We start from the raw sequence: 288,358 nt of genomic DNA on the forward strand, positions 1-288,358 counted from the left end.
CTAGTCCTGATGCTTTCATGGAGAAGTAGATTTTCAGAGGTTTTCATCCCACCATTCCAGAAGTGCTTCTTCCCTTTGTTATTGAAAAAGCTCTGGAAGATTTGTATCAGATCTGATCTTCCACTAGAAAAAATATATAGTAGGAGCTATATATTAAATTTATTGCAAGCATTGGTTTATGTGATTGTGGGAACTGTTTAGCTAAGTCCACAACTCACAGGGCAGAGTCTCAGGCAGGATGGGCTAGAGTTCTTAGGCATGAACTGAAGCTGCTGTCTACAGATACAATTTCTTCTTCTGGGAAACTTAAGTTCTGCCCTTAAGGCCTTTCAGCTTAATTGAATCAGGCCCACCTGGGTTGTCTATAATAATCTTTCTTGAAGTAAATTGATTATAGACTTAAATCCCATCTACAAATTACCTTCACAGCAACACCTGGATTAGTGTTTGATTGTTTTTATCATATCTCTGGGGAAGCCATGGGAGTGAGTCTCAGAAGGCCACAGGTTTCAAGAACTGTTAATATAAACAAGGCAAGCCAACCATGACTGCCCAAATGAGGTGAAGTATAAAGGTGTAGGAAGCAGTTTGAATCCACGTGCACTGACTGGAAGGAAATTGAAGAGGACTTCTAATAGTTTGGGAAACTTGAAAGCGATGATGGGATGCAGTGCAGAGAACGCAAAGACCACCTGGCTCTGTGACTCAGTACCTCAGAGCTTACCAACCTGTCTGAGCCTCAGTGTTCTCAGTTGTTCTGAAAGGAGAATGGCAATAATAGCAAAACCATGGGTATGAGCTTTAAACGAGAGAAAGTGAAGGAAAATGCTTTATGAACTGTAAAGCATAATGTGAACACCTGAGTTATAGAAAGACTTCATCAAAATTACTAAGTTTCATCACACCAATGATGTAAACACCATTTTACATAACATTATTTAGAATAGTCAAGAAGACTGGAAAAAACTGATAGTGTCTACACATTGATGGCATATATATCCTCCACCCACATGGAAACAGTGGATGTGAGGCCCGTCAGTGAATCGCAGATGCCCCTGAGGTTGGTCTCTAGAGCTGTGATCAGTTTTGACAATTCATTTGTGTATTTTTAGCATTGTTTGCTGCTTCTTGTTTTGGGTCAAAAGAGGCAGTGCTCAGTTTATGGCATTTTGTTTAGTTAAAAACTAAGTAAAGTCCGTGTAGGAAAATATTAAATAAAAAAATTGTTGCAGTGTTAAACACTCAGTGTTTGTTTTTGGGGACTTTGTGTCTGACAGTGTGAGGATGTTTTGGTTTCCATGCCCAGCACTGCATCTGCGTTCACTGCGCACTCTGATTATTCATTTATCTCAGAGACTTAGAAAGACCTGCTCATTTTCAGGAAATCAACTCCAAAATCAAGGGTGGGGATATGGTGGGAGAAGAATGAGTTGTTGTTGTTCAGTCACTAAGTCATGTCTGACTCTTTGCGACCCTGTAGACTGCAGCATGCCAGGTATCTCTGTTCTCCACTATCTCCCAGAGTTTGCTCAAATTCCTGTCGATTGAGGTGGTCATGCTATCTAACCATCTGATCCTCTGCTGTCCACTTCTCCTTTTGCCTTCAGTCTTTCCCAGCAACAGGGTCTTTTCCAATGAGTCAGCTCGTCACATCACGTGGCCATAGTATTGGAGCTTCAGCAACAGTCCTGCCAATGAATATTCAGGGTTGATTTCCTTTAGGATTGACTGGTTTTATCTCCTTGCTGACCAAGGAACTCTCAAGACCACAGCACCACATTTCGAAGCATCAATTTTTCAGCGTTCACCCTTCTCTATCGTCCAACTCTCACATCTGCATATGACAACTAGAAAAACCATAGCTTTGTCTAGGCAGATTTTTGTCAGCAAAGTGATGTCTCTGCTTTGTAAAATGTTGTCTAGGTTTGTCATAGCTTTGCTTCCAAGGAGAAAGTGTCTTTTAATTTCATGGCTGTAGTCACCATCTGCAGTGATTTTGGAGCCAAAAGAAATAAAGTCTCTCACTTTTCCATTGTTTCCCCATCTATTTGCCATGAAGTGATGGAACCAGATGCCATTATCTTAGTTTTTTGAATGCTGAGTTTCAAGCCAGCTCTTTCAATCTCCTCTTCACCCTCATCAAGAAGCTCTTTAGTTCCTCTTCTTTTTCTGCCATCAGAGTGATGTCATCTGCATTCTAGAGTTGTTGATATTTCTCTCAGCAATCTTGCATCCAGCTTGTGATTCACCCTGCCCGGCATCTCACAAGGTGTGCTCTGCGTATAAGTTAAATGTGTTGTGTCCGACTCTTCGCAGCCCCATGGAATGGAGTCTGCCAGGACCCTCTGTCCATGGGATTTCCCAGGCAAGAAGGCTAGACTGGGTTTTCATTTCCTTCTCCAGGGAATCTTCCCAACCCAGTTATTGAATCTGCGTATCCTGCTTTGGCAGGTGGGTTCTTTGCCGTTGAGCTATCAGGGAAGCCCATGGGTTCATTTATCAGAATTTAAATGGAAATCTCCCTTATTTTGTCTGGTCAAATCCTGTTTTGGGATTATATAAGTACAACCAAAGCAAGAAGAAGCTCCTTTCTGGAATTTTGGGGGAAACTATCTGAGGTCATTTAAAGCACTGAATCCACAGGCCACCCCAAGCCACCAAGAAGCTTAAGGGGAAAAAACAACTAGGTAAACAGAGTCCAACCAAATTCTTATAATTTAGTACTATCAGCTTTAGTAAAATCAAGTAAAAATAGCACATATTTGTTGCCACAGAACCTTTATCTAATACTGTGTGAGACCAAAAAATATTTTTAAGTATATATAAAGATATTAAAGTTGTTTCTTAAGGAAATATCACATATGTTGAAGAACTTAGGCCTCTTTTTTCACAAGACTTTAACAAACTGATCTAATGACTTAAAGTTATGACCTTTTTATAAATGGGTCTCTCAGCTCCACCGGCAACTATGATGTTAATTTAAATAATCACAGCAATTTACTAAAAATCAAAAGGCAGTGTCAGTTCAGTTCAGTTCAGTCGCTCAGTCGTGTCTGATTCTTTGGGACCCCATGGACCCGCAGCACACCAGGCCTCCCTGTCCATCACCAACTCCCAGAGTTTACCCAGACTCATGTCCATTGAGTCGGTGATGCCATCCAACCATCTCATCCTCTGTCATCCCCTTCTCCTCCCGCCTTCAATCTTTCCAAGCATCAGGGTCTTTTCCAATGAGTAAGCACTTCACATCAGGTGGCCAAAGTATCGGAGTTTCAGCTTCAGCATCAGTCCTTCCAATGAACACTCAAGACTGATCTCCTTTAGGATGGACTGGTTGGATCTCCTTGCAGTCCAAGGGACTCGCAAGAGTCTTCTCCAACACCACAGTTCAAAAGCATCAATTCTTCGGTGCTCAGCTTTCTTTATAGTCCAACTTTCACATCCATACATGACTACTGGAAAAACCATAGCCTTGACTAGACGGGCCTTTGTTGGCAAAGTAATGTCTCTGCTTTTTAATATGCTGTCTAGGTTGGTCATAACTTTCCTTCCAAGGAGTAAGCGTCTTTTAATTTCATGGCTGCAGTCACCATCTGCAGTGATTTTGGAGCCCCCAAAAATAAAGTCAGCCACCGTTTCCCCATTTATTTGCCATGAAGTGATGGGACCAGATGCCATGATCTTAGTTTTCTCTATGCTGAGCTTTAAGCCAACTTTTTCACTCTCCTCTTTCACTTTCATCAAGAGGCTCTTTAGTCCTTCTTCACTTTCTGCCATAAGGATGGTGTCATCTGCATATCTGAGGTTATTGATATTTCTCCCAGCAATCTTGATTACAGTTTGTGCTTCATCCAGCCCAGAGTTTCTCATGATGTACTCTGCGTATAAGTTAAATAAGCAGGGTGACAATATACAGCCTTGACGTACTCCTTTTCCTATTTGGAACCAGTCTGTTTTTCCGTGTTCAGTTGTAACTGTTGCTTCCTGACCTGCATACAGATTTCTCAAGAGGCAGGTCAGGTGGTCTGGTATTCCCATCTCTTTCAGAATTTTCCACAGTTTATTGTGATCCACACAGTCAGAGGCTTTGGCATAGTCAGTAAACCAGAAATAGATGTTTTTCTGGAACTCTCTTATTTTTTCGATGATCCAGTGGATGTTGGCAATTTGATCTCTGGTTCTTCTGCCTTTTCTAAAACCAGCTTGAACATCTGGAAGTTCACGGTTCATGTATTGCTGAAGCCTGGCTTGGAGAATTTTGAGCATTACTTTACTAGCGTGTGAGAAGAGTGTAATTGTGTGGTAGTTCGAGCATTCTTTGGCATTGCCTTTCTTTGGGATTGGAATGAAAACTGACCTTTTCCAGTCCTGTGACCACTGCTGAGTTTTCCAAATTTGTTGGCATATTGAGTGCAGCACTTTCACAGCCTCATCTTTCAGGATTTGAAATAGCTCAACTGGAGTTCCATTACCACCACTAGCTTTGTTTATAGTGATGCTTCCTAAGGCCCACTTGACTTTGAATTCCAGGATGTCTGGCTCTAGGTGAGTGATCACTCCATTGTGATTATCTGGGTCATGAAGATCTTTTTTGTACAGTTCTTCTGTGTATTTTTGCTACCTCTTCTTAATATCTTCTGCTTCTGTTAGGTCCATACCATTTCTGTCCTTTATCGTGCCCATCTTTGCATGAAATGTTCCCTTGGTATCTCTAATTTTCTTGAAGAGATCTCTAGTCTTTCCCATTCTATTGTTTTCCTCTATTTTTTTGCACTGATCACTGAGGAAGGTGTTCTTATCTCTCCTTGCTATTCTTTGGAACTCTGCATTCAAATGGGTATATCTTGCCTTTTCTCCTTTGCTTTTTGCTTCTCTTCTTTTCACAGCTATTTGTAAGGCCTTCTCAGACAGCCATTTTGCCTTGCCTTTTTGCATTTCTTTTTCTTGGGGATGGTCTTGATCCCTGTCTCCTGTACAATGTCACGAACCTCCGTCCATAGTTCATCAGGCACTCTGTCTATCAGATCTAGTCCCTTAGATCTATTTCTCACTTCCACTGTATAATCATAAGGGATTTGATTTAGGTCATACCTGAATGGTCTAGTGGTTTTCCCTACTTTCTTCAATTTGTGTGCCTTCAGTAAGAACCAAGGACAGTGATCACAACAGCTTTTACTAAAAGAATGAAAGAAATCTCAGTGTCTCACGATGAGAGGTGAAAGATCTCTGCAGATAAAACAGCAATTGTAGCTCAAGTCCATTGCAGAAACTATTTTGTGATACTGAAATAAGGCTGTCTTTCAGGGATCGGTGAACTTTCTCTGAAAAGGGCTACGTAGTAAATTTTTAGGCCTTGTGGGTCATCAGTCTTGGTCACAACTCTACAACCTGCCACTGTGATTTGAATGCAGCCATAGAAAATATGTGAATGAATGGGCATGGCTGTGTTTCAATAAAATTTTATTTACAAAACTCATGTGGTGGCCTGGATTTGACCCTTAGGCTGTGGTTGGCGGACTGCTGCTCTGATCAGCAGTAAGAAGCTGGCTTGTTCTTATATTACAAAACAGAAAAAGGGGGAAGAGGAGAGGTAGGAAGGAGGGGGAAGGAAGCATGTTACAAAAAATATTTAAAATTTGGTGCTTAGCTTAGTGGGAGGGGTTAATTGCTTAAGAGTGTTTTCCAAATGGGGAGCATTCATCAGAAGCACCTGGGAAGCATTTAAGTTATAGATTTTCCACTTTTCCACCTCCAGAGAATGCCATTCAGTAGGTCTAAGGATATTTTTATATTCTCTAGTGAGATCCTTTGATTTAAAAAGTCAAGTGACAATATAAAATGCTGTAGAGAAAATGATAGGAAAATGGAATAATGTAGGTTGACTCTCATAAAATGAAATACGTGGACCATTTGCTCTAAAATTCTGGAGGGTGCATACCCAGCAGGTCTCTCCAGAAGTAGCAGAAGGGATGGGTCAAGAATCACAGAGGAGTGGCTGAGGTTGAGTCCCAGGGGTACCAGGTCCCTCACTCATGCTTTCAGCTTTCATCCTTGAGTTGCCACAGAGCCAGGCCTGAGCCCCGGCTTTGCCATGAACCCTCTTGTGACCTTGGACAAGCCCCTTGGCTTCTCTGGGCCAAGGTTTCCTCTTCTGGGACCCCTCCCCCAGCAGCACGGGCAGGATTCCATGAAACACAGACATCTCACAGTGGCTTTGGAGAAATTCTAACCTTTGTCCCTCTCTTATGAAATTAAACTAAATACAAGTGTTTAAGAGTGAGAAAATCACTGACTATGGCATGTTAACAGCCCTTTGGCAGGATTTTTCATAGAATCACAAAAACAGGACTGAACTTCTGAAGGACATTTGGTTTAGATGATGGGGTTTCCGTTTATGAAGGAACTTTCAATAATCACTCAGGAGAACTTGTCAACTCGACTTTTCCAGACACTCCGCCGGCCTTCCGGGCCACTGCACTGTGCCAGGCTGGTTACAGGGCCGTGCCAGTCGTGTGTGAGGAGGGGCTGCAGGCTGGGCCGGGGTGAGCAGGGGAGTCGGTAACGCTGGTGTGCGGGACTCCAAAAGGCGCAGCAGGCTTCTGCCCTTCAGAGGGTAACTTTTCTGTTTTTAACATAGCAGTCACATGACTGGAGCTGAATAGAGTGCTGTTTAAGATAGGGAGAGAGGAAGAGACGGGGCGTGAGTTTGAGAGCCGGAGAAGGCTGCACATATGCACGACACACACTATAACCATTGTTTTGTGCTGACGACAGAATTTCTGGAGAGGCCGTGTGCAGTGATCCTGGGGCCTCCAGTCCACAGATGCTAAGAACTCTAGGACTTAAACCTCTCAGCCTTGCCTTCTTCCCACTCTCCTACTTCATTTTTTACATTTATATATTATATGCCTTACCACTTCTTTATTATTACATACAGTTCCTAATCTCTTGCATTTAACCTTAACCACTATTTCCAAAAGTGCTGCATGAAGGATTAATGCTTCAGACCAACTCTGGTCTTTCTGTGAATTAGCAATAACCAATTTTCTGGGACTAATGTGAATTCTGCCCATGAAATTAAATAACCAAAATGAAAATGAATGTCTCTGTTCCGCAGAGAAAATGGAATTTAAGCTCCCTGCTGACCACAGTCAGCTCCCCTGTAATGTAGCATATATGTTCCTAAAAATCCCTGCTCTATGCAAAATTACACAGTAAAAACCACAGAGCTCATGGGAATAATGAGATTGGGGGCACAACACCCAAAAGTGTCATTATTACTGATACGCTGGTGAAAAAGGAGCCTATCAATACAAACAGTAGCACAGTTTTACATACTAAATGGTCAGGAAATACATAAACACTACAATAAATGTGGCACATTATCTTGAAAAACACATGGAGGATGCCTGTGGTCCTGGGTCGTGGGCATCAGAAGGGCTGTGGCTCCTGGGTTGTTGAATGTGAGGGAAGGAGAGTGATGTGAGGTCAGCAGGTCCTGGCCAGTGTGCCCCCCAGCGTGCTGAGCTCACCCTCATCGTGTGAGGGTGTGCCTGGCATGTTCCTACCAGTGCAGTTAATTGGGGTGCAGTCTTCCGTTTTCAGCTGATGTTCCATGAGAACCAGCGTGCACACAGCAGATGTGAAAAGTGCATGATGCTCAAATGATCCCCTGACATCTCTCCCATTAGAACAATTACACATTTTCAAAACAAGTGCTACTCGAGCTTAACTGTGTTTGCTCACCTGGCACAATGACAAGGGAACGCTCTAAAAAGCCTTCTAGCTTTTTAGAAGCCACCAGTGGCATTCCAGTAAAGTTTCAAAAAATGCTGAATGACCCACAGAACTATGGTTGGTAGATTTAAAAAATAAAACTGTGTAACTTTAAAGGGTATTCACTGAAGAGATTTCTTTCTCTGTCCATCTTTCAGTAAGTCAATTTTGTCACGTGTATCATGTCACGTTTCTGTTATTTACTAGTGAATAGTTCACAGGTTGAAGGCAAAGCTCCTGTTTGTGAAAAGATTCAATTTTAGTTTTACTTCTTCAGGATCAGCTACAGACACTCTTACTACTGAGTATTTAAATTTTGTTTGCAATAAAGAGACACACAATTGAGAGAGAAGCACAGACTCCACCTTGTGAGTCATCAAAGTGCTTTATTTTGTAAAGCCCGGCTCATAACTGGAGTGTACTGTTAGCACTAGAAGATAACAAGGCGAACTTCCTCACTCTGTCCGAAGATTTGATCAACAGGGTGGATGACAGAGACTGTTACAGACAAAAATAAAGCATTTTGTAAACTTCTAAAAGCATACACAGATGGGTCACAAAGGAAACAATTACTCAAATAATGTGTGGGTACCTTCTCTTTACTTCAGGGTCTCACATTTGTAATCCTGGATTAAAGAAACTACAGCCTAACTTCAGAGTACTGAAAGGGACTCGATGCCAGAATGAATGGCGGGGTGGGGGTGGGGGCATATTAAATCACCATTTCAATTAATTTAGACACATGAAATACAGATTTGGACAACCAGATCACAGTGCTGTCAACGTCGTCTGCTGAGGATAAAAATTCTGAGTGAAGTCAGTAGGATGTGGTAGAATGGCCTTGCTCCCCAGATTCCAGCTGCTGTCACCCCGTATTTTCTGAAGTAAACCTATATACCTTGGGCACAGTTGCAGACTTGATAAGCCCTGAAGTAAAGTTACTGGAAGAGGCAGTATGGCGGGACTATTTGTTGAGTTGCAAGTAATTATTAAAAGGTGGATTTTTTTTTTCTTTCCTGAACCTGCCTACAAAAGTCATCTCACATTTTAAACAAAGAATTTCAAAGGCACAGCTTTAGCACAGTGTATAAGTTGATAACATATTCCTAAGCAAGTCTAATATTTTAGCTTGACGCCTTTCAGAAAATGCCAGGAAGTTGGTAAATATATGATCGATGTTGGAAATCTATAACTTGATTAGACACAGTCAGCACAGTTTAGGGCAATGAACTTACATAACCAGATCTGGGTTAAACATTTTCTTTAAAAATAAAAAAATCATTAGACTGATAAATGTACATCTGGAGGAAAACAACCCTTTTCCTTTTACTGTAAAAGACTGCCTACCTGGTACTTTGAATAAAACATTCACCCCAAAACGTGACTGCAGGATACATTTCAAAATATGACAAACATTATTTCACCTATACTGTAAAATGACTTTACATGTAAACTTCAAAAATCACGTGCTGTACATTAAATTTTTAGATTCAAAAATATCCCTGTTTTCCTAATAATGTAAACAGTAATATTGAGGATTTCAGTTAAAGGGCAAATTTATAACAAAATACCACTGTTCAACAGGAGGATTGAGAGTTCTAAATGCTTTGCTCACCTTCCCACCATGGGAGATGTAGATACCATTGCCCAAAACTATGCACTTTTCAGATAAGCTTTTATTTTTATTTTGTAGCATTAATTCCTGTATTGCAACGAAAGAGTGTTATCAGTGAAGAAGCTCCAGGCAAGAAAAGAGAAGTAAGCAGTTTTCCTGGACATATTTACTGAGGTGAAAATGTACAGAGAGTCACTAGGGGCATCAGCTTCCTGCTGGAGGAGGGGCGTTTGTCCCCGGACACGGGGAGTCCCGACACCCAAACCAGGAGGCACGGGAGATGCCAGCCTCCTCCGTCCAGCGCCCGGGTACAACTATTAAGGAGTGTCAGCGTGCGTGGTAGAAGTGTAACATCTGCAGTAAGTTTTTTTTCCCTCTTAATCACCATCATTATTATTATCATCATTATTATTATCTTCATTATTATTACGAATACTGTCTCACATCTTTCAACTCCAGAAAATAAACTGATCCACAGTTTATCGTGTGGTGCCAACCTGGTTGGTCTGACATGCATTGCCTTCTCCCCCTCCCCCCCTCTTGTGCTCGCTCACTCACTCACTCATTCATTCATTCATTTGTCCACAGCTGTAATCAGAGGTTTGTTGCCCCAAACACACACTAACCAAAGCTGGTCAGTTTCCATTAATCAATCAATTTTTAAGATGCACACACGCACAGACACACACACGTCAGAAATAGCTAGAATGATGCTGGGAAATATCAGGTAGCTATTAAAGCGAGTAGCTCCCAAGTCAGTCATCTTGGCCTGAAGATGTAAACGAGGAGGTGTGCTTCACTGAGTTTGGTGTTCATTTTTCCTGCGCCGAAGCCACCTCTATCCTTCCCATGCTGACGTCCGTCCACAGTTGTGCAGGATGTTACGTCAAGATGTGGCCAATAAAGTCCAAAAAGCGCTTGGAATACTGTTCTGGGTTCACGGTGGAGATCTCTGCACCAGCCTGGGCGGTGTGGGAGAAGAGGAACAGTGATACTGTTAGAATTACTTGATCACACCTACAGCAGCTTCCACTGCAGCTGAATATGAAGCCAGCCATTTTCAAACCTGTGCAGCCTCTCTCGTAACTCAGAATATCTTGGATACGGGTCTGAATAACCAATACTGTTAAGAATCTGGGTGTGATGTAAATCCATGGCTGATTCATGTCAATGTATGGCAAAAACCACTACAATATTGTAAAGTAGTTAGCCTCCAACTAGTAAAAATAAATGGAAAAAAAAAAAAGCATCTGGGTGTGAAAATGAGGCAGAGTCTCAGGAAAAACAGAGGCTGGTGTCACATACACTGTGACTGCTGCCACCAAAATAAAAAAATCCAACCACGTTTGAGATGTTCCCGTCACATGTGGCATCTGTGTGGCCTCCATTCAGAAGCCACGGGGACAACACTTCTGTTTCTCAGGAGAGCAGATGGGAGACACCTTGAGAATGACACAAACGGCAGCGTTTGGCCAAAGGGAAACTCTGGTGACGAGGACACAAGGACCATGTTCATTTTTTAGGACCAAAGTAGCTGGGTGCTCAGGAGTAAGGAGCGGCAGTGGCAGGGGTGGTGTCAGCTGTGACTGCACTTCCCCTGAGGGGCCAGGGTGGTCCTCGCAGCGCAGGCACGGGGTGCCACTGTCCCCCTTCACAGAGGCCTGCCCGGAGCTGGGAAGCCGGCCCCTCGAAGCGGCTCAGCGGGGATTCCTGTGATGAGCACAGTGCAGACCAGAAGACCCTCGGAAGTTACTGGCCAGCTTTCAGAGTTGCAAAGGGCAGGACCAAAGTTTTTACCAAGTCACTGGGTGCTATTTTGATACCCACAGCTCACGGGGAAGCTGTAATTTCCATGCCTGGGCTGGGCCGCTGGGATCTCCACAGAGGAGCCCCAGTTTTGAAGGCAGAGAACGGTTCCCAGCAGCAGGTGGACACAATGTTCCTTTGCAGAGTAATGTCTTGCTCTTGCAGACTGCACCTGATTTTAGGCTGGGTGCCGTATCATGGAGCTGAGCTGGTGACATACAGGGGAGCAGGTGGAGCCGTGTCTGCCCTGGCACATTTCCAGTTTCACCTGGTCTAGAATATCCTACAGGTTTGAGGAAGGGTGGGAACAAACAGAGCCTCTCCCCACTGACCACAAAACCTCCTCAGCAAGGCGTTAGGGCCCTGTCAGCCGCTGAGGGAACTGGGGCGCCAGGGCGTCTCCTCCAGGTCACACGACTGGAGAGGTGAGGCAGGGACGCGGGCCCAGTCCCGTCCCTGCAGTAGGGCCAGGCTCTTCAACCAGAGACGAGCATCGGGGCTACCGGAGCCTTTCAGAGACAACCTCCCCCACCAGCCTCCTGAACTGGACTCGGAATCCGGGCAAGCGGTGGTGCATCTGGCTGGCAGAGACTTTAAAATGGTTCTCAGAAGGCTGCAGTGCACACCCTCGTGTGAGAACTGCCGTGTACCCTCCTCTCTGACAGAGGATTTTCCGTGTTCAGTGGGTAGGGTGAGGTCCTGGTCTGGGCACTGCACAAAGCTGGAAGACCGTAACTAGTTGGCAATGTGACTGAAATATTTCTGTGGCAAATGGGATATGGTGTTGGGCTGGTTCCATTGCTGGAATGACAGCCTGTTTGATTTTAAAATAAAGAAAAAGAGCCTTTCATAGATGTTGATGTTCTGGTGGATCTTGGTTGACTCCGCACTGGGGAAGTGTGACGGAGCCAGAGCACAAGTTCATCCCCACGTGCTGGGCTTTGGGCCTTTTCAGCACGCCTGGAAAGCCAAAATGAGGTCCGACAGTGCAGGCACAGTGGAGACTCACAACTGGTGAAGTCCAACCGGCAAAGTGGGCCTCACTGGTTTACTGAGGGGTGGGGCTGGGCCCAGGGAGCAGTCCTCTCTACCCTGCCTAGTGACCTGATCTGGCAAGTTACTCCGTAAATGCTCAGCTCCTTCACCTGATAAGGAGCACACTAGTTATCCTTATCAAGGCTTGTCACAGGATTCCACAAGTTACCATATGCCGGAAACAGTGAGAATTCCAGGCAAGGACAATAAAAGCAAGGGACTCGTATCACTAAACTTTGATCTTGCACTCAAAAACCTTCTGTAATAGAAAAAAATACAGTCCATTGTGCAGAAAGAGATACTGTGTATCTTAGAAGCATCTTAAGCAGAGACTAAATGCTTCAGTTCTAAGCACTTCATATTAAAACAGCTGTCGTCATTCAGCACTTTTGTCTTTGAAGCATTTCTCAAACAAAAAAAGAACTTGTGTAATATTCTCATGATGCATGTGTCTGTTAATAACCCCAGTGGGTAGCAGAAGAGCCGCACAGGGGCTGTGACTTGCCAGGGGCCTTGGGAGCTCTGACTCTGCGTTGGAGTGCAGCCCCTGCAGGGAACCCGAGCCATGGAAGGGACCGGGCAGCTCCTAGGAAAGGAGTGGACCTGCTCTGGCCCCTGCACCACAGGAAGCAGGGAGCAGAGAGGGAAACCAGGCGGAGGTACTTACGCCGTGTTTAACAGTTTTTGCAGCGTGGGCAGCTTTCTTTTTCGCATCGTAATGAGTCAGAATGTCAATAATTGCCATAAAGTACACCTCCTTCCGAGGCGAATCTGTAAAGGGATGAGAGACACGATTGTGGGACAGATGGTGACAACACCTGGGACAGTGTGAACTGCTGCGGGAGGAAGGGCTGAGGGAGTCAGGGTCTGAAAACAAAGGCAGTGGAGGCTGTTAGAAAGTCTTGTGCATCCCCAGGAAACAGCTTAACTTTCTATTCCCAATTCTCTCTCAAATTAAAAAGTAAAAAAGAGAATATAACCCCAGGATATTACCAGCAGAGGTCCAAGGGTGAGACTGTATGTTTTTTATTAATCTGCATTTTCTTTAGTGATTGTATATTACTTTGGTATAAAGAAAAATATTTTTTAAAGAAATACTGTTTAAAACAAGAATTGTCTTGGCCAAAAAGTTCATTCCAGTTTTTCCATGAGATGCTATGGAAAAATCTGAACTAACTTTTTGGCCAACCCAATAGAAGTAATTATGCTTACACTTTCTACTGTTACCTGTAACTGTTCCTAATGCTCATTGGCTCTAGTATCAGAACTGGATAAAGGCATACATCATCTACAATACCCGTCTTCTACATATTTCCACAAATAAGCTGCTGTTTCAGTTATGAACTATTGTTCAAGTATACTTGACTCTAATTTCCTGTGTTGAAGAAACCATTTTGGTGAGCAAAATAAAAAGCAGAACTCAATCTCAACCTGGCTGCTATGCCATGAGTTTTTTTTTAAATGATGACCCACTGAGTAATTTTTATTATTAAAAAAACCCCAGAGGCCTTCGTTTATCTCAAATTTTTTCATGTATAAGTAGCTAACATAGCATGTAATATTCCTATAAATATCCAATCACCCAGATTTTGAGGATTAGAATCAATCTCACTTTCGTGAAGAGAGCCATAGACCCCTTAAAGGGGGAAGAGGAGAGGACAGATACGCAGCAGCAGATCGGAGATGCTCTTCCCACACCTGGGCTAGCCTCAGCTTCCTTTCCCAAGAAGGAAGGATACTTGCCCTACCCGATGTCCACAGGAGGTCTGGCGTGGACCATGTGTGTGGCTAGTTCAGACAGACTTGTGACTTGAGATCCACATAAAAGAGAGATGGCTAATAAAAAAGTATTTAAAAATATTTCTTATATACGGTACAGACATTTACACAAGCATATGCACATGGGTGTTGTATGTACACAGCACACTGTCGTGTGGTTTCACCTGTTCCCTTCAACATCCCACAGTTCAAGGATTTCATCACATTACATTTCAAAACCAGAGATTACAGTTACCTTTAATATACTCTGTCCCGAAATCAACTGATTGGGACTCTTGAGAAGGAGTCTTACAGGACAGCATGCTTTTAACTGGGTTGATGATTACCAGTAGATTAACAATGAAAAAAAAAAAAAATCAAACCAATGGTAAAAAAAAAAAAGTGGATGGTGTCTCCACTTACTTTCATGGCATTTAATTCCATAGACATCAATGTTTGGGTCAAACTCGCCCGGAGCCAGGGGCGGCGAGCTGTTGAGCGTGTTCCCGGGGCTGTCGGGAGGGGTCCCCACAGGGTGGGTGCCGTCGCTCTCCCCCTCCTCCTCCCCGTCCTCCTCACACTCCACCTCCTCCTGCTCGGCTCTCTCCACGTCATGGATCCCCACCAGCAGGCTGTAGTCCATGAGCTTCAACTGGGCAAGAAACTGGAGGGGAGGAAGTGACACGATTATTTATGCCTTAAACACAGCCCCAGATTTAAAGAGAGCAAGCTCACAGAAGTGCAAGTAGAAGGCTGGGACCCCAGAGCGGCAGAGGCGAGAAGAGGACTTCCTGCAAGTGGGCCAGGAGCCTCTGGTACAGGGCAGCCTCCTCCCAGGCAGCTTCTCTGGCTGAGCTGCAGCCTCCCACTCGGGGCTGGCTAAGAGCCAGGACCGCTTCCCTGAACTGCAAGGCTGGAAGCTGAGAGGGATGCGAGCATCACATCGATGAGGACTGCACCAAAGTGCAGAGAGCATGACTGGCAAGGAGGACACACAGGGAAGAAAAGGTTTCTCCCAACAATTAAGACTGGCTAATGGTGAACCCAGGGACCTCCCACGTCGCTGCCAGGGGAGCCTCTTAGATCTGGCTTGTGAAAGCACTTTGAAATGCAGCATACTCAGTGAAGCTGAGTATTAAGCTGTCCATCACGAATAAGCAAAGGCACCAATGTCCCAATCAACCAGCAAATGGCTGTCACTGTTCTGGTGAACAACACCCTCCTTCAGTCCTGCTCGGGGGTGTCCTGATCGGAGCGGGAGCCGGGGAGGCTCCTCCATCACCCCCTCCCATGCCCTTTTATCCAGGAGCTCTCTCTGGCCTGTTCCCCTCGCCCCCTGTGCCCACCCTGGATGCCCTCCAGAGGTGTGGGCACAGCTGGAGATGTTGCCATCTGGCATGTGTGTGTAGTGGGTGCAGGGTGGGTGGGGCTTGGCCGGGCCTGGTCCTGCTCAGCTTGTAGGGTGACAAGGCACAAGCCCCCTTCTCCCCTCCCTGCTTCCTCTGGCCCTTGGAAGGTCCCTGAGAAGTGGCAAGGACTGCATGTTGTCGGGACTTCCCCTTCTGGTCCTCTGGCAAGGGAAGCATTTGATCTTGTCATGCCTTTCGATGGGGTCTCATTTCTCAAAGGGTAGAAACAAAATCTCACGTGGTCCATGGGACCTAGATAGTTTGGTGTCATCACCCCTCAGGCCACCTTGCATCCTGTTCTGGCCTCTGACCAGCTCACTGTGCCCCTTTACCGCCCACGAGACTCAGGTCTCAGCTGCAGGGCCCTTGCTCTCGCAAGCCTGTCTCAATTCCTGCCTGGGCACGTGTGCCCTGCACACTCACCCTGAGGACACCGGGCTTAGCTGCACGCTTGAATTCCATGAACAGAGGAGTCTGGAGGGCCACAGTCCTTTGGATCCAGAATTGGACAACACTGAGTGACTAACACTTTCACTTTTTTTCCTTTCGTTTTATTAAAGTATTTGAGAAACTTCTCTATCTTCCCCAAACACTGCATGCCCCCGGGGGCAGGGGCTATGGCAGTTTTTGCCCTTGAAACTGCATTATGATTAATCAGATCATCTCACCTGCCTTCACTAATCAAGGTCGTTTAAGACTCGCAGGTCCTCCAAGGGACATGTAGCCTGAACAATGTTGTCTGGCTGGTTCTTTTTTAGGAACTAGGAATCAGCTCTGTCGCGTTCAAGCCGAGCGGGTTAAGGCTGGATAGACCCGCCGACCCTCCAACTGGGCATGCGTGAGGGTCCTTTCACACGTGCGAGGATGTCCAGCTCCACCCTTGGATCGTGCAGAGGTCAGTAACCTGGTTTACGCCTGCGCCTAATGAGGATTCCCGCACCTTTTCCCAATTTTTGCCCACGCTCCACGCCTCAGACCGCCCTGCCGCTCCGCCGGTAAACACTTCCTCAAGCGAGCCCCTGGCTTGGGGAAGCGGAATGGAGATTTACTCTTCCTGCTTGGCTGCCCTGCGAATAAACCCTCTGCTGGAGACCTCGGCATCTCGGCGTCTGGCTGGCTCCATGTTGGGCACAAACAAACCTGGTTCGGTGACGCCATCGCTGCCCTCCTGACTCCCAGGTAAGTGATGTAGCTACTCGATATTTACTGAACAAGTGAATGGGCTGCCTGCTGCTACTTCCCCTGTCCCCCTTTCTTCTAACTTCCCCTGAGGTTTCTCTAAGAGAAACAACCCCCTAAACCAAATAAAAAGAATAAAGCAACAACAAAAAACCTTCCCATGAAACTGCAAGAGGCAGCACCCATTGGAAGCAAAATGAGGTCATTTACAACATATCTTTGCTCTGCAGAGCAGTCTCTCTGTACATAGAGGTCCGTTTGACTTCCAGATGCATGAGGTACAAATCCACTTTCAAGTATTTTGGAGAGTACAAAAGCGGCTGCCTGTAATTAGTGTGCCAAAGGTCAGGGAGCGGAAGGGTGACAGCCTGGGCTGTACTGCCCCAGGAAGCAGGGTGAGCCTGCAGGCCCACATCTTCCCCTGGCACCTGTGCTACTCACAACCTCAGCTCTGCCCAGAGCTCCTTTCCTGGGTCTCTCTGATCTGTGGTCTGCCCACTGCTTGGTCATTTGTATTCAATAATAAATGTGAAGTTAGGCTCCGGCATCACCCACTAAACTATCAGTGAGATGAAACTGGTAAGTTGTTCTGACATACCCAAGACGGAGGAGGTGAGTTGCAGCCCCAAGTGGGGATTATATAAGAAATGGGGATTATGTAAGTCTTCAAATCTGTGTCTGAGACAAATGGACAAGGACAGCACAGGGGTTAAACATATAGCTTTTGCTGATCAGGGTGACCCATTCAAGTATCAGCTCATCTTAAATAAAACGTAAGTTTTGGAGCCAGGTGGGCAATTAAATCTTAGGTTACTTGCTCCATCTTTTACGGAATTTTTTTTTTTTATGGAGTATCACTGCTTTACAATGTTAGTTTCTGCTGTATAACATCATGAATCAGCCATATGTATACATATATCTCCTCCCTCTTGAGCCTGCCTCCCTCTCACCCCCCCATGCCACCGACCTGAGCTCCCTGCGCCCTACAGCGGCTTCCCACTAGCTGTCTGTCTTACACATGGTAGTGAATGTATGTCAACGCTACGCTCTCAATTCCTCCCACCCTCTCTATTCCCATCTGTGTCCACAAGTCTGTTCTCTACATCCTCACCTCTACTCCATGAAAAATGGTATTGATGAACCTATTCGCTCTGTGTCTTGATGATGAATTCACTACTCTGAACCTCAGTTATTCTAATTATAAAATGGGACATCCCCACCAAACTCACAGTGGCGGAGAAAGGATTAGAGAGAATGTAGTGGGGGCAATGAAAAGTGCCTTGCATGTAACAGTGGAAGTGGTTTTTATAACTGTCCCTGTTGTTACTGTGGCAAAAGCCTTTTTTCCATCAAGTATGTAACTTAAACATACAGGTTCAGGTGACATGCGCCAAGAGGGGAGACGTGTTGAACAGCCTGTATTGATGCCCCAGCTCTTATCACAAAACATCATTTAAAATCTCTTCTAAAGTAGAGGGAAACACAATATGCAGTAGACCTGAGATTCTCGCTGGAGAAAGTCACTGTAGGGCATCTTGAAACTACTGTGGGCTGAAGATGACAGGCCCCAAGAAGAGGGATTCAGGGCTGCCTGGAGGGTCTACCTCCAGCTAATATTTGGAACTTAAACACATTTGCTGTTTGCTGCTCATCCCTTTAAGCTTCTAGCTCAAATTAGTGATTTTTAAGTATATAAAATTTCAAACCATGGAGATTTAAAAATCTTTGTAATCTTTAGGTTCCCCTGCTTGCCAGCTTCTTAATAACTGTCCGCCAGACCTTGATCAGCTTCTTTGTCCCTCAGAATATCCCACTTAACCTGCTTCCCTCATAATTCATTCCTTATTATGCCAAATCTGAGCTAGTATTCCATTTATGAGCCCTGTTACAAGCAAACACTTATTGAAAACTGTATGGCTAAAGAGCTGTTAGTAAACTCTTTCTGTATGTCTTTGGAGAAGTGTCTATTTAGATCTTCTGCCCGTTTTTCGATTGGGTTGTTTGTTTTTTTGTTGTTGTATGAACTGATTGTATATTTTGGAAATTAAGCCCTTGTTGTTGGCATCATTTCCAAATATTGTCTCTCATTCTGTATGCTGTCTTTTCATTTTGTTTATGGTTTCCTTGGCTTTGCAAAAGCTTGTAGGTTTGATTAGGTCTCATTTGTTTTTTTATTTCTATTGCCTTGGGAGGCTGACTAAGAAAACATTGGTACTATTTATGTCAGAGAATGTTTTGCCTATGATCTCTTCTAGGAGTTTTATGGTCCTATCTTTAAGTTGTTAAGCCACTTTGAGTTTATTTTTATGCATGGTGTGATGCTGTGTTCTAACTTCGGTGATTTACATGCGCTGTCCAACTTTCCCAGCACCGCTTGCGGAGCAGATGATCTTTCTCCCGTTTTATATTCTTGTCTCCTTTGACCGTAGGTGTGTTGGTTTTTCCCCCTGGGCTCTCTGTTCTATTCCATTGATTCGTATGTCTGTTTTTGTGCCAGTAATACACTGTTTGGATTACTGTAGCTTTAGATTCAATGGACATGAACTTGGGCAAACTCCGGGAGATGGTGAGGGACAGGGAAGCCTGAGGTTCTGCTCTCCATGGGGTCATGAAGAGTCGGACACGACTTGGTGACTGAACAACAAGCTTTGTAGTATTGTGCATTTTCCTCAGGATTGCTTTGGCAATTCTGAATCGTTAAAGGTTCCATATAGATTTTAGAGGATTATTTGTTTTAGTTCTGTGGAAAATGTCATGGGTGATTTGAAAGCTGCTCCCTCCCCTCCACCCCACTCCCCCCAAAAAATGTGAGGCATGAGATGGCCTGTGATGGGGTGGATGCCATGGGACACAAAGCGTAGTCTCTCGTGTGAAATTTGGATCCCAGTGTGAGCCAATGAGAGATGAGGGCCAGCCCTCCACAGTCACGGTCAAAGCTGACAAGAAGAGAGTCAGAGGGCAAAAGTGACCTTCCATTCTCCATCAAGTGCTTTCTTTGGGAAAAAGGGCTCATATATGCTCATGTGTAAACTATTAGAACTAACAATGTACTTTGCTACTTTGCCCGGCATATAAATAGAACAGAATTTCAAATGCAGAGAAAAGCTGGCTAGGTTCTTATTTTCTTACAGAAATATTTGAGCTGTAATGAATTCATTTTTTACTTAAAGCATTAAGTTACCACCCCGCCCCCTCAACCCCATCCTGGCCAGCCAGCTAAATTAGCAAGCATGGAACTGATGGAAAATGAAACTAGATTACATTCTATCAGATGTCAAGCTACTTTACCATAATTACCTGCTTAAAAAATTAATAATGCTTCTGCATGATTTTCAAAACTAGACACTTACCAACCATTGAGAATTTTATTAAAATGAAAGAATGCTTTATGCCCTGCCTCCATTTAAACAAAACAGCTAAGTGGGAGAGCCATGGATGGGATTAAAAGTAACCAAATCTTCTAATCAACGACACTATTAGAGACAGTGAAAAGGCAAAGAGAACCCTTGTGTAATTCAACTGTAAATTTGAATGGCTTCAGTTACATTATTTCTGGAGTCTAAAAATCAGAGTGATATACAGCTGAGAGGGAAAAAAAGATAAAAAACATTTTTGCAAGCAGATGAGATATCCCTAAGGGCTATTTACTATAACTGCTAAAGCAGTATTACTTCTCAGGATCAAAGCCTTTCAGGATAATGAATAAAACTCCCAAATAGTATGTCTGCCTATGGCACTTAGTTATCAGATAAAGTTGACCCCAAAGTAAAAGGGAAATACTTAACTAATATGCATTTTAATAAAAACTGCTGACAACTGAGGAAAAATAAATGCTGAATAATGAGAAACTGGAGAAAAACTATTTTTTAACAAGACACTGGGTCCTCTTTACAAATAACCAATATCTAGGTTCTAACCAAATCATATATGTGATGTAGGTTAAAATGCAAAAAAAATTTCTTAAAGTAACTTATAACCTAAAAATAATCATGAATTAATTTGGTCAGTCTATGTGTCTTTAAATGAAAGATGTTAGGAGATTAAAAAGAAAATTATAATACTGCTTCTGCCCTCATGGGGGATATAATCTAATCCATGACATTTGTTTGTTCTTGGCTTAAGTCACTTTTGGTTTTGTTTTAATTTTTTTTGGCCATGCTGCACTGCTTGCCAGGTCTTAGTTCCCTGACCAGTGATTGAACCCGGGCCCTGGTGGTGAAGGTCTAACCACTGGACGGCCAGGGAATTCCCAAGTCATTTTGTCTTTAATGACACAAGAAAGAATCTTTTCACAAAGCCTTTCTAAGTAGCAGATCTGTACTGGTATGTGGGGAACTGTATTTCCAAGTTAAACAAAAACAAAAACAAAAAATGCACACATGAAGAAAAGTAACAGCTAAGAATGCTGTAGCTTAGTAACTGTCTAAATTAGAACTCTCTTTGCACTGTTTTGCAACCTAACAAACTTCAAAAAAAGAACTTTTTTCCTGAATTTATTTCCAGTAGATTTATATAAGGAAGTTCATTGGGAGAACTGCACTGCCTTTACAATAAATAAAAGATAGGGAAAGGTGTATTTTTAATACTTAAAACAATATTTACAAAGAGAACTCCTTTATAGACTAACAGGCCATTTCCACATAGTATTTTATTTCTCACAACATCCCCCTTGACCCTGGTGTCCTAAACTGCCCATGCTGTTCCCATACCGTGGAAGGCTGACTTGACGTTCCCAGTGATACTGACTTCATAGAGGCTGGTATTTTCTAACACCCAGATGTGGTTCAGATGGGGAAAACCCCAAATTCAAATAGTTACCATACACTTGTCAACATGATCTGGTCTTTGACAAAATACAGTCAGCCCCCTCCACCCGGGCCCCGGTTGCCGGGGGGCGGGGAAAGGCAGTGGGTCTGAAGGGGCTGTAACCCCGCACAGGCTACCCCCACAACAAAGAGGGGAACCTGGGGGAGGGGACACCAGCAGAAGACACCATGTGCCTGCTTGCGTTTGTCCTCTGAAGGAGGGAGCTGCTGAATCGGCATACTTCTCTTTTAAATCAGCTGACATATAAGCTACACCTGTTTATATCTGCTTTGGCTAATGTACAGTATATAATTTTGTCTTGGTTTCAGATACAAATAGATGGTTTTAAAAGCTTCTAAAAACCCAGTAGTGTTGACATTCGTACAAGGGGCCGTCCCTTATATTGGTGTGTTTTTTTTTTTCCTTACCTCTACATCCTTCTTCAGCTTTTCCAGGAATACCTTTTTGTTGTTGTCATCAATATAAATCTTTTGACCCTCATTAATGAAATCATTATCCTTTAGAGTTGGCAGTTCTTTGGCCTAAAAAAAAGAGAGAGAAAAAGAATAAGGAAGGAGCTTGACTAAAATTTAAAGGACTCCTATGCCCTCCAATCCTGGAGGTTAAGTTTCCACCCTGAGGCTGAGTTGCCCTGCTCCCTGAGGGGTCTTACCCAAGGCAACAACATGTGAGGTGGCTTGCGTGCCGCAAGGGGGCGCCAGTGAGCTATGACCACTGGAAGCATTCCCACTAGGAATGGAGGGTCAGACATACTCCATATTATGAGGCTTTTGTAACAGATTTCATGGTTTCCTAAGAATGAACCTGAAGGCTTTCTTAGATTCACAAGAAGTCTTCTAAGTATAGAATTAGTATTCTTGAAATTCTCTGTCAGGAACCCTCAATTTTCTTACTGGTTCAACCCAACTCCTCACCCACCCCCTCCCCCAACACACACTCTTTTGGGGTAGCCTTTTCTGGGTTCATGTTAGAGATAAAATGTTATCTTGCTCAGAAAAGCACCATCCACAATCATGTACAAATCTAAGTTGGGGAGAATATGCAGCCAGAGGTTAGCCATCTGCCCTTCTAAACCTTCCGGCACGCCACTCCAAGAAGGAAATCCTCTTTTCATTTGGATAATATTGAAGAAAAATGTCTTCTGGCATAAAGCATATAAAGATGAGATGCCTACCCTTTAAAACTAAATAGGATGGTAGTGAGCTGGCAACTAAACTATACTTATGCTGACCAACACAAAGAATGCATGATTATCAAAACATGGGTCGCAAGCGAAAAAACAAAAACAACCTAGCTTTAAAGTAGTGTGTATTATTCACCTTTGTGCAACCTGCATTCTGGGAGGGTTCAAAACCCCTCCTCCCTCCTTTTGACTGACCTTGTAAAAAAACAACCACTCCTCTTATTTCTTCCAGTTGAAAGGAATTGAACATAATACCTTGCCTTAGTATACTAATGAATGCCTCCTTTCCCTAAGTGTGAACCAAATTGGGGGAAAAACCCAAGGAAAGAAAATATTCTCCATCCTGGTCTCCACACTGCCTCCCCCCATTCAGAGGTATGAAAATCTCACTGGGTACATACGTCTACTGAAAAACAATGTGAAAGAGTTAGTTGCTCAGTTGCGACGCCAGGCTTCTCTGTCCATGGAATAATTCTCCAGGCAAGAATACTGGAGTGGGTTGTCTTTCCCTTCTCCGGGGGATCTTCCCAACCTAGGGTCAAACCAGGATCTCCTGCATTGCAGGCAGATTCTTGACCATCTGAGCCACCAGGGAAGCTGAACCACCTTCCAAATCTCTGAACTTCTCACTTTTTCTTCCCATTTTGTAAGGTATACACATGTGTGTAAACTACTCATGTCTATCCATAGACACACACGCATGTGTATTATGCAGTTCTAAATCGGTAGCTTTGCTACTGATTTTAACTTTGAGAAAATCTGCAGTTTTGTGAGTTTTGATTTTGATATAACTACTGCCAAATTGATTATCTTTGCAAAGCTCAGGAATCCAAAGATTCCATTCAATAAGTGGTTGCTGAATGACTGTCATGTACAGGAGTGTAAAAATGAATAGGTGAACACTTCTATCCTTAAAGGAGTCTTTAATTTTGTATGAGAGACACTGAGAGCAAAAGAACACGGCAGTGTGTGAAGCACACAGATAAATAATGCGGCTCCTGAGGACTGATCTACTTTCAAACACTTTTTTGCTGAGTCAGTTTAAAGAAATGAAATATCCTTCATCACAAAAACTCACCAGGGTCCAGATGGATTAACTGCCTAAGTTGGTCATTCATCATTTAAAAATGTAAAATGTGAAAGAAAACTCTCAATGTGAAGATTATTAAATGTTTGAGTCAATTACACAGACCCTAAATTATTTTCTTGGAACTGAAACAGTGAAATCGCACAGTGAATGACATGTGAAGATCTGAAGTTTTAACAAACTCAGAGGCCTGTGAGAAGCTAAGGATCAGGAAAGGTAAAAAACTGGAGTGCTTCAGAAAGCGCTGAAGCCAGATCTATATACAAACATAGGAGATGCAAAAGGATCACGATTCCCTAAGTAGACAACATGGGCAATATTTGTTTATATTTAGGGTATGGCTGTGTGTGTGTTCGGGGGGCATTAAGGATTCAGATCTGCCTAAACTCCACAACTCATTTTATGAGTGTAAGCAAAGAACAGGAGAGGGATTCTTGTTTGTGAGCAAGAAACCTGAAGGCAGGGCTGACAGGCTACGGACAAGGCAGTAAATGACATACAGTCTGTGCTGGGGGTACCAGTCACACTCATGGAGGCGAATGAATGCCATTTTAGGGTCACCCCAGCAGAATTACCTCATGTGACAGGGGGAATATAATCCTACCTCATAAAACTCTGGACACACTGTACTATATTACTAGGCTTACTTGTGAAATTTCCAGGCACTAGGGATGTATTTAGATTGGATCAAGTTCAAAAGAGGGCAACCAGATTGGTTAAGAGACTTAAGGGCTTACTGAAAGGCTCAAGAGGTGTAGGTGGATCCTTAGGGCAGTGGTTAGAGGAACCCAATGCTGATCCACAGATGCCCCCCCTTCCCCCCCGCCTGGTGTCAGCAGGATGGCAGAGTGCTTAGGAGCACCAGGGTTTAGAAACATGAATTCTGAGGTTCCTAGCCTTAATCCTCCCCCTTACTAGCCAGGGCCAGTTCCTGGACCTCTGCAGGCCATCTGGTTACATGCAGAAGGGGAGACCCTGCTGAGCCCTTGATGTGCATCCATTTATTAAAGTGCATCATCTCATTTACTCTTCAAAACCACCCTAATTCTCACCGTCCTCATTTTACAGATAGAGGAACTGACTTAAGTGAGATAACACAGCTAAGGTCTCCCAGCTTGCTAAGTGGAGCTGGTAAGCCAGTTCCCGAGCTGATATGGGAACCTGGGCTGCCTGACTCTTAGCAGAATTCTGTGTGTGCATGCTAAGTCATTTCAGTCGTGTCCAACTCTGTGTGACCCTACGGACTGTAACCTACCAGGCCCCTCTGCCCATGGGATTCTCCAGGCAAGAGTACCAGAGTGGGTTGCCATGTCCTCCTCAGCACAACTCCATGTGTAGCAGAATGACTGAGATTTTGGCCAAAACTTGTGTGACGTTTAAATAGTGAGGTGAGTGGCACTTATTGTCGTTGTCATTGCTGGGAGCATTCAGTAACTGGTATGGATTTAAAACTGTATTATAGGTTGAGAGAAAATATTTTCTTTAAAAATGGAGCTTCACTGTTTTCTACTAACAGCTGAATGACAAAACTGAAGTTGCCTAACAAGACACCCTCCAGAAAACCCTGGTGCTTGACTTCTTATAAATTTCAATATATCCTTCTAATAATGAGCAGCATTTATATTAAAGAGCACCTTTTTTTTTTTTTTAACGTGAGGGAAACTATTTTGCTGTGAATTAATGAATATCATAAACTCTTGGTGTTAACGCTGCCCACAAAGGTGATGTCCACAGAGAAGCACATAAATAACTGTGGGCAGCAACCGATCCCACCCCTTGCTTTGCAGCACCAGATTATTTGCACTTAGGGGAGCTTTGAAAGCATTGAAGTCTCTGGGTCTGGCTTTTTAATGGGCATCTTTCATAGCCTTTCTAACTCAATGCAGAACTAGCTAGAGGGCGGAGGAAATCACTAGGGCTAAAGACATCAGCTCAGAAACACTTGTGAACTGTGGACTTGGAGGCTGGCTCCCAGCTAGCGGTCAGTCACCTTTTTTGAAGTGGTTGTAGGTTAAGTCTTCATTTATTAGCTCTGCGTTAAAATTCTCCCAGCTAGTCTTGTGTAGACTGGGAGCCTCCAGTACCTCACATGGTGCTTAAAAGTGGCAATGCCAAGGAGGACAAGATGTCCTGCTCTTCCTACACTGCCCTCCCTGGCCATGGGAGTGAGGTGTGTAAAACCAAGGCCAGCACAGCTCACATCTATATCCCTTTTGCAGGAAGTGACTGTACTGGGGTGGGCTGGACTCAAAACGGCATTCATCTCTACTGATGTGAAGTGTCAATGAACAAACACAGCGAAAGGCATAAGCAGAGCGACACGGGTCTCCCAGTCAGCGAGCTATCCTGCTTTCGTTGTGTGGATGAAATTGGCACAGTGAATATTCCTGGTACTTTCCTGGCAGGTGATCGCCTACAGCTAGAGTCAGTATGGCCCAGGTTTCTACTTGGGACACAGACTGAAGCATGTGCTTTTGAGCACAGGCTGAAACCGCGCCACCTGGGTTGTATCTTGGCTCCTCCAGTTATTAGCTGTGTGACTTGAGCGAGTTACTTAACCTTCTCTGTGGCTTGGCTTCATCTTTCAATGGGGATTAGCAGACAACACTGTTGTGAGTATTACACTCATTTGTACTGTTAAAAAGCTTAGGGCTCTGCTTGCCACGTGGAGAGTTACATATAAATGTTCTTGTTGTTTGCTGGTCATGTTCTCAAGTATGGGGTGTGAATCTAGAGAAAAGTTCATCACCGATAAATCCAGAGCAAGATTTAAAATAAAAAGTTGGCATATTTAACACTTTTATAACAGCTGGGGTGTTTAGACCCAGCTGCTCAATCTGTCCAAGCTTCAGTTTCCTCATCTATATAATGGAATATTAATAACACTTATCCAGTAGGATAATGAAAAGACAGGAAATGAATGAAAAGACAGGAAACACACAGTGCTTGGCAGTGAGAACTAGGTATTAGTTTGCATCTTAGTTGCCCATCAGTTTTGACCATGACCAATGTTGTTACAAAGTGTTTCCCGCTAATGAAGAATATAGACTTATCCATCTCTTCTATCCTTCCTGATTTTCTAGAAGAAATAGGCTCTTTAAATTTGGGATATCAGTAATCTAAGCCATGTTGAAATCTGCCTGTGTTTTCAGGTTTTCTCATTAGGCACAAACACCTCCTGTAATGTTCTCAAGGCTGTTTCACTTCACTGTGTCACACACGGTACACTAGAGGCTGGGTACGCCCCTGCCCTGGCTGCCCTCCAAACCTTGACTGCATTCTCTTGGCCAGAAAGACCTCTGGTCACTGCAAAAGCTCTCCCTGGCCAGAAAGCTTCACTGAAATCCAAGTGAGAGTAAAATGTTGCTTTACAGTAACTGGGTAAGTTAAAATTTTAGAGTAATAAAGTATATTTTATGTCATTTATTAATATGGAATAAAATAGTTATATGGCCAAAGACAGACGTTTCTCTTAATTTTTCATGGGTTTCATTTTTCTCAGCGAGTAAATGATAATATTGGGTAATTTAGTAAATGCGATTTTGCTGACTTAAAGCAAAAATTCACTAATTGAAATCTCAGTAGCCAGAAAACAACCCAAAAAAACTAGAGAGTAGCAAGCTCCTTGGGAACACTTTCTAAAGTAGGTTTTGTTTTTTTTTTTTTTGCTGTGAGCTGTAAAAAGAAAACTGTTTCATTATAAACATTCCCTCCTTTGCTTTTTGTAACTACACTATTGGGTGAAAAGTCTCTTATTTATTTTTGGCCATGCTAGGCGGCTTGTGGGATTGTAGTTCTCTGACCAGGGATCAAATCCAGGCCCTCGGCAGTGAAAGCACTGAGTCTTAACCACTGGACCACAAGGAAAGTGCCAGTTTTTGGTTTCTTTCAAAGCACAGTATTATAGGTTGTCACTCAGCAAGTCCAAATTCTTAAATAGTAAGAAACACACTATTAACAATATTGGTCATTGTCAAAGATGCTTTATGTGCATCAGGGCTTAAAGAGAATCAATGTGTGGACAGTATTCTAAATGTATAAACACTTCTGAATATGTAAGTATTCCCTAGGATCCAATAAATGATGTAAATGATTTCTCAGGACACACTTGGCCAGCAGTTTGAGATTAAAAAAAGGGAAAAATATTCAGAACTAAGAGCTACAAAGTCCAGAGCTTTGTTTTTAGAACTGTGCCTCTGTAGCCAGCTCAGCAGAAGGCGGTGGCCAGGGACAAATGATGGATCCTGGGAGCAGGGGGCTCTGCTTCTTTCCATTAGGATGGTAGAAAGAGTTTTAGAAAGTGCAAGGCATTTGCACTTTGCATTTGCTTCTAATATAAAAGTATTTAGCACTTTTAATAAACTTTAAAATTTTAAATTACTGAATTTTGCACATTCTCCAAAAACAAAAATATGCTTACTAAAAGGATTTAAATTTTCTATTTGTTTCAGATAGAAGTTAACCTGTTAGCAATATGTTATATTTCATTGATTCTGTAACTTGGTGCATGATTGCTGTCATTCGTGTGGAGTTTAATAATATTGGATGTGTTAAGAGTTATTAGTAAAGCCAGAAATTACATGGAAATTTTCATTAGCTTTTTAATGTCACTAAAATATCTTTTGGATGACTCAAACATTTTTAAAATCAAATATTTAAAATCTGTATTTACAGACAAAAACTTCAAATACAGAATTCAAATGAAAATATACTGGCTTTTAACATCATTCTACAATTAAGTTTTACAAAGAGTCTATTAAATTGCTACTAACAGAAAAATTAAAAAATACATGTACTTAAAATGCTCAGAGCCAAAATTTATATAATACAGACACATTTCAGGATGGAACCCTAACAGGGAGATGGAATGTACTTCTGTCACACTCGAGCATTTAATGCAAACAGGGTTCTGGCACCAGAAGGTTTCAATGAAAAGGATGATGCATAGCATAGCACCCCGTGATTAAAGGACTTGTATTTCAGAAAGAAATGAATTTTTGTTCAACGTGCTCATTTGGCAACCTGTTTTTAAAAAGTCTAATTGTAAGCCTTGGTGTCCAAAATTGCTGTCCGGTGTCCCTTTGATAGACCCTATTACACTTGGAGCTGAACTCACAGCATAAAAAATATGTACTAGTTATTGTCTCAAGTTAGGGACTGCTGATGCTTCTGATTTACTTGGTAGTCCAAGCTCACCTAAATGAAAATAAACTTGCAAAGAAAGAATAAACCCCCCTTCCATCAGGCTTGCTGAAGTAACTTCATAAGAATCAGAGTCTGTAGGGCTGAAGATATACTCCAGAAATATTTCTGTAAGGGAGAGACTTTTTAGCTAATCCTTACATTGGAGCTGGGATAAAGATAATTTGCCTGAATAACATCACATATGTGGTATCAATTTGGGGGTAGTAAGAGAGGTTAAAGATTTTATAATAAAATCAGTTCTGCTTCTCAAAACATTGAAGTCACAAATTTGATACATGGAAAGGCAAATTAGTGAATATGCGTAAAGTTCAAACAGAAGTAGCAAAGATAACAGGTGTTTTCTCACAAAAAAGTACATATAACCTTTAAAAACATAAGCGGAACGTCTACACAAATTCATAGCTTGGGAAATGATCCAACATGTCATTAATACCTAGTTATTTCCATGCTGAGAATGTATATATTTGTGACCAGCATCTGGATATGAAAGTCTCACATAATTTTTGTTTTGAACCTCTTTGTGTAAATGTAGAAAGAGAATATACCTCAAAATACTTGGAGAAATAGCATTGCAACTAAGAAGCACAAAACCAGATAAGCCCTGTCATAATTCTACAATTTAGAATTGTTAAGGCTGGCAGGACCCAGCTGTTGGTTATTTATTTTCCCTAAAAGCTGATATTAAGAAAGTGAAACTTACTCCTTTCCTAATATTGTCAGACTTCTCAGGAGGGCCGTTTAAGTGGCATGGTGATGGCTTGGCTTTCCTCTGTGAGCTGGGATGTGACAGGTGAAGCATGTGCAAGCCATACAGTGTTTCCATCTGATTGGCAGATTCTGTGACCTGGATGTTGATGGTGATAATCTAAGAAATGTCAAAGTCTGAAAATGCACGGAGTTTGCCAAATTGTATAGTTTTTGGTTTAATACCAGTCTAGTGAACATTAATGACCCTAATTGATACTTTTGAACCGTGGTGTTGGAGAAGACTCTTGAGAGTGCCTTGGACTGCAAGAAGATCCACCCAGTCCATCCTAAAGGAGATCAGTCCTGAGTGTTCATTGGAAGGACTGATGTTGAAGCTGAAACTCCAATACTTTGGCCACCTCATGCAAAGAGCTGACTCATTGGAAAAGACCCTAATGCTGGGAAGGATTGGGGGCAGGAGAAGGGGATGGCGGAGGATGAGATGGCTGGATGGCATCACCGACTTGATGGACATGGGTTTGGGTAGACTCCGGGAGTTGATGATGGACAGGGAGGCCTGGAGTGCTGCGATTCATGGGGTCGCAAAGCGTCAGACATGACTGAGCAACTGAACTGAACTGAGTGAACATTAGAACTTCATTGTTTTATTATACATCTGCAGCAGGTTGGCTTAAATTCAAGCCATATTACATTTTGGAAGTTGAGTCTCTGCTCCAACTCTTTCTAGAATCAACTGCATAAGTTGTCAGAAATTCCCACATCTAACAGCACTGCTTCTGTGTGCTTGGGATAATCTGAGTTGAGTGCATTCAGTGAAACTGAGTTTATACACTGCCATAAGCCAGACTGGCCTGAGCACTCTAATGCTGTCATTTGGGAGAAGCTCCCAGGAATCATACTGCATGTTATCTTTCCTCTTCACATGCCACTCTTACCAAATTCCAAAGGAATCAAATTTTAAAACTCCACTTCCCAGAATAACCCCCATGGTTTACATTATAGAGTTCTTAAGCCTTTGCTCAGACATCTGCAGACTTATGTAACAATTCAGAACATTTTTTCCATTAGTAATAGCAATCACCATAACCCATGGCCAGAGCAGACAGGACTTTGGTGACTGTCAAGTCGGCTGCAGTGCACCTTTGCAGGAGGGAAAGAGTCACCTGAAACAAGAGATGCTTGCAAACAATAAAGCATGAAGACCAATGAGATCCTTTAATTTTACAAATGAAGACGAAGTCAAATGATTTATCCCCAGACTTCCATTAATGCCAGAGCAGGCGTTGGGACTCAGATTGGCGAAGGCTCTGGTTTGGTGCCTTTCCCTTCCGAGCCCCCTTTTACATTAATACAGCATTTCAGGGCCAGGAGACAGGCAGATGGCCCTGCTTCTGCCCGATGGGAAAATTTCCCCTGCACTTTGGGTGCTGGGATAGGTGTATCTAGCTCTGGCTGGCAAAGGGAATAATTCACTTTCATCTGGAGAGAGAAGAAATTTTACAGAAGGTTAAAGTATTAGCTGAGTTGAGGACCTGAAAACCTTGATAACCTCCCTTTAACTGGTCATTCACTGACATGGAAAAGGAAGCAGTTTTTAACTGATAGCAAAGGAAGATTCCCAGAAGAATGCACTGCTGTTTCTGTTCCTTCTGCTCTGAGCTTACTGTCTTTGTTACCTTGCCTTTCACTCATCCCAAAGAACCAGCTGGAGGTGGTAATTAATTATAATTTGTTACAAGTTAAAGATCACAGAAGAAATGCTGAAAACTGGTTTAGGAAAGCTTTTTTTTTTTTTTTTGGTGTGAGGGTATTAATGATGAATTTTGCTGAACCTTCAGTCAATAATAGGTACAATGTCAGAGATGGTGACAGTCACTTAATTGCTAGCACAATTCACAATTCCTAAGAATCGACCAGGCGGCCTTTTGTAGCCCATTATCAAGGTGTCAACAGTGATTATTGCCAATATAGTTATACAAATGCCAATTGCAGGGCAGCTGTTTTCTTTCAAATAGGTTCCAGGGAGAAGGTTAGATGTTAAAAGGAATCTTCTTATTGTGACCCAATGACTCCATTACACAGGCTTGGCTTTACTTAATAAAACCAGACATGAGTTTTGAGAAGAACTGTGCAGAACGATGAACAAAATGCATATTTGTGTAAATCCCCAGGACTCACTCATTCTCTCTCAAGAACATGGGCGTTATAAAGAGTCAGGTCAAATCCCCCAGAAATCAAGTGAGTCCAGTTATGTTTTCTTTTACTTGTCCAGATTCCCTGCTGGGTAGCTTGCTTGCTGGCAGCATGCTAAGACTGTCATTTGTAAAAAGCAGTCTGCTCAGCTATAATTACTAATTTGATGTCACACTGGAATTGCAGCGCAGCTGTGAAAAGATGGACCACCGGGGAGATCCGCATTTCTGTCTCATTTAGAGGGGGCAAAACTGCTGGAGCCATGAGTGGAAGATGCCCTTCCATTAATAAAGAAAAGAGTTAAAGAATAAAACAAGTCATAGCAGCTGTCAGAATCTGACAGCGGTTTTTTTTTTTTTTTAAAAAAAAGCACCATTCTTTTTTTTTTTTTTTTTAAATTCAAGACATCTGTACATGCATGTTCTGATACTTGTTGCCATGAAAGTGATTCCATTATTGTTGGAAAATAGCTTCTTTATTTCCTTCAGTTCCATATTCATTATTATGCTAATGCAGATCGCACTAATTACGTGTCAAGTTCAAATCGTAGAGATGAGACTTGTCTGCACCTATATCATGAAATATTTGAAGTGACAGTTTGAAAACTTGTCATCAACAAGTGAAAAGTACGGGAAATTAAAACAACTACAGTGATGCAAATGAAAGAAAAATTAGGAATCCAGATTACTAATTAAGCCATGTCAGTGGAGATTCTCCATGAAAATTGTTCTTTGCAATTTTGTAGCAAATGATTATATGACTGCAATGAAAATATCCTTGCAAGCCATTTGATTTCGTTTATAAAAGGCTAGAATGTAGAAAATATTTTCAGCCTTTTCCAATTATTTCTAACCAGAGATAAGTGATTATTATGATAATTTATGGTTTTATTTTATAAAGAGCATGCTGTTCAGAAGAGTCAAAAATATTTACTGATCATGGAAAGAAAACCTGAAAATTGACAGAAAAAAGAAACCAAAGAAATTTTTTTCGAGTTTAAAAATCCAAACTTTTAAAGACTTCAACTCTATTGATTCATTTATCTTTATGTATTACAGTTTAGTAAATATTACTTTGGTTGTTGCTAGCTTTTATAAACAAACTACCTTATCAGAGAGGCATGATGTTCTCTTGTCAAAGCACACACAGTCTCCATCAATTACCAATTTTAATTACTTTCACATCCTATGTCTTTAAGCCTTTCCCAGTGAGCGCCTCTAAGCTAGAAGGGAGGGTGGATGGCATTTTGGAGCTGCTGCTCCTGGAGGAAGAGCTATCAGGAGCCCCAAGCCCAGAAAGGAGCAGAAAGCCCTGACGTCTTCCTTGGGGCTGTTGTATAAACAGTCTTAATGTTTATATGATGTAAGATACAGTAATACAGACTATATTTACAGAAGTAACTATACTTCTCAAATGGAGGAAATATGAACTGGTTTTTTTTGCCAACGTGGTTTGAAGTCATTTCATTACTTTTTAAACTTTTAAATCAAGACAATGAACTGTCTTAGTACCACGTTGTTTTGAGTTACATGCTTTCGTCAGTGAAATGTGGTAAAATGTTTCCTTTTTCATCTTCATAGGATTAATATGAATTTTTGATAATAAATCCCTTTTTATTTATTTATTTTTTAAAAGGGAATCCTAAACATTTAGAAGGTTAGAATGTGCACTAAGACCGGAAGCCCGGCCTTGTCCTGTCAGAACTCTGGGGCAGGTTAGAGCTTGTCTGTCAAGTAACTTCATTTACACAAAGCAAGTAACAAGAGCCCCCGTCTCAAAGGTAGTGGTCAGGATGACATGACCAAATTTGTGTAAAACTGAAAACAGGTCTGGCATGTAGTATACGCTCAACAAACATTGCTTACTGTTACATACCTTTCTAAATCCCAGTACACTGAGATTAATAGAAAAAAATACACCCCTCACCACCCCCCGCCCAGGTAAGGTTTTGCCTCTGCCACCAGCTGTGAGGCAGCGTGAGAAGAGAGGCTCCACAGTCTCAGGTCTGTCACATGTGAGGTGGGGAAACCAGACTCTCAAGGTCCCTCTTGTCTCTGACGTCCACCTCCGGGGAGATGTTTTGAGGAATAGTTTGCATATATTCAATGTATGATAAGAAGCATCCTCAGAAAACTGGGTTTCTGTTAAACACATTCGGTAATTTCCTATCTCTTCACAGAAACCTACACCAATAAAAGGCTGAACGTTTCTGGTGAGGCAGGGAGTGGGGCTGTGGTGAGTGCCAGGGTGTCTGGGAAGCGTGTGGTCCTAGAGGCAGAGATGGGGAGGGACAGACAGATGGTGATGAACCGTCACGGCCACGTCAAATCCTGTGGCTTTCCTTCACATGCGTTCTTGTTCTAGGATTTGGAATTCTGAGGCAATCACCCCATTGGCCGTAACTGCCTTTCTTGGCACTGGTTATTGTCAGGGCGGACCAAGCGAGCCCTTGGAGCCAGAACCTGAAGAGATCAAAATTGGGGTGGCGCTGCGGAGACGGCTGGCTGCAGTCACCAGGGACTTGGCGACAAAGTAAAGGCAGAGCAGTCCCTGTGTGTAGCGCCCGGCATCACATCCACGGCTTCCTTGGGGCCGCCTTCTTTTGATGATGCTGAGAAAGCTGCCTTTCAATGCTAGTGTGTGGTCCTTTAAACAGCCCAGATTATTTTCTTCTAGGAGAAGATCCCAATAATAGTGAGTCTCTAAGTTTCTCATGGACTAAAACTTAAACACCCACTTGAGTCTTCGGCACCTGGAAGAAACATTTACATAGCAACACGGAAGCCAACAGTCCGTCATTTCTGCTGCTTTGGGTCAAAGCTGGTACCTTCAGGGTGATTTACACAGAGGTTGGAAGTGTGAAAATACAGTCACTGGTGCACAGTAAAAATATAAACTGTCAAAGGAGCCACCGTTTCCTTTCTCTGCCTCACTTCTTAATTTTTATTTATTAAAAAAAAAACTTTAGTGGAGTACAGTTGATTTGCAATGTTGTGTTAGTTTCAGGACTATGGCACAGTGATTCAGTTATAGTCATTCTTTTTCAGATTCTTTCCCCACATAGAATATTGAGTAGTTCTCTGTGCTATATTGTAGGTCCTTGTTATTAACAGTTATCTATTTTATATACAGTAGTGTGTGTATGTTAATTCCAAGCTTCTAATAAATCCCTCCCCACATTTCCCCTTTGGTAACTGTTAAGTTTGCTTCTGAAATCTATAAGTCTGTTTCTGTTTTGTAAATAAGTTCATTTATATCACTTAAAAAAATTAGATTCCACATGAGTGATAACACATGGTATTTGTCTTTTTCTTTCTGACTTACTTCACTTACCATAATCTCTAGGTCCATCCACATGGCTATAAATGGCATTATTTTGGTCTTTTTTATGGCTGAGTAACATTCCACTGTATATATGTACCACATCTGCTTTATCCAGTCATCTGTGGATGGACATTTAGGTTGATTTCATCTTAGTTACTGTAACTAGCACTCCAGTGAACACTGGGGTGCATATATTTTTTTGAATTATGGTTTTCTCTGAATATATGCCCAGGAATGGGATTGCTGGATCATATGGTAGTTCTATTTTTAGTTTTCTGAGGAACCTGCATAAAGTTCCTTATTCATAGTGGTTAAAACAATTTACATTCACAGCAACAGTGTGGGAGGACTCCCTCCTCTACACACCCTCTCCAGCATTTACTGTTTATAGACTTTTCGATGGTGGCCATTCTGACTGGTGTGAGGTGATGCTTCACTATAGTTTTGATTTGCATTTCTCTGATAATTAGTGATGTTGAGCATCTCATCATGTTCTTTTTGGTCATCTGTGTATATCTTCTTTGGAGAAATGTCTATTTACATCTTCTGCCCAGTTTTTGATTTTTTTTTTTCTTTTTAATAGAGCTGCATGAGCTGTTTGTATACATTGGCAATTAATCCCTTGTCAGTTACTTTGTTTGCAAGTATTTCCTCCTATTCTGAGGGTTGTCTTTTTGTTTTGTTTATGGTTTCCTTTACTGTGCAAGAGCTTTTAAGTTTAATTAGGTCCCATTTTCATTTTTGTTATTATTATCATTACTCTAGGAGGTGGATCAAAAAATATATTGCTACAATTTATGTCAGAGTGTTCTACCTATGTTTTCCTGTAAGAGTTCCAATCCAAGAATATGGTATACCTGTTTGTATCATCTTAGGTTTCTTTCATCAGTCTTATAGTTTTCAGATTACAGGTCTTTTGCCTCCTTAGGTAGGCTTATTCCTGGGTATTTTATTCTTTTTGATGTTATGGTAAATGGGATTGTTTCCTTAAATTCTGTTCTTTTTTTGAATATACAGGTATACAGGATTGCAAGAGATTTCTGTTATTACTTTTGTATCCTGCAACTTGACTGAATTCATTGATGAGCTCTAGTGGTTTTCTGGCAGCATCTTTAGGATTTTCTGTAATATGTCATCTGCAAACAGTGACAGTTTTTACTTTTTTTCCAATTTGGATTACTTTTCTTTTTTTTCTTCTGATTGCTATGGCTAGGACTTCCAAAACTATGTTGAATAAAAGTGGCAATAGTGGACATCCTTGTCTTGTTCTTGATCTTGCAACACTTTCAGCTTTTCACTGTCGAGAATGGTATTAGCTGTGAGTTTGTCATCAGTTCAGTTGCTTGGTCGTGTTCAACTCTTTGCGACCCCATGGACTGCAGCATGCTGGGCTGTCCCTCACCAACTCCCAGAGCTTGCTCAAATTCATGTCCATCAAGTCAGTGATGCCATCCAACCATCTCATCCTCGGTCATCCCCTTCTCCTCCTGCCTTCAATCTTTCCCAGCATCAGGGTCTTTTCAAATGAGTCAGTTCTTCACATCAGGTGACCAAAGAATTGGAGTTTCAGCGTCAGCATCAGTCCTTCCAAAGAATATTCAGGACTGATTTCCTTTAGGATGGACTGGTTGGATCTCTGCTGTCCAAGGGACTCTCAAGAGTCTTCTCCAACACCATAGTTCAAAAGCATCAATTCTTTGGTGCTTAGCTTTCTTTATGGTCCAACTTTCACATCCATACGTGGCTACTGGAAAAACCATAGCTTTGATTCTACAGACATCTGTCAGTAAAATAATGTCTCTGCTTTTTAATATGCTGTCTAGGTTGGTCATAGCTTTTCTTTCAAGGAGCAAGCACCTTTTAATTTCATGGCTGCAGTCACCATCTGCAGTGATTTTGGAGCCCAAGAAAATAAAATCTGTCAATATTTCCATTATTTCCCCATCTATTTGCCATGAAGTGATGGGACCAGATGCCATGATCGTAGTTTTCTGAATGTTGAGTTAAACTAGCCAGCTTTTTCACTCTCCTCTTTCACTTTCATCAAGAGGCTCTTTAGTTCTTCACTTTCTGCCATAAGGGTGGTTTCATCTGCATATCTGAGGTTATTGGTATTTCTTCCTATAGTCCTGATTGCAGCTTGTGCATTATCCAGTCCAGCATTTTACATGATGTACTCTGCATATAAGTTAAATAAGCAGGGTGACAATATACAGCCTTGACATACTCCTTTCCCAATTTGGAACCAGTCTGTTGTTCCATGTTCAGTTCTAACAGTTGCTTCTTGCCATGCATACAGATTTCTCAGGAGGCAGGTAAGGTGGTCTGGTATTCCCATCTCTTTAATAATTTTCCACCGTTTGTTGTGATCCACACAGTCAAAGGCTTTGGTGTAGTCAATAAAGAAGATGTTTTTCTGGAATTCTCTTGCCTTTTCTATGATCCAGTGGATGTCGTCAATTTGATCTCTGGTTCCTTTGCCTTTTCTGAATCCAGCTTGAACATCTGGAAGTTCTCAGTTCACATACTGTTGAAGCTTGGCTTGGAGAATTTTACGCATTACTTTGCTAGTGTGTGAGATGAGTGCAATTGTGCAGTAGTCTGAACACTCTTTGGCTTTGCCTTTCTTTGGGATTCAAATGAAAACTGTCCTTTTCCAGTCCTGTGGCCACTGCTGAGTTTTCCAAATTTTCTGGCATAGTGAAGGCAGCACTTTCACAGCATCATTTTTTAGGATTTGAAAAAGCTCAGCTGGAATTCCATCACCTCTTGTGTAGTGATGTAGCTTGTTTGTAGTGATGCTTCCTAAGGCCCACTTGACTTCACAATTCAGGATGTCTGGCTCTAAGTGAGTGATCACACCATCATTGTTATCTGGGTCATTAAGATCTTTTTTATACAGTTCTTCTGTGTATTCTTGCCACCTTGTCTTAATATCTTCTGCTTCTGTTAGGTCCATACAGTGTCTGTCCTTTATTGTGTCCATCTTTGCATGAAATGTTCCCTTGGTGAATCTAATTTTCTTGAAGAAATTAGAATCTGTCATATATGGCCTTTATTATATTATGTTAATTTCCATCAATGCCCATTTTAAAATCATAAATGGCTGCTGAATTTTGTCAACTGCTTTTTCTACATCTATTGAGATGATCAAATGGTTTTATTCTTCAGTCTCTTAATGTGATGTATCACACCGATTGATTTGGAGATACTGAAGAATCCCTGCATCCTTGGAATAAATCCCACTTGATCATGGTGTATGATCCTTTTAATGTATGGTTGGATTTGGTTTGCTAGTATTCTGTTGAATATTTTTGCATCTATGTTCATCAGTAATACTGGCCTGTAATTTTCTTTTTTTTTTTTTGGCATGTTTGGTTTTGGTATCAGAGTGATGGCCTCAGAGAATGATCTTGGAGTGTTCCTTCTGCAGTTTTCTGGAAGAGTTTTAGAAAGATAGGTGTTAACTCTTCTCTAAATGTATGTGAAGCTATTTGGCTTCTGGATTTTAGTTTGTTGGAAGTTTAAAAATCTGTTTCACAGATCACCAGCCCAGGTTGGATGCATGAGACAAGTGCTCAGGGCTGGTGCACTGGGAAGACCCAGAGGGATGGGATGGAGAGGGAGGTGGGAGGGGGGATCGGGATAGGGAACACATGTAAATCCATGGCTGATTCATGTCAATGTATGGCAAAAACCACTACAATATTGTAAAGTAATTATCCTCCAACTAATAAAAATAAATGGAAAAATTAAAAAAAAAATCTGTTTCAATTTCTGTACTTGTGACTGGTCTGCTCATATTTTCTATTTCTTCCTGGTTCAGTCTTGAAAGGTTGTACCTTTCTAAGAATTTGTCCATTTCCTTTAGGATGTCCATTTTATTGGCATATAAGTTGTCTATGATTCTTTGTATTTCTGTGGTATCAGTTGTAACTTCTCCTTTTTCAGTTTTAGTTTTATTGATTTGAGCTCTTTCCCTTTCTCTTCTTAAAGTTTATCAATTTTGTTTATCTTTTCAAAGAACCAGCTTTCAATTTCACTGATCTTTTCTATTGTTTTTATTTCTGCTCTGATCTTTATGATTTCTTTTCTTCTTCTAACTTTGGGTTTTATTTGTTCCTCTTTCTCTCTTTGTTTTAGGTAAGAGGTTAGGTTGTTTGAGATCTCTCTTGTTTCCTGAGGCAAGATTGAATTACTATAAACTTCCCTGTTAGAACTGCTTTCACTGCATCCTGTAGGTTTTGGATTGTGGTGTTTTTGTTGTCATTTATCTAGAGGTATTTTTTTTATTTCCTCTTTGATTTCTTCAGTGATCCATTGGTTATTTAGTAATACATCATTTAGCTTCCATGTGTTCATATGTTTTTTTTTTTTAAGCAGTTATTTGCCTGTGTTTGATTTTTAATCTCATAACATTGTGATCAGAGAAGATACCTGATTTCAATTTTTTTTAGCTTTACCAAGGCTTGACTTGTGGCCCAAGATGTGATTTATCCTGGAGAATATTCCATGTGTACTTGAAAAGAAAGTGCATTCTGCTGCTTTCAGATGGCATGTCCTATAAATATCAATTAAGTCTAATGTGTTATTTAAGGCCTGTGTTTGCTTGCTGATTTTCTGTCTGGATGATCTATCTGTCCACTGATGAGAATAGGGTGTTAAAGTCCTCTAGTATTATTGTGTTACTGTCAGTTTCCCCATAATATGGCTATTATGTATATTGAGGTGCTCTTACGTTGGGTATACATGTATTTACAATTGTTATATCTTCTTCTTGGACTGATCCCTTGATCATTATATAGTGTCTTTCCTTGTCTCTTGTGATGATAGTCTTTATTTTAAAGTCTGTTTTATGTGATGTAAAACCTTTCTTTTTGATTTCCATTTGCATGAAATACCTTCGTCCATTCTCACTTCCTTTTTGATTTCCATTTGCATTGAATACCTTTGTCCATTCTCACTTCCAGTCTCCTAGATCTGAAGTGCATCTCTTATAGACAGCATATGTATGGGTATTGTTTTTGTATCCATTCAGCCAGTCTATGTCTTTTGGTGGAAGCATTTAATCCATTTACATTTAAGGTAATTATTACTATTTTTAATTTTTGGCTGCACCCTGAAGCATGTGGACCTTAGTTCCCCAACTGGGGATCAAACCTATGTCCCCTGCATTGGAAGGTGGAGCCTTAACCGCTGGACTGCTGGGGAAGTCCCTAAGGTAATATGTATGTTCTTATTTTCAATTTGTTAACAGTTTTGGATTTGTTTTTGTAGGTCTTTTTTCTCCCTTCCCCTTTTGTTCACTTCTCTTATGATTTGATGACTGTCTTTAGTGTTGTGTTTGGATTGCTTTTTCTTTTTTTGTGTATCTATTGTAGAGTTTTGGTTTGCAGTCTCCATGAAGTTTTGGTATAGCAGTCTACATATAAATACAAGATTGTTTTAACTTGCTTGTCCCTTAATTTCTAGTGCGTGTCCAACATCCTGCATTGTAGCCCTCTCTCCTATAGTTGCTGGTTTTGATATCATATTTTGTGTGTGGATGATTTCCTACCTTTACCATATGGTTGCCTTTACTAGTGAGGTTTCCCATTCATAATTTTCTTTTCTAGGTGCCTTTTCTCTTCTGCCTAGAGATTCCTTTAAGATTTGCTGTAAAGCCCATTTGATGGTGCCAAATTCTCTTAGTTTTTGCTTGTCTGTGAAGTTTTTGATTTCTCTACCAAATCTGAGTGAGAACATTGCTGGATCCCTTCTGGTGTGCAGTTTCTGCTGAAAAATCAGCTGATAACCTTATGGGGGTTCCCTTAGGTGTTAATTGTTGCTTTTCCCTTGATGCTTTTAATATTTTCTCTTTGTAATTTCTGTTGGTTTGGTTACCGTGTGTCTCGGCATGTTTCTCCTTGGGTTTATCTTGTACAGGACTCCCTGTACTTCCTGGGCTTGAGTGAATGCCTCCTGTCTCATGTTAGGCTAGTCCTGCATGACCTTATCAATGCTGCCCTGTCTTTGGTCATCCTTCCCAGGAGGTTCCCAAGCCCCCTTTCCCAGCTGAAGTCCTCTCTGCAGCCTCTCATGCCGACTGGACGTCTGTTCTGGTGCTGAGATGACAATTCCAACTACTCCATCTGCTCCCTTTTCCCACCCACCCCACTGTCCAAACCAGGAACCTAGGAGTCGCCACCCTCCCTCCACATACACTCTCTGGTACCATTCACCTGCCTTGTTCAATCTCTTGAGGCCTGTGGATTCTTCTTCTTAAATCTCTCTCTATCATCTCTATCTTCTACCACCCCAGGTCAGGCCGCCGTCTGTTCTGGGTTGTTTCAGCAGCCTCTCCAGGTGGTCCTGCAAGGTGGCCTCACCTCATCCTCCAGCAAAAGCACCAAGCGCTGCTCGTCTGTGTGCCCTTGCTCACACTGCTCTTTCTTGCCTCTTCCTCTAGCTAACTCCTACCCATCCTTCAGGTTTCCAATCAGCTCTTCCCAGACCACCAAGCCAGATTTAGGTCCCCTTGCTACGTGTTTCCTATCAAAGCACTTATCACTTGATATGGTCAGTTCCTATTTAATGTGTGTGTTGCTTTGTTGGACATGTCTGTGTGGTTCATTATTTTAGCCCCTGAAGCTAGGACAGTAACCACAGATGTTCACAAACTTCTGGATGAATAAGTAAAAGATTTTCAAATCTGTAAAATTTAAACCCAAACTGAATGACGCCAGCCTGAAAGAATTTAATTTAGAAACAAAAACCTTGAGCCCAGCTTCCAAAAGGTTTGGTCAAGAAAAGGCACCTCAGCATGATGAGGAATAGCTGAGATTAGAGAGGCACCGTTCATGTAAACACGTCCCGATTTCGCGCTGCTTAGGTTTAGGCACAGAAAGCCACTTCCCAAATTCTTAAGCTGATTCCCGTTGAATCTGTCTAGAGTCCTGCATAATCAACAAAATGTGGTTCAAGTATTACCTAAAGTCCAGTGTCTCAAAGAAAGGTAAGGAATCTCCTCGTCTGTCCCTAAGTCCTTATAAACAAAAAATATTCTAATGGGTCTCAACATTTTATAGTTGGAAAGGAGTTTGAAGCTCATTAAGCCAACATTTTACAGGTGAATATGAAGCTCAACACCGTCATTTTACAGGTGAGAAAACTGGGGCTGAGGGAGGCACGGAAGCTGACTCAGGGCCACACCTGGCCTGTCAGCCGTAAAGTGGGGTTAGGACCCAGGTGCTGAGCTGTACCTGTTAGTCTGGATCACGACGATGGCTGTGTTTTCAAGATCATGCTGATGGAAAATGTTTCACCCACACTCCAAACTAATAACCACCTCACTGTTCAACAGGGCAGCTAACCTGAGGGAGAGAACTGGAGGAGAGTGTTCCTCAGGTCGACAACGAGCTTCCTACCATAGCTGAGGGGAAACAGGAATCACAGGGGAGGAGGGGAAGACAGAACTAAGAGGTGCTGGGCCCATGCCGAGGACCAGGGTGAGAGACGCCAGGCACTTACCTTTTCTTTGTCACTTGCTTCCCTGGCCACCGTAGAGCCCTGAAACAGAGATGATGAAAATAAGCACGTGCGAGGCACCGGCTTCACGTGAAACGTGCAAACGTCCCAGGGCAGAGCTCCAAGACAGCCGAGCGCCGACTGCCCTGTGCCCTCCCCGAGTGTGTGTGCTGCGCCTCTGTAGGGGTCTCTGTCTCCAACCCTTTGCCACCTGTGCCATCTTTTCCCTGGTTCCTGTCCTCCTGGTGGGAATCAGAAAACCCGCCAGTCACGTTCATCGTTCAGTCATCGTTCAGATGCCTTTCTAAACGCGGGGTCGGACCACACTCTCCTCCTCACACCGCCGGAGATGGTTGGTTTGAGGATCTTCCAAGTACAGTGGGCCATCACTTGGCTGCAGTGACCGCTGGGCACCGAGGGCCTATCTCCCACACTGCGTCCTGCAGGTGGGGCACCCTGGCCCCTGACAGCCCGTTTCCCTGGCTCAGGGTTCCTGACGAACTGACCTCCTCACTCACCCTAAGACCCAGTGGGGGCTTCCTGGCCCCTTTCACGTTGGAGGCCCCTTCAAACACACATCTACTCGCACCCCTTTTGTGCCTCTAGGGTGAGCACAAAAGGTATAAGGAGAGGAAAACGCAGCTTTGGTTGCAGCGGTTCTACTCTACTGCACCGGTTTTCAAATAATGCCCCCGGTTCTGTGTTGTGACAGACAACCAAGTCTGTCTGAGATGCTGATGGAGTGGCAGGGCTTTAGGGTGGAGTTCAAGGACAGAGACTGTCCTGTGTGAAAGATCTTAATGCAAAAGAAGGATTAGGAAATGCATGGCCAGTAAGTTCCTAACTTTGATAATAATAAACAACACTGAGCATCCCTTCTCCGTGCTCCTTGGTGACCGTCGCAGTGTCTCACACAGCAGCACCGTGTTTGCTGAGTAAACAGCTGGGAAGGATCACGGCCCAGCACCGGACACCCAAACCATGACCAGAGGTCAGTGGCGCGAGCTGCTTACTTGTCTGTTAAATACACATTTACTGGCCTGGAGTACTTGCATTAGCCAGTCATTCAGAGAATGTGTATGTGACTTGGGAAATGTTAAAGTAGCTTCTAGATTGGCCACTCTTAACGTTTTTACTCTATGACCAGCTTGCCTTCAAGCAGCTCAGGCACTAGTTAGGATGTGCGTCACCTGTCGTTCACAGATGGAGAGACTCCTCATACGGGGGAAGGGGCCAGGCCTGAGCCAGGGGCTCCCCGGTGCCAGTTCATCATCATCCCCACGCTCAGCGTTCCCAGGTCTGGTGGATCTAAAAGACCCTGCAGGTCCAGCCCAGGACGATGCTTGAAGCTTCTTGGGGACATGTTGGAGAAGCACAAAGCTGACCCAGCAAGTGAGGATGAACCCTGTGAGGTGTCCCTGAAGGAAAGCCCTCTGGCCAGCCGAGCCCAGCAGCTGTCGCTTGCAATGGTTTGTTTTCCTTCCTTTATAGGGTCTTGATTTCCGGCCACAATATCTTCCTTTACACACTGACTGCTAATAAAGAATGTTCCCTTATTTTAAAAGAAGGGAGGGGTGAATACTCGAGTATTAAATACTTATAATACCTGGCTACTGCGTTTGTAATACCTGAGCAGTTCCTATGCTAATGGGCAAAGGGAGGGAATTATTTTTGTATCTTTAACCAAGTTTTTAGTCTCTGTGTATATTTTCCCTCCTTACAATATAATTTACTCTGCTTCTGATTCTCAGTGATGCTTCATCTCTATGTAAATGCAGATCATTAGCCTGGAAAAACTCATCCAGATTTAAATTCATTCAGGATTAAAAAAACAAAATTACAGAAGTCAGTCAAAGTCATGAGTTTGAGCCATGAACTGATGCCAGGTGCCCAGGTTCCCTTACGATGGCAAGTACTGGTGAGAACAGAGTTTATTCTATAAGCTAAAAAGGGAGATGAAATCAGGACATCCAAGGTTAAATTAAAACCATAATATCCAGTCTGTAATTTACATCAAGGTATGCGTCCTATATGTCTGCTTGAATGAGGCACTATTTGAAGCACTTCAGGGGATAAAGTGGGACCAGAAACAGTTGTCTTTAAGAAACTTACTAATAGAATGGATGAGAACGAAAATTCATCCACCTCTTCTTGTATGCATTATGCTGGACGTGACACAAACATATCATATTAATCCTCTCAACAACCCAGCAAGGGAGGTAAAACCATCTCTGTTCTACAGATGAAGGAACTGTGGCCCCTACAGGTTCAGCATCTCTCACACAGCTAACACACAGTAACACTGGGACATGGGGCTCCTGACGTGGGAGAGTCAGACCAACAGACAGACCTCTAGTACTCAACAGGACGAGCTAGTAACACTTTAGAGGGCCTTGTGAGAGAGATGGTTCCAAAGAGACCTGCAGGGTTGCTGGGATTTCCAGGGAACAAAACAGCTACGACTTGGAGGTAAGAGCAGACTCGAGGTAAGAGATAAGCCTGGAACATCTCCCCTCCCTTAGACCAACATTTCGCAAAGCATAGTTCAGCACCCAGGGGTGCTGCAAAGTCAAAAGTATCTTTATAATAATGCGGAGACAGTCTCTGCCTTGACACTTACACGGATACTGCAAAAACAACCGTGGGGAAAACTGTTGGCAGCTTACACAGATCCAGCAGTGGCACCAAATGGTATTAGTAGAGATATCATACGATATACGAACATCCTTGAGGAAGCAATGGCATCTGTTTTGTTAAATCCTGACCCTGGATGACGTACCTTCTCAATATTCTGTGTAGGGAGTATGCCCAAATCTCTTTTGTTTATAAAGCAGGTATGTTTAAGGACAGTTATCTTGGTGATGGTTTTGAGTTATGAGCTGAACTAGCCACTTTTTTCCAGAAATCATTTCTACATGAAAGGACAACTGGAACCTGTTTATTCCATTCTGGGCATCTGACAGGCACTTGCTCAAAGAGGAACAAAGTTGCTGGCTCAGCTCTGTGCTGTCATTTCACAGGTAACCCACTGATAAAATTTAAGCTTTCAAGTGAAAATGAAAACTTTAAAAAACTTGTATCCACCACCCTGAGCTTGACAGCTTCTTAATATAGAAAGGCTTTTCTAATGAGGCAGGTGGTGATATTAATGTGGCTTCCTGATACTGTTTAATGAAACGTGTTAGTATTTGGAAGAGCTCATAACTTGGTTAACCCATTGTTCAAAATGATGAAAGCATGATGTATGCAGATCAATGCATGCAGACAGACTGATGGGTTTTAAAAAGTTCACTGATGTGATTTCAGATTCCACACTGTAACTCAGCTTTGAGAAATTAGCACTTGTCAGGCCTAGGTGTGCCATCAAAGAAAAACACCCACAAATTTCTGAAAAAGTTATTTTAAAAACCCCTCCCTTTTTCCAACTACATATTTGTGTAAGGTCTGATTTTTTTCATACACTTCAAGTAACATGCAATAGATGGACAGCAGAAGCAGACGGGACGTTTCTGCTCTCTCACCAAGGCAGACATCACAGAGGTTTGCAAAGATGTAAAACAATGCCACCTGTCCCACTAAACATTTTGATTTGAAAGATACTTTTCATAAAGATATGCTAACATTAATAGTTTTACTATTTAAAAAAAACTAAGTTTAAAATTTTTTCTCATTTCTAACATTAAGTATTAGTAGTAACCTACATATGCAGCTTTTGGGGGTCCTCTTTTAAGAATATGAAGGAGTCTGAGATAAAAAAATTTGAGACTGACTGATGAAGACCAGAGGTTGGCAGACTTTCTCTGGAAAGGGTCAGAGGGTAAGTGTTTTGCGCTTTGCGGTCCAAAATGGTCTCTATGGTAACTATTCAACTCTGCTATTATAGTGCAACCACACATGATACAGAAACCACAGGCATAGTGGGACTCCAATAAAGCTATTAACAAAAATGACCAAGTTGAATTTGCCATGTGGGCAGGTCATAGTATGCCAGCCTCTGACCCGGACATTGTCTACATCAGTGACCTCAGAAGTCAGAGCCCCTCACTCCACAATCAGAATTTCCAGTGGTCTACCTCCCACTCCAAATCTTTGAAACAACCTGTCCCTCACCTCCTGACACCCTATTCCAAACTGCATCCTTTCCCCATCCTTCCTGTCTTTTCTTCTGTCCATGACATGGATCAGTTCCTAGCACACCATGTGACTGACTTATCTGTCTTTGCCCACCAGAATGTCAGCTCGTTGAGGGCAGGTTTGGTCTGTTTTGTTCATCACACTGTTCCCAGCACTTAAAAGCAGGGCATGGCACATAGCTGGTGTTCAATACATACTAGCTTAATAAATTAGATGTGGTATCTCTCATAGGTACAATAAGAAAGAAAGAAAGAAAATGAAGTTGCTCAATTGTGTCCAATTCTTTGCAGTCCCATCGACTATAGCCTACCAGGTCCTTCCGTCTGGGGGATTTTCCTGGCAAGAGTACTGGAGTGGATTGCCATTTCCTTCTCCAGGTTATCTTCCTGATCCAGGGACCAAACCCAGGTCTCCCACATCACAGGTGAATGCTTTACCGTCTAAGCCACCAGATCCTCACTTAACACGAAGTGCACTGCTGGCTGCCTAGTGCTTTGAGCTCTGGGTGCCTCTTAAGTGCTCAGCCTGATCAGTTACACACAACATGGATGAACAAGCTTAATGAACAAAAAAATAAAAATCTTACCTTTAAGTCGTATTTCCTATATACAGATAAACGGTGGCTGAACACATTTCTTGTAACAATCACATATATTTCAACTCCATCCACATTAAGCCGGTACATGCCCAGGAATTGGGGAAGAAGGGTGATCCCATGACATTCCACTATATACTGCATAGGAAAGAAAGAAAAAAAGGGGGGAAATGATCCAGTCAAAAGCTGTTTGTTCAGATATAAAATAACTCCTCTGCCTGTGGTGTTTTACAAAGTGATAGTGGTTTATACAACCATTAATGTCTTGTTTACAGAAAATGACCATGTTTATTGGTCTGAGTGCTCACACCAGGTCTGAGTGCACCATGCAGACAGATAAGAAAATCTATCCCCAGAGACACTTTTTTCTTAACTTTCCCAACTAATTTGTATATAATGGCACGAGGAGAGAGGACAAGTGACTAGTCCTTTCTATAACTCCTTTAAAGTGAAATCATGACCTGGGTTCTCCATCTTCCTTCCTAGAAGCCTTGATGATGACTTTACGAGGTTCAGGCAGCATCACCTGGCCACTATGATCAACGCCTTTGGTAGTGTTAAAGTCGAGACTACAGAGGAAATTGTGGCGAGAGCTCAGTGTTAGAAGCTGGGAGAGTCAGGCTCTGGGTTTTCTGTTTCCTATTGAGACTCTAATGTTTAAATTGCTACCAGATAGTCTCCCAGAGCAATAGAAATAAAAACAAATGGGAGCTAATTAAACTTACATGCTTTTTGCACAGCCAAGGAAACCATAAACAAAATGAAAACACAACCTATGGAATGGGAGAAAATATTTGCAAACGATGTGATCGACAGGGGCTTAATTTCTAAAATATACAAATAGCACATACAACTCAACAAAATAAACCCAATCGAAAAAAACAGAACACATAAGTAGACATTTCTCCAAAGAAAACACAGATGGCCACCAGGCACATGAAAAGATGCTCAAATCACAAATTATTGTATGTGTGTATGTGCCCAGTCATTTCTGACTCTGCAACCCCATGGATTGTAGCCCACCAGGCTCCTCTCTGTCCATGGGATTTCATCCAGGCAAGAATACTGGAGTAGGTTGCCATTTCCTCCTCCAGGGGATCTTCCCAACCTAGGAACTAATCCCACGTATCCTGCATTGGCAGACAGATTCTTTACCACTGACTCCCCACCAGAGGCCCTTCATCCTAAAGTATAAAGAGCATTAAAAAACAACCCATAACATACTTTAAATATATGGAAAAATAGAAGGACAAATTTAGAACTCTGACCTCGGAAATAATACATCCAGGTTCAGCTCTGCAAACGGGTCTTTCATAAGTGAAGATCAACTAGAATATAACTGACTTTCACAGTTTTTTAAAATTGTTTTTCAGTATAGTACTAATTTGACATCACTGCCATTTTTGCTACTAAACATTAATTATTAGAGAAATGCAAATCAAAACGACACTGAGGTGCAACCTCATGCTGGTCAGAATGGCCATCACATTAAAAAATCTACAAATAACAAATGGTAGAGAGGCTGTGGAGAAAAGGGAATGCACCTACACTGTTGGTGGGAACGTAAGTTGGTGAAGTTACTGTGGAAAACAGTATGGAAGTTCCTCAGAAAACTAAAACTAGAATTAGTCTACGGCCATACCACCCTGAACGCGCCCGATCTCGTCTAAAACTAGAATTAGCACATGATCCAGCAGTCCCACTACGTATTGCGTGTATATCCAGACAGACAAAACTATATAATTCATTAAGATACATGCACCCCTGTGTTCACAGCAGCACTATTCACAATTGCCAAGGCATGGAAACAACGTAAATGTCTCTCAACAGATAAGTGGATGAAGATGATGTGGGATGAATATACAGTGGAATATTTACTCAGTCATAAAAAAGAATGAAATAATGCCACTTGCAGCAACATGGATGGACCTAGAGATTATCATACTAAGCAAGGCAGTCAGAAGGAGAAAGACAAATTCTGTATGATATTGCTTCTTTGTGGAATGTGAAATACAATACAAATCATCTACAAAAGAGCAGACTTGTGGTTGCTGAGTGGGGGGATGGATAGAGGAAGGAAAGAATCGTAGTTTGGGATTACTAAATGCAAACTATTACATATAAGATGGATAAACAACAAGGTCCTGCTGTATAGCACAGGGAACTATATTTGATATTCTGTGACAAACTATAATGGAAAAGAACGTGAAAAAATATAAATATATGGGCTTCCCTGGTGGCCCAGTGGTAAAGAATCCACCTGCCAATCAGGAGACACAGGAGGCTCAGTTTCAAGATTTTATGTATATATTCATCAGTGAATCACTTTGCTATACATAAAAAGTTAATACATTGTAAATCAACTTTACTTCAATAAAATTTAAAAAATAATTTATGAAAAAAATTAATACTTTTTGGATATGTTAAAATGATTACTTTGTAGATTTACAAGTGACATTGAATAAAAAATTCATGTCAGTGAAAGAAATAATAAATTGCCCACCAGAGCAGTGGTGTGAAGCTCTACAGACAGATGGACACACTCTGGCCCCATATTGGATTCATCACTGGACAAGTCAGTCCCAGCACTGACACCATTTTCAAGAGAGTTGCAAAAACACAACATGTGTCTATCACTCTTCAATGACCATACTCTAAATGGCCACCAGATGGAGACACTTTTCAAAAGACTTACAAACTGGGTCCCACTGTAATTTCCAAAGTTAGGTTTTCCTTTCTTTAAAATGAGCGGGAAAGAAGATTTTAAAAAGGTTCTTTTATGCCTGTGATGTGTGTGAAATCACTAGAATAACTTAGCATCAATTGTACCTACTTGTAAAAATTGTACTTACTGTGCCTGTTTACAGACAGATGGCTGGAAGAATAGTCACCATGGTAATGGCGACATTTAAGGTAACTCCATTTAAAAAAAAAAACAGTCCTCAAAATTTTCAGTTGTACAATGCACTTTTATAAAAGTAAGAAAGTAATCAGAATGCCCTGTCACACACTTTAGTGGTAGACACTGCAATAATCAACTCTGATAAGAAGCCATCTTAAGACTTTTTTTTAAAGCCTTTAATTTTTATCATTAAAGAAAAGAAGTACAGCATCAGTGTAGGAGTTTGATTTTTCCTACCCAAAGTTCAGAAGATTTTAAAGATGCTTCTGCCCTTAAAAAAAAAAAAAATCTTACCATAATTGAGCTACATATTTCAATACGATGGCTTTTTCTGAGTCGAGTTTCACCCCCAACTTGTTCTTAATCTGAAGTCAGATGAGAGGAAACTTTTCTATTTCTCGCCTTTCAAAAAACAATAAACTTGAGTTTTGCTAATACAAAACAGGTGGTAAAGAGCTCTTGGCTGAAAGGAAGATTTCTCACGTCTGATGTAAAGACATAAAAGGAGTGGTTGTCTGGTGCCTCTGAAGAGGGCTGGCTGGCTGGGCCTCGGCCGCATGGAGGCGGAGGGAGTCTAGCCACATAAGTTCGGCAGGAAGGATGGAGGTTCTGGAGCCAGAGAGATGATATGCAGGGGCATCACGGTGCCTCCATTTACCAGCAGTGGGATCTTGGGCAGCTTACTAAACCATCCTATGTTTCAATGTCATTTTCTAGAAAACAAGCACCGTAATTCCTACCAAGAAGGTTAGGGTGAGGATTACAGGTAGCAGGGTGTCAGCACACCTCACACAATGCCTGTGTTCTGTGCTGCTCCTTCTCCTACCCGAGAGGACGGTGATCGCGGTTACTCTTTACATGCAGAACTCTGGTAAGGAATCTCAATGTCAGCCCGTCTGCTCTGTGCTCCAGACTGACTCACAGACGTGATCTGAGGTCTACCCAGAGGGAGCCTCTGCAGAGGTGATCTGAGGGCCCACGCGACTTGCCCCCTGCCCTGGGGGGCACACAGGCTTCAGTCTGGCCATTCACCCCACGCCTTGTGCTGCTCTGCTCAGTTTAGGGTCATCATGGCCTGTCTTTTAAAATTCCTGCTGGCAGAACACGTCTCTTTGATCCAAATCTCTGTACAGAGCCACAGAATGCCCAGATCAGTGTAGATACCACTATCTGTACTGATGAATGTGAAAGGCACCTGACTACTACATGGGAAGTCACTGGTGAGCTTCCCCCCCCCACCCCCACCCCAGGGAGAAACACACATACACATTATATTCTGCAACTCCTCTATCTTTAAGATTAAATAAAACATATTTAAAACATAGATCAAATTTGATTCACCTTATCAGCAAGTTTCTACATGTTCTTATACTCAAAAGCAAGGCTCACCTATAAGGCTTCGTTGAACACCTTGCAACACAGATTTAAAAAACTTAAAACCCCTGAGTTTATAATCATGTACAAAACCACAACCCCAGAAAGCCTATCATGTTAGATTCCAGTACTGACAAGCAGCAGTTGGCCCCAAAGGTTTAGAAAGCACTCCCGCACCAAACTGCAGGAGCGAAAACCTCCCCCATGAATTGAGTTTCTGGGTGGGAGCCCTGGGGAAAGAAGACCCTGTTTCATTTCAGTGGAGGACGTCCCACTGGGTCTGTGAGCACCTGGGCTGGCGGCCCACGGAAGTGGAGCGTGAGGGTCACTGCACGTGGGAGTTGACGCAGGGAGGCCCAGATAGTAATCCCCTTGGGTTCTCCACCTGCGGACCCACTAAGCGCTGTGCACACACCCTAACACCAGTGGGCACGTCTCAGAGGGCTCCCCCACCCCACCAACTCCCACATCTAGGGAGACTGCAAACACAGGGCCACAATCACACTGTTTGAGCCTTCCTGGGCCAGCACCATGAGCACTAGCTGTGTGACCTTTGGGAATCAGTCGACCTCTCTGTGTCTCTGCGTTTGGAGAAGAGGCGCAATAACAGTACTTAGAGCGCAGGGGCTTTGTGAAGGGTGTGAAGATCAGGGAAGCGGCGCTGGGGGGACAGCGCTGACTCAAGCAGGAGCCAAAGGAAATCAAGACCCTGGGGCGAGGGGTGGGAGAGGCAGGCAGGAAGGAAAGGGTGAGGGAGGCAGGCTTCGCCTGACGTGTGCTGACGTGCTCCCCGAGAAGTGGGTTCTATTTAAATGCGGGCTAGGAACTCCCAATTTAAAGCACATCTTCACAGAACAGACTTTCCAAAAATGAATAGTGTTTATGTGTGTGCATTTTTTAATATAAAGTATGACAATACTTTCGTAAATAGAGAAGACAGTAAAAGTTATAATTCTCACTTATGTTGCTTTTAGGATCAGAACTTCGAGCACTTCCCCTTCAAAAGCTTAATCACTGACAAATTAACAAAAGAACCTGTAAATAAATGCTTCAGAAATAATTTTAAAAATGTGTACTGGGGCAATACAGTCTCATGATGGTTTTTTTTTTTGTATGAGCACCCCTTATTTTAATAGTTAAAAACAGCCTCAGCATCTATTAATTTCTTTCTAGCATTGCTGATCCAATCACAAGACAACCTAATGATGAATCTTTGCTGCCTCCCTTTTACATGCTTAGTTTCCAATTCTTGTTGGAAGAATGGAGAAATAGGGACTACAAGCATGGACAAATAGTGACTTAATCCCGAGGGTCACTCTTTAAAAAGGTGTAGAGGAATTCTCTGCTGGTTCAGTGGTTAGGACTTGGTGCTCCCACTGCCGGGGCCCAGTCTGGATCCTTGGTCGGGGAACTAAGATTCCACAAGCCTCGCAGCACAGCCAAAACCAAAAAATAATAGAAAGGGGAGGATATTTCTTTCACTTTCCATCAGCGTCCTGACGTGGCTACAAGGCAGTCCTTCCTCACGGGCAGAGGACAGTGTTCCCTATCTGCCACTTTAATATCTCAATTCACTTCTGACAGGCGCTGTGCCCTAGTGCTGCCCGGGAGACTCTTCTCTAGGGGTCAGGTGAGTCTGTGGACGTCTGTCCTCTGCCACTCTGAGGCCCCAAGGGACGTAAGAGGACACAAATGGGCCAAACACAGCAGCACTGGTCATCCTCGTGCGGACCAGGAACTGAGGGCACCCACAGACAGAGGGGTGAGTCCTTTCGGGAGAGGACCAGCCATGAACACACAAGCCTGCAGAGCCTTCCTTTCCGTGGCGCCTCAGCTCCCGCCCTTTCCCAGAGGCCCTCCTACCTGTGGCCCAAAGCTGGCCGGTTATCTCCACCACTCGGTCCCTAGGGCACATTCTCTCCTATCCACCAGGGAAGGTCTTGTCTGGCACCTGAACTGACAGATGTTCGCAGTTCAGCCAGGACACCGACCGTCTATCTAAATAAGGTACGGAACAGTCCCAATTTTTTAAAAACTGACCCTGATCATCGTTAATTCTTCTTATGCTTCCTGTACAGAACTAAAACCATCACCAAGTATTCTTGGAGTCAGTGTCCGTATTCTCTGTTAAACTCGCTGCATTACCTACGTTTGCATTTTAAAAATACTGTTTTTTATTAAGTATTTTTCACTTTAGCATTTTCATAGCTGGATGCCTCGTGTCACCTCGGGCTGTAACTTTTCATGCTGTGACTTTGGTTTTTTTCAAGAGTGCTTCTCAGACACTTGTATTTGCTGGCAATGTTAATCTGTAACCCATAGAGTTTTTACTTTTTTCTGTCTTCTCTTAAAACAGTCTTCTTTTATATGACTCCTTGGTGTCAACAATAGAGGCAGATTTTACCTCTTCATTAGTCTCCCCTAGAACTTTTTTTCTGTACAGCAGCTTGTCAGAACTATAATGATAAACTGACATGGTGAAATTGGAATTTTAAAAACATATAAAACGCAACAGCCACAGGATCTCAGCTTCCTTTGCTCTTGGGTACTCAACAAGAATAACAAGTCTTATGAATCCCCCGGTCTGTTGCTTTTTCTTATGCAAAATGAAATGCCATTAAAAGATTCACAGCTGACTGAAGGTTTCAGCAGAGAGGATTCTAAGTGATGTACTGGAATGGATAAATATTTATATCTCTGCATGAGAGTGTGAACCTGGGCTCCAGCTCTTGAAAATTGCTGTTATTATCATGTTTCACTCTTTTTTTTTTTTTTTAGGGGCTTGAAGTGACAATTTAATATACCATCAAATTAATACTTCAATGTAAAGTCTTGCTTCAGTTAATGTTTTTGAAAGGTTAAATTATCTGTAATTCTTATTGTGCCTCTGCCTGTGTTTAGAGATCACTTCAATAATGTTCTTTACATGAGGCCAGGGCAGAGGAGTGGGGAGGGAAGGAGAGAGAAAGAAAGGAAGGAAGGGAGGGAGGGAAGGAAGAAAAAAAACAGCCTGAAACTAAGGATTGGTTTGTTTCAGAAGAACCAAACAAATAAATAATCCAAACATTTCTTGAGTTGATATTTTGGGAGAATGGTCTATGTCAGTTACTATATTTTGGTTTCAAGAGTCATAAAAGAATGTAAGGATGACTCCATTTAATCTAATGTAAGTACAAAATTTTACTGCTTTTCTTAAACTTAATAAAAATCAGGCTTAAAGGGAATAAACATTTCTCTGCAGTATTTACAAACATTCTTAGTACTGATATATTGCAGAATATACCTACATGCCAACACTGGTGCTCCGAACTCAGTTTATTGTGCTATTATAAATACCCATACATAACATCATCATGAGAGATGAAATGACTTTGTGAAAAAACAAACAAACACCTTATCAGGGAATTCCCTGGTGGGCCAATAGTTAGAACTCTGAGCTTTCACTGCTGAGGGCTCAGGTTGGGGAGCTAAGTTACAAGCCAGTCGGTGTGTCCAAAAAACCGAAACAACTAAAAGCAAACACCTTACCATAAGTGGAGTTGGTGTTTACTCAGTGACTACAACTGAAATAGAGAAGGGTGGTCCCAAGCGTCACGGTGCGATGCGCTCTGGAGGCCGGGCTGTCCGGCTGTGGAATGCGGCCAGCGGCCTTCAGGTGGCAGCTCCTCCTGGGTCCGCCTCCCTGTTCCTTGGGCCCAACACAGCAGTGCTGGGCGGAGAACCCTGAAGGGCCCCACCGGTTGGCTGTGGCCTGTAGGGCCTGCCTGGCAGCCTGCCCTCCTACTCCGCCCAATCCTACTCCTTTCCTCTCCCTGTTCCGGAGTCCCTCTCTCATCAGTATCCTGACCTCACACTCTGCAGGGCCTTCTGCTCCGGTCAGTCACTCCTGAGAGCCAGCAGACACAAGAGACCGCAAACTCAGGACCCAGGAATGGCAGAGGTTAGGACTACTGGAAATAGAACTGGAAGACTTATGTATAATAGTATTTGAAGAAATAAAAGGACACAATTTCAGAAATGAGTATACAATGAAAAATGATCAAGAGTGCACAGGTGGATTTTTTAATACAGAACTTCTAGAAGAAAAAATACAATCTTTGAAATAAAAAAAATCACTGGATAGGGGAGACCACGGATTAAAACAATTGATGAGAGAATGAGGAGTGGGCGACACAGCTGAGGAATTAACCCCAAATTGAGCAGAGATGTTTGGAGATGGAAAAGGGAAAAGGAAAAGAGTGAGCCGTGGAGACCAGAATGAGAATGTCCAATCCATAGACATTGGAGAGAGGTGGGCAGACAGGCCATATTCAAACACAAAAGAGCAACGGGATTTCCAGAAACTGGAGATCACGTGCTGCAGGAAACACGTGCCAGCAAGTGGGCCGTGCGGCTGCGGAACCTGGGGGCAGACAGCGACGCCCGTCTGGAGTGGAGCTGGAGAGGCGCTCCCTGAGCCCCAGGGACCCCCCTGGCGTTCCTGAGAGTGTGGGCCGCTCCTGAAGACACAGGCTCTGCTGCTACTTGCTGTGAGTCTCACAGTTCCAGCTGCTTACACGTAAAACTTGACAGTGCTTTTCACATTTCCATCGGCCTCTCCACAGAGAACAAAAGGAACCAATGAGCAGACTCGAAATGTTTCTCCTGCTCCAGGAGGTGGGGCCCACACTGCCATTTACAGGGGCTCCATCAGCATGGCCCGAGAGCCCGTGACAGGCAGCGTCTCAGGTCCACCCCGATCTACTGAGTCAGAACATGAATTCTCACAAGCTGTGCGGGGTTCTGTCTCCAATCAGTAATTTGGGAAGCGCTGATGGAGGGTCTAACTTCTCTTTTGGCACCACACCCTTAATTTTTTAAGTTTTAACTTTTGGCTTTCTTGGGCCTCTTTTCTCAGTTTCTCTTTGTGGCCAACACCACTGTCCTTCGTGGGAGGATAGAAAGATGTATTCCAAGGAAGATCCAAAACAAGTCAAGCAGTCACCCCCTCATCCTATCCTGAAACTTGACGTACTAAGTAGCTTTTCCAACAATGATTCCAGAGTTTTAGGCATAACTTCTAGATTCGGCTCAAGTTACCAACAGTCTCCCGGATAACAAAAGTTAAGAAAGGATTTTTAGGTTACTTGGTCAATTTGTCAGTTCAGTCACTTTGAAATAAAAAACAAATTTAAACCCTACATTTCAAAAACATAAAAGATATTCTTAATGCTGTTTTCATAGGCATTTCTTGATTATCTACCTTGGAACGTGTTCCCGCCTCTAAAATTTTTAAAATTTTACTGACACTGACTCCATTTTAATTAAAGCTGAAGAAGCTACATGATTCCAAAACTTCCAATAGATTTAGGTCAGTTAAAAAAAAAAATCAGTCAACGCAGGAGAAATAAGACATTCAAGAAGGTTCTTGACCATTTTTTTCCTTTTTGAATGCTCCAACATTGCTTAGCTAACCAGTCAATAATCATCATCTATAAGACCCGAGTTTGTCCTAACCAGACAGAAATCTAAAGAAGATTACACCAAAACACTAAGTTATTTTCCCAACTATAAAAAAGAGAAAAAAAACAAAAGAAAAGGAATATAAAGGTTTGCTCTGCTTAATATAAATTTTCCATTGGTCTGAAAGATGATGCTGTGTTTTCTTAGCACACAGTGAAAATCAGGGTGGGATCTGGGCAGCAGATAAAAACTATGGCAGGATGCTGGAGCCTGGAAGAAATCTAACTTCTTACAGTTTGGATCTTCAAATTTTTCTGCATCTGTGCCACACTCTACCAGAAACCAGGCCCCCTAGTGGACTGAATGATTTCAACACTGGGACACTGGCGACTGAGTATGTGCAAGAGAAGTACTTAAAGATCTTATTCGATCATTTACATAGCACTTGTTATTTACCAGACACTGTCCTGAGCAGGTTATAAATATCAATCCCCTTAATTAGCACAACACCAGATGAAGGAGGGTGCTGCTGCTGCTGCTAGGTCATTTCAGTCGTATCCAACTCTTTGCGGCCCTATGGAGACTTGCCCACCAGCCTCCTCTGTCCGTGGATTTCTCCAGGCAAGAATACTGGAGTGGGTTGCCATGCCCTTCTCCAGGGATCTTCCTGACCCAGGGATCGAACCTGAGTCTCTTTAAGTCTTCCTGCACTGCAGGCAAATTCTTCACCACTAGCGCCACCTGGGAAGCCCATACAACACGGGATGGAGGAGACACTACCATCCAAATTTTAAGGACAGAGAAGCGGGTACAGAGAGGTTAGGTAACTTGCCCAAGGTCATGCAGCAGGTCGGGGGCAAAGCAGTCAGCTCCAGAGTTCACCTTCTGAACCACCTGCCACATGGGCACTGCTGGTGAGGCTGGCTCATCAGAAAATCAGGAGGAATTTCTTTCAACACCTAGCACTGTGCTACTCCTTCAGAGGTTGGCCTTAGGGTAATTTTAACCTTCCAGAATACAGCTGCACCACCGGATATATTTTACTTAAACACAAAAAAAGAGCAATGAAAGAAAAGAAAAAAAGAAGAGCCACAGAATAACCAACGCTGTCAGAAAGCCCATCCAATGTACTCCGTAGGAGCTGCTCTCTCTGAGAGCCTGTCCTGTCTATTGATAACAGGATTTGAACAAGCCTAATGCCTTGTCTAGACCAGACTGCTGGTTCAGAAGCACATTAGAAGGTAAAAGCAATAAAAAGCAAGAAAATAAGAAATGACAGTCCCCACCGAAGTAAGAAAAAAATTCTGACTAGTGGTAAATCCTAAAAGTAGTCTAGGCCACCTTACGTCCTTTATGGAATTATGTCAAGAGTAAATACATAGCACAGGGAATATAGTTAATAATATTATAAAAATTTGTGTGGTACATAACTTATAAAAATATCACAGCACTATGCCATACACCTGAAACTAATCCAATATTGTAAGTCAACCATACTTCAATAAGAAAAAGAGTGAATGCATGCACAAAGGAATGAATGAATGAAATGCAGATGGAGAAACTGAGGTTCACAGATCCCTGAATTAGCCAGTTTGTGATCAGCTATGACCTAGGTCTCCTACTGTCCTTTAAACAAATTTTATTAGCAGTGGTGATTCTCAGTCACGAAGACCCTCTATTTATTTAAAGACTTTTCTTCCAGTTTTACTGAGATGTGATTGACATACGGCACTGTACAAGTTCAAGGTGTACAGCATAATGATTTGACTCACATACATCAAGAAATGATTATCACAGTTTAGTGAACATCCATCATTCATACAGTCACAAAAGAAAAGAAGAATTTTTTCCTTGTGATGAGAACTCTTAAGATTTACTCCCTAACAACTTTCATATATAACATACAGTGGTGTTAATTATATTATCATATTATACATTACAGCCCTAGTATTTACCTTGTAACTGGAATCTGTACTTTTTTGACTGCCTTCATCCAATTCCCCCGCCTCTGGTAGCCTCATATCTGATCCCTTTTTCTAAGAGTGTCTTTGTTTTTAAAGAATAATCGACCCACAACACTCTGTTTTAAGGTTAGCACTAAGACCCTTTCATTATATTTTAAATACGTTTTGTGCTTCCCTGGTGGGCCGCTGGTTAAGAATCCACCTGTTAATGCAGGGAACAGGGGGCAAATAAGCCTGTGCACCACAGGTGCTGAAGCCTGCATGCCTAGAGCTCCACAACAAGAGAAGCCACAACAGGTAGAAGCTGGTGCACCGCAACTAGAGAAAGCCCGTGTGCGGCAATGAAACTAGAGAAAGCCCGTGTGCGGTAGTGAAGACCCAGCACAGCCAAAAGTAAAAATAAAAGACTCTTTACAAGGGGAAAAACATAGATGATGAAGAAATGAGAAATGAGCTTTTTCTGGATAAAGAACATACTACAAAAATAGCCGTTTTGTAGCAGTGAAGTGAAAGGAAATATTTAGGGCTGTGACAGCCCCTGGAGCATGTTAATAGACTTATACTTTGGTCCCCAATGCATTTTATGTAGTACTGCTGATATGTCAAATCTGCACGTTCGTTACAGTAACCACCCCAGAGGAAACCTTTCAAACTGTGACTTCTGTAAAAGTAAAAAAATTCTGAACTCAGAGATGTCATCGAGAAGCTGGTATCTGAATTGCATGTCACACTGCATTTGAACAGTCTCACTTATCATAAAATATGTTTTCATCGGTCACTGAGGTACCATACTGCTTTGAAAGTTCTGAGACAATTTAAAGAAAGTAGAAAAAGATGCACCAGTATGACAGTAAGTTACAGCGGGGGGTGACTGGTTAAGAGCTGCATCCTAGAATTCCATCCACTCAGAAGCCAAAGCCTGAGTGTCTACCCTTATATGTATTAACCCCAGCACTTTAAAATTTCCTTCATAATTGGCAATGGCGCAAGTATTGTCGAATGGATTTCAAAAGGAATCAGTGTTATAAAGATTGCATAGATGTTAAATGAATTTAGAGGCTGACTAATGTTTTTAAAAATACAAATCAGGGGAGCTCCAAGTTTCCAGAAACAGGAGGTAGGGAGCTTCAGGAGTTTCACTGACCTCACTCGGAGCAAAATGCAGTTAATCACATTTGAGCAGAGTAAGCAACTGGCAAGAAACAATTTCTGATGTTGGAGCAGAAAGCGGGACCATAGAGGAAGGAAGCTGACTTTCACAGACGCTCAGCGCCCACAGATCCAACCAAGCAGCACCTTTGAAGAAGTCACTTTGCGAGGCTGGTACTTGATGCGATGATATACACACTTTTGAGGCGTCTTTGGTTAACAGCAGCCGTATGTGTGTGTGCCTGTGTGGGTATGTGCTGCAGTGTGTGATTTAAACACCAGTTCTCAAGGTGACTGCTTTGAAAATGCCACCAATAGTGCCATATTCACGCCCTAAGACTACACTTCCTCACGGTGACATAGTTGTGACTGCTCACGGCTGCAGAACTTGGCGATGCTGTGACCACCACCACTTACGGAGGGCTTAGAGTACAGCGGCAAGTGTGCTCTGCGGGCACCTGTGCTGGATTTATCAAGAAAGAGAGCAGTGGGGGGCCCATGGTAGAAAGAGATGGACGTTCCCCGGGACAGTTCATTCTACCCCCAGGAGATTACGAAGGGACAATGCTGAGGGCTCTGAAAAGGAGGTTGTGAGTAGACAGACACCCGTTTTCTAAAATCAGAGACTTTTCTCAAAAGGTGTAATTGGTTAAATACTCAGGGGTCAACACCTCACTGCCGGCAGCATGTGCGAAATAACTTCCAAAATGTTGCCAACCCTTAAGTTCAGTGATTTTAAAATCAGAATGGGAATCGTCGAAACTACTGTACAGAAGGGTGTTTAGATTAGAAGTGTTACATATATAACTAACAATCTACCATTCCTAAATGTTAACTGTCTGTAATCTGGACACAATAATTTTTACAAACACAGCTAGAGGGAATTTTTGCGTCAAATGTGTTCTCGTCATGACCTAACTATATATTTAAATCTTGGGCCTTGATGATAATTCATTACGAATGTTGACCATCTCAGAGTTTCAAATAAAAATAAAGAAACATTACCTGGTGGTATTTCTTCAGGATGTTGTGCATTTCGGCCACATCTTCACTCGTGATGGTCTTGATGATATACCTCTTGTCGTAGGACGTGTGGAATCGCGCTCCACTGCGGGCCTGGGAGTCATTGGGAAGAGGTGCACTCCGGGTCAGGGAATTCTTCCCGTGGACGATGGGGGAGGAAGGAAGAGAACCAGTTAAAGACCAGTTTCCAGGTCATTTGTTGTCACGACAAGTTTTCAAAAACATATGTGTTTGCATTGCTATATTGAAAATCGGTAACTAACAAGGACCTACTTGATAGCACAGGGAACTCGCTCAGTTTTATGTGACAGCCTAGATGGGAGGGGGACTTGGGGACACGTATATATATATGGCTGAGCTCCTTCCCTGTCATAACTGTCATAACATTGTTAATCGGCTATACCCCACTACAAAATAAAAAGTTTTAAAAAAGAACAAAATCTGTGTTTGGAATAAGTTGATAAGGAGGAGGACATTTTCTATTCATTGTAACACAAATGGCAAGTCCTTCAAATGAAATGAAAATAGTGACTCTAATGTCTAGAATTATAATCAAAGTTGCTCTGTTTACCTTGTTCTTTTGAGTTGAACAAGAGCTCAGGTTTCCTTCTGAATAAAGTTAGGTTCCAGCCATGGGAGGACATTTTACATTCACCGAGTGTTTCCTTATACAACAGGTATTCTGCCAAGAGTTAGGCACAAAGCACTTCTCCCAACTCTGATAACATTCCTATGGAACAATTACTATTTATATCACTGTTGTTTTACAGATGAGGAGATGGGGATCAGAGATGTAAAATAACTGAGCCATGGTCACACAGCTTTAGCAAGCAGAAGATCCAGAATTCCATCTGCAGTGTGGCTGGCACCGAACCCAAGTTCTTAGTCAACTACTCGAGTAGGAAATGACTCAATTAGTAAACCCTGGGGTCTGTGGCTGCCCTGGGAGGGCCTGGCCTGGGCAGGTGTGCTCTAATACAGCTCTAGGAGATTCTGACCTGGTCTACCCCCAACCCCACTTCAGTCATTGTTGAGGGCAGTTCATCTCCTGGAGGGGATGAGGGGGGGCGCTGTGAACAGGGGCTCTCCTGGCTTCATCTCCCTCCACTATCTAGAATTTCACTCTAGATTCAGGCTGTCCACACTCCCACTAGCTAAGTCCCTGCTGCTCTGTTAGGTGACTCCTGTGAATCTCTTTTCTCAGAGCCTCGGGGAACTCTCCTCCTTTCCCCCAAGTATGTTACACTGTTTACAGGATTAGTGGGGTCAGCAAGCCCCCAGCATCTGAGGAAGTCTGGTCTTCACCCTGCTCACGATGCCCCTGAGAACTGACTTCCACTCCCTGCCCAGCCCCACTGGACGGCATGTGAGGGACGCACAGGGAAAGACAGTCACTCCACCTTCCTCTTCCCAAGTGGGCAGTCCAAAGCCCCAGTGATCCGAAGTCTGTCTAGGTAGGGGGATGCAGATGTCTTCAGAGAGGCAGGTGGGATCACTGCATCATGACTGTCAGGAAGAGTTCCCTGTCTTTCTAGAATATAAGCTTCCTTAACCTTTCCTTTTCCAGATGAAATCCAGGACTGAGCCTTAAGAGGTCTAATGACACTGCGGAGCTGCAGCAGCTCATGGAGGGGCTGCCTGGGCTCGGGCTGACGGAGGTGAGCGCGTTCTCATGCCCAGCACCTGCCCTGGCCCTGAGGTCGCTGTCTTTACATCCTGAGACCCCAAGACAGCACAGCCTGGTCTGAATGCCACCTGGCACACCTGGCAAGGGCAGAGCCTCCCCGGCCAATTAACCGAAATTGCTTTCCTTAGCATATTAGAAAACTTGCAAAAAGCAACTCCCAATGCCTTTAAATAGAAGGATCTGGCTGTATTAAACGATGAAGACAGCTGAAATTATCAGATGGGCTGAGAGGTAGGAAGAGGACTTAGGGGACGAAAATGGCTAAATTAACAAGAGTTTGATTCTTATATTGTTTTTCTTTTCCTGAAAAATAAAAATCCTCCATTATACCACTTCCTACTAAGAATAAAAGGGGAGAAAATCAAGGTGAATGCTCTCTTTGGGGGTTTTAAACATTGGCCAAAAAAAGCAATCACTGCTCTTGGCTACTGGTCTTTTTCCTCCTGAACATTCATTTGTAAAAGGTTATTCCAGATAAAACAAGAACACTAGGAATTGTCAGATTACAAATTACTTTCAGGCATAAAAATCAAAGCAGGAATAATCAACTTAATGAAAGACAGGCAGACTGGGTTATAAACTATAAAACTGACAATACATGTAGGATAACTTTTGAGGGGGAAGAGAGGCTAGCAAACGATAATCATATTCAGCAAAGGAAAGAACAGCAGGCTTCCCTTGTGGCTCAGCTGGTAAAGAATCTTCCTGCAATGTGGGAGACCTGGGTTTGATCCCTGGGTTGGAAAGATCCCCTGGAGAAGGGAAAGGCTACCCACTCCAGTATTCTGGCCTGGAGAATTTCATGGACTGTATAGTCCATGGGGTCACAAAGAGCTGGACATGACTGAGTGACTTTCACTTCAGTTTCATGAACTGTCTTCTTAGGTGTACGGAATATGAAAGCATTAACGTTCTATCTCGGACTAGTGGGAGAGAACAGAACTGAAGGCTGCCGAGTCAGTGATTCTTAGACTTTAATGGGCGATGGAGTTGCCTGGGCATCATGTGATAGTGCAGATTCTGACCCAGCAGGTGTGGGATGGGACGTCTGAAGCACAGATGCTGCTGATACGGTGGGTCTGCAGACCACACGTGAGAACCAAGAGTCTCCTGAATCGTGGCTCGATGGGATTTGTCTGGAGCAGAGCATGGTGGGTCCAGTGTCATAAATGTGTTATAGTTACAAACATGCCTGCCTGAATGCCAGTCCCACTACAGCCTGTCCAGCTCTGGTTTGGTTAAAATGCAAAATGTTACAGTGAATAATAATTCACTGCATTCAGTGCATTAATTCACTAATGAAATGTCTAATAATACTATGTTCAGTGTATGGATTTACAAAGTAAAGGGCTAGAAAAGGCAGAATCAAAAATGTACTAACTCCTCCTATATGCATTCCTGATATTTTTCTCTTTCTGATTTATGCATATATGTAGAATCTAGAAAAATGGTACAGATGAACCTATTTCCAAGGCAGGAACAGAGACACAGACGTAGAGAACAGACGTGGACACGGTGGGGGAAGGGTGGGGGATGGACTGGGAGAGTGGCACTGACGTATACACACTGCCGAGTGCAGAACGGGCAGCTAGTGAGAACCTGCACGCAGGGAGCTCGGCTCGGAGCTCCGAGATGACCCAGAGGGGTGAGATGGGTGGGCAGAGCTGGAGGGAGGCCCAAGAGGAAAGGGATAGATGGATACATGTAGCCGATTCTCTTCATTGCATAGCAGAAACTAACAACACTATAAAGCAACCATATTTGAATAAAAATAAATTTTAAAAAATTGTATTAACTCCTTAGCACAGATGCTACCTCCTCCCAAATTCTTTGCGTTTCCTTTCAGTCTCAAAGACACTGATGACTATTTATTACAGACTTTGTATAAGGATATTGACCCTCTCATAATGGCCTGGGATATAAAACTTCACAAATTCTAATCTTGATTCTGTCTTAATCTTTTAATAATCACATAAGTAGTCCCAACCCACAATTTCTGTTTCCAATGTGTGGAAGATTTTTTTTAAGGCTGTTAATTTTCTAATAACCAGTGAAATTAGGAACAAGCACACTTTATCAACAATTGGGATGTACTTTTTATAATCACTGTGAATATAAAAATGTGTAAGTTGGATTTATTGAAAACTTTAGACAAGCAACCAGAAGAGTAAATGCAATTTTACACAAAATGTGTGGCCCTTAGAATGACTCTTAAGGCCTGGAAAAATCCATATTCATATTTATTTCCACAGCATGACTATGGGATAGAAAGAGCCAGGTGCCTTTTCCCGTGTGAACATAATGAAATTGGGATACAGTGGAGCCAAGTGACATACCTAAGGCTCCTGCCTAAAACCTCTGAGGCAACCTTTCGGGGCAACTTACAAAGACAAGGCTAAATTTTTGCCACTAATTAATACCATGATTGTCAACTTTCTGTAACCTCTGACATAAGGGAGAAGTGTGTGTTGGGGAGGGCAGTCCTAAGGCAGGTGCTGGTCTGGGCCCTAGAATGTTCTCTCCATTATCAACCCTTGATACCCAAAGGCAGTAAGCCTCTTTGAGCATCAGTTCCCGGGACTATAAAGTGATGGAAGGTAAGCTGGGGTGGTGGTCTCTCCTTGGACCTCCAACAGCTCTAAAATGTACTTCCAGGAAGACAGGGCACGTGGCTCCAGGCCGTGCAGGGAAGCCCAGGCCTCAAGGTGACTTGATGTCTCCCAACAAAAGTCCAGTGACAGGAGAGTCTGACCGCCCTCTCAGCAGGGGCACGATAATGGCTCAGGACGCCCGGGCCAGGGCTGAAGGGAGACGGTAACAGTTCTCACAGCAGCACGGAAATAGCGCATCAGAGGTGGCAGCTGTTCTCGGGACTTCTCGTGAGAACGAGAGGGCGGGCATGGTACATAGACCGAACAGTCTGCTATCTAGAAACTGAAATTCCTCAGCGTCCTCTATTTTGTCACAAAGTAAGAGCGAACCACAGCTTCATATTGTCCATACACTTGGACAAGTCTGGGAAGCCAAGAGGAGAAAGACCTGAGAGAAACAGCCAGGGAGTGACCTCCAGACTCCAAAGGGTCTCCTTATACTTAAATAAACCTCACAGTTGCAAAACAGGACAGCTGGGGGCAACCTTGGAGATTTTTCCAAACCACCCAATTTACAGAGCAGAAAACAGAGGCCCAGAGAGCAGAAATCATTTGCTTGAGACCTGAGTGGGTCGATGTCCATGCAGGGCCTTGCAGAGGCCTCTGCCTCCTGTTTGAACATGCATCTGGAGGGCATTAGGATGGGACTGTTAACCATATATTTTTCTTTGGTGACAAACACCTTCTAACCATAATATAATGCCTGAGCCAGCTGGCACAAGGCCAAACCTGTTTTTGTTCTTCAAATTTTCCAAGTAAAATGTGTAAAAATACCATCAATAACAGCCTCAATGCTAATGCAGCCTAGAATCCTCAATTTATGCTTTTATTAACATGTGTACAAACCTCTCCTGACTTCTCCTACGACAATCATTACTTGGCTTTATCCGAGATGGATAGGAAACGGGGCTGTCTTCTCTCTCAGCAAGAGCTGAGACAGATGTGTTTGGAAGCAAGGCTTAAGGACGGGAGAAGTATGTGCTGAGCCCTGGGCTAAGAGTTAGTCTGTGCTGCAGAGAGACAGGGCTGGCGCTCAGTAATGTGTCCTACGGTCCTGTAGACGGTGGTGACAATGTCAGTCCTGTGAACATTTCCAACCATGTGGCACAGTTCATCATGTCTGTTTTAATTAATTCACATGTTCTGAGAATTGCTGGAGGTCTGCTTTCTCTCTTGGTCATTGGCTTAATCTTTAGAAAACTGTCCCATTCTCCTCCTTTCCCTGCTTACAACCACAATGCCAAGAATGCCAAGGCTGAACAGAATAGGAATAGTCTTTCACAATGGGGATGCTCTGGGTCACTCTCTACAATACTAAAACAAGCAAACAAACAAAAAAAATAAATAAATAAAAGGAAAACATTTGCAAGTCACGACAAGATTTATGTGGAAGAGTGAAGTTCTAGCTGAAAGCACCATTTAACCCCCTAGTTTAAAAAGCCAGGTCTGAGATGAAGATCTCATCCATCCAAAAGCCTCCAAAGCACCAAGGCTGTGGTTGGTTTATTCTTCGTCAAGATAATTCCCATTTCCAACTTAAATATTTATTCTTGGAAACCTTCACCCTTACCTCCCCATCTGGCTTTATTAGAAATTTACCCAGTAAAATCTACCTAGGGTTTGGAAAGGTCCACTCTCCTTAGAAAACAAATTCCTCATCATGGACAAACCTTAGGGAGTTCTAGTTTCTTGGAATAAGGTGACATTTTACAAACTCAAAATTGAGATTCTGAACCTCTCAGTTCAAAAGTGTAAAGTACAAAGCAAAGTGAGGATTCGAGGTCAAAGTCATACCATGAAGACAATACAAGTGGAAGTGAAACCTTCCACTGGTCTTCTGAAACATCCTCTACAAGTCTAGAAGCCATCAGAAGAACAGACATTCTAAGCCCCTGATGTACGCACTCATCAGAAGGTTCCAGACATCAAAACTGTCTGTGTTACATTTAGTTTATTCATACTCTCATTTAGTTTATCCTTATTTTCTCAGATTCACGTTGTCATGAGGAGAGGTCTGATGACCTTTCAAGTTCCAAACATCATGGATACTGAAGCTAGAAGACAGTATAACATGGTATTAGACACTGGAGCTTTAAGACTGAGTGATTTTGGACAAGTTATTGAAGCTCTTCTTGTCTCAGTTTCCATACTTGTAGAAAGGTAATGATGACAGAATCATCACCATTAAAAGTTTTCCTGGGGGTTAAATGAGGCAAGACAAAAATTTTGATAACAGTGCGTGGAATAGTAGTACTCCTTAATGGTAGCTATTATTATAAATAGCAAATTTCAACTTGGAAGACATTTAGAGATACAGCTCAATTATAACAAATTACCTTGTAAGTTGGTAAGTCAAAAATGAAGTACTTATAGAATGGGTTCTTCTAGTTGGCTTTTCCTTTTTCTTTTGGCTGCTCAGTTTATGGGATCTTAGTTCCCCACCCAGGGACTGAACCCATGCCCCTAGCAGTGGAGTCTTAACCACTGGCCCGCCAGGAAAGTCCTCCAGTTAACTCTTGATTCCACCTTGGCCAAGTCTTTGTTTGTGTACCCAGTGAAAATCGAGAACCACATTCTTGCCACTCTCATACTGTCCATTTCATGGCTTACTTTCTACAGCCCTCCGTAAGAACCAGTTGCAGTTTGAAAAAGAGAATTTAAAACATTTTACACAAAGAAGTTTCAAGTTGAAAATTCCTACCCTGCAAGGTTATACATGGTCCCTGCTTGCTTCTGGCATCCTCTCCAACCAAAGGGCAGGAAGGACAGCGGAGGAGTGGGCTGATCCGCTACAGGATGGAGCAAGCGCGGGAGCTGGGGAGGCCCCTTCCTGAGGAGGAGGAGGGGGGCAAAGCAGACTGGCTGAAGATGCCAACCAACTGGAAGGTACAGGACAGGGAATGTCAGGGAGCCAGACAGCCTGGCCTGGGATGACCTTGAGGTGGCAGTCAGGGCAAGAAGGGTGGCCAGGGGCAGGCTGGGCGAGAGCTTGAGGGGAAAGGAGGAGGTCTGGAAGGGCAGTCTTGGGGTGCTGCTCTGGGAAGTCATTTACGGAACGTGCTGGGCCACCACAAAATCCAGTTCCATGCCTTAAAAGGCTTAATTCAATGTTGAAAATACAGACGTAATAGAAATCTGCAAAGGTCTGCCCAAGTAGTGGCTCCCAGCCTTTCTTGATTACCTTTCTTTCCTCTTTAGGTTTTCAGGTATCAGCATGTGTGGTAGAAAGAGAAGCAGTGAGAAGGTAAGGGCCATGAGGCCCCGCTCCGATCAATGCCCCTCCTACTCCTTGCTCTGTTATTTGATCATCTGCTCAGACAGATGGTCAGACTTGATTGTCTCTAAGTTTCCTTCTTGGTCTTCTACGAGGATTCATTAATGTGCTTCTGCTTTCAGTTTACAGAAACCAGGACATGGACAATGATTTGCTTTCAGTTTGGGGGGATCTAATGATAAGATTTCCCTGGTAGCTCAGAAGGTAAAGAATCCACCTGCAATGCAGGAGACCTGGGTTCGATCCCTGGGTAGGGAAGATTCCCTGGAGAAGGGAACCGCTACCCAATCCAGTATTCTTGCCTGAATTCCATGGACAGACCATGGGGTCGCAAAGAGTTGGATATGACTGAGCAACTAAGACTTTCACTTTCAATGATAAATGCACACAAATTGCTTTTATTCACTGGCTACCCTTTTCTTCTACACATTTTGATAGCTGTTTATTATAAACTATGTAATGCCTTAAATTCACTTGTTCTAAATGAAAATACTTTAACACAAGCCCCATACGTCAAGAAAAAGGCAGCCAAAATCAATGGTGGAGGAGGAAAAGGTCTCATGCCAAATATAAACTAATCTTAAACTCCAAACATTCTTCTTCCTTAATGGCTTTACTGAGATATAATTCATGTACCAGACAATTCACCTATTTAAAGCCTACAAATCAATGGTTTTTAGTATGATTACACAGTTAAACCATGACCACAATGAATTTTAGGACATTTTCATCAACCTCAAAAAGAAACCCTGTACCCATTAGCAGTCAGTCCCATTCCTGCCCTCTGCCCTGCCACCGCCCCCCCCCCCCCCCCCCCCCCCCCCCCCCCCCCCCCCCCCCCCCCCCCCCCCCCCCGCCCAACTAGTAAACACTCATCTACTTTCTTAGAGATCTGCCTGTTCTGGACATTTCATACAACACAATCATCCAGGGCACAGGCATTTGTGACTGATCCAAACATTCTCCCTGCAAGTCCCCTGAGCACACCTATCACCCCGAGGGTCCAGGGGTAGACCCAGGGCTGTGTCTGGGTAAGCAAGGTGGCGTCGTCGGCGCGCTCTATCCTGTCCAGTGCAGTGAACATGTGACAGCAAGTCCATGCTGTTTCTCAGGATGCTGCCAGGCTTGCTGGGGACCTAGGGATAAAATAGACTGACAAAAATTAAAGTTCCAGAGTAAAGCTACTAGGTGCAGGGCAGGTAAGAACAGGATAACTTTGTGTTTCAGGATGATCCTGCCACTAGATAAGTAAACTCACTTTCCACCACTCCCGTTTTCCATAGCCAAATACATCACGTATCTTAAGGAGACGGGCTGGGATCTGGGACCCTTTGCTGCGGTGCCTGCACCTGAACAAACATCTCCTCCAGCGACAGACACAAAGAAACTATACGGGACTAAAAATAACTGTGAGGAGTTCTGACAATTTATGAACAAGATACAAAAGGGCCAAAAACCCAACTGCCACTTCCGAGGCGTCTGGAGCAAAACCAGGGTACTGCCCGTGCGCCCTGCACAAAGCACCACCGAGGGGTGGGCAAACCACCCAGTCAACCCTCCAGCCCGACCCCTGGACCTGGTCCTGCCCATACCCTCCCCCCATTTAAAGGAGCAGCTCACGTGCGCTCAGGGAGCAAGCGAAGGCACCTGTTACTTGTTTCACTTTCTCACGTGGCAACAGGAGGTCCCAATAAAGCCTTGCCTGAATTTGGCCTCTTATCAATTTCCATAGATTAAGGAGTCCAAAAACCCTGGCTGGTAGCATTGCAAAACCCCATCTCAAACCTCAAGAGCTGCGTTTGAAGCTCTAGTGCCATGTCAGACTCAACAGGAAATAAAGGAAGATGAGAGATGAAAACTCACTCTTGAATGGACTGCTTACATTTATAATCGGAAATTCATTCTCCTTTCCCTAAAGAAAGGGATTAATGGTGCTTGCCTTCCTCCCCAAGCCTCTAAAAGTCTGCATTGAAGATGTTTATTTCCACAGTGGGAGGCCCAGGATCACTGGGGCCCCCAGGAGGGATGGAGGAAATGTCAATTTAATTAGCTCATCTTTACCACCAATCTTTCTAGACTTCTCATAAAAATGTCGTGATTTACCAACCATTATGGTCCCCTATCCAATTTTTAAATACCCAAGCATTTTGAACATTTAATTCTCTTGAACTACTCATACAGTCTTATAGACATTTGGCTTTTTTTCTCCCCCATTTTGACATGAGCTTATAATTTCTGCTAAAAAGCATGTGTAGAAGTTTTTCTGTTTAGTCAACGGGAAAGCCACATACAAAATCAATTCTGACACGCTCAAACGTGTAAAGGCAGCACCTTATAGGGGAGACACGGCAATACCATGCACAAAAACCCGAGTGACAGTCACTACTGGCTTCACAGAGCATGGCGTTCTTCCCCCTCATTTCACAGATGAGAAAATTGAGACCTTCCAGGGCCGAGTGGATGGATTAAGTCACAGCAACCGTCACTGAAGAGCCAAGATGCAAACCAGCTTCCCAACACCCAGGAAAATGTTCTTTCTCCCAAGCTGGGGTACCTGTTTCATGGACCCGCCACCTGGAAGCCGGTCGCTGCCTCATTGACAACTCAGAACTATAATTACATGCCTCAAATCACACGGGCCAGGGGCCAGGAGCCAGAGCCCAAATCGGGCTGCCTTCTGGCTTTGCATTTGATGGTCTGAATGAGCAGATGGTCCTCTGACCCCATCAGGGAGGGCAAGGCCAACACTCAAACAAGAACATCATCATCAAGGATTAAAAGCCCACTGGGTTTAAATCCTTGGGTTACCCTCCTGGGGAATTTCAAAGAAAGTCTGAGCAGTGATCCCAGGCATGGAATGGCTTTCATTGCAGAGGTGGGTGAGACGCAGTGCAATTGAACACTTATTAATAATGAAACAACTGAGCAGAAAAGAAGGACACAGAAACGAATGGTAATGACCAGCAGAGAAAGACAAAGAGTTACAGGAACGTCTGAGTGCCGTAAGGTTGCCTTTAAAAAGCTCGGGTTGGTACTTGCCTGAGACTAAAATACAAGAGGCCTGTGTCCGAGGCAGCGTCCGACCTGGACAGGAGCTCCGTGGGCAGAAGTGAGGGTCAGCGCTCGGCTGAAAATCCCAAGACTTCACCCAACATGAGTTCAGGAGCGGAAAACAAGGGCTCACTGCCAGCCTGAGTTGCCAGGGAGGGCAGTTTGCGACGGGGCAGGAATTGGTTCAGCACTTAAGAAGCAACAGAAAAAGCACATGAAAAACACCTGAGAATGCCGACGGGCTGGGAGGGAGTTTTCCCAAACGTCTATTCAGAGACCTGTCCAAACTGAGGGCTGAGGGGCGCCCTTTGATTTTCAGCCCAGGCAGAATTTCTGTCCGATGTTCATTGTGAGGTTCACGGTAACTAAGCTGAGAGGCCAACGCATGCGAGGAGAAACTGTGAAAGAGCGGGCAGGGCAAACCCAAGAGATGACAGACAGTTACACAGGAATAAAAGAGCCTACCTGACTCGAGTCAGCAAACTCGGAGTGGAGACAATACGGGAACCACTGTGTCTGTCACCCGCAGACCTGGGCCTCTGCACTTGACCCCAGTCCCGGGCGTCCAACTACGTGCTGACTAGCCTCACACAGGCACCTCCACATTCACAGGCTAAAAACTCAACTTCCTCTCTCCCCTCCCCCATGCCCACACTTCCCTCCCCTGGTGACCGGCACCCCCACGCTCCTGCTTTCTCAGGATCCTACACCTGGGCTCCTGTCCTTTGATCCTGGGCTTTCCCTTCTCCCCGTCCTGTGAAGCTGCTCTCAGCTCAACCCTGTCTGTGCCAAGTGCCCTGGTTCAGGCCTCTTCACTTGTTGGGGTATTTCGTAGCTTCCTAATTTCTCTACCTCCCTTTGATGTATTCTACAGATAACCGCCTCGATCTGCTTAGTTGCCACAGAGCAACTAAGCCCTCATGTGCTGCAACTACCAAGCCCAGCTCCGAAACAAGAGAAGCCACCGCAATGAGAAGCCCTCGCACCACAACTAGAAAGCAGCCCCCACTCACCACAATAGAGAAAAGCCTAGTGCAGCAAGGAAGACCCACCACAGACAAAAAAAAAATAAGTAAATCTTGAAAAATCCTTCTGCTCTTGGGCTGGAGAATCCATTGGAGGTCTTTTTCCCAGTTCCCACTTTGAGTTCCCTTCTTTCTCTCCGCTAGCCCACCACCATCTGGCTCTGGCCTCTACATTTTGGTTCAGAGGCTCATTTCTCCAGGAATATCCCCTCAGCCCTTCCTCCCTTTCTTCCTCAAATGTTTCTTAACTGTCCAGAGCCAGGCTGGTGCTCACCCCTGTACCTGCAACCCTGGTAAAAAAGCTACACTCAGCTTCCACCTTCAGACAGTTTCAATTATATTTGGGAAAACTACAAACACCATGATAGACTTTAGAGATAATGGTAGAATTTTGTTCCCCAAGTTTAGTACATACTAAAGGTCTTTGACACTTGAGAATTTTATTTTTGAACTGGAAACAAGAACATCAAAAGTTTAATAAAACGTTAGCTTTTAAAATTATTTTAAAATTAGAATCCTCTGTTACCAATACAAAGAGGAAAATGCATCAAATGCGAATAATAAGAGATTCTAATTCAGGAGACTCGGCAGGGGAAAAGCAAGCCTGGTATTATCCTTCACGAAGAGCCAGAGGGCTGGGTTTCTATTATGTGGTGTATTTAACATTAACTGCACCATTGCAATCCTGCCTAACTTTTTGGTTTCCACTGGGCTATCGTCTTCTGCAGCTCAGAAATTTTAACTGAAGTCTCCAGCTGACTTGCTGGGCCTATCATTAACAGGCTCCAGTACTCAGAGACTGCAAAGAGGGATGCTGTTCTTCTTTCTTGAAGAACATTAACAATCAAGACATCTGGGTTTCTGTAAATCTCATCAGCATCCATTACAGAATCTGTCCTGTAATAAGTGTTTTTCAAAAGGAATTTGTTCATCCTTTCTCTTCCTCTGCATTCCCTATGTCTATCACAGAGCCCGACACACAGTAGGTGCAAATAAATACACTGAGTTGATAATTGTGCATGAAAACACCCACCTATGGGGACTAGAGCTTAACGTGGCAGAGATCAAAGAAACAAAAACTGTAGCAACAGTAACAGTGGAGGCTTCTGGGGGAGCACTCCTCTTGAAAGACATCTTAAAAGAATGATCATGGAGAGACGTTGTCCCAACAATGATCGGCAGAATATATATCAACTCTGAGCATATCACAAACCAAAGTAATTTTAACAAGCACTAAGTTGGAGAAGGCTCTGAATCTGGAAGCACTGGGCATACATACGCGCGCGCGCGCACACACACACAGGTTTACATATGTATGGTAAGTGATACTCTTGTTAACGATGAGTGTTCTAGAACAGTTGCTTGACTTTAACAGCAGGAAGGAGTTCTATTTTTTAAAAGACATTCAAGGACTCAAAACCAAAGGAAAGATAACAAATGTTTATGGAGACAGCAGGGAAGCTTCTCAGTTTTAGAAGTTGGCTGAGGAGGTCAGTTGTTTCATCACTATGTTCTACTTTGATCAGATGGGTGGACACTGACCTATTTTCAGGTGCAGCAAAACCGCATTTACAAACGCAAAGCAGGTGGCGAACATTTATGTGTTTGATTTAACATGAAGGTTTGAATGTGAATTGGACGGTGGGCTCCTTTACTACACATAAATTTCAAAGTCCTTTGTCCAATAAGCAAGCACTTCAGAAAAATAAACCCAGCAAGGCCAGGGGAACAGGGAGGGGCTTGGGCCGCTGGAGCAATCCAAAATCTCAAAAGACGACAAGACTTCGGATCATTGATCCCAGTTTCCAAATCAGACTGGGAAAAGAGAGTTCAGCTTGATACTAGGTGACAATTGATAACTGTCACCTCTTCTGGCCACAACGAATGAAGTGTCCCGGGAGAAGTGACTGCACAACAGAGGAGCTGACACGACCTCCCCTCCAGGCCGGGTCCCACGAGGCACTGCCCCCCACGACGTGCACGCAGCACCTCTGCGTGCCCGGCTAGGTGTGTGCAGGCGCCCGGAGGCACCAACCCAGAGCCAGAGTTGGCACAAGTTCCTCCTTTTTTCCAAACCGAGTAGGCAATAAAGTGGGTTGAGCCTCACATATAAGATCTTGTCCTCAGTTAGGGGCCCTGCCCCTGGCTGAAAGTATTTTAAGAGGTATAGACGGTGAGAAACGAACACAGGAACGGGGAGGGAGGCCTGAACTCTCGGCCCTCCTTACCTGCTGATTCTGTAACCGCAGATTCCACCAACCACAATTCGACCTGCAGTAGGTGGAATCCGTGGATGTGGAGGAACTGCGTATGTCTGGTTTACGGGAATTACTTTAAACACCCACTTAAAAAAAAAAAATACAGTTGCCAAAGAGAAAGCAGCAATCTAAATGCCCAAAGCACCAAACACGGCTGAGGGAAGGAGTGGTGTTCAAATGATTAATCACACTCACACTGGTTTTCCCTTCTACTGATCTCTCACACTAAGAGCCTAACAGACTTGCCAATGAGTTACATGTGAATCACCCTCCAGTTGCCTAATCTGCCTTCAAAGTTTGTACTCAGCTATTTGCCCTTACTTAAATGTCAACATGGTTTTGTTTTTAGGGAGAAGAGTGAGGGAAACCAGCCTAGTGTCCTAATATTTTAGCAACTAAGGATCTAATGGGTCCCTTTTAGATCTCATTTAAACAGGGCTGGTTCTCAGAAGAAATATGACTTCACTGTGGTAATGAGCTGAGGAATCGAACAAGATCCTGTTGCACTGGCCCTGAAAGTCAGTTTCTGTGAAATGCCAGTGTAGCTATTTAAAATTTAAAAAAATAAAAGGGGGGGAGGTGGACAAAGGAAGAAACACTTGAATGCAGCATCAGAGAATCAGAGGAGATTTTCTTAGGAAGTCAGTCATCAGTTGTTATTCTTTTTAAAGTACACAGTTTATTTTCACATGGCCTCTTGAAATGTAGTTAACAGTTCTTACATAATGGAGAATTATTCCTTTTTATTTTATATGAAATATATTCTATATATATATATCTTCCAATATATTACTATTCCAAAATGTATTCTTTAAAGGTGACTTGCTTTTGCAGCAGTAAATGTCAAGTCCAAAGCCCACACGTGAATGCTGGCTCCACCTCAGTTTTTAAAAGCAAACCTCGTGACCACATCCTCCCTGCAGGCTTCCCCTCCACCCTCTCTGGGGCGCCCTGGAGCCTCTGCTCAGAAGCTGGGCCTCTGGGGACACTTGGGCCTGGTCCACAGAGGAGGGAATGTCACCCACAGCCTGGCCAGCGTTGTGTGTGTGTGTGCTAAGTCGCTTCAGTTGTGTCCAAATCTGTGCAACTCTATGGACTCTAGCCTGCCAGGCTCCTCTGTCCATGGGATGCTCCAGGCAAGATTCCTGAAGTGGGTTGTCACGTCCTCCTCCAGGGGACCTTCCCAACCTAGGGATCCTTTTCAAAACATGGTGGTTTGAAGGCTTCTCAGGCGTGAATGAGCCTATGAGAAATTCTTGAAAACTTTCAATAGTGGGACAGGATGGGGAGGCCACAGATGTATAGGAAAGTGTATTAGCTTGATTTGCCTTGGGGACCCATTCTTTAAGAGAAAGTACAGGATAAGCTGTGTCAATCATCACCTTGCAAGGTCACCCAAAGAATAGGACACGTGATGCAGGATAAGTTAGAATTTCTGGTTTGGGGCAAATGAGAGAAAGTGTTTACTAGACTTAAAATAAATCAGTACAGGAATTCTCAGCAGTCCAGGCCTTAGGACTGCATATTTTGACTGCCAAGGGCGGGGTTCCATCCCTGGTCCAGGAACTAGGATCCCACAAGCCACGTGGTGTGGCCAAAAAGTGGAAATTAATTAATTAATTACATTTAATAAGTCAGTATTCACACAATAAAATGACTGGACTGTCATGAAAGACCAGGAAGCAGCCCTGGTATTTCCTGACTTAGATTTCTGCTCTTAAGAAAAATCCCTGGCCTTTACAAATCTGGCCGGCTCTCTGAAAATCAGGTTAACTGATGCCGGGTGCACTTTCAGGAGAAATGACCGTGCATCAGCAGATCCAACAGCCCGTGAGCTCGATTTTAGAAGTCAAAATTGACAACCGGGCAAACGTGGGGAGGAAAGAAACAGGGCATGTCTTCACGTGGTGGGTCGCAAGAGCAGAAGGAGGTCGCAAGCACAGAAGTGTCCCGAGGACGGTGGGCTCCGGCTGGTGACAGTGGTGCTCCTGTCACCAAACCATTCTGCACCACAGGGCCCTACGGGGGCCTCAGAAAAAATGCAGTGAAATTACAATGAGATCATCCTGTTTAACGGGCCCTAACCGAAAGAATCTTTTATTTCAGAAAGCACACTTAAAAATTCTTATAGAAAATGAAAGTTACTATTATCTAATTACTTGACATGAAAAAAACATGAATTCTATTTTACGGAGCAAAAGGCATGAGTGAAACCCATTTGAAATAAATGTTATGAAAGCAACCCACCTGGAAATCCTGATCATCGATTCCAAACCTCTCCCGCAGGTTACGGAAAACCATGGGGCAGTATTCCTTAAACTTGAAGTGGCTCGGCATGTTTTCTCTGAAACAGTCAGATTGTGGAATAAAGTTCAGATGTACAAACAGTGAATCTGCCACCATCCTGCTCACCTACAGCCAACAACGTGCGTGGAGCTCCCCACCCACAGTAGGCACAGATGGGCTTCAAGTGAGACGCGAACTCGCTTGTGTAAGCGAACTGGGGTCTATAGCTGCTACAACCCGGGGACAGAAGGGACAGACATTCAAGGGAAACAGTGAAAGGGAAGCAAAAGGCTTGAAGAGTGAGGGAAGGGCAGCAGAGTATAAACGATGCTCCCCACATTCTAACAGGTGGAAGTGAAGTGAAAGTCCCTCAGTCTTGTCCTGCTCTTCGCGACCTCATGGACTATACAGTCCATGGAATTCTCCAGGCCAGAATACTGAAGTGGGTGGCCTTTCCCTTCTCCAGGGGATCTTCCCAACCCAGGGATTGAGCCCATGTCTCCCACGTTGCAGTCAGATTCTTTATCAGCTGAGCCACAAAGGAAGCCCTCTAATAGGTTACCTTCTGACTAAAGCTTACAAAACAAGACCTTCTCTCACTCCTGGCTTGACCTGTTTTATCTTTTATGTAAATACAGAATTCTAAATTCACATGGAAAGATCCCCCTTAAAAGGTCAACCTTTAAAGAGCATTATGAGAATAATTAACACAGCAGCTTCACATTAGAACAATGGCCCTATTAAGAAATTTCACAGTTGATCCTCACGTGAGAGAGATTTCTCTGGGGTTCATCCCACTCATTCAGAATTGCTTCCTCCTTTTTGTTCACACATGCACACATACACACACCCCTTATCGTGGTACTCTGTACATATGACAGGAAATGATGGTAATTTATACATGTGTCCATTTTCAATCACTTGCCTGACTGTGAACGCCCTGAGGGCAGAGTATTCTTTTTAAAAAAAATGTTTTTTCTAGATTTTTTTTTTTTTTGATGTGGACCATTTTTACAGTCTTTACCGAATTTTGTTACAATATTGCTTCCTTCTTTTTAGGTTTTGATTTTTTGGCCTTGAGGCATGTAGGACTCTCAGCTCCCTGACCAGGGATTGAACCTGTGCCCCTTGCATTGGAAGGGCCATCCATGGGCCACCGGGGAAATCGCAGGGCAGGATATGTCTTATCCATCCCTGTATGTCCGGCTCTTGGTGTGGTGCCACAGAAGGTGCTCCCTAATGATGTCTAAAATGACATTTAAAAGAGGGAGAAATAGTCTCTATGTCCAACATGGCTTCCAGTTACATTTTATAAAAATGCACTTCAATTCCTTGTTGTTCTAGGAAGCAGTCATTTCTGTTCATGAAGGAATCATCAGCAGAGTTCTGTGTAAGGTCTATAGCTGAGGTCTATAGCTGCTAAAAAAAATTCCAAGCAATTTACAGCTTCAAACATTTAAATTGTAATGAGAATATCACTCTTAACATATAAGATATTCACAGAGAACAATATGCCATATGGCAAAAAGATATTACCCGAGAGGGCCTGCTGTTGCTTCTCTGAAAATGACAGATGGTTATGTTTATCACAGGATTAACTTCATCAGCAAAACTTTACTCCCACCCATTGAAAAATAATGTGATTATAGAAATTCACAAAAACCATACTCCTGGCAGCCACCGTCAGTTCTACAAAAGGTCGTGCTTGTACTTACTTGTTAAAAAGGTGATTGTCCACCTTTATCTTCGAATAGGCTTTGAAGTCATCTGGCATCAACATAACAGGGATTTGAACGTGGCTCAGTTCATTGATCTAGGAAAACAAAATAAGTGGCACAGGTCGTTAGTATCTAGGTGGGAAGCACTTATCTCGAACACTTCCTTTTCCAGGGAAACCTGGTGGATGCTCGCACATCCCAGACCACTTTCCTCCCTGTTCCCATCCTGCAGCTGCTTCCCTCACTCTCTCCTCAGCCACCACCACGGTCTCCCACCTCACACCCAGCTCCAACTTCCCCTGCTCATCCCTGCCTGGCACCGGCCTCTGGGATGGCAGGGGAAAGAGAGGGGTTCTGGGGGGTGAACCCTCACAGCCAGCTGTCCCGGCTCCTCTCTATCCTTCCTCCCATGTCCTCTCCAGAGTCTCAACCCAGAGCTCCTCTGATCACATGTCCAGGGTAACTTCCCTCTGTAAATACTATCTGAGAAAGAGGGCCTTTGAACTTCTGATATAAATATTTGTGGAGGGACTTCCTTTGTTGGTTGTCCAGTGGCTAAGACTTCCTGTTCCCAATGCAGGGGGCCTGGGTTGATCCTTGGTCAGGGAACTAGAACCCACCTGCTGCAATGAACATCGAAGACCCTGGGCGCCACAACTAAGACCTGGCATAGCCACATAAAGAAATAATTTGTTGAATTATGACTACTTCTTTATACTTTGGAGGTACTCAAAAGGCAACACTGTCATCCATGCGGGCTTTACCTTTCTTATGGGACCTAATTTAAAAATAAATATTAGGGTGGGACATGAATTTACCAGAAGAGGAACCTTCAGCAAGAAAAGAAAAGAAATATATGGCCATGGGGTTAGATGACAGGGAAGTGGGCTGGACAGGGGTCAAGACCAAGGCACATCTCTATGTGGTTACAGAGAGAGAACAAGAGGTTAATCCATCTTGGTTTACATTCCCAAGAATGGCTGGAACAGCTTTTGACACCTGATTGAAAAAGCTGAACCTTCTCTTGGTTAATTATTTCTGCATTAAGCTCCCAAGTGATAATTCCCTGGTTACTAGTAATAAAAATCATGTTAAAGGTTTATGGGTTCAGTCGTTAAGTTTGCAACCCCACAGACTGCAGGCTTCCCTGTCCTTCACTATCTCTCGGAGTTTGCTCAAATACATGTCCATTGAGTCGGTGATGCTATCTAACTCTCTCATCCTCTGCCACCCTCTTCTCATTGCCTTCAATCTTTCCCAGCATCAAGGTCTTTTCCAATGAGTCAACTCTTTGCATCAGGTGGCCAAAGTATCGGAGCTTCAGCATCAGTCCTTCCAATGAATATTCAGGGTTGATGTTCTTTAGGATTGACTGGTTTGATCTCCTTGCAGTCCAAGGGACTCTTAAGAGTCTTCTCCAGCACCACAGTTCCAAAGTATCAATTTTTTGGTCCAACTCTCACATCTGTACATGACTAATGGAAAAACCATAGCTTTGACTCTAGGGACCTTTGTCAGCAAAGTGATATCTTTGCAAAGTAAATGGAAGATACATGGCAGGGGTTCTTAGTTACAAAAACAAAAAGCAAAGTGAGTTTCTTGATACATCAGAGTTGTTAACCCATTGCTGGGTTCATGAAAGTGTAGGAAGTCGTTAAGACCCACTCCTTCCCCTAAAGTGAGTTTAATCCATAGGGCATGTGCAAACCATTAAGTAAGCCTGAAAGAAGGGGCTTCTGTGAAGATAAATGCCAGTTTCAGTTTGGGTCAAAGGATAGCTGGGGAGCTCAACCCAAGACTTCAGCACTAAACTAGAACTCCTGAAGGAAGCAAAAGTGGTCCCAACGCCCAGCGGAAATAAATGCAAACGGTGCCTGGAAGAAAGCATTCCTTCTTCAGGATTCCCACAGATGAAGTTCAATCAAATTTGGGGTCACAAAGAAATGAGAGTTAACAGAAAACTTGATATTATGTTCAAGACTTCAGCTAGTAGAACAATCAGATACAGAATAGAAAATTAAGACTATGTATAAAATGTATGAAGAAGGGACTTCCCTGGTGGTCCAGTGGTTAAGACTCCAAGCTTCCAATTCTGGGAGCATGGGTTCGATCCCTGGACGGGGAACTAAGATCCCACATGCTGTGTGGCACAGTCAAAAACTTAAAAATAAATAAAGAATAGTGATTATAGTGCTCATGTTCTGTTCAGGAGGAGAGGTAAGAAATTAACTGTAGACTTTAAGTATTATGCAATAAGTTTAAGGGCAAACATTAAAAGAATAAGAAACACAGTATATAACTTCCAAACAGAAAAACAGACTGGGAAAAGAAAACTCAATTAAAAAAAAAGAAACACAAGCAGGAAGAAAAAAATTTTTGCACAGCAAAAGTGGGACAAATAGAAAGTTACTGATAGAAATAAATCTGGATATATATATATATATATATATATAATCACAACAGGCATAAATAAACTAGCAGTTAAAACTAAAGGTTGTCAAAATGAATTAAAAACTATAAGTGATGTGCATGAGACAACTTAAAACATAAGTTGTCAAATACATCAAAACTTAAGGAATAGAAAAAAATATATTAAATAGTACTAAAAATTGCTGGAAAGCTAGCCTAGTTTTATTAATATCAAATAAATGAATAACTCTAAGACAAAAGCATTACTGAGGACAAAGAAGGCCTGGACACAGTGATAAAAGGTTCAGTTAGCCAGGAAGACAAGATTCTTATGGTATAAGGACCTAATTAATCTGAGAATATAGAGCAAAAATTGTTAGAACCTCAGGGAAAATGGGCAATCTGTTATTAACGAGGCACATTTGCATATGCTTTTATTGATATAGTTCAGACAGACACAAAATGAAGAAAGTTAGGGGTTTAAACAACATATTGAATATCATTCACTTGGTATTTGTTGCACACCTATTATTGCCAAGTATTATTCTTCCAGAAGCTTGGGTTACATGGTGGAACAAAACAGATTAAGATGCCTGCCCTCTGGAGCTTCTGTTTTAGTGGGAAGAGTCAGAAGATAAAACAATAAACTTAGTAAAGTACCATGTTAGAAACAAATGATCTACTAGGCTAAAAGGCTACAGAAAAAGGAGAAAGAGTAGGACAGAAAAACTAGAGAATGCTCATCAGTAAACGGTGAGGGTCACTGAACTATTTAAAATAGGGTGGATTCCAGTAGGCCAAGGTTTGGAGAAGATGAGATCTAACATGGCAGTGCAAAGGCCCTGGGGTGGGGACATGCCTGGAATGCTTGGGGCAAGGAGGCCAGTGTGGCTGAACAGATTAATGAGGGGAGAGACAGTAAGAGCTGAAGTTACAGGTAAGGGGAACTGGTTCTGTAGGGCCTTGCTTGTCACTAGAAAGACTCTGGCTTTTACTCGGAGAGATAGGGGGGCCCTTGCAGCTTCTGGGTGGTAAAGCAATGAAATCAGTTAACTCAGGGTTTAAAAAGATCATGGGGGTGGGGCAGGGGCACAAGCATGGAAATAGGGAGACCAGTACAAGAAAGTGTAGTAACAGCCTGGTTTTTGTTGTTCCCGTTCTTGTTGTTTTGGTATAGCATGCAGGATCTTAGTTCTCTGACCAGGAATGGAACCCAGGCCCCCACCAGTGGAAGCCTAGAGTCTTAACCACCGGACCACCAGAGAATTCCTGAAATAGCCCGTTTTGACCATGACGACAACAGTGTAGTTACAGATGGGGAATCAGATTGTGGGTATTTACTGAAAGTAGAGACAATGTGATTTTCTGCAGTTCTGGATGGGGGAGTGTCAGACACTTTGGTCTAAAAGGCTTTGGTCTAAACAGTCAGAAGATGGAGCTGCCATCAACCAAGATGGGGGGACTTCTCACTGTGTTCCTTTTTATGCCTTTTTTTTTCCCCAATTCATTTTATTTATTTATTTTTGGTTGAACTGAGTCTTCATTACTGCCCTTGGGCTTCCTCTAGTTTTGGCAAGCGGGGGGCTACTCTTCTTTGTGGGATTCGGGTTTCTCTTTGCGGTGGCTTCTCTTGTTGCAGGGCATGAGCTCTAGGTGCATAGGTTTCAGTAGCCTCAGTAGTTGTGGCTCGAGGGCTCTAGAGTGCAAAGGCTCAGAAGTTGTGGCTCACGGGTTTCGTTGCTCCTCAGCACGTGGAATCTTCCTGGACCAGGGATCAAACCCATGTCCCCCACGTTGGCAGACAGATTCTTATCCACTGTACCACCAGGGAAGTCCTCTTTTTATGCTTTTTGATTTTTGAATCATGTTGAAGAATTGCTTGTTCTAAAAATTAGATACTTTAATACTTTAAAAAAAAATCCCTATGACAAAAATGTACATGCAAGCTATCAGCCATAGTTACAAAATATATATTATATCCACATAATACTTAATGGGTCTTCCCTGGTGGCTCAGTGGTAAAGAATTGGCCTGCCAATGCAAGGGACATCAATTTGATCTGTGAGTCAGGAAGAGTCCCTGCAGAAGGAAAAGACAACCCATTCCAGTATTTTTGCCTGGGAAATCTCATGGATAGAATTATATTATGTTGAGCCCTGCATGAATTTTTGGATTGGATACCATCACCCTCATTTCTGGATCCACACTGACTTTCAAGTGGTACTTGTTTTTGTTTTTTTTTGACATGACCGTTGCGGTTCCAGTTTCCCGAAGCTTGTCACTGTACTGCAGGAAGCAGTATGAAGCTGAAACTGCGAACTCCCTCAAATGAGTAGTTTGCGTGGTGTCTCGCAGATGCTGAGGTCATCATGGTTCCCTTGGAATTTTAAAATATTCCAGAGCACTCCTGGGGAATTTGCTGCAATGCCCTGGGCACCTTGGCACATTTGGGGGACCACAGGTATAAACAGCAGCAGATGCTTAAAACAGCAAATGATCAAATATAATTAGAGAATAGTTATATTCTAAGATAATAAAAATAATCCCCTAAATGCATTGTACTGGATTATAACCTATAACCACTTTATATTCACCCCAAACAGCCTTAATCATTAGCCCATATAAACTGATGATCTCTATAACCTTTTCAAGTAAATCGTTTTCTTGAGATAATGCTGTATCAACTGTATCTGTGCAAAGCCAAATTACAATTCTGTTCCTATGAAATTATGACAATAACTTTATCAGGCATCACTTTTAGCCCATTTTAGACTATATTATTAAAATCTCCTTTGTGTAATGGCCTATAAAAACTTATGAAACTTCCACTTAATCAAGACACTAGACTAACTTATAAGCATATAATCTCTCCCAGTTTACTCAAGTAACTTATAATATTAAATAATTCTCAGAGTATATTTGTGAAAAATTAAAATCTGTACATCTTGATGCTAGCACTGGAGTGTCAAAGTTTAGAGGGAAAAAAAAAAGAATCAGAACTGAAAACCAAGTCTTGTGACAAGCATAGTTAGAATGAAGCTGAATAGCAATTAAATCCATTTCTCAATATCTTGTGGAAATAGAAGAGAATAAATAAAAGCAAAGGAAATTTATAGGGTGACAAGGAAAAGTGAAGGAGCAACCAACTTCATATTGCTTTCACCAAATTAAATAGAAATTGGAGAGAACATAATGATTCCTATCACATCTCTGCTTCCAGCAATTTCTGAGAAAGCAAAACCAAGTCTAGAAGTAGGAACATAGAAATCCTTCCATTCCTTCCTCATGCTGCTGCTGTCTGTGCTGGTAACAGTATCTCTTTGGAAAGCCAGCGGGGAGAGAGACACTTTGGGGATCCTTTTTGTTCTATCTGATTCCTGCTCTGAAAAATGAAAAATGTGGGAAAAGTCTGACAACCTTCCAGCCCCAGTGGAATGTGTAATCTGTGAATTTCCCTCACTGATGTGTATTCCACATCCATCCTTTCTATGTGAGCATCCACTCTGTTGGCTGCCGTGCAGAGACCCTTGTCTGTTTTCACACTGTCTAAAGAGGCCCACACATTAATGGAAGAAGTGCACCATGTCAAGTTCCAACAGCGATAGGTGTTGGGAGGGAGGAGGTCGTCAGACCATGAGCAAGCAAGACAGAGGCAGGACCGGGGCGGGGGTGGAGGTGAAGGAGGGGCCAGCCTGGAGCAGGAGGAGGCAGGTCGGGGCGGGGGGGGGTGGGGGGGTGGGGGGTGGTTTCCAGGAAGTAGGGCCGAGGGAGCAAGGCCGTGAGGTGGAGTTGGGGGCAGAAGGTACAGTTAACTGGAGAGCTGGGAGACTACTGCGTGTGAATGCAGAAACCCGAGGGCATGTGACCGGATGGGGCTGAACAGCCTGAAAGGCCTGTGAGAGACCACAGGGCGCTTCAAGGGAGGATGCGGGGGGCAGAGGGCAAGGGAGAAGATTCTAGAGACACTGAGGGGGTGTAAACACGGGCTTGTGTCACAGGACAAGAGACGGAGCATCTACTGAGAGAGAGCCTTTCAAGGCAAGAGTCCAGTTTTGAACCTGTTAAATTGAATGTGCTCTTGGGACTTCCCTGGTGGTCCAGTGGCTAAGACTCTGCACTCCCAATGAGGGGGCCTGGGTTCGATCCCTGGTCAGGGAACTAGATCCCACATGCTGCAACTAAAGGTCCTGTGTGCTGCAACTAAGACCTGGTGCAGCCAAAGAAATAAATAAAAACAAATACATATAAAAAAATAATGTGCTCTTGAAACACCTTAAGCGTGTCAGGCATGCAGGCTAACTTGTGGATCTGACATTCCCAGGGGAGGAGAGGAGGGGACACAAGCAGACACAGTGTGTAAGACAGTTTCTCCATGGGGCGGATGAGGGGCTGGGAGAATGGACAGGAAGAGAGGGTGGGAGGGCTGAGGAGCAGCCTTGAAGAGCCTCAAGTGTTCACAGAATAAGAGGAGGAGGAGCCTGTGAAGGGGAATGAGAAGACGGCCAGCGAGGGAGGGAACAAAAGCAGCGTCACCTCATGAGCAGGAAGGAGCCAATGGGATGAAGGGCGGTGACAGCTTCCGAGAAGTGGAGTAGGACGATGACTGGAATGTGGCAGCCGGAGGTGTTGGGGGACCTTGGGGTGGGGGGATTGGTGGAGGACAGCAAAGGAAACCAGGCCCGGGACACTGAGGACAGCAGGGGAGGTGGGAGAAGGCCGACCTGGGCCAGGCTAGTTTCTCAGAAGCTTGGAAGGAGAGAGATGGTGAGGATGGAGAAAGGGCCTGAGTCAAAAGAAGGGAAGTTCCTTCCTGGGGAGGATGGGGTCACTGGGCTCTGAGACTGCCTGAACGAAACGGGCTTTGGGGAGGCAGCCCCTCCAAACAGCCAACAGGTACATACAAAGTATATCTAAGCAACAATGTCAAAATAGTAACACTCACTAATTCTGCTGTTGGAATCACAGATTTTTTGATAGCACTTCCACATTCATTTTACTTTTCCCCCACCACCACAAAAAAAATTAAACGTTGCCCACCCCTTTTATAAAACAAAGAGAAGGCCAATAAACCAGTAACTCTCAATTCCTTTCCTCAATCCCTTTCCCTACATTCTCTAACTTTCTACTGATCTGTCGCCAACAGTGTTTTACAATAAAGAAGGCCACCCCATTGTTTTGCTAAAAAAAGGAGAAGAGGGAAAGGGGGCAGTGAAGAAGTGGCAGAAGCTGACCAGAGCGGAGAGGGGGTCCCGTCCACTGGCTCCTTTTTTCTCTGAGGAGGAGCCATGAGGCGCTGCTGAGTGTGGAGGCATGTGGCGGCTTAGAGGGAACACAGAGAACTGGAAAAAGTGATTGCAGAACGTGGGAGAACAAGCCTGAAGGGAGAAACTCGCTGGGCTTTGGGGCACAGTGATAGACAGTGCACAGGGCGCCAGGGGAACCCGAGGAGTGACATTCCCCAGAGCTGGGCTGCAGGGAGCTGGTGCTGATTAGGCAGGACCGGCCTTCTTCGGGTTTGAGGTTTTCGCTAGCTGGAATGAGCAGTGGACTTAATTCTAGGGTAATCACTCGGAAATGGAAAGTCAGTACAAAACCCTCCTCCCTGACCACAGAGAGCCTCCTGCTGCAGCTGATGGAGCCGTGAGCACCCAGAGCGAAGGCCGAAGCAGCAGAGAAGGAAAGCTGGAGTCCAGGCACTAAGTGTCCCGGGAACTCAGAGCAGGGAGCTGGGACAGGTGCGCGGAAGGGCTTCTGGGAGGCAGTGAAGCCCGGTGTGGCTCTTGAAGGATGGAGAGGCATGACTACTGTTTCATTTCAATATGTTTCGACAAGTTCTGTCTTCACAAACCAGGAGTTCCCCAGGAAGGAGGGAACGCCTGGCCCTCGTTATTAGAGGAAAAAAGAGATGAGAAATCAAAGCCGACTGCGCTTATAGCTTGGCTTATGGAGAATCATAAGATGATGAAATTTGGGACTTCCCTGGTGGTCTAGTGGCTAAGACTCTGAGTTCCCAACACAGGAGCCCAGGTTCCCTCCCTGGTCAGGGAACTAGATCCCACATGCCACAACTAAAGATCCTGCATGCCACAACTAAAGAACCCACATACTTGAATGAAGATCAAAGATCCCACCTGCCCCAACTAAGACTTGGTGCAGCCGAATAAATAAATATGAAAAAAATAATAAGATGATGAAATTAGGAGAGACCCTTAGTGATCCTCCAGTTTAAGCCTCACTGCAGATGACAGCATACAGCCTGGCCTTCATCATCAAGGAGGATTTGACACTGACTTGCATAACATTAGACAGCTACCAGTTACTCCACGGACATTTTGTCCAGACTGCCTTTCCTTCACGATGCCGTCACATTTCCTTCGGGTTTCTCTTTCCCCCCAAATCCTCTCCCCACACCCCTTGGTCAGTTGAGTAGCTAGATTTAATGACTTGTAAACAAACACTTCACAAACCACAGGACCTACCGCTTAAAGGAAGCTCTTAATTAGTAAATGATACTTTTCAATAGTGTATCCATGAGGCCCCTCTTTTTTCTAAAAGCATATTTTATTTTTTTATATAAGAGACTCACCAGTCTTTCATCAGTTTTACCAGATATATTCATTACAGCACTGCCTGATCATTGAAAGGCCTGGATAATTCTCTCCTGTAACCTATTACTGTGACATCACACAAACTATAATATATTCTTGTCTCTGATTCACATGAATGAGCTGATGCAGATTATGACAATGAGCTATATCAACTTGAATAAGATTGGGTTGATTCTATTTCTTCTGTATTCCATGTAGGGCAATGGACTGTGATCTTGACTTTAGAACAATATTCTTGGGTTTCAAAATCTTCAGTTTGGCATTCTACCTAGTCTAACCATTTTATATAGCCTACCAGGAAACTGGCAGACAATGGTTTATCGTCATTAGCTTGCATCAGTATTTTAACAAAGCAGTTATACTTTTCTTTCTGCTTTATAGCTGCTCCATAGATACTGGAAACACAAACACATAGTTTCATTTATATATGCTATATAGTATTTATAAAAGAAATAAAAAAATATTTGGTTTAACCATTACTATTTTGGAGGAAAAAATAACACACCCCCACAGGAAGAGGCACACATCATGAAATCTAAATAGTTTTTAATTTATGGAGATAAAAGTACTTTTGGAGTTTACTTATTAAACTTTTATTAGGTTACTTAAATAATAAACTGAAGTTCTATTATCAAAGCTACATTTAACGTTCCTTTGGGTAACTAATATTTAACAAACTCTCACAACAAAGGTGTAATATCACTTTATTCTTCTGAAATACTTAATAGTTGTCAAACCACTTAGGCAAATAGTTTTTCATTTTCTGTTTGTACTGACAGTCACATCCATAGTCCTATAAAGCTTGTGATCATAAAAGTTTATTGCAGACACCCTCACAGAGGAGCAGCAGGCTGGGTCTCTGGGTGTCCTGGGAAGGGTCTCTTATTCATGTTTACACTGTGCCAGGCACAGCGTGGTAAACAGGCTGGTGTGGACCAGCCCAGACTTTCTGCTTAGCCATCGGGCATCAGCGTGGACGGTGCCGGGGTCCAGCATCAGACATCAAATAAAGCGGCTTTGTTGTGAACCTCAATAGACACAAGGGCAAAGCAGGGATGGGAGGGTGAGTAAAAGGTTTAGTTCAAAGTGTCCAAATGTTCCTGATTGTATTACAGTTCTGCAGGGGGTGAGGGGGTTGGGGGTGTGTGTGGGGAGGAGTGTGTAGAGGGGGAAGATACCCTTGACATGAAAGGGGTGGATAGAGGAGGATGGGAGGAGGTGGTGAGGTCTAGGCTCCCCTTGACCTTGACTCCTGTTAATATTTGGCATTAACCTTGCTGCTCACACTCTGTGGACATCTGACAAGCATCACATTCAGCACTCTAGACACAGTGGCTCACCCAATCTTCAACCAAATGGAGTAGGTGCTGTCAGTACTGTCTCCATTTTCCAGATAAGAAAATTGAGGCTTACTGAGATGAGGTAAACTAGTCCTGCCTAAACCCTCTTCAGTCAGGCAACTCACATGAGTTACCTCAAATATGCAAGTCAGAGAGCGAGGCCGGCAGACCCTAAGATCCTTTGCAGATTCTGATGACCTCTGAGCAAGCGACAAAGCTGTCCACCTGCAATTCAAGTCTTCACTGTGTTAAAAGCTTCTAAAGGAGTCTTTTCCTTTATTTCCTCTAAGGAGTAATTACATAGATGTTTAGAATAAATGATTAAATGCATGTTTAATTGAATATGCACCACAATCTACAATTAACCTCAGCTGTAATTTTAATAAATGCAATCTAAATTTGGAAAGACCTGTATTTCTGAGAAGTTCACTTCTCTGACATTCCTTATCATTTCCAAAAAAGGAAATATTGTAAATCAACTATACTTCAATTAAAAAAAGAAAGGAAAATAAATATTCCTCAAAGTTCCATTAAACCTTAACAAATCCTAAAGGGTATCCTTAAAGGATACAAAATCAATTTCTCAAGCAATTATGTATTAAAGCAAATGGCTGAGTTTTCTCTTATGAAAAATATGATTAACCCATGGTACAGTAAAAGTTGTGTGACTTTTCCTTTTGTAATATACCATATGACCCAACTCAGAAAAGGTATCTTGATCACTCTCTTCAGCAAAACATTCCAATTTCTATCCCACTCAAGTTACCTCCAACACTATAAAGTATGTTTTATTTGTTATGTGGATTAAATCTGCTGATTGCAATGGGTGTCATTCCTACAGATATAACACTGAATTCATACTGGCAAGAAAACCAAGTTGTAGGTAAGCTGCAAAAATGAGAATAATAAACAACTACTGGACAAGAAATAAATCAGTGAGACCCAGCTGGTAATGGTTCTAAAGTAAAGGCATTCAGTCATGTCCCCACACAGCCTTTTCACACTGAGACATTTAAAACATCAACTTCACTAATTTATAAGGCTTTTTTTTTGGAGTCAAGAATATGTTTACAAAGTGTGAGGCATTATTAATGACACTTCTTTAATTTAGATGTACTTCACTCTAAATACTGTCTGTGTCCCCAGATGAATACAGAATTCTATTGGTTTTCTTTCAGGCAAGCTTAAACAAAAAGGACTGAAAAAACACAGATGAGGAAATCTCACACATGTAGTACAGACACTGAGATATTTAATCTGATTATAATAGACAATTTACCACAAATTATGCCATATTCAGATGAAATAAGAGGTGCCCAGAACATGAAGCCACAGGGCATGGTGCTGGGTATGAAGGTATGCGTGCTGGTGGGCAGAACACATCCCAGACTGGGGCAAGTTGGACATGACAAGAGTGGGAATTATCTTAAAAGGCCTATTTATTCCTCCTCAAAATCTCAAGACACAGATTGAAAAGCGCTTAGTTTATCTCCTGAACATTTCCTACCACTTAAATATGAATGCATATTTTAAAACACAATTCGACTATAATAACAATCAAGTGGATATAGGCTGAACAATGAGAACAGGCCAGATAAGCACACAGAATTCAAGATCAGTAAAGACCCAAGGGGTAAAAGAACTGCAGTGCATGATTCGACACGAATGTAATTTTAGATACTATTTTAACTTTAATTAATTTCTTAGGGAAACCAAACAATAATTATGTCATACCAGATCCCCTACACTTAACAAGTTTTGCAATTGCTTCAGCTTCTACAAAAGGATCCTGACATTACAACTTAAAAAAAAGGGATACAAATTCACCATTAATGATGAAAAAACAAAAAAGCCTCTTTTCCCCCCTCCTCTCATATCAGTGTCTGAAAATACATTCTTTCCACTTACTGGACTCATCCTTTAAAAAAAATTCCTTTGTGACTCTCTGATAAGCATAGGATTCCTCCCACCCAATAATTTACTCTGCACATTTCTGCCCTAGAGTTCATTGGCCTTAGAAAGTGAATGAGTCAAAAACGAAAATTACTACCACCATGAGATAAGAGTTAAGGGTGTTCCAGGATCCACTGGGACAAATCACAGCTGGACAGTCTAGTGCAGGGGCTGTTTAAATGTGAATTGGAACTTTCCCTGGTTCTCCCCCAAAGATGTACAAAATGGCCTCAGGCACACTTCTAAGAAAATATTTTCCATAATGTGACCCAGAATAGGTCACCAAGATTCTACAAGTCTCTTCATGCTCCTGTCCAGACCTCACTGTTTTTGGAAAGGGTAGGGAGTGAGAGCCTGGGGGGAGCCAGGAAGCAAAGAGATATAATAACATTGAGGGTTAATAAACTTTAAGAAATTAGGTAGGGACTTCTCTGGTAGTCCAGTGGTTAGGACTCCACACTTACACTGCAGTCGGGGGAGAGGGGGGTGGGGGTGGGATGGATTTGATCCCTGGTTGGGGAACTAAGATCCTGCCTGCCTCTTGGTATGGCCAAAATAAATAAATAATAAATAAATAAAAAACATCTAGTTAAAAAGTAAAATAAAGATTTTTTTTTTTTTAAAGAAAGAAATTGGGTAGACAGCCTGTAGTATACAGATTTGTCCAAATCAGGTGCAATACCTATAACCACCCCGTTCAAGTACCTTCTAAACAAGCTTTCTAAGAACTGTTTGTATTACATCAGTTTATTTGTAAAATGGGGATACTGCCCCAATTTATATACTTAAGTTCATATTTTATGATGGTGGTAGCAACCTAACGTTCTAATAACAAAGAATATGATAGAGGCAGTATACCTTTTTTTCTTACTGTTTTCTACTGATTTTCTTAGCAAGTTTGTGGTGGTAGGGAAGATCACCTAAAAATTGTATCTGCTTTTTACTATCTGATATCTATTTTCTTATTCCATATTTTAAAATACATATATTAACGAATATTGGCTCTTATTTGGAAACAGTTTTGTAATGTTGTAACGAATATAGGCTGAAATAATGCAGGATTTTCAAAGCTGATGTCTCGATGATTCTAGCACAAAGCCTGCTCTCAGAGTGGTGTGGCTCTCACTACAACTTAGATTGTAAATTGAAGAGCAATTTGAAAGTTCTGAGGTTTCAGAGGGGCAGACATGGTAAATTAGAACCAATTATAGAGGCAGGAAAAAACAGGCAGTTGAAATGTTTGTGAATTGTATTTTTATCTGTCTTGAGGCAAGAGGTCAACTTTCAACACCTGCTCCATCACACTCGTTTTCTAAGACCGTATTTTAAAAGTTAGTATCTTTCTGTGTGCAGATAAGACAAAACAAGTATATTTTAATTAAACACTTCTTTAGAAATGTGAGCTACCTTCAGATGTCTAGAAAAGGAATGTTTTATTTTGATGAGCCAAATAAAAGTGTTCTGATAGCAAAACTGGATGGAGATGAGAATCTGAGCACAAAGACCTGCGGTTCCAGCATTGATAACACTCAAAAGCCCAAGTTAATACCCTTAAGGGGGTTTTTCTGTTGAACAAGGATCATTAAATCAATCTTTTGATTAATGGCTACTTGACTTAAAATTAAAACATCGTCAGGAGTACTTAAACTCTTGCTTCAAATCTTTAATTTGCAACACAGACATATACTCTACTGTAGACCATCTGTCAACCTGGGGTATCTTCAAGCTCAATCAGACACTTCTGATGGTGTTTCTCACTGGCTGGCCTGTGGCCAACTTCAACCAAAAGAATGAAGTCGCATGAAAATTTTACCTCCCAAAGAATCTGACAAGAAATGATTGAAATAAACCAAAGATTTATGGGCTGCTACAGAGGTAATGCAGGCTTTAAAGAAAATTTAAGAAAAATCTGGTGATGAGAACAATGTGAAAGTGGTCCATTCAGAAGGACGCTGTGTTTGGAGGCAGGAGACAGAGCCAGAGCCCTGATGCTTGTGCTACTTCATCACAGCCTACCCTTGAGCGAATTGCTCCAGCTCTCTTGATTTCGCTTTATACTTAAAAAAAAAAGGTGTGGGGGGGGGGATTGGAGAAGATAAAGAGATTGCAAATGATATATTGTTTAGCCTAGGCTGTGATTTAGAAAATGCCTGAATTAATTACCATTTTTTTTTCAGACTGGAGAAAATTTACATACGGATTTAGATTTCTGGCTCCTTTGAAAAATGGAAAGCCCTGGCATCCTGCCTGGCACCACTCACCACTGCTGAGTAGCGGTGGGGATGTACCCTCTAGTTGGGAACAGGCCCCACCGTTCCCTACAGTCTTGGACCTGATGTCTTTGCTCATTCCCGTGTTTCAGACAGCCCTGAGCTCCAGTGCCTGGCATGCAGAAGACAGTCTCCCAAATAGAAATGAATCATGAAACAACTGTCTGAAGAGATTCTCTTAATTCCTGTAAGAAACAGATGATCTCGTGAAGTGTGGTGTTAATATGGGTGCAGGAGGGTGGAGACAACACAGAAAGCGAGGCCACAACTCCAATATTATAATCAAGGACCTGGCAGGATCTTGGGCCCTCCCTGAAATCAACATAAAGCCGTGGAAGGGATGCTGAACAGAGACGTACGCCTGGAACTGCCAGTGATTATGTCTCCAGAGGGACATCAAGGTGGACACACAGGAAGGTTGGGATAAGAGAGACAAAAGCCACGTGGAGATGACCCAGTGGATCTTAAGGCCAGTCTAGCCCTGCCATCCTTCTCAGATATACACATCAGTCCACCCTCTAAGCCAGCAGGAGTTAGGTTTCTGACACTTACCACTGGAGACATCCAACTACAACACCCCAACACTTAGTGGAGAATGAATACAGACCTCCTTCCTCTGAGGGGCATGTCTTCGCTAGCAGCGAAGACACCACACTGACCTTCCAAGTTACAAACGAACAGACTTTACTTTTCACAGTCAGAGATCTAATTGATCTCTAATTTTTGTGCCACAAAAATTGAATACTTCCTGATGGCTTTCTGTATATTCATCCTAAAATGAGGTCACCATAAACAGAGAGTCCCCCAGGTGGATTGTGAAGGAGAGGCTTCCATAGGGCACTGGAGGACTCAATGCTGCCAGCAATTCTGGCAGGAGGCCCTAAATCCCACAGCCCTCCAGGAGCGGGGCCTGGCTGGCTACGGAGAAGACAGGGAGGAGTCCAGTATGGAAGATGGCTATCTCCCCAGCACACCCATGGGACCACATCTGCTGAAAAATCAACAAGAGATCGCCATGCCTACCAGATGACGGAGAAGGAGATGAACACATATAGTTCAGCATTTTTGTTTACTTAAAGAGGAATTTTTTTTTTTTTTTTTTTTTAGCAGTTGGGACCTATATTAAGATTCCAGAAGGGAAGCACTGAATTCCTGATTCAGGTAGAGTTGAACCTGTGCTTTCCTTTCCATCAGCAGAACAGAGGGGCAGCTAGTTTTCGTGCACAAGGAAGAACAACGTGACGAAGGTTACCCTTATGCAGTTTATATAACTTTCCCAGATTCCTGTGTCAAATGATGAATTGACCGTGCATTTTTATCTCCTTCCCTTCCAGAAACTCTGCTAAAATGACAATCAAGGAAGCTTGAGATGAAGGAAAAAAAAAAAAAAGGCATGACAATGAAAACTGTAGCCCAGATAATAGAAGAGGAGAAATTTCAACGAATCTTTAAGAGACAAAAAAAAAAAAAAGATGGTTATTAACTAATAAAAGAGGAGAAAAAGATGCTCCTCAGCACCATGGCCACTTTGCCCTCCCCATTGCAGAGGCCTGGCACCTGGGCTTCAGGTAATAGACAGCACAGTGCTTACTGCCAGCCACTGCTCTCCCCCCGACCCCCCACACAGGATGGATTCCTTAGAGAACCAAAGCCATGGGGCTCCAGAGCTGGGAACGGCAGGCCCAGGGCATGGCCGGGCAGGGGACTGGAGGAGTGGAGATCTCCACTCTCAGCCCTGGGTCCGCAGCCCTTACCCTCCTCTCCGCCCCAGGCACACTGGCAGCTGGGGGCCACTCCCTGCGGGGACAACTAGGGCAGGCCTTTCAGGAGGAAAGGCCCCGGAGACAGGCTGGCCCGCCCCACCTGCCTTCAGGTGGAAGCCCAGCAGGTCAAGCACCCTATGTGCCCAGAGCTCGGGATCTGTTTTCCCACGTCTCATTCTGAAATCTGCATGGATGACAGTGAACCAGCAGATGCGGGAGGAAAGCTTCTAACATGGAAGAAAAGGACTGAATGAAGTCTATAATTTTTAGTGATAGTCAACATCACATAATATTAAATCACCAAATTCAGTACTTCATCAAGTAGTCAAAGCAACTGAGGCAGAGACTTCCCTGGCAGTCCAGGGGTTAGGACCCCATGCTTCCGTTGCAGGGGGCACAGGTTCAATCCCTGGTCGGAGAACTAGGATCCCACAAGCCTCAAAGTGTGGTCAAAAAAACAAACCAAAAAACCCTGCAGCATAGTAAGGTGAACATTTATTACTTTAACCAAAAGCTGTATATTATTTTAGCCAAAAGGAGGCATGAAAGGAGAAATGAAAAGGTGTAGTAAAGCTATATAGCATCATAGATCAGGGCAGAAACTCAACAGGTGATATCTCTAATTGACAAATTCATAAACAACAGCATAAGCCTATTACCTAGAAATACAGGGTTAAATACCAGGGGAAATTATTATTATGTATATCTGTGTGTGCTACTATGAAAAATTCTTTAAGAAACAATATGAAGTGAAAATAGCAAGATGTCTTTAATACATTCCCACTTCATTTTTTTTTTTTAATGTTACGTATACATATATTTGTATATGAAACTTGCAGGAAGTACCTAAAAGCTGGAGGAGCAGGTTTGGGGGCCTGGGGTGGAGGTAAAGTTCTTCATACATTTATTATCATAATAATGATGGAGGTGAAAACCAAAGCACTCAAGAAGTATCTACCTCAGAGGCATACCATATAACTTCAAGTTAATGGTTCCCAGTAAGGAGTACATGTTCCTCTGCAAGGAGATAGGAGCATTTCTATCTATCATATATCTAAGAAAATTAAACTTTGCAAAACTTATTATACAGTTTGACATATGGCCTCAGCAGTTCATATGTCAAACAGTCCTGAGCTCTATACTGAAGGGGAGATAACCTGAAGAAACAGTAGGAACCCACGTCTTAGAGGGGTTGGCAGTGGAAAATATCCCCAGCTTTGTCTATACCTGGTGTGTTATAATGCTTGCATTTTACATGTCCCCACCTGGGTAGATTTACAGAAGATACCATCTGGATTTGACTAAGCTATGAATAAATCAATCCTTGAAAAATGTACCTGTGCTTAACAGGATACCTGAAAAGAAATCACCGAGTGAAGCTAATATTAAAAATATAAGCACCAGTTAACAAGAATACAGCGGTACTAACAGCTGTGCTTCTAGTGTTAATACATCCTTTCAAAGAACTGATGATTTAGTCAGATAGGACAAGAATAGTTCAAGAACAACTGAAATTACTGAGAAGACTTTAAAATATGGACTCCCATCCATTTTGGTTAACTGATATGAGTACACTTCCCTGAGTCTTAGGACACTGTACCCTCAGACATTAGCTGCTGACGGATGCAGGACAGCTATCAAAATGGGCACGTCATTTAAAAACTAAGAACTCAAACAAAATCGAACAGCTATAGTTTTTTCAGTGATGTTCAGCATCATGTAATACTAAATTACCAGTTTAGTACTCCCCAAAGTGTTACTAATTTAATGATTAACATATAGACCTTTCTAGGTTCCTTCAACAGCCAAGGACTAAAAACCACACGAATGAATGAATGAAAGTTGCTCAGTACTGTCCGACTCTTTGCGACCCCATGGACTACAGAGGCCATGGAATTCTCCAGGCCAGAATACCAGAGTGGGTAGCTCTTCCTTTCTCCAGGGGATCTTCCCAACCCAGGGATGGAACCAAGGTCTCCCGCATTGCAGGTGGATTCTTTACCAGCTGAGCTATCAAAAACCTCATACCACTCATTATTCCCACTTAAAGTAAAAATAGCCAAAAGTACATGAAAAACCAATGTGGCACCAAATTCAAATGAGTTTCTTTGTCAGTGAATACTGCTGGCAGACACATAGAAAACGCTGGTTAACATTTGAAGACTTGAGGTTGAGAAGAAATTATGTAGCCTAGGTGACTGGCCTTATAGTTGCATCAAAGTGAAGAGGATTCTATCATGTTTCTAGAATCATGTATTTGCTAAATTATCCCATATATTCAAAGAACTACTGTGTATGGCTGAGATGGAAGAAGAGCCCAAGTACTTCAAAAGTTGTGGAATGTAAAACATGAGGCATGCAATTTTCCTTCTCAAAAACACAAGTGTTCCAAATTCGCGGACATTTGCAGGGATCGGAGGTGACTGTCAGTAGCATGCTACTGAGCAGCAAAACAAACAAACAAATACATGTTAAGCTTCCTTTCAAAGCATAGGTGAGACCCAACATCTTGTAAGAAAATCACTGTTTTTTAAGAGAAACCAAAGCTTTGAAAAGAGAGGATTCTAAGAAAACAGATGTTGGGGAATGCATCCCCTGTTTTGTGACCTTTAGCCAAAAACAATGTAACTGTGTCATTTGAAAACTCCTATATCAGCACACCCAAACACTCAGAATATTCTCACCTGTTAGAAATCTTGCCAAAGAGTTTCAAAGCTCATTTGTTACTGGGTTTTGAATCCAGTTGTGGAAACTTTAAAAACAACAATAACTTCCGGTAAACGTAGAAGTTTTCAGGAAAACTAAAATTTATGAGGGCTTCCCTCATAGCTCAGTCGGTAAAGAATCTGCCTGCAGTGCAGGAGACGTGGGTTCGATTCCTGGGTTGGGAAGATCCTCTGGAGAAGGAAATGGCTACCCACTCCAGTATTTTTGCCTGGAGAATCCCGTGGACAGAGGAGCCTGGTGAGCTACAGTCCATGGGATTGCAAGAGTTGGACACGACTTAGCGACTAAACCACCACCAAAATTTACCATCTGAAAGTGAACTAAAAGTTTTGTTAAGTCAACTGAAACTGGCAGGATGAGCTCAGAAGAGGCATATGAGGATTTAGTAAAAGTGGCCACTGATACACTTTTTCTACTTACATTTATAAATCTTTGTGAGTATAGTTTTCAGCCAGTAAACCAAAAGCCATTAAAACCAAGAATCAGTGGGGAGGGATAGATTGGGAGTTTGGGATTGACATGTACACATTGCTATGTTTAAAACAGGTAACTAACAAGGACCTACTGTATATAGCACAGAGAATTCTGCTCAATATTCTGCAGTAATTTAAGTGGGAAAAGAATTTGCAAAAGAATAGATACACGTATATGTATAACTGAATCACTACTTCACTTGCTGTACACTTGGAACTAACATAACATTGTTAATCAACTATATGTTGTCATTGTTCAGTTGCTCAGTCATGTCCGACTCTTTCGAGGCCCCATGGACGCCAGGCTCCTCTGTTCATGGGATTTCCCAGGCAAGAATACTGCAGTGGGTTGCCATTTTCTTCTCCAGGGGATCTTTCAGACCCAGGGATCAAACCATTGTTTCCTGCATTGGCAGGTGGATTTTTTACCATGGAGTCCCCAGGGAAGCTCTAATTAACTATAAACTCCAATGTAAAATAAATTTTTTAAAAAATCCAAGAATCAAAATATATAGAATCTTAGAAGTAGCTTTAAAAAAAATCAATATTAAAACAAAATTTTCTTCAAATACACAAAGCATACTGCTCTCACTAAAAAATTAATCATTTGTTCAGTTCAGTCGCTCGGTCACGTCGGACTCTTTGTGACCCCATGGACTGCAGCATGCCACGCTTCCCTGTCCAGCACCAACTCCCCCTTCTCTTCCTGCCTTCAATCTTTCCTAGCTTCAGGGTCTTTTCCAATAAGTCAATTCTTCGCATCAGGTAGTCAAAGTATTGGAGCTTGAGCTTCAGCTTCAGCATCAGTCCTTCCAATGAATATTCAGGACTGATTTCCTTTAGGATGGACTGGTTGGATCTCCTTGCAGTCCAAGGAACTCTAAAGAGTCTTCTCTAACACCACAGTTCAAAAGCATCAATTCTTCTGTGCAAAGCCTTCTTGATGGTCCAACTCTCACATCCATACATGACTACTGGAAAAACCATAGCTTTGACTAGATGGATCTTTGTTGGCAAAGTAATGTCTCTGCTTTTTAATATGCTGTCTAGGTTGGTCATAGTTTTTCTTCCAAGGAGCAAGCATCTTTTAATTTCATGGCTGCAGTCGCCATCTGCAGTGATTTTGGAACCCAAGAAAATATCTGTAATCATCATTTGTAATGAGGGCAAAAGACTTTTATAGTATTAAAATTATTTTAAAATATTTAATCTTACCATTTTTCATACATGTTAGCATGCTTAAATTTCACCGACATGATGTGTGATAAAAAATAACTGGAGTCTATCTTTCTATGGGGAATTTTTCAAAATGTATGCATTATACCCTATCTATTAGCCCTGTGGTGGCAAACAGGAATTTGGCTGTGTGTTTTATTTTGGAGAATTAAAAAGTCCCCAGGTATCTTTTTGAATTTTATTTATTTTTTAACTGAAGGATAATTACATTACAGAATTTTGTTGTTGCCTGTCAAACCTCAACAGGAATCCTGTCCCCATCTGCTCCCCCAACACTACCCCCAGCCTCTGCTGCTCAGAGCATTTAGTGGTGTGTGTGTGTGTGTGTGTGCGTGTGTGTGTGTGTGCGTGTGTGTGTGTGTGTGCGCGTGCATGCGCATGCTAAGTCGCTTCATTTGTGTCCAACTCTTTGAGACCCCCATGGACTGTAGCCTGCCAGGCTCCTCTGCCCATGGGAATTCTCCAGGCAAGAACACTGGAGTGGGTTGCCATGCCCTCCTTCAGGGAATCTTCCGGACCCCAGGATCAAACCCATGTCTTCTATGACTCCTGCAGTGGCAGGTGGGTTCTTTACCACTAGTGCCACGTGGGAAGCCCTTAGTGGTCACTACTGAGGAAGAAACTTAATCCTCACATATTCATGCCACCCGAGGTGGGCATATCATACAGCATTCATTTAGCCAGGACAACAGCGATTTTAAAAACTGTCCCTACCCCCAGTACTTTCTGTTATACCTGCTATTTCCCTCATAAAAATGATGTAGGATTATTCTCACTGGGCAGATGAGAAATAAATAGCTCAGCAGAGACATTAAACAGCCTCCCTTAGATCATGAGAAAAGGCAGAGTTACCGACTTCTCTGTGCTAATAAGCCCTATGTTTGCATCAACATCACACACACAGTTCTGACATTGGACACTGCAGTCCTGAAGGGGGTGCCCTATGGAAAGAGATGACACTTCAGTTCCCCTGTGGCCCCATAGTTTACAAGGAAGCAGGGGTCTGGCTGAGTTCCATTCTGTGGGTCTACTGGAGGACGTGCCAGGTTAATACAGGTGGGAGGTGGCATGCCAGGAGTCAACTTTTGAAAGTTGTTGTTGGTAGTTGTTTAGTTACTAAGTCGTGCCCAACTCCTGCGACCCCATGGATCATAGCCTGCCAGGCTTCTCTGTCCATGGGATTCTCCAGGCAAGAATACTGGGTTGGGTTGCCATTTCCTTGTCCAGGGGATCTTCCCGACCTAGGTATCAAACCTGGGTCTCCAACATTGCAGACAGACTCTTTACTGACTGAGCTACAAGGGAAGCCCACTGAAAGTTGGGAATATAAATTTATATCAAATGATTGCAAGGGATTAACTGCAATTTTAGTATCTAATCTTCTATCATAATCTTCTAGGTTAATTTCTCCTTCCCTCCCCCACTTCCAAAATACATTTTGTTCCAAAACTTTAGAGTGACTTGTTTCTGAGCCTTTTTATCTGGTGTGCTGAATTAGTCATGTTTTCCTGGTGAGTTACATTCTTTAGTCTAAAAGATTATTTCAAGCATGTATAAATGCACTTTCTAAAAAATGAAAGCCAACAGGCAACTCAAGTTTTGTCCAAAAGAGAAATAATTGTTTAGCAAACAATAGCCCAAAGCTATTTTATTCAGAACAAGAGGAGATTGTTTCTGAGACATACCAAACTACATTTCTTACATAAATTTCTTTTGTCACTGAAAATGTTTCTGAAATTTAAGGATAAGCTCAACTTAGATTTCAGTTAAAATTCCTACATTTCCATCACACTGAAATGTAGAAAATCACTTTTTTGTACATATACGAGTTTATTTTCTATTTTGCTGTAAGGCACAGGGGTGTGGTTTAAAAAATAGTCTTTAGCTGGTCTAATTTCTTTGTCATGGCTGAAAGGATCTTTTAAATCCTTTACTTAGATGCATATATACTCACAAGTAAACGTCCTGAAGTACTTTACAAACAATGCAAATAACAAGCACTTTTAAAAACCTGTTTTTAAAAAAGAACTGTCACCATTTCATAATTCATTAATTTTGAAAAAGATGTCACACCAATGAGTATAGATCTCTTATCCAGAAATACTAATTCACAAGTTATCAAAAGAACAAACAATGCTGTTTGTTTTCATTATTTTAGGAAAAAGAGCACTCACCATCACATAAGTTTTGCATAAATGAATCTCTCCTTTCCCCACCTCCTCCCACTACAGTCTGTGTATTCTACCAGCTATAAAAACAGATAAGCAAAAACCACCAGAGATTAGATGACAGAGAATCTTAATTCCTAATTGGATCAAATAATATTAATAAGCTATAGAGATGAGTCAAGGTTGCAACACACCAGATTTAACTCAGGCACTTCTCACTGGATTTTAAACCTGGAAACTTCTAAAAGGCTGCACAGGAAACTGTATTCTCAGCTGTTACAAAAGATCCAAATGTTTCTTTCCTCACTATATTTCTTTTTCGATTTTTAAAATTTGGCCAGAAGGTGAGCTTGTGGGATCTTAGTTCCCTGACCAGGGATTGAACTCGGGCCCAAAGCAGTGAGATGAAAGCATGGGGTCCTAACCACTGGAATGCGGGGGAGTTGTCCATCATTATATTTCAATCATCTTTTTTTTCTCAATCGTTTGAAGCTACTAGTATTCACTGTGATAAGGAATAGCCTGTGACTGAGCATTTAACCCTCTCCTGTGCCAGCATTACAAGTCCATTCCCAGGGACGACACAGGACGCAGGCCTCCCCTAAAGGTGAGGTGTGAGGTAAGGCAGGTCTCAAATAGTGTGTTAACATCTCAATATTTTCTCAGGAATGTCTTTTTTCCCTTAACTTCAAGAGTTTACTTTTGCGTTCAGATACATCTTCCTATTTGATCATGAAGCCTAAAGGTTCAGTGTCTGAAGCACACTTGCCTTTGAAAATATGATTTAAAGAGCTGAACAAAGTTTATCAGCCACCTCTCAGGTAGAAGGCACACTTACAAAAGAGAAATGTGACTTACAGATAACTCCAAATTGATGTGTTGTCAGCTCTAAGTATATTTCTGATGATTTGTGTTTTTCTACCCCTGAACCTGTTTAAGGAGATATTGTGTGAAATTCAACGAGAATTATGAATATTTTTTATTTCTAGTAGAGGAAGACCAAAATTTTATTGTTTTGCTGTTAATTATTAACTTTTCTCACGGTCTACCTTTATTCTTCTTTTGTCACATGTCATCTCAGTATATCGGGAGAGGCCAAAGGACTTCAATTTGCCTGTGTTCTTCAGTAGCAGTTTTCATTCCAATCCCAAAGAAGGGCAATGCCAAAGAATGTTCAAACTACCATACAACTGAGCTCATTTCACATGCAAGTAAGGTTATGTTTAAATAATTCAAGCTAGGCTTCAGCAGTATATGAACCGAGAACTTTCAGATGCACAAGCTGGATTTAGAAAAAGCAAAGAAACCAGAGATCAAATTGCCAACATTCACTGAATCATAGAGAAAGCAAGAGAACTCCAGAAAAGCATCTACTTCTGCTTCATTGATTATGCTAAAGCCTATGACTGTGTGGACCACAACAAACTGTGGAAAATTCTTAAAGAGACTGGAATACCAGACCACTTTACCTGTCCCCTGAGAAAACTGTATGTGGGTCAAGAAGCAATAATTAGATCCAGACATGGAGCAATGGATTGGTTCAAAACTGAGAAAGGAGTACAACAAGGCTATCTTGTCACTCTGCTTATTTAAGTTCTATGCAGAGTATATCATGCTGGATGAAGCACAAGCTGGAACCAAGGTTGTGGGGAGAAATATCAACAACCTCAGATATGTAGATGACAACACTCCAATGGCAAAAAGTGAAGAGGAACTAAAGAGTCTCTTGATGAGAGTGAAAGAGGAGAGTGAAAAAACTGGCTTAAAACTCAACATTCCAAAAATTAAGATTATGGCATTTGGTCCCATTCCTTCATGGAAAATAGAAGGGGAAAAAGTGGAAGCAGTACATATTTTATTTTCTTGGGCTCCAAAATAACTGCAGATAGTGACTATTGACATGAAATTAAAAGACAGTAGCTCCTTGGAAGGAAAGCATTGATAAACCTAGACAGCCTGTTAAAAAGCAGAGACATTAAACTTTGCCAACCAAGGTCCATATAGTCAAAGTTACAGTTTTTCCAGTAGCATGTATGGATGTGAAAATTGAACTATAAAGAAGGCTGAGAACTGAAGAACTGATTCGTTCAAACTGTGGTGCTATAGAAGACTCTTGAGTCCCTTGGACAGCATGGAGATCAAACCAGTCAATCCTAAAGGAAATGAACCCTGAATATTCATTGGAAGGACCGGTGCTGAAGCTGAACTGCCAATACTTTGGGCTCCTGATGTGAAGAACTGACTCACTGGAAAAGACCCTGATGCTGGGGAAGATTGAGGACAAAAGAAGAAGGGAGTGACAGAGGATGAGATGGTTAGATAGCATCACCGATTCAATGGACATGAATCTAGCCAACTCTGAGAAATACTGAAGGACTGAGAAGACTGGTGTGCGGCCGTCCATGGGGTTGCAACGAGTTGGACACAAAACGACAACTCAGTAGCAGGAAAGGACACTTTTGGTCACGAATAAGTCATTTCGACCGATGGAAATGTTCAGTGGTGACACACAGGAACCAGTTATACCTTTGAAAGTGAAGAATGAGAGCTTTTACTGATGCTCACGGCTACCAATTCAAGATAAAAATGAAAACAAAAATCAGGTTCTCTGTGGTAGACCATGAACAGGAAGGCAGTCAAAAGCTACCACACTGCCTTTTTCTGCCCATCAAGGATGTGAGAACTGAAAATATTTGAAATAAATCTGCATTTTTTAAACTAAAGTCAAATATGTGGACAAAAAGAAGGAAAGCCGTGTAAAGCCCTACTATGATACATGACAAATTGTGCTGCTATAGCTGCCCTTTAACTATAAACAAGGCCTTTTATTGTTGAATTTAAGAATCCCTGTGAGGGACTTCCCTGGTGGTCCAGTGGCTAAGACTCTGCACTCCCAATGCAGGGGGCCTGGGTTCAATCCCTGGTCAGGGAACTGGTTCCCATGTGCTGCAACTAAAGATTCCACATTCTGCAACAAAGACAGAAAGATCTCGCATGCTGAAACTAAGACTCAGTGCAACCAAATAAATAAAATACAATAAAGTAAATACATATTTTTTCAAAAAGAATCCCCGTGATATTCATTGATAGCAATTATTCCAGAGTACTAATGACCCCTTATCTAAAGACAAACCAAGGAGACTAGGAGACTCTAGGCATTTGCTGTAAGAAAAGAATAAAACAAAATTTCTTATGATAAGAAAAACTGGCCTATAGTTATCTTTTTTCCCCTAATAGATTATTAGCATGTTAAGAGTAGGAACTAGATTTTATTCATCTTTGTATATTCCTGCCCACCAAAGGGACCAACGACAAGAAACAGTTGTGAAACAAATTGTAAGCTAAATCCTTCGCTTATAAACTTAAAAGGGACTTGACTATATTTTATCTAACAAAGATAAATCCTGATATTTCTATCAATCACTCAGAACACCAAAAGCTACAAAACCAATAACTAAATTCCTATTTACCAAGTTACCAACATTTGGGCTGATAGCATGCAAGATGACTTATGGTAAGATTAACTGACTGGTATTAAATAAAATAAATGAAATATTCCCCAACACTATAGTTACCTTTGAGCCACCAGGGAAGCCGAAAACATCTAGGGAGTGGCCCTTAATTCTACCAGCTGAGCTATTCTTGAGAAGATGATGTTTGTTTTTGTACATTTGCATAGCATTTCAAATTTACAAAGAATGTCCATATTCCTTACTAAAATCATCAAACCTCTGACACCATTCGAAGGCCCAGAAACCACAAAAACAATGATACCCTGAGCGCTTTAAAGCGCTGCTCTACACTAAGGAAACAATAACTCCTCTACTGACAAAGCCTTTCTTCCACTCCCATGTAATTTGTTCACAGCCTATCAAACCGAACAGAACAGTAAGCAGACTTAGCTCAATAAAGCTTAAGAACGTATTGTTTCAATACACAGGCACCTTTAATCTCACCATCTCTAAATAAACACTATGGAAAGCCCTAGGGGGAAAAAAGAAAGAAAAAAGAAACCAGATACTATAAGTATGCTTTGTAAGACCTTACTTACATGGGGTTAAATGTTACCTATTGTGTTCTTCAAAAACGTGAATTCATAAAGAGCTACCGAGACCCAGAATGACTCGAAGACAAGGACAGTGATATTCCAAATGATGCAGTAAGCTAGAAGCGGATGACTTTTAATTTCAAGGAAAGCAAAATATCAACCAAATTAACTATAAAATAGGCTGCCCGTTTTAAAAAAAAAACACAGGGCCCTTCCCTGTCAGCCCAGTGGCTAGGACTCCGCACTCCCAACACAAGGGGCCTGGGTTTGAGCCCTGGTCAGGGAAGTAGATCCCACATGCCAAAACTGAGACCAACACAGCTAAATACATCAATAAACATTTTAAAAAATAAATAAAAGAACAACACTCTATGATCTATTTCAAAAAGCAAGGGTGACTTTTAGAGAATATGTAAACAGCACTGAGGATAAATACAAATAATAAAATAGCCAGATATGATATTTGAGGTGGTTTACAATTTTCACTGAGAAGATAGGCCTACCCTCACCAAAGCTTTAGAAAATGACATTTTCCAAATTGTTGATTTGTTAATCCAGTCTTACTATTTTCTCTTACCTTTTTAAAAATACTCTGGAAGGACACATAACTCCTATGTAAAGCATTACTTCACAACAAAGATGACAGAGCCTGTAATTACTGATAGCAGTGTGTGTGTGTGTGTGTGTACGCCACTCAGAGTCCAACTCTTTGTGACTCCTTGAATTGCAGCCGGCCATGCTCCTCTGTCCATGGGATGCTCTAGGCAAGAATACTGGAGTGGGTTGCCATTTCCTCCTCCAGGGGATCTTTCTGACCCAGGGATTGAACCTGCATCTCCTGAGTCTCCTATATTGGCAGGCAGATTCTTTACCACTGAGCCACCCGGGAAGCCCCCTGATAGCGATAAATATGCTCACTTCTAGAGAGTGGGGGGAAAACCTTCCTTTCTGCAAGATTTGTTTCAAAGTGGGATTTAAAAAAGATATTTTACTTTCACTAAATGATGAAAAACAGAGGTGTTAGGTATTGCTATAGTCTGAATGTTTGTGTCCTCTCAAAATTCATATGTTGACATCTTAATTCCTAAATATGATGGTAGTAGAGGAACATTTGGAGGTGCACAAGTCCTCATGGATGAGACTGCTGCCCTTATGAGAGACCCATAGAGATGGCCACCCCCTTCTGCCAAGTGAGGACACAGAGAAAAGAAGCCAGCTATGAACCAGAAAGAGGGCCCTCACCCAAATGTGACTATGCTTGTGCCTTGATCTTGGACTTCAGCCTCCAGAACACGAGAAATAAATGTTTGCTGTTTAAAAGATGCGGTCTATGGTCTTATGATCTAGAAGCCCAGATGGACTGAGACAGCTGTTCTCCCCAAAATTCTGACCTTTCAGTTGATTGGACCATGTACACGATGCTCTGTACTTGATAAGCAGGTTCCTCCTGACTAATCGCCTGCCCACTAGAAGTAGGTTTCCAACCAGAGGCCACAGCATGAATCGAGTCTAGAGGACAGACTGCCTTCTTGTTTGATAGGAAGCTGTTAACGATACCATGCCACTTCCTCCACCAACTGCCAATTGTAACAATGACTTACAGTACCCTGATGATTGCCCTAATGGTTTAATTATGCAGCTTATATTCTTTCCTCTAACCCTACGACAAAGAATACTAACACTGAGAGTCCTGACAGACCGTATCATACACTCTGATGCTACAAAGATTGCTTCAAGTGCTCCATCTCGTAGTCATTTTGGAATATGTCACACATTGTTATTAGATATTAAAATACAGAGTTACTAAATGACTGTTAAAAGTCTGACAGGATGGAGTCGATCTTGATAACATGGAATGGGGCTCTGATAGCGAAACTGCTTTACCTTATACATGTGAGTCCACCGAGTCAGCAGCTTCTAGAACTGCTGTATTTGTTCACTTTACACCAGTGACCAGGGTGTTCTTTTTTAAAACACTGGCAAGTGTGTGATTATCAGCAACATTTTAGAGTGAGCCAGAGAGGAGAGTAAGAAACTCAAAATGACTAACAGAAAACTCATGTTCTACAAGTCTTAGTTTCAGAAACCACAACACCCACCAAAACTCAAACGGGATGTGCAAATTTGAGGTCTGACTCATCACCTGCCAGTTACTGGGCCCTACCTGAGTTCTGAGTCCTCTCACCTTCCTCTGCCCTCCATCCCAGTTAAGCCAGAAGACTTGGGCCAAGTTTAACACATCAACTCTCTCACTCTTTTTATAAGAGTAAATACCAGTGAATGGTAGGAACGTTGGCAGGAACTAAGATGCCAACTTCTCACAGGTCAGGAGCCAAGTCATGTATGCTGCCCAGAAAGCAGCCCAGTAAGACCATGGTGTGGTTCTACAGACATGCACTTGCGCTTGGTATTGATAATCCCTCTCCCAAATAGTGGAGAAGGCAATGACACCCAACTCCAGTACTCTTGCCTGGAAAATCCCATGGATGGAGGAGCCTGGTAGGCTGCAGTCCATGGGGTCGCTATGAATCAGATAGGACTGAGCGACTTCACTTTCACTTTTCACTTTTATGCACTAGAGGAGGAAATGGCAACCCACTCCAATGTTCTTGCCTGGAGAATCCCAGGGACGGGGGAGCCTGGTGGGCTGCCGTCTATGGGGCTGTACAGAGTCAGACACGACTGAAGTGACTTAGCAGCAGCAGCAGCAGCAGCTCCCAAATAGATTTTAATAAATAACCTTTTTATAAATAATGGTAATAATAGATTGTAATCCATAGAATGAGAACCTATGAGTTTGTGCTAAGACAGACAGAAGAGGAGAGGAAGTGATTCCTTACAATAGAATTCCAACTAATAAATGTAAAAGGAATTATGGCAATATTTTAAAATTGCCAATTGGCAAATATTTACAGTAATAACTATTTCAGGCAAGAATCATCAATGGATGCTAAAATTAATGAGCAAAAATATGGTGAGAAAAAGGATATTTACATAGTCTCCTAGTATCTCCCCATAAAACACTTATTAATAACAAAGACAAACTTATTAAGAACTGTTTATAATTGCCAGGACATGGAAGCAACCTAGATGCCCATCAGCAGATGAATGGATAAGGAAGCTGTGGTACACATGCATAATGGAATATTACTTGGCCATTAAAAAGAATTCATTTGAATCAGTTCTAATGAGATGGATGAAACTGGAGCCCATTATACAGAGTGAAGTAAGCCAGAAAGATAAAGACCAATACAGTATACTAACGCATATATATGGAATTTAAAAAGATGGTAACGATAACCCTATATGCAAAACAGAAAAAGAGACACAGATGTACAGAACAGACTTTTGGACTCTGTGGGAGAAGGCGAGGGTGGGATGTTCTGAGAGAATAGCATTGAAACAAGTATACTATCAAGGGTGAAACAGACCACCAGCCCAGGTTGGATGCATGAGACAAGTGCTCGGGGCTGGTGCACTGGGAAGACCCAGAGGGATGGGATGGGGAGGGAGGCGGGAGGGGGGGATCAGGATGGGGAACACATGTAAATCCATGGCTGATTCATGTCAATGTATGACAAAAACCACTACAATATTGTAAAGTGATTAGCCTCCAACTAATAAAAATAAATGGGGGGACAAAAAAGAACAAAGGGAAAAATAACCATAGGGTGGAGGAAGCTGATACCACTATAATCAAGAGGTCAAAGTCAAAATCACCACTAATGAGATAAATCAACATCATGTGTCCTCTGATATGATGCACTGAGGTGGACACCGCTCTGATAATCTGGCACTCTGATAAAAAACACACAATCTAAATTTAATCATTAGGACACAAACCCTAACTGAAGCCGTTCCATAAAACAACCAGTCAGTGTTCTTCATCAAAAGTGCAAAGATCCAGAGAGATATATAAAGACAGAGAAACTGGTCCAGATGAAGGGAGGCTAAGGTGATAAGATAACCAAATGCAACATGTGATCCTGGAACCAGAAAGGAAACCAAAATAAATGGGACAACTGGGGGAATGTGAATAAGATCTATCAGTTCATAAGAATATTGCATCAGTGTTAATGTTCTGATTTTATTAATGTATTCTTGGCTGTGTATGATGGTAACATCTAAATGAAAGGTATATGGGAATTCATTATATTATTTTTTGTCACATTTTTATATGTTTAAAATTATTTCAAAATAAAAATTTAAAACAAAGTTAAAATTGTGTTTTTAGTAGACAGCATCCATCATTGTTTCTCCATCCAATCATCTGTACTCTGTTCACTGAAAGTAACTTGGTCTTACATGTCAATTTGCAGCTCTCTGCCACAAAGCCAAGCTGTATCCAAGATGGCGGAGTAGAAGGATGTGTGCTCATCTTCTGTGAGAACTCCAAAATTACAACTTGCTGCTGAACAACTGTCAACAGGAGAACATTGTATCCCACCAAAAAAAGATAACCCATGTCTAAGAACAAAGGAGAAGCCCCAGCAAGACCATAGGAGAGGCGAAATCATATTTAGAATCAAAGCCCAAATCAGCCAGAGATGCCTGGGGGGCTCAAACAAATCTTGTGCATACCAGGACCCAGAAACCCCACAGAGACTGAGCCAGAACTGTGTCTGAGTGTCTCCCGTGGTGGTATGGGTCAGCAGTGGACTGCTGCAGTGGACTGCACCCAGGGCAGGGGCTCTGGGAGCAGGAGACCTGGGTATAGCATAAGCTCTCTTGGAGGAGGTCGCCATTAACCCCACCATAGAGCCACAGGACTGAGGAAACAGACTCCTCGAGGGCACAAGCAAAACCTTGTGCACACCAGGACGCAGGGAAAAGGAGCAGTGACCCCACAAGAGACTGACCCAGATGTGTCGTGAGTGTCCAGAAGTCTCTGGTGGAGGTGTGGGTTGGTGGTGGCCTGCTGCAGGGTTGGGGGCAGTGCATGCAGGGGGCACCTTTTTTTGAAGGAGGTGAGATTCTAAACACAATTATCTTCATTACCTCCACCATAGTTTAGCCTCAGGTCAAACAACAGGGAGGGAACACAGACCCACCCATCAACAGAAAACTGGATTAAAGATTTATGGCCCTGCCCATCAGAATAAGACCCAATTTCCCCCTGAGGCAGTATCTCACATCAGGAAGCTTCCAGAAGCCTCTTATCATTCTCCATCAGAGGGCAGACAGAATGAAAACCACAATCACAGAAAACTAACCAATTTGATCACATGGACCATAGCCTTGTCTAACGCAATGAAACTATGACCCATGCCATGTAGGGCCACCCAAGACAGACGGGTCATGGTGGAGAGTTCTGACAAAACTCTGTCCACTGGAGAAGGGAATGGCAAACCACTTCAGCATTCTTGCCTTGAGAACCCCATGAAGAGTATGAAAAGGCAAAAAGATAGGACACTGAAAGATGAACTCTGCAGGTTGGTAGGTGTCCAATATGCTACTGGAGATCAGTGGAAAAATAACTCAGAAAGAATGAAGAGACAGAGCCAAAGCAAAAACAACACCCAGTTGTGGATGTGACTGATGATGGAAGTAAAGACAGATGCTGTAAAGAACAATATTGCAAAGTAACCTAGAATGTTAGGTCCATGAATCAAGGCAAATTGGAAGTGGTCAAACAGGAGATTGCAAGAGTGAACATCGACATTTTAGGAATCAGTGAACTAAAATGGACTGGAATGGGTGAATTTAACTCAGATGACTATTATATCTACTACTGTGGGAAAGAATCTCTTAGAAGAAATGGAATAGACATCACGGTCAACAGAAGAGTCTGAAATGCAGTACTTGGATGCAATCTCAAAAATGACAGAATGATCTCTGTTCATTTCCAAGGCAAACCATTCAATATCACAGTAATGAAAGTCTATGCCCCAACCACTAATGCCGAAGAAGCTGAAGTTAAACAGTTCTATGAAGACCTGCTACAAGACCTTCCTGAACTAACACTCAAAAAAGATGTCTTTTTCATTATAGGGGATTGGAATGCAAAAGCAGGAAGTCAAGAGATACGTGGAGTAACAGGCAAATTTGGCCTTGGAGTACAAAATGAAGCAGGGCAAAGGCTAACAGAGTTTTGCCAAGAGAAGGCACTGGTCATAGCAAACACCCTCTTCCAACAACACAAGAGAAGCATCTACACATGGACATCACCAGATGGTCAATACGAAAATCAGATTGATTATATTCTCTGCAGCCAAAGATGGAGAAGTTCTATACAGTCAGCAAAAACAAGACTGGGAGCTGACTGTGGCTCAGATCTTGAACTCCTTATTGCCAAATTCAGACTGAAATTGAAGAAAGGAGGGGAAACCACTAGACCATTCAGGTATGACCTAAATCAAATCCCTTACGATTATACAGTGGAAGTGAGAAATAGATTCAAGGGATTAGATCTGATAGACAGAGTGTCTGAAGAACTATGGACGGAGGTTCGTGACATTGTACAGGAGGCAGTGATCAAGACCATCCCCAAGAAAAAGAAATGTAAAAAGGCAAAATGGTTCTCTGATGAGACCTTACAAATAGCTGAGAAAAGAAGAGAAGCTAAAGGCAAAGGAGAAAAGGAAAGATATACCCATTTGAGTTCAGAGTTCTAAAGAATAGCAAGGAGAGATAAGAAAGCCTTCCTCAGTGATCAAAGCAAAGAAATAGAAGAAAACAATGGAATGGGAAAGACTAGAGATCTCTTCAAGAAAATTAGAGATACCAAGGGAACATTTCATGCAAAGATGGGCTCAATAAAGGACAGAAATGGTATGGACCCAACAGAAGCAGAACATATTAAGAAGAGGTGGCAAGTATACACAGAAGAACTATACAAAAAAGAACTTCATGACCCAGATAACCACGATGGTGTGATCACTCACCTAGAACCAGACATCTTGGAATGCGAAGTCAAGTGGGCCTTAGGACATCACTATGAACAAAGCTAGTGGAGGTGATGGAATTCCAGTTGAGCTATTTCAAATCCTAAAAGATGATGTTGTGAAAGTGCTGCACTCAATATGCCAGCAAATTTGGAAAACTCAGCAATGGCCACAGGACTTGAAAAGGTCAGTTTTCACTCCAGTTCCAAAGAAGGGCAAGGCCAAAGAATGTTCAAACTACCGCACAATTGCACTCATCTCACACGCTAGTAAAGTAATGCTCAAAATTCTCCAAGCCAGGCTTCAACAGTACATGAATCATGAAATTCCAGATGTTCAAGCTAGATTTAGAAAAGGCAGAGGAACCACAGATTAAATTGCCAACATCCACTGGATCATCAAAAAAGCAAGAGAGTTCCAGAAAAACATCTACTTCTGCTTTATTTACTACACCAAAGCCTTTGACTGTGTGGATCACAACAAACTGTGGAAAATTCTTCAAGAACAGGGAATACCAGACAACCTGATCTGCCTCCTGTGAAATCTGTATGCAGGTCAAGAAGCAACAGTTAGAACTGGACATGGAACAACAGACTGGTTCCAAATTGGGGAAAGGAATATGTCAAGGCTGTATATTGTCACCCTGCTTATTTAACTTATATGCAGAGTACATCATGAGAAATGCTGGGCTTGATGAAGCACAAGCTGGAATCAAGATTGCCTGGAGAAATATCAATAACCTCATATATGCAGATGACACCACCCTTATGGCAGAAAGCGAAGAACTAAAGAGCCTCTTGATGAAAGTGAAAGAAGAGAGTGAAAAAGTTGGCTTAGAACTCAACATTCAAAAAACTAATATCATGGCATCTGGTTCCATCACTTCATTGCAAATAGATGGGAAAACAAAGGAAACAGTGTCAGACTTTATTTTTTGGGGCTCCAAAATCACTGCAGATGGTGACTGCAGCCATGAAATTAAAAGGCGCTTGCTCCTTGGAAGAAAAGCTATGACCAGCATATTAAAAAGCAGAGACATTACTTTACTAACAAAGGTCCATCTAGTCATAACTACAGTTTTTCCAGTATTCATGTATGGATGTGAGAGTTGGACTATAAAGAAAGCTGAGGGCTGAAGATTTGATGCTTTTGAACTGTGGTGTGGAGAAGACTCTTGAGAGTCACTTGGACTGGAAGGAGATCCAACCAGTCCATACTAAAGGAAATTAGTCCTGAATGTTCATTGGAAGGACTGATGCTGAAGCTGAAGCTCCAATACTTTAGCCATCTGATGCGCAGAACTGACTCATTGGAAAAGACCCTGATGTTGGGAAAGACTGAAGGCGGGAGGAGAAGGGGACGACAGAGGATGAGACAGTTGGATGGCATCACTGACTTGACGGACATGAGTTTGAGTAAGCTCCGGGACTTGGTGATGGACAAGGAAGCCTGGCGTGCTGCAGTCCATGGGGTCACAGAGAGTTGGACACGAGTGAGCAACTGAAGTTTACTGATGCCACATATGCATCTTATATAGTATTAACTGGAATATTTCTCTCATGCCCCATAGGGAAAAGAGTACCATCTGTTCTACTCTATGAGCAAGAAGCATAACCCTCAGGGGTAGGATATATACCTACAGCCTAGGCACCAGGCTCAGTGCTGAATGAATGAATGAATCTTTAAGGCTTATTTTTTAAAAATTAAAATTATGGGGAAAAAGATAAGGGGAATAGGACATGAAATATTCTAGACTCTGTTACATTATCAAGTTTTATGACTAATTCCCAGTCAAGGAGGGGGGGAATGCCTTACTTTCGGAAAGTAGCTGGGTTTTATTTTCATTTTTCTTTTTTTTTTTCTTTTCTTTTTTTTTTTTTTTTAAATATGGAATGCTTCACGAATTTGCGTGTCATCCTTGCGCAGGGGCCATGCTAATCTTCTCTGTATCGTTCCAATCCCAGTATATGTGCTGCCGAAGCGAGCACTGGGTTTTATTTTCTATTTTTCTTTATTTAGTTAGTTTTCTATCTATGCAGCACGTTATTGTCTTCGGCATTCATCATTTCTAAAAATTAACAATAACAACACATCCTCAAGGCTAACATTTATGTAGGACTTAACTAGAGGCTTTCCTGCTGGCTCAGTGGTAAAGAATCCACCTGCCAATGCAGGAGATGTGGGTTCGATTCCTGGTCTGGGAAGATTCCCTGGAGTAGGAAATGGCAACCCACTCTAGTGTTCTTGCCCGGGAAGAATCCCATGGACAGGGGAGCCTGGTGGGCTATAGCCCATTGGACACAACTTAGAGACTAAACAATAATAAACAAATGAGTCAGGTATCTGCAAAATGCTTTACAGTCTTTCTTAGGCAACCGTTTTAACAACCCTGTGAAATGAACAGGACTGTTCCACTCCCCAGCCCTAAACAAATAAGAAAACCGAGGCTGCAAGCAGCTCAGTGACTGGCTCAAGGTCATCGTGACCGCTACACAGCGTGGCCTGATTCTATTCACCTGGTCAGAGCGACTCCAGAACCTGGGCGCTCAGCCATGGCAGTCAACTGTCGCTTGTCTCATACTCGTAAATAAATAAAAAGGACATAAATTATAAAAGAAAAAAATAAACAAACCTCTCCAGTTACTTAAAGTAACCAGAGGAAAACTGCCTAAGGGGCAGATGACCACTAAATGAAGCAAACCAAACACTCACGTAAAGGACAATTGTCCACTTTAAGTTTTTACAACTTTCTGCTCTTTCTGGTTTACCCTGTCATCCACGGTAAAAATTCTTCATGGACAAACCCCCAGCTTTGCCTGGTCTGAGAGGGAAAATACAATGCCACCTTCATCATTCAGCATAGGCTGCAGCTTCTGGGTGCTGCTCCGAGCCTGCAGGAAAGGATATAGGGAGAAGAGGGGAGCTGGGGTACAGAGGGACATAGGGGCAAGAAGCCCAAGGGGTGCTGTTGGGTAGCCTATCCCCATATGTGCCTCTGTGGCAGAGTGATTATTTTGAACTAAAGTTAATTAAGAAACAGCCAGCCCAAGAGGGACACTCCAGGCTTTCCCTGGTGGCTCAGTGGTAAAGAATCCACCTGTCAAGGCAGGAGTCACAGGTTCGATCCGTAATCTGGGAAACCCCACACGCCACGGAGCACCTAAGCCCATGTGCCACAGCTACTGAACCTGTGCTCTAGAACCCAGGAGCCTCAGCTGCTGAGCTCACATGCTGCAACTACTGAAGTCATCCGGTCTGAGAGCCCGTGCTCCGCAAAAAGAGAAGCCACCGCAATGAAAAGCCCAAGCACCGCAACTAGACGGTAGCCCCTACTCCTTGCAACTAGGGGAGAGCCCACGCAGCAATGAAGACCCAGCACAGCCATAAATAAGTAAATAAATAAAATTATATACATATATACATAAAAGGAGGAGGGACACTCTGACTCTCCTGTCTCCTTGGAAGCAAGAAATCAATTTTACGTGAAAGGTGCCTTCTCTGCATTTAGAGACAGACAGTCACCCTTATCATCAAAGACAGGGGATTCATGCCAGAAGCCTATATAAACACGCCTGGTTATTTCTTTAATTGACAAGCCTGAACTCTGTCTAAATTCTTTACTAATTGGGTTCTCCAAACCTAAGTCTCTTTGTCCCATCAATTCCTCAAAAATCTATTTGTCTACAACATGTAAAATCTGCCTGCTTTGGCCCCACTTCTAAGGTCCCATTTCCATGAGATCTCTGTGCCCATGAATTAAAAGATGTTTCTGTTTCTCTGGTCAATCGTTTCTGTCTCTCTGGTCAATCTGTCTTCTGTCAATTTTATTCTGAGTGCAGCCCCAAGAGCCCAGCAGGGGAGGGGGGCTATATCCCCCTCCCGGATGGTGCTGAATCCTTCTCAACTGGGTTGTCATTCCATGATGCCACACCCAGAAGTTCATAATTTGACATTCCAACAACACTTCATCCAAGTGACAACTGAAGAAGCAAGACAACAAACGTGGATCCTAAGCACTTGAGGGTCGCTTTGTTTTCTCAAACCCTTGCCCCAGCCTGGAGGCGACTGGTCATAGGAAGTCAAAGTTCCACACGGAGACGAAGGCAGTGTATCTTTCAAGGCATCTCGGATGCAGTGTTTGGAGCAGAGCCTATGTGCTTGGGGCTGCTGGGCGCACGCACTGAGTCCACAACACTGCCTGGCACTTGGTCAGTGCGCCTGGCTGTCACCGTCATCAATATCCCTAGGGTGCTGTCCCAGAGAAAACCCTTAGTAAATCTTTGCTGACTTTCATTTAAAACAAATGTGGTTACATCAAAATGTGATTATTCATACAAATACATACTAGGGATGTAATGTACAACATGATACATACAATTAACACTGCTGTATGCTATAAATGAAAGTTGTCAAGAGAGTAAATCTTAAGAGTTCTCATCATAAGAAAAAACTTTTCTCTATTTAATTTTGTATCTATATGAGATGATGAATGTCACAAAACTTGTGATATTCACTTCATGATGTAAGTCAAGTCATCTGAAACTTATACAGTGCTGTATGTCAATTATATCTCAGTAAACCTGGGGGCGGGGGGAGGGGGGGAGAAATGCTATTTGGCTTAGAGACTTGATGAGCCTGCAGCTGAAGTGAGAAACTATAGCTGACATTCCACAGAGCGGATGCACTGCAGCTGAGAGTCCGAGGCAACCCTGAGCGCCTGGAAGACATCTGGCCACAAATTACAGCCTGGACCAAAGAAGCCAGCCCCAGAGGATGGGGGGTTGGGGGAGGAGGCATGATCAAAACAGGACTGTATTCCAGAAGTAGCGCTGCCCGTTTCCTTCAAGGGCGTTAGGAAACCTAAGACAACGGTTCCTCACACCTTGTGTTCTGAGAAACCGTGACGATGTCTTTCTCTGGTGTCTCCCCTTCCTTTCCTACAGCACCTCTTGTTTACCGTGCACCTTCATTTCCTTAGTGGTTGCAGATCTGCAGAACATGCAGACACTTGCTGACAGAGGTGTTCACACAACTTTAGAACTGTATGCGATTTTGTTGAGCTCTCTGCAACAGTATCATGCTCTGTGGTCCCTTCCTGCTAACCTGTTTGGCATGGACTTGCTTTTTAATTAAAATGAAAGAGCATCCTTAAAAAGTCCAAATTTAGAAAACGAATCAAGAGAGAGTTATTCTACATTAGAAAAGGAGACGGCTCTAAAGAAGGAGTCACTGAAGTGAATCCTTTCCTACCGCCCAACTCCCTGTCTCTCCGTTCAGTACAGTGCAAAGTTTCTTAGGAAGCATAGATTTTTTTCAGTCTATGGAGGAACCATTTAGGAAGGAGCACAGACAACAGCTACATGAAGCAAAAATCATCTTTGATTTCACCAAATAATGGTTGATCTGAACTAAGCTGAGGAATGTTTCCCTAACTGTTAAGGTTCATTCCAAAAGCAACCTCTTAAAATTGGTGCTATGTCCCCCCACCAGCCCCGCCCCACCAAACAATTCTAACTTGAGTATAATCCAGACCTTCCATAGGAGATATTTACTGCTCTTTAAGTGAGATTTTATTTTTTAAAAGTCTTTATTGAATTTGTTACAATTTTTTCTGTTTTCTGTTTTGGGTTTTTTGTGGGGGGCTGTGAGGCATGTGGGATCCTAGCTCCCTGACCAGGGATCAAACCCACACCCCCTGCACTGGAAGCCAAAGTCTTAACCACTGGACTGCCAGGGATGTTCCTAAGTGAGATTTTAAACATGTAATCTATGTATCCATATTTTTTAGAGACCTATGTAGTGAAGACCTAACGTGTGTGTGTGTCTGTGTGTGTGTGTGAGAAGTCGCTTCAGTCGTGTCTGACTCTTTGCAACGCTATAGACCACAGCCCACAAGGCTCCTCTGTCCATGGGATTCTCCAGGCATAAATACTGGAGTGCACTGCCATGCCCTCTTTCAGGGGATCTTCCCTATCTAGGGATTAAACCTGTGTCTCTTATGATTCCTGCCTTGGCAGGTGGGTTCTTTACCACTAGTGTCATCTGGGAAGCCCAAGACTAAGATGAGCAGGGTTCAAAACCAAGTGATGAAAACAGACATGTAAGATGAGTGAAAATTGCCAGCAGCTTTCATGGGAGAGAGGGAGGAATAAGTAGAGCACACGAGGTTCGGGGGGCAGGAAAAATACTCTGGATGATAATTAATGGTGGAGAAGTGTCATCATACATTTGTCAAAGCCCATAAAATGTACAATGCAGAAGTGAACCCTAATGTAAACTATGGACTCTGGCTGGTAATGAGGTGTCAATGTTGGTTCATCAATTGGAACAGACAGACTGCCTGGTGCAGGATGTTGATGGTGGTGGGGGGTGGGCTGAGAACTCTCTGCACCTTTCCTTCAGTTTTGTTCTGAATTTAAAACATCTCTAAAATATATAGTCTATGATTTTTTTTTTTTAAGTGCTAGCATCTAGCAGGAAGAGAGTGTTATCCATGGAGTTTAAGGAGATATTGGAGATAGACTTTGGAGGAGGGAAAGGACTTGGGTTTGGATAAGAAAATGTGTTACTAACTTGGGAAAAGGCATGGATCTTGGGTGGGGTGAGGCAGCACGCGGGATGTTGGTTCCCTGACCAGGGATCGAACCTCCACCCCTTGCAGTGGAAGTGTGGAGTCTTAACCACTGGACTACCAGGGACATGGAGGACTTCAAGGGATCAACTGACAAGACTCTGAGTGCCAGGTGGGCAGGGCTGGTATTTGTTCTGAGGGCAGTGAGGTGTTATAGAAGGTCTTGAGTTGGGGCTTATTAGACGAGGGTCATCTAGGGATTTTGAAGAAGGAAATGGCAACCCACTCCAGTATTCTTGCCTGGAGAATCCTGTGGATGGAGGAGCCTGGTGGGCTGCTGTCCATAGGGTTGCACAGAGTCAGACATGACTGAAGTGACTTAGCAGCAGCATCTAGGGATTTAGCTCCTTGCTGTGTAGACTGGAATTTGGAGGGATGATGAAGTCTGGAGGCCACAGTGTGGGCCCGAGTCAATGGGCTGGGGCACAGGATGTGGTGGGGGGAACCCAGAAGGGAAGGGGGAAGGCGGGGAGCTCAGAACGCCCAAGAGATTTTGGGCCTTTGAGACTAGAACAGTGAAGTCACTACCGAAAATAGGAAATACAGAAAGAGAAGTAGATTTGGGGTACATAGAAGATGTCTTATTTTGGGTGTGTGCAGATTATTCATGTGGAGAAGTCTAACACGCAGCTACAAATGCGGTTCTGAGGCCAAAAATATTTCGAAGTAAACCTGCAGACAGAGAGTCATTAGCGCCTTAGGAAGAGCTGCCATTGTAGAAACTGATGATGTTGCAAAGGGGCTCAGTCAGAGGGAAAAAAGAGCATGGTCAAAGAATCCTCAGGAAGAGGACTTGGCCAAAGAGTCTGAAAAGGAGTATTTATAGAGACAGAGGAACCAGAAGGAGCAGGCCACGTTCCCTCCGGGCCCCACTCAGGGGTGCAGACAGCGACCCCTACCATCACAAATCATTCATTAAGCCCCTCCCCATGTCACTGCAGAGCATATATGTTGTTAATATTGACTGGGAGATTTCAGCAGAAACTAATGCCCATGGTCAGCAGTTTTTATTTTGGTTGGCCAGAAATAAATTCTGTTATTCAACTAACACTTTGCTGGTTATTACATTCAATGGTTGCACCTGACACACCTGTAACGTCTTCTAATTTTCGTGAAATGTTGTCTTCCATCCACTCGTCTGTAGAAGCGGAGGAGCATCCTCTAGCACCGTGAGTTTCATTTTCACTTTCCGTATCAGAATCAATCACTAAGGTTTTTTTGTCTTTTGGTTGGTCTAATCTTCACATTGTCTGAATCAGAACTATATTCTGAAGAATGATCACCCTCTGAGACACTAGTATATACATTGCTCAGACAATGACAGAAAGTATCTGCATAAAATTCACTGATAAATTCTTTGCTCAAAATTTTGCAGTGCATCGTTTTTGAAAATTTTACGTTTATAATATTCCAACAAGGTTGGAACAAAAACCTAATGGAGCAAAATGTGGATGATAATGACAATCATTGTTGTATAATGGACCCTAGATCAATTTGAAGCTCTAACAACTTCGCACGGTGGTGTTAATTGTATCACTCTCTCTATTGCTACTTCTCTGGTCAATAATCTGTTAAGCAGAAACTACACTGTTACTTTGTGAAAACTCACTAATATCTAGAACAAGGAATACAGATGTGTACTTCAAATCTGAAGTAAGACTTCCAAAATACAAGGGGATAAATGTGTGGGAGACTGCATACTGGTATCCCCAGTGAATCCCATCTCCCGCATCCACACCCTTACGTAGACTCTGGTCTTGGCCATGCACCAAGCTTGTGTCAGCTAGTGGGACCTCAGCAGAGGAGACAAGACCATAGGTGCAAGCCTGACAAGATAAGTTTCTGAGTCCTGGGCTTCTCCTTCTGGGCTGCTGCTGGCATGTAACAGACTTAGCTGACTGCTAGACCCCTGAGATGAGCCATCGGGGGTCAGCCAGCCCTCGCAGGTTCCCCAGGGCCAGCCACCTGAGACCAGAAGCATTGCCCAGCAGAGGTTGGCCCTAACTGCAGAATCACGACCAGATATAGAGTTGTTGCTTTTAAGCCGTTAAGTTATGGCGTGATTTATTGTACAGCAATAACTAAGTGCTGCAGAACATTTTAAACATGGGGGCGAAGCATATACATGTGGGGAAACAAGAAAGCAAATGTGCAAGAAGACTGAGGTTCAGAGTGAAAAGTTGACTCTCTACCCACAGAAAATTGAAAATGGCCCCGTGATTTGAGATAGGGGCTCATCCCTCTGAGCACCTTTTCCTGATGGCTCTTTTTTACTTTTTATTATTATTTTTATTTTTTGGCTGTGCCACAGGGCTTGCAGGACCTTCGTTCCCCGCCCAGGGATGGAACACATGCCCTGGACGGTGAAAGAGCCGAGTCCTCACCAAGGGACCGTCAGGGAATTCCCAGATGGCTCTTTTTAAACTGTTACTTTCCCACCTGTTGTTTCCACCCCTAATAATCTACAAATACAGATTTCAGAATTTAAGAGCAGAAAGGCCCTAGAGGTGACCAAAAGACGGAATTAAAACCAAAGAAGTGATTCATTTCTAAAGAACCGCAAACTAATTACTCCTCGCGTCAAAACCAGAATGCAGAACTGTCACCCTTCAGCCCGAAGTGCTCTGGGCCATAGAGACCAGCCTGGTTGTAACCGCACTCTTGGCACAGGTCAGACTCACTGTCTTCAAGAAAGCCAGCCTTTCCCATGTCCTAGGGCACACGAGGTGCATGGTCTTCTCTCTGTCAAGTTAGGTGCAATGATTGGATGGAATCATCCAGGGAAGGAGCATGAACTGCACAGGCGAGAGGGTGGCAGTAACCACGGGGCTGAGACAAGCCCAGGACCCCGGCCGCCACCAGCACCAGAGCGATCGCAAACCACGCTGCTGCAACAGTCAGCCTTGATGTGCGCCGGCTGCCAGGATGTGGGGCGCTTTTTACTGAGAGGGTTTTGCAGTGCACTTTGAAACAGGCATTCCTCATTCACAGGAGGACATGAATGGATAATCTGAAAATAAGCGAGAAGGTGGTTTGGTGATGGATCCACAAACATCACCTCCAGAAAACCTGCCCTTTGGAGACCCAGTGCTCTGCAACTTGGCTGCCTTATTCTCTCCTCACCCCTCTCCTGAACAGTCCCCGGGGACCAAAACCTTCAGTGGAATTTGCACTAATGATCCCCCAGTGGGGCTTCAGGAGGGTTGCATTTTGAGTAATAACTCGGGTTTTTGAATCAGGTTTCATCTTCCTGGTTGACTGTACTTGTTGAGAATACGTTAATATTAAAATAAAAAGCATTAGGTCTTGATTTTAAAAACACGATATAATAAAAAGTTCGGTGTGCTGTGCTTAGCTGCTCAGTCATGTCTGACTCTTTGGGACCCGTGGACTGCAGTCAGTCCACCAGACTCCTCTGTCCATGGGGATTCTCCAGGCAAGAATACTGGAGTGGGTTACCACGCCCTCCTCCAGGGGATCTTCCCAACCCAAGGATTGAACCCAGGTCTTCCACGTTGCAGACAGATTCTTTACCGTCTGAATCACCAGGAAAGCCCACGAATACTGGAGTGGGCAGCCTATCCCTTCTCCAGGGGATCTCTCCGACCCAGAAAATGAACTGGGGTCTCCCGCATGGCAGGTGGATTCTTTACCAGCTGAGCTACAGTGGAGGAATATTAAAAGCACATCATATTAAATGAACTCCATTGTCTCTACTACATTGTCTCTTTCCTTTGAATAATTTCTTTACAGTTTCTTTATAGCTATATATAGCTTTATATACAGTTTCTATATATGTGTTTATTTTCTTGGGCTCTAAAATCACTGCAGAGGGTGACTGCAGCCATGAAATTAAAAGGCGCTTGCTCCTTGGAAGAAAAGCTATGACAAACCTAGAGAGCGTATTAAAAAGCAGAGACGTTACTTTGCTGATAAAGGTCCCTACAGGCAAATCTACGGTTTTCCCAATAGTCATGTACGGCTGTGAGAGTTGAACCATAAAGGCTGAGCACCGAAGAATTGATGCTTTTGAACTGTGGTGTTGGAGAAGACTCTTGAGAGTCCCTTGGACTGCAAGGAGATCAAACCAGTCCATCCTAAAGGAAATCAGTCCTGAATATTCATTGTAAGGACTGATGCTGAAGCTGAAGCTCCAATACTTTGGCCACCTGATGGGAAGAACTGACTCACTAGAAAAGACCCTGATGCTGGGAAAGACTGAAGGCAGGAGGAGAAAGGGATGACAGAGGATGAGAGGGTTGGATGGCATCACTAACTCAATAAACATGAATTTGAGTAAACTCTGGGAGACAGTGAAGGGCAGGGAAGCCTGGGGTGGGGCCCCTGGGGTCACAAAAAGTAGGACATGACTAAGAGGCTGAATAGCACCAACAACAATATATGGGTGGCCATGGCCTTTGATTAATTTGACTTAAACTTACAACCTCTCTCAGTAACTTCTCTCCTCCCTTCTCCAAGAATCAATTTTCCTGACCTCCTGCTTTCAATTATCCTTGAAGAATGTCTTGAAAGTATCCCATATTTCAGCGTGAAATCAAAAGGAAGGGCAGGAAGAGTCCACCACATCCCCTGTCTCTCCTTCCCTTTTCTTTTTTCCTCTCCTTTCTCTTGATCCATCTAAATATTTTTCAAAATAAACATTTAAGGACTTCTCTATGGTCCAGAGGTTAAGAATGGGCCTTCCATTGCAGGGGACTCAGTCAGGGAACTAAGATCCCACATGCCCTGGGGCAACAAAACCCACCAGGCAACTACCCACCCCACAAGGTCTAGAGTCCAAGTTCCGCAGTAAGAAGATTCCGCATGCTGCAACTAAGAACCAACACAGCCAAGTAAGTATTAAAAAGCAAACATTTAAAATAGAAATTGTCTTCTACCATTTCCCTAAGTGAACAGGATTTTTTTTTAAGGGGAGGAAGGACACTTTTCTATTATGTTCTATTAATAGAAAGGACACTTATCTATTATATAATTCTATATTCAATCACAAGAAATTCTCTGACACACTTTTTTGGTTTTCATTTTAAAGGAATTTGGGGGACCTTGAAATTCAAAGGAGATGGTTTACAAATCACTGTGTCTTGGAATATTTATTACAGTTTTTCTCTCAAAGATTAGCAGTAGTATACCCAAGTAAGAATCTTTCTTGTCATTATCCACATTTTAAAATCTTGACTGCTCTCTGGCACCTGTTTAAAATAAATAAAGTATTTTGGTTAACAACACTCTGAAGGTGTGCTGTGACTAATGGCATGGTTAAGCTGGAAGGCATTAATATATTCTTGATGCCAGAGCCAGAGGTACCAGCCCATACCTTCAACCAGAGGGAGCAAAATCAAATTAGTTTGATTAATATACAGAAAAAAATAAACTTACACTCACCAAAGGAGAAAGGTGTGAGTGTGTGTCAGGAGGGGTAAACTGGAAGCATGGGATTAAGAGATACACACTGTTATACATAAAATAGATAGATTACAGTGACGACTAGAAAGCACAGGGAACTATATTCAGTATCTTGCAATAACACATGCGTATCTGAGTCACTTTGCTGTACGCCAGAAACACAACATTGTACATGAACTATTCTTCAAAAATAAACAGTCTGATTATACTGAGAGGAAAAACAATTCACTCAAACATGTGATCAGGAAGGAGGGGGAGCCTCAGTAAAAGGACACCCCCCAAATCAAAGATTTCAGAGGAAAAAAAAAAAGTAAACTAAAAGCCAAATACAGATAATCCACTGAGACCAGGAAATGACACCTGAAGCACATTTAGGTCATTGTCAGCTTTTACCACGAAAGTAAGCAAACCAAAAAGTGTTCAGAGACATCACAGCTCAGCTTGCCAAAAACACCCCCCGGGTCTCCCCTGTTTATATTTAAGAGAAATCAACAGAGGTTTTTAAAAGAATTAAGACTTTAATTAATTGAGAGGCACGAAATAAATGCATTTCTCTTACTTGTACCATTCAAGAGTCATGACGAAGAACTTTTTTTTTAAAAGAAGTAGGTATATCCTCAACTTTTGTCAAGTCCAAACGGACTGGGAAATGAACAGCGGGGGAAAGCAGATAATACACTCAAGAATGCAAATTAGAAAAAACAAAGTGTACACCATCACAGACGAATAACCTGTCTAAAATGTCTTTAAAATTAGGACATCATTTTTCACAACCCAAAACTGCTTTAATCTTCCCAGTCAAAACCCTTATTTGCTATAGCTACAAAAAGTAGTACCTATAGCCTAAAACTAAACATCTTTTTTAGTGATCTGTTACTTCAATACACATAAAAGAACTTTTATGACTATCAACAAAACTAAAAAGTTGGGACTTCCCTGGTGGTCCAGTGGTTAAGAATCCGCCTGCCAATGCAGGGGACACAGGTTCAATCCCTGGTCTAAGAAGATTCCACATGCCGAGGGGCAACTAAGCCTGTGTGCCACAACTACTGAGCCCACGCCCTAGAGTCCAAGCTCCACAACGAGAGAAGCCATCGCAGTGAGAATCCTGTGTCCCCACAACTAGAGAGCCTGCATGCAGCAGTGAAGACCGCGTACAGCCAAAAAGAAATAATCTTTTAAAAGAAATAAAAAGTTGTATTTAATTCATAGAGGAGGAAACAATTAGATGTGTAATGTCTTCATCTGTACAAATCCATAGTCTCTCCAAGCAGAACACGAGAAGGAAATTATTATGCTGAATTTCATCCAACTCACAGTCGTATTCCAATTTTCTAACTTAATTAAAACTGGCAGTTTTACTGAGAGGAATCAAATTTCAATCAAATGGGTATGTCATCTTTTTTTTTTTTTTTAAAGAAAAAGCAAAAGAAAAATCAAGATCTCCCATGCAAAGGATTAACAGAGCTTTGATTAGAATTGAGAGCCACGAGTTAAACAGGTGTTTTGAATTACCACTTTTATTAAAACACAATCCTTTACATGAAGCTCACTGGATTTTTTTTTATTAGTTCTAGAATACTGAAAGAAAATGTTTGTTTGGCTTAACACAACGGGGACTCATAAATCATGGAAGAATGACGACGGTGCTACCTCTGGGAAATTCACGACTTCAGTCTCTCCCTGGGTAGCAGCACTAGGTATTTTAGGACCAAAAGAAGCCTTGGCAACAATCAAGAGCTCTTTCTATAGACACAAGAGCATCCTGGTCTGGGGGTGGGGCAAAATGAGATTCAAGTCGTAGATCTGTCAGCTTGTTGGCCAATACGTCTTTTTCTTGGGAATAAAAAATTACACTGAAAGGGTTTAAGGGGCAGCAGAATTGGCTGGCAGGATGGCAGCTGTGGCGGGCAGATAGGGACCCCCTACCCCACAAAGGGCCCCGGGAGTGGATTACGCTGATGCTGTGTAATAAGGCAGCGCTCCCAGTGACCTGGGCGCTCCCTTGGGGACTTGACAGCCCTCTTCATGGAATTCTGCTGAAAAAGACAAATATGGGCACATCCTAATATTCAGGCTTCTTGCTAGATCCAATTTATTTACCTTCTTCTCAGCCTGTGGGAAAATGGAATCTAGACCCCAGTGATTGAAACTAAGTTGCTTAAACATGGCTTGGTTTTGTATTCCCTCATGCAAAGTGGAAACAAAGTGCCCCTGAGATAAAGGACAAGCAGTTGTTAGATGAAAGAGAACGATATCTAATACTTGATATAAACATGTAGCAAAGATGTGGAGCCCGATGTGATGTAGGGGAAAATGATCAAGCAAAATGGCAATACACAGTTCTAAGAAGCAAGAGAAAGATTTTGGGGAAAAAATACATGTTTCACATTCCATTTTGAAAAATATATTTTAACGCCTCTGTCTTATATGATCAAACCTCATCAATAAACAAGTGGAACATATGCTTGTAGGACAGCAGTGTTTTTAAAATTTATCATCAAATCTTATGGTAAAATTTATTATATTCTATGACAAATGATGCTGCAGGCAGAAAAGCAGTTTTAGACTCGGAGGGTACCTAGTACCCTACAAGACCCCCTTATCCACCCCTCCACCTCATTTTATAAATGAAAAAACAGGCTCAGGGCATCTGTGAGAAAGCTGGGAGAAAGAGGCTTTCTCCCAAAGGCTCCTGCTGCCCAGAGGCCTCTGCTTTTGCCTACAGCCCTTTTGAAGTGGTCCTGAGATTACCAAGGCCATTCTATCACAGTCTGTCTCAGAAATGTATCCTCAGAGATCACATGAAGGTGGTGACATTGGCATTAAAAGTGAGGATGTTCTCTTCCAGAAATCTCATATTTACTCATTTAACACACACTCAATCCTCTCTTTTGAATGCCCTGCTCACCACTCACATCCCTCCCCACACCCACCTAGGTTATCACAGGAGTAAGGATTCTACATCCGTGCTCAGTTGCTCAGTCATATCCGACTCTTTGAGACCCCCGTGGACTGTAGCCCACCAGACTCCTCTGTCCGTGGGATTCTCCAGGCAAGAATATTGGAGTGGGTTGCCATTTCCTCCCCCTGGGGATCTTCCTGACCCAGGGATCGAACCCACATCTCCTGTGTCCCCTGCATTGGCAGGCAGGTTCTTTACCCCGAGTCACCTGGGAAGCCCAGGAGTCTATACGCTGGGACCCTACCCCCTGGTCATCAGAGTTCTCTACTCCCTTCCAAAGCTGCCCGGTCCAGGGCTGGCCCCAGCCCCACGCAGGTGCATTGAATCTTCTTTCCTGAGTTGGACTGGGGACCTTCACCCTGGCCTCTCCCCACAGCTGACTGACAGGATATAAAGGATGGAGGCCATCATCGTCTTCCACAATCCGGCCTGGAGGAGGCTGAAGCAGAAGATGAAATAGGTCCTCACAGTGAGGGCAGCACTGGTCCCCACCACGCTGCAGGCTCTGGCCTCCAGAAAGCACCCTAGTATCCTGGCGATGGAGCCCTCTTTCTGCTCAGCTAGAATGGGGTAAGCTGGGTGTAATACTTAGGGAAATCATTAACCCAGGTAAAACGCTTTTAATTTCATGATCAGCTCCCCTCGGAAATCGATAGCCCTGGCAGCGCACAGCAGATCAACAAACAGGACACATCTGAAGGCCAGCTGTCCATAGGCACTGTGAAGAACCTACTTCTCTGTTTTCTGCAGGCTGGCTCTTTGGTCATGAGGGCTCCATCTCTGGGGTCATGACTTTTCTCTCAGTGAAGACAGGGCTTGTCCCCAAATGTAGCTGGAGAAAGAGCCAAGAGCAGGGAGGGTTAAGATTTTCTTGGAGTTCCAATTCTATTCTTACTTTTAAAATAATTCGACAAACAACAAGGTCCTACTGTATAGCACAGGGAACTATATTCAATATGCTATGATAAACCATAATGGAAAAGGATAAGATAAAGAATATATATACGTGTGTGTGTGTGTGTGTGTGTGTGTGTGTGTGTAACTGAGTCACTTTGCTGTACAGAGGAAATTAACACAACCTTGTAAATCTACTTCAATACAATTTTTTTTAATTAAAAAAAATAATTCAGACGGTCTGATACTGTGTTTTTATTCTTCCATCTCACGCAAAAGAACTTAACTAAGAACTATATTGTGCTTGCATTTTGCTTCTGGGTATCTTTCATTATTTAATAGGTGGTGGGTTAAGTACACACATTTTTCTTACAAACAGCCTCGGGCTCTGACAGACAGGAAGCAGAGGAGTTTGGGCGACAGGAAATCAAGACCACCCTTACTTCTGCAGAGAATAATCGTTGGGAATGCCATCTGTTTATCAGAGTAAAAGCTACTGTCTCTACACTGAGTTTCTAACTCACGAGGGACACGTTTTCTTCCCCTTTTGAACCCGGGGAGGGGTGGGAGCCAACGCAGTCTCCCTAGAAGAATCTCTAGGAAGCTACTCTTTACAACCCACCCTGCAGAGTGGGACCAATCCCAGGGTTAGATGCACACATCAAAGAAAGATGAGGATTATCTAGCAAGATCATTCTCAAGATATATTGGCTGATATATTCTTTAACTACTGAATGCAATGTATATAGACTGAGTCTCGTTACAGAAAAGAATCAGCAGGAAAAAAAAAAGGTGTGTGTGTGTGTGTGTGTGTGTGTGTGTGTGTGTGTGTGTGTGTGTGTGTGTGTGTGTGTGTGTGTGTGTGTGTGTGTGTGTGTGTGTGTGTGTGTGAAAGTTGACCAGGTTGTCAACTCGGCTGACGCTCATAGAGGTTTTCTCTCCTTAAAATAAATAAGCAATATGGTAATATTGTTGACTTTACACTACAATATTTTTTCAAACCAGGATCGAAACCCACTTTCTAAAAGAGGCTCTATGGCTCTCTGGCAAAAGCAGAATTACAAAAATACAAGATTTTGGGAATTCCCTGATGGTCCAGTGGTTAGGACTCTAAGGTTTCACTGCTGAGGGCTCTGGTTCAATCTCTGGTTAGGGAACTAATACTCCACAAGCCTCCAGGCATGGCCAAAATAAATAAATAAATGAATGAACATACACAAAACACAAGGTTTCATAACCCCCACCATCATTATTCTTCTCATTATTTCTCAAACTCTGAGAGTGTGTATGTGTATCCACGAACACCTGCCACTCAGCAGCACCCACAGGGAGGGAGAATCACATTCTAAATAATCATCTGGATAATTATTCTATTCCAGATAATTCAGTGTCTAAACACTGAGTGTGTTTTCCTGTTTGGTCATAAAGTAGAGGCGCCATTATATTGTGCAAGGGTTTTGGGATGGAGACAGAGGCAGGGATACAGACAAGAAAATGAAAGGAACATCAGGAGGTTTTCATTAAGGATAAATATACACTCCTGAGATTTCGTGCTTGAGACATCCCCTCTCAAACCCCACCTGAGACCCACACGATCTAGACAATATGAAGGACAATAACGGAAACAAAAAAGTGGCAAGTATTCAGCGTGTCTTCAACGATAGGGGGAAAAAAAAATGAAGTGACTGGTGTGAGAATGGTTCTTCCCACAATCAGCCATGGCATCTGCGTTCCAAGTAACTAGGGAACTGCCCAGAAAGGTCACGGAGGACGGGACTGTGAAGACGTTCTGTGCATTGGGTCCCTGGAGGAAGTTGGCAAATTAAGCCACAGTGAGTAACCGTATGAAAATATGCCACTGACAGCAAGTATATGCGGAGTGACCCTCTGGGATTTTGTGCAGTAAATCCTCCATGAGCAGCACGGCAAAGTCAGCCCTGGAAACGGAGGGCTGAGAGCAACAAAACAAAAACAGTGTGAGAAAAATAATTAAGAATTATTCATGTTCCAAGAAAAACATTTAGAAGGTAAAAATATCCAGGGGAACATTTCAACCATATCTTTTCTTCATGGTGAATCATTCTTATTTAAAAACCCTCTTGAATCCCTTCCTATATTTACCCATCTTCCAAGGGTGGTCAAATTTGATCTCTTCCCCCTCAGTGCCATCCTGGGATGTCCCAGTCTGACATCTTTCTGCCAGTTACTAAGCCTCTGCAGGATATTAACAGACCCTTCTGTGTGTTTATAGATATAGTTTGCTTTCTCGTTCTCTGCAAAGGCTGTATCTTAAAATACACTGAATAAAGTAAAAAGAAAAAAAAAAAGGCAACAAATAATGAGTGATACTATGTATAGAAAATACTCAGATAACACAACAACTAACACTCATTTAAATTAAGGGGTAAATGAACATAATGCAATCATCCTCTCTGTCTGCTGTTAGCCGACATTAAACGCCCCTTAGGTTATTTCTGGGCTTCCCAGGTGGCACCAGTGGTAAAGAACCTGGCTGCCAATGTAGGAGTTATAAGAGACAAGGGTTCGATCCCTGGGTCAGGAAGATCCCCTGGGCATGGCGACCCACTCCAGTATTCTTGCCTGGAGAATTCCACGGACAGAGGAGCGTGGTGGGCTACAGTCCACAGGGTCTCAGTGTCAGACATGACTGAAGCAGCTTAGCATGCATGCAAGCAGGCAGGTTATCACTGTGTCAAAGAAGAGGAAAGGTAATACCACAGAAATTTTTTCCATGGAACAGCTTCTCTTCATTATTCCTCTCATTCAAATTTTTATGACTATCTTTGAAAATCTTTAACCACTTGTTCCAGACAATGAACTCTCTGCCTTTTCTAAGTATTTTCCCTGCAGATTGAAAAACACTCATTAATTTGGGTTGATTCTTTTCTTTCATACATCTTTCAGAGTTTATGGGAGGGGACCCTGAAACACTTATCTTGATTTTTTTTTTTGTTTGTTTGTTTTTGTTTCCAGTGCAGTTTATCTCCAGGAAGAACAGAAAACTGATCAACCACAATCAAACATTACAAAAATTTCTTGTTCTTTGTGGTCTGAAACAGGCGTGTTTTCTCCCCCATGCTTCAAGGCAACAAATATAATTGAATGTAATGATTTAAAACCTACTCCAAGACTAACTAGCAAGAAGTGCTTCTGCCAGACCACAATGTCTATGAGAGATGAATGTGGCCAATAAAAGCTGGAGATACACATTCCTGAAGTCAGAAAGCAGAGAGATGTTTCTGATCATGAGAATGTAGCCCAGAGATATTTGCTTGGGGGCAACAGCACATTTTTGATAGTAATACCTTGCCATCAAGAAGCACTCAACCTGACTTCCCTCAAAAGTCTCATTTTTACAAGTCAGAAAACCCTGATTTAAAAAGAAAAAACACTAACATAGGCACTGGAACATTTTCATTCATAGCGCTAATTGGAGTTTAGCTTATATGTCATTCATTTTTTTCAGAAAATTTCTCCATAAATTCTTGCAAATGCGAGATTGAGCATGCATGCGTTTATTTAATGGATTCTCTAGAAGGCTTTGCCAAATTCTAAATGTTCCGTCATGCATTTATTCACCAGTTATCAAGCAACTTATGAATAATTTAACATTTTCCCGTATTCTCCTATCAGATTAATCTAAGATGTCTCTAAGTTTCTTTCTCCTTTGACTATAATTTTTCGATTCAAGAAAAGTTTCTTTGTTAGGTCTACATTTTGAAAATATTAACTTGGCTATCAAATGATTCATGCTCCACATAAAAAGGCCAGTGACAGGAGTCACTGTTGAATGAGAGAAAATATTCTGAGCCGAAATACGAGCCAAATTGCCATTTGTTTTGTACGCAAGTGCCATGTTGCGTCTGGTACCTTGTCTGGCCAAGGACCCCGTGGCTATACAACGGAACACAGGATTAACTTGATCAGAGGAACAAAACATGACCCCTTATGCAGTGTAGGAGGGAGGGCTGGCCCAGAACAAAATGCTTAAGTAGATCTCTTCTTCAGCAACCAGTCTTTTCTTTTCTGTGTTTCCCTTAAGGTCATTTACACCACCCTCCCCTCCCACCTGGTCACAAAAGGTCCCCAGTATTGGCTGCAGGAAGCTGAAAAGAGCACCCCCGGTCTCACTTTAAGTTATCCCTTGGGGACATCTCAGGTGACAGGCACCTGACCTGATGATCCAGCGGAGGAATTTATTAGTGGGTGTCAATGTGTGGCTGTCAGGTCACTCTTTTTTTTTTTTTTTTTTTTAGCCTCAGTTTTCTCTACTATAAAATGGAAATAGGCACCGTGATATATCAGGACACAGTGATCTATCAGTGTGAGGCCATATTTGAGCTGGATTTTGTTAATAATCTGGATTTCTGGTCTCAAAAGTATAGTCTCTCGTTTAGGTATATGACTCATGGTATGCCATGAAAAAGAGAAAGATAAATACCATATGATATCACTTATATGTGGAATCTAAATATGGGATGAACGAACTTATCTATGAAACAGAAAGAGACTCACAGAGAGAACAGATCTGTGGTTGCCAAGGGGAAGGCAGGGTTAGGGAGGGATGGACTGGGAGTCTGGGGCTGGCAGATGCAAACTATTACACAGAGGATGGATAAACAGCAAGGTCCTGCTGCAGAGCTCAGGGAACTGTATTCAATACCCTGTGATAAACCATAAAGGACAAGAATATGAAAAAGAATGCACGGATGTGTGTATATACACACACATACACACACATATAACTGAACCACTTCACTGTAGAGCAGAAATTAACACAACATTGTAAATCAACTATACTCTGACAAAAATTTTGTTTTAGAAAAGAAAAAGTCAATTACTGTATCTAAGCTCAGTCTTAACTCAGGTTCTATGTACTATGTGCAACACAGGGAAAGAGAAAATGATACTTGGTTCAATGAACATTGAACAAATAATTCTCAGTGGAAAATACTACTCTGTGCCTTACTTCACTGCTGCTTTTAAAATGTTGATGAGAAAGGCCATGCCTGGGGGTATGAATCTTACTGGATGTGAATGAAACTCAGGGCGACTCCAAGGATAAATCTGAGGAGGAAAAACAGATAAGAAGACAAGGAAAGGGAGGTGCGTCCTCCATTTAGCCTCAGACGTGCGGGAGAGAAGGAGGGGAAGGCGGGCAGATGATGTTCTGCAAAGCAAAACCACTTCCTCTTTGTTCTCCCCACCCAGTCACAGTGAGGGGGTCCCCTGAGACCCTGAGCCAGGCTGATGGAGAAAACTGACTCTCAAACTTCTAGCTCCTGTCTTCTCTGCATGGGCCAGTGTCACTGGGGAGGTGAGCTGTTAGCACCAACACACTCCGCATTCCATCCACTGATCATCACCTTTTCTTAGTGGCTCAGTTCGGCAGATAAACTGCACGCTGCCCTGAGACAGAGAGAAAGGGGAAAGATACTGTGTGCCCATCAGCAGCTCCTAACATCCAGTGGTCAGAGATGGGCTGAGGGGAAACCTGCACAGACACCTCCTCGGTCGGGTTAAAGAGTCCTGTTGGGAGGCAGTGCTCTGAGGTTCCCACAATTGCTCCAACAGATATCAGTGTGACACTCCCAAAGTTAGTGGAGACTTTGGTGAAAGTCTGCAATCTGAATAACTGTAGGTGAGAATAATATGTAGGTCAGTATCAATGCCAAGACCAAGCAGCTGTAGCCTCTGAAGTGACTGTACATTCTGTAAAGGGAGGGTTTTTGGCAAGCGCATCAGTGTCCCTTCTTGCCAAGGGCCATAGATTTTAATAACGGGGAAGAAAGGAAACCCCCCAGCTCGGGGGTTCTGGAATGGTAAATGACTTTCTGCTGGGCAAAGATGCCCAAGGCCATCCTATTTCCAATTCAGTTTTGGAAAACAGATGTTTCAGTAAATTTTTCAGGAAAATTTAATCTCATAATTATTTCCAGAAATGCCATGAAAATGTTTCTGAAGGATGAAAATGATTTTATTTCCTCAAGGTCAGCCGGTCATTCACTCAGCACTTCTTGAACTTCCCCTAGGAGAAACATCAACCATTAAGGAAATGGAAAACACAGCCCTCACTTTCCAAGAATTTACAGTGTGAAGGTGAGGGGGGAAAATGGAGAAATGCAGAGCCTTAGAGTGGCCAAATGGTTCCAATCACACAGTATAAAAACTTACAAATTAGAGAATTCTATTAACAGCTCCATAGGGCGTCTCTGATGGCTAAGTGGTAAAGAATCCACCGGCCAATGCAGGAGACTTGGGTTCAGTTCCTGGGTGGAGAAGATCCCCTGGAGAAGGAAACGGCAACCCACTCCAGTATTCTTGCCTGGGAAATCCCATGGACAGAGGAGCCTGGTGGGCTACAGTCCACAGGGTCATCAAACAGTCAGATACGACTTAGCGACTAAACAACAAGTAACAACTACACCTGTGAAAGGCATTCTCGACATGGACTAAGATTTTATAATTTAAAAGGTGGTGGTCACTTTGCTGTACAATAGAAACAGCACTGTAAAGCAACTGTACTCCAGTAAAATTTTTTTTTTAAATTAAATAGATTAGATGGAAAAATGAAAAAAACTGGTACAACCTCTATGGAGGCAATTGAGCAACATTTATGAAATTAATAAAAATTACATATGCACCAAGAGATCACATATGACTTTATTTATATGAAATGTCCAGAATGTCAAATCCACAGAGACAGAAAACAGAGTGGTTAGTTGTCAGGGGCTGAGGGGAATGATGGCTTACTGGATATAGTCTTTTTTGGGGGAGATGAAAAAAATTTAGAACTAAATAGAGGTGCTGTTTGTATGACATTGTGAATACACTGAATGCCACTGAATTGTATACTTTGAAATGACTAATTTTATGTTTTGTGAATTTCACCTTAATAAAAAAAATTTGATTTAACAAAAACAAGAAGAACAAAAGGATGGTGGGAGGGAAGATGGTTTAGCTAGACTGAACAGTTCAGCTGCCTCTGAGAAGCAAAGCCTTCAAAGCAAGGTAAGTTATAAAGAGATGCAAGGGTGGGCATCATGTAATTTCCAGCAAAGAATCTGGTCCTGCTGTTGGTGAGCTGAAGGCATTCCCCAAAGTCTGAATCAGCCCAGTGTCACAGAAAGTAATGTGATCTGGAGCCACATGACCTGCTTAGGTAATTCCAGGAGGGTGCAAACCCCGTGACCCTCTCCTCACACTTTGAAATAGGGGTTAGAACTCCATCTAGCTATTTCACAAAGTATCTGATGTGCTGTGTGGGGCTGTTTTGAAAACTAGGAAAGGTTAAGCCTGTGACACTTCAAATTAAAGCCAAAGGGGAAGGATCTGGCAGGAGTGGGTCTGGAGCTTCACTGAGGAAAAGGCAGGGGAAAGAAATGAGTGGATGAAGGAAAAAGTACCTCCTGAGAAGGAGGAGATGGGGCACATGCAAGGTAAGTGATGGAGGTCTTGGGGAACTACCAGGTGGAAAAATAATCAGACCCAACACTGAGGAAAAGACCTGATGCTGGGAAAGACTGAGGGCAGCAGAAGGGGACAAGAGAGGATGAGATGGTTGGATGGCATCACTAAGTCAATGGACATGAGTTTGCGCGAACTCCAGGAGACTGGGAAGGACAGGGAAGCCTGGCGTGCTGCAGTCCATGGGGTCACAAAGAGTTGGACTCAACTTGGTAACTGAACAACACTGAGGCAGCAGAGCTCCCTAGGTTTCTAGGGGAGAGGAGTTCTTAAACCCACGGGTCAGGCACTGCCCACTAACACTGCATCGTGTCTGCACGTCTGGACGCTATCCTCCAGGCTGGAGTCCCCCATGGAGTGGAGGGCCTGCCTGTGACTGCTGCCCGGAATTTCACAACCACGGTGGTTCCTGCTCTATCTCTGCAGAAGCCTGAGGCTCTGTGTTTTCAGACGCCACCACTGTCTCTTGATTTAGCCGATCAGTTCACAGCTGTGCAGTCTGTTTTATTTGTTTTGACAATACAGGGGGCTCTCAAGAACAGAGGCGACCACATACCATTGTGATGGATTTCTTCTAGGTTTTTTGGTTTCAGTCGTTTGCAGATGGCTGAGCCCCTACAGTAAGCCATTCTGCAGCCTACTTTTTCTCCTTTAAAAATTCTTCAAAATAGGGGACTTCCCTGGTGGTCCAGTGGGTTAAGAATCCACCTTGCAATGCAGGGGATACGGGTCCAGGGAACCAGGATCCCACACGCCTTGGAGCAACCAAGCCTGTGTGCAGCAACTACTGGGCCCTTGAGCCATAACTGGAGAGTCTGTGTGCCACAAGGAAAAGATCCCCCGTGCCATGACTAAGACCCGAGGTAGCCAAATTAAAAAAAAAAAAAATTCTTCAAAATATTTTGGTTTATAGGTACTCAGCAACTATTTGTTGAAAGGTAAAGGTGACTAGATGGCTAGAAAATATTCTAACATGCATCTGAACCATAACTCATTATTTTTTCCTTTCTCAAAAAAATATTGTTGATTCCTGTGTTTTGTCACACCTGTGCTCAGCTCAGGTGGAGGGTTTGGTTTCTCAGTCTGTTTACCAGGCTAAGGGCTGGGTTTGTTACAGAGTGTTACCTGGTTCCCCTGGAGACTCGCAAAGGACTGGCAGGGACATCATCAGTTCTGACCACATGAACATCCCTGCCATCGGCCTCATCAGAGTCTTGGGAGAGTCACACTGAGCATCCTGCCCACCCTAAGGACCAAGTTCCTGTGCATCTGCTCTAAGAAGCGCTCCTGCCCTCATCACTCTAGCTCTCACTTTGTGCTGCTCTCAACTTCTACAGCACATTTAATGAAACAATGACAGAACCACCCCTAAGTGTTCAATGTCATGTTATTTTTCTTTTCCTCTTGGATTAGTCCTGGCCCCGAGTGATGAACACCTGCTGTTCTCACCACTCAGCACCTATTCAGCTCCTGGTGACCACATCCTGTGTCCTTACCTGGGGAAACCAGCCCCTCTCTGATCCCCAGCCCAGCCCGGGAAGTGGAATATGTGAACTCCATCAGGGTCAGAATCAGGACTCGGTCTGAACCAGTGACAGTCAGGCCCAAGACTTTTATTCAAACTTGTATGAAGGTAAGAGACGCTTTCCTGTTGGATTCAATGATGAAAAATGTAGAGCTGGAGTAATTCAAGCTATCTTGCCACCACGAGGGTGAAGATAAAGCAAATGCCAAGCGAGTGACGTTGAGACAAAAAGGAAATGGCAGGGAATGGGAAACCCTGGGAGCCTTGAGGTGGAATGACACCTGGATTTTGTACATGTGGGTCAGTAAGTTCCTTTCTTGATCAAGCCAACTTGAGCTATTAAAACCAGTCTTGAGTCCTAAATGATTTACCAATTGGATTTTAAACTCCCTGAGCCCAAATAAGTGTCCTTTGGTTACCAACGACATCAAGAATGGTGTTCGATGTTTAATGTACACATTAGGATCATGTTTTATTTTGCTTTGTTTCTGTCCCAGCACGTAATACTGCGATGGGCGCATCAAACATCTGTTTGTTACTTTTCGGAACTCAGGCTTCCAAATGGAATGAGACAGTCTCCTGAGTATCATTCCCATCGCAGCGTGCTGGTGGAGGCAATGCTGATGGTAATGCTTCCTGTCCTCTGCCCATCCCTCTGGACATCCAGGAAGAACAGGTGAGAGTAACCCCAAAATCATTTAGGGTGATGAGTGATTTTTTTAGGAGCAAAGCACCAGTCTTCCACCAACACCTCCAAATTTCAATGGACTAATATTTGCCTTTTCAAGGAACTTTTTAAATTTTCTTTTTTACTTTTGTGTGGCTATAACAATTCCTCCAAGAGCAATTTCAGATTTCTCTCTTCACCTGAAGGATTCCAAAAGGATGTCTTTATTATTATTATTATTGGTCACTCCACTTTCAGGATCTTAGTTCCCTCAGCAAGGATTGAACCCACATCCTTGGCAGTGAGAGCAGGGACTCCTAACCACTGGACCACCGGGAAACTCCCTCAAAAGATCGACTTCAATCTCCACACTGCAAAGCAAAGAAAAAGGCCCATCACATCACTAAAAAGACTATTTTTACAGAAACAAAACCAAAAAAAGGCTAAAAACTAAAACTAATTTAGAATCTACAGTGCTAAACATTGTGTCCTTCTTCCTTTCTTTTCTTGTTGTGGAAGGAACACCTAACGTGAGACCTACCCAATTTTAAGTGTACAATACAGTATCGCTAATTTACAGGCACAGAGGTGTACAACAGATCTCTAGAACTAAATCATCCTGTTCTTTGTTCTTTACGTAAATGTGTTCTAACAGAATATACCCACACAAGGAAAAGAAGACTTGAATTTCGGAAATGTGTTCTTTACCAGATATGACTCTTTGAAAGGTATATAGCATTGCTGGCCTGTCAACCTGCAGAGCTAAAAGCCTAGGCATGAGATAGGAGAGAGTAGATGGAAATATTACTATTACTATGTTTTTATGTTTCTTTTTGGTCTGTGCTCAGTCTTAGTTGCAGCATGCAGGACCTTCAGACTCTCTAGTTATGGCCCTCAGGCTCAGCAATTTGGGCCCAAGTGTGAGCTCAGCTGCTCCAGAGCATGTAGGATCTTAGTTCCCTGACCAGTGATCAAACTTGCATCCTCTGCATTGCAAGGAGGACTCTTAACCCCTGGACCACCAGGGAAGGCCCACTGTGACTTTTTAAATGGCTGTAATCATGCTAACTTTCAGAACCAGTATCTTTTTCTTTTCTTTGATGGATATAAGCTGATGTGCATGCTAAGTCGCTTCAGTCATGTCTGAATCTTTGCAACCCTATGGACCATAGCCTGCCAGGCTCCTCTGTCCCTGGGATTCTCCAGGCAAGAATCCTGGAGTGAGTTGCCATGCTCTCCTCCAGGGAATCTTCCCAACCCAGGGACTGGAACCCACATCTCTTACATCTCCTCCATTGGCGGGCGGGGTTCTTTACCACTAGTGCCAACTGAGAAGTCCCACAAGCTGGTACTACTGGGAGATCATTGTCAATGGACTTACAAAAGGGATCAACCTATTCTGGGGGTTACAAACCGTCCTGAGGTCAGTACTACAGAAATATGAGGCACCAAAAGTACAGCCAGAAAAAGAAACATGTGATTGTTTTCTAAGCAATCAGCTATGAGTGAAATGCAAAAATATTGATACTTGACTCACCCCAGAGGGAAACTGTTTTCTGTCAATGTTTGTTGATCTTTTCAGAATTAGACTTTCAAAGGTTTGCTCTAAGTTGAACACGTGGCAACAAAATGTCATGCCACAATATAAATCATTTTAGAAAAATATTGCCGGTTAGAAAATGCAACAAGTTCTGAAAAATGACTCCATGTGTTGAATGTGACATAAAGTGCAAGTAAAGATTTTCTTTTTTTCCTGGAAGGAATTGCAACAAAATACCATCACTAACACTTGAAGTCCATGCTCTGGTGGAGAAATCAGCCATGGTACATTCATGCTTTGCATACAAATAGGAATCTGAGAACTTTATAAAATTTATGTTGAAGGGAAGAAAAACAAGGATAGTTGGTACAAACCACAGAAAGGTCAAAATACAGTGAGACAGATAAAATAACTCAAATTCAAGAACCACAATTAGAAGAAATTCCATACCTATCTGTTTTAAAAAAAGAGAAGCTTCTTTCAGCAGATTTTTACCAACTCTCCTCTATCTCATCAACCCACAGGGGTTATATAGTTGCTATGTAGCAAAAGATCTCAAAGGAATGCAAATGAGGATGTCTTCCTTTTTAATTAACTCTAAGCTGCTATCCTAAACCCAGTAATATCTTAGGCATTTTACATATATTATCTCATAATGTCTGCGGAACAATTCCATTAGATATGAATTTTTGTCTCCATTTGAAAGAAGAGGAAATCCAGTTCAGAAAAGATAAATAACTTGCCCAAGATCACAAGGTCGTATTTAATCCTGCAAAAAAACCCATAGCTCTTCGGATCCTTTTGATAAGGGCTCCAGAAAGCCCCAGAGCAGCTCTCCAGGTTCCCAGAGGCTGCCTGGGGCAGCTCAGCACTGTGGAATGTGCACCAACCAGAATCTCAGTGATCTGGAGAGGGCCAGACCCGCCACCAGCCCTCACCAGCCCTCGGGCCTCTGCTCCCACGGAGGCTGGGCTGGGTGAGTGTCCTGGCTCCTTCTCATTCCAACAGTTGAATTCAGTTTGAGAAATCTAGCTTTAACCAGGTGTCCATGATTTCTTTTTTTCTTCTTAAGCATGTATCACCCAATATGCATGCTTGCTAAGTGGCTTCAATCATGTCCCACTCTTTGAGACCCCATGGACTGTAGCCAGCTAGGCTCCTCTGTCCATGGGATTCTCCAGGCAAGAATACTGGAGTGGGTTGCCATACCCTTCTCCAGGGGATTTTCCTGACCCTGGGATCAAACCCATGTTTCCTGTGGCTCCTGAATTGCAATTGGATTCTTTATTGCTGAGCCACCAGGGAAGCCCATAACCCGACATACTCAAACATATAATGAACGTCACTCCACACTTTTTAGCCACAAAATGATTCAATTATGGGCAAAACTGGACAGAAAACCATGACAGATCTGCTGGGGATCTTTCTAGAAGCTGCTCTCATGTGACGGGCTGTGGCAGAGCTGGAGATCTCATGCAGCTGAATCGTCCCTGTCTTCTGAAGCTCACCCTCCCAACCCACACACTGCCCACCCACAGCAGAGCTCAGCCCCTCCCAGCTGCAAAGAGCACATGCTGTGTCCTTATCACACCTCACAAGCTTTGCTGTTTCCATGACTGTCTGCCCTGCAAGATGTGGGCTCCTTGACAGCATGAACACGGTTTCACTTATCCCTACATCCTCAGCATCCACTCCCTGCTACAAAGCGGGGCACATAATCAGTGTTCAGCAAATGTTCACCTGAATATTCAATTTTCTTTTTTAAGGCAGACAGGAAGGCAGATGAGAGAAAAGAATCTAGGTGATCTATATGCTTTATGACTCACAGGATCCCATTCAACCCACGCCGAATACAGGCCTGCCTCATTTTGTACAAAAGACCTATTCCTGAAAGTAAGGAGATTTATACCTTGAACTCATCTTGCTAATGATTTCCATGAATTTTAATCTTAATTTCAGACAGCATTTCCTTACATTTTTCTTTAATAGTCTGGACATCCTCCAAACTCCTGACAACAATAAACATTTAAATATACTTGACAGCCTCTCTATAATTCAAGAAAATTTGCAGGATTTTTTTAAAGCAAAAAACATGCCATGGAATCCGGACACCAACGTCAGTTAATCTACACTGTTAACGACTTGAGTGCTTTATACAACTTAGAACCTTTGTTTAAAAAAAAAAAAAAAGCTTCCCTGGTGGCTCTAAGGGTAAAGCATCTGCCTGCAATGCAGGAGACCCGGGTTCGATCCTTGGGTCGGGAAGATCCCATTGAGAAGGAAATGGCAACCCACTCCAGTATTCTTGCCTGGAGAATCTCATGGACGGAGCAGCCTGGTAGGCTACAGTCCACGGGATTGCAAAGAGTCAGACACAACTGAGCGACTTCACAGACCCTTTGTTTCTGTCTCCAGTTGCAAACCATAACATGACAAAATCATTTGTTATGTGCAAGCACCTAAGATGAATCAGATGGAGTTTTCCCATGAAAGATACCTAGTTATTCTCCAAACTCATCTTGTTTTTCATTTGGATTTGTGTATATTAGGCTATACCTATCTGTATGGATGCTCTTAATACCTGAGAACAAAGACAAGCAATGTTACCTGTTCTGAAGTGGGCTATGGAACCCCACTGTCAAGGATGCCCTCCCGTCTCCAGACACGCCCCATCCCAGAGGTAGAACCAATCAAGAAGCCTTCAGAAGAGGCCATTATAATCCAAGTTTCAATCAGAAGGTAAGAGGGAGCAGACTATAACAGCAATGTGTCCTAACACTGGAGGAGCAGGGCTGATGATACAAAGGAGGAAACAGAGAAGCAGTGTGCCTGGACAGTAAAGGGATTCCTTTCCAGAAAGGGAAAAATCCCACCAACGGGGTGAGGAGATCACAGCTGGACACGAGCTCAAGGCTCACAGAATGCCCTCAGACACTTAGCCCTCTCTCCCTCTCCAGCTGCTCCCTTGCTGGTTTGCAAGCAGCCAGCCCACTGCCCTTCATATTCTAGAACACTTTTCTTTGCACCTCATTCTAATCATCTACATCTGCGGCCTAAATCTATATGTGCTTTTAGTTGATGAACACTGTTGTGACAGTTTCAGGTGTATAGCAAAGTGATTCAGTTATGCATACACATGTATTTATTCCTTTTCAAATTCCTTCTCATTTCAGTTCAGTTCAGTTGCTTAGTCATGTCCAACTCTGAAACCCCACAGACTGCAACACGCCAGGCTTCCCTGTCCATCAGCAACTCCCAGCTTACTCAAACCCATGTCCATCAAGTAGGTGATGCCATCCAACCATCTCATCCTCTGTTGTCCCCTTCTCCTCGTGCCTTCAATTTTTCCCAGCATCAGGGTCTTTTCAAATGAGTCAGTTCTTCGCACCAGGTGGCCAAAGTACTGGAGTTTCAGCTTCCCACTTAGGCTGCTACATAACGTTGAGCAGAGTTGCCTGTGCTACACAGTAGGTCCTTGTTGGTTATCTATGTTAAATACAGCAGTGTGTGTGTGTCCATCCCAAACTCAATAACTATCCCTCCCCTCACACTCCTTTAATTTAAACCTTTAAGTTAAATTAAACCATAAGCTTTTAAATTAAACCATAAGCTCCTCGAGGGCAAAGGACTTGCTTTTTAGTGCTATTTTCCCCCTTTCTCAATATCTGGTAATAGGCAGTATGTACCTGACAGGTGCTCTCTGAATGAATCAGTCAATAAACAAGTGTATTTTTATTTTGGTATTTCTGAGCAGATACTTGAAGCAGAATCTAGAATGAGGGCTAGAAAGAAGAGGCTGAAATGACAGAACTAGTCACAAGAGGAAAAGCACAGACAAACATTGGGGAAGATGAGGAAAGGGGATGGGATGTGACAAGACTCCTCTGCAATTCAGTCAGAGGCCAAAATGGAGCTCATGGTGTATGAGAATAAAAATTCCTAATAACTGGGCTCCCCTGGTGACTCAGTGGTGAAGAGTCCATCTGCCAGTGCAGGAGACACAGGTTCGATCCCTGGTCCAGGAGGATTGCACATGCCGCTGAGCACCTAAGCCTGTGTACCACAACTACGCATCCCTGTGCTCTAGACCCTGGGAGCAGCAATTACTGAGCCCACGCGCCACAGCGACTGAAGCCCACGTGCCCTGGAGCCCATGCTCGCTACTAGAGAAGCCACGGCCGTGAGAAGGCCGAGTACCGCAACTAGAGAGTAGCCTCCACTTGCTGTAACTAGAGGAAAGGTCTCAGATCAAAGAAGACCCAGCAGAGCCAAAAAATACATAAATAAAATTATTTTTTAAAATTCTTTCATAGATACAGCATCTGATTCTGAAAAGTTGGGCATGAGGCGTGACAACAAGAAAACCCCAGTAAGTAACCATGTATTATACTGGAGGGAGCAGAAATGAAGACGGATCTAGTCTAGGCACCAGATCAATACTGGGTCAATATCAGGTCTACACTACTTCTTATCTCCTCTTCCACACTTTCATTTTTATACACAGATGAAATTGGTTGATCTGGTTTTTCTATCAGACTGCATTGTTCCATCAGCTCTATCTCCTCTCTTCCCATACTCCAGACTCTTACTTTATCCACTTCTCTAAATATAACCCAGAGAACCAGGAGCCTTTTGTAAGATCAGAAGGGTTCTCTCTGATTTGGGTTCAACATCGCAGTGAGATTCTGCCAAAGGCTGAAGAGGATTTCTGAAATGCTATGCCACAAGGTTTCCAAAAGGCAACCTCAACTTGATACTTGTGAGCATGCCAGGAGATGCAGTTGAAAACATTTTGCATGTAACTAAGGATTCTGGACTCCAGTGTTCAGCTTTGCCCTTTAATATGCAAGGCACATCATTGTTTATCCAGGAGAAAAATAAACTCCTGAGCTAGATTAAAAGCTTATTTGACAAGATGTGAAGTCAAGTGATGTATAAGGAATCTTTGGTTGATCTGATGACCACTTGAATGGCTTAGAAATGCACAGCACCCCAACAAGAAATGGAGAAATAATAGTAACGGAGTAGGGGCTTCCCTGGTGGCTCAGACTGTAAAGAATTTGCCTGCACTGTGGGAGACCCAGGTTTGATTCCTGGATTGGGAAGATCTCCTAGAGAAGGGAATGGCAACCCACTCCAGTATTCTTGCCTGGAGAATTCCACGGACAGAGGAGCCTGGCGGGCTGCAGTCCATGGGGCTGCAAAGAGCACGGACATGACTGAGCAACTAACAACACATATCTGCACTCGGGCCGGGAGGTGGGGGAGGAGAAATGGCTAAAAGCCAGTGGCAGGGACATCTAATGACAGTGATTCAAATCTGGCCATCTGACAATGCTAGGAATCTGCATGCTTGGACATGGAGTGGGATGCACACATGGAGGAAGTTCTGGCATGGAGTACAGCCCACATGCGGTTCTCCAACATCCAGAATACGTTGTCCAGGATGAGGAGAGGAGGAGAGGAGCTGGTAAACTCCCAACATTCTGGGATCGGCCTATAATTAGGACACATATTCTGTTAGTCCTACCAAAAGTCCAGGATCACTGGTAGATTAACCATTCCAGATTTGGGTCAGCAGTAAATTGAGAGGATCCTGGCACTTCTAGTTGGCTTTCCAGTTAACGAGCTGCGTGATCTCCAAGGATATATTTCTGAGTCAGTTTCTGCAAAGAGGTCTGTTTTTTGTGACTGTAACACAACAGTAGGTGTTTAATATGTATTTGCTAAGTTAGTAAATAAAAGAATGCTTAACTGAAATAATGTATACAAAGAACTAGCACACAGTTGGTGCTTAATAAATGTTTACTACTTTGACCTTCCTCTCCTCTAACTTTGAACTGTTTATTTTCCATGTGGGTGGATTTCTGTTTGGTGTTTTCTTAATCTTAAAATGAACAAAGTCATTTTATTTTAATTACAAAAGTAATACATGTTCATTGTAGAAAGTGACCATATTACATATTATATTTGAAAACTGAGATATATATTTGTATGTAGGTACCCCATTTCATCAAAAGTTGGAGGTTATCTCAGAACGCTAAAAAAAAAAAAAAGAAATACAAAGAGAAGAAGATAAAAAATTCCATCATCCCAGGAATGTCATTATGTTTTGATATATACTCCTCCAGACTTTTTTCCAGGCAATGCTCTCTCTCTCTCTATATATATATATAATAAAAATGGAAATAATAATATATATTATTTTGTAATATTTTTTACTAATTTTCCATATAAATACAGTTACATCATTAGTATTAATAAGACTCGATTGTATAGTTGTATCATAATTTAACTATTCTTACTGTGCATTTATAATCTGCATAGTTGGCCATTATAAACAAAGCTGTATAATAAATATCATATTGTTTTTTGAAAGATGTTCTAATTAGCTAAATAATGATAAATTTCTAGGAGTGGAATTACTGGGTCAGAGATATGCATATTTGTGTGTATGTATACATTATATACTGGAGAAGGGCATGGCAACCCACTCCAGTATTCTTGCCTGGAGAATCCCCTGGACAGAGGAGCCTGGTGGGCTACTGTCCAAAGGGTCGTGAAGAGACGGACACAACTGAGTAACTGCACACACATGCATTGTGGTTGAACGCTTTCAAGTTTATTGGTTATTTATGTTTCTTTATCTGTGGTTTTTCTTATTCATATTTATGTTATTTCCCACTGAATCTCTTTTTCTTGATCACAGACACACAGACCAGTGTGCCTTTGTGGCTGCCAAACTTGCTCCATCTTTTCTTTTGATTTTCCTATAATAAGCACTGATTATAAAACAGTTTCATTTTTATGTGGCTATATCCATCAGTTGTTCTGTTTTTGGTTTGGTGTCTATGTGTTTTTAAACAAAAATGCTACAATTCTGAAATTTTTCCTTTTTAGTTTTTAGTACTAATAATGTCACAGGTCTAACACAAGAGGAAACAGCTTGGTGATATACACAAATTACTATCCCAGGGCCACAGATTATTTTCATTTGTAAAGAAATGTATTTCTGCATTTCTTTGAAAGGTAGCACATTTCATTAAAGGTTTTGGGTTTATACTGGCTCAGCAATATAAAGAATCTGCCTGTCAATGCAGGAGATGAGGGTTCAATCCCTGGGTCAGGAAGATCCCCTGGAGAAGGAAGTGGCAACTCACTCTAGTATTCTTGCCTGGGAAATCCCATTAGAGGAGCCTGGCAGGCTACAGTCACAGGGCCATAAAGAGTCGGACACAACTTAGCAAATAAACAGCAACACACATGTCTACTTTTACTTAAACAACTGACTATGTATCTGTCTTATCAGAAAAGAAAAGAAAAACTTCACTTTTTCCCCCTAACCTTCTGGCCCCTCCCAAACCTCACAGCCAATGTTGATGGCCTCGTTGGAAGATATGACAAAGCAAAGAAAAGCAGAGAAGAAAAAAAAAGATCTTTTTTGTTTAAAGCAATGCAGAGAAATACTTTGTGTTTTTAAAATGAAGACTCTTATTACATATACTTTGCTGACACTTCCATTCCCTAAAATCTATCACAGAGTTCACCCTACTGGTCTAACTCACTTTTAATAGCTACCTAATATCCCAGAGTATGAATGTATTACAATTTATTTGTCCATTCCACTACTGAAGGTTATTCACTTTTTGTTTCCAGTATTTTGACACAATATACAGTGATGCCAAAATGTATTTGATTTATAAAACCTTCCTACCCAGTGCTTTTATTTCTAGGGGAGGGATGATCAGGACTGGGAGCATGCCTTTGATAAATATACACTTTTAATGTTGATAGATATCTCTAGATTATTTTCCAGAAAGACTATAAACATGTAACATTCTCTTATAATGTTTGAGACAGGTTTCTAATAAACCTGACCATGTGAAGATTGATTTATCATTTATATCCTGAGGAAAAAAACTAAATTCCCACTGACCACATTTTAATCATTCTCCCCAAATCCTAATGATTTGTGCTATTTTTAACACTTTGCTTCCCATTAATACTTGTATCTAATTATTTATACTACTTAAGGAACACAGAAAATAATATAAAATTTTCTACCATTGATTTCAAAATGAACATCTGAAAAATGCAGACTGCTATAAAGACTTTAAAATACATTGACCAAAGTCATAAAGGAAACCAGGACCTTTCAAAGCCTCTTTCCCCAATTTACCTAAGGGTAGCTTTTTTATGCAGCAGGGAAGCATTCATTGAGGAAGTCTGATTTGAAATTCTATCAGTCCAAAAAGATATAATCAAATACTTAGAGAGAGACAAGGAGCAGCTCTAAAATTCTACTCAGAAGGCAACTCCAAACCCAAAGGCCAACACAGTCTTCTGCCAACATCTTGCAGCTGATTTATCATCAAATGCTTGCTTTAGCCACCACAGAACCCCAGCCGTGGTTCTTCTTAAGGACCTAAGGGCTTACTGCACTGTTTCCGGGCACTTACTTTTCTATAGGCCCTAACATGGAGTTTAAGCCCCAGCTGAAACAGAACTTCTCAAGTGGTCGCTTGCACTTCTTTGCTCCCCAAATACACGTTTTCCCATTAGCTTTCAAGAAGGTTTTAAAAGTTCTATACTGATGGGTGGGTGATACGCCAGAACAGCATCAGAATAACCAGCGTTCACCTCTACAAGAAAGCTCATCATTGGCTGATGCCATTCTATGGGCCGTACGTAAAAAGGGCTGGAGTGGGTTGCCATTCCCTTCTCCAGGGGATCTTCCCCGACCCAGGGATCAAATCTGGGTCTCCCACAATGCAAGTGGACTGTTTACTGCCTGAGCCACCAAGGAGGCTTTTGTAAAAAGGGCAGGTGGATACAATTCACTACTTGCTTTAGGAAAACTTATTTTTTTAAAAAAGTATAAGACTTTGACTTAGATAAGGAATTTATGGTTGGGGGGAAGGGGTAGGATGCTGGTAAGGGATAGTTAGGGAGTTCGGGATGGACATGTACACACTGCTATATTTAAAATGGATAACCAACAAGGATCTACTGAATAGCACAGGGAACTCTGCTCAATGTTAAGTGGCAGCCTGGATGAGAGAGGAGTTTGGGGGAGAATGGATACAGGTATATGTATGGTTGAGTCCCTTGGCTGTTCACCAGAAACTACCACAACATTGGCTATACTCTGATATAAAATAAAAAGTTTAAAAAAAAGAAATTAAACATCATCTACAATTAAAAAACAAAGACTTTGACAATATTAATAATTATACTGAATAAAAGGAGAAGAAAAAATACTAATATTTCTAACCCTCAGACTGTAACTTTGTATTAATTAAAAAAAAATAATAACGTGTGACTGGTACAGAAATGCTTCATCAGACTCAGAATAATATTTTCCACATCATGTAAAACACCTTATTTTACCAAGTAAGAATGTGGGTACTAATGGTTTCATACAATGCTTGAAAGAGCAAGATCTCCATCAAGTAGCAAGGAAAATAAAATAACTATAGAGTTCAATTTCATTCCATTAGGTGGCCTTAAATTAAATTTCCCACACAGGAAAAAGAAAATTTTGATGTGTGTATTCAAATACAGCATACTACTCTTGAAATACTGTGTGATTATTTCACAGAAAATGAAATTACAATTATGGCAGCAAATACCTTAAGATCTCACTATAAGCTCTTTGGCTTTGAGTGTGCTGGCTTTCATCCAAAAGTTTTAAGTGAGAAAGTCACATCGATGTGGTTTTAATCATTCTTCAACAAACAAAGGATCATTTATAAAACTAACGGTCATAAAAACAATTAACACCTAACAAAGGAATGAATTCTCATGTTATATGTGTTTCCCTGAACACACATTTTCACACCAGAACATTAATATGGGTGGGTTATATGATTAAAACTCTCTTCTAAAACTGAATCCTTTACTTGTATTTCTTAATTAGAAAATAATGTGTATTTCAGACACTTTTCCTCACTTGTAAAAAGAACACTGGAAAGAAAACTTTGAACACCAGTTTTAAAACCCCTCTGAAATATTTTAAAAGTAGGTCATGCCTTCATGAATTGATATGACTCTCAGCCATGGAAAATCCTCAAGTTGTCAGTGGACTTACATTAGTAATATTTTTAAATTGTTCTTTTAAAATCTCTGCATTAAAAATTTTCAAAATTCTCTGAAAGTTTCTCGATAGGTGTTTTTTCATCAGCAACTATCACTAATTAAAAGACAATGGGTTGATTTCAATGAAAATTAGTCTTTCCTGGCTAATTAGCAAAAAAAAAAAAAAAGCTTTCCTTCTGCTGGAGGAACTAGATGTTTCTGGATTGCATTCAATATGGTAGAAAGTGAAAGCCTTTTGTTGGTTTACAAGTTAGGTAGCTCCCAATTCAGAATACATTTTCTCTAAAATTTAATGTCACAAACAGAAGTTGGTTTTCTAAGCTAGTCCACAAGAGTCTATGCAAGTGAAATTCATCTGTAAATGAAATACTGTTATATCAGCTTCAGGGCAGAAAAATATCAGAAAATAATTTCCTTTGCAATACCCATTCTATCATCAACACTCGACATTAAACAAAAACAAAACACTAACGGAAATTATGTAAGAAATTTTTACTCCTCTTGGTGTTTGAAGCAAAAACATAGTTTGGGCTATTTTTATAAAGCAAATGAATGAGATAATTTAATAGCAAAAATTTAATAGCCTACTTTGGGGATGTATCTTCAAGTTTAGCTTCTGTTAACTGTATTATCTGTTCTATATATTCATTTTTAGTGAAGCATTCCTGGTTTCAATACCCACTCTTTTCTTGTTAGTTGATAATACACTAATATTATATAGAAAATTATCAGTTTACATTTATTTAGGAAAAACATGTTTAACTGGAGAGAAAGATGATTTAAACATTTCTAGGGAGCTTTCGGGGCTTCCCATGTGGCTCAGTGGTAAAGAACTTGCCTGGCAATGCAGGAGATGTAAGAGACATGGGTTCCATCCTTGAGTCGGGAAGATCTCCTGGAGGAGGGCATGGCAACTTACTCCAGCATTCTTACCTGGAGAATCCCATGGACAGAGGCGCCTGGCAGGCTACAGTCCATGGGGTCACAAAGAGTTGGACATGAGTGAAGCAACTTAGCATGCATGCATGCACTCATGGAGCTTTCAAGAGCTCTGAAGATAGAGGACTCTGCTTAAGTCTCATTTTAGTTCAAAATGTATTGTTCTGAAATTCTCTGATGGGTAACAAAAGTGTTAACAAATGTTTTTCAGCTATAAGTAGGGGAGATCTTTTTGGTACACAGAGAGAAAAAATAAAAAGTAAAAGATGAGAGGTTGAAGATCAAAAAAAAAAAAAAAAGAGGGAAGGGAAGGTATATTTGCATAAATGAAAAAAAAAAAAAGAAACCTTTCTAAAGTGGAAATTGTTATGAAAGAAGAAGAAAGGACAACTCTGGCTGGATAATCCATCTCCACTGAGTTAGAACAAGGTTAGTGGTGGAAAGAGGCAAAGCTTCTGCTGGAAAGGAGGTCATAGCTCAGAGAATAGCAACAGTATGGATGGTTCTTAACTTGAGAAGTTCCAGGCGTAGGTACCAGGGCAGTGCAAGACCGGAAGATCCTAGCCCAAATGCCCTACAAATCACTTGATTCCCCCAGCGTGGAAACTTCAAATGAACTTAGACATCACCTCCTTCAGGAAATCTTCCTCACTGCTCCCCATCAAGGATGGTATGGGTTCCTTCCCTATGTCACAAAATAATAGTTCATACACATCATCACTATGTGTATGTGGATGGGCCTTCAGCTAAACAGATTTTTTAAGGGCAGGAACTGGGTTCCATTCCTTTGTTTTCACAGAAAAAAAGTAATGCCAGAAAATGCAATCAGTGTTCATCAATCAACTAAAATGACCCACAAGAGTCAAAAGCAGACCTGGAACTAGAACCTGGTGTCCCAGTTCTGGTCTGGGGGTCTTGTTTCAAGTCGAGGGCATACTAAACTCAAAAGTAGCATGCAGTACCCACAAAGAAATTTTGAAAGGTATACAAATCATTCTAACAGCACAGAACCATATACCGAACACAATCCCCAAACAACCACAACTGCCTTTTCTGTTCCTGTAGCACCTCACACCAGACCCTTAAGAAAAGATGGGGGGGGGAGCGGGGAACCCCACTATTCACCTAATTGTGGACTATTATGTAATAGGGAGACAGAAGGCACTGTTCCCAACCCAGCCAATAATAAACTAGACCCTTACGCAGGATGATTGACAGTCTCTGTAATTTTATCCCAGGGAGAACAATAATAGACACTATTTTTATTCATACCAGTATTTAATCCTTTTTCCTCAGTAATATACTGGATGGCACTAATTTCTACGGGTTAATTATATATTCCCTCAAACAGAATAGGTTTTTCTTTAGCTTTGTTTTATTGAATTCACAGAGCCATCCCAGAGGAATAGTACAGCCAAATGAAAAGTCATCTCACCAACTATAAGACCAGCTTATTTTCTGCAGAAATGTGCTGTGCAAGCAAGCCTTCTCTACTCCACCCTCTTGGTTCAACACAGAATCTTTACTTCTGCTTCTTCCTGTGTCTAATGTGGTGTCATGTCTCTTTCGTGCATGCTGACAGCCAAACATTTAACCACAGGGACGTGGACTTTCACTTTCCCTAACATCTTCAAGCCACTGAGATACTGTCTTGCTCGTGGTGGGTATTTATAAAACATTAACTAGCCTTGACATCTGTATCAACATTAGTCTCCCTAGCAATCCCTTTCATCTCATATCGCTTTCTTTTGGTGAACTGTCCCTTTAAAAGTAGTTTCTGGGACTTTCCTGGCAGTCCACTGCTTTCACGGACTCTGTGCTTTCACTGCAAGGGGTGCAGGCTCTATCCTGGTTGGGGAACTGAGATCCAGGACGCTGCATCCAGGTGCAGCCAAAAAAGCTAATTAATTAAAAGCAGTTTCCATGTTTCTCATACACCTCTACTCCCAAGAATCATGCTACGGCAAAGAGAGACAGACAGACAGGTAGACAGACTTGGAAGCAAAAGAAGGGGAGGTTAGTTGCTTTTACTACTCAAATTCTGTTCCTTCAACATTCAGTTATGTGTTCAACAAATACTTACTATACATCTACTTTGTGCCAGTCACTAAGCTGGGTGCAGTTCTTACTCTAAGCCTTAGCTGACAATGGACGGATGCGAATATTTTCTGAAAATGTAATTTTATAATTATAGATTCCTTGTAGCAGGACAAAATTTTATTGGGACAACCAACCAGTTTTATTAAGACATTTTGTTTTACGCTTTACTTGGGCTGTTCAAAGATAGCCAAGGTTATAACCATTAATCAAAGAGAACTTATTTAATTGCCTCAAGAGAACACAGCTCAGGATGGTCATCATTGGTATGAGATGTCTTTCTGGTCCTTCATTCTTACAATTTACATTGTTTATTATTCACACAATGTTGATTGATACACTGGTTATTGGGATCATTAGTGCTAATACAAGAGTGGAGAAAGTAACGGGCAAATGAACTTCTTGTATAAGAGCCACCATGACAATTAATTATTTGCCCGACACCTTTGCTTTAATTCTTAGGAAAAAAACAGTAAAGAAGGAAGGGCAACAAACAAGCCATCATAAGTAACAAACAGGAGGGTTCCCTTAAATGGTCACTGTGGTACGTTTCTTATGACACGAGAACTATAATTTCATAGATGGGCTATCATGTCCATCCTACATGCTATCCAGAGAAGAGAGAGAAGGCCAGCAGTGTTAAAGTCTTGGTCATCATCCTCGAATGCTCTTTATTTCAAGACTTGGAAGAAGGAAACTGATTTCCATTTTGGTAAAATAACACGATTTATTTTACAAGATCTTTTACTTAAATACTCTGAGAACGCTGGTCAGTATTCCCACCTACCATTCACAAGCAGATGGGCGGACTGTGGCACCTCACGCCACCACTCCATCCCCACGCTCTGTGACACACCCGTGTGCAGTTGGGCCCCTTCTCTTCTTCACGCCTTTCCTCTTTCCTCCTGAGGTTCAATGTACAGCACTTTCCCAATGTCTTGTTTCACCGACAGTATCAGCTCAAAGACTATGCTCCAGACAATATGTGCTTTCATTTCACCGAAGTTTCTTCCACTTGATAAAATTCTTGACTAAGTGGCATTCAATAGCAAATAAAGGGACTTCCCTGGTGGTCCAGTGGTTAAGAATCCACCTGCCAATGCAGGGGACATGGATTCGATCCCTGGTCTGGGAAAACTCCACAAGCCACAGGGCAGCTAAGCCCATGCACCACAATTACTGAAGCCTGTGTGCCCTAGAGACCACGCTCTGTAACAAGAGAAACCACCGCACTGAGAAGCCTGCACACCACAACTGGAGAGTAGCCCCCGCTCCCTGCAAATAGAGAAATGAAGACCCAGTACAGCCAAAAAAAGCAAATAAAGGTTAAGTTCGCATCTAAACTAATCAAAACATATCCCCCTCTTTCAGAAACTAGCACCAACAGAACTTTCCACTAACAAGGCATTGTTCCCAACAGGTGATGTGATGGCTCCTAGATGTCAAGGACTAGTAAGTCTGAATCAGAATCTACAGGTCAGACATCAAACTGATCACCTCTCAGCCATCTGACTCACTTCCTCAACCAAAAGGCACTGAATGCACACACTGCCAGATCAAGAGAGGTATTCTATAAAAATCTGAATGTAGCAGGAAAAATAGCAAGTGAGTCTCCATATGATACATTATTTCACTTTGAAAGAGACTTCCCAAAGTCCAGGAGAAAGATGAGACCTTACCCAGAGGGCTCAGAAATGGGCTGATAAGGGGCACATGGTTTCTGGACAGTTGCCCACAGTCCAGCTATTCACAGGCCCTTCTTGCTGAAAAATCACAGAGCAAGAAGGAAAGGACTCATCTGTTCAATGAAAATGGACTGAGCACCTACTACATTGCAGGCACTGTTCTAGGTGTGGGGGGGTATATGGTGAACAAGAGAGAAAAATCTCTTGCCTTCATGGAGCTTCTCAGTTGAGGAGACAGATAAAAACATTTTTTAAATTAAAAAAGAGAGTGTCAGATGGTACTAAGTGACAGGGGGAAAGCTGAAGTAAGAGGATGGGGGGAAGAGGGTTATGCTTTTGTATAAGGGACTCAGACATGACGGGCCTCTTTGGTAACTCTTTAAGGGAGACTGCAAGTAACTGAAGGACCAAGCAATTCAGGACTGTCATTACTGTGTGTATGCCCACACATGTATATGTATATTATAAGGGTATTAACCAGAGTTCAGAACTATATCTGGCAGAAGGTTTGTCTGATACAAGTCACACTGACAATACCAGAAACAGAAAAAGAAAAGTACCTTATTTTATTGCAAATCACTCACATTTCTCTTTGGCATTCTAGTTAGAGCATTCTGTTCACTTTTAAAAATAATTACGTGTGTTGACAGTTTCTATAATCTGTGAATTTCACATCAAGATAGTAAAGGAGATGACAATTATGTTTTTGCAAAATAGGAGGTGTGGGAGCTCCCTGGATGGCACATTCCTGCCGTGGCGGATGTGCTCACTCACCAGGTAGTCACTGGCGAGTCACCAGCGAGTCCACGCCAGGCTGACCTCTCCTGGGAGTTACACTGTGGTGGGAAGTCAGACTGAAACTTAACCAGGCAAGCAAATAATTAACTAACGACCAGTTGTCAAAGTTTTGGTTGTCAAGGAAACAAACCAGGGGTTTACAGGGAACAGGGTTGGGGGGATGTTTATTCAGACACGGGGGCAGGGAGGGATTCCCTGAGGAGCCTCAGGGAGGGGGCCAGAATGTCCACAGGGGCTGTAGGTGGTGTTTTACACACGAGTGCTTCTCACCTTGGACTTGCCATAGCTCACATGTTCAGTCCTAAGGGCTGCCACGTGGGATGAAATACACAGAACAATAAGACAGAACTGGGTCTGAGAAGCTAAATGCTAGAGATAAGGAACAGATTCATGGGGCTTCAGTACACTGTTCTCTTTACTTTGGAAAAGTCTTACAGTTTCCATTAATAGAAAGTTTTTAAAAAATACCCTCAAAATCACCTCTAGTTGCCAGTTGACTACAAATTATTTACTTAGTTTAACTCGTATGTAACAGGGAATAACAGATCCTAAAACCATCAGAAAAAAATTTTAATGAAGTTAGAATATAACTCAGTCAGTCACTAAGGTGTCAAAATGGCCCTGTCATGGGAGTCTAAATAAGAACAATGATATGAAGATTTATTAAAAGGAGGCCAAGTGTGTTCCATCATACAGTCAAATATGATAGGCCACTAAGGACTCTTGAAAGAATCTAAAAACACTAAAACATGCCCTGCCACTCTAGTTCTTTAAAATGAAAAGCTGACCAGTAATTATGTTAAAATAGATTTTACAGGTCTAGAACACCAGTTCAGACTCCTCTAGGTTTTTCATTCCTTTTAAACCGGTAGGAATAAATGATACCAAAAAATTATATTTGACTTTAATTGCTTGACTTTCATTTTTAAAATATTTTCATTTTGTCACAAGTGCCTGAAAAACATCAGGTACATCCTTCTTAGCCCTGCCAACCCCCCTTTCAACAATACAGAAGAACTTCAATACCAATTACAGAACCTCAGCAAAGAAGCTGCGTGGGCTCCACTTTCCCAGGGCACTCCCATCAGTTTATTCATGGACATACTCTGGTGTGTGTGTATCTTCATGTGATCCCCCCAAATAAATCCAAATGGAAGATGGGGCACACTGAGATACTTCTCTTAGTGGCTATTTCCAAACCTTTCTGCATTAATTTCACTCTCTTGCTTTATGGAAAATAGTCTATTCATCCACCATAGAATATTATGCAGCAGTTAAAAAGAATGTGCTTCATATGTATTGCTCTGAAAGGGGTAAGCATTAAAAACAAAAAACAAAAGTTTTGGCAGTACTAGCTGTAAGTTGAAAATAACTGAATAAAATTCTCTAAAATCTGTGTAACCTTGGTTTAGGTAATCATTTCTTAGAAGGCAATCATTTCTTAGATAGGACACCAAAGGCAGAAGCAACAACAACAAAAAACAGGTAAGTCAGACTAACATCAAAATTGAAAATATTAATGCTGCAAACAATGCTATCAAGAAAAGGAAAGAAAACCCACAAAATTCGAGATAAGATTTGCAAAGTACATCTCTGATAAGGGACTTATTCAGAAGAATTGTTACAACTTAGTAATAAAAAGACAACCTAATTGAAAGATGGGCAAAATGTCTGAATAGAGATTTCTAAAAAAAAGAGAGATATAAAAATGGCCAATAATCTCACCAAAAGATGCTTAACATCATTAGCCATTAGAGAAGTATGAATCAAAATCACAATGAGATACCACTGCACACCCACTGTGTATAATAAAAAATATAGCTGTAATCAAAAATATGGTATTAAGTGCTGGGAAAGAGGTAGTGAAATTAGAAACCTCATACGTTGGTGGCAAGAATGCAAAATGATACAACTGCCTTGGAAAACAGTTTGGCAATTCCTCAGAAAGTTAGACGTCTGTTACCATCATGATCCCAAAATTCCACTCCTAGATTAATACCTGAGAACAGAAACATATGTTCACACATCAATTTGTATATGAATGTTCATAGCAGTGTTACTCATAATAGCCCAAAAGTGGAAACAATCCAAATACCATCAATTGATGAATGGATAAATAAAACGTGATGTATCTATACAAAGCTATATTATTTGACCAGAAGAAGGAATAGGCTACAACATAGATGAAGCTTGAAAACATTATGCTAAATGAAAGAAGCCAGTCACAAAAGGCTATATAAATGTATAGACAGGAAGGAGATTCCTGGTTGCCTAGGGCTGGGGAAGAAGACTGAGCACCGAAGAATGGATGCTTTTGAGTTGTAATGCTAGAGAAGACTCTGGAGAGTCCCTTGGACTGCAAAGTCATCAAGCCAGTCAACCCTAAAGGAAATCCACCCTGAATATTCATTGGAAGGACTGTTGCTGAAGCTGAAGCTCCAATACTTTGGCCGCCTGATGTGAAAAGCCAACTCATTAGAAAAGACCCTGATGCTGGGAAAGACTGAGGACAGGAGGAGATGGGGACGATGGAGGATGAGATGGTCAGACAGCATCACTGACTCAGTGGACATGAATCCGAGCAAACTCTGGGAGATAGTGCAGGGCAGTGGAACCTGGTGCACTACAGGCCACGGGGTTGCAAAGAGTCGGTCATGACTTAGCAACTGAACAACAAGGGCTGGGGGTGGGGATGGGGAGGGTGATGAGGTTGTGTTTCTTTTAGAGGAGATAAAAAGTTCTAAAATTAGATTGTGCTAATGATTACAGAATCCTGTGAATATCCTAAAAGGCACTGAACTGTACACTTTAAATGGTATTTAGGTTGTACATTTGTATGGTATGGGAATTATAGCTCAGTATAGCTGTTTAAGAAAAAAATTCTCTAGCAAATCTAGTAAAGAAAATGAAGATATTATAGTAAATACCTTTGAGTTCTGTGAATTTTTCATAACATTTAAACAGGCTGCTGTGGTCATTAAAAGTCATGTTTTTGAAGTACTTTAATGGTGGCATAATATTACAGAAATAGAGCAGAGTACAAAACAACATATAATTTTATAAAATAAGAATATGTTTGTAAAAAAAAAAAGCTGGAATAGGGATTTTCTCTCTAGATGGCAGAATGGTGAGTAATTTAATTATCACGCTTTAGGATTTTCTATCCTTTTTCTAAATTTTCTCCAACAAGTATACATTATTTTTACAGCCATAAAAACAGTTATTTACTTTTTCAGACGAACCCACACATACCAGGAACTCAAGCATGCAATTGTAGTTAACTACAGATCCTTTATTAGTATCTTACATTAGAGAATATTTTTTTCCTTTCATCTTTCATAGTAAAAAGCCTACATATATGCCCCGACTTTCTCCATGGGCTAATACTGCATAACAAAGCACTCCAAAGCACAGTGGCCTAAAAGCACCAGCTTTGTCAGCTCACAATTCAAGGAGGGCTCCTCTCAGCACCCTAAGGTGACCCCACTCTGACTTCCGCATCTTGGTGACGGCTGTCAGCTGGAGGGCCTTCCTTCACCACGTCCCTCTTCATCATGGGAGAAGTCCAGCTGAGACCTCTTTTCCTGGTTAGCTGATAATCAAGAGGGTGAAACTGGGCTGCAGGCAGCCAGCATCACAAACCCCGTATCCCACTGGTCATAGCGAGTGAGAAGGGCCAGGTTCAGAGGGAAGAGCAGCAGACCCTGGCTTGCAAGGAGAGAAGCAGTGACGCAAGAATGGGAGAGACTTGGGGGACCCACCTGTAGGCAGCTTGGAGACACACCCAGAAGAAACCCATTTCTAAAAGAGTCAACCCTCGAGCAAGAAACACAACAGACAACCTTTGTGTTTGGCGAAAGGCTATCTGGTTCCTGTTTTTTGCTGTTCTTATAAGAGATGCACTCTACTGAAAAAACGCTGGCCCCTTCATCTGATAAAAATCACATTGCTTGCTGAAACTTAACTATTCCAAAAAAATAACAGAAAAAAAAAAAAAGAGCAAAAAACTCTACTTTCTGACCTTAATAATATTTGACTACAATGGGGACATATAGTATTCTAGGCTGTGTAGGTCATACGGGCTCTGTTTTGACTAGTCAACTCGGCCTAATTCTAACACAACAGCAGTTACAGGCAGTACACAAACGAAACGAGTGTACCTGTGTTCCAGTAAAACTCATCTACGGACAACTGGAATTTGAATGTCATACCATTTCCACCCATCATGAAATATTCTTTTAATTTTTTAAAAAACCATTCTTGGGTTTTATGTAGAAACCATGCTTGGCTCAAGGGCCATACAAAACAGGAATGGGGCCTGATCTGGCCCGCAAGCTATACTTTGCCAATCCCTGGGCTAGAGTTAATTCAAAAGATGTAATAAAAATGCCCAAAGAGGAAATACTCTGCTGAGTACCTCACACACACAGCCACATGCGTTTCCTGTGTAGAACATTCAACCTGCAGCTACCAAATTTCTCAAGGCCCTCAAACTGCTCTACTGAAGAGCCACTTTACCTTCTGTTCGACTTTTCTTATTACTTCAATTTTGTTTTGTTACTGACAACAGAAAATGCTGTTTGTTTCCTCTGCCAGCCTTCCAACCTCAGGTAAGCCCACATACTAGAAAATGCCAGCTACCTAAGAACTAGAAAACTACGTATTCTGGTCATTTTATTCCTAGTGTAGTGTTTTATTCAATTGGAAAAAAATGTTGATGATCACATTAACAGTATCCGGGAACCTTAAAAAAAAGTGCAGGCAACAAGACACCCCTCAGTTTAGCTAAAAACATACAAAAGGAACAGACCACAGTATTGGTGGTGGTGGCTGCACCAAGCTGATCAGGACAGAGAGAAAGCCTCTAAGATGCTAAGAGTATCTGCTCTGATGTTAAGCCTAATTTGCAAACTCCTCATACTTGAATTTGGCTCGTAGTCTTTACTTAGGGAGGGATGACTCTAACTTGATGTTCACTGGGGTCAATGGACCACATTAACCCTTGCTCAGAACACTTGGTCCTCTCACCAGGCATCTGAAGAGGCACAGATGGTCCGATAATCTTTAAATATGCATGATCTGCCTCTGAAAACACCGGCATCACCCCCGCCCCAGGAAACACGCAGCATCTCATCGTCTCCCCTGTTACCTGTGGTCCTTTTTTCACACAAGACTGATCTTTTGGATCCTTCAGCATTTTTTTTTTTTTTTTTTTTGCCTAGCAAAGGCCATCTCTGATATTAAGGCAGGGGAAGGGGTGGGGAGGGGAAGCTTATTTTACATGATAGTACAGTACAAATAAAAATGAGACTTTATATTGGAACAAGTCAGTAACCTCATCCTATTCAGTCCCCAGCTTCTCACCAGGGGAGCTAAGAGATGACAGGTCACTGTCTATGCCCTGGACTTTCCAAAGTGATGCAAATACCACTACAGTCAAGGCTTTCCTTTAGGATCTTAATACAAGTCACGTTTTACACTTGTACTTCATTACCTAGAGTTTGCTGTCCCATTTTAAGTCATTGAAGAGACAGACTTCACACAGGGAGCATATTGACACTGAGTTTTTTCAAACACAGAGGTGGGACCAGTGCCTGGGGCCTGAGTCAGAGCCGGGTTTGCTCCTGACTCACCCCAACAGTGTCCACTCAGCCAACTGGCTCTCTGGGCTGTTTTCTCAACCATCAGACATAAATGATGACCCATGCCCTCACCTCTCAGGGCTGTGCAAAGGTCAAACCAGTGACAAAGGTACAGCTGCTTCGTAAATGTTAAAACAGAGGTTATTTTATCACAAACCTTCCTCACGTATCAACAAGTAAAGTTTTGTTCATTTCTGCAGGGGCTGGGAAAGAAGTCAGTTGAGCCTAGGTTTTTGTTTAGGTTTGCAAGCACAGCTTTGTCTTTCCAGACTGAAGAGTACTTTTTAATTTTAATTTCTTCTCCTGGTTTGGAATGTCTTTTAGTTATTCCTCTTAACCCTTTCCAGTTCTCTGTAGCCCTCTACCAAACAGTGCACACACACACACACGTAAGCATGCTTATGGTTCAAAGCATAAGATCTTCAAGTATTTATAACTGTCCTAGAACCACCCCGTGTTTCCTGGCTGTCATCAGCTACATCAGGCAGCACATCAGCCAAACACCCGCGAGAAATAGTCTGAATGATCCTGAACTACAAGCGTGGAGCCCAGTAACTTGCTTTGTATAGTGTAGACTCTTTCTTTGTGGTGGTTCTAAGTTCACTACTTTACCATTTTCTGTACACGCACGCGGTAGCAGACTGGCTGGCCCACTCCTTCCTTCAGTTTCAGATATGGGGCAGATCATCTTTTGCTTCATCTTGCCCATTAGTCTGCTGTTTTCCTATCTGTAAATGCTTAATCTCAAAACGTACATTCAGGCCATCTCAAAGATAGCACAGACCGGGTCTTCTTTTATTAAAAACCAGCATCAACATATGTGGTCTTAACACTAATATCCTTTGTCCCGCCCCTGTTCCATCTCTCACAGCCAGACCCCTCACATCTTCTGCCAGACAAAGTTGTTGAAAAGCTTTTTTTTTTTCCTTTTAAATTAAACACTATGTCCCCATTTTCCCTCCCCCCACACTCCCATGCCTGGCTCCTGGCATCTACTGATGTACTTTCTGACTAGGAATTTGACTACTCTAGGTACCTCGTATAAATGGAATCAAAGACTATTTTAAAAACTTTTAAAGTGTCTCTCTCTGTGCCTACCCTCCTGCCCCAGCTCACATCCAGTGTGTTTATGGTTATTCTTTGAACGATACTTGCTTGTGTCATTATACTCTTTTGTGTGCATATGCTTACAATAATATATATTATAATCATATATATGTATATATGTTTATATATATCTACCAGCTCTCCTTATCCCTTTAAAGGTATTTCTTACCTCAAAAGGAAACTATATTAGTGAAACACCGATTATAGCTTTCAGAAAACTGGAAGCTCCCTCCCAATACATGCTATCAGCTCAAGCTCCTGTTATCAATGAGCTCCCTGGTCCACAGACACCAGAGTCACTGGGGCATCATCCGTGGAAGCAGAGACACCTGCTGAAAACTGTTATGATGCCTTAGGCAGATGGCAGAGGGACCACTTATAAAGTACCCTCAAGTTCTTGGAAAACGTCTGAGAAAAAGCCCCGTCTATTACTGCTGTTTCCCAGCATTTCACCACCCAGCCAAATCATTTCAAGTTGTGCTCTGGTGGGTCCTTCGAGCATTTCTTACACCCATCTTGCTCGCAGCTGTTTCTTTTTAGCCCAGCATATACAGCTGCTTGACGGCTCGTATTGTCAGCTGTTTCGGCAAGTGTCCAGCCTAGTAAAACACTGGGTTAGGATGGATTACTTTCATGCTTGTGTGACAGATGCCAAGAAGAAAGCCCTCATTACTGGTGACAATCTTGTCATTTCATGTCAACTATGGCAGATCAGCCATGGGTATGTTTTTTTCTGGAATACTAAGGTTTACATTTTCCAAAGGATTTTGATTCTTAAGGTTCTGCTTTCATTTGAGAGTGTTAAATGATGTAGAATGAAAATGAAAAGTGTATAATTACACAGCATAAGAGATTTTATGCCTGTAATTTTTAAGAGGGGTTTAACAAAGTATCTGTGCCTATCCTTCAATTGACCTTCTTTTATTTACCCAGTGATTTTATTCTTAATATTGGGTCAAGTATTTACTGCTACACAGGTACACAGGCGGAATGGGTGAGGACATCAGTCTATGTCTCTAAATCATAATGTCAACTGTAATAAATTTCAGAAGACAAGTGAGTCATTAAAATAAAATTTTCCTTGTGAATTTTTGGTCATGACACAGAATTGAAGCCCCAGGGTCAAGAAAGCTAAAAGTTGTACAAACAACAATATATAAAATTAGACACAAGGACAGATTGTTAGAGACCAGGGAATAGAGCCAATGTTTTATATATTAACTTGAAATGGAGTATAATCTTGAAAAACATTGAGTCACTATGTTGTACACCTGAAACTAATGTAATAATGTAAATCAACTATACTTTAATGAAAAAGAAAAAAGAAAGTTAAAAGCTACCTAATCCTATCACCCACCTGGGGCTGGCACTCCTGGATAAAGACAGACCTTGCGTAGCCATTGTCAGCTCCAACGTTGGTAACTTGTCAGTACTCAGTCAGCAACTGTGTTCTTGGTCATCTGACACCAACAAGAATTTTGTAACATGGTTTTGTAATAAATTACTTTTTATATATGAACGTAAGTAGACTCAAGACCACTGTATCTCTCTGCCTCATTCTTGACCAAGGGACGAGAGGTAGGCTTAGAACTAGGGGATCAGGAAGGCTGCCCAAGTCCGGTCTGCCCGTGGGAGTTGCTCTGGGTGTGAATGTTTACGCGTCTTGTCTACCACCATGGATAAAACTTTGAAATGTGCTGACCTAGCAGAGAGTCAGAGAATTTCAGGAATAAGAAACTCATTATTTCCCAGGCAGCTGACTGCATCATCCTTGGACAACTTGAACTCCTAGACAGTTGTTTTTATCTACTGCAGGAAATCTAATCAGCTCCAAGTATTACATCTTTTTTTAATCATTAATTCTTATTGGAGTATAGTTACCTTACAATATCGTGTTAGTTTCTATGTACAGCAAAATGAATCAGCCATACATATACACACACATATACATGGCTTCCCTGGTGGCTCAGATGGTAAAGAATCTGCCTGCAATGTGGGAGGTGTGGGTTCGATCCCTGAGTCAGGAAGATCCCCTGGAAAAGGGAATGGCTACCCACTCCAGTATTCTTGCCTGGAGAATTCCAAGGAGAGAGGAGCCTGGTGGGCTACAGTCCATGGGGCTGCAAAGAGTCAAATACGACCGAGTGACTTTCACTTTCACATATATATATACACACATACATACACACATGCATGTAACTCCCTTTTGGACTTCCCTCACATTCAGGTCACCACAGAGCATTAAGTAGAGTCCCCAGTATGTTCTTATTAGTTATCTATTTTATACATAGTTTTATATCTTAATCAAACCCCACAAAGGAATGGAGGGAGAGGACACTGAACTCCTGGGTTCCTTTCAGAGACTTGAAAAGTGATATTAACAGGTGTAAAAAAGGACTGTTTTCTTCCTGGCAGTTATCATAGAGTAAAGAGCCAATCAATAATTGAAGCGCCAGCAGCTCTTCTTTCGGTTTTAATCCATGAATAAAGGTCAGTGTGGTAATGAGTAGGTTTATACCATTTTAATATTTTAAATTTGAAAATGAATACAGTTCATATCCTATTAGAGATGAGTAAATGGGCCCACCAAAATTAAAATAATATGAAATATTCTTAAAGAAGAAAATTTTCTGACTACATTAAGGAAGCAATTTGAATAGAAAAATTTGAAGTTGATCACATAACACAAAAGAGTTAAAATGTGCTATCAATAGGGAAAAGGATTCTGTACATACTTAAGATGAAGGACTGCACCAAATCAACCTATACACAGTCTCAAATATCATGAGCAAAGTTAAAAACCACCTTATAGCATTTACTTATATATACACTTTCTGTTGTAGGGCTGGCATATGATGGGAAAACTGCACAGTCTCCAAAAGCATGAAGTGTTTTGCTCACAAAAGCTGAGGCATTATTCCTATTTCCATTCAGTTCCTTACATATGTGCGTACCCAGAATCCAGAGCAAAAGATCTGGTTTTGTTATAATGTATCACACATCTCCAAATAATCAATTACAATCAAGACTTAGATTCAAGAAAGGAATCACTTGAGGATTCATGTATATATCTGTCTACAGCCCACCCTCTTCTCCTTTCTGGGCAAGGTTTTCCTTCTAGGAGAGTTCACAAAGCTGGGCTTGCAGGAACCTTTCAGGGGACTGCTGGGACAGGGACGCCCCTGAGCTCCGGGTCCTTCCTTCCCCCTTCCCTCCCCAACGTGCTTCAGATCTCTCCACCCAGAGCCCTTCCCCTTTCACACACCTAGAAATGTCAACAAGCCAACTGGTCTGCAGTGTCACCGATCCCTCAGATGAAACACACACAGGCATTCCCCTGTGACCACCACGAAAGGTGCTCTGTGTGTGTGCCCAGGTCACAGCAGCTGTCCACACGGCCCACGACACTGTTCACTAGCAGCATTCAGGACGGTGGCTCTGATTCCGCCTATCCCAGAGGTCTTCTGGCCAACCTGCCCTCAGCCCGGTGACATGAAGCTCGTGCCCTCCTGCGTCCTTGTCATCTTCCCTCCTGCACTGTTTCCTGGGAGCTCAGAAGTCAAAAACCGGGAGTGCTTTTCTAGATCCGTCACTTTTTTCTTCACATCTGTACATGACAGAACCCAAGGTTTCTTTTTCTTCTTTTTTCAATAGGATTTTTAAAAATATTTTTATTTATTTATTTTTGGCTATATTTGTCTTTGTTGCTGCACGTGGACTTTCTTTGGTTGCGGCGAGCTGGGGGGCTACTCTTCGTTGCAGACCCCGAGCTCAGCGGTGCCCACCTCAGCAGCCCTGGAAGGGTTCCAGCAAGCCCAGCCTTGTGAACTCTCCTAGAAGGAAAACCTTGCCCAGAAAGGAGAAGCAGGGAGGGGGTTGTAGACAGACATATGGACAAATCCATAAGTGATTCTTTCACTGAATCTAAGTTCAGGTTTTAGGTACATGGGCTCAGCAGTTGTGGTGCACAGGCTTAGCTGCCTCGTGGCATGAGGGATCTTCCTAGACCAGGGATCGAACCCATGTTCCCTGTGTTGGCAGGCAGATTCTTAACCATTGCACCAGCAGGGAAGTCCTGTCCTCCTCGCCCCAAGTTTCTTCTTATTCTCTCGCACGTTCTCTTCCTTCTCAGGAGGACTGATTTCTGTCTCAGTGTATTTCTGTGTAGATGCATCGTCACAGGAGAAAGAGGGTGCTGGGCTTTTATTTCCTCCAGAAGAACTTACAGAACTTTTTGGATACTGAGTTTTTAAATTTTTTTTACTCCTTACTTTTCTTTTCATCATCAAATATAAGTCCCTACACCATCATCTGTGCAAAATACAAGTAGTCTAATACAGTATAGTGTATGCTAAGCTGCTTCAGTCATGTCCAACTCTTTGCAGCCCTATGGATAGTAGCACCAGGCTCCTCTGTCCATGGGATTCTCCAGGCAAGAATACTGGAGTGGGTTGCCATTCCTTCTCCAGGGCATCTTCCTGACCCAGGGATTGAGCCCACACCTCTTATGCCTTCTGCATTGGCAGGCAGGGTCTTTACCACGAGTGCCACCTGGGACGTAGAACTGTTCCTTACTGATGTGTGCCCCGCTCACTGCTACAAAGGATGAGGGGGCTTGTCCATGACTTCGACTGTTGGGTGCTATTTCCTCTGTTTTCAGTTGTGAGCTCCTGACAGAAGGGAAACCCAGTTCTCAGCAAACAGTGGACCCACAGGGCTTTTGTAAGTGGCTTGAGAACACACTTCAAAGCAGCACATCTGTAATGTCTCAGAAATGAGTGAGCTTTCTTTGTCACATTTCTAATAATTACTGGAAAGGAAGAGCTTCTGAAAGCATTTCAGAACTGGAGTCAAGACTAAATTCCTTGTCACTAGGGGGACAAAAGTCACAAGTTCTATCTGGTTCTAACATTTTATGATTTTTGAGATGGAATCTAAGAAATGAAAAGAATCTAATGAAAGAGAAGTAAATCTAGAGTCCCCTCCATTCCTTCATTCACATAAGGGACTCTAAGACTCTCCTAAGGCATGTGTATGGGGGAGGAGTGAGCAGACAACCTACTGGTGCAAGGAAAAAAAAAGACCAGAGCATCAGTTTATGGTTCTTTTTACCTTAAAAGGAAAGAAATGCATCTTATATCAACATCAGCACCCTCATTTGGGTTTTCATGTTAGAGGGCCCTGTGTTAAGCATTTGGTTTATTTACAGTAGGATGTCATCTTTGTGGTTTTATTAAAAAAAAAAAAACCACACAAACCTTTAAGCACTGAGGTGAAGAGTGACCACAAAAATATTTTGTACAAAATAGAGGTGTTATAGTTACTTTATGGCAAAATACATAGAAGAATCTGTTTAAATTTATTGACTTATTCTATGATCACAAGTGGGCTGGCAGATTTTTCTTTATTAGTGAGGTTACTAAATCAATCCCTTCAAGGTAAAGATGAGGTTTTTTTAACTAGTGCAAGAAAATAGCTGCCTTTTGGAAAGAAACAAACATGCTGTGGAGAAAACATTTTGAAAAGAGATGTGTTTCTGTATCTACAGAAAACTTAGAAATACTTTCCAAACTCTCATAACATTTTCAATAAATATGAAGAGGTTTTTTATTTTGAACTCCCCCATCTTTATTAATGTAAACTCTAATACCTATGAACATAGAAATTTATCAGATAGATTTTAACCGAAACTCTTGCATAGCTGGTTGATGGTTTGAAAATGAGAATCACTAGATAATAAAATTTTTCAATAATGTTTTTCATCCATTTGGATCAATAAACATTTGTAAAGTAACATTTTTTTTCTTTTTTCAGCTATTCTAAGTTTTAAAAACAAACAGCAAAATAAGTTGAATGTAGGAACAGACTTTCAAATTGCTTTACTGCAAAGTATTCACCAAGATTTTTAAAAACAATAATATAAATTCATCCATAGTACCTTCATTAAAAAAAAAAACACAACATGTTAATGTTATTTTTAACTGGAGCAAGTTCTTATCTGTTAAAATTTATTTTATCTTTAGTGCAACCTTCTAAAACATCTGCATGTTACAAAACATAAAATGATGCAGTAGTACACATATGAAATGTATAAATAAAAATTCAAATATGGAGGGCATGTGCTCAGATTTTTTTCACTGATGTGATCCAGAATAAAAATTTGGACACCTATTAAATATGTGGTAACCATCCCAGATTATCTTTGTTTATTCTAAGTTCACAAAAAGTAACAACTTTTAGAATCATTGTTTATTTAATCATTTCTTCAATATAGTCAGTAATGCCTTTAATCAAAGGATTTCCTGAGATGGCTACCCAAAGAAAACAATCTCTTGTATCAAGGAAGTATATATATTTCATAAACAAAAATTTACAAGTTATTTCTGCCTTATCAAATTCAAGATGTAAAACTTTTTTTTCCACCCATCACACCTTAGTACATGTCTTGTTTTCCCAACCATGAAAGCATTGCAATGCATGGAGGGGGTGAGAAAATCAAGCTATAAAAAGATATAAGTAATCACAGACACAAAAAAATTAAATTCAATCCAAGGTAGGGGAACTAAGATCAAACATGCTGGGCAATGTGGCTAAAAAAGTTAAAAAAAAGAAAAGGACAGAAACGGTAGGGACCTAACAGAAGCAGAAGATATTAAGAAGAGGTGGCAAGAATACACAGAAGAACTGTACAAAAAAGGTCTTCATGACCCAGATAACCACGATGGTGTGATCACTCACCTAGAGCCAGACATCCTGGAATGTGAAGTCAAATAGGCCTTAGGAAGCATCCCTACAAACAAAGCTAGTGAAGGTGATGGAATTCCAGTTGAGCTATTTCAAATCCTAAAAGATGAGGCTGTGAAAGTGCTGCACTCAATATGCCAGCAAATTTGGAAAACTCAGCAGTGCCCACAGGACTGGAAAAGGTCACTTTTCATTCCAATCGCAAAGAAAGGCAATGCCAAAGAATGCTCAAACTATCGCCCAATTGCACTCATCTCACATGCTAGTAAAGTAATGCTCAAAATTCTCCAAGCCAGACTTCAACAGTATGTGAACTGTGAACTTCCAGATGTACAAGCTGGTTTTAGAAAAGGCATAGGAGCCAGAGATCAAATTGCCAACATCCGCTAGATCATCGAGAAAGCAAGAGAGTTCCGGAAAAACATCTATTTCTGCTTTACTGACTATGCCAAAGCCTTTGACTGTGTGGATCACAATAAACTGCGGAAAATTCTGAAAGAGATGGGAATACCAGACCACCTGACCTGCCTCCTGAGAAGTCTGTATGCAGGTCAGGAAGCAACAGTTAGAACTGTTAGTTAGGACATGGAACAACAGACTGGTTCCAAATTGGGAAAGGAGTACGTCAAGGCTGTGTATTGTCACCCTGTTTATTTAACTTACATGCAGAGTACATCATGAGAAACGCTGGGCTAAAAGAAGCACAAGCTGGAATCAAGATTGCCGGAAGAAATAGCAATAACCTCAGATATGCAGATGACACCATCCTTATGGCAGAAAGTGAAGAAGGACTAAAGAGCCTCTTGATGAAAGTGAAAGAGCAGAGTGAAAAAGTTGGCTTCAAGCTCAACATTCAGAAAACTAAGATCATGGCATCTGGGCCCATCACTTCATGGCAAATAGATGGGGAAACAGTGGAAACAGTGTCTGACTTTATTTTTGGGGGCTCCAAAATCACTGCAGATAGTGATTCCAGCCATAAAACTAAAAGATGCTTACTCCTTGGAAGGAAAGTTATGACCAACCTAGACAGCATATTAAAAAGCAGAGACATTACTTTGTCAACAAAGGTCCATCTAGTCAAGGCTATGGTTTTTCCAGTAGTCATATATGGATGTGAGAGTTGGACTATAAGGAAAGCTGAGCGCCAAATTGATGCTTTTGAACTGTGGTGTTGGAGAAGACTCTTGAGAGTCCCTAGATTCAACCAGTCCATCCTAAAGGAGATCAGTCCTGGGTGTTCATTGGAAGGATTGACGTTGAAGCATAAAATCCAATACTTTGGCCACCTCATGCGAAGAGCTGACTCTTTTGAAAAGACCCTGATGCTGGGAAAGATTGAGGGTGGGAGAAGAGAGGGACAACAGAGGATGAGATGGTTGGATGGCGTCACCAACTCAATGGACATGAGTTTGGGTAAACTCCGGGAGTTGGTGATGGACAGGGAGGCCTGGTGTGCTCATGTGTTCATGGGGTCACAAAGAGTCAGACACAGCTGAGCTACTGAACTGAACTGAATATTTTTAAAACTCACTGGCTACTTTCTTACTCAATATGCACTTCTCTATAGCACTTCATTCATCTCCGTAAATATGTTTAACAGTTACAACATATTTCAATATGCAGATACATCTTACTTCATTTAGCCCAAGTTTCACACTAATGAATAGTCATATTATTTCCAATTTGTGTCTTACTATGAAAGATCTTTGTCTTGGTTTTTTTTTTTTTTTAAAGGAAACACAGGCTAGATGTCTTCTCAGTTAGTGTATCCAATAGTTTCAAGTAAATATTTCTAGCTTGTAAGTTGTTATTTAGGACTATTCTACATACCATCAGAAAAGTTTTATCTTCTTATAAATAACCAAGTTGAAATGAATTCTTAACTGGTCTTTTGCTTTGGAGATTCAGAAATGGGAATGAATTTGTTTTACAATAGTATTTTTGGCCATTCTGGCTAAGTGGAAGATAACAATTCCATTCAAAATATTACTGTGCACTAAAACTTTTTTGAACTCTTACAGAAACTTTTCACATGAGGAAACAATGTATTTTCTTTAGAACAGAAGGGGTATAAAAAAATCTATATTCATAATTCTAAAAGTTCTCATTTTGAATTAATGAAAAATTGATATTGTTTATTTAACTGAAGTCACACTGACTAGGTTCTCATTCAACACACATCCCAAAGCCTATTCAGAATAGTCTGTGACCCCTAACACATGAATTAAAGAGACTTCTTTAATAAGATAGAATATCTTCTGCTTTTTGTGTCAAGCATTTAATATTTTTATATAGTAATAGGATAGAAATATTTCTCTTAGGTAATTGATCACTCAAGTTAAATATATATTACCATCTCTTATAAAAAGCCCTTAATTTTCTATTTAATTCAAGCTTTAAAAAAATTCAATTAAGGTTCAATTTTTAAACAAATGTATTCTCCAGGGGCTAATTTCAAAGCCTGCATCCATCTGAAATAGTAATTTAGGCTGCCCGAAAATTGGCAACTGCAGTTGCTACTGTCACAATAAAACACATCCACATGAAGTGGAAATCACGGTGATCTGGGTGGCTCTGGCTTTGAAGCTTTTCTTTCTTTCTAACAGTTCTGCCTTTGTTTCTTCAGTTTTCTTCAATGTTCTCAGGAATTCTCCTTCAGTAAAAGGGAAATGTTAGTTTTTCTATTGTGTAAAAGAGTTAATTAAATAAAACAGGGAATTTTATTATGTTATGAAAATACACAGTATACTCACTCACTTCTGCTGAAAGGAAAAACTACCTCGCTTTTTCCTTTCTAAATCCCAGTTATCTAAACAGAAGGGAGCTGGACGCTCACAATTTAAACCAAGTGAAGCTTCAACCTTCCTTCTCAGGCCTGGCCAGGTGGCAGGTTGGCTGGAAGATCAGCACAGGTGACTGATGTGTTTACATCAGATGAGGTGGGGCAGAGCAGAGCGGATGCACACAGACCCAAGCTGTGAGCCAATGACAGGACTACAGACGGGTCACACACACACACACAGACTGTGGACTCCGGTGGACATCCATGACACCTTCTGAACAGATGCATTTGAATCACCCATAGGTCAAGTCTGACACGAAGCAGCAAGTCTAAACAACAACAAATTCCTGACTAGGATACTTGGAGGCGAAGCATTTTGTGCGCCAATAAATGCCATTGGATTGGGTGTGGTGTGCTGCAGTCCATGGGATCGCAAAGAGTCGGACACGACTGAGTGACTGAACTGAACTGAACTGAATTGTGGTGTTGGAGAAAACTCTTGAGAGTCCCTTGGACAACAAGGAGATCAAACTAGTAAATCCTAAAGGATATCAACCCTGAATATTCATTGAAAGGTCTGATTGTGAAGCTGAAGCTCCAATACTTTGGCCACCTGATGAGAAGAACTGACTCACTGGAAAAGACCCTGATGCTGGGAAAGATTGAGGGCAGAAGGAGAAGGGGGCAACAGATGATGAGATCATTGAATGGCATCATTGACTAAATGGACATGAGTTTGAGCAAACTCTGGGAGATACTGAAGGACAGGGAAACATGGTGTGCTGCAGTCCACGGGTTGCAAAGAGTCCGACACGACTTAGCAGCTAAACAACAACAACAAAACTCCTCTAAACAGAGCTTGAAATGAGTTTAAAGCATCCTCTTAAAAAGACATATATAAAGAAAATTGTATCGTTTTACTCTAGTCTTTTTCTGCTCAACTTAGAAATACTCAGAGTAGGAGATGTGGGAAAGGGCTCTCACCCACATTGCTGGGACTATAAACTGGGGCAGGCTTCGCAGGAAGCACCCTGGCAAAATGGACCAAGAGCTTTAATATATTCATACCCTCTCATCAACTCCCTCAAAGGGGAATCTAAGGAGATCATCCAATATAGGAAGAAGTTTTATATAAAGAGATGTTGACTGCAGCATTATTTATGGTAGTAAAGAACTGGAACCAATGTATAGACTATTAAAACTTCATTAGGCAGTCATTAAAAATTGTCACTGTGAAGAACACAGTGATATGAGAAAATATATAGACAGTATAATCTCAAAGAGATTTTTCAAAAAGATATATAATGATTGCTTTTGGATAAAATGATCATGTTAATTCTTCACCATATTTGTCAGTATTTTTCAAACAGAAGACATACCATACATACACAAATATACATACATACACACATCTCTCCTCTTATTAGAATTTAAGTTCCACTGAAACCATGAACAACTTTAGTTCACCTAAACAGACATAAGGAAAAAAGAGTTCTATATAACACAAAATAAAAATATTCACTATGGCCTATTTACTGGATCAAATCTTTACTGACATGTTTTAAATTTGTGAATATCTGATGCTAAAATTACAAAAGAAAAGTGAATAAGTCAAACGCATATACTAGCTTATCCTAACTTATATTCTTCATTTAAAATGTCTCTTAAATTTTCTCCTGTCCTCCTAATTTGGCTCAAGGTACTCAAGAAAAAAAAAAAGTGCCATCTGGATTTATCATAATTGTTCTGAACAGTTTTTTCTATGCCAGAGCATTTGAACTTTTCAGCCGTGTGCAAGCAGAATCTACTTTACGAATGGGTTGAGTTTCAATGTTCCAAGCATTCATTTGGAAGGTGGCTGACTGGCTGTTTTGATGGGGAAACATATTTCAATTCCTAATGGAGTAAAAGCCTGGGGTCTTGGTTCTATGAGGGAGGGGGTCAGTTGGAAAGAAAGTTTCTTCTCAGGCTCCTGGGCACAGAAAAAAAGCTAGAGCATATTTTAGAAAAGATAAAGCTGATTAGCAGCACAGTAGAACCAGTCATTTGGGAGCATGGAAACTTCAGGAGTCAGGGCAGATTTGTGAAAGATGCATGAACACCCCAGATACCCGGGACTGTGACAGACAGCGGGGGAAATGTGGTGGGGCTGGAGGATAATTACTCAGGAAAATTCAAGAGTAAAGAAATTGAGTTTCTGCTTATTTGGATCAGTGTCTTCAAGTTTTTTAAGACTAGGAATAACTTAGTCTGCAAGGCTTCCAACACCATCCACACCTGGTTATCCCCGGAAATGAAACAATGACAGTGATGGTGTTTGTGTTTGGGAGTAGGGGGATTCCAATCTGGGCATGCAGGTATGCAAGATAAACTATAAGGACAAATGTTTCTATTTATACTTTGATAGATGCATTCCTGAAAAGCTTTAGATTCTATTTACACACTAAATATGGATTTTAGGCAGGCCACTCAAAACCTGTAGAACGTTTAAAAAAATAAACTGCTAAAAAGCCTTTCATGCCCGTCTTCAGAAGTGCTTAATTTCTATGAAATACAGAAAGGACTTTATCTTTAAAAAGTCAATTGTGACGATCACGTGGTGGAAAGAATGTAAGGAACCACTGAGTCTATACAGACTAGAACCAAATGCACGAAAACCAGACAGAACCATGAAATTCATTCTTCCAAGCCCGAGGATCTGGCCACCCGCCTCAAACAAAGAGCAAGGACCAGGGGACAGAGTGTCTCTGGCCTGCTGCCTTTGGTCCTGTCAGGTATTTTTGCATCCTGTTACCTGGAGGCATTAAACAGTAATGTGCCCAAAGAACAACTGGGTACGGACCAATTTCTGCCTCAAAGGTCATCACTTCCCATCGGCCCAACTTGTGCAAACTAATTTGCATAATGCAAGCTTGCACCCAGCAGAAAAGCCTGCGTAATTGTGCCTTTTCTGGGGTAGATTTAAATCTGCAAAGGAAACCCTGCTTTCTTTTCTTCTGTCCAGCCTAATCACCACCTGAAGGCTTCCTCCAGGAATTCCTTGGGAATTCGACATGAAATTTGGGATGCCTGACCTGAGAAAAGCAGGGAGGCTGCTGGCACACAGGCCACCTCTGTGTACATCAGAAGATGAGCTTTTTCTGTGCAGGCAAATTACAAAAAGTGAGCCTGGCTCTGACTGCTGCAGCCCTTGGCTGCGAGGGCATGCGGGCAGCAGTACCGCCCCTCCCACGCGGGCATCTCTGTGCAGGTTACGTGATGGCAGTGCCATCAGGCCTCTCATCTTGGGTCCATTAGTACAATACATAATGCTTTCCTCAATGTGCAGGTGGAAACAAAACCAAAGTATGTTTTTACAATTACAAACAGCACTAAGCTCTGATTGTTAGGGTGTCCAGCAACTTGCAGGCAGGATCTGAATATAACCAAGCTCAAAAGAATCAATGCAAACAGTAAGGAATTTAAACAGGAATGCATGCGAGAAAATGGAAACAAAACTGTAAAACTAGAAGATGGGAAGCATAACAGCACCTGAAGAAAGGTTCAGCAGGTCCCTAAAATGACACAGGCGCTTTATGCTCTTGTACACGCTTCTCAGACAGTAAAGAATGTGCCTGCAATATAGCAGATCCCGATTTGATCCCTGGGTCAGGAAGATCCCCTGGAGAGGGGAATGGCAACTCACCTCAGTATTCTTGCCTGGAGAATCCCATGAAGAGAGGAGCCTCATCCACGGGGTCACAAACAGTCAGACACGACTTAGACTAAACAACAGCAGCAACACCCTTCTTAGTCTGCCTGTAACTGTCCTCTACAGCCTCTTTACCAGGAGAACTCCAACACAGTTTTCAAAATCCAACTCCAGCAGCACTAACTCTCCCGGGGCAGTTTATGAAGCCTTTGTCATCTGTAGCTCTGTGCACACAACCGGGGAGAGGTGTACCCAGAAAGACTCCAAGGTTTGAGAATTGTCACTGTCCCTCCACCTAGGTGCCAAACCTGCGCCATGGGAGATCCCGTGGCCCCAGTCGGCTGCTCCGATGGTCACTGACTCTCTTCTTTGTCACTCCCCCTTTTTTTCCACTGTTAAGAAATCTGAAACTAGGTGCAGGGTGACTAAATGCCATCTGAATGGACTTGCACCTGGGGGCAAATAAGCATAGCTGCTGTGTGGGGTAGGCTTGTACAAAGCAGCTGAGAAAAGACAATGTTGTTAGAGAAAAGATTCAGGAAAAGTCTTGCAAAGATTTGAGAGAAAGTGAGGAAGCAGGCACTTTGGATCCTTGTCTACGTGTGGCTCTCAGGGCCCTGTGGTTCCAGGAGCTACCCCATCACCCCTCCCTGTTTTTTCCTCTAGCTAAGCTGATTTGTGTGACTGTCATTTACAACCAAATAAACTTTGAAGGCAGTTTTATTAATTCACCAATTTAGCACCTTGTTTACATAATTACATGCCTATCTTCCCAGTAGGCCTATGAACTCCTTACAAGCAAAAAACCTGTCTTTTTCATACTTCTTCCTCTAAGGCCTTAAAGAAAACACCTCAAAAGAAAAAAGAAAAGTACCCTAGACCAATTACAGGTTATTAGTAGAAGAACTTTAGATATTATAATGACACTTTTTACAAAATGGAGTACATATTAGTTAAAACTAGACCATGAAACCACATCTCCTAGTTGTGGAGGTAGAATTTATTTAGATTGAAGATGTCAAATGCTGAATTATCTGTCAAATGCTGGATTTACCTATAAACTGTAAAGGTTTATGTAAACATCAAAATTGCAAATATAATCATTTCTACAAAAGAGCAATCTAAGTGCAGATGATATGGATTCTTTTTGGCTAATAGCCCAAAAGGTAACCATTAATGTAATGGAGCATGAATGGAAGAGAATGATTTAGGTATCCAAACCAGAAAACCCGGGGTCACCCTCAGTGCCTTCCTATCCACTCCCTCACGCAGTTACCAAATCCAGCCAAGTCAACCTCCCAAACATCTCTGAAGACACCCTCTCTCGGCCACCAGGGAGCTGCCCTGGTTCAGACTCTGGTTGCCTCGTACCTGGAGGACAGCAATGACTTTCTCAGGGTCTCCTCTGGTGGCACTGAGTTCCTCGCTGACTGACCCCTGGGGTGGATAGAGCAGCACCCTAGCACCCTGGGGTCTCTGACTTCACCCTCGCTTGTACCCAGTCCTTCTCTCTCTTCAGAAACTTTGATGCTGATTTCCATATCTGCTGATAAGGTGGAACTATCTGCCACTGAAAACAACTAAACATCCTGAATAAAATATATTTTTAAAACATCTTCTTAAAGGCATCAAAGCGCTGAGGAGGCAGGAGTTATCTTGCCAAAATCCGAGTGAACATGGGATGCGAGAGCTGTCAGCTCCCACGGGAGCCACTGCACTCTGAAGGCTTTGATGGTCCCATGGGTGAAGAGAAACAGAAGTCGGCGCCTACAGCCCACCCAAAGCGGGGATCTAACAGGAAACCCTCTCTCCATAAGGCCAGGATCCAAAAGGGTTACAGCCTCAGGGGAAAGGTGATCCCACAATAAACCCATTCTACCCCCATGGGACTACAGCCCAAACATATATCACCAGCAAGTCCAAAAAATCCCAACCTCTGGGTTTAGTTTAAAATGGCCTTGGTCCGGAGTGCTCCTAGCCACCTGGCAACAAGAAACGATCCTCATTAGAGGGACACACTTTCACCCTAAGACTCAAAAATCCTCCCCAAATGTTGTCCACAGGAAATGAGCAGCTCGTGGCGACAATTACCAAGCAAACATGGGAAGCGGGCACCATGATGAAGAACCAGCAGAAATGTAACACTATAGAAAGATACCCAGAAAGATCCGAGGCACGGGGATCATCACTGATTCCACAACGTTTGTAGAGTCTTCAGTTTCACATACGGTTGGCATGCTTCTGAATGCAAGATCTTTTAGAGGCATACCGGAAGACATTAACAAAATAGCCCCCAAGGTTTTTGGGACCAGGGATTGGTTTTGTCGAAGACAATTTTTTCCATGAGGTGAGGCAGGATGGGGGGCAAGGGGGTGGTTTCAGGATGATTCAAGCATATTACATTTATTGTGCACTTTATTTCTATTATTATTATATTAGCTCCACCTCAGATCATCAGGCATTATTAACGATCCTGGAGGCTGGGGACTCCTGCATTAACAGACTCCCACCACATGGGTTAGACCAGACATGACCCTGCAGTGCACTCTTCTACACATCAGGGTCTCAGACTGCTCAGCAGTGCTTCCGTAGTCTTCAACACAGTTGGCTTGGTGACGTTCTGGGAGAGAGGCTGTTGACTCGGAACCTTCTCCACCATATTCACAAGGCAAAGTTCTCCCTGGCGGCTGTGGACACAGGCTCCTTGATTTGTCATCAGCTTGTGGTTACCCCACATCTCTTATCACCAGCTTGCAGGCAGGCCTCCCCCACTCCCCCAGGCATTGCTCAACCCACTCAGCAAACTGCTCTAAACACTCTGCTCAGTCCTAGCAAAAACGGAGCTTGTGTGCTGATGAAAATCCAATGCGGAAGGGCTTCTGATACCCCTGTGGAACACTCAGTGGCTCCACTCTTCATTCCACAGTACTTATTGGGCGCCTACTACATACGAGCACCGTTCTGGATGCGGGGAGGCAGCAGTGACAAGACCAAGTTTCAGCTGTTGGAGAACTGATGTTAACAGCTTCACAGTCCAGTTTGGGGAGAGAAATAATAAACACGTAAACAACTCCATTTCCCACAGTGTCAAGTGTCACGGAGAGACTAAGAGCCGTGTGAGAGCAGAGAGACTTCTCTAGATGAGGTCACAGAGGCCCTAGGAGGAGGCAAGCCTTTAGCTGAGAAAGTAAAATGAGGAGCAGGGGCCCACCATTCAGAGACCCAAGGAAACACATTCCAGACGAAGAAGAAACACAGTGTGGAAGCTGGGGCTGGGGAGGGGCGGGGGGGGGTGCAGCGGGGCTGCTCTGAGCTTGGTTTATTTAAGGAAAGAAAAAGACCAGTGTGGCTAGAAGGGAGAAGGCATAGGGGAAAGCTGGGGCAAGGCAGGTAACACCTCCAAGCCACTTGAAAAGTGTTCAGTTTTCTTTTCCTCTTCAAGTTTGTTTTTATTTTTTATCGAAGTATAACTGCTTTATAATGTTTTGTAAGTTTCAGGTATACAGCCAAGTGATCCAGTTAAATGTGCATAGGGTGGCCTCTGGAAGGTTTTCAGTGAAGAAGTGACAGGACATCGTTGACGTCTCAGAAAGATGAGTGACCTGCCACCACTGTTGAGAACTGTATTGAGACAGGGCAGGGTGACCACAGGCAGACCTGAAGCCTCCTGTGTGTTCTAGAGGAAGAGGATTCATCTGGGGAGAGAGAAGTGTGCAGAGTCAGGACTCGGAGATGGGAGTCGTGAGGGAGGGGTGAGGCAAAGAGAAGGATCGAGGTTGGTTCCTGGGTTTGGGGCTTGAGCACTTGGGTAGATGGTGTCTATTGACTGAGACGAGGAAGAAACTGGATCAGGGCAGGTAGGACAGGGCAGGGGGAGGAAACCAAGGGTCCTGGTGGGGACGCATCTGAAGTGCCCATTAGGTATTCAAGTGAAGACATCGAATAAGACACTGAATATGGAGCTGGCAGGGAGGTCAGAAGGGAAGATACACACTTCTCAGTTATCAGCATGGGAAGTCACAGGACTAAATAAGGTCATACAGATGAAACACATTCTGAAGATCTAGAAGCAGACACTGAACAGAGTCCTGGGGCATCTCAACATGGAGAGACTGAGGGGGAGAGGTGCCCATGAGGCACCTAAGGAGTGAAGGAAAACAAGAAAAAAAAAAAATGATGGTGCCAAGAAGGGGCGCCCCAGAGTAGGGAGCATTGTCCAATACAAAGTGAGACAACGATGGCCAAAAAAAAAGTCTTTCTCCAACTCAGTGGCCACCACCCATAGGTGGCTCTAGAGCACTTGATAGGGAAACCTGTTTTAAAACTTCCTGTAAGATTTTTCATGAATAAATTTTTCATATGCTCTCTTCTTAGATGCTTTGAATATAAGTAATGACTTTCTTTCTGTAAAAGAAAAATTGTTTTCCACCTTATGAATAGCCAATACCTAGTCAAAGCCTTTAAGGCTAAAGAAGGAAAGAAAAGATCACTAAAGAGGGCAAGAAATTAGTAAGTTCTGGCCCCGGCCCAGCAGCACATCTCCATGGTGGTGAAGTGTATAGGGCTGAATCCCACCACCTCCTAGCACTATGATCTCAGCAGGGAATTCATTCACACTTGCCTGTTCCCACCATGTACGATTCTTCCCACCTGCTGCATGCTCTCCTGGCTTCCCACCCCACAGCACCCTCAACTTACTAATGGAATGGTTCTTCACTGGGTTCTCCAAACCCCTGAAGTGGTCCATGGATAGAATTCAGCAGATCTGTGAAGGGTAGGGTATACCCTATCCATTTTCATTCATTTGTTCAAAAACATTATTCTGAGAAGGGATCCACAGCCTTCATTTGACTGCTATGGTTGGGGGGTGGGGGTGGGGGGTGGGACGGTCCATGGCGCGCGCGCGCACACACACACACACACACACACACACACAAACCGAAACGTGAATAAAAGTATATATGGGGAAATAAGCTAGGAGGCAGTTTTTAAATGTCCTCAGATGATTCAAACACACAACAAATTTTTGAGAGGCACTTGTCTAATGCTGATTAATATGCTACCGGCCTAACGGCATTTGAATTTGTTCATTTTTAAGGTACAATTACTGAATTCTTATCATGTGCCAATTATAGTGCTCGGCTTCAAATACATTATCTTACTTGACCCCAAATAATCCTGTGAGATAGCCATCATCATCTCCATTATAAGAATGAGTAAACTGAGGCAGGATTTGAACCTAATCTGTCTGAGCACAAGACATTTGGCCAAATTGTCCCAGTTCCCTTAAATTCCAAAATTTGTACTTCCAAAGGTATGTTGGCAGAATTAACCACTCTGGTTGACCACATTTTCTAATCAACATAAGGTAGGTTTTGTTTGTTTATTACAATTCTTGCTGTAGCAAAAACGTAGCAGACAATCCTGTCATAGAAAGAGGAGATCACTGTCTTGCCAAGAGCATCATTCTGAATACTCAAGTTCACTCTAAGGTAGTCAATAAATGGAGAAGAAAATGTATTCTGTTCTCAGGATATAATCCCAAGTTTTAGCGGGTATAAAAATATTTCCCTAATAATATATTTGCATGTATGTGCCTGGCATTATTCTTTTCTCTATAAAGTAAAGGGAAGGGGGAAAAACAATTGTCTGAGACTAGTTCTTCACTGAATGGTTATTTGGGTTCCATTCACTGGGTTTCATCTATTGTCTAACCTGTTATGGTTTTCATTTAATTGCCTCATTCCATTCAATTTAGTCAACATTTCACAGTTACTCACTTCACTTTTAAACGCTAGTTTCCTTCTTTTTTTATCTTTTTTGGTGCCCAAATAGAAACCCATGAACCTAAAAGGCATCACTATTTCTCCAATATCATTGCAAGTCTAGGATCTTGATGAGAACATAACAAAGGCTACAATGCTCAGCTCAGAAAACGGCGTATTTGCCAAAACACACAAAACATGGTGCCTGGGCACCAAGACGATCCCTCAGCTCTAGTACTGGGATGGACAGCTGCCTGATGCTGCCTGCCCGTTCTTTGGGGAACTGTTCTTCCTCAACCCCAATGAGCAAGAGCTGTCACCTTTTCACAACTGCTCGATCCAAGAAATGCCACCACTGACGGAAGCTGGACCAGTCAGAATCCTTCCATGGGATTTTTATTAACAGAATCAGAGAGAGAAAACCCCTTTGCGGGGAGGGGAAGATTACAAACAGTGAGATTCCAGAAGCATTAGTTCTCTACTCATGGAGGAAACCTGACAGCTTTGAGCAAGAACAAAACCAAAACAGACAGAAAAGTCCCAAGAGTACCCAAGTACTGGCTCCAACTATTCACAATGCCCAGCCTAGCCCTGCTCTCCTGGTTTGCTTACCAACTCATCCTTCTACTGTGATTTCCAAAACCCTTCTAATATTTCAGAATTTGGCCTGTTTTCATCCACATTTCCATGGCTTTCAACCGAAAAAAAAAAAAGAAAAAAAGGAAAAAAAACCCAAACATTAACATTAATGTTGATTACTTCTAAACACTGCATTTGTTTTAAGCAAGTTTTACATCCTCTAAACTTTTTCTGTCCAAAAGGTCTTCCTGTAGATATTTAAACGGCTTTTAAATACTCATTTCTAAAAAGCTATTTCACTCCCATAAAAATCTTTTAGAATACCTATTTAAAACAAGCCCTGGCTCCTATCATTCTATATGTTCCACACACTATTAAAAATATTGTAAGAAGCTAACTGCCTGATCATTTTTAGTTTAATTCCAAATGTAACAAGACAAAATTGCCTTCTTAAGTCATCTTTTCCTTTATGTATTCGATTATATTCTCCACTTAAAATACTTAAAATAAAAATTGGCAGTGGTCCGTTCACTGATGGGTATTCTAAGTCAGAAAGCAGTAACGTATCAAATTAACCACATAAAGTCAAGCTTATTCTTGTCACTGATAATTAGCACCACAATGGACTTGAAATTTTCCACCTTAATTTCAAGTTTCTACATTTCGATCAAATAGACTTGGACATAACAGACTGCAATGCAGTCCAACTACAATCAATCCCACAAACTCTTAGTTCACACATCTCTTGCCATCACCACAGATTTCCTAGCCTCTAGCCATGGCCTTGAAAATTCCCTGAGAGTGGTTGCATTTGCAAGGTTATAATAGTCATGTAACTATTGTTATGTATTATTACTCTTTCTATAGTAGCCCAACTCTATCATTATTCTTTCATCGTGTATTATTACTCTTTCTAGTCTGGGGACCCTAACTCAATGCTAGGAACCTAACTGACTGTAAAAGTAGTTGAATCCTGAAGTTAGGGGGAAAAGTTGGAAATCATCCAGTTCAATAACCTTACTTCACAGAACAAATATCTATGCAAAAATAGTTAATAGGCCCAAGGTCAACAGAGTTAGAAAAAGAATGCGAACACAGATCCAATGAGCATTTTACTGTGGTATGTAGATGATTCCCAACATTATAAGATGCCTATAATGTAGATTCTCAATGTAGCAGATGACTACAGAGTAATAGTTTCCCCTTTAGTGCTCCAAATGCAAATTGTAAAAGCAAGAAATTGCAATCTTCTTGACATCTTTTCCCACTAATTTTGATCACATTATAAATGTACAGAAGGGGACTTCCCTGGTGGTGCAGCGGATAAGAAACCACCTGCCAATGCAGAGGACATGGGTTTGATCACTAGTCCAGGAAGATTCCAGATGCCAGGAGCAACTAAACCCATGCACCACAACTACTGAGCCAGTGCTCTAGGGCGTACAAGCTGGAACTACTGAGCCCGAGTGCCTCAAGTCTGCGCTCTATGAGATGAGAAGCCACTACAAGGAGCAGCCCACTCACCCCAATGAAGAGTAACTCCCACTCAACACAACTAGAGAAAGCCCGCACAAAGCAATGAAGACTCAGCACAGCCAAAAATAAAATAAAATAAATGAATAAAATTATATTTAAAAAAAGAAGAAGAAATATAGAGAAGGACTGATTTGAATGATCTCTTCCTGCTCCACTAGGCTTTCCCCAAAGTCTCCATTCATACACAATACAACTGACAAATTTATTCTCATACTATACTGTAGACTTTGGTGCATACAAGGTCATATGAAAACATTTATCTAAGACTTTGTTACCTAAAATGAAATCAACCAGAAACACATGGCATCTGAGTGCTTAGATTTCATCTTTATATACACTTCCTTTCTTTAAAAAAAAAAAAAAAAAAGAAACATTTTTAAAAAGAAGGCTGTGAAACAGACCTTTCTTATGTCAACTCAGAGCCCTCAAAAAAAAAAAAAAAAAAAGATATCTGAACAAAAACACGAGGAGCATTTTTATCAGTCTTTTGCACAGAAACTACCATAAAATGCCTGATGATATATATTTGTTGAATGAATAACATGGTTATATTTCATACTATGGAAACTTGACTTGTCTGGATGACTACACTTAGACTTGCAAACTTTCTTGAAAGCAAAAGAAAATGCACTATCTACAAATCACACATTATTTTTACCAACTTTACATAGTTTCAAAACATTTCCAATTAGCAAGAAATTCTAAAACAAATGTAGCAATTCAAAAATACAAAGTACCAACAGAAGTGGTTACAGTAACACACACACAATTACAAGGTTCCTAAAGTAAACCGGAGTTGGACTAAATTCCCAGAGAACAGGCTCTTTCAGTGGCATGTTATCGCTACTAGTTTAGTAAGTTAAACCATCAGACACAAACACTCTCCTGATCAAAACACCAGCACTTCAAAGGAGATAAAAGCATCCATACATACAGAACTAACATTTTTAAAAATAAAGCAACCAACAACAACATAATTTTAAAAAGCTTAACAAATTTAAAACAACTCTGAACTGTACATGTATTACATAGGAAAAATAACATTTTATTTACTGTAATAAAATGGGGGGGGGTGGAGGATGATGTCCTAGTGTCTGCTGTTGCAAAAGCCGGCTAAAGAAGTTGTGAGGAAGTTAAAATGAACTTCAGTGGATCAGGCATTAGGCTTGATAGAAATAATCATGTCTCCACCTTCTCAAAAACAGTCACTCTTTGCAAACACAATCAATCAATTCTAATACAGTTTCACCTTTTCCCCAGCTCAGCTAGGGGAAGAAAAATACAAATACGATGTTTTTGAACCACTTCAACTAAGTTCATTACATTGAGAATGTTCTTTTAAAAGGCCAGCATGGTTTTTCGTCATTTCTATTATGGTGTAAAGGGCCCTTAGACATCCATCGAAATCAAAAGTACGGAAGACAAGCTTACATACACTTATCCCCAGACGCCGATTGACTGCAGTGGGGAGGTCATGGTCAAAATTCACTGGCTCATTTAAACTTTCACGGCTCAGCCAACAGCTCCTATCGGGTTTCTGGATCCTAAGGTGATTAAAACTGCAAGAGTTTCTCGCTGTTAAGATCAGCAGGAGGTTATTTGGGACCCTCAGACCGCAGTCCGCATAGCCCGCAGCCGCGCATCTTCAGTACCTTGGCTTGTGTGTTAGGCTAACCTTTCCAAGCCAACCTTCCCAGGCCGTCTCCTCCAGCTTTTGAAATAAACCTCCCAAACGGGTGCGGTCAACTCAAGACCGCCTTCCACCGCGCCCGCCGAGACCCTTCTCCTGCGGTCATCCCCAGGCCGCCCTTCCGCAGGCGGCGACTTCGGCCTGGATCCCCAAAGTGGGGGAGGAGATGTGCGGAGCAAGACGCCCCGCCAAGCAGCTCTTCAGCAGGCATAGCGGCAGGGCGAGACAGGAGGGGAGTAGGGAAAGATGCTAAACGCCAGTGCCATATTTACATTGCCGTTTTCTTTGCCAGAAAGATTCCTTGTCTCCAACAATATCTCCTTTAAAGGGGGGGGGGGGGGGAGGACCTAAGCATTAAGCCGCTGCCCAAAGCTCCGCGATCTCCAGTATTCTCGCCCCCGTCCCTCGTGCCGGGAGGATCCAGACACTCCCAGCCTCGGACAGGTACACCTGCCCGACAGCGGAGGACCGGGCCGCCCCCGCAGAGGAAGGGATCGCCTGCACTCTGGCCCCAGCAGCCCCCGCCGCCGGGGGTGACAGCCCCGGCGGAGTCGTGCCTCACACAAACTTCCCAGTTCCCGGGCTGCGGGGACAGATCGGCCGGAGAGCGGACGGACGGAGCGATACCGGTACTCGCCGCAGAGCTCAAATGCAAATTGGACCCTCGCGTCCCGCATCCGGCCCTAGGGTCCCAAGGGGATCCCGCAGGCGCGCCCGGGCGGCCCCGAGGGGCGGGCGCGAAGCGCGCGGGGCTGGGGGCACCCAAGCGCCGCGGCGAACGGGCAGTCCCGGAGGGCTAGTAGCCGGAGGGCCGGGGCCCGGCTCGGGCTCCCCGCCCCGCAGCAGCTGCAGCGAGAGGAGGAGGGGAGCGAGGAGGAAGAGGAGGAGGAAAGGGACTGCGCGCCGCAGCCCGAGCCCTTACCGAGTGGTTTACCCCCCACATCAGGACGCTGAGCAGCGGATCGCTGGCCCGAAAGAGCTTCACTTTCTGCGCGACGAAATGCTTCTTCTTGGTCTTGGTCTTGCTCGCCAGGACGGAGGACCCCAGGTTGCTGGGGGTCGCCATGGCCGCCGCCTCTGTCCCCTCCACCGCCGCGCTCCCGAGGCCGGGGACCCGCCCTCTCTACACGCCGGCCCGGGGAGGCAGCCGCATCCCCTTCGGCGGCGGCCCCGGCGCGCCGTGTCCCCGCTCCGCCCGCCGGTGCGCTCGTCCCGCTCAGCCCGCGGTGCCCGCTCGGCCCGGCTGGCGAAGAAGGCTGCGCTCGGCTCGCGCCCCGGCTCGGGTCCCGCGCCCGCCCGCCCGCGGCTCGGCGCTCAGCCCGCGGCTGGACCAGGCGCGCCGCGAGCGGCTTCCGCGTTGGGCGCCGGCGTCATGACGCAGGGGGCGGGTGCGCGGGCAGCAGCTGCGGCGCCGCCAGGCGGGGCGCGGCCGCGGGACCGTTAAGCTGCGCCCTCGCGCTCCGGCTCGGCAGCAGCCGCCCAGCAGCCCCGGGGGCGCAGGCGAGCTCGGGGCGGTAGCTCCCCGCGGGCCGAGGAGGCCGAGGGGTGGGTGTGCGACGCGGGGAGCGTGAGGACTCCCTCGCGGAGTCCTGGAGAAAAGGGGAAAGGGTGGGGAGAGTGGGGAGGTCAGAGGACAGGAGCACCCCAGAGGCGGTTGTCAGGCGAAGAAATGAGGCTCCGTGCGGCTCCCGCCGCTGACCCGTGACGGGAATGGGGAAAGCTAGTGAGACGTGGAACGCTGTGGAGACCAGGGCTTCCCTAGCACCGAGGGAAAGAGCACAGCGTTGGCCGCCTCCCAAAGTGGCCCTGCAGTGACCTTATTGATCCTCCTGTGCCTTTACCCATCTGGCCTTTTGGACCCCGAACTTGGGCCTTCCCACAAGCCTGCAGAAGTGGGACTCCCGTCTAAGCTGCTGCGCTGTCATTCCCACCACCACTAACACCCTCTCTTAGACAGGACCCAGCATTCCTCATCCAGAGCCCTGAGTTTGACCAGGAGAATCACACCCTGAATTTCACCTTCGACCTCAAATCCTCTGCAGTGTTTCCTATACCCCTTCCTTTTATCCATTCCACTCATTCAAAAAACTGAGATCATGGCATCCGGCCCCATCACTTCATGGCAAATAGGTGGGGAAACAATGGAAACAGTGACGGACTTTACTTTCTTGGGCTCTAAAATCACTGCATTTGGTGACTGCAGCCATGAAATTAAAAGACACTTGCTCCTTGGAAGAAAGGCTAGGACCAACCTGGACGGCACATTAAAAAGCAGAGACGTTACTTTTCCGAAAAAGGTCTGTCTAGTCAAAGCTATGGTTTTTCCAGTAGTCACATTTGGATGTGAGAGTTGGACCATAAAGAAGGCTTTGTGTGGAAGAATTGATGCTTTTGAACTGTGGTGTTGGAGAAGACCCTTGAGAGTCCCTTGGACTGTAAGGAGATCAAACCAGTCAATCCTAAAAGAAATCAGTCCTGAATATTCATTAGAAGGACTGATGCTGAAGCTCCAACACTTTGGCCACCTGATGCGAAGAGTCAACCCATTAGAAAAGACCCTGATCCTGGGAAAGACAGAAGGCAGGAGGAGAAGGAGGCAACAGAGGACAAGATGGTGTCACTGACTCAATGGACATGAGTTTGAGCAAGCTCGGGGAGATGGTGAAGGACAGGTAAGACTGGCTTGCTGCAGTCCATTGGGTCGCAAAGAATTGGACACAACTGAGGGATTGAACAACACCACCTTCCAAGAAATATTTTCATTGTCTTCATCCACATATACCTAAATTTAACCCTTCTTAATGACCCATCTCAGGAAGCTGCCAGTCCAAGCATGTCTAAAAACCCGCTGTCCCTACATCTTCCCCAGTTATCATACTGTCCTAGGCACTTACCTTACTCAGCCCACGTGGAGAGTCATTATATGTCTACTGTCATTATTACTCCTCTCAAGTATAGCAGTTTCCACTATGCACTCTCGTAACCTGCTTTCAGGGAAAGAAAGGATGACAGGCCCCATCCCTTAAGGAGCTTGATGAGCCTCATGGGGTAGGAAGTGACAGGTCATGTGGTCGCCTTCACTTGCTCCTTTTTTCTTTGACTATTCCTTCAACATAAGGGTTGCCCTAAAGTCTTTTTATTCCTTCTCTCTTGTTTCATACTATTGTCCAAAATGTAATCTGCTTCCTTGGTCTCAACCCTCATCTCTCTTAGTGGTTAAACAAACAACAACAACAACAAAAAAACCCTAAATTTTCAGTGAGAAGAGGTAGTGTTGCCCAGTTTTGCCACCAGTTGAGCAAAACAATTAACCTCTCTGAGCCACTGAGACAGTGGCTCTGCAAAGCACTCTTTGTTAATGCAGCACTGTATACAACAAAGAGGGAACAGAGAGTTCCTGTGAATAACCCATAAACTCTCCCCTGGCCTCAGAGAAGTACCTGGTTGAATATCTCTACGTCAGTTGCCCACAGACACCTAAAAAATTGTCTAAAACCAAGTCAAACATTGTCCTCCATCTCATATATTGGTTCATTTTTCTATTGTATTGAAAATGGCATTCATGTCACTGAGTTACTCCAGCTAGAAGTTCATTTGTTTAACAAATTATCATCGACCCAGTCATGAAAGCTTAGAATCATCATCGATTATTGCCTCTCATCACCATTCCACATTAACCCCTTTACCAAATCCTATTCATGAAAACAACTGTGCTCTAATATTATCTCTTCCCTGGTGCCTCACTGTCCTCCCAGTTGAAATTAATCCATTCGACCTCAGTGCTTCCACAGCACTTTGTTCTATGATGGGTCTATTGGATTTAACTGTATATTAATAATGCAAGATGATAGGCTCGCTGTGAAGGCTTAAAAGCTGAATTTAGTGATGACAAAGTATTGAATGAACCTACAAGAAGGAAAGATGGATACTTGTGACCACTGTCAGCTGAGGTCTCACTCAGGAGGGCAGCAAGGTCTGGATGGGTGCGCAGGGGTCATCCCTGTTAGGGGCAGACAGTGGCATAGGTATGGAGATGTAGGTCCACGTGATATTTTCGGATAGCATAATGAGGAAGGTGTTAGTCGCTCAGCTGAGTTCTACTCTTCGCGACCCCATGGGCTATAGCCCACCAGGCTTCTCTGTCCATGAAATTCTCCAGGCAAGAATACTGGAGTGGGTAGCCATTCCCTTCTCCGAAGGATCTTCCAGGTCCAGGGATTGAATCATGGTCTCCTGAATTGCAGGCAGATTCTTTACCTCCCGAGCCACTCTATATAGCACAGTGAGGAGGCTTGTAGTTTTTAAAGGACAGAATTTTCCCCCAACTTTATTAAGATATAATTGACATATAACATGGGGTAAGTTTGAGGTGAACAACTCAATGATTTGATACACATCTACACTGTGAAATGACTACCACCATATATTAAGTTAACACATACATCACACATAATTACCACTTGTGTGTGGGGGTGTGTGTGTGTGTTATGAGAACCTTTAAGATTTACTGTCTTAGAAACTTTTAAGTTTTAGTATAGTATCATTAAGGAACAGAGTTTTTGGTAACAACTCACTTTGAATGGCATTTAAGGTACTGTCATTTGTAAATAGGTCATGAGTTGACTTTTGCCAATGACCTTTCACACGACCTTTTTACTCTGTGGAGGATGTGTGCGGTGTCAGAGTTCTCAAGTCACGGAAATGACCTCAGAAAGTACCTACCCCAGTTCTCAAATTATCTACATTAGACAATGGAGATCTAGAGAGGTTTAAGTGATTTCCTGACTGGTGGGGGAGACAACAGACTCTGAAGGCAGGGTCCATGTTATACTCACCCTGTAATCTTCCAATGAACCTAACATACTGGCTTTTTCTTGGCACCTATGGCCAAGTTTTGGTGAATGGATGAAAAAGAAATTTTCATCTCTCACATCAAAGTTACAAGAGTCTATACCCACAAAGGGTGTATGGAGTGTTCCACTTAGAAATACTTTACTGGGGACTTCCCTGATGATCCTGTGGTTGAGACTCTGCTCCCAATGTGGGGGGCACAGGTTCCATCCCTGGTAGAGGAACTAGGGTCCTGTAGGCCACAGGGTGCAACCAAAACAAAAGCAAAACAAAACACATCTAAACTAAATACAGTTTATTACAGAAAGAAAGAAATACCTTATTGGGAAATTAGATTAGGTTAGACATAATGTCAGAGAAGGCAATGGCACCCCACTCCAGTACTCTTGCCTGGAAAATCCCATGGATGGAGGAGCCTGGTAGGCTGCAGTCCATGGGGGTCGCTAAGAGTCGAACATGACTGAGTGACTTCACTTTCCTTTTTCACTTTCATCCATTGGAGAAGGAAATGGCAACCCACTCCAGTATTCTTGCCTGGAGAATCCCAGGGATGGGGGAGCCTGGTGGGCTGCCATCTATGGGGTCTCACAGAGTCGGACACGACTGAAGTGACTTAGCAGTAGACATAATGTTTAAACTTGAGGGTTAGATACTGCTTTATGTGGACTTAGTTGTTGTTGTTCAGTCACCTAGTCGTGTCCAACTCTTTGTGACCCCATGGACTGCAGCACCCCAAACCTCCCTGTCCCTTACCATCTCCCAAAGTTCACCCAAGTTCATGTCCATGGCCTTGGTGATGCCATCCAACCATCTCATCTTCTGATGCCCTCTTCTACTTCTGCCCTCAATCTTTCCAGCATCAGGGACTTTTCCAAAGAGTCAGCTATTTGCATCAGGTGACCAAAATACTGGAGGGAAAGGTACATCCAACTAAATGCAGAGTTCCAAAGATTAGCAATGAGAGACAAGAAAGACTTCTTCAATAAGCAATGCATAAAAATAGAGGAAAGCAACAGAAGGGGAAAGACTAGAGATCTCTTCAGGAAAATTGAAAATATCAAGGGAACATTTTGCCCAAAGATGGGTACTATAAAGGACAGAAACGTAGAGACCTACTAGAAGTAGAAGAGATCAAGAAGAGATGGAAACAATACACAGAAAAACTGTACAAAAAAAGATCTTAATGAAACGGATAACCACAATGGTGTGGTCAGTCACCCAGAGCCAGACATAGTGGAGTGTGAAGTCAAGTAGGCCTTAGGAAGCACTGCGGTCAATAAACCTAGTGGATGTGATGGAATTCCAGTAGAGCTATTCAAAGCCCTAAAAGATGATGCTATCAAAATCTGGAAAACCCAGCAGTGGCCACAGGACTGGAAAAGGTCAGTCCTCATCCCAATTCACAGGAAGGGCAGGACTAAAGAACGTCCAAACCATTGGACAATTGGACTCATCTCCAATGATAGTAAAGTCATGTGGACTTAACAACCTAGCAGTTTGATCACTGTTTTCCTTTGGAGTTTGTGTGATAATGAAACAATAATGTGTCTTTGGTTCAGCACCTAATTCAGGCTGCTTTTATAGTCAAGGAGGGAAGCACCTAACCATCAGCATTCCACAGTGGTCTTGATGAGGGGTGGGGCTAGAGAAAGAAGAGGAAGGAAGTTCTATTTTGGATGGACATGTGGTCATGTCAGTCAAGGGGAAGGCTGTTCCCATCTCCTTGCATTTGGCCTGTTGGGCTGTTGGTGCCAGAAATACTCCAGCAGCCAAGTTCATGGAGAAGAAGGAAGGAAACGTTGGGAAGATGGAAAGTTTCTCAATACTGACTTGCTTCTGATTGTTGTTCTTTAAAAAAACAAAAACTTTCTTTTACTGTAACCAAGTTTATTTACTATCCTAGAAGAGTGTAGTGAAAATATTAGGTTGACTAAAGTATGCAGTAGAAACAGTGACAGACTTTATTTTCTTGGGCTCCAAAATCACTGCAGATGGTGACTGCAGCCATGAAATTAAAAGATGCTTGCTCCATGGAAGAAAAGCTATGACAAACCTAGACAGCATATTAAAAAGCAGAGACATTACTATGCCAACAAAGGTCCATCTAGTCAAAGCTATGGTTTTTCCTGTAGTCATGTATGGATGTGTGAGTTGGACCATAAAGAAGGCTCTGCATGGAAGAATTGATGCTTTTGAATTATGCTGTTGGAGAAGACTCTTGAGAGTCCCTTGGACTGCCAGGAGATCCAACCAGTCAATCCTAAAGGAAATCAGTCCTGAATATTCACTGGAAGGACTGACACTGAAGCTGAAGCTCCAATACTTTTGGCCACCTGATGCAAAGAACTGACTCATTGGAAAAGACCCTGATGCTGGGAAAGATTGAAGGCAGGAGGAGAAGGGGATGACAGAAGATGAGATGGTTGGATGACATCACCAACTCAATGGACATGAGTTTGAGTAAGCTCTGGGAGTTGGTGATGGACAGGGAAGCCTGGCGTGCTGCAGTCCATGAGGTTGCAAAGAGTCGGATACGACTGAGCGACTGAACTGACTGAAAGTATGCAATACCAGAAATGGAAGCTGAAATAGTGTAGATGCTCTGATTTATTTTATTTTATTACCTTTTTCATCAAAATACACGTCCTCAGTTGAATAATTCCAATTAGAATCTTTCCTTGAGAAAAGGAATTCATTACCTTCCTTAGTGCTATTTGGAAGCTGTTATTCGTTCCACTGCTCTATGAAGAGATCAGAGCAGAATGTGGGACAATGCCCTTTGATCTTCTGTAGTGATATCCAGAGTCTTGCCATTCAAAATGGTATTATTTTGGAAGACTATTACTAAAGTGCATATACAGTCAAACCCAGCCAAAATGCCAGCTGAGCAAATGAGATCCAAGAATTCAACTGCAACATACGAGTTATTTTCGGGGGGAGGGTGTTGACATGATGCAGCACAGCTTGCCATCTGGGAGTTCTGGGGGTCTGGCTATGGCATCCAAACCCCTCCTTGACTGGCTGTGGTTTGGCACCAGCTGGCAGGGGTTGTCCACCCATTTTAAATATTAGTGGTGATTCTTCTGGCTTCTGCAGCTGGCTGGAACTTCCAGGACAGGGGCAGCAATTCCAGGAATCTTCCTCTTGGTTGGCAGCTCTTCTGTTGGCCTGACTTGGGCAGATTGAATTGGGAGAAGACAGAATATAAAAAAGCCAACACTAGGGTGACCACTTCTCAGCCTGCCTCACCTTTCATTCCACTCCCCAAGCAGAAGATGAGAACTGTAGTAAGGAACAGGAAGTGGAGTGGAGGAGAGTAATCAACCTCTGATAGCAACATATCTTTATTGTGTAGACATTTATAACGGAAGTAGTAATTTCCAACATTGACAGAGCAATGAAATGAATTAGAGCAGATCCATATGGCAGACTACAGTGCAACCAATAAAAATGATAATTTCACAGAAAATGTAATGACAGAAAATAATTATGATATTAAAATAAGTGAAAAAGTGGAGTGGAAATTATTTATAGGTATGGTTTTAAGATTATAAAATGAGTTTGTATATGTATATATGTAAAATACTAGAAGAAGCAACTAAGAGTTTGCATGCCACAAATAAGACCCAGCACAACCAAATAAATAAATATTTTTAAAAAATACTAGAAGAAAATACATCATACTGTGTGTGTTGTGTGTGTGTATGTGTGTGTGTGTGTATGGTGCAGTTTGGATGATTTTTAAAGTATATGTCTGCATTCTCTAAAATTTGCATGTCTTTATAATAATTTTAAAAGATGTAACCATCTTCCAATAAATAATACAGTAATGGCATTTAACATAGTAGCCTAAGTTCTGTAAGAGAACAGCTTTGTAAGTTACTCCTTGCTATTTATTACAGTTATTGTTAAAATAAGTCTTAGTGGAACAGGCCATTTTTCTACATGCAGGAGGAAGGGAAGCTCCTCCCTGAGTTCATGAAGACTCCTTAAGAGAAAAGAAGGTTACAAATATGTGGAAAATAGTATAGTGTTTTTTCTATGTATTAGACATCCAATTCCCAATGCGTAGGGTCAATGAATTTTTATTCTTTGTAAGAAGCTGGACTTCCCTAGTAGTCCAGTGGTTAAGAATCCTCCTGCCAATGCAGGGGACACAAGTTTGATCCCTGGTCTAGAAAGATCCCACAAGCCATGGGTCAACTAAGCCAGTGTACCACCACAACTACTGAGCCTGTGTGCCCTAGAACCCATGCTCTGCAACAAGAGAAACCACTGCAATGAGAGACCTGCTCACCATGATGAAGAGTAGCCCGTGACACTGCAACTAGAGAAAGCCTGCACATAGTAATGAAAACCCAGCACAGCCTAAAATAAAGTAAATTTTAAAAATTAATTTAAAAAAGAAATATGAAACTGGGAAAAAATATGGACTCCAAAAGGAAACTGCAAAATTAATATTCTAATAAAGATTTTATTAACTGTGCACCATGCATAACATAATACTATCAAGTTTATTAAGTTTTATATAAAAATCACATGACAGAAGCTATTTGTGAGTTTAGTTTCATGTTACAAGTATACCTAATGGTTGATTCAAAAGATACTAAATAGCCAGTCAAATATGTCAGTCATAGCCCAAGATTCTAAGAGCAAAGTTATAAATATTTTTTAACACATTTTACAGCAAGAGTATTGTATTAGTATTGTATTAAATGTGAGATATGAGTTCATTTTAGTATGCTTGATACCATGAGTGGGTAGAGCCTCCAAAAATTAAGGATGCCTGACACTTAAGTTTGGGGAGGCAGGAAGTTTCCATTCTTTGTCGATTAACTCTGGGCCACGCAGTCAGTGTGACCTTCAAGAGTCAAGGCTGAATGAAAAGACCAGAAGAATCAGATTTTAGCCTGAGTTTTCAGTCCTGGCTACGGGAAAAGTCCATAGTGTCCAGAGGCAGAAAGCAAGGGGACCCCAGCTGTGGGGAGGCCGGCAAGGACCCTACTATGAAGGTAGCAAACCCTGCAGGCTGCCTGTGAGTTTGCCCCAGTCCCTTATGGCTGGGGCACGAGTTAAGTCTGACCATTGTTAAAGACGGTTGGTATTCTCATTTATTTTTTCACTGACACTTCAGAAAAAATGCATTCATGAAACTACTATCTATTGATTGTACATACTAAGTGCCAGGTACCACTGTAGGAACTACATATGACTTCTTCCCTCATAGAGTTTACAGTCCAGGAGGATAGAGTAGAAGCAAGTTAACAGAAAACCTGACAATTACAGATTGTGGTGAGGGGTCTGAAGGTAATAAACCCGGCACCTTTATGGAACATAGGCAGAGTGTCGGGGGCATCCTCTCCAAGGAAAAGATACTTAAGCCTGAAAGATGAGGAAAGAGTGGGGTGAAGAGCAACCCGGACAGAGGGGCCATCAGCCTGAGAAGCCCTGTTCTAGGATGCAAAGGAGGCCTAGCGAGGCTGGCAGGGCTCCTCAACACTGAGACCCTGGCAAGGATTTGAATTCTATTCTCAGTGTACTGGGAGCCCTTGGGAAGCTGAGGATTTGTTTATAAAAAAGATTTCTGTGGCTCCAATAGATTGAAGGATCATAAATGTCAAAGTAGGGAGACAATTGAGATAACTATTATAGGAAAACCCAGGGAAGAGATGATGGGAGCGTGGACTAACATTTTTATTTTTTATTTTATTTATTTATTTTTTCATTTATTTTTATTAGTTGGAGGCTAATTACTTTACAATATTGTAGTGGTTTTTGCCATACATTGACATGAATCAGCCATGGATCTACACGTGTTCCCCATCCTGACCCCCCCCTCCCACCTCCCTCCCCATCCCAACCCCCTGGGTCTTCCCAGTGCACCAGCTCTGAGCACTTGTCTCATGCATCCAACCTGGGCTGGTGATCTGTTTCACACTTGATAACATACATGTTTCAATGCTATTCTCTCAGATCATTCCACCCTCGCCTTCTCCCACAGAGTCCAAAAGTCTGTTCTATACATCTGTATCTCTTTTTCTGTCCTGCATATAGGGTTATCGTTACCATCTTTTTAAATTCCATATATATGCGTTAGTATACTGTATTGGTCTTTATCTTTCTGGCTTACTTCACTCTGTATAATGGGCTCCAGTTTCATCCATCTCATTAGAACTGATTCAAATGAATTCTTTTTAATGGCCAAGTAATATTCCATGGTGTATATGTACCACAGCTTCCTTATCCATTCGTCTGCTGATGGGCATCTAGGTTGCTTCCATGTCCTGGCAATTGCAAACAGTGCTGCGATGAACATTGGGGTACACGTGTCTCTTTCAGATCTGGTTTCCTCGGTGTGTATGCCAAGAAGTGGGATTCCTGGGTCATATGGCAGTTCTATTTCCAGTTTTTTAAGGAATCTCCACACTGTTCTCCATAGTGGCTGTAGTAGTTTGCATTCCCACCAACAGTGTAAGAGGGTTCCCTTTTCTCCACCCCCTCTTCAGCATTTATGGCTTGTAGACTTTTGGGTAGCAGCCATCCTGACTGGCGTGTAATGGTACCTCATTGTGGTTTTAAGATTTGCATTTCTCTGATAATGAGTGATGTTGAGCATCTTTTCATGTGTTTGTTAGCCATCTGTATGTCTTCTTTGGAGAAATGTCTGTTTAGTTCTTTGGCCCATTTTTTGATTGGGTCATTTATTTTTCTGGAATTGAGCTGCAGGAGTTGCTTGTATATTTTTGAGATTAATCCTTTGTCTGTTGCTTCATTTGCTATTATTTTCTCCCATTCTGAAGGCTGTCTTTTCACCTTGCTTATAGTTTCCTTTGTTGTGCAAAAGCTTTTAAATTTAATTAGGTCCCATTTGTTTTTGCTTTTATTTCCAATATTCTGGGAGGTGGGTCATAGAGGATCTTGCTGTGATTTATGTCGGAGTGTTTTGCCTATGTTCTCGTCTAGGAGTTTTATAGTTTCTGGTCTTCCATTTAGATCTTTAATCCATTTTGAGTTTATTTTTGTGTATGGTGTTAAAAGAAATAAAAGGAATCCAGATAGGAAAAGAAGAAGTAAAACTCTCACTGTTTGCAGACGACATGGTCCTCTACATAGAAAACACTCTAGACTCTACCAGAAAATTACTAGAGCTAATCAATGCATATAGTAAAGTTGCAGGATATAAAATTAACACACAGAAATCCCTTGCATTCCTATACACTAACAATGAGAAAACAGAAAGAGAAAATAAGGAAACAATACCATTCACCACTGTAACAAAAAGAATAAAATACATAGGAGTATATCTACCTAAAGAAACAAAAGACCTATATATAGAAAACCATAAAACACTGATGAAAGACATCAAAGAGGACACAAATAGATGGAGAAATATACCGTGTTCATGTTGGAAGAATCAATATTAGGAAAACGAGTATACTATCCAAAGCAATCTATAGATTCAATGCAATCCCTATCAAGCTACCAACAGTATTTTTCACAGAACTAGAACAAATAATTTCAGAATTGAATGGAAATACAGAAAACCTCGAATAGCCAAAGCAATCTTGAGAAAGAAGAATGGAACCAGAGGAATCAATCTGCCTGACTTCAGGATCTACTACAAAGCCACAGTCATCAAGACAGTATGGTACTGGCACAAAGACAGAAATATAGATCAATGGAACAAAATAGAAAGCCCAGAGATAAATCCACATACCTATGGACACCTTATCTTCAACAAAGGAAGCAAGAATATACAATGGAAAAAAGAAAACCTCTTTAACAAGTTGTGCTGGGAAAACTGGTCAACCACTTGTAAAAGAATGGACTAAACATCTTTAAAAAAAGAAAACAAAACACTTTATTGAGGTATGATTGATTTGTTGTACACTTTAATGTATTTGACTTGATGAGTTTCACAGTATCTTTTTAATGTTGGCAGCATCTTTAGGCATGTTCCATTTTCCAGCCCTGATGTTTCTACTTTTATTAGGATTTGGATTTAATTAACTTTTGTCTTGTTGATCCTCTCTATTGAATGTTTATTTTATACTTCAATCTATGTATATGTATATGTATATGTATATTTTTGGCCATACAATGTGGCCTGTGGGATCTCATTTCCCCAACCAGGGGTTGAACCCATGCCTCCTTGCATTGGAAGCATGGAGTCCCAACCACTGGACCACCAGGGAAGTCCCTGGACTAATGTCTTGACAATAAAGATAAGGAAAACTGGGCAAATCATCAAAGAGGGGCAGTCGTGTTTTATCATCAGTAAGTATGGAGAAAGTGCTGACTTGGCCTCGCTGCTTAAGGGGAATTTAGTGGAAGATCTCAGTCACTGCCTCATTTGTTTTTTTTTTTTTTTTTTAGTCATTCCTACAACCAAAAATGATTGCAGCCATGAAATTAAAAGATGCTTGCTCCTTGGAAGGAAAGTTATGACCAACCTAGACAGCATATTAAAAAGCAGAGACATTACTTGGCCAACAAAGGTCTGTCTAGTCAAGGCTATGGTTTTTCCAGTGGTCGTGTATGGATGTGAGAGTTGGACTGTGAAGAAAGCTGAGTGCCGAAGAATTGGTGCTTTTGAACTGTGGTGTTGGAGAAGACTCTTAGGAGTCCCTTGGACTGCAAGGAGATCCAACCAGTCCATCCTAAAGGAGATCAGTCCTGGGTGTTCATTGGAAGGACTCATGTTGAAGCTGAAACTCCAATACTTTGGCCACCTCATGCGAAGAGTTGACTCATTGGAAAAGACCCTGATGCTGGGAGGGATTGGGGGCAGGAGGAGAAGGGGACGACAGAGGATGGCTGGATGGCATCACCGACTATATGGACATGAGTTTGAGTAAACTCCGGAGTTGATGATGAACAGGGAGGCCTGGCATGCTGCGATTCATGGGGTCAAAAAGAGTTGGACACGACTGAGCGACTGAAGTGAACTGAACTGAACAACCAAAGGGCACCCTGGTTTGAGTGCTTACTGCTCTTCATGAAAAGGCACCCTAAAGTCTGCTTTAATGAACGTATTTTTAATTCTCACATCTAATATCTGCTGTATTGATGCTACACTAAAGAAAACCTAGAGAAAGAGTTGATGTGTATGTCTGAAACTCATCCAAAGAAACGCAACCCGAAATCACCATATGGGAAATGATCACAGCTGCCTTCGTACTGCTGTGTCCAATAGTCAGAGATGGGATGCTTCCCACGGTCTTTGCTGCTCTTGAGGATCAAACGGAAGATAGAAAACAGTAGCCTTGAGAGTCAACAAAGGACAAAAGCCTTCCTACCCTGGGTCTGAGTTGGTTAACTCTGGGCAGGTCTAGTCCTCCAGCCCCCGTGGGGAAGAATTGAAGTGGGGAAGAGGAACAAGGGGTTCCTAAGAGATTCCCAAGTCCTGCCCAGGCTGTTTCCACTTCCTCCTTGCCACTCTCAGTTCCTGAACTTAGCTGTTCCTGCTTCCTGCATAAGCAGAAGCAGGCCCAGAGCACTGAGTTGGGAGGTACACTGTATGGGCATCCCTTAGACACATCTATGTTCTCACATCCCTTCTCCCAAACCCGGGAGCCTCCATTTTCACACCCGATTGTGCCCCTGAGAGTTATAGAGAAGTCTGCAAATCTGTTGAACCTTCTCTGTCACCTGTATAAAGATTCAAAATTCTCTATGCCTGAGTTTTCTCACTGTTTCAGTTTTGGGTGCCTATACAGTGCTGGTTAATTTCTGTCATCATAATCTAGTGTCTGTTCTGTCACCACCGGCGGGCCTTAGTCATGTCTCTTAAATTTGAGAGAGGTGGGGTTGGACTTCCTGGGTTGCTTAGATGCAGAAGAGTAGTACCTTTTAATTCCCCTAAATATTTTTGTGCCAGCTAACATTTAAACATTGTACTAAAATAAGGCTAATGATGAAATCATTATTACATAAAATTCCAGGCCTGAATTTTAATGATAGGAGAGTGATGATCAATCATAATATCTATGCCCTTTATTCATGCTTTCATCTTAAATATGACATGGCGTGCACTTAAGAGAGCTGGCAGAGAACTAAGTTTCAATAAAGAATCCTGCTTTTCCAATCTTCATTTAGGCTTTTTCTGCTTTAGCTTTCACATTCAAATTTTAAGTAGATCATAATAGTAGTATTTTAAAACTTGATAAAAATAAAACTTGATTAAAAAAACTTAATCTGAAGCCAGAAATAGGTCTATGATCATTTTTTTCCTCATTCATACATCACATATGTACTGCTGCTGCTAAGTCGCTTCAGTCGTGTCGGACTCTGTGAGACCCCATAGACAGCAGACCACCAATCACCTCTGTTCCTGGGATTCTCCAGGCAAGAATACTGGAGTGGGCTGCCATTTCCTTATGTGTTGAGGTCCTAGAAGATTCTGGGCACAAGCAGATCTAAGATGCCTCCTTGCCTTGAGGAGCTCAGAGCTTAGTAGAGAAGATAATTCCATGAACCAATCATTTCCAACACTATACATGCACTATAGCAAGACCAAGGGGTACACAGAGGAAGACCATTGGATCAGACTGTGCAGGTAGAGGAAGGAGAGGAAACTGGGTGGTACTGAAATTATGGTACTTGAGTAAAAAAGAAAAAAAATGCAACATAATCACTGCATCTTTTCATTTCATTGTTGTAGTTACACAAAAAGTAGTTAAGTTCAGTCCTGTAAAAAGTTTAAGATATACAGAAAGTCATGAACTAAAAGGAGAAATTCCCCCTCCCACCCCTCTACCCCTCTCCCCTTCTCTCTCCTTCTCCATCCTTCCCTTATGCCCTTCCCCCTCCCACTTCCTTCTGCTCTCTTCTGTTTACAGTGACGTGCCCTTATGCTGGGGGGTGTGTTCCAAAACCCCCAGAGGATGCTCAAATTCTCAGAGAGTACTGAACCCTGTATATGCTGTGCTTCTTCCTACACATACATTACAATGATGAAGTTTGATTTATAAATCAGGCACAGTAAGGGATTAGGAACAATAACTAATAGTACAATAGAAATTACAGCTGCAAAATAAATGTGTCACAGATCTGAAATGTACAGTGTAGGGAATGCAGTAACTATGCAATTTATTTGTATAGTGACAGATTGAATCTAGACTTATTATGGTGATCAATTTGGAATGTATAGAATTATCAAATCAAATAGATAATTATCAAGTTATCAAATCACTGGAACACAATTATCAAATTGTGTACCAGGAACTAACATAATTTCATAAGTCAATTATACTTCAACAAACAAACAAACTCATAGAAAAAGGAGATCAGATTTGTGGTTACCAGAGGTGGGGGGGTGGGAGGAGAGAGAACTGGATGAAAGTGGCTAAAAGGTACAAACTTCCAGTTATAAGTACTGGAGATGTAAGGTACAACATGATAAATATAATTAATGCTGCTGTATGAACTTGGGCAAACTCTGGGAGATAGTAAGGGACAAGGAAGCCTGGTGTGCTGCAGGCCATGGAGTCGCAAAGAGTCAGACATGACTTAGCAACTAAACAACGTTTTATAGGACCATTAAGAGAGTAAATCCTAAGAGTTCTCATCACAAAGAAAAAAGCTTTTTCTATTTCTTTAATTTCGTGTATATATGAGATGATAGATGTTCACTAAACTTACTGTGGTCATCAGTTCATGATGTATATAAGCCAAATCATAATGCTGTATATCTTAAACTTTTACAATGCTGTATGTCAATTATATCTCAACAAACCTGGAGAGAAAAGCAGTTTAAGAGAGAAAATATTTGCAAATGGCACATTTGATAAAAGACTGTTACCCAATTACATAAAGAACTCTTAAAACTCAACAGTAAGAAAATAGACACCCCAGTTAAAAATGGACCAAAGGCCTTAACAGACACCTTACTAAAGAAGATATACAAATGGCAATTAAGCATATAAAAAGATGCCTCATAGCAAATGTCATCAGGAAAATGCACATTAAAACAATAATAAGATACCACTGCACGCCTATTAGAATGATCAAAATTTGGGACCACTGACAGACCCAATGCTGGTAAGGATATGGAGCAATAGGAACTTGAAATAAATAAATAGGTAAGTAAATAAATAAAAATGAAATAGTACAATTATAACCATATGCTATAATAAAAGTTATGTGGCAGTGCTTTCTCTCAAAAAATATTATTGTACAAATATAATGCCTTTACCACCTTAACTAAGCACTTATCACCCACTGAGTCCTTATTTAAAGTCTGAGGTGCAACAGCAAAACTAGCATGAATTTCTTTTTTCTTCTTCACAATTTCATGGGTGGATTTGTTCTTACTGTAGATTGTAGCAACTTGGTCATATGATATTTTTTCTTTTCTTATTAAGTTGAGAATGATCACCTTCTCACTTACAGGAAGCACTTAGCAGCTTCTCCTTGGCATAATCCAAATTGTCAGCATCACTATCCTGCTCTTTGGGCCATGATCAAGTGAAATATGGGTCCTTGAACACAAGCACTGCTATGTGCAACAGTCCATCTGATAATCGGGATGGCTAGATATGCTGGACAAAGGGATGATTCCCGTCCTGGGCTGGACAGAGTGGGATGGCACAAGATTTCATCATGATACTCAGAACAGCGCACAATTTCAAATATATGAATTGTTTATTTCTGGAATTTTCCATTTAACATTTTTGGACCCAGGTTGACCATAAGTAACTGAAACAGCAAGAAGCAAAACTGAGGATAAAGGTAGGGGAGACTAAGTAAAGGAGACCATTCCTTACATATTGTTTTATGACTTGCTTCCTTTCTACTTGACACAATGCCGTGGAGATCTTTCCTTATTTTAGTAACAGGCTCATCTCATTATCACAAATCTCATGGATACAAAACTGTCTTTTTTTTTTTTTTTAGTCCATTGTGTACTTCATTGAGCTTTTAGCTCAGTTCTTAGCTGAACAGCAGAGAACTTGGTCGAATTCCTTCTAGATAAACTTGGTCAACTCTGAGTTATTCTCCATCGCTGTTAGGTAAATCCTCAGTGAAAGTTGGTGGCCCTCTGCCTAGAAGTGACCTGGGATGGGGACAGGGGGCTTATGTGTTGTGGCCTGGCGATAGAGACCGTTGATGGATTGTGGGAGGCCCCTTCTCCTAGGATCCACCAGGATGACCTCTACAAGACCACAGTTCTTCTACTCAGGCCTTTGGGTTCAGGAAACTTCCCAGCTTGACTCTAGTTCCCTTTGCTTCTGCCCTTCTCCCCTCAGCCACTCAGCCTCCCTAAGAGAATCCCTGGGGCTTTGGGCGTCCTCGTCCTTCCACCTGGAGCCTCAAGCGGTCAGCCCTGCTCCATGCCCAGGGCCCTTCGTGGTTGTTCTCTGTGAGGCTTTCAGCCTCCCAGGACACACCCAGTCATCGAGGCCTAGATCTCTGATCTGGGACTTCTGGCCCACAGCAGGACTGATTCTGCTGCTCTCCTACTCTGAGAAAATCTCCCAGCTGCACCAAAAGGGTTTTTGCCCATCTCTTTCTAAAAGGCATGTGTTCATCCCAAACTATCAATGTTTCAAAGAAATATTTACGTATATATATCTTTTTATATGAATGTACTAGAATTTCTCTAAGATAGGTACCTACAAGGTAGAAATAACAAGTTATAGCCAATTGCTTTACAAAGATAATTTACCTTCTGATGGTGTATGAAATGTTCTTTCTCCCACACCCTCACTGACCCTAGACACTGTGTTTTTAAAAATGTTGCTAATCTAATGAGCAAAATAGGATTTTTGATTTAATTTTTTTTTCATGTCTTGAATGAATTAGAACTGGAGCAAGACATCTTTCCATGTTCATTGACTGTTGCAGGTGGAGTCCTAGGAAGCTGATGCTGAGATGGAGATCAGGGAGCAGGAAGTTATTAGGGAGTGCTCTTTTGATTACCTTCCATGGGGGAATATCCACTCCAGTATTCTTGCCTGGAGAATCCTATGGACAGAGGAGCCTGGTGGGCTACAGTCCATGGGGTCACAAAGAGTCAGACACAACTGAGTGACTTGGCACTGGTACATGGGGGAAGGGAGGAAGGCGGGATGAGGCAGAGGGACAAGTTGGGCTGTACAACCTCAGCTGAACTTTTGTTGATCTCTGATGCCAGGATGGCCCTTTGGAGTTGTCCTGAGTTAGTGCACAGTGGCCAGCCATGTGCCCCCAGTCCTTGAATAGAGGCCGCCCTGGGAAGGCACATGCCCTTTCATGAGACCACTCTTTTCCACTGAGGCTCATTCCCAGAGAGACGGACAGCTGAAGGCAGTCAGCCAGCAGCCCTCTCAGCAGCTGGGGATATAAATCCTTCAGGACTAGGACATAGCATGGCACACATTACACTGACTATATTTATTAATTTTTGAATTGCCTGTTCATAGTCTTTCTGGGTTTTTTTTATTGATTGGTAGTGGTACTTTATTCTGGATGTTAATCCTTTAAACAGTACGTGTGTTGTAAATATTTTATCTCAGTCCCCTGCTGGTTTTCAATATTAAGAGGTCATTTATTTTGAAGACCTATTACATTTTTAGATAATCAAATTTGTCCATTTCTCTTCTCCAAGATTATAGAAATATTTATATTTTCTTTGAATTGTTCAGTCAATAAGTCGTGTTTGACTCCTTGTGACCCCATGGACTGCAGCGTTCCAGGCTTCTCTGTCCTTCACTATCTCCCTGAACTTGCTCAAACTCATGTCCATTGCGTCGGTGATGCCATCCAACCATCCCATCCTCTGTCGTCCCCTTCTCCTCCTGCCTTCAATCTTTCCCAGCATCAGGGTCTTTTCAAATGAGTCAGCTCTTCACATCAGGTGGCCACAGTATTGGAGCTTCAGCTTCAGCATCAGTCCTTCCAATGAATATTCAGAATTTATTTTCTTCAGGATTGACTGGTTTGATTTTCTTGTTGTCCAAGGGACTCTCAAGAGTCTTCTCCAGCACCACAGTTCAAAAGCATCAATTCTTTGACACCCAGCCTCCTTTATGGTCCAACTTTCACATCCATACATGACTATAGAAATATTCATACTTTCTTTGAATAGTTCTATGTTTTTTAAAGAAATGTCTAAAGCTCTTTGATTTCTCTGGATTTGTGTTCATGGTAAGAGGTAATGTCCAACATCATATATAATACTTAGTAGACTCTTCTCTATAGGCTGATGTAAATGGACATACATCCTAGGATTAAAATTTTCACTTAAATGGGAATATTTTTTGATTCTGCAATTCCAGTAATCTGTTATCTGTACTTAAGCATTTTCTCATTCTCATGAACTTGAAAATAAACTTGTCTTATTGATTACATTAAATGTATAGACTAAACTGAAATATTACAACTTTAAAACATTGAGACTTCACAATGAAGAACACCTCTCTGTCTCTTTCTTTTTAAGATTTAAAAACAATTACATTTAGGAACTTCCCTGGTCATCTAGTGACTAAGACTTCATGCTCCCAAGGCAGGGGGCCTGAGTTTGATCCCTGATCAGGGAACTAGATACCACATTCTGTAACTAAGATCTGGCACAACCAAATAAATATTTTTAAAAATTACCTTTGGTAAAATTTTATAATTTTCTTCATATAGGACTTATAAATTTCTTGTTAGGTTTACTTCTAAGTATTTTGCTTATTTCCCTCCCTTTTGTCAATGGAATCCATTTTTTTTTCTTTCATTAATGTATTATACTATGCATGTAACAATCTGCTTGTTTAGTTACTAACAATTTATTATACCTATGTTCATAGGTGAAATTGTTTATGATAATATTATATTAATAAATCTTACATAGTTTTGGTAACAGACACATTTGAAACTTTACCTGTTTTTCCTATCATATTTATATAAATAAAAAAAAATATGAGCCATCTGTTCATTTATGGTATAGCAGAAGCCACTCAAAACCCTTTTGTCCTAGGGTCTATTTCAGGGTTTTGGGGTAGTTATTTATTTTCCTATTCAGGTTTCTATCTTCTGGGCTCAATTTTGATAATATACATTGTTCTAGAAAATTAACCACTTAGGTTTTATATTTTATTGCTATAAATGTCTACATAGTAATCTCCTGTTATGACAATTTCAAGCTATATTTTTGCTTTTTTTTTTACCTTATTTGACAAAATTCCAGGTGCTTTTATTTTTCCTTTCGAAAAAGGTTTTATTGATTAAGCTAATCTTATAGTTTTAATTTTAGTTTTTAAATTTCTTACTTTCTGTGGATTATTTTATTCTATTTTCTAGATTCTTAAATTAAATGATTGATATGTCTTATTGATTTCTAATCTTTCTTCTTTTCTAACATATACCTTTATGTCCATAAATTTTTTTCGAAAGTTCCCTGGTGGGTCAGTGGTTGGGACTCCACGCTCTCACTGCTAAGGGTCTGGGTTCCATCCCTGGTTGGGGAACTAAAATCCCACAAGCTGAGGGGTGCGGCCAAAAAAAAAAATTGTACATACCATTTTTTTCTAATCACCACTCTGCCTGCATCTCACAGGTTTACAGTTTCCTCATTTTTTTCTCTTTTCTAAAAAGTTGGTAATTTTACTTTGAATGTCCTTTTGATTAAATATTATTTGGAAATGAAATAACAAAAATATTTTTAATTGAGATCTTAAGATGCCAGAAATAAAGAATGAAGTGCTAGAAGTCGGTGGGAATGATGACCTGTTGGCCCTGTTTCCTAAGGGAAATCTTTTCCCCATCAGGTCTGCTAAGGCAGTGGTTCCCAACCTTTTTGGCACCAAGGACTGGTTTGGTGGACGACAGTTTTCCTGCAGGTGGGGGGTGGGGGAAAGAATGGTTCAGACAGTGATGCAGCAGATGAAGCTTTGTTCACCTAGCACACCACTCACCTCCTGCCGTGCAGCCAGTTTCCTAACAGGCAGCAGACAGGTACCGGTCCGTGGCCTGGGGATTGGTGACCCCTGTGCCAGGGGTTGCAAATCCAAGGGCTCATGACCTGGGTACTGCACAGGTTTGAAAACTAGAACTGAGTTGTGTGTATAAACCTGAGCTCAAAAGTCAGCCCCACTTGTGGAAAGGCCATTAGAAAGAACTGGGCCCCTCTGCCTGGTTAAGGAAGGGGCAAAGAAGTTTGCCATGAATCTCAGTAAGTACTGGGCAGGCTATTTTCTGCACACTTACAATACTGTGTCCATGGGAAAACTTAAGGCTTTTTGCCAGGCTTTTAGTTTCCTGTTGATGCTGTGCAAATTACAGTAAATTGGACAGAACACTGTGACATGTCAGGGGGCTACTTCATCCCACCCCCAAACCAGGGAACCCTCCAAGAGAGCCTGGATTAGCCATGTAAGGTGTATGACAAATGCAACTTAAAACAACAAAATTTATTATCTTACGATTATGGCAGTCAGAAGTCTGAAATGGATTTCACTGGGCTAAGCTCAAGGTGTTAACAGAACTGTATGTTTGAAACTTCGTATTAATACTTTGGCATTCCTTGGGATCTACATTTAAAGTATGTTCCTCTAGAGAGGATGCAACTTGGACCTTTTTTTTGCCATACAAATAACAGGACTCTGGCTCCCCAAGGTGGGTGAGTACACACAGTGGCTAAAACGCTATAGACTTGTCAGTCCCCTCTTATTACCTCACCTAGAGTCAAGACCAACACAGGCAAATACTCTTTTTTTTCAAGGTATATCTTTTCTAGTTAATCCACTTAAAAAATCATTTTTAGGTGAAGGTTCTGACTTTCATGGGTATCCTCAACTCCGCCTGCTTGGCCTTTACTCTGCTTGGCCTTGGGATTCTGGGCCATCAGGGATCTGCAAATGTCCTCAGGTTAACTGCTGGTTTGAGTGATTTGAAATAGTGCGTTCAAGTGCTTTACAGCCTGATTGTTTTCCCTTACTTTCTCCACAGCAGAGATACATCTTTTTGAAATATACTTTTTCCTATATTTTATCCATCACTTAAAAAGGATTCTGGCACTTTCATGGCGGTCCAGGGGCTAAGACTCTGCACTCCCAATGCAGGGGGCCCAGGTTCGATTTCTAGTCAGGGAACTAGACCCCACCTGCTCAACAAAGATCCTGAGTGCTACAACTAAGAACCAAAGCAACCAAATAAAGAAAGAATTAATTATTTTTTAAAAAGGGTTCTGTACCTGGATGATTCCACCAAATTTTATCAAATTGCTGGAAAGAGAAACCAGAAGACAATCTTTTAAAGGATAATGATTGAGAATTTTCAATCACGGTAAGTTATAAAGGCTCTAGGGCAGTGGCTGAGAGGAGCTACCCCACGCCCGAGGTCAGGGGTGGCAGCCAAGAGAAGCAACCCCACGTCCAAGGAGCGGCAGCTATGCGGGCACAGGAGGGCTGAGAGGAGCTATTCCACGTTCAAGGTCAGGAGGGGCGGCCGTGAGGAGGTACCCCTTGTCCAAGGTAAGGAGCAGCAGCTGCACTTTGCGGGAGCAGCCGTAGAGATACCCCACGTCCAAGGTAAGAGAAACCCAAGTAAGACGGTAGGTGTTGCGAGAGGGCATCAAAGGACAGACACACTGAAACCACAATCACAGAAAACTAGCCAATCTGATCACACGGACCACAGCCTTGTCTAACTCAATGAAATGAGTTAACCCATGCCGTGTGGGGCCACCCAAGACAGACGGGTCATGGTGGAGAGGTCTGACAAAATGTGGTCCACTGGAGAAGGGAGTGGCGAACCAATCCCTTCAGTATTCTTGCCTTGAGAACCCCATGAACACTATGAAAAGGCAAAATGATAGGATACTGGAAGTGGAACTCCCCAGGTCCGTAGGTGCCCAATATGCTACTGGAGATCAGTGGAGAAATAACTCCAGAAAGATTAAAGGGATGGAGCCAAAGCAAAAACAATAGCCAGCTGTGGATGGGACTGGTGATAGAAGCAAGGTCCGATGCTGTTAAGAGCAACATTGCATAGGAACCTGGAATGTTAGGTCCATGAATCACGGCAAATTGGAAGTGGTCAAACAGGAGATGGCAAGAGTGAACGTCGACATTCTAGGAATCAGGGAACTAAAATGGACTAGAATGGGTGAGTTTAACTCAGATGACCATTATATCTACTACTGTGGGTAGGAATCCCTTAGAAGAAATGGAGTAGCCATCATGGTCAACAAAAGAGACTGAAATGCAGTACTTGGATGCAATCTCAAAATGACAGAATGATCTCTGTTCATTTCCAAAGCAAACCATTCAATATCACAGTAATCCAAGCCTATGCCCCAACCAGTAATGCTGAAGAAGCTGAAGTTGAACTGTTCTATGAAGACCTACAAGACCTTTTATAACTAACACCTAAAAAAGATGTCCTTTTCATTATAGGGGACTTGAATGCAAAAGTAGGAAGTCAAGAAACACCTGGAGTAACAGGCAAATTTGGCCTTGGAGTACGGAATGAAGCAAGGCAAAGGCTAATAGAGTTTTGCCAAGAGAACGCACTGGTCATAGCAAACACCCTCTTCAAACAACACAAGAGAAGCCTCTACACATGGACATCACCAGAAGGTCAACACCAAAATCAGATTGTTTATATTCTTCGCAGCCAAAGATGGAGAAGCTCTATACAGTCAGCAAAAACAAGATCAGGAGCTGACAGTGCTCAGATCATGAACTCCTTATTGCCAAGTTTAGACTGAAATTGAAGAAAGTAGGAAAAACCACTAGACCATTCAGGTATGACCTGAATCAAATCCCTTATGAATATACAGTGGAAGTGAGAAATAGATTTAAGGGACTAGATCTGATAGACAGAGTGCCTGATGAACAATGGACGGAGGTTCATGACATTGTACAAGAAACAGAGATCAAGGCCATCCCCATTGAAAAGAAATGCAAAAAGGCAAAATGGTCATATGAGGAGTCCTTACAAATAGCTGTGAAAAGAAGAGAAGCAAAAAGTAAAGGAGAAAAGGAAAGATATTCCCATCTGAATGTAGAGTTCCAAAGAATAGCAAGCAGACATAAGAAAGCCTTCCTCAGCGATCAATGCAAAGAAATAGAGGAAAACAACAGAATGGGAAAGATTAGAGATCTCTCCAAGAGAAACAGAGATACCAAGGGAATATTTCATGCAAAGATGGGTTCGATAAAGGACAGAAATGGTATGGATCTAACAGAAGCAGAAGATATTAAGAAGAGGTGGCAAGAATACACAGAAGAACTGTACAAAAAAGATCTTCATGACCCAGATAATCACAATGGTGTGATCGCTCACCTAGAGCCAGACATCTTGGAATGTTAAGTCAAATGGGCCTTAGAAAGCATCACTACAAACAAAGCTAGTGGAGGTGATGGAATTCCAGTTGAGTTATTTCAAATCCTGAAAGATGAGGCTGTGAAAGTGCTACACTCAATATGCCAACAAATTTGGAAAACTCAGCAGTGCCCACAGGACTGGAAAAGGTCAGTTTTCATTCCAATCCCAAAGAAAGGCAATGCCAAAGAATGCTCAAACTATCGCCCAATTGCACTCATCTCACACGCTAGTAAAGTAATGCTCAAAATTCTCCAAGCCAGGCTTCAGCAATACGTGAACCATGAACTTCCAGATGTTCAAACTGGTTTTAGAAAAGGCAGAGGAACCAGAGGTCAAATTGCCAAAATGGGCTGGATCATCGAGAAAGCAAGAGAGTTCCAGAAAAACATCTATTTCTGCTTTATTGACTATGCCAAAGCCTCTGACTGTGTGGATCACAATAAACTGTGGAAAATTCTGAAAGACATGGGAATACCAGAACACCTGACCTGCCTCTTGAGAAACCTGTATGCAGGTCAGGAAGCAACAGTTAGAACTGGACATGGAACAACAGACTGGTTCCAAATAGGAAAAGGAGTATGTCAAGGCTGTATATTTTCACCCTGCTTATTTAACTTATATGCAGAGTACATCATGAGAAAGGCTGGGCTGAAAGAAGCACAAGCTGTAATAAGATTGCCGGGAGAAATATCAATAACCTCAGATATGCAGATGACACCATCCTTATGGCAGAAAGTGAAGAGGAACTAAAAAGCCTCTTGATGAAAGTGAAAGAGGAGAGTGAAAAAGTTGGGTTAAAGCTCAACATTCAGAAAACTAAGATCATGGCATCTGGTCCCATCACTTCATGGGAAATAGATGGGGAAACAGGGGAAACAGTGTCAGACTTTATTTTTTTGGGCTCCAAAATCACTGCAGATGGTGATTTCAGCCATGAAATTAAAAGACGCTTACTCCTTGGAAGGGAAGTTATGACCAACCTAGACAGCATATTAAAAAGCAGAGACATTACTTTGCCAACAAAGGTCCGTCTGATCAAGGCTATGGTTTTTCCAGTGGTCATGTATGGATGTGAGAGTTGGACTGTGAAGAAAGCTGAGCGCCGAAGAATTGGTGCTTTTGAACTGTGGTGTTGGAGAAGACTCTTGAGAGTCCCTTGGACTGCAAGGAGATCCAACCAGTCCATCCTAAAGGAGATCAGTCCTGGGTGTTCATTGGAAGGACTGATGCTGAAGCTGAAACTCCAATACTTTGGCCACCTCATGCGAAGGGTTGACTCATTGGAAAAGACCCTGATGCTGGGAGGGATTGGGGGCAGGAGAAGAAGGGGACGACAGAGGATGAGATGGCTGGATGGCATCACCGACTTGACGGACATGAGTTTGAGTAAACTCTGGGAGTTGGTGATGGACGGGGAGGCCTGGCATGCTGTGATTCATGGGGTTGCAGAGTCGGACACAACTGAGGGACTGAACTGAGCTGAGTCAAAACCTAGGAAGACAGAAGAAAAGTTTGTGTTTTTTCTCTCCTATAGTTTATATATTAAAAAAATATATACAATAATCCTATATACTATTTATGTAGATATATTTAGGTAAATAAAAATATAAAAAGAGGGATATTCACCATTGTAGTAAGGATAATTGTTAAGATAAATGGTTGTTACCAAGCCCCTTTTTGGGTTCCCTGAGTCAAAAGAAACAGAGATAAATAGGATAAGAAAAAGTTGCTGTACTTGTAGCATTTTATTTTTCAAAAACATAAGTAAGAACTGCTTTAATATAAAAGAAAACTTGAAAAAAATCTTAGAAGTAAATAGATTAGAAAATAAGTTAAAATGTAGGGAATTAAATTTACATAATCAATACACTTAACAGAGGAGATACTGGAGGTGATCTGAAACAATTACAGAATAGTAATGGGAACACAGCTGGCATATAAGCTATTTTGCTTTTTTTGTTCCATAATCTTTATTATAAACTTTATCAAGCCAGGCTTCAACAGTATGTGAACTGTGAACTTTCAGATGTTCAAGCTGGATTTAGAAAAGGCAGAGGAACCAGAGATCAAATTGCCAACATCCCATGGATCATTGAAAGAGCAAGAGAGTTCCAGAAAAACATTTACTTCTGCTTTATTGACTATGCCAAAGCCTTTGACTGTGTGGATCACAACAAACTGTGGAAAATTCTTCAAGAGATGGGAATACCAGACCACCTTACCTGCCTCCTGAGACATCAAGAAGCAACAGTTAGAACTGGACATGGAACAATGGACTGGTTCCAAATTGGGAAAGGAGTATGTCAAGGCAGTATATTGTCACCCTGCTTATTTAACTTATATGCAGAGTACATCATGGGAAATGCCAGGCTGGATGAAGCACAAGCTAGAACCAAGATTGCCAGGAGAAATATCAATAACCTCAAATATGCAGATGACACCACCCTCATGACAGAAAGCAAAGAACTAAACAGCATCTTGATGAAAGTGAAAGAGAGTGAAAAAGTTGGCTTAAAACTCAATATTCAAAAAACTAAGATCATGGCATCTGGTCCCATAACTTCATAGCAAATAGATGGGGAAACAATGGAAGCAGTGTCAGACTTTATTTTTTTGGGCTCCAAAATCACTGCAGATGGTGACTGCAGATATGGAATTAAAAGACACTTGCTCCTTGGAAGAAAAGCTATGACCAACCTAGACAGCATATTACAAAGCAGAGACATTATTTTGCCAACAAAGGTCCGTCTAGTCAAAGCTTTGGTTTTTCCAGTAATCATGTATGGATGTGAGAGTTGGACTATAAAGAAAGCTGAGCACTGAAGAATTGATCCTTTGAACTGTAGTGTTGGAGAAAACTCTTGAGAGCCCCTTGGACTGCAAGGAGATCCAACCAGTCCATCCTAAAGGAAATCAGTCCTGAATATTCACTGGAAGGACTGATGCTGAAGCTGAAACTCCAATACTCTGGCCACCTGATGTGAAGAACTGACTCATCTGAAAAGACCCTGATGCTGGGAAAGATTGAAGGTGGGAGGAGAAGGGGATGACAGAGGATGAAATGGTTGGATGGCATCACCAACTTGATGGACATGAGTTTGAGCAAGCTCCGGGAGTTGGTGATGGACAGGGAAGCCTGTCATGCTGTAGTCCATGGGTCGCAAAGAGTCGGACAGGACTGAGTGACTGAACTGAACTGAATCTTTATTATATTAAAAACGTGGGGACTTCTCTGGTGGTCCAGAGGTCAGTACTCTGTGCTTCCAATGCAGGGGTCACAGATGTGATCCCTGGTTGGAGAACTAAGATTCCACATGCTGTACAGGGTGACAAAATAAATAAATAAAACCTTTGAGAAAGTTGTGGGACTTCACTGTGCTTTAGTTTCCTGTGTCATATAAAAAGGATAAAATGCTTTTCTTTCCAATTTAGCCTTGTTTACCAAGCATTAATTTATCTCTGATGATTTCTGTTCTCTTTCCCTGTATGAGTTAGGTTTTGCTGGGTGAGAAACCACCCCACAACTTAGTGGCTTCAATTAGTTCACAAGTCTGTTGATCAGTAATTTGCACTGAGTTCAGTTCTACTGGTCTTGGCTGGATTCACTCATGGATCTGTGGTCAGTATCCCGATATGCTGGGAGCTCGGTAGTCTTGGAGGCTCATCTCTTAGCTGGGAGTCACACCACCTAGAATCTCACTCACCAGTAGAATATCCCAGGCTTTTCCACAAGGCTGTGGAGCCCCCAGGCAGTGAAAGAGAGCTGAATCTAAGGTACAAGTGCTTTTCAAGTCTCCACTTGCATCACATTTGTTGATGTTACATTGCCCGGAGCAAGTCACATGGCCAAGCCCAGAGTAAAAGAGTGGAGAAACAGACTCCATCGTCCCATCTGGAGAATCTATAAAGTCACCTCACAAGGGTATGCATGCAGGGAGGGAAGAATCCATGGCTGCTTTCACAATCTATCCATTCTCTAAAGATTCACATTACATGGATAGGAAGTATTATTTACCATCGTGTAGCACCAAGTTCTCATTAACATTTTCATTGTGAGATAATATTATCAGAATCTCTGGTTGAGTGTAAATATTGAAATGTTTTCTAATAAACTCTTTGAAATACAAATACTGTGTAATCTCTTACTGATATACATTGTTAAAACAAGTAACAACAACCTCAAGAACAAGATAGCAACATTGTAAAAGTCTTCTTTGTTTAAAAAGTTATTCTTCTTAGATAATGTTATCCTACTAGATTAAAATAATGTTTGATTTATTAAATTTACTTACATACTACTATAAATACTTATGGGGCTCCCCCAGAGGGTCAGCAGTAAAGAACCTGCCTGCTATGCAGGAGACGCAGAAGACCTGAATTGGATCCCTGGGTTGGGAAGATCCCCTGGAAGAAGAAATGGCAACCCACTCCAGTTTCTTGCCTGGAAAATCCCATGAACAGAGGAGCCTGGCAGGCTATATATAGTCCATGGGGTTGCAGAGAGTTGGACACGACTGAGCACACAGGCTTGCATAAACACTTACATGGTGAGTGAGGAAACCAGGAGGTAGAAGACTTGGGGCTAATCTTAATTTTGTCTCTACTCTTTGCAATTTTAGACAAATCACTTAATCTTTTGAAGGCTCAGTTTCTTTATAGAATAGATGTTCTGGGGAACAAAATCACTGTTTTATTTCAACAGTGAAATTAAAAATTTTTTTCAGGAATAAATTTATGCCAAAACCAAAACCCAGGTCTCTCTAAGAGTAGAAATATCAAAGTCTAGTTAGAGGCTCAACTATTGGAAAAATTTTTGTGTAGCTACCCGATCATAGATGGAAGTCTGGCTATTTCCCTTTTACTACATGTCTCATTTTGTTACAGCTCAATACTACTTAAAAATATAATAAAATGAAATAATAGATCTGAAAACTTATTTATTTATTTGGCTGCACCGGGTCTTAGTTTTGGCTTGTGGGATCCAGTTCCCTGATTAGGGATCAAACCCGGGCCCCCTGCACTGGGGGCATGGAGTCTTAGCCACTGGATCACCAGGGAAGTCCCATCTGAAAACCTTTTGATAAAACTTCTAAAAATCCTTTTTTAAAAAAAAGTTGCTGAACAATTGTGCTTCCGATTAGCTCAACATTAGAAACCTTTCTACAAAGGAAGACATGGGCTTCCTTAATACTTGGAATGTTCAGTATTTCTTGCTTACTGTTTCCTCTCTTTTCATGGATTGTACTGCAATTCTCTGAAAAGACAGAACTTAGGGAAACATTCTATACATTTTCCAGTTGACAGGCAGCAGCCAACATTTATTAAACAAGTGAGTGAATTTGAATCAGGTTTGGCAGGAGACTTCTCACTTGGTGGTAGAAACGGGACATGTCCTATTTGCTTTATTAAACAGTCTTGCTTTTCTTAAAAAAAAACCAAGTCTTTCAATTTGTTAATGTGGTGTATTACATTGATTGATTTGTGGATATTAAAGAATCCTTGCATTCCTGGGATAAAGCCCACTTGGTCATGATGTATGATCTTTTTAATATGTTGTTGGATTCTGTTTGCTAGAATTTTGTTAAGGATTTTTGCATCTATGTTCATCAGTGATATTGGCCTGCAGTTTTCTTTTTTTGTGTGTGTGTGACATCTTTGTCTGGTTTTGGTATTAGGGTGATGGTGGCCTCATAGAATGAGTCTGGAAGTTTGCCTTCTTGTGCAATTTTCTGGAAGAGTTTGAGTAAGATAGGTGTTAGCTCTTCTCTAAATTTTTGATAGAATTCAGCTGTGAAGCCATCTGGTCCTGGGCTTTTGTTTGCTGGAAGATTTCTGATTACAGTTTCAATTTCTGTGCTTGTGATGGGTCTGTTAAGATCTTCTATTTCTTCCTGGTTCAGTTTTGGAGAGTTATACTTCTCTAAGAATTTGTCCATTTCTTCCATGTTGTCCATTTTACTGGCATAGAGCTGCTGGTAGTAGTCTCTTATGATCCTTTGTATTTCAGAGTTGTCTGTTGTGATCTCTCCATTTTCATTTCTAATTTTGTTGATTTGGTTCTTCTCCCTTTGTTTCTTGATGAGTTTGGCTAATGGTTTGTCAATTTTATTTACCTTTTCAAAAAACCAGCTTTTAGCTTTGCTGATTTTTGCTATGGTCTCTTTTGTTTCTTTTGCATTTATTTCTGCCCTAATTTTTAAGATTTCTTTCCTTCTACTAACCCTGGGGTTCTTCATTTCTTCCTTCTCTAGTTGCTTTAGGTGTAGAGTTAGGTTATTTATTTGGCTTTTTTCTTGTTTCTTGAGGTAAGCCTGTAATGCTATGAACGTTCCCCTTAACACTGCTTTTACAGTGTCCCATAGGTTTTGGGTTGTTGTGTTTTCGTTTGCATTCGTTTCTATGCATATTTTGATTTCTTTTTTGATTTCTTCTATGATTTGTTGGTTATTCAGAAGCATGTTATTTAGCCTCCATATGTTGGAATTTTTAATAGTTTTTTTCCTGTAGTTGAGATCTAATCTTATTGCATTGTGGTCAGAAAAGATGACTGGAATGATTTCAATTTTTTTGAATTTACCAAGGCTAGATTTATGGCCCAGGATGTGATCTATTCTGGAGAAGGTTCCGTGTGCACTTGAGAAAAAGGTGAAATTGATTGTTTTGGGGTGAAATGTCCTATAGATATCAATTAGGTCCAGCTGGACCATTGTGTCATTTAAAGTTTGTGTTTCCTTGTTAATTTTCTGTTTAGTTGATCTATCCATAGGTGTGAGTGGGGTATTAAAGTCTCCCACTTTCTAACACCATACACAAAAATAAACTCAAAAAAAAAAACCTTAAAGATCTAAATGTTAGACCAGAAATTATAAAACTCCTAGACGGGAACATAGGCAAAACACTCTCCAACATAAATCACAGCAGGATCCTCTATGATCCACCTCCCAGAATATTGGAAATAAAAGTAAAAATACACAAATGGGACCTAATTAAACTTAAAAGCTTTTGCACAACAAAGGAAACTATAAGCAAGGTGAAAAGACAGCCTTCAGAATGGGAGAAAATAATAGCAAATGAAGCAACAGACAAAGGATTAATCTCAAAAATATACAAGCAGCTCCTGCAGCTCAATTCCAGAAAAATAAATGACCCAATCAAAAAATGGGCCAAAGAACTAAACAGACATTTCTCCAAAGAAGACATACAGATGGCTAACAAACACATGAAAAGATGCTCAACATCACTCATTATCAGAGAAATGCAAATCAAAACCACAATGAGGTACCATTACACGCCAGTCAGGATGGCTGCTATCCAAAAGTCTACAAGCAATAAATGCTGGAGAGGGTGTGGAGAAAAGGGAACCCTCTTACACTGTTGGTGGGAATGCAAACTAGTACAGCCACTATGGAGAACAGTGTGGAGATTTCTTAAAAAACTGGAAATAGAACTGCCATATGACCAGCAATCCCACTTCTGGGCATACACACCGAGGAAACCAGATCTGAAAGAGACACGTGCACCCCAATGTTCATCGCAGCACTGTTTATAATAGCCAGGACATGGAAGCAACCTAGATGCCCATCAGCAGACGAATGGATAAGGAAGCTGTGGTACATATACACCATGGAATATTACTCAGCCATTAAAAAGAATTCATTTGAATCAGTTCTAATGAGATGGATGAAACTGGAGCCCATTATACAGAGTGAAGTAAGCCAGAAAGATAAAGACCAATACAGTATACTAATGCATATATATGGAATTTAGAAAGATGGTAATGATAACCCTATATGCAAAACAGAAAAAGAGACACAGATGTACAGAACAGACTTTTGGACTCTGTGGGAGAAGGCGAGGGTGGGATGTTCTGAGAGAATAGCATTGAAACAAGTATACTATCAAGGGTGAAACAGACCACCAGCCCAGGTTGGATGCATGAGCAAGTGCTCAGGGCTGGCGCACTGGGAAGACCCAGAGGGATGGAATGGGGAGGGAGGCGGGAGGGGGGATCGGGATGGGGAACACATGTAAATCCATGGCTGATTCATGTCAATGTATGACAAAAACCACTACAATATTGTAAAGTGATTAGCCTCCAACTAATAAAAATAAATGAAAAAAATGTGTTCTTAGAGACATTTTGCCACAATGATATTTAATTGAAGTGGAATATGGGAATAAATTATCCTTATGCTATACCAGTAGTTTTTACTGCCATGGGGGCCATGAACATTTCCAAAATAACTTATTTCACCTATGTGTATAAATGAGAGGCAAAACAGCATGGGGGGAAGGGGAAAGGAATTTGAACAGGGCTTATCTCATCACCAAAAGTAGAAATCTGTCCACAAAATGACAGTATGTGAATTGCAATGATTGTAAATTGTCTTCTTGCAACTTACACAACATTTAAGATTTTTAGAATATAAACATCAGTGCAAATAATCCTTTGAAGGAAAAGAATTCATAACCTTAAAGGAGTTGTCATTTGGAAACCAGTTTTTCTTGCGTCTTATCTTCGTGACCTCTCAACTGCATTTGGAGCTAGAGGCCACTTCCTTCTTGAGGCTCTTTCCTCCTTTAACTTCTGAGACTGGTTGTTTCTTAGTTCTGCTTTCATTTCTGAGTGTCTCTCATGCTCCTTGCTTGTTCCTCTTGCCTCTTAAATATTATCGTCTTTTGGGATCCATCCTTAGCCTTCTTCTCTTTCCCCACCCAAATTCATCCACTTTGCCAGCTGCAATTACCACCAGTGTCCACACTGTAAACTCACCAACATCCTCCTTGATCTTGAGCTCTCTGCCAAGTGTTAGATTCCTGGATGTTCTCTGGGCGTGTCAAACTAATTTTCTTTTCTCAATAACCTGCTGCTTTTCCAGTGTGTGTGTACGCACACGTGTCCATGCATGTGTGTTGCCTAAACGAGACCTGAGAGTCTTAATATACTAAGTTCTGAAACTACTTCATAGCGCCCAGTGGCTTCCCATGCAGTTCTTTCTTTTTGGACTACATGCCCCCAAAGGGTGATAATTCTCACATTATCACTTGGGGGAGGGGTCCTGCTGTGGACAGGACTCAATGCCCTCTGGCTTTCTCCCCCAAATAAGCAAAAGATCACATTTTTAAAGCATTTTATTAGGAGACAGGGAATCTGTTCTAAAATGAGCACAATGAGAAGTAAAATAATTCATTAATCAAATATTTATTGAGTACCTTCTGTGTGCTAGATGCTGGGACATCATGGGGAGCACAAATGGATGTTGGTCTCTAAGTCTAGGCAGAAGCAGGGTAGAGATGGGGAGAAACAGATCTTAAGCAAAAAAAAAAAAAATCACACAAATACATGTGAAATTCCAACTGTGACAAATGCAATGAAGCAGTGGTTCCTGGAGCGAGCTTGTAATGGTGTGATTTAATCTGGGCTTTCCCCCCAAGGAAGCTTAGCCAGAGCCAATATCTAAAAGATAATGTGGTAGATGATTGCAAAATTGTCCCAATTATTTCTGTCCTTTTGCAAGGTGACTTGCAACTCCTGCCATCAGGAGAATTTTTTCCATAACTGTCTTTATCTGAACTGACTCTGTGATGCTTCTTAGCTGATAGAAAGAGGAAGAAATGACGGTGAGTCAGTTCTGAACTTAGGCCTTAAGGGGGTTCATGGTTCACCCTCTAAAAATTCCAACATCACTGTATGAATAAGCTGAGCTAGGCTCCTGGATATTAAGAGACACCTGGCCCAGTCAACCCTGACCTTTTAACGAACAACCAGCTAACTGCCAGACATGTGAATGAGGCCACCCAAGACCAGCCAGGCCCCGGCTGACCTGTTGAGCAAGCACAGACACACAGATGCGAGCCAGCTGAGATCAGTCCAGCCCGGCCCAGAGCAGCTGAACCATCAGCTGACCCAATGATCTGAGCCACGATCAAGTATTTGTGGTTTTAAGAGGCTGAATTTTGAAGTATTTATCAGCCATAATGGCTGGCTGATACAGATGGATAGAAATTAACCAGGCAAAGAGCTTTATATTATAGACAGAGGACCACATGTGCAAATCCCAGGGAGTGGAGGGAGTGTTGCAGAGATGAACCAATTTTGACTCCATGTTGGAGCTGTATCTTTGACTTGCTTTTTGCTGCTGTTGTTATTATAAATATACATAATGGCTGCCTCAGAGGACCTGGCCCACCTATGAAAAGAAGAGATGAACACATCTCTTCCAAAGGCTGACTATTTCTGGAGATGTTTTGCAAAGTTCATTGCTTCTCCCTCTATTCTTTTTGCATTTTGACTTTAGTTCCCCATCCCCTCTCTCTCTGTTCTATAAAAGAACCTGGCATCCAGACTCCAATGAGATAGTTATTTCAGGAAGTTAGCCTGCCATCTTCTTGGTCAGTAGACTTTTGGAATAAAGCCATATCCCTTGCCTCAACTCCTCGTCTCCAGGATTTATTGACCTGTCCTGTGATGAGCCGAGTGATCAGGAGCACGGTAGATCCTGGGATGGAAAGAAGATGGTAGGGATGGATCAGAAACAGCTTGGGGCTGAGTGGGTAGGGGTGGGGCTGTGCACACCTGGGAGACTGTGTTAAGGGCTTGAGTCTTGACTCTACAAGCAATGGAAGGACGCATGAGGGTTTTCAGCAGGAAGGATGCATAGCTAGATGTGGGTTTTGGAATTTGTCTGAAGTACAGAGAACAGATTCAAGGGGGCCAAAATAGAACAGGGAAAGTGTTGCAGCAATCAGGTCAGAGATCATACCAGTGCATGCTAGGATGGTGGATGGTGACTGGACCTCAGTGTTGCCCCAGGCAGATTCTTAACCACTGGACCACAAGGGAAGTCCCTGTTGCTAACTGATATGTTATTGCAAATCGAAGGTTTCTAAGGGCTTATCAAAGGTGATGGCTAGGTTTTTTTCTTTTTTTTGCAAATTATGTATTTTCATACCTATAAAGTCTAAAGAGCATCATGATTAATTAAAAATTTTTTTTTAATTTGCTTTAGGATTTATTCTTTATTTATTTATTTATTTTTGTTTTTTGACTGTGCCACATGGCATGTGGGATCCTAGTTCCCCGATCAGGGATCAAACTGTGCCCCCCTGAATTGGAAGCATGGAGTCTTAACCACTGGACTGCCAGGGAAGTCCTTAGAATCTGTGTTTTAAAAAGTCATTTAAGGCTTACAGCAAGATTCTTTATGCCCTCTACCCCCACACACGCATAGCCTCCCCCATTATCAACACTCCCCTAACCAGTGTAGCATGTTTTCCACAATTGATAAGACTACACTGACACAACATAATCACCCAAAGTCTATAGTTTATGTTAGGGTTCATTCTTGGTGCTGTATATTCTGTGGGCTTGGACAAAGATGTACTGACGTGTATCCATCATTATAATATCATCCGAAGCATTTTCACTGCCCTACAAACCCTCTATTCTCTACCTCTTCATCCTCTCTCCCCTCCCAACCCCTGGCAACCAGTGATTTTGAAACTATTTGAGGGTACACAGAAATAATGTCTTTTCCATTATTTCTTATTTCTCTTCCTTACAACGATGCACTTAAATACTCAGAAGTTATTTCCTCTTCAGCTTATGTCTCCAACTGTTAGGAGCTGCCTAACATTTGCACTTCTCTTGAATGCCTTCCATTCCCTCATCATGTCTTTCTTGGTCTATTTCTGGTCTCCTCATTTACCTCTTTGCCTCTAGTTTTATTTTCCCCCCAATACATTTTTTAGACAGCTGTCAGAGTGCTTTTGTTTAAATGCCTATCTGACAATATCACTATCCCAAAGTACTCTAAGGATAAAGCACCAGCTCCTAGTGACAACTTTCAAAAGCTTTCTGCCTGTAGCCATGGACTTCCCTAATCTTAAGTCTTGCCATTGACATCCCCACCCCCGCCCTTATGGAAATACTTTCATTTCCTCGACTGTACTGTAAATCTTCAAAATAGGTCTTAAGGAAGAAAAGCTTTAAAAATGGGCTGCATCTGCTTTGGTGACTGGCTAAATCAAAGCAATAAATAATAACTCTGAGCAGGCACAAAAGCACTTTAACAAAGATTATGTTAAATAACCAGCCAGGATCATTTAGGCTGATACTATGGCAGCTGAAATTGAGCTTTTGGTAGCTGCATTCAAGTTGAAGTTCTAGGATCATATTTGCCTCATGCTTGTAAAATAGTTATCCATGTCTGGTTATTGCTATATTTCATGGCTCACTCCATTTAAGTAGTGAAACTAGAACTTATTGCATGTCACTATAATTGCTTTCTAAAAATATTTAAATTCCATAATAGAGAACTCAGTTCTTAGTTATGACTAATAATTTTTTCTATTCTTCTTAGGAAGTAAAAAAATATTTGATACAAATAGCCATTATCTATTTTTCTTAGAATTTTTCTTTTCCTTTGAAAGGGTTTATTTCACTTTGAAACTCTTTGAGGTTACTTTGGCATTATTCATCAGTTCTCTTCTAAATGACTTTAAAAATATTCATCGTTTCATTCAGACGATAAACAACAGAATATTGCTTCAGGTTTAGAAGACAAAGAAAAATATCTTTGGCTTCATTTTGAAGTTCTTCAGAAAGAATTTCTGTAATGTTAGCACATAATAAAAATTTGGAAGCAAAGGATAAACCCAAATCTGAAAGGCAATTATCAGTCAACCACTGGATTCGCTGCTCACCTGTGTGAAAAAGTCTTTGACACAATTCCCAGTGTTCTAATAATCTCCAGAAACTTCTCAGCCATAGCTAATAAAATATAGTGTAAAGTCCAATGTACTTTTTTATAAAGTATATATTTTTATACCTATATTCCACATATAATTACTTAAAAAATTTGGTAATTTCTTTACAGATGGGCAAATTCTATTGTATATAGATTTAGTAACATTGAAAGTATTTTTAAGTTTTAAAATAGTCACAAATCCTGGTGATCATCAGACCCATCGATTGACGGTGTTCATTTAACATTCTTGGCTCTTCTTCACCACACTTAATCTAACATGTTCCCTCCCGTTGGCACTGCCTTCATTAGGCTCACCATCTGTCGTAATTCAGATCGAGTCTGATTTGCTGTCGATGAGGTCAAGCCTTGTAGAGCAGACACATCATGTTGCATTTAAAGTCTGAGCTTTATTGAATGTGGCCCGGGATATTTTCTGGGTGTGTGTTACACACATTGACAGCTGTTCTTGCATTCTGCCATCCATCTCCCATCATATTTCTTTGAATAAACTCAAGAACACTGAGTTCACTGATGATGTTCTGCGACATTTCTGTCTTTATTATTCCAAATATACCTCAAAAATTCATACACTCGAATATGTATCTATTTTTATTTTCTCGATTATTCCCAATTTCCAACCTATTACTTTTATTCTCAGTAAAACACTAGATTAAGATAGAAAAAGTTTTAGCTCTGAGTTTCAGGTACTCTAATTTCCAAATTTATCGGTCATGTTTCATGACCACCTTCAGGCCGACAATGCAGTAATTTCACATAAAAGTCCCTGCTTTCATGGTCTCTGACTGTTTCTGTATTTTATTTATTTATTTTTTTTTTCTGTTTCTGTATTTTAAAGCCAGAACTGGTAAATAGTGTAATGGTTAAGCTCAACCTGACTACCTAGATTTGAACCCCAGGCCTATGCTTACTAGCTGTGTGCCCTTGGGCAGGTTATTTAATCCCTCTGTACTTCAATTTTCTCATCTGTAAAATTGGGATAATGACAGTACAGGCATCTTAGATTCACTTTTAGCATTAGTCATTAGGATGAGAAAAGCACTTAGAACAATTTTTGGCACATGGTAAACACTATCTAAGTGCTGGTTTTATGTATAACATGGTATTTCAAACAAAAAAATCTAAGTATCAAAGCTCTAAAAAGTTTCTGAGTTGCAAAAAACCTTTTGTACTTTGTAGGTAAATTCTGTTTGATATTATCCATCATTTATTTTGGTGAATTTCAAACTATGGACAGAATCCTGACTTTAAATTGCATAATTCTCTAATATGTATTAATCATAGATGTGTAATGATTAGTTATTGAAGAAAATGAAATGCTAAATTACTCTATGCTCCTACTATTTGGAATTCCACTTGATGGATGGAGGGTGGGATTGAGAAGAAATGCTTAGATGGAAAATGGGTAGAATCATTTCTTTAAAATTAATTTTCAAAAATTAGAGTTACTGATAAAGAAACTGTAAGAACCACTGAAGAAGAGTAAGGAAGTGATGAGCCAATTAGTGCCAACACTGCATGTACCAACATGAGGCAATAAGTGTCTTGGGGTTGGCAGAACACCGGCTGAGCAGAGCTGATGCAACTGAAGCGTCATCAGCAGTTAAGTTACAACAAAGAGATCAGATTTTCCTTGCTTTATTTTCTATCTTCATGAAAACAAATGATGCAAATTATCAGGGAAAATATAAAAATGGCTATTTTCCACATGGAATTGGTTTCCCACATATTTTGGAAGTTCTGTTTCCCTCTGCCTTTGGTTTTTTTTTCACTTGGGAAGTTGGAGTGACTCCCTGAGGCCCTCAGTTCTGTTTCTGTATAATTCTTGGAGTATGTGTGTGTGTGTGTTTACATCTATTTTTTTAAAGGAAGGAAATAGAAGTGGAGTTTATGATACAAAGTTAGCTCTCTTAGACAGTAATGAAATATTTTCAAGTGATGTATTCTACTTAGATATTTATTTATTCAGCAAGCTTATAAAAAATTTTTGATTACCTACAATGTGAGAAGTACCAGGTGGTGGGGAACTCATGACCAGAAACAAAGCAAAATCTCTTTCCCACAAGAGGGTCATCCTGGAAGGGAGACAACGACATGAAGAAACTGTAACACAAAAGACCTAGGTGTCCGTCAGCATCACACACAGGGCACAGTAGAGGAGAGAGGACAAAGCATACATTACACACTTATTTCTAATTAGAAAAAAAGGTTTTCTCTATTAGCGTGACATCATAAGGCTCTAAACATGCTGTCAAAATATTTTCTAAAGGCAATTATTATATTGGTAATACTAGCATTCTAGCAAAGCTAAGAAAAATTCCCAAGGAGAAATAAGGCAAAATTTGCTATGTTCCTGTAGACAATTTTATGATGAAGCTGAAATAATTAAACCAGTGGTATTGTCACAGTACTAGCCAGAAAGCTCAGCTAAACAAAGTAACACAACATAAAAGTCCAAGGAAGATGAAGACCTTTCCACTGATCACAAAAGGATGATTAAAATTTAAAAAAATCAATGTATTACAGCAATTGGCTAGCTATTTAAGAAAAAAACTGATTTTCAGCCTCACTGTGCTAAGTCGCTTCAGTTGTGTCCGACTGTGTGAGACCCCATGGACTGTAGCCCGCCAGGCTCCTCTGTCCTTGGGATTCTCCAGGCCAGAATACTGGAGTGGGTTGCCTGTTGATGCTTCTCAGCCTCACACTAGATGTCAAATTGATTCCAGGTGGATTAAGAAGCTAACTCAAAAAAAAGAAATAGCAAAAAATAAACTTTTATCAGATATAGAAGGCCTTTCTAGCATAACACAAAAGGTTAAAGGATAGACATGGATAATGAAAATAAAAACTCAGTGTACATCAAGATATACCATGAACAAAATTCAGAGGATTAAAAAAACAGGAAAAAAAACTGTAACTTGTATTTCGTAAGAGGGCTTTTATGAATTCACAAGAAAAATAAATACACCAAAGAAATAAAAAGTCACAATATACACACTGAAACATAAATGTAAGTATAAATATTTATAAAGACTAAAAAGATATGTGGCAAAATGTTAACAGTGGTTAATCATGTACTTGAGATTATAAAAATTTTAATCTTTTCTGTTTACTTATGCTTGAGCTGACTCATTTGAAAAGACCCTGATGCTGGGAAAGATTGAAGGCAGCAGGAGAAGGGGCCGATGACAAAGTATGAGATGGTTGGATGGCATCACCGACTCAATGGACATGAGTTTGAGTAAACGCTGGGAGTTGGTGATGGACAGGGAGGCCTGGTGTGCTGTGGTCCATGGGGTCGCGAAGAGTCAGACATGACTGAGTGACTGAACTGAACTGAAGCATTCTTCAATGAGTATGTTATAAAAATATACAGTAATAGCAAAAAAAAAAAAAAAAATGAGAGAGAGAGAGAATAGGAGGAAATAGGCACTCTAATAAAACACTAATGAAGGCATCAGTTTGGCATATTACTTCAGAAGGGGAATTTAGCAATACTTGCCAGAAGCTGTAATATTTCACACACACTTTGAATCAGTAATTTCTTTTTTTCACAATTTCTTCTACAGAAATAACCAAGACTAGGTAAGAAAAATATAGCTGTAAGAATGTTTATGACATTGCTGTTCAAAACAGAAAGAAATGACAATAAACAAAACATTTCACAGTGTAGTTCAAGCTGAATAATTGTGGGCTGTGCCCTCAATGAAATATTAGAAAACTACTAAAATGGAAATGCAATGGTATGGAAATATTTGGGTTGAATTATTGAACAAAAAAGTCATATTATGAGATAAAGTTCAGACAACATTTTAATGATCTCTATAGCTTATATCTATATTTCTCTCTCTAAAAACATTTATATATATCAAAAGATATGAAATCTATAACTTAAAATATTAATATGGTTACCCTCTGAGTAGTGAGATTCCAAATGATTAAAAATTTTTGCTTATTTGTAACTTCTAAAGTGTTTTTCCAAAATTGTGTGTATGTAGATATATACATACATATGCTTTTTGAAATGAAGAAAAAAGCATTTTTAAAAAGGCAATCATTTTAACTAGCAGTCATATTCAATGAGTTCATTATTGGGCTTGTACTAATTACTTTTAAAATTCAAATATGAAAAAGACTTGTGTCACATAGCACAGTAAATAAGAAGACCCTTCCTATACAATAATCCTAATCCATATTCCATAGCCCCTTAAAATGGGGTCAATGAGATACTTCTTTACATCAATTATCTTTGATGAGCTTTGAGAAAGATCTGGCTTATATTAACTTCTGTGATTAGGGAGTAATTTTATAGCAAGGTTTGAATATCATTGTGGAATGGCTAATTTTCGGTTCAAAGGTAATCATGTGTGTTTAGAACTCTATGCTTACACAGCTCTTTTATCTACACTATTTTATTTGAATGCTCACAGCAGGCTTGTTTGCACATGAGGAAACTGAAGTTTTAAAATGTAAAGGAACTTGTTCCATGTTACTCTGCTGGTAGTGGATGGAATTGGGTTTAAATCCAGAACTTCTAATGGGAGCCAAACAAGAGGGCACAGATTCCATACTCTTTGCTACACCACTTTGCTAGCATTTAAAAGTAATTTATTAGGTGACAGTTCAAACTTAATATTACATTGTCCCATTTCTATTCATTGTGCTGACTCTTTGACGAGCCTATGAAGGGCACTTCAGTTATTCTGTCATGTGACAGTTCACCCAGAATGGTCCTATGCACAAAGGCCATGAAATCCTCACAGATTATAGAGAGTGGATTAGGGTAGACTAGAGCGCTTGTATCATTATATCATATCATGCCATTCCAAGAACGACAGCCACCCTACTGCTATATGTTAGGTGCACCATGCATATTAACAAACACGCAACCCAGGCTCTTATCCCCATTATACAGATGAGAAAACCGATGTTCAGGGAAGTGCATTTGGTCACACAGCTCATGAGTGGAAAAAGCAGGATCTGAATTCAGCCATCTCTGACTCCAGATGCTTACTCCTACTGGATGCTGCCACCCTTGATCCAATCTGGGTCTAGATTGTGCAGAGAAAACATGTGTCTTCCTAGTGCTGCCAGTGTGAACTTCAGAGCACCTCAGACTGCTGGATAGGGGGCTATATGCTCATTAAATCAGGGGTCACCAACCTCTGGGATCTAATGCCTGATGGCCTGAGATGGAGCTGATGTAATAATAATAGAAATAGGACTTCTCTAGTGGCTCAGTGGATAAGAATCTGCCTGCCAATGCAGGGGGCATGGGTTCAATCCCTGGTCCAGGAAGATTCCACATGCCATGGGGTAACTAGGCCCATGCACCACACTACTGAGCCTGTGTGCTGCAAGGAATGAAGCCCAAGTGCCTACAGCCTGTAAGACAAGCCACTGCAATGAGAAGCCCGAGCACCACAATGAAGAGCAGCCCCTGATCACTGCAGTCACAGAAAGTCCATGCAAAGCAACAAAAACCCAGTGCAGCCAAATATAAAAAAAATAAGCACATAATAAAAAATTTAAAAGATTAAAAAAATATTAATAGAAATAAAGTGCACCATAACCATCACCTTCCCCCACTCCCACCCCACCCCCACTCCCAGCCTGTGGAAAAACTGTCTTCCATGAAACTGATCCCTGGTGCCAAAAAGGTTGGGGGTGGTGTCACTGTACTAAATGGTGATCTAGCCCAATGTCAAGGGGAAGGTTACATAACTAGAAAAAAAGAAAAAAAAAAAAAAGCTTATCATAGACAAGGGGAAGCCTAGGGACTTTTTCTACTTTTCTTTGCCCTTTTGTAAGAAAAATGTTCTCATACTAGTAACAATTTATAAATCTCTTTAATGTAGTTTCTATCATTGAGGATGAGATCTTACCAAAAAAAACAATAATAATAATAAAAAAACTATATTGCTTTCTCTTAAGTTTTTAATGAAGTTTCTACCACCTAAACAGTCTTCCTGTCTAGCAACTTGACTTTTTGCTGATCCAGTAGAGAAGGGCCCTTTAAAAGGTCAGATTAAGACAATTCCAAATATTTGGAAACACAGTGTATGTGTTTGATATTCTGGTTATTGTGCCTATGGCCTATAATAGAAATAACCTTTGCTAGACTACAGATACAATCAGATCTCAAAATAGGCCATGAGCAATATTAATCACATATTTTATTTCTGTTGACAGTTATTTACATAATAGTTTGAAAGTCTGGATGTTAATAGAACTGTGTGGTAAGGATGCAAGCTAGAATTTTTCATTTCAGCCCAATGTTAAGCATATTTGCTGCTTTCATCTTCTGTGACCAATAGTTTTTAAATGTTTGTATTCTAATGCAAAGGATCACAAAATTATGTCATCCATTAATATGAGTGGGATAATTTGGATGATAAAACATGTAGACTTGGATGTGTGTCTGGATATATACACAAACATGTATACGTATACACGGGGCTTCCCTGGTGGCTCAGCAGTAAAGAATCTGCCTGCAATGCAGGAGGCGCAGATCTAATTCCTGGGTTGGGAAGATCCCCTGGAGGAGGGCATGCCAACCCACTCCAATATTCTTGGCTGGAGGATCCCACGGACAGAGGAGCCAGACAGGTTACAATCCATAGGGTCGCAAAGAGTCGGAACACGACTGAAGTGACTTGAGCACACACATATGTGCTTCCAAATCACTTTTATAAATCTCAAGGGGACATAGAAACATTGCAATTTGGGTGATTTCCCAAATTGTGCACTCGTCAATTCTTAACTAATCATACATCAAGAATTTCTTTTAATTTCTGTGTTTTTCCCTCTTCCACCTTTGACTATTTCAGAAGACCAGAAACAGTGTAAGAGCAAAATGACTCAAAGAGGTATGCTTTTCCATTCCTTGAGTTGCTGTTTGAATGTTAACATGCTGTTTGAGAAAGAAATTATTAGTCACAATTTTGGAAGTGAAATTTTAGAACACTTATAAACATTTCCTAATTTATAAATAACAGACAATTGCAAATGTTTATTCTTTATCTACCCGATGGAGCCTCAGCTGTCAAGCAGTGGGGAGGGGGGGTCAGGAAGGAGCATTTAGTTTTTCCAGTTTCAGAAAAGGAGCCTTGTAAAGCAGGTATAGGAATCTAATACTTCAGCTCTGGTACATTCATGTGCTCAGATCTCTCTCAAACTAAAGGCTTTTCTCTCTCTGCCTCTCTCTTTTAAAATCTCATTTTACTTTCCCTGACATCGTACCTGTTGAAAAGCTGGCTTGCTCTTGTCTGTCTGTCTCTCTCTTCCTCTCTAGGATGAAAGTAAAAAGTGAAAGTGTTAATCGCTCAGTCGAGTCCCACTCTTTGTGACACTATGGATGGTAGCCTGCCAGGCTCCTCTGTCTGTGGGATTTCCCAGGCAAGAATACTGAAGTGGGTTGCCGTTTCCTTCTCCAGGGGATCTTCCCGACCCAGGGATTGAACCAGGGTCTCCTGCATTGTGGACAGATTCTTTACTGTCTAAACCATAGTGTTTAAAAATGCAAATACCTTTGAATGTTACAAGAGTCTAAGTCATTCATATCTTGATGTAAATGGGCTCAAGAAGGTTGCTTGTCTTAAAAGTATCTAAAAAATACAGGGTACCAAGTTTGCTGGCGTTCTGGAAGACTTCAGAGGGCTTGGGCTTGCTGAGTCTGCAAAGTGCCCCCATGCTTTTCATGGGGGTGGGTGGTAGGAAGAATTAGAGAAAAGATGCAGCCAGGGGTTCCAAAGTCAGGACAGAGAGGCAGAGAGTCGAGTGGTGCCAGGAATAAACTGCCTACTTTGAGAATTTGTCTCAAGGCTTTAATTTTTAGTTTAGATGGGAAAAAATGACCCATTCACACATCCATTTCCCGCCCTCCTGCCCCCACCCCACTCCCACTGGCACCAACCAACTTCTGGTTGTCCCCTTAGTTCAGGCAGGGAGGGGCAGAGAATAATCTTCATCTGAATTGGCCCAGCAGTTTCCTATTTCCTGTTTTTGTTGTATCACTGGAAAATTTTCCATATGTATCTGCAGCAGACTACAGACTCTCAGAACAACTAGAGAAACTGGAAGAGTCCTGTTAGTTCCCTTCATGTGTAAAAGAAGTTCTTGAGTTTTCAGAGCAAACCGGTGGCAGAGTCAAAGCTAGAAACTACCCGGCTGGTAGTACTATTAAATACTAGAGGCTTTGTGTAAAAATACGGAAAGCTAAGTAATAACAGTGAAAGAAGGTAAACTAACTTAACTTGCTAGTTTCATTTTCCTCAAGTGCTGTGTTTGTAAACCAGTTTTTGGAGTTTTCTAACCTAAGAATGCGTATGATGACTGTAGAGCTGTTTGACAAGCCCCACCTTATTCACCACCATCCTTTTCTTCCCTTACTTGTTCTTAAAATTGGGGGATAATTGCTTTACAGTGTCGTGTTAGTTTCTGCTGTCGGTTCAGTTCAGTCACTCAGTCGTGTCTGACTCTTTGCGACCCCATGGACTGCAGCATACCAGGCCTCCCTGTCCATTGCCAACTCCCAGAGTTTACTCAGACTCACGTACAACAACGTGAATCAGCTGTATGTACACATAGATCTTCTCCCTCTTGAGCCTCCCTCCCACCCCTCTAGGTCAAAACAGAGCACCAGGCTGAGCTCCCTGTGTTCTTCAGCAACTTCCCATTAGTTACCTATGTTACCCAGGGTAGTGTATACATTTACTCTCATCCTCTCCTTCCCCGCCGTGTCCACAAGTCCTTTCTTTATGTCTGCATCTCTATTCCTGCCCTGCAAATAGGTTCATCAGTACCATTTTTCTAGATTCCATTTATACGCATTAATATGCAATATTTGTTTTTCTCTTTCTGACTTACTTTACTCTGTGTAACAGGCTCTAGGTTTGTCCACCTCAGTTCGACTGACTCAAATTCGTTCCTTTTTATGGCCAAGTAATATTTCATTGTATATATGTACCACAACTTCTGTATTTATTCATCTGTTGATGGACATCTAGGTTGATTCCACATCCAGGCTATTGTAGACAGTGTTGCAATGAACATCAGGGTACATGTGTCTCTTAGAATTATGGTTTTTCTCAGGGTATTGCTGGGTCACATGGTAGTTTTATTCCTAGTTTTGTCTTTTTTTTTTTTTAAGGAATCTCCATACTGTTCTCCATAGTCACTGTATTCCCACCAACAGTGCAAGAGGGTATTTTTTAAAATTAATTAATTATTAAGCTGTTTATTTGGCTGCATCAGGTCATGGTTGTGCACACAGGATCATGTGGGGTCTTTTGTTGTGGAGCATGGACTCTCCAATGGCAGAGTGCCAGCTTACCTGCTCCAATGCATGTGGCATCTTAGTTTGCAATCAGGAATCAAACCTGCGTCCTCTGCATTTCAAGGTGGATTCTTAATCCACTGGACCACATGGAAGTTCCACAACCATCCTTTTGAAAAAAATTTGTGCATGGAGGCTGTCTTGTTGTCTCAATCTGCTGTCTTACTTTTCTCCTGTGCTTTTTTAGCTGCTTCTCACTTTTTGGGGAAGAGAGGTGGTGGTGGGCAGTGAAGTTCCTGTTCCTCTCACAACTTCCTTCTCCTTTGGGAGAAAGCCAACTAGTACATTCAATGGCTGGGGGCTGTCGATGTCTGGTTTTAGACTCTTGGGTCAGGCCTGCCCTGTCATGTACTAATTTACATGAAATAATTAGGACGTCACTTGATCTAACAGGTGAAGATGAAATTAACAACTGAATTCACATTCACTCTCGGGTATATTCCCCTAGAACTTTGAGGGTATGATCCTGTTTTTATATACCAAAGGCAGCCTTCTTAGATGGCTCCCTTCTAATGCAGTTTCCTTAAGATGGATCGATTTATGGTTCAAATCTCAAATAACACTTGACATTGATGGGTCCAAAATTAGGCCAGTCACCAACGGTCAATTCAAAAGCTATACAATTACTAGTAGTCAAGCTTCAGGCAATTTGCGTTGCAGAGCACATAAAAGTATCTGCAAAGTCCTTCATTTGTATGCATAAACATTATCGTATTTAAATGCATTTTACACTCTGAATAATATAAAATAGGGCTATTAACCCAAATAAACTTAAGTGGTGGTCCTTAAGTCCTATGAAAGTTTGTAGGAACACGCAGCTTCATAGCTGTCCTCAGAATCTCCAAGGGCCCTGTGATCCAAGCAAAGAAAAGGAACCATGAATTCGGGTAATAAATGGGTCATTTAAAGCATCTCACTAAATTTACTGACTTTTGTCTCCACTCCATTTGGATGCATTTCCTCATTGATTTTCTTTAACTTACTGGCTTAAAAGACTTCAGTTTTCAGGTTTTTCTTACATCCATTCTTTCATACTCTGTTGATTGATTTGGGATGACAATTGAGTAAAATGACAAGTCATAGACAGAATAGGACTTTGATGTTGCAGCAAGGTGATTTCTGCTGGGAGAGAATCACAGGCTTTAGAATGAGCAGACGGAGTTCTACTGTGGCACAAAGGTCACTTAAGAGCTTTGAGTCTCAGTCTCTGTTTGTATATGCAGCTATTTCACGGGGTTGTCATGAGGATGAGATAAGATAAACATGGAAAGAACCTACTGACCACAGTTCGTGACAACCATTAAATAGGCCTTTTCCTCCCTTGTCTGGTTTGAAACAGACTATTGGACTTGGCTTGGTTTCTTGAAGATGCAAAGACCATACCCCTGTTGATATCTGTAATTGTACTCTTCTGGGTTGACCTTCTATTTTTAGGCCTAGAAACTTTACCTTCCACTCTCCCCATTCTTGGTCTACCATCTCCTATTCCCGCCATCTTCTCACTTACTGCTAATCCTGTTCCCTTTCCTAATATCCACAGGAAGAGTCAATTCATTGTAATCTCAATGTTTCCAAGGACCTCAGAGAAAAAAGGTATCAAAGGGAAGAATAAATATAATATGTTTAAAGCATGACAATAAATTACTCAGTTTCATCTCAAATTTTGCTCTGAGGGAAGGTTGACATGAAACGTTTGAAGAAACATGAAACAGATCCTAAAGACAGATGATTTTTCAGAGTGAAAGGCAATTTTTTTCCCCCAAGCTTCAAAGCAAGGGTTCCTTTTTTCATCTGCTTGATAGGTTATTTTTGACAGGATTTAACTTATGAAATTGTTCCAATGCCCTTTAAAGGGTCTGGGCACAAGAGTGTGCTAGTGAAGATAAATGTTAGGTCTTAATTGAAATTTTAAAAATGTCCATGTGGCAAAAGTATAGACAACATATTGGTTCTTCTGTGAATTAAAAAAAAAAAATGAGTACCTTTTATGACACTGTGTTTACACTCAATAATCAATAGGATGATCTGAGAAATAAGCTAGGAAAAAACATGCCTTCTGGATAATTTTTCTCCTTAACATGTCCCTTTCAACTCTGATTCATCACATCCTTCAAAAATTTTTTCTCTAATTTAGACATTATTCTTTATTATTTCATTAAGAATCTTAACATAGTATACCAGTAAAAGAGTGAATACACCTGTAAAAATTACTAATAATTTATAGTAATAGAGAAACCTTTTTTGCTATAGAAAAATTTCTAAATTTTCAGTATCACAATTTCAAAGGAATTTCATAAAATTGTATTAAATTAAGAAGAAATTTAATCAATTTAATTGTGATACAGGCTGAAGGATTTTTCCAGTGCAACATAATAAGCTCTACTTTAGTTGCATAAACATTAATAAAATACACTTATTGCAAAAATTTTAATAACACTTTTAAAGGATTCAGAACTTCTTAAAAATTAATTTCTGAGCAACACTTTAATATTTTTATTTTAAAATACTTTTATTTATTTGGCTGTGCTGGGTCTTAGCTGTGGTATGAGGGATCTAGTTCTTCCACCAGGGATGGAACCTGGGCCCCCTGCATTGGGAGTTTGGAATCTTAGCCCCTGGACCACCAGGGAAGTCCCTCACCTCATTTTTATAGAAGAGGAAATCATTCAAGTCCATAAAGCTAATAATAGAAAAAACATAGTGGCACCTGACAACAGGATTTGAATAATTACACATGATTATATTCATCTCTGGGCTTTCCAAGTGGTGCTAGGGGTAAAGGCTCAAGTTTGATCTCTGCTCGGGAAGATCCCCTGGAGGCCTTGGCACACACACACAGGGATATTCATCTTTATTATGAAAAAGTTCAAATAATCACAAATGTCTCCTTACAACCACATTAAATAATTATCAAGACCAACATGTTTGCTTCCTCTCTCCCTTTTCTCTTTTACTTTTTCGGTTTGCTGAAATAATTTGAAGAAACACCCAGATCTGTCATTTTACCCCTACATACATCAGTATCTGTCTCCAAAAACTATGGACTTAAAAAAAAACCAAACAAAAAGCAATGCCATTCTCATACCTTATAAAGTAATAATAATTCTTTGGTATCATGTGAATCAGTCCATAATTAATTTCCCTAGTTGCTTTAAAATTATCTTTTTTTTCATTTGGTTTGTTCAAATCAAATTATGAGCATGCTGCTGCTGCTGCCGCTAAATCACTTCAGTCATGTCCGACTCCGTATGACCCCATAGATGGCAGCCCACCAGGCTCCCCTGTCCCTGGGATTCTCCAGGCAAGAACACTGGAGTGGGTTGCCATTTCCTTCTCCAATGCATGGAAGTGAAAAGTGAAAGTGAAGTCGCTCAGTCATGTCCGACTCTTAGCAACCCCATGGACTGCAGCCTACCGGGCTCCTCTGTCCATGGGATTTTCCAGGCAAGAGTACCCGAGTGGGGTGCCATTGCCTTCTCCAAATTATGAGCATACATTTTAATAAAATGTCTGAGCAAGTTCTGTGATTTCAGAAAATAAAGCAATGAAAGAGAGATGAGGTCTTCAGTCTAAATACTAGTGAAGATTTTGCAAAAAAGATGTTCCAATATTAATAGTTTTATAGCCTATCAATTAAAACAAATAATTGGGAAGATCCATAAGAGGTTATTTTTGTTTTTTTCTCTTTAAAAAGAAGGAAAATTTACTATCTACTAAGACCATGTTATGGGGCTTCCCAAGTGGCACTACTGGTAAAGAACCTGCCTACCAACGTGAGACATAAGAGACGCGGGTTTGATCCCTGGGTCGGGAAGATCCCCTGAAGGTGAGCAAGGCAACCCACTCCAGTACTCTAGCCTGGAGAATCCCATGGACAGAGGAGCCTGGTGGACTAGGGTCCATAGGGTTGCAAAAAGTCGGACACGACTGAAGCAACTTAGCATGAAGCGTGCAAAACACTGTTTTATGAACGGAATGTTTCCACTCAAAATTCCTATGTTGAAACTTAACCCCCAATGTGATAGTATTAGGAGGTGGGGCCTCTTTTATAAGGGTACAAATCCCATTTGTGAGGGTTCCACTTTCGTGAGCTAACCACCTCCCAAAGGCCCCACCTCTTAAGAGCATTAAGTTAGGGGCTAGGATTTTAAGGTATGAATTTCGAAGGGACAGAAACATTCTTGACTATAGCACAGCCTGAGATCACTATTTCATGTTTCAGAAGGGCACTTAGTCCACGCGTGTACAAAAGATGTCATCTTAGAAGGACAGGCCTTCTTGGGAAAGCACATTTAGTAAATCTATAAATGTTTCTTAGAATATGGATTTGGCAACTGAAAAATACTTCAAAATTAGTAATATCAAATGTTGCACTTATTGGAGCTCAGGGTGGGCTGCCCCAAAATATGCCACAATAGTATATTGATTATTTTGAATTAAATTACTTTAAAAATGACTAATGCAAGAGGGACACTCTGACCCTCCTTTCTGTCTGCCTGAAAGCAGGAAATCGATCTCCCATAAGAAAGGTGCTTTCCCAGCATCTTGTGGAGCAAGGACACCCTTATCTCCAGAGAGAGGAATTCAGACCAAGAAGCCTGTATAAACAAATTAAATCACTTCTTTAATTTATGACCCCAAGCCCAAACTCTGTTTAAATTCTTCACTCCTTGGGCACCCAAAATGTAAGCTTCTTTGTTAATTTCTCACAAGTTTATTGTTCCTTTGTCTAAAAAGTATAAAAGCTGCCTGCTTTGACCACTTTAATATATACTAATATATAATAAGTATATATATTATATATACATACATTTATTTATTTATTTGTTTTTGACTGTATGGGTCTTTGTTGCTGTGTACAGGCTTTTGCTAGCTGTGGTGAGCTGGGGCTACTCTCTACATGTGGTGTGAGGGCTTCTCTTGTTGTGGAGTGCAGGCCTTAGAGCCTGTGGGCTTAGTTGCTCCAAGGCATGTGGAATCTCTCTGGACTGGGATTGAACCCAGGTACCATGCATTGGCAGGCAGATTCGTAACCACTGGACCACCTGAGAAGTCTTATTGCCCTGAGGCCTCTGTTTGCACAAATGAAAATTTGTTTTTTTTCTCCTGTTAATCTGTCTTGTATGAATTTTTTCTTTTTTTTTGTCTTGTATGAATTTTATTATTAGTCCAGCCACAAAAACTCAAGAAGGGTAGAGAAGGAAATTTCCCCCTCCCAACATACTTATATAGTTTATATATATATATACATATATATGTATATATATAATTATCCAGATACTTAGGAGCAAAAGAGGCAGTATAATACAGTGGTTGAGTCAAAAGGGCGTGGAGTCAGACAGACTGACCATTATTTATTAATTTAATAATTTATAAATTATTTATTAATTCTCAGCCTTTTGACACCTTAGTATTTCCTCTGTAAAATGGGAGACTATAGTTCCCCATTAGGGGAACTCATAAGGGAGACTATACTCCCCTTATGAGTATATGAATCCTCTCGATAGGCATGTAATGTAGCTAATGCATTATCTGGCACATAAAATGTACAGATCCTCCCCAACTTACAATGGAGTCACGTCCCAATAAACTGATCATGACCGAAAGTTGAAAATGCACTTAATCTACTCTCTAGGACGCCAAGGCTTAACCCAGCTTACCTTAAACATGCTCAGAGCACTTACATTACTCAACAGTTGTATAAAGTCATCTAACACAAAGTCTATTCTGTAAGTTGTTGACTATCTCATGTGACTAATACTGTACTGAAAGTGAAAAACAGAAACAAAGTGAAAACCCTTTCTGTCTGGGTCCAGAATGGCTGTAAGTGTATTGGTTGTCCATCCTTGTGATCTGGTGGCTGACTGGAAGCCCTGGCCATTGTCCAGCATCAAAACAGAGGATTGGACCTCCTATCATTAGTCCAGGAAAAAGGTCATAATTCAAAATTTACAGCATGGTTTCTGCTGAACTTGGGTTATTTTCACCCCATTGTAAAGTAAAAAATGTCTCAAAGTCAAACCATCATCAAGCTGGGGACTGTCTGTACTTAAATTCTAGCTCATTGTTAACTTCTAAATTTTCAGACAATTTGCTCAAAAGAACACAAACTCAGCCTCTCATCTGGACTGGGATTTCATGGGAACTTAGAGGGTTGATGAAGAAACTCCATTTTCATCTCTTCAAGGCAGATGGCTGTCTTCTCTGTCTGCTGATGTGTTGAGCAGCTAGAATGAATGCTATCTCTAGGGTGAAGTGTTTGAAAGAAGTAAGATTAAGTGTGGACAGGTTTTTTTTTTTTTTCCCCTTGTTCGTTAAACACTTTGGTGACTAAGAGTCTTCTCAATACATCTCCCAAGTTGACGTACTAACTCACATTTTTCCACTTTTACATAATACTCTAATTTTTTTAATGACCAGTTCATAAAAACAAATTCATGTTTACAGGTTGAAAAATCAAGGCCCAGGACAATTAGCTAACTTGCTTAACATGATAATAGCTAACTTTTCCTGGGACCTCATCTTCTCAATGTGCGTGTTTGTGCGCCCTTAGTCGTGTCCAACTCCTTGCAACTTCATGGACTGTAGCCCACTAGTCTCCTCTGTACATGGGATTTTCTAGGCAAGAATACTGGAGTGCGATTTCCTTCTCCAAGGGATCTTCCTGACCTAGGGATTGAGTCTAAGTCTCTTGTGTCTCCTGTATTGGCAGGCAGATTCTTTACGACTAGTGCCCCCTGGGAAGCCAACATCTGAATGCTATTTATCTTAACTCTGTTACTATGTGAGCAATCCCGGGAGGATGGTGTGATTTCATGTCCATGTTAGAGATGAGGAGACTGAGGCTCAGAAAAGTTAAAAAAAAAACTTGTCCAGAGTCATTTAACTGGTAGGTGGAGATTCGGAACCTGTACTGGGTGGTCTAGCACCAGAATCACTCTGTAGTATCAGCTAAAGGCTCTCTAAATTGGACACTCTTGGATTTAAAGAGCAGCCCATCACCACGGGCTGGGGTTAGTGCCTGATGGGGCGAGGCGGGCACTCCTCCTCTAACTCCTGTGAGCAGCTGCGTCTCTTCTCCTACCCCCAAGCCAGGAAGGCAAGCAGACACCGTCTCCACCCTCTCCTCCCATGCCAAGATCCCACTGTTCCTCTTTGTCTCTTCTCTGTTGTCTCACAAAGATCTACTTGTTTAATCTTTCCATCTCTTCTTTGTTTCAGTCTAAATACAGACAGGGATGAGGGCAGAGGAGGAATTGAAACCAAACCCTTTCCAGGGTGAGAGATGAACATGCCAGGATATCTATCTGACCTGTCAACTAGATATTTCCCCAAAATGCCTCTTAACATCACACTTTTTTTTCCTTCTTATGCCCTTTAAGCTCACTGATTGTGTGGATATCAACTGCTTACATATCTGGGGGAGAAGGTCTGTCATTCTGAATTCATTTTATAAATGAATATAAAAGCTGTGACCATGGCCTTGCTGTACCCACCAAACCCAGAGTGGCTGAGGATGGGGTGAAAAAAGTGCTTATATATTGTTCTTGTAGTCAGTAGGGGCTTAGAGAGGCACTTTCAGAAGACAAAGAGCTGGAGAGATATTCTAGTAGTTGATCCTTTGAGCTGAAAAACCATTATTTTTTATTTATTTATTTTTTTACTGTAGTGGTTTTTGCCATACATTGACATGAATCAGCCATGGATTTACATGTGTTCCCCATCCCGATCCCCCCCCCCCCACCTCCTCCCCACCCCATCCCTCTGGGTCTTCCCAGTGCACCGCCCTGAGCACTTGTCTCATGCATCCAACCTGGGCTGGTGATCTGTTTCACCCTTGATTAGTATATATTGTTTCATGTTTTTCTCTCTGAGCATCCCACCCTCGCCTTCTTCCACGTCGCACAAGTCTGTTCTGTAACATCTGTGTCTCTTTTTCTGTTTTGCATATGGTTAATCGTTACCATCTTTTTTAATTCGCAATATATATGCATTAAGTTACTGGTATTGGTCTTTATCTTTCTGGCTTACTTCACTCTGTATAATGGGCTCCAGTTTCATCCATCTCATTAGAACTGATTCAAATGAATTCTTTTTAATGACTGAGTAATATTCCATGGTGTATATGTACCATAGCTTTCTTATCCATTCATCTGCTGATGGGCATCTCGGTTGCTTCCATGTCCTGGCTATTATAAACAGTGCTGTGATGAGCATTGGGGTACACATGTCTCTTTCAGATCTGTGAAAAACCATTCTTAATGCTAGAATTCAAATGTTCCAGTTCTTTGAAAACATTATTTTTATCTTTTTACTTGCTTTAAACAATAACAGCATTCATATCGGACTAGATTTTTGTGATGGTGCCATGTGTTTTCTTACTGATTTCTAACAGGTATACTAGCTATGTGCACTGCCCCCCCTCCAACCCAGTTTTACTGTGTCTCAATAACTCTACAGTATAATGCATGCTCTCATAGTTGCAGGACGAGGAACAAGATCCCAAGGCCCAGGGAACGCCATGTACAAATGAGCAAGTGCCCAGGGGACTCTGCTCCATGTGATGTGGCAGCCTGGACGGGAGGGGAGTTTGGGGGAGAAAGGACACCTGGATATACATGGTTGAGTCCTTTCACCCCTCACCTGAAATTATCACAACATTGTTTGCTAACTGGCTATACTCCAATACAAAAAAAAGAGCAAATGCCCGGAGGAAAAGAATGAGTTCAGAGCCTGTGTGGGCAGGGACCTAGGGTATAAGGTGCTTGGTGTGTGTGGTCTAGGGGTGACAGAGAAAGGAGGAGCCAAGAGACTGGAAAGAGGCTGAGGGGCACAGCCAGCTGCATTAACATCCTTCTCAGTGCCATGGGAACTGAGGAAGGGCTCTGTACCCTATCCAAGGCATAGTTAAAATTGCAGTTTTGTTTTGGAGCATCTCCCCACTTGGCATTCCAGGGAGGAGGGGCTGGAGGTGAAGCATACAGAAATGGCCAGAGAGGACCCCGAGCAGTTACCCAGGTAAGGGGTGATTAGGCCCTAAGGTGAACTGATGGTGATCAAGGAGCCTGAAGGGCAGATTTCCCAAGGGCTTAGGAAGTACACTCAACAGGAGGAAGTGATACACTGGATGTGACAGGTGGGGAGAAAAAGAGTTCTAGGGTCATTTGTATGGTTCAGTTTTGGTATTTAGGATTCACTCTGTTATTGTCAGTTTTGACCTGATTAGCAAATCAAAATAATAACATGGACAAATAAGCCTAAAATAAGAAGTCCAAGGCAATGGCTACAGGTAATGATCCATGATAGAGAAGGGTTGGGTTCTGAGGATCAAGAATCAAGGAAAACAGGGACTTCGCTTGTGGCACAGTGGATAAGAATCTGCTTGCCAGTGCAGAGCATACAGGTTTGATCCTTGGTTTAGGAAGATCCCACAAGCCACAGAGCAACTAAGCCTGTGTGCCGCAACTACTGAGACTGTGCTATAGGGCCTGGGAGCTGCAACTGCTGAGCCCATGTGCCCTAGAGCCTGTGTTCTGCAACAAGAGAAGCCACTACAATGAGAAGCCCAGGCACAACAGCGAAGAACAGCGCCCGCTCACAGCAACTAGAGAAAGCCCGTGCAAAAAAATAAAAAAGCAACAGAGACACAGAACAGCTAAAATTTTTTGTTAAAAAAAAGAAGAATCAAGGAGAACAACTAGGGCACCAGGAACAGGAACGCCACCTTCCAAGACCAGGACTTCTCCCAATTCTGCCGAACACTAACTCGCCCTGCACTGTTTTCAAGTGGTTGTACACTCATCACTATAACTTCTTCACATACTAAGGCTGCTGCCCAAATGTGCTTTCAGGCAAGAGCTTCTGAAAAATGAGACAGTAGACCTATGGAGAAGGAAGCTAGCGTCATTCAGGCTGGCATTATTTAACCACTCTCTCTTTCTCTCTCTCTCTCTCTCTCTCTCTCACAGACACACATATGGGTATGTCATTTGAAGTTAACTGGAAGAATACAAAGTGTGTTTAACACTTTGGACCAGATGCTAATAGGCCTTTTGATGTCCCCAAATGTTTATTTTTCTCTCTATGACGTGTATATGTCAGTTCTAACATGTTCTCCATCTATTCCACACAGAATGGGAAATTTGAGACTCTTTTTAAAGGGAAAGAACTCAGCATAATTTTTGTTCTCGGGTCAGTCCTGTTTGCTTCCTGGTCCAGTTTAATGGTTGACAGTAAATGTCCAACTCAGATGTCTTCAGAGACCACTCCATTCTTATTTCAAAACATAAGACACTTCAATTACATACATCAAATAAAGACATGATATATTCCCCTATATAACCCTTTACAAGAACTAACTAGAATTGCTACCAACAGATTAAGAGTGTAAACATAATGTTAAATAAACTGATGCCAGTTGCATGATGTATCTTAAAGGCAAATATCCTCCAGACCAAAATTACTAGTGCCTCTAGGGCCAAGATACAAATAACCTGTGCTTACTACTCAGCTTATGAAAGAGTAATTGGTTTTAAACAGTTTCATAGGTAGTATGACTGAAAATAGTTCACGAATATTTGGGGCTTGTTCATGAAATGCTAACAGGTTATTTCAATAAAGGAGATGTTTCATCACAGTTTATAGGCTGGCAGAGTCTGATCAACGGTGAGGTGAAGGAGAAGCATATGATTTGCATAGGCTTGAATTTAGATAGGAGAGAATTTTCCTCACTTGTAAATTGTCTGTAGTTGTGACATCTTACCATATTTGCATGAAATGGGCCCCAAAAAGCAAAAAGTGATATATTGTGTAAAATATGAGACTCCCTCAAATTCCCATTTAGTTACACCCTGGTTGTTGCTACATCTGAAGATGACGCTGTCTTCATCACTTCCTTTTCTTTTATTCCAAATCTGTCCTCTGAAGACAAGCTATGTGTGCACTCCCAGAAGTAATCCATATTTGCAATTCAGGCTGCTGCAGTTGCTGTGTAAAATGGTCAACACTTTAAAAAAATCTAACTGTACTAGAGTTAAGTCCTGTATTCTGTGTAGGACGGCAAGGAGGAAGAAAAAAATTTTAATGTTGCGAATTCTTTGAAGTCAATATTTGTGTGGGGTAAGGTGCTTGGCAGTTATTAAAATATTTCTATCACATAAGACATTTTAGCTCCCACAAAAATTCCTTTTTCCTTTTAGTTGATTATTGTTCTCCATTCTGATTCTAGGTAGTTGCTATATTTACTGAAATATGTAGAATCAATGTTTCGATGATTTTAGACTGTATTCATAATACAGTGGATATTTAAAAGTAGCCCAGAAAGTTACTGGAATCTCTGAATTTTCAGCCTAACTTAATATTTCCTGAAAGTCCTGCCAAAAATTGCAGAGAAGACATGACAATTTTAAATGAGAGAAGAAAAAAGACCCTTTCCTCTCTGTTCAAGATGAGGGCATATAATCAGTCACATGTTATTTTGGACTTTCTTTCACTAGAAACTGACAGCCCAGAAAACTCATGGCCACCGCGGAAGGGGCTTGGGGTCCAGGAACCTGCCTCTCTAGTGGGTGAGAAGGGGGAGAATTAAAGAGATCTGGAATGGCAAACTTATGGTTTCTCTACACACATCTCTTGGGATGAACCCCTGTTCATTGCACTGGTTTCACACATAGAGAAAAATGTAAAGTGTCTGTAAAAAAATGACTTCCTTCCAAGCCTGCCAAAGAGATTTTTATTACCACTCTTGGGTGGAGGACATTGGTGGAAGCATCAGTACATCCAGTAAGTCAGAAACCAGTCCTTCTAGTCTCTGGTCTTGGCTGCACTGAAAACATCCTCTTTCTTTCTTTCTTTTTTTAACTTTAAAACTTATTTTGTATTGGGGTATAGCTGATTCTTGAGGGCAGAAGGAGAAGAGGGTGTCAGAGGATGAGATGGCTGGATGGCATCATTGAAGCAATGGACATGAACTTGGGCAAACTTCGGGAGATGGTGAGGGACAGGGAGGCCTGGCGTGCTGCAGTCCATAGCGGGGTCACAAATAGTTGGACACAACTGGATGACTGAACAATAACAGATAGCTGATTAACAATGTTGTGGTAGTTTCAGCTGAACAGCAAAGGGACTCAGCCATATATATACAAGTATCCATTCTCCTCGCAAACTCCTCTCCCACCCAGCCTGGCTCATAACATTGAGCAGAGTTCCATGTGGCTATACACTAGGTCTTTGTTGGTTATCCATTTTAAATATTGCAGTGTGTACATAATATTTCCAAAGTCTGTGGTACATATATACAACGGAATATTACCCAGCCATTAAAAAGAATAAAATAATGCCATTTGCAGCAACATGGATGGACCTAGATAGTGTCATACTGAGTGAAGTAAGTCAGACAGAGAAGAAATATCATTTGACATCCCTTATATGTGAAGTCTAAAAAGAAATAATACAAAAAAACTTATTTATGAAACAGAAAGAGATTCACAGACTTACAAAACAAATTTACAGTTGCTGGGGGGAAAGGATAATTAGGGACTTTGGGAAAGCATACTCTTTCTGGGCTCTGTATAGATAGCTCTGTTCATCCCATTTATTTGGCATAAAGCATATGCTAAATGGTGTTATTAAACATTCATATATTCTTGTTTGTCATTTACAACAACATGGATGGACTTAGAGGGTATTATGCTTATTGCAATAAGTCAGACAGAAAAAGACAAATACTGTAAGATACCATTTATATGTGGAATCTAAGAAAATACAATGAACTGAAGTGAAGTGAGAGCTGCTCAGTCGTGTCCGACTCTTTGCAACGCCGTGGACTATACAGTGCATGGAACTCTCCAGGCCAGGATACTGGAGTGGGTAGCCTTTCCCTTCTCCAGGGGATCTTCCCAACCTGGGAATCAAACCCAGGTCTCCCACATTGCAGGCAGATTCTTTACCAGCTGAGCCACCAGGGAAGTCCACAACAAACTAGTGAATATAACAAAAAGAAGCAGGTTCACAGATACAGAGAACAAACGAGTGGTTACCAGTGGTGGGGAGGGGCCGTGTATGGGTGGGGGCCTTAGATGCACAAACTACTAGGTATAAAAACAAGGACATATTGTACAACATGTACCCAATATTTTATAATAATTATAAATGAAGTATAACCTTTAAAAATTGTGAATCACTCTATTGTACACTTGTAACTTACATAATATTATTTATCAACTGTACTTCAATAAACATTTTAAAAAAATGTTTGTAAGTTCTTGTTCTGGCTTCATAACTGAGTTGTAAGTTTAGAGCCTGGTGCTCAAGAGTGATGGCTCTAGTTCCATTGCCTGGGTTTAAAACTGGGCTTTGCCACTAACTGTAACCACCTTATTCAACTTCTCTGAGCCTCAGTTTAGCCATCTGCAAAACGGCACTTCCTTACAGGATTGTGAAAATTATATGAAATAGCACATACAGTGCTTAGGATGGGGGGGCCAGGAGCCTTAGAAGCCCACAGCAAAGATGAGCTATTATTAGTAAATGTGCTTTTTTGATAAGCAACATGTTTTCATTCAATCAAGAGGCTAAATATCTATAAGATTTTACTAGATAGCTGACCATCTTCCTTTTGGTGACTCAAGTTGACAGCATTTAGGAGAAGATAGCAGTGTTGGTTTGAAGCTGTTTCCCCTCTCATCTTTAAAGGAAGCAGAGGAAAAGAAGTGTGGTCTGGTTCTGAAGAAAACCAGGTCAAGCTTTGTTTCCTGTTCAGACGGTCTGTGTATAAATGCATATCGTGATTCCCAGAATTCCATTGTGACAGCTCCCTTAGTTAATGGGCAAGGAGGATTTTCTCAGGCTAGGTTTACACAGATTTGCCTCAGAAGAGAAAGCCAAATTCCTATTTTTGGCCTGGTGCTTAGAAAAGAAGGGACAAACTGCTTGTTTTTAAAAACTTTCTGGGACATTAAACAACAGGTTTCTTTTTCCTTTTTTTTTTTTAAAGAAGGGGAGATCATATAAATAGGAAATGACCTAGTAGGCTCTCTAATTTCACTCTTTTAGGAGAAAAAGAATCTTTTTTATCTTGTGGGCTTATTTTTAGACATTACTCTTGCAATAAAAAACATCAAAATTGGGTAATTTGTAATGCTTTCATTCAAATTGGAGGCTAATTTCCTTAAGAAGGATTATAGCAACTTCAGAGGCTTTTCTGTCCAGGCAAGATATGCTTCTATCCATCCTGAAAAAGTGTCCACAAACATTAGCAGGTATCTGAGATTTCCTGCGACTCAAGGCATTTGAGTAAAGTGTACCTGCCAGTGCCTGGTGGGGTGGGTTTCTCTATGTTGAGTCCCATCTGGGAGGTTTGATAGCAGACTTTGGGTTATTTTTAGCACAAATCATACAATTCTGAGTGCCTTGCTGGATAGTCTTCTGTAGGTTAGACCCCTTTATATGCTTTTGAATCCACTGTAAGGTGGCAACTCTCCTGTAATGCGTTTTAGTATGAATGTGCTGTACCACACTGCCTAGAACGCTGCGAGAATCCAAACAATTCCTTGCACCCTACATTTTCAGCCAGTTGAGGTGTGATCAAGAGTGAAACCCCACTCTTTAGACCTCTCTTTGTCTTTTTCTACAAAGGAGATCTCAGCTCAAAAGAGGGATAGGACACTCAGCATATACAAGAAACTATGCTTCAGGGTGAGGTCTCCTAGTTGTCTTTATAGAGTTTAATCACCTTCTGGGGATCCAATGCCAGAAAAATGGTGCTCCATTTTGCATCTTGTTTCTTCTGTCCTTCCCTTTGGAATGCTTTAAAAGCAACATCTCTGATTGGGAATCGCTCATTCTGAATGTGCCATCTAATCTTTGCAACTTTCTCCTGACATCTGAGCTGCTCTGAAGTTATCATTCGAGTATTTTCAGGGACCTTGGGATCTGTATCAGTGTAACATCTATAGGCCTGATAAATCTTTTTCAAAAATTCAGAAGGGTCTTCATATGGTTTCTGCTCCACTTCTTGAACCTTGATCAAACTCGTTCAAAGCCTGGTGAGATACACTTACATTAGTGCGCTAATAAGGACATCCCTTCCTCACTGGGGCACCAGTTTAGTTCAATAGTAGGTACTGTCAAGTGGGCTTCAGGTGCACCATTTGGGTGTGTTAGGTGGAGCTGGTTTGCAGATTCCCTGGCCTTATCAATGACCATTCTCCGTTCATCTCCTGTAAGCATCACACTGAGAAGAATGTGTATGTCTGTCCATGAAGGGTGGTGGGTAGCAAAAACAGAAATAAGCACAGACTTAGACAACGAACTTATGATTGCCAGGGGGGAAAGATGGGGGAGAAAAGATAATTAGGGAGTTTGGGATTGATGTATATACACTGCTATATTTAAAAATGGATAACCAACAAGGACCTACTACATAGCACAGGAAACTGCTCGATGTTATGTGGCAGCTTGGATGGGAGGGGAGCTTGGGGGAGAATGGATAAATGTATATGTATGACTAAGTCCCTTTACTGTCCATCTGAAACTATCATGACATTGTTAATTGGTGATGCCCCAATACAAAATATAAAGTTTTAAAAAAACAATTAAAAAAATAGAAGAGAGCAATTCTGTCGTTTGGAAAGGATCCTTCCCATAAGAAGGATTGTCCGATTAAACAATTGGTGGAGAAAGGACTATGCATAGACAAAGAGCCAGTTGGGTGTTTATATATAGGTCCCCTTTGGCAGGGAGCTACCCCAGGTCCAAGGAGCGGTGGCTGTGTGGGCGCAGGAGGGCCAAGAGGAGCTACTCCGCATTCAAGGTCAGGAGGGGTGGCCGTGAGGAGGTACCCTTTGCCCAAGGTAAGGAGCAGCAGCTGCGCTTTGCTGGAGCAGCCGTGAAGAGATACCCCACGTCCAAGGTAAGAGAAACCCAAGTAAGACGGTAGGTGTTGCGAGAGGGCATCAGAGGGCAGGCACACTGAAACCATAATCACAGAAAACTAGCCAATCTGATCACACGGACCACAGCCTCGTCTAACTCAATGAAACTAAGCCATGCCGTGTGGGGCCACCCAAGACAGATGGGTCATGATGGAGAGGTCAGACAGAATGTGGTCCACTGGAGAAGGGAATGGCAAACCACTTCAGTATTCTTGCCTTGAGAACCCCATGAACACTATGAAAAGGCAAAATGATAGGATACTGAAAGATGAACTCCCCAGGCCGGTAGGTGCCCAATATGCTACTGGGGATCAGTGGAGAAATAACCCTAGAAAGAATGAAGGGATGGAGCCAAAGCAAAAATAATACCCAGTTGTGGATGTGACTGGTGATAGAAGCAAGGTCCGATGCCGTTAAGAGCAATATTGCATAGGAACCTGGAATGTTAGGTCCATGAATCATGGCAAATTGGAAGTGGTCAAACAGGAGATGGCAAGAGTGAACGTCGACATTCTAGGAATCAGTGAACTAAGATGGACTGGAATGGGTGAATTTAACTCAGACGACCATTATATCTACTACTGTGGGTAGGAATCCCTTAGAAGAAATGGAGTAGCCATCATGGTCAACAAAAGAGACCGAAATGCAGTACTTGGATGCAATCTCAAAAATGACAGAATGATCTCTGTTCGTTTCCAAGGCAAACCATTCAATATCACGGTAATCCAAGCCTATGCCCCAACCAGTAATGTTGAAGAAGCTGAAGTTGAACGGTTCTGTGAAGACCTACAAGACCTTTTAGAACTAACACCCAAAAAAGATGTCTTTTTCATTATAGGGGACTGGAATGCAAAAGTAGGTAATCAGGAAACACCTGGAGTAACAGGCAAATTTGGCCTTGGAGTACGGAATGAAGCAGGGCAAAGGCTAATAGAGTTTTGCCAAGAGAACGCACTGGTCATAGCAAACACCCTCTTCCAACAACACAAGAGAAGACTCTACACATGGACATCACCAGATGTTCAACACTGAAATCAGATTGATTATATTCTTTGCAGCCAAAGTTGGAGAAGCTCTATACAGCCAACAAAAACAAGACTGGGAGCTGACTGTGGCTCAGTTCATGAACTCCTTATTGCCAAATTCAGACTTAAACTGAAGAGAGTAGGGAAAACCACTAGACCATTCAGGTATGACCTAAATCAAATACCTTATGATCATACAGTGGAAGTGAGAAATAGATTCAAGGGATTAGATCTGATAGATCTATATCTGATAGATAGATAGACAGAGTGCCTGATGAACTATGGACGGAGGTTTGTGACATTGTACAGGAGACAGGGATCAAGACCATTCCTATGGAAAAGAAATGCAAAAAGACTGTCTGAGGAGGCCTTACAAATAGCTGTGAAAAGAAGAGAAGCAAAAAGCAAAGGAGAAAAGGAAAGATATTCCCATCTGAATGTAGAGTTCCAAAGAATAGCAAGGAGAGAGAAAAAAGCCTTCCTCAGTGATCAATGCAAAGAAATAGAGGGAAACAACAGAATGGGAAAGACTAGAGATCTCTTCAAGAAAATTAGAGATACCAAGGGAATATTTCATGCAAAGATGGGTTCAATAAAGGACAAAAATGGTATGGACCTAACAGAAGCAGAAGATATTAAGAAGAACACACAGAAGAACTGTACAGAAAAGATCTTCACGACCCAGATAATCACAATGGTGTGATCACTCACCTAGAGCCAGACATCCTGGAATGTGAAGTCAAGTGGGCCTTAGAAAGCATCACGATGAACAAAGCTAGTGGAGGTAATGGAATTCTAGTTGAGCTATTTCAAATCCTGAAAGATGATTCTGTGAAAGTGCTGCACTCAATATGCCAGCAAATTTGGAAAACTCAGCAGTGCCCACAGGACTGGAAAAGGTCACTTTTCATTCCAATCGCAAAGAAAGGCAATCCCAAAGAATGCTCAAACTACCGCCCAATTGCACTCATCTCACATGCTAGTAAAGTAATGCTCAAAATTCTCCAAGCCAGGCTTCAGTAATATGTGAACCGTGAACTTCCAGATGTTCAAGTTGGTTTTAGAAAAGGCAGAGGAACCAGAGATCAAATTGCCAACATCTGCTGGATCATCGAGAAAGCAAGAGAGTTCCAGAAATACATCTATTTCTGCTTTATTGACTATGCCAAAGTCTTTGACTGTGTGGATCACAACAAACTGTGGAAAATTCTTAAAGAGATGGGATATCAGACCATCTAACCTGTCTCTTAAGAAATCTGTATGCAGGTCAGGAAGCAACAGTTAGAACTGGACATGGAACAACAGACTGGTTCCAAATAGGAAAAGGAGTACATCAAGGCTGTATATTGTCATCCTGCATATTTAACTTATATGCAGAGTACATCATGAGAAAGGCTGGGCTGGAAGAAGCACAAGCTGGAATCAAGATTGCCGGGAGGAATATCAATAACCTCAGATATGCAGACGACACCACCGTTATGGCAGAAAGTGAAGAGGAACTAAAAAGCCTCTTGATGAAAGTGAAAGAGGAGAGTGAAAAAGTTGGCTTAAAGCTCAACATTCAGAAAACTAAGATCATGGCATCTGGTCCCATCACTTCATGGGACCAAATAGATAGGGAAACAGTGGAAACAGTGTCAGACTTTATTTTTTGGGGCTCCAAAATCACTGCAGATGGTGATTGCAGCCATGAAATTAAAAGACGCCTACTCCTTGGAAGGGAAGTTATGACCAACCTAGACAGCATATTAAAAAGCAGAGACATTACTTTGCCAACAAAGGTCCATCTAGTCAAGGCTATGGTTTTTCCAGTATTTATGCATGGATGTGAGTTGGACAGTGAAGAAAGCTGAGCATGGAAAAATTGATGCTTTTGAACTGTGGTGTTGGAGAAGACTCTTGAGAGTCCTTTGGACTACAAGGAGATCCAACCAGTCCATCCTAAAGGAGATCAGTCCTGGGTGTTCATTGGAAGGACTGATGCTGAAGCTGAAACTCCAATACTTTGCCACCTCATGTGAAGAGTTGACTCATTGGAAAAGACCCTGATGCTGGGAGGGATTGGGGGCAAGAGGAGAAGGGAACGACAGAGGATGAGATGATTGGATGGTATCACCGACTCGATGGACGTGGGTTTGGGTAGACTTCGGGAGTTGGTGATGGACAGGGAGACCTGGTATGCTGCGATTCATGTGATCGCAATGAGTCAGACACACCTGAGCGACTGAACTGAACTGATGGCAGGGGTCACCAACCTCCGGGATCTGATGACCGATGGTCTGAGGTGGAGATGATATAATAATAATAGAAATAAAGTGAACAATAAATGTAATGTGCTTGAATCATCCCCAAATCATTGCCCCCTTCCTGGTCCATGGAAAAACTGTCTTCCATGAAACTAGTCACTGGTGCCAGAAAGACTGGGGACCGCTGCCTTCCGGGATGCAGCATAAGGGAAACTGCCTTGCCCTGGGAATGGCTCCCGGCCCAAACTGTGTGCTCTGTTGGATCTTAGACGGGGATACCAGCTCAGGTCCCTGTGCCCCAGGAGCTAAGAAAGGATTTTCCAGCTGATCCTGATAAGGAGAGAGAGCCAGTCCAACCACTTCCCAATCCCCAGTGTTGGGAACTGGGGTTGCATGGCATAACCTCTGGAGCATCTGGGACGGCCAGTTCAGCAGGAGGTTGCAGCAATACAGCCTCACCCACCTTTTTTGGGCTTCCTTTTCGGGGCACTAGTGATAAAGAATCTACCTGCCAATGCAGGAGACATAAGAGATGCAGGTTGAACTGTGGTTTGGGAAGAACCCTTGGAGGAGGGCATGGCAATCCATTCCAGTATTCTTGCCTGGAGATTCCCATAGACCAAGGAGCCTGGCGGGCTACAGTCCATGTCATCGCAAAGAGTGGACACGACCTAAACAACTTAGCCTGCATGCATTCCTTTTTCTTCCTTCCTGTGTGAAGATTTTCCCTTGGGTTCCTTTTACCACGAGGTGATGACTGTCTGACCTTTTCCTACATTAATGCAATAGCTCAAATGCTTGCACATTAGAGGACTGATTTCATCATTCTTCACAGAATAGCTATAGAGCCATCCAAAGGCCACCACAAAGCCGCAAAGCGCAATCAATCATCTCTAACCATTAAATGGAAGCCGTTTTGCCTTGGCATCAACCAACCAGGCTGATTTCTTGGATGGGCCTTTTGATGATTTTAGGAACCAGGTGGAAGCTTTGTCTTCTCCCTGAAAATGTCCCACATTCAGACAAGAACAGACAGATTTTTTGTTGCTGTTCCTATCCTCCACTTGACATCAGTCTGTAAATGGAGAAATGGTACCAAAACAAAATGATATTAAAAAAAAAAACCCAAAGAACAAAATAAACTCTCAAATTTGGTCTGAGGGCTTTATATATCACAAGAACCATCATCTCAACCCCTCTTGCAACATGACTCTTTGGAGAGCTGTTGGAACTGGGCCAACAACAACAGGAGACCACCAACAACATAATTAACACAGCAAGGGTGATGCTACATGGCATACAAGGTCTCAAGATAACCCTGCCTAAACCCTTTTGCAGAGATCCTAACAGGTACTGAGGCCAAGCATTGCTAAATATAAGACAGACAAAATACAAACAGCACACCCAAATGCTAGCATCCAAATAAATCAGTTCACAAAATGGGTAAAAGTCCAGCAATTATTTTCTCTCTCCAACAGGGTACCCCAATCTAATATAAAACAAATCAGCTTATTCCGGAGAGGAAAATACCCCAAAAGATGGAAATTAAAGTTCTGTCTATACATACCAGAGCACTTACCGTACTGTATGGAGCCCCTCAGCTCCCAGATGTCAATTCCTTGCTCTAGTTGCCAAGCGTTGAGGCAGCCAGGGTCGCTTTGGGTAATTCTGAAGGGAAGATACTCAGGACAAGTGGTACCAGCAGCTGCTATGGCCTTCCTTGAGAATTCCTCATTGCCAGGCCAGCTGGTCACAGAAAGACTCCTGGCTGGCTTCACCAAAATGTGTTACTAAGTTCAAGCTCATCCCACTCACTGCAGGACAGATCAGTCAATCAGGTTACGAGGTATTGGGCACGGAACAGCGATTGTATTCGGAAAGTCAGCAGACAGAGAAGACGGCAAACTCATGTTCTAAAGGAGCATCTTGCCCAAATTAGAATTCAGGCTTCTTTTACACTAAAAGAGGAGGAATAAAGTCCTGGTTCAGCCACACTCTGGAGGGGATCTGTTAGTTTCTTCCTGTGTAGCCGTTTCACAGGTGGGCCTGTTCAGGATCTTCCTGTGAAGTAAACAGAGATAATTTGGCTTAAAGATCATTACCTGGAAGGAAGGGTTCCCAGAAATGGGCTACTATGTATGATTTAAGCTTATAGGCAAGGTCCTTTTAGTAATTAACTTGTAATAGCAGACAAAGTTTCTTCCCTATTGCATAAATTCATCTCCCTGGAAGAATCTGCCTGCAATGCAGGAGACCTGGGTTTGATCCCTGGGTCGGGAAGATCCCCTGGAGAAGGGAATGGCAACCCCTCTTGCCTGGAGAATTCCATGGACAGAGGAGCGTGGCAGGCTATAGTTCATGGGGTTGCAAAGAGTTGGACATGACTGAGCAATTAACACACACATACACACAGGAAGAATATATAGCATTCCATTAAAGGGTAGCCTTTGGAATCAGACCCATTTAGCTATTTTTCCCCCCACTTTAAAAAAAATTAAAAAAAAACTGAGGTATAGTTGATTTACAGACCCGTTTAGGTTTAACTCCTGCCTTAGCTACTTTACTTCCAGTACAAACTTGAACAAGGCAACTAAACTTTCCAAACCATCTTTACTCCTGAAATGAGTCTTTTTCTTTTTTTTCTGATGAGTGTGATACTGTGAGGTATAATAAAAAATATGTTTGGTTTTTGTACAGTTTCTGGCACAGAAACTCCTAAAACACTTGGAATTTCCTGGGATGAGAGAATAACCACAATGTTTTCTGTAACGTTAATGAGGTGAATGTTGAATTGTACCTGAGGATGGGGGCTGGTTGCCAGGAGAAGCAACCACATGACTGGAGAGCTGGAACTTTCAGTCCCAGTTCCTGACCTCTGGGGAGGGAGAGAGGGGCTGGAAGTCAAATCAATTCCTAGTGGCCAATTATTTAACCAATCATGCTGAGTAATGAAGTCTCTTGTTGTCGTTGTTGTTTAGTTGCTAAGTCATGTCCAACTCTTTTGTGACCCCATAGACTGTAGCCCACCAGCCTCCTCTGTCCATGGGATTCTCGAGGCAAGAATACTGGAGCAGGTTGCCATTTCTTACTCCAGGGGATCTTCCCAACACAGGGATGGAACCCGTGTCTCCTGCTTGGCAGGTGGATTCTTTACCACTGAGCCACCAGGAAAGCAGCTAATGAGTCTTCAATAAAAACCTAAAAGGATGAAGTTAAGGGAGCTTCCAGGTCAGTGAATACCTTGGGGATTCAGGGGGAGTTGTGTACCCAGAGGCCTTGGGAGCTCCGTGCCCTTAGCCTGTACCCTGCCCTCAGCATCTGTACCACAGGGTTCTTGCTGAGTCACATCCTCGTATAATAAACTGAACTCAGAGTAAAATGTTTCTCTGAGTTCTGTAAGCTGCTCTAGCAAATCAATAGGACCAAAGAGCAGGTTGTAGGACCTTGGATCTATAGCCCAAGTTTGAAGCATAGGTGACAACTTGGGCTTGACATGGGCGTTTTAAGTGAGCAGCAGTCTTAGAAGACTGAACCCTTAACCTATTGGGCCTGACACTATCTATCTTCAAGGAGATAGTGTCAGAACTGAGTTGAATTATAGGACATTCAGTTGGTGTCCAGGAATTGCTTGGTGTGGGATGAAAACCCCACACATCAGAATTTGGTGTCAGAATCGTAGTGAGTATTAATGAAGAAAATAAAATATAAGGACTTCCCTGGTGGTCCAGTGGCTAAGACTCCCTACTCCCAATGCAGGGAACCTGGGTTCAATCCTGGTCGGGGAACAAGATCCCAAAGGACGCAACTAAAGACCCCGCATGCCTCAGTGAAGATCAAAGATCCGGAGTGCCATAGCTAAGACCTGGCACAACCAAATAAATAGATAAATATTTTTTTTAAAGAAAATATACGTAAAGCAGGTAGTGTAGTTCCTGGTGCATGGAAGATACTCAGTAGAAGATGATATGTATTTGTTGCATGCCTAGGATATACTGGTCCCTGGGGAAGGCACTGAGGCCAAGACAGACAGGATCTCTGTTCTCATGGAGCTTATAGGCTGGTGGAACTGGTGCAGGTAACTAATGGCTTAGGGAGATCTTCCTCCTTTTGCAACTCCATGGACTGTAGCCTGTCAGGCTCCTCTGTCCAGAGAATTTTCCAGGCAAGGATACTGGAGTGGTTGCCATTTCCTTCTCCTGGGGATCTTTCCTATACAGGGATCGAACCTGCATCTCTTGTGTTTCTTGCATTGGCAGGTAGGTTTTTTTTACCACTAGCGCCGCCTGGGAAGCCCTGCATCTATCTTATTCAGCACAAAACAAAATAAAATGATATATTGGCAATTATCTGGAAAGCTGACCAAAGAAGAGGGCCAGCCTTCTCTCTTTGCACACTTTACAGCCAGACACATGTAAGTTCTGTTTGTCTCTCGCTTCCAGCTCTGCATTTAATCAGTCCCCAAAGGCCAGCCTGATCTGTTTTTAAATCCAGTTTCTTCTCCAGCAGAGTTTTATAGTTTATAGCATCATCATTTTGGCCTGATTTACCAAAACACCCTCTAATCTGTTTTTACCTAAGTTCTCTTATTAAAAAATATATTTATTGAACACCTGCTCTATGCCAGGTGCTAAGAAAAAATAAATTTGAAAAAGAGGTGCTGTGGTAAAAATCTACATAGGAAAACATAGAGTTGGGGGTAGGAACACCTGGCTTTATGGATGTTAAGGTCAAAAGAAATATCTGGGTTGGAAGAAATAATTTGGAGTGGAGGAGACTACCTAGGAAGAGGATACAGAGGGAAAAGGGACGAACATTAAGAATGAAGTGGAGTGGGGAAAGGAAGGGATGAAAGTTTAAGGGCTGGCAGCCAAGGAGACTAAGGAGATGGGGGAGCAGCCAATAGCAGAAGAAACAGAAAGCAGGGGCTCAGGAAAACCAAGGGGAGAGACTGTTTCTAGATGGGGCGAGGGCTCAGAAGTTCCTGACACAACTGAGAAGTCAGGAGAAAACAGAAAAGTGTTGAGAACCTTTAGGTCATTGGTGACCACTGTGAGGGTATAATTGTTCCTCAGTATCCCTGGGTCATTGGCTCCAGGACCAGCCCTCCCTCCACTCCCCACCCCCAGGATACCAAAGTCCACAGATGCTCAAGTCTCTTATATAGAGTGGTATTGTGTTCGTACATAACCTAGGCACACCCTATCATATATTTTAAATTATCTTTAGATTATTTAGATTAGTTTATTAATCTATTCAATTAGACTACACAGTCCATGGAATTCTCCAGGCCAGAACACTTGAGTGGGTACCTATTCCTCCTCCAGCGGATCTTCCTGATCCAGGAATCGAACTGGGGTCTCCTGCATTGCAGGTGGATTCTTTACCAACTGAGCTATCAGGGAAGCCCTTAGATTATTTAGAATACCTAATGCAGTGTAAATACTATGGGAATAGAGTGGCAAATTTAAGTCTTACTTTTTGGAACTTTCTGGGTTTTTTTCAAATATAAAGATAATTTTAAAGTATTTATTTATTTGGCTGGATTGGGTCTTAGTGGTGGCATGTGAGATCTTCCTTGCATTATGTGGGATCTTTCCTTGCGGTGCAAGGGACTCTCTAGTTGCGGCACACAGACTTAGTTTCTCCACCACATGTGGGCTCTTTGTCCCCCAGCTAGGGATTGAACCTGTGTCTCCTGCATTGCAAGGTGGATTTTTAACCAGTGGACCACCAGGGAAATCCCTCAAGTATTTTTGATCCGCGATTGGTTGAATCTTGTGGATATAGAGAGCCAAATTCTAGTTTCAAGAGAGTGGTGGGAGCAGAAGCCAGATCCTAATGAGTGGGAGATGAAGAAGGGGAAAAAGCTAGTGTGGGTGACTCTTCCTTGGGAAGAAGGGAGAGAGGTGAGAATATAAACACCTCAATACCATGTGCTAAGCGATAACCAGTGGTTCATAGAAGAGGTAGGATGTACATCAGTTGCCCTATGGGCTCTGGAGTTAGACTGGTCAGCTACATAAGCTGACTCTGCCACCTGCTCCCTGTATAACACTGGGCAAATTCAACGCCTCAGTTCCTCTATCAGTCAAACAGCGAGAGTACGATGTCTTGCTCACTGAGTTGTTGTAAAGATTAAGGTGCCTGGTGTAGAGTAAGGGCTCAATATGTACCACCTTTTATTAATCTATGCCTGGTGCTAAGGAAGCAAAGGTAAGACTTATTCAATTCTGTTAGGTGAACAGAGTCAGGGAAAAATTTGTACAAGTTTTAGAAGCTGCATCATAAAGGGTAAGATTTTTTTTTTTTCCAGGTAGAGAAAAAATAAAAAGGTATATATGAGAATTGAAGACAAATTGAAGACAAACTAGAAAAACAAAGGCAATGTGAAATCACAGGGTGAGTTTGGTCAACAACTGCACCAGGAATTTAAAAAGATCCATTTGTGAGATTTATTTTCTTCTAGTTTTATTGATATATAATTGACACGCAGAACTGTATAAGTTTAGGGTGGATAGCATAACTATTTGACTTACCTAAATCATGAAATGATGACCACAGTTTAGTGAACATCCATCATCTTGTAAAGATACAAAATAAAAGAAAGAGAAGAAAATCTATTTTGAAGATTTAAACTAATTTTTTCTCTTAAAAAGCTTTATATTTGAGATAATTGTAGACTCACATGCAATTACAAGAAAGAATACAGCAAGATCTCGTATATTCATCATCCCGCTTCTTCCCTCAAGGGTAACATCTTGCAAGACTACAGTGTCACAACCAGAGAATTCACACTGGCCCAATGCACCCACCTTATTCAGATTTCACTAGTTTTGCACGCACTTGTACGTGTGCATTCATTTCATGCCGTTTTATCACATGTATATATTCATGTAATACCCACCACAGTCAACATCCAGATTTGTTCTGTCACTACAAAAGTGTCCCTTATGGCAGGGGTCCCCAACCTCTGGGATCTAGTGCCTGACGGCCTGAGGTGGAGCTGATGTAATAATAATAGAAATAAAGTGCACAATAAATGTAATGTGCTTGAACCATCCTGAAACCACCCACTCACCCCCATCCATGCAAATATTGTCTTCCACAAAACTGGTCCCTGGTTCCAAAAAGTGAGGGACCGAAGCCTTATGCTACCTTTACTCAGATTATTTTTGTGTTTGCTACTTAGCAGAGAAAAACGAGGATGATAGAAGAAAATATTGTTTCTCTTTTCCTTGGGTGAAAGAAAAGTTTACCTTGGGAAAAATTCTAAAACAATCAGGCATCTGCCTTCTTCCCTTTCGGAGGCCTTGAAATACCTTGTGTATTTGTATTTCCCCAGAAAAGTCTCCTCTGCTAAGTGATAGAAGAACTGTTGTTGATTAAACTAATTCATATTTACATAGGAACGACTCAAAAATCATTAACTCGGTCAGAAGAAACTATAGTTTTAAGAGGAGGATTCTTGCTAGCCCCAAACCATTTCTCCTGTTTCGTTTTGTTTTTTTGTAGTCTAACAAGGTAACATGAAACAATTCAGATAGTGTGGGGCAAAATAATCTGGGAACAAAGATTACTAAAAAGGTCAGCTTTGTCTTAAAATTTGACCTTATGATACAATCTCCTAAGTAGGTTTTTTTCAACTGACTGTTTTTAAAAGAAGATTTTCTTGATGGGGACCATTTTCAAAGTGTTTATTGAATTCGTTCTAATATTGGTTCTGATTTAGGTTTTTTTTGCCATAAGGCATGTGAGCTCTTTGCTCCCCAACCAGGGATCGAACCCACACCCCCTGCATCGGAAGTTAAACTCTTAACCACTGGACCACCAGGGAAGTACCCTCAACTGATTTTTACAACTTTTTTTTTTGTCTACTTCTGTATCTTCAGGTTTCTAGAAACTCTATATGGTTTTCCACAGTGTTTCCTGTCATGGTCACATGGAAGAGATGGACAAACGAAGAGAGCAATGTGTAGCAGTAGGTGTAAAAATTAGGTGTTTCTAAAGGGCTTCCCTGGTATCTCAGTGGTAAAGAAACTTCCTGCCAATGCAGGAGACTTGGGTTCGATGCCTCATCCTAGAAGACACCCTGGAGAAGGAAAGACTTGCAAAAGAGTCGGACATGACTTGGTGAATAAGGAACAACAACAAAAGTCATGAACACCTGTAAAGGTTGTTGTTTAGTTGCTAAGTTGTGTCCAAATCTTTTGCAACCCCGTGAACTGTAGCCTGCCAGGCTCCTTTGTCCATGGGATTTCCCAGGCAAGAATACTGGAGTGGGTTGCCATTTCCTTCTCCAGGAGGCCTTGCTAACCAAGGGATTGAACCCCCAGTAACCACACACTATTTTTAACTCTCCCTTGCTTAAAATATCAGTTCTATACTTCATCACTGGTACTTCTTGAAAAATATTGTACATATATCATAACTACAGACAAAAAGCTGCTATCTTTAATGAGGGAAAACTATGCAGTAAAGTTATTATTTGTGTTTCAGTTTAGCTTTCTATTTCAAAAGCAAATTGCTTGGTTCATGAGTGCCCATCAGTCTTGCTGATGGCCCTGGTATATCTGGACCGTGTGGTGCTGGTCTTCTGGAGAATTGCTTTAAATGAATTGTGCTACTTGCCTGTGTTGGCAGACCAGTGAGAGAGAGTCCTGCAAAATGCACCATCACATTTACTGTAAGATCGCTGTTGAAAATAGGCTTCATTTCATTACATGGAGTTCTGTTTATGAGGATCTTTAAGAGCCTGTTTTTATCATCTGACTATAAAGAACACTCATGCTTCTCTTGATCAATTGGTTTGGTTTGACAATGTAGGCCCCAACATTGGGTTTGGTCTCTGCAAAGAATGCAAGAAGGTGTACAATAAAACTGTGGTTCAAGCTAAATGAATCCTGTCCACTTCATGTATTGGCCTAATTCTTGGCTCCATTGACACTCCTGTTCTCTATTCTCTGTTCTCTTTCTCATGTGTTCCAAATTCATGTTCTTTTAATACATGGGATGTATCTTTCAAAGTTACCCAGAAAAAAATTTTTTTGAGGTAGAATAGCAGTTTAAGAGTGTGAGAGCTGAAATCAAAATGTCTTATTTCGAATCCTTGTTTCAACATTTATTGACTGTACAACCTTGGGCAAGTTGTTTAATGACATAAAACCTCCACTTCCTCATCTGTGAAATGGGGAGAAGAGTATTTACTTTGTACAATTTTGCCAACTAAAGGAGAGAAATCATGAAAAATCTTGAGCACAATGCCTGGCACATAGGGAGCATTCAACAAATTCACATCATTCCCAACATTATATGAAACATCTGGGGACTCCCCTGGTGGTCTAGGGGCTAAGACTTCATGCCCCCAGTGCTGGGGGCCCAGGTTCGATCCCTGGTCAGGGAACTAGAGCTCACGTGCCAGAACTGAATTCAAATGCTGCAACTAGAAGATCCTTCAAGCTGCAACTAAGACCTGGTGCAGCCAAATGAGGAAAAATAATCTGATTTTGTGACATCTGATTGTGACTCTTAGGAAATTAAAATGGTTCTGCCTCCTCTATGTTTATTTGAAATTACATGCCTTTATATTCATAACAAGAAGCCAATTTCAGGAAATAGATTTTCAAGTGTTAACAGCTCAAATCAAGACAAAAGACGGTACTCGATAATTAACATCAGCCTTAGATGGCTATGCAGAAATATAGTGCATTTTCTATCTGTGTCTCTTACTACTCATATGAGCTAGTGTTCTGTCTTTAAGCCGATGTAGCTATATACACAGTCATTCTAGAAATGTTAGTGAGCTGCAGACGATTATCCTATCTTGCAATTTAAATGAAATATGGCACAGATCATTTGAGAAAGGAACTTTCCAGACAGCGAGAAATAGTTTGTAGCAACATGAAAAACCAGAAACAAAGCTAGATCTAATTCTGCAAAGAGCACAGCCACGCGTTGAGTGCACCATTTCATTTTTAAGGACATAGATTTAATTTCATGTGACAATCTGGCATCTAAGTTTTCCTCTGGTCTTCTTTTTTCCAAATAACCTTGTAAATATGAAAATGCAATCGAATAGGAAAAGATTAAATTTGTGAGACTCTACTTGCACGGAGCTGTGGTTATTATGAAGGCAGTAAACGAACAAAATAGATTAAGGAAAATGCCAACGACGGTTGTATGGTCTAAATACATCTAACCCATAACTAATGAGAATTCTATGTGCACAATAAAATGTCACTCTGTATATCCAGCTTGTTGTTTTCTAGACCATTTCCACCTATCATATTTATCAAAGAAATATAATCATTGTTCAGGCCATCACAGTAATTTATGCAATATTTTCATCTCTTTACCAAGGTAAGAAGAGGAATGTGCCTTAGTAAGAGGATTTTGCTTTGTTTTTTGTAATACTGTCTAACGAATCTTTTGCAACAGTCTTTCATTTAATATGGTTAAAGTTAGCACATTTATTTTAAGGGAATATGGCTTTAAAAATAATTCTCAGTGACTTATACCTACATAATTAAAAATTCTCTGATTGTTTATAAGAAAATAACACATTACAAGTTATTGTGCAAAAATTGTAATAAGAAGGTTTATCTCATTCACAGTCCTATTGAATTCATTTATTGCATTACATAACTCATTTTAGGCCTCATAACACCTTTTAAAAACAGAACATGTACATTTATTTTAATAGTATATGATCATTGATTCTTCTTTTAAATGTCATTTGATGATACAGAATTTATAAGTTAGAGATTAGAGGTCCAATGACATTTTTCCTTCCCTTTTTTCAGTCTTCTTGTTCAGTAATTAAAAAAAAAATGTTGCTCAGGGAGTCTTTGACTATCTGTTCCAAATTGCCAGCCTAGCATCAGCCTATATAGATGGACTGGTCTCTGTGACACGTGGAAGTCAGGGCTGTTAACGTTGCCATCATGGCCAGCTCAGTGGTCACGTAATCACCTGGGGCAGGTTTGCTACCCCCTTTCCCTGTATTTCTCGTCTGTTCCTAGAAGGAGAGTAATTCTCATTCTATCAGGATGGTGCCCATCAAACTTAGAAAACCATGGTCAAAGATGATACACACGGCAGTCACTGATGTATGTGTAAAGTGTCTTTCTTTCATCTGTTTATTTCCATAAGGAGTCAGAATTCCTACTGTGACTTTTGGATGGTAAGGCCACAGCACAGGAGGAATGAATGAATTTTTATTGTCAGCAGAGGAGTTGAAAACAGAAATGAAATTTCCCAAATCTTGATCATCTGTTTTAAATGTTAAGTATTTTGACTTTCCTGGACTTAGCAAGACTGATTTTTTTCTTTGCAGTTTGTCTAAATTGCACTGAGATGTACCTATGAGAAAGAAACAGATTTCTATGGGGTATCCATTATTGCCTAAGATTTTGAAAAAAAGTGAAAGTGGTAGTTGCTCAGTCCTGTCCAACTCTTTGTGACCCTATGGACTGTAGCCCACCAGGCTCCTCTGTCCATGGAATTCTCTAGGCAAGAATACTGGAGTGGGTAGCCATTCCCTTCTCCAGGGGATCTTTCCAACCCAGAGATCAAATCCAGGTCTACTGCATTTCAGGCAAATTCTTTACTATCTGAGCCACCAGGGAAGTCCATTGCCTAATACTTTCAGTTTGGTTCCATTCAGTTGCTCAGTCATGTCCGACTCTTCACAACCCCATGGAATGCAGCATGCCAGGCCTCCCTGTCCATCACCAACTCCTGGAGCTAGCTCAAACTCAAAATTGAGTCAGTGATGCCATCCAACCATCTCATCCTCTGTCGTCCCCTTCTCCGGCCTTCAATCTTTCCCAGCATCAGGGTCTTTTCCAATGTCAGTTCTTCACATCAGGTGGCCAAAGTATTGGAGCTTCAGCTTCAGCATCAGTCCCTCCAATGAATATTCAGGACTGATTTCCTTTCGGATTGACTGGTTTGATCTCCCAATACTTTACATATGCTAATTCAATTTAGTCCTTATAACAGTCTTTTGGGGCAAACACTTTTGTCCCCAAGGTAAAGATTAAAAACAAAAACAGGGGACTTTCCTGGTGGTCCAGTGGCTAAACTGGACTCCACGCTCCCAATGTAGAGGGCCCAAGTTTGATCCCTGGTTGGGGAACTAGATCCTACATGCTACAACTAAGAGTTTGCATGCCAAAATTTAATATTTAGCATGCCGAAAGGAAGATCAAAGATCTCACATGTCACAACCAAGACCCAGCACAGCCAAATAAATAAATAAAAACAGATTCAAAGAGATCTAGGATGAATTTCAGCCTTCTGGGTTAAATTTGTGATCTCCAGCCCAAAGTAGTGAGGAAATCATTGTTAAGTGTTGTGGAATATTTTCAAATTCCACTATAAATTTTTTATACTTACTGGTGGTTTTTATGGTCAAAAAAAAATAAAAATAAAAAACAGCACCGTGTGATGAAAATAAGTGAGAAGGATTTTCTTGCCCTGGAGCATTCAGCCTGCTTATTTCCCTGGAGCATCAACTACTCAAAGATTTGGAGGCAAATACAACTTGTCTTTCTTATCTTTCATCGAGGTTAAGATTGATTTATTACATTATGTAAGTTTCATGTGCCCGACATTATTTTTCCTCTTCTGTATGCACTACAGCATGCTCACCACCCAAAGTGTTCCTTTCTACCCATCACCGTACAGTTAATCCTTTTTACCTCTTTCTCACTCCCCCCTTTCCCCTCTCCTTCTGGTCACTGCTACTACTCTGTCCTCTATCTATGTTTGTTTGGGTTTGTTCACTTATGTACTGGTTTTTTATATTCCCCATGTGAGTGAAATCACATGGTATTTGTTTTCCTTTGTCTGACTTATTTCACTTAGCATATTACCTTTAAGGTCTTATCCATGTTGTTGTAAGTGGCAACATTTCATCTGCAATATACTGTTTTCATATTAAAATAATTGCATATGTTACAGAGTTAATTGCAAAATTCATTAATGTTGGTATTTCAAAATAAAATAAAAAACTTTGAAGAAATTTATGAGAGCTGTAAGGATGTTCCAAACTTCCCAGGGGCAAGGGTTTGACTCTCCTCTGTTGTGGGAGCACTTGATGAAAAGTTGGGAGAAAACCTGAGATGCTGTCTTTAATTATTGCAATTGTTCTCTGGGTTTTGCCAAGTCACTTTGTGGTAAGCTTTCAAAATGGATGAAAATTTACTTCTTAGAACAAGTCAACTCTGGAAAATGAATTACTCTCCCTGGGAGGATGGCAGATCGAATATATGAAAAAAAAAAAAAAACAACTTTGATATTTAGGGAAAAAAAGGAAACTTCTTTTAGCAATGGCTTGATGTAATCAAGTTTCTATAGATCAAAGCCAATTAGCAGGGTGGTGGATGTTAGCAATGAGAATAAGAAATGTCTTGGCTCCTCATGCTTACCAGCAGAAACACGAGAACCCTGAAACTCCCTGGGCCTTTTGCTCTGGTGCCTATGAGAGCTCACAACATTTTTTGGTGGTCACTTAAAATGTACTGGAAGGAGGACAGATGAGGCACTCCTCAGCACCCTTGTGTTTTTTTTTTTAATCTCACCCTGTCCTCCCCTCTTCCCCTGTCCATAAGTCTATTCTCTACGTCTGTTTCTCCACTGTTGCCCTGTAAATAAATTCTTCAGTATCATTTTTCTAGATTCCGTATATGTGCGTTAGAATACAGTATTTATCTTTCTCTTTCTGAATCACTTCACTCTGTATAATAGGTTCTAGGTTCATCCACCTCATTAGAACTGACTCAAATGCATTCCTTTTTATGGCTGAGTAATATTCCATTGTGTATATATACCACAACTTCCTTATCCATTCATCTGTCGATGGACATCTAGGTTGCTTCTATGTTCTAGCTATTGTAAATAGTGCTGCAATGAACAATGGGATATATGTGTCTCTTTCAATTTTGGATTCTTCAGGGTATATGCCTAGGAGTGGGATTGCAGGGTCATACAGTGGTTTTATTTCTAGTTTTTTAAGGGATCTCCATACCGTCTTCCATAGTGGCTATATCAGTTTACATTCCCACCAACAGTGCAAGAATGTTTCCTTGCAGCATACCAGCAGAAACACCAGAACCCTGAAACTCCCTGGGCCTTCTGCTCTGGTGCCCACGAGAGCTCACAACATATTTTGGTGGTCACTTAAAATGTCCTGGAAGGAGAACAGATGAGGCACTCCTCAGCACCCTTGTGTTCTTAATCTACCTCTCTTCGTCATTGGGCTGATCCTGGAGTTTGCATTTGTACCTTTCCAGTCTCCCGACCTTGACTTTGATGTGAATTCTCAATGGGAGACAGTGTCCTCCAGGCTCACACACCCATGGTTCCCAGCCCTGACTATAGCTTTGCTCTCAAGGCACGTCACTGTAATTGCTCACTGAACTGCTATCTTCTCTGCCAGATGGAAGCTCTATGAAGGCAGGGTCTGTTGCTGCCTTTCTCTCCCCCACAAAAGAGGTACTTAAAAATATCTGATGAACAAATAAAGGAATGGCTGCCCACCACCGCTTTCTCAGAAGTCAAGAGGTCTATCCTCCCACCAGAGTTATAGTTCTTCACAATCTCCTAGAAAAAACACTACCACCTTTCCACATCAGGGAACCTTGGTAAAGTTCCTGTGCATCAAGGTTAGAGACTGTTGGAGAAACACCAAACTGTTCCATCGGCAAAAAAAATTAACCAATGCTGTAAGTCAGAGTCCAGACACTTGGGCCCTTAGCTTTGAGCAGGAGTTCATCTACGGCCAACAATATAAAATTAGAGTTGGCTGCTGTCCACACTCTTTATTTGATGGTGTTATTCCAAGGGCTGACCCATCAGTCTCTGCATGTGGCAATAAAAAGCGTGGTTCTGAAGCCAGATTGCTGAGGTTGAAATCAGCTTCATCATGGGACTTCCCTGGTGGTCTAATGGTTAACACCCCACCTTGGATTGCAAAGGATGTGCTTCCAATCCCTCGTCAGGGAACTAAGATCCCACATGCTTCAGAGGAACTAAGCCCATGGGCCACAACTAGAGAGTCTGTGCACCACAACGAAAGATTCTGCATGATGCAAGGAAGATCCCATGTGCCACAACTAAGACCCAACACAGCCAAATAAGTAGATAAATATACATTTAAAAAAAGAAAGAAAGAAACTCAGCTCCATCACTTCTGCAGGTGTGACTTTGGGCAAATTACTTCCCTGGATTAACCTTAGTTTCCTTATCTGTGAAGTGGGGCTAAGACTGGCCTATCTCACACGGTCCTCATAAGGATTTAAGCAGATAAACCTTGAAAAGTATGTAACAAAGTGCCTGGTACATTGGATGTACTATAAATCTGAAGATAAAAATTCCAGTACTACTATTTTACTGTAACTAGCAGGAGGCCCTCATGTGTTGGAACTCCCTGAAAGTGTGGCTGGTCTAGGTGAGACCCCTACATTATTTGCACACACATATACGTGTGCATGTGTACACACCAGTACACAATCGAGGAGCTAGAGTGCTTATTCTGGAAAATGGCTTAGCTAAACTAAGGGAAGCAAAGACATGCTTGTACTATGAGTCTGTGACCTAACCAGGAAAATAAAAAGCAGAAATATTAACCTATTCCAAGAAAAAGCAATCTCCTTGGCTGCAGGCCCATGCAACTGCAGCAACCTCTGCCACCGTACGTTACTCTCTGCTCTGGTGTTCCTTCTTAGCTGCTGTGTAAGACTGGACAGGGAACACATTTTTAACTGAATCAAATACACACCAGGGTCCCCAAGAAGTGAAAACGCAGTTAGTATCTTCCAGGGTGACATGGGCTTCTGGGTACTCATCTCTAGAGGCCAAAATACAAGCTCAATGATGACAGATCTGTTCCATCTGGACAGGGGCTTAAAGAATTCCTCTGGGAGCATCTGGGCTATTTTTAGTGGGCACAGCAGCCTGGCCAACACCACAGGGAGACCAGGAAACGGCCCTTCATCCACTGCCCAGCTTCCCGGTGAGATAGGTCTCCTGTTTGCAAGTTCATGAATATCAATGAGCCCAAACCACACGCGAAGGAGTCAGAACATATTGCAACAGCCAAAGTGCAAGTTGGCTCTTAAAACTTGGCCAAAGGAGCGTATGATTCAAACGCTGGGGTTGAGGCTGGCACTGTGCCTGAGCCCAAAGGAGGGATGGAAGAAACCTTGGCTCCAACCTTTTGAGGATCAAGAGGAAAGACTGGAGCGGTAGTGCAGAAGCTTCCATTGCTGCCCTTGTCAACTCGATTGACCAGGCATCCAGAAGTTGGAATGTGTGCTTCATCAAACAGAATCCACGAGAAAAGAGCCCAAAGCCCTCAGAAATATGCACGCTGACAGAGCATTAATAAGAACATCATGAGGACTTCCGTGGTGGTCTACCGGTTAAGTATCCACACTCCAATGCAGGGGATCCGGGTTTGATCCCTGGTTGAGGAACTAAGATCCCACATGCCTCGGGGCAGCTAAACCTGTGGGCCACAACTACTGAGCCCCTGCTTCACTATTAGAGAGAACCCTGCACGACGGAGTGAAGAGCCCACATGCCACACCTAGGACTTGACGCAGCCAAATAAATAAGTTTTTAAAAGCCCGTTAAATCCATTAATTTTTTTTTTTTAAAGAACATTATGAACATTGAAAAGCAATAATCTTTCATTCAATACATAATTTCTGGGCAAACACTGTAGGTCAGGCTCTGTGCTAGGCACTGGGAATAAGAAGGAAGAGGAAATAGTTCCTGATCTCAACGGGTATATAGTGGCAGAGGGGTGTGTGAGTGTGTGTTGTGGGGAGGCAGTTAAAAGAGTGACGGAGCCAGAACAAATCCCAATTTCAGTGTGGCATGTCATTTCACATCTCAGAAGTTTGTCCCTTTACATTGCCAGGGAGTGGTCTATAATTTGTTCTAGTCACCTGTTGACAACAAGCAGTATGTTCCCAGTTTTCAGACTATTATGAAGAAAGCAGTTATGAACATTGCTGTTTTTATGTGGATGTCCATTTTCATTTCTCTTGGGTGAATATGTAGAAGCAGATTCTAGGTCATATGGTAAATGTATATTTAACTTCATGAGAAATTGACAAAGGGTTCTTCAAAGTGGCTGTACCATTTTGCATTCCTATCAACTGTGTATGAGGGCCTTAGTTGCATCATATCCTTGTCCACATTCGATATTGCCCATCTACAAAAACTGTGGTTATTATGAGGATGTAGAGTGATAAGCTTTTGTGATTTTATTTGCATTTCCATTATGATTGATAATGGGTGTTCTCCCCCACGTGTTTATCTGCTGTTAGTATATCTTCTTTGGTGAAGTGTTTGTTTGAATCTTTTGCCCATTTATAAAATCAGGTTGTCTTTGTCCTATTACTGTTTTGTGAATTCTTTACAAATTCTAATCCACTTAGTTCTAATTTCTTTTTGGTAGATTCCTTAGAATTTTATACAATATATGTAACCATATAGCCAGTGGATAATACTTACATAGTGCTTCTGTGGCATGGATTTACCTTTTTACTCTCTTTTGTAAATTTTTATCTAATTTAAAAATTGCCCTTTGTTTTTAACCTGCTCATATCTTTATATTACAGTCAGTTTCTTCTAGATAGGATATAGTTGTGTCTCTATTTTTCTTATCCAATCTAACAATCTCTTTTAATGGAGTGCTTTTTTTAAAAAAATTGCATTATACTTGATATATAACATTGTATTAGTTTTAGGTGTCCAACATAATGATTTGAACTATGTAATAATGGCATGTTTAGACAATTTACATTCACTATAATTATTGATGTGATTAGATTTAAATTTACTACTTGGGCATTTGTTTTCCATTGGTTCCAATCTATTCTTTGTCCTTGTTTCTCTTTGTTTCTTTATTCATCTGTAGTAGTTAAATCTTTTCATGATTCCTTCTGATTTCCACTATTGGCTTACTTAGGGCTTCCCAAGTGGTGCTGCTGGTAAAGAAGCCACCCGCCAATGCGGGAAACACAAGAGATGCAGATTCAATCCCTGGGTGAGGAAAATACCCTGGACAAGGACATAGCAACCCACTCCAGTATTTTTGGCTGGAAAATCCAGAGAGCCTGGCGGGCTATACAGTCCATGGGGTTGTAAAGAGTCAGACACTACTGAAGCAACTTAGCACGTTGGCTTACTAGCTGTGTGTGTGTGTGCTCAGTCAGTCATCTCTGACTCTCTGCGACCCTATGGACTATAGCCCTCCAGGTTTCTCTGTCCATGGGATTTTCCAGGCAAGAATACTGGAGTGGGTTGACCATTTCCTACTCTAGGGGATCTTCCTGACCCAGGGACTGAACCAGCATCTCCTGCATCTCCTGCATTGGCAGAAAGAGTCTTTATCACTTTGCCACTTGGGAATCCCAGCTTACTAGCTATATCTCCTTTAAACATTTTGTTAGTGGTTGCTCTAGGGTTATTTAAGTATCATACATAGTCACAGTCTGCCTTTAAGTAATATTTTATCATTTCATGTGACTTGTAAGAATCTTACAACAGGACATTTCTGCCTTCTTCCTTTTGTCCTTTGTGCATTTGTTGTCACACATTTTGCTTCTGCACATTATAAACTCTTCACTTTATTATGTTTGCTTTGTCAGATATCTTTGAAAGAGATTAAGCAGGTAAGAGGAGAGTGAAAAAGTTGGCTTAAAACTAAACATTCAGAAAGCTAAGATCATGGCATCTGGTCCCATCACTTCATGGGAAATAGATGGGAAAACAGTGGAAGCAGTGTAAGACTTTATTTTTTTGGGCTCCAAAATCACTGCAGATGGTGATTGCAACCATTTAATTAAAAGACACTTACTCCTTGGAAGAAAAGTTATGACCAACCTAGATAGCATATTAAAAAGCAGAGACATTACTTTGCCAACAAAGGTCCATCTAGTCAAGGCTACGGTTTTTCCAGTGGTCATGTGTGGATGTGAGAATTGGACTGTGAAGAAAGCTGAGGGCTGAAGAATTGATGCTTTTGAACTGTGGTGTTGGAGAAGACTTTGGAGAGTCCCTTGAACTGCAAGGATATCCAAACACAACAAATCTACAACAAATTAACATTTTATTGTGAGTTTTTTCCTTCTCTTTTTCTTTTTTTGCTACCAAATACAACTACAATTAATTAAAAAAGAAATTATTATAACAACAACAACAAAAAACCAACCAGTCCACCCTAAAGGAGATCAGTCCTGGGTGTTCATTGGAAGGACTGATGCTGAAGCTGAAACTCCAATACTTTGGCCACCTCATGAGAAGAGTTGACTCATTGGAAAAGACCCTGATGCTGGGAGGGGTTGGGGGCAGGAGGAGAAGGGGACGACAGAGGATGAGATGGCTGGATGGCATCACCGACTCAATGGACATGAGTTTGAGTAAACTCCGGGAGTTGGTGATGGACAGGGAGGCTTGGTGTGCTGCGATTCATGGGGTCACAAAGAGTCAGACACAACTGAGCAACTGAACTGAACTGAACTGCAGCAGGTGAAAGAACACTTTTGTATTTAACCACATGTTTACCATTTCTGGCATTATTTATTCCGTTTTGTGGATTAAAATTTCCAGCTGTTATCATCTTCCTCCTTCCTGAAGAGTTCTTTTCACATTTCTGTATTTCTGCTGGTCACAAATTTTTTGTTTTACCAGGAATGTCTGTCTTTCACCTTTTTTTCCTTTTTTTCTTCCTTAGTATGGTATGATTACATTTATAACCTTGGAACATGCACATTTAAAATTGCATAGAGTGCTTGCTTCAGCTGCACATGGACTAAAATTGGAACCACACAGAGAAGATTGGCATGGTTGCTGCACAAGGATGACACAGAAATCCAGAAGCATGCAACTTTTTTGTACATAATGCACTGAACTATATACTTCAAAGTGGTTAACATTGTAAATTTTGTTATGTATATTTTATCACAATAAAAAATTCATAGAAATGGATCTAGAAATATACATACAAAACTGTTAGTATTGACCTACTCCTGGAAAGAGGAGTTTGAGGTGATAGAGTTTAAATGACAGATACTTGGAATACTGACTAAAGCAGGCTCATTAACTTCAAATTTTGAGAAGTCAGAAGAGACCTCAAGAATCTCAAGATTTTAAAAAGAAGAAAACATAGTATAGTTCCCAAGTTGTTATTCTCATTTTGAAAAGAGGGTCCTGGTCGTTGCAAAGAGGTGAGCCTAGAAATAAGAACTGCAGCTGCTTGATTCACCACTTCCTTTGTGAGTTGGATAAAAGCCAGAACTTGCAATGCCCTAAAACACACCTGGACCAGAACACAATGCCCTTGCAACGCTTTAGAACACAACTAGATAAAACTGCAGCCTCTTGAACACCAAAGCATGCTTTATGGCAGCTCCCGTGTAGGGATCATCCACAGGGCACTCTGGGAAGGCCGCAGGCTTCAAGTTACATCCCAGGAAAACCCGTATCAGTTGACAGAATGTTTAGTTAATTTTAAAGTTAACTTGAGTTATATTTTAAAGTAGTCAAAAGTTGCCTTAAAAAAAAAAAAAATCTCTTCCCATCCTTTTCCAAAGATTTTCTCTCTGCTCTGATACTCCTTATCTTTTTTGTCCCACCCCAAGTGCCTAGGCATACATCATTTTGTTGGGCTTGAATTTAGCCCCATGCTTACAAAAGGTTCACTTAAAATAATTAAACATGTACCCTGTGTTTCAGGGAAGTGAGGTAGTATCGGGGCAGTAACAGGGGGTTTCCTGGGATGCGGGAGGATTCTGGTTCAGACAGAATCACTGCTGCTGTGGTTTCACAACACAGGTCAACACATTTTGAACTGACAACGACATTTCATCTAACTTCTTGGGTAATTTGGCTCCCTGACCTGTGCTGTCCTTGAACTAAACAGCAAGAGAGGATGGCTGAGTGCTGAGATTCGTGCCGCGTGTGTGTTTGAGGCCGGGAGAGCTGCTCCCAGCTGATGACACCAGAGGTGTGAGCCTGTGATCCACCTGCAGATGCTCCCTGAACAGTCAAAGTGGTATCCACTGTTTAGACAAGGATATTTATTTTTAAAGCTTAACACAAATGCAAAGCTTGGACTCTGTAAGATCACAAAGTAGTATTTCATTTTGATGGGACCTTAGTAGCATACTCCATGCACTCTCAAAATCACAGTTTAGAAACTAGAGATGTCCAGAAAGGAAGCTATAAAATTATTACCATCTTATAAAACAAGGCCTGCAGGAAACAGGAAGGTTCCTGGAATCATTCAACCAACAAGAGAGAAATCTGAAAACTTCTTCAGGATGGAAATCAGGGCATGTTCCTTTTTGGGTCACTCCAAGTGTCTTATTTTGCATGTAATTCAATTATAAGAACAGTAATCTCTAAGGAGAATACATGGATATTAGGTGTTGGGTTCTGTCTTTGTCCATGCAGGATGCCAAAACAAAAATACCACATATTAGGTGACTTATAAACAACAGAAATTTATTTCTCACAGTTCTGGAGCCTGTCAGTGTGAGATTAGGCTGCCAGTAAGGTTGGGTGAGGGCCCAATCTAAGTTGCAGATTTCTTGTGTCTGAACATGTCAGAAAGGGCTATTTGGGTCTTGGGTCTTTTTAAAAATAAGAGTACTAAAGCCACTGGTGAGGGCTCCACTCTCCAGACCTTCCAAAGACCTCACCTCCTAATATCACTGCATTGGCCATTAGGATTCCAACATATGAATTTTTGGCAAGGACACAAATATTCAGACCACAGCAGGGCCTAAGACCACTCCCTCCTCCAGCCTCTGGCAGATACACTCAATTAAGACCTATCTTAGGGACTCTCTTGGCATTCCAGTGGTGAAGAATCCACCTTCCAATTCAGGGGATGTAGGTTCAATCCCTGGCAGGGGAACTAAGATCCCACATGCTATGGAGTAACTTAGCATGGGTGTCACAATCACTAAGCCTGAATGCTCTGGAACCTGAACCCCACATTGAAAGAGAAGCCTGTGTACCAGAACTAAGACCTGACATAGCCAGTAGATAAATACATTCTTTAAGAAGAAGACCTATCATGTGGGGACCAATGGGCTTCCCAGGTGGCCCTAGATGTAAAGAATCCACCTGCTAATGCAGGAGATGTGAGAGATGCACGTTTGATCCCTGAGTGGGGAAGATCCCCTGTAGGAGGGCATGGCAACTCACTCCAGTATTGTTGCCTGGAGAATCCCATGGACAGAGGAGCTTGGTGGACTACAATCCAGAGTTGCAAAGAGTTGGACATGACTGAAGTGACTTAGCATACAAGACCACACAGGGACCAATAGGCACACTTTTTAAACATGATGAAAGACTCTCCTCCTGTGTATATTCCCACCCACCAAACCAGAAGAAGTTGTGTTAAAGAAAGTGATTATAATCTGGGCCTGATGTGGGGATCCTCACTCCTTTCCTTGAAGCTTTCCAGACCCCAGAGTTCCCTTGGGGAGACAGGCATGGGGTGGGATTTAGTGCATGTTGGGACCTCTGGAGGACAGAAAGCAGAGGAGAGCACTGGTCCTTCTTGTCCATCTAGGAAGGGAGAACTGAGGCCAGACAGAACATGGTGACCTTTCATAAGAGTGCAACATGGCCTGATGAATGTCAAGCCTTTCAACATTTCCTCCAATATCTCTTTAGGGGTGTAGGTAGACACCTCTTCCTTCATGGGCCAATTTGGAATTTTGAGTGGGAGGAATAAATGTTTCTCCTCATAGTAAAGTGGGCAAGCATGGTTTCAATTTAGATCAAGGAAATTCAAGTAAGATCAAGAAAGACTCTTCTCTCAGTAGGAATTATTCACAATGAAAACAGTTCTCACAAAAATGCTCAAGATGTGGCTTTTCAAAGCAGATGCCTAATTAAAGTCTGGCTTCCACATTGTCCATGCGTGCACTAAAAGGAGTTAGAAGAGGTTCATGCAAAGGAAAAATAGAAGACTGCAGACACAGAGAACGTAGAACAGTGTAGCAAAACATTCCCATGAGATTGACAGTCACTACTCCATAACTGATCATAGGTGATTTGTTTTCAGAACAAATGAACAAGAGATTGAGTTGAATCTAAGTTTCTAATAGGAACCAGGGACTTCCTTGGTGGTCCAGTGGTTAAGAATCCGCCTTCCAATTCAGGGGACGTGGGTTCTATTCCTGGTGGAAAACTAAGATTCCACAGCTGCAGGGCAACTGAGTCGGAGCGTGCCGCAACTAGAGAGCCCGTGCACCACAACTTCTGAAGCCTGCCAGCTCCAGGGCCCGTGCTGCAACGAGAAGCCACTGCATGCTGAAACTAGAGAAAGCCTGTGTGCTGCAGCAAAGACCCAGCACAGCCAACAATAAAAAAGGTTTTTTTAAATAAAATAAAAGGAATCAGAAAAGTGTGGGAATATTGAACTTCCGTCTGTCTCATGGGAGGAAGGTTCTATTTGGTTTCTGCGCTTTATTTGATGACAATGAACTTTCACTCTTCTTTGTCAGAGTACTCAGGTGTGAGGCCAAAACCTATCCATAGAGCCATTCAACCCAGAGCATGGATTATCCTCTCTCCACATCTCCTAGCACACCTAAGTAGCTATCCCCCTTCTTCTCAGATGAAAACTTCTTCAAAACTCACCTGGAAGAGGAAGTTGCTTTCCCTTTTGCCAAATGATCCAAGTGATTTGTGGTTCAAGGTGATTGTTCCTCTAATTCTCCAGGTGCCTAATCTCATAAGGCATACAACCTCATTCCACGGGGCTTTATTCTGTATTCTGAGGAAGATTATTCTGTGAGTCTTGATACAGCTGACGTCGCTTGAGAAAGTGTGATGTGACTGATGGGGTGAGCTGGAAACATTACTTTTAGTTGAAGGAGGAAGAAGCCAGAGAAGATGGAATGCGGTGAGTTCACAGGGGTGCATCTGCCCAACTTTTCTGTGACCCCAGCATTGCTACTTAACCCCGATCCAGAAGGTATCATGAAAGATTCAAAGAAATGTCTTTTAAAGCAAATTCGTATGTTAACTTATCAGCTCCCAAATAATACCAGAAAGGTGGTAACTGTAATGGGTCAACAGACTTTTAGAAAATGTATAATTCATGGCATTGTGCCAGGAAAGCATTGATCCTATAGGTTATGGGTAAATAACACAATTGTTATGCCTCATTTAAGCTCCCTATTGATTCGGAAGACAGAGTATGTTTCAGAGCAAATGTATAAATGAAGGCAAGTCTTGGATTCTCTGTAAATAGCAGAAGGCTCCCGCCACCTTTATCACTTAGCAGGAAACATGGTAGACATATACTTTCAAACAGGAAATAATGGACCTGGGAAATTGTGTTTTCTTGAAAAACATCTTTGATAGCATAAGAAACACACACTTTGCAATCACTGTCTGGGAAGGCAGATTCCCAGGACTTTTTTTTTTTTCCATCTCAGAACAGCTCCCTGTTTTTCTTTGTGAAGCTGCGTCACGTGAGTACCAGCAGAGATTCTGCCTAGGTATTCTATTAGCATTTACTGTAACCAGTGTGTAGAAAACCCAGATGACTAAAGTCATTGCTTTTAAAGCCCTTTTCACAATTGAATTTCCTGTGGAGAAGCAATATCCCAGGAGCATAATAGATTTTCTCCCCTCTTCTTCCATTTACACAGACACTTTCACTGCTAACTAATCAGTTGCAATTCTAATCTATATTACTGATTTGTTTACATGCATCATGTAGGCTGGCAATCTTTTGAATTTAAATGTGACTTAAAGTAAAATAAAATAACCACAAGTAAATGACACAGAATTGCTAACAGTGGGAACCTTGTTTACATTCCACATTCTGAAAATATTTTGTTCAGCTGGCTGGGGAAACCACATGGTTGAGACAGACTGGGTGATGATTGGGTTTATTGCTTGGCTGGAACCAGGATGGAAAACGGAATGCTGTGTGATGTGGCTGTCTGTCACCTCAAGCCCAGAGAAAGAACACATTCTCAGCACACATGCGAGCCCTGCTTCAGCAGAAAAGCTCTGATAATCCTCGCCAGAGTGTCATGTGCGCCTGGCACCGGGCCAGGACAATACGCCAGCCTTTTTGAGTGTTCGGATAATCACCATCTCTTCCTTTCTGTAGTCATCCGCGGATGCTACCGCTTTCGTAGGACTCTCGGAGCCGGTTTGTTTTTCGAGCCCTTTGTTCCCTCCCGCTTTCTGGAATTATCCCCTAACACATTCATTTTTCTCCCTTTCCACCTACATTTGAAGGTGTATTGAGAGGCTTCTGCATCCCCATCACCCGACACCCCTTTTCACAAAGGGTTATTCCAGCCCAATTAAATGTAACTGAACAATAGTCCTGAATAGTCACTGAGGGAAAGGCGGCCCTGAAGATTATGGGCAACACAAAACTGCTTTCTAACATGGTCCCTGTTCTGCAAGGGAATAGCTCGTTGTCAGGCCTGGAGTGGAGTGCAAAACCCAGCAAGGATTTGGTTTAAGAAACAAGAAAGGAGGCAGGGGCAGGAGGAGGATGAGGGTGAGTTTAGAAGAGAAGAATCAGGCTTTTAACAGGCCTTTCCTAATTGTAGTAACTCCTAAGGTACAACTCAAAAAATTAATTGTTCCACTGTTTGTTAAGAATACACTGTTGTTGTTTAGTGGCTAAGTCCTGTCTGATTCTTTGAGATTCCATGGATTATAGCCCACCAGGCCCCTCTGTCCATGGGATTTGCCAGGCAAGAATACTAGAGCGGGCTACCATTTCCTTTTCCAGGGGATCTTCCCAACCCAGGGATCGAAACCCGTGTTGCCTGTATTGGTAGGCAGATTCTTTACCACTGAGCCACCAGGGAAACCTAGTGGAAGAGAACCAAAGGCACATTTTCTTTAGAGACCTAACAAAGCTTTTTTACATTTTCTTTTCTTTGAAAAACTAAGCCCCTTATGCCCATGCACATCTTGAGAACACTGGCTCAGAGGAACTAATATTACTTAGGGATTTTAGGAGCCACAACAAGGGTACTTGGAAGCCTTGGAGAAGGGTGGAAAGGCATGAAAGCTCTGAGGCTCTTCTCCCAGCCTTCTAGCTGTATATTCATAAAGGAGAGAATTTCCAGAAGCTACTGTGAGAAGTGTTACTGAACTGAGAAAGAAGAGAAGCTAAAGGCAAAGGAAATATGCCCATCTGAATGCAGAGTTCTAAAGAATAGCAAGGAGAGATAAGAAAGCCTTCCTAAGTGATTAATGCAAAGAAATAGGAAAAAACAATAGAATGGGAAAGACTAGAAATCTCTTCAAGAAAAGTAGAGTTACCAAGGAAACATTTCATGAAAAGATGGGCACAATAAAGGACAGAAAACAGTATGGACCTAACAGAAGAAGAAATATAAAGAAGAGGTGGCAAGAATACACAGAACAACTACACAAAAAAGATCTTCAGTTCAGTTCAGTCACTCAGCCGTGTCCAACTCTTTGCAACCCCATGGACCGCAGCAAACCAGGCCTCCCTGTCCATCACCAACTCCCGGAGTTTACTCAAACTCATGTCCATTGAGTCAGTGATGCCATCCAACCATCTCATCCTCTGTCGTCCCCTTCTCCCCCCGCCTTCAATCTTTCTGAGCATCAGGGTCTTTTCCAAGGAGTAAGCACTTCGCATCAGGTGGCCAAAGTATCAGAGTTTCAGCTTCAACATCAGTCCTTCCAATGAACACTCAGGACTGATCTCCTTTAGGATGGACTGGTTGGATCTCCTTGCAGTCCAAGGGACTCTCAAGAGTCTTCTCCAACACCGCAGTTCAAAAGCATCAATTCTTTGGTGCTCAGCTTTCTTTAGAGTCCAACTCTCACATCCATACATGACTACTGGAAAAACCATAGCCTTGACTAGACGGACCTTTGTTGGCAAAGTAATGTCTCTGCTTTTTAATATGCTGTCTAGGTTGGTCATAACTTTCCTTCCAAGGAAAAAATAATGACCCAGATAACCATGATGGAGCCAGGATGTCAGCTAGAGCCAGACGTCCTGGAGTATGAAGTCAAGTGCGCCTTAAGAAGCATCACTACCTTCCAATCCCAAAGAAAGGCAATGCCAAAGAATATTCAAACTACAGCACAATTGCACTCATCTCACATGCTAGCAAAGTAATGCTCAAAATTCTCCAAGCCAGGCTTCAACAGTACGTGAACCATGAACTTCCAGATGTTCAAGCTGTGTATAGAAAAGGCAAAGGAACCAGAGATCAAATTGCTGACATTCATTGGATCATAGAAAAAGCAAGAGTGTTCCAGAAAAACATCTCCTTCTGCTTCACTGATTACACTAAAGCCTTTCACTGTGTATATCACAACAAACTGTGGAACATTCTTCAAGAGATGGGAATACCAGACCACCTTACCTGTCTCCTGAGAAATCTGTATGCAGGTGAAGAAGCAATAGTTAGAACTTGATATGGAACAATGGACTGGTTCCAGATTGGGAAAGTAGTATGTCAAGGCTATATATTGTCACCTTACTTATTTAACTTACATGCAGAGTACATCATGTGAAATGTCAGGCTGGATGAAGCACAAGCTGGAATCAAGATTGCTGGGAGACATATCAATAACCTCAGATATGCAGATGACACCACCCTTATCGCAGAAAGCAAAGAGGAACTAAAGAGCCTCTTGATGAAAGTGAAAGAAGAGAGTGAAAAAGTTGGCTTAAAGCTCAACATTCAAAAAACAAGGATCATGGCATCCAGTCCCATCACTTCATGGCAAATAGGTGGGGAAACAATGGGAACAGTGACAGACTTTATTTTCCTGGGCTCCAAAATCACTGCAGATGATGACTGTAGCCATGAAATTAAAAGATACTTGCTCCTTGGAAGAAAAGCCATGACCAACCTAGGCATATTAAAAAGCAGAGACATTACCGACAAAGGTCCATATAGTCACAGCTGTGGTTTTTCCAGTAGTCATGTATGAATGTGAGAACTGGACCATAAAGAAAGCTGAGTACTGGAGAATTGATCCTTTTGAACTGTGGTGTTGGAGAAGACTCTTGAGAGTCCCTCGGACTGCAAGGAGATCCAACCAGTCCATCCTAAAGGAAATTAGTCTGAATATTCATTGGAAGGACTGATGTTGAAGCTGAAATTCCCATACTTTGGCCACCTGATTCGAAGAACTGACTTATTTGTTTTTTTTTTTTTTTCCCAATGCAAAAACAGTGAGGAACTTTATTACAAGCTCGAGCAGGGACTCTCTTCACACAATGGCAAAGGAGCCAGAACTGACTTACTTGAAAAGACCCTGATACTGGGAAAGATTGAAGGTGGGAGGAGAAGGGGATGACAGAGGATGAGATGGTTGGATGGCATCACTGACTTGATGGACATGAGTGTGAGCAAGCTCCAGGAGTTGGTGGTGGACAGGGAAGCCTGGTGTGCTACAGTCCATGGGGGTCACAGAAGAGTCAGACACACTGAGCGATGAAACAACAACAACAAAGGATGAATATGATCCTCTAAGATTTACACAATGAAACCTAATCCCCAGGATGATGTTATTAGGTGGCAGAAGCTTTGGGATGTAATTAGGTCCCCATAAGAAATTAGTGCCCTTATGAAAGAGACCAAGAAAGCTCTCTCCCCCTTCTGCTTCGAGAGTCGAGTGAGAAGTCTGCAACTCAGAGGGTACCCTCAAATGATCATGGTGGCATCCTGATCTCTGACTCCTAGCTTCCAGAACTGTGAGAAATAAATTTCTATTGTTTATAAGCTGCCCTGTCTATGATTGTTGGGTTTTAGCAGCCTGAACAAACACAAGATGTAAAAGACAGCAAGTGGATTGAATTTCAGAAAGAAGGAAATGATATTTGACCAGACCTTTGAATATGGGTAGAGAATAGATAGTTAAACATTTGGAGGATGATTTTAGTGAGATGGTGTAAGAGTAAAGACCCAGATAAGGGAAAATAGAAGAATCTTATCTAATGACTTTAGTTCATTCCTTTTATTCAGAGAACACTGGCACTGCTTACCACAACTACTGAATGATTTAAGTAGTTGCTATTCATGATTGCTGTGATAGGTAACTGGAAACATTACTGCTAGGAGTATTTAAAAAGGATATCTTTTACTGCCCCACCGAAGAATATTGTATTGATGTTTCCATCTCTTTTACTATCTGAAAGAGTTAAATAAAATTTATTCAGAATATGTGTTTGATACAGAAATGTATTACTATTCTTTCACCTTCTGGTTGTGTTTTATTTGGATTACTTAAAGATGTTTACCTTGGCCTATAAATTCAAGGATGATATAAATCTTCAGAACATGTTATATAACTGACTGCCCTACTGAAAACTTTTTTTTCTCTGATAATATTAGAAAGCTTGTCAGACGTTGGGATGAATATTTTCAGTTAGAAGTTAATTGCATTGACGATAATGTACATCTATGCCTCTGAAAATAAATTATATCAAATGTCTGCTTAAAATTACCTTAGTAACTGGTACATCTTCTCAAGAGCTGATCACTGAAATGTACAGATCTTTGCTTCCAGTTTGTTTACCTGAAATTATCTTCATATTCCTAACAAGAGAATTTTAGCTGCTGTCTTAAAATGTTGAGAGATCTGTGTTTTCCTCTCATCTTATTAATTTGGTAACTATCACTTACATTTTTTTTAACCTTAGAATCATCTTTGCCTCTTCCCTTTCCTTGTTCCATGGAACACCAGTGCTGAAGCCCTAGACTCCTCATCTTAATATCTTTTCTTTCTAGTTCTTATTATCTATACTCATTTACAGATGTGTATCACCGGTAGGTTATCATAGTAATAAACTGTTACTATTACTATTATCATAGTAATAAACAGAAAAATAAACTGTTTCTGGTTCCTTACCTCCATATTTTCTACCAGATAAATTATTATGAAACTCAAATATCAGAATACATTAAACACACATGGATACGCAGACAGATAGACACACAGACACACACATAGTTGCTCTATTTTCCCTGCTAGGAAACTTCAATCTAGCTTGGTTCATCTCCTGGTTGCCTCTTCACACTCCCCCAGGTCACTCCCAACTCCAGTCTTTTACCTCTGCCATTTTCCACCTTGGACTACTCTTCCTTCTCCTACCATCTCTAAATCCTGCCTGTGTCTAAAGGTTTATCTTGAGTCCACGGAGCTTTTCTCAGTGACTTAAATCACAGTTATCTCCATCTTTCATGAAATTATCTAATTTGATTTATGCATACCACTCACTTTGACTTTCTACTACTCTTAGCATGTTATGGTTACTCAGCGATGTTCATTTATGTCTGCATAATCACCTCTATTGACAACTGACTAGAAATTGTGGATATTTTGCCTGAACTTTTATTTTTTCCTTGAACACCATGCACTGATTGTAGGCATACACCATCGGCCTTATCTGTGATATCCTCTCTGATTTGACGTCAATAGGTGCTTAGCTGTTTGCATCCAAGCATTGTCTATTTGTGTATTCATTGTTTAACCATTAATTGATTCATTAGGGAAAAGAATGGATATATGCATATGTTTAACTGAATCACTTTACTGTACACTGGAAACTAACTCAACATTGTAAGTCAACTGTACTCCAATAAAAATTTTTAAAAAATGAATGTGATATACCACATTTATAGAATAAAGGATGTAAATCACATACACAAAAAATTTAAATCCCAAGGATGGTCATATTATGCTAAATGACTAATTTTATTTTGCTTATAGAGTTAACATGCACTTCACCAACTTCGTTACTGAACTGTCCCAAATCACAAAATAAATTCAGTATTGTATCCATATAGGTAGAAGAATTCTATAGCAAGTAAAGAGATAAAAATCAATTCAAAAAAAGAGGAACTAACAATATAGGTCATGAAATGAGATAGTGGGGACCATTCGTTGCTATTTTTACCTACTTTGGCCTTTATTCTAAGCTTGGAGAGATGGCTCATGAGAGAAAAATGTGGGGAATGAACAGAAAGAAATCATGTGAACTCCATCTTAATAGCTGCTTTGTTATATTTATTTAGGTTTTCTAGACTCTCCCTTTCTGGCACAGTGGTAATGAATCCACCTGCAATTGGAGGAGACAAAAAGAGACTCGGGTTCAATTCCTGGGTGAGGAAGATCCCCCTGGAGTAGGAAATGGCAACCCAGTCCAGTATCCTTGTTGGGATAATCCCATGGACAGAGAAGCCTGGAGGGCTACAGTCCATGGGGTTGCAAAGAGTCAAACACAGCTGAGCATAGCACATTAAAAATTAAATTAAATAGGAAGATGAGTAAGGAAAAAATATTTCATTAAACCACATTTTACATCAGAGAATTCCATGGAAGGCCAGGTTGTAAAATTCAGGTAAGACCTCTGTCTAGAGCAGTGGTTTATAAGCTTGGCTTCACTCCAGAATCACCTGAAGAGTTTTTAAAAAGACTGTGCCTGGCTGGTCTAATGGTAGTGGTTTACCAGAATTTATTAACATTAGTGTCACTAAAGTTGGTATACAACCCCACCAATGCTAAGTTCAACTGGTTTAAAAAAAAAAGTCTCTGTCTGGATCTCAAACTGAGATTCGGATTTAATTGGTCAGGGGTGCTGCCTGGAAATCTGGACTTTTGAAAGCTTTCCAGGTGATTCTAATGTGTAAGTTTGAGGATCAATGAACTTGAGTCAGGCCTCCAATACAAAGCACTGCCCATTTGGAGGCTTTCTATTACCTTTCCAGGGAGCTGGGAGACAAGATATTACCAAATGCAGCCTTTTCCGGAAGAAATTCAAAACACATTCTTAAATAACTGAATTGAAATCTACATTGTAACAGGCATCCATCAATTGAATAGCAAAGAAACTACATAATCAGTAGTTAAATAAGAAGAAAACCCCAACTAGAAAAGGGGTTTGTTAATAAGCATTATTAGATAACAGTGACATAGCTAGAAAAAACCTGCAAATATGCATTGAAGTATTTTATAATAATTATAAAAGTATTATAACAGTTGGTGCTTTGCTCTAAAATATATATTATTATAAACAGTTTTTTTCTGCATTAGCCTCTGCCTACGTCAGTTACCCTAACCCTTCTATTGTCAGATGGTTCAAGAGTTCATCTTTCTCTTTGCTCACGTCCAGTTCATGGTTGTGCTCTATTTCCTCCAAGGTTGGATTTTGTGAGAAATGGGATAGTTAGGGAAGAGGAATTGTTATGGTTCCTTCTTCTGCACCATTTTTACTCACAACACTCTTACAGAAAATACTTGGGGTTTCCTCACACCCATTAAATTCTTCATCTTTCTGCACACAAACTGGGTGTACTACAATCCAATTCAATTCTGATACAAACCGCCCAGAGTTAGAAAAACCCACAGGCTTGGGGCTCAGTCCCACAAGTCTGCCCCAACTTCAGACAACATTTGCAGGTCCAGGTTATCATCTTTAATTCTGACCAGTCTGCCTCTTGAGAAACCTGTATGCAGGTCAGGAAGCAACAGTTAGAACTGGACATGGAACAACAGACTGGTTCCAAATAGGAAAAGGAGTACGTCAAGGCTGTATATTGTCACCTTGTTTATTTAACTTATATGCAGAGTACATCATGAGAAACGCTGGGCTGGATGAAGCACAAGCTGGAATCAAGATTGCTGGGAGAAATATCAATAACCACAGATATGCAGATGACACCACCCTTATGGCAGAAAGTGAAGAAGAAAGAGCCTCTTGATGAAAGTGAAAGAGGAGAGTGAAAAAGTTGGCTTAAAGCTCAACATTCAGAAAACTAAGATCATGGCATCCGGTCCCATCACTTCATGGCAAACAGATGGGGAAACAGGTGGAAACAGTGGCAGACTTTATTTTTTTGGGCTCCAAAATCACTTCAGATGGTGATTGCAGCCATGAAATTAAAAGATGCTTACTCCTTGGAAGGAAAGTTATGACCAACCTAGACAGCATATTAAAAAGCAGAGACATTACTTTGTCAGCAAAGGTCCCTCTAGTCAAGGCTATGGTTTTTCCAGTAGTCATGTATGGATGTGAGAGTTGGACTGTAAAGAAAGCTGGGTGCTGAAGAATTGATGTTTTTGAACTGTGGTGTTGGAGAAGACTCTTGAGAGTCCCTCGGACTGCAAGGAGATCCAATCAGTCCATCCTAAAGGAGATCAGTCCTGGGTGTTCATTGGTAGGACTGATGTTGAAGCTGAAACTCCAATACTTTGGCCACCTGATGCAAAGAGCTGACTCATTTGAAAAGACCCTGATGCTGGGAAAGATTGAGGGCAGCAGGAAAAGGGGACGACAGAGGATGAGATGGTTGGATGGCATCACCAACTCAATGGACATGGGTTTGGGTGGACTCCAGGAGTTGGTGATGGACAGGAAGGCCTGGTGTGCTGCGGTTCATGGGGTCGCAAAGAGTCAGACATGACTGAGCGGCTGAACTAAAATGAGTCTGCCAGAAATCCCACAAACTCCCCGCCCCCTGGTTTGATAATTTGCTAGAACAACTCACAAAACTCAGGAAAGCACTTTATCTACATTTACTGGCTTATCATAAAGGATATACTCAAGAACAACTGAATGGAAACGATGCCTACGGCAAGATATGGGGGAGAGGGCTGGAGTTTCCATGCCTTCTCTGGGTATGTCACACTTGCAGCATATTGATGTGTCCTCCAACCTAGAAGCTCTTCATTATTTAGGGGTTTTTATGGAGGTTCTAGTGAGTAAGCATGGTGGTTTAAATCACTGGTCAGTGGTGATTTAACTCAATCTCCAGCGCCTCTCCCCTTCCAAGACATCTGGGAGGAGAGACTCTAAGTTCCAATCCTCTAATCACAAGGCTTGTTCTTCTGGCAACCAGTCCCCATCCTGAAGCTATTTAGGGTACCATCAAGTGTTATTTTATTAACATAAGCCCAGGTGTGGTTGAAAAAACCCAGGTATGGTTGAAAAATGAATAGCAAAAGATGCTCCTATCACTCAGGAAATCCCAAGGGTTTTAGAACCTGGTGTTAGGAAGTAGGGACAAAAATCAAATATTTGTTATTTTCACACTTCTCCTGCCCTAAATCTCTTCTGTTGGGAGAAACAGATAAACAATGATACTCCCAAAAATAGGTGATTAAAAACTCACTGATTTTTGAAGGAAGCGAGCAAATGGAGGGGGACTCTACCTTGTGGAATCCACACTGTGTGGAACCTACCATTAACATCTAAACAAGCTTGACAAGAACTGAGCCAATGGATAGACCTTCAAATGTGGAAATACTCCAGAGACTGCAGATAGATCTACCACTTTGTTCTTCTGTCTCATGTATGCTCAGTGCTCAGTCTTATCTGACTTTTTGTGAACCCGTGGACTGTAGCCCGCCTGGCTCCTCTGACCATGGGATTTTCCAGGCAAGAATACTGGAGTGGGTTGCCATTTCCTCCTCCAGGGGATCTTCCCCACCCAGGGACTGAACCCGTGTCTCTTATGTCTCCGACATTGGCTGGCTGATTCTTTACCACTAGGCCACCTACGAAGCCCAGGTCTTCCTCTCTCATCTGGCTCCAAATTCCTTCCATCAGAACCTACTCTGACTTAGACATTCAGGGCAGGGCAGCAACTCCAGAAGCAGAGAGGCAGAGGCTTTATGGGGAAATGTCACTGTTTTTCAAAAGACAATAAATACCCTGTCATCCCCAAGGCTCATGCCGAAGGGGAATAGCTGCTGAACGGGAACATTTGACCCAGAATTCCAGACCCTGAATTTCCCTCCCCAGGCTCCACCATGCTGATCTGAGAGAGATATGGCTTCTTCTGATATGGACAGAGTAAAGGGACAAAGCAGGTGATTAGTTAATCCCACTAGGGGGTTGTAAGTAGAAGAAATAACCCCTGTAAATTAATGATTACTCAAGAGAGCAAGTGCTTAACCACACACACACACACACACACACACACACACACACACACAATAAAGAAATAAAGCAGGCTTGCTTAGCAACAAAACCATACAACAGAAGCACTAGACATGCTCCCAAGCAATGGTGGCATGAGACCCACATCCTGCCCAGTGAGCTCAGTATGTTAATGATCCCCAGGGCAACCTCTCTGACTATGAAGGGACAAGAAAACAGCCCTGCTCAACCTGGAGGAGGGGTTGATGATGGAAGCACAACATCTACTCAAGAACAAGCTCTTCTCCCCCTCCCCAGGTTTCCTTTGATTGTAAAACTGTAGCCCACTAAGTTCTCGGGTTGCAGAACCCCCTCGCCTGTCCATTTGTAAGCCTCACAATTATCCTATTCTAATAAATCTCTTCTTAGTTATCACTTTGCTTCTCACTGATTCTTTCTGTGATGAGACATAAAGGACTATAGTACCAGAGCCCTTTGGAACCCCCAAAATGACAGCCAAAGGTTTCACTTTCTTACTCTGGTTCAAGTGTGGGGAAAAACCAAGGGACTGGATTTCCATGGCACAGCTGAGACATTGCACAGTGTACAGATTTGACAGATAGATATGTCAGTATCTGTCCACCTGCCTCCCTTGACTTGGAACCTCTTGAAGGAGGGACTGTTATCATCTTTGTATCTCAAACACAGAGTGATTGGTGGTTCTCCCTTATCAAAAGCTCCATGAGGAAGGGAGCTGCAGGGGATCCTTTCAGAAATCTCTCCCTTTTTGTCCAATGAAGCTCTGAATTCCAGACACTGAGGTGAGGTTCCCTAGGGTTCCCATTTTGTGCATGCATGCTAAGTCACTTCAGATGTGTCCAGCTCTTTGCAATCCTATGGACTGTAGCCCACTAGGCTCCTCTGTCCATGGGATTCTTTAGGCAAGAATACTGGAGTGGGTTGCCATACCCTCCTCCAGCAGATCTTCCTGACCCAGGGATGGAACCTGTGTCTCTTATGTCTCCTGCACTGACAGGTGGGTTCTTCACCACTAGCACTCATTTAGCTTTGCTGTGCTGTGCTTAGTCACTCAGTCGTGTCCGACTCTTTGCGACCCCATGAACTGTAGTCTGCCAGACTCCTCTGTCCATGTGGATTCTCCAGGCAAGAATACTGGAGTGTGTTACCATGCCCTTCTCCAGGGGATCTTCCCAACCCAGGGATCAAACCCAGTTTTCCCACATTACAGGCAGATTCTTTACTGTCTGAGCCACCATCAACTTCAATTTTAAAATGATAAAATAAATTCAGAAAATGTTTGGTTTTTGTGAGATGGAAGGTGATAGTTTTATAAGGGTCAGAGAGAGTATTTCAAGGTATACACATTTGTCTCTAATGGAAAAGGTCATGACCTCTATTTTAAATGCAGTAGGGACCACATTGTAGTACTTTATAGATGCTTCATATCCTTTTAATTAATAGATCAAAGTGAGGAATAGCTTGAAGCCTTTTGTTTCGTTAATTCTAATAATTGTTGTATAACAATATGTCTCATATGTTGTTACCAGAGAGTTAAATTTCATTAGGTTTGAGGACAAATAGATTCTGTCATTGAATTTTATGTTTAGGGAGGTTACTGCCCGATTCATCTTT

The 288,358-nt window shown here is 41.9% G+C and overlaps 1 protein-coding gene and 3 non-coding genes across 4 annotated transcripts; 2 read left to right on the forward strand and 2 right to left on the reverse strand.

The window, feature by feature from the left end:
- Window positions 1–8,142: 8,142 nt before the first annotated feature.
- PIP4K2A (phosphatidylinositol-5-phosphate 4-kinase type 2 alpha) lies at window positions 8,143–186,656 on the reverse strand. The gene is made up of 10 exons (XM_043480638.1): window positions 186,236–186,656; window positions 79,142–79,239; window positions 77,388–77,484; window positions 61,177–61,329; window positions 47,332–47,478; window positions 42,615–42,653; window positions 21,813–21,926; window positions 14,414–14,654; window positions 12,900–13,003; window positions 8,143–10,353 (listed from the first exon to the last, which is right to left on the reverse strand). Exons 1-10 carry the CDS (start codon window positions 186,377–186,379, stop codon window positions 10,273–10,275), a joined length of 1,218 nt encoding a protein of 405 aa, XP_043336573.1. The 5' UTR covers window positions 186,380–186,656; the 3' UTR covers window positions 8,143–10,272.
- TRNAG-CCC lies at window positions 104,951–105,023 on the forward strand. Its single transcript has one exon. It is a non-coding gene; the product is annotated as a tRNA-Gly (tRNA).
- LOC122449002 lies at window positions 114,905–115,011 on the reverse strand. Its single transcript, XR_006271823.1, has one exon. It is a non-coding gene; the product is annotated as a U6 spliceosomal RNA (small nuclear RNA).
- Window positions 186,657–271,573: 84,917 nt separating the features above from the next.
- On the forward strand, window positions 271,574–271,679 carry LOC122449018. Its single transcript, XR_006271838.1, has one exon. It is a non-coding gene; the product is annotated as a U6 spliceosomal RNA (small nuclear RNA).
- The last annotated feature ends 16,679 nt before the right edge of the window (window positions 271,680–288,358 follow it).

Source organism: Cervus canadensis, chromosome 10, assembly GCF_019320065.1.
Source record: "Cervus canadensis isolate Bull #8, Minnesota chromosome 10, ASM1932006v1, whole genome shotgun sequence".
Classification (NCBI taxonomy): Eukaryota; Metazoa; Chordata; class Mammalia; order Artiodactyla; family Cervidae; genus Cervus; species Cervus canadensis.

Excerpts from the sequence above, each read along its gene's own strand:
- PIP4K2A (XM_043480638.1), bottom strand. The coding sequence starts at position 186,379 with ATGGCGACCCCCAGCAACCTGGGGTCCTCCGTCCTGGCGAGCAAGACC. Across the intron at positions 42,654-47,331 it reads ATAGGAAATACGACTTAAAG|GGCTCTACGGTGGCCAGGGA; the intron begins GTAAGATTTTTA and ends TCTCTGTTTCAG. Across the intron at positions 10,354-12,899 it reads CAAAAACTGTTAAACACGGC|GCTGGTGCAGAGATCTCCAC; the intron begins GTAAGTACCTCC and ends CACACCGCCCAG.